The sequence below is a fragment of the Ochotona curzoniae genome, unplaced genomic scaffold, assembly GCF_017591425.1.
Source record: "Ochotona curzoniae isolate NIBS_2020 unplaced genomic scaffold, NIBS_Ocur_1.0 contig_899, whole genome shotgun sequence".
NCBI lineage: Eukaryota > Metazoa > Chordata > Mammalia > Lagomorpha > Ochotonidae > Ochotona > Ochotona curzoniae.
Genome location: NW_024466605.1, coordinates 1,574,442 through 1,832,926, shown reverse-complemented (window position 1 = coordinate 1,832,926; position 258,485 = coordinate 1,574,442). Strand labels below are relative to the sequence as shown.

At 54.8% G+C, this 258,485-nt stretch overlaps 4 protein-coding genes across 7 annotated transcripts in view; 2 read left to right on the top strand and 2 right to left on the bottom strand.

The window, feature by feature from the left end:
* The first annotated feature begins 20,415 nt into the window (after nt 1–20,415).
* Nucleotides 20,416–185,690, top strand: ANK1 (ankyrin 1). Of its 4 annotated transcripts, XM_040994165.1 has the most exons (45): nt 20,416–20,541; nt 111,371–111,472; nt 130,428–130,526; nt 138,334–138,432; nt 139,049–139,147; nt 139,373–139,558; nt 140,257–140,355; nt 140,539–140,637; nt 140,809–140,907; nt 142,967–143,164; nt 143,962–144,060; nt 144,310–144,408; nt 144,809–144,907; nt 147,562–147,759; nt 147,898–147,996; nt 148,274–148,372; nt 149,848–150,045; nt 150,914–151,012; nt 151,484–151,582; nt 151,704–151,802; nt 152,151–152,243; nt 152,522–152,594; nt 153,419–153,442; nt 154,282–154,378; nt 155,196–155,274; nt 156,462–156,559; nt 156,666–156,890; nt 157,106–157,260; nt 157,696–157,907; nt 158,118–158,322; nt 158,507–158,603; nt 158,704–158,932; nt 164,216–164,341; nt 164,426–164,545; nt 164,955–165,030; nt 165,223–165,297; nt 166,597–166,728; nt 167,347–167,493; nt 175,022–175,586; nt 177,680–177,869; nt 179,477–179,584; nt 180,015–180,098; nt 180,376–180,516; nt 180,621–180,755; nt 183,664–185,690. In XM_040994165.1, exons 1-44 carry the CDS (start codon nt 20,416–20,418, stop codon nt 180,717–180,719), a joined length of 5,844 nt encoding a protein of 1,947 aa, XP_040850099.1. In that variant the 3' UTR covers nt 180,720–180,755; nt 183,664–185,690. The 4 variants fall into 4 exon arrangements, with proteins under 4 accessions (XP_040850099.1, XP_040850100.1, XP_040850102.1 ...); XM_040994166.1 differs by lacking the exons at nt 20,416–20,541; nt 153,419–153,442 and adding an exon at nt 79,080–79,225; XM_040994167.1 differs by lacking the exons at nt 20,416–20,541; nt 111,371–111,472; nt 130,428–130,526; ... (36 more) ...; nt 177,680–177,869; nt 180,621–180,755 and having other exon boundaries at nt 178,873–179,584.
* Nucleotides 185,691–187,905: 2,215 nt separating this feature from the next.
* On the top strand, nt 187,906–191,365 carry NKX6-3 (NK6 homeobox 3). The gene is made up of 3 exons (XM_040994247.1): nt 187,906–188,302; nt 189,796–189,965; nt 191,126–191,365. The coding sequence occupies exons 1-3, from the start codon at nt 187,906–187,908 to the stop codon at nt 191,363–191,365; spliced, it is 807 nt and encodes a 268-aa protein (XP_040850181.1).
* A 12,059-nt stretch (nt 191,366–203,424) lies between these two features.
* On the bottom strand, nt 203,425–235,244 carry GPAT4 (glycerol-3-phosphate acyltransferase 4). The gene is made up of 13 exons (XM_040994164.1): nt 235,214–235,244; nt 218,796–219,662; nt 209,487–209,556; nt 208,555–208,855; nt 208,198–208,272; nt 207,646–207,735; nt 207,460–207,553; nt 207,012–207,127; nt 206,031–206,086; nt 205,750–205,835; nt 205,155–205,283; nt 204,981–205,060; nt 203,425–204,268 (listed from the first exon to the last, which is right to left on the bottom strand). Exons 2-13 carry the CDS (start codon nt 218,958–218,960, stop codon nt 204,160–204,162), a joined length of 1,371 nt encoding a protein of 456 aa, XP_040850098.1. The 5' UTR covers nt 218,961–219,662; nt 235,214–235,244; the 3' UTR covers nt 203,425–204,159.
* A 16,703-nt stretch (nt 235,245–251,947) lies between these two features.
* The window catches only part of GINS4 (GINS complex subunit 4), a 9,357-nt gene continuing 2,819 nt past the window's right edge, over nt 251,948–258,485 (bottom strand). The window contains exons 3-7 of the mRNA XM_040994163.1: nt 257,099–257,212; nt 255,939–256,036; nt 255,704–255,792; nt 252,561–252,651; nt 251,948–252,457 (exon numbers count right to left, since the gene is read on the bottom strand). Of these exons, the coding sequence (XP_040850097.1) occupies nt 252,361–252,457; nt 252,561–252,651; nt 255,704–255,792; nt 255,939–256,036; nt 257,099–257,212 (489 nt within the window). The 3' untranslated portion in view covers nt 251,948–252,360. The remainder of the gene's footprint in view (nt 252,458–252,560; nt 252,652–255,703; nt 255,793–255,938; nt 256,037–257,098; nt 257,213–258,485) is intronic.

Here is a 258,485-nt window from a genome sequence, read left to right as displayed (position 1 = left end):
GTAAATCTGCCTTACCAATAAATCTTTAAAAAAAAAAAAAAAAAAGCTGCAGAGCCATGTGGTAATGTAGTGCATTAATCCTCCACCTGAGAAAGCAGTATATGATGACTCAAGTGATTGCGACCCTGTACCCACGTGGGAGGCCCAGATGGAGTTCCTGTCTCCCAGCTTTGGTCTGGTCCAGCTCTGGTTTTTGCAACCATCTAAAGAGTAAACCAGTGGATGGAAGATATTTCCTTCACTGTAACTGACTTCAAGTAAAAATAAATCTTGGGAAAAAAAGGAGTGATCACTGTAATTTCTGCCTGGAAGTTCTCATGGGCTTTGTTTTTTTTTTTTTTAAAGATTTATTTTTTATTATTTTTTCATTGGAAAGGCGGATATACAGAGAGGAGAGACAGAGAGGAAGATCTTCCGTCCGATGATTCACTCCCCAAGTGAGCGCAACAGGCCGATACTATGCCGATCCGAAGCCAAGAGCCTCTTCTGGGTCTCCCACGCGGGTGCAGGTTCCCAAAGCTTTGGGCCGTCCTCGACTGCTTTCCCAGGCCACAGGCAGGGAGCTGGAAGGGAAGCGGGGCTGCCGGGATTAGAACCGGCGCCCATATGGGATCCCGGGGCGTGCAAGGCGAGGACCTTAACCACTGTGCCACTGCGCCGGGCCCATGGGCTTTGGTTTTTAAGCTAATTTACAAACACTAAACAGAGAGATCCACAGGGTATGGTTTCTAAGAAGCTTTCAGAGTGGAATAAATCCTCTTACTAGTTCAAGGCCAGAGGGAAGGAGTGGGAATGTCCTCACTAAGCTCTCCTCTTTTTTTTTCCTCAAAAAAAAAGAAAAGAAAAAGCCATCTTAAAAAGAAAACAAACTTCTCTGGGCTCAGCATTCATCTGCCTCCAGCCATCTTGAGTTCATAATCCTTGGACCTGCCCCCTGGAAGTGAGCTGATCTCTGGCACCAGCATGGTAGAAGTAAGGTGTGTGTGCGCCTGCAGTGCAGAGTAGCCAGTGTGAGATGACAACTAAATTCCCAGTCCGCTGAGGGATTCAGAATGCACCTCTCTCACAACCAAGTCTGATGGCTGCGTGTTGAGCTCATGCACAGGCCCTGGGTCAGTCCACAGGACTCAGCAACTGTTCACAACAGGTCAGCCCTGGGACCTTTTCGGGGAGTCACATGATGGCCAAGTGAGCTAGCTGCAGCTAATCCAGGAGCCATGGGCACATGGCCCTCTTGGACTGTTTGTTTAGGACCAACCAGGGGCTTCCAGCAAGACCAACAAGCATCCAATAGGCCCTCTGAGACCGAGCCTAACATGTTACCTACAGGGTAAGAAGCAACTGGCACCTGTCACACATCTGTTCCAGCTTGCTCTGCAGGCATGCACACATGCACACAGGGCCAAGGAACTGGATGCTATAGGAGGGAGACCTAGACCAGACGATGAACATGCAGGGCTGCACGGGTGACCTTGCAGCCCTGCCAGCCATCTGTGTGCTGCCAGCGACCCCAGAAGTGGCCTCAGGAAGCTGCATTCCACCTTGCTGTGGGAAACATGCCCTGCCCATGGCTAGCTTCACTCCCAGTGGACCCTAGGGACATTGTCTTACACTCTTCTATTTCCAACAATGGCGGGGGGTGGGGGATGAGGGGAGGGTAGTTACGTTTGTATCCTAAGCTTAGAATTGACTGTGAAGAAACCTTCCTTGCAGGGCCAGCATTGTGGAAGAGCAGCCAGTTTTAAACCGCCACCTGCAGCACCAGCATCCATGTGGGCATGGAATCAAGTCCCAGCTGCTCTGCTTCTAATCCAAATCTCTACTTGTGCATCTGGGAGAGGAGCAGAGGATGGCTCAATTCCTTGGCACCCTACACCCACGTGAGAGACCCAGAAGAAACTTCTGGGTCCTGCTTTCAGCATGGCCCAGCCTGGCTGTCGCAGCCATTTGGGGAGTGAATCAGACAGGTGAAGATTGGCTCTCTCTCTCCCTCCTTTCTCTTTAGCTCTGCCTTTCAAATAAAAATTAAATCTGATTTTAAAAAAATCCTAGATAGAACAGATGCTCTGTCCCACATTCAAGCAAGTTTTAACTGTTTAATTGATTTACTACATTTAATAACATTGGCTTGATTTAATTTTCTTTTAAAGACAGCTAAGGAAGCAGTTGTAGTCAATTATGTTGAAGTGATTGAATTTGATCCTAGTTTTCCAAAGAAGCTGAAAAGCTTGGCAAGGAGCCACAGTAATCAACAGGGATCTTGTGCCAAATAAGATAACTGCACCATTTCCAAGAAGCTTGTCTTAGTGTCTGTTCAGGAGAGATAGCTAGAGTTGACCGTGGCACCTAATCGACATCCTCCAAGGATTGGCTCTTGACTCAAGGTTGTCAAGCAATAAGCTGAATAAGGCATAGGAATCACAGAGCCATCTTAAAGGGCCGAAGGAAAAAAAAAAAAAGATTTATTTTTATTGGAAAGACAAATGCAGAGAGGAGAGACAGATCTGTCCACTTGTTCACTCCCAAGTGGCTGCAATGGCCAGAGCTGAACCTATCCAAATTCAGGAGTAAGAAGCTTCTTCCGGGTCTCCCACGTGCGTGCAGGATCCCAAGGCTTTGAGCCATCCTTGGCTGCTTTCCCAGGCCATACGCAGGGAACTGGATGAGAAGTGGAGCAGCCAGGACACGAATCAGTGCCCATATGGAATCCTGGTGCATTCAAGGTGAGGATTTAGACCTGAGCCTTGGCACTGGGCGCGGATGTGATTCTTCTCAAGATACAGGAAGACCAAGCCCAGAGTGATCGAACACCCACTAGCATGCCCCCGGCTTCCCCCACCCTGACCTCTCTGTCCTCGTGGCTCCAGCCCCAGCTGCCCTCACAGAGGCACAACGGAGATGGTTCTGTTCCCACCCACCTCTTACAAGCCCCCATGTGGAGCAAAGGGGTGGGTGCAGCCGGACCATTCTGTACACAGCATCCCCATCGCAGTAAGCCATGTGTGGCAATTGAACAGCTTCGTGGCCACCCCGATCGCACCACCTGACCCAGCTGGAGGGAATGGCACCGCAGTGCCTGAAGCGCTCTGGTGTTCGCTGTACACGCCAACCTTGGATTCAACCCAGTTCTGAACTTCATAGCGGTACGTGCTCATGCTTTGTACCTGGCCTCCATGCATGTATTTTGATATCCATTCATGATGTTGGGCATCGCTGTAGTTCATGTAGTCCATTAAATAACAGAAAGAAGCTGCGATGCATTCTCAAGCTGACAAATACTTGGGTCCTTCCTGGTTTGAGCTGTAGAAATAATAAACTGCTACGACTAATCCCATGTAGATCTGATGCATTTTTGTCAAAGATTTGTTTACTTAGCTATTTACTTATTTAGTTATTCTGAAGGCAGAGTTAGAGACAAGGAGAAGCAGAAGTCCTCCATCTACTGGTTCATTCCCCAGATGGCTGCAATCGCCCGAGCTGGGCTGATCCTAAGCAGGAGGTTCATCAGTCTCCCAGGTAGGGGGGCAGATGCCCAGGCCCTCGGGCCATCTTCTGATGCTCTCCCAGGTGCATCAGTAGAGAGCTGGGCTGGACGTGGAGCAGCCAAGACTTGAACCTGTGCTCATACAGGATGCCAGTGTCCCAGGCAGTGGCTTTAACAACCACACACAGCCACGTCTTAATTGCTGTGTCCCACAGCTGCCTCCATTCTTGAATAGGGCTTTAGCAGGTGTTACCTGAGTCTCTTCTCCCACCTGCAGCTTTCCTTCCCAGCATCCCGGAGTCTTCTGATGAACACAGGTTCTCAGCACTCATGAGTTCCAGATCAGCACTTTTCTGCTCAGCTGTCTGCACCCTGAGGTCCCAGTGCTGCTCTCTGCAGAGTGGTCCAGCTGCTGCACTTCCTGACTTTCATGGCTAAATCTTCCGTGTACCTGCAATGGAGTTTGATCTGTGTGCTATGGGGGAAAGGGGCAGTGTTAAGTTTCTCCCACGTGAATTCATCGTCTGTGTCAGTGTCCGTATGAAGTAGGTCAGTTTCTGGACTATTCTGTCTTGTGGCAGTGTGGATGCTATCTGCATCTCCAGAACTTTAAGCCTTTCTATTTTGCAGACTAGGTCCTCCTGAGTGGCTCTGCTTTTTGGGAAGTGATTGGAACATCTAGATTTCTGCTTGTGCATATATTTTTAGAATTACTTTATCAGATTTTTAAAAAGAAATCCCATTGACATTTTGACGTGATTGCATTTATCCGAAGAGCTGATTTGATGAAACAGACCTCTCCCACTCATTGAACATGGTGCCATCTATGCATTTGTTTGAAACTTTATTTCTGTCAATATTTTTTAAATTGATTTCTGCCTGGGGTTATTGCACCTAGCTGCTTTTATTTATGATTACTTAATAATTCTGAAACTTATAAACATTCACTTATAAAAAACATCTTTTGGCAATCTGAAATGTAAGCTTTTTGTCATTTTTGCCTCATACCCAGTAATCCTATTAAACTCAGGTAATTCTTTTTCTTTTTTTTTTTTTTAGATTTATGTATTTTTATTGGAAAGGCACATATACAGAGAAGAGGAAAGACAGAGAGGAAGATCCTCCATCCTCTGGCTCACTCTCCAAGCAGCCACAATGGTCAGAGCTGAGCTGATTTGCAGTCAGGAGCCAGGAGCCTCCTCTGGACCTCCCACGCGGGTGCAAGGTCCCAAGGCTTTGGGCCGTCCTCAACTGCTTTCCCAAGCCGCAAGCAGGGAGCTGGATGGGAAGCAGGACCACCCATCTGGGATCCCAAAGGCAAGGATTTTAGCCAGTAGGCTACCATGCTGGGCTCAGTAATTCATTTTCTTTAAAAAAATCTCTTGGGCCAAGTGCAGTAGCCTAGCAGCTAAAGTCCCCACCTTGCACGTGCTGGGATCCCATATGGACACTAGAACTAATCCTGGTGGCTCTGCTTCCCATACAGCTCCCTGCTTACAGCTTTTGGAAAGCTTTGAGGATGGCCCAAAGCCTTGGGACCCTGCACCCATGTGGGAGACCCAGAAGAAGTTCCTGGCTCCTGGCTTCGGTTGGCGCAGCTCCAAACATTGAGGCTGCTTGGGGAGTCAATCAGCAGATGGAAGATCTTGCTCTCTAGTCTTTCCTCTCTGTATTTCTGCCTTTCCAATAAAAATAAATCCTTAAAACAAACTTTATTATTTTTATTTAAAAGGCAGATTTACAAACAGAAGGAGAGACAGAGATAGGTCTTTCATCTACTAGTTCACTCCCCAAAGAGCTGTAATGGCCAGAACAGAGTCGATCAGGAGCCAGGAGCTTCATCCCCAACTCCCACATGGGTGCAGAGTCCGGAGAACTTCAGCCATCCTCCACTGCCTTCTCAGCCATACGCAGGGAGCTGGATCAGAAGAGCAGCCAGGGCACCAACTGACGATCATACAGGATGCTGGTGCTCTGGAGCAAAGATCAGCTTGCTACACAACAGTGCCAGCCTCTCTATTCAGTAATTCCAGTCGTTTACTTACAGGTGATTGTGGAATGAATGAGAACTGCATTTTCTTCTTTTCCAGTGTGGACACTGCTTTTTCTTTTTCTGGCCTCATAGACCAGACAGGCCCTTAACTAGGTGAAGAAAGATCCATTCAGTTCCAAACTTCCTAAGACTTTCATGCTGAAAGGATGCTGAATGTAGCCAATGCTTTGTCTGCATCTATTGAGAAGTTGTGTGGTAATTTTTCCTCCTTGTAATCTGACAGTGTGCCTGAAGTGCTGATTTCTTTGCTAATGTTCAGCTAGTTGATATAAATGGCTAAATATACAGACGTGTATGCATACACACATGTATATATGCACACGAAAGCATATAGTGAAATAAAGATGACTAGCTAGGAAAGAATAAGAAAAGTTAAGGTGCTTCAATGTTGCTACATTTCCTTGATGAACATGAGCTGCTGACAGCGAAGGAAAGATGCAAACAGAAGTAGACAACCCATAATAAACACATGAAAACACAGATAGCTGTTAAATAGCTGTAAATGGTCTAAATTCTACATTTGAAAAACAGATTGGTGGCCAGCATTGTGGTATAGTGAGTTTAGCCACTGCTGCAACACCAACAACTCTCGTAGGCACCAATTTGAGACTGGCTGCTCCATTTCTGATCCAGCTCCCTGCTAACGCACCTGGCAAAGCAGCCCAAGATGACGCAAGAAAACGCTGGCTTTCAGCCTCTGGCACATGCTGTCTTTCTCCTAAAGTGTCAGCTAAGCCAACCTCAGTTTTTGGTTAAGTACCCAGCCTCGGGCATTTTGTTATGGCAACAGCAAATGGACCAAAAATCTGAGAACCCTGTGAAGTTAAATTCTATGAAAAGTGGGCCCAGCACAATGACTCACTGGTTAAATCCTCACCTTGCAAGTGCCGAGATCCCATATGGATGCTGGCTCATATCCCAGCTACTCAACTTCCCATCTAGTTCCCTGCTTATGGTCTGGGAAAATGGAAGAAGATGGCCTAAAGGCCTGACTTCAGATCGGCTCAGCCCTGGCCACTGGGGAGTGAACCAGCAGACAGACGATCTTTCTCTCTGTCTCTCCTCTCTGTAAACCTGATCTGCTTTTCCAAAAAATAAAATAATAAATAAATAAATCTTTTTTAAAAAATATGCGAGAAGTACAATTTCTGTGCTTAGGGTTTTTCATATGAGAGTGTGAGGTCATGACATCATGTTCATCTTTTCTGAAGCTTCTCTTGTGCAAACACTGAGTCTGTGTGGATGAGAGAACACGCCTTCTGGGATTGGCTTGAAAATACTCCAGCATTGGCACAAATGAAATCACATTAGCAGGGCGCTGGAATTGTGGAGGCAAGAGAGGGCATGGGGGGTTCGCCATGCTATTCTTTGCACTTCTGAATATATTAAAACATTTAATGATAAGCAGGGTTGTTTTTTTTTTTCCTCTGTATTTGAGAGACAGAAAGCAGGCTCCATCTGCTGGTTGACTCTCACCCCAGACCAGGGCTGGGACCGGGCAGGAACCGAGAGTCAGGGACTCATCATTAGTGGGGACTCAATGCCTGCCGCCTTGCAGGACCTGCATCAGCATGAAGCTGCTGTGACAAGCAGGAGCTGAGGATCAAACTCAGGCCTGTCCATGTGGACATCGGAAGTGTTCTTAAAGACAGTTAAGTGGACTGGGGCCAGTATTGTGGTACCACGTGATGCCAGCATCCAATAGGAACATTAGTTCACATCCCAGCTGCTCCACTTCTGGTCCAGCTCCTTGCTAATGGCCCAAGGAAGTAGTGGAAGGTGGCCCAAGTTCTTGGGCTCCTGCACTCATGTGAGAGACCTGGAAGAAGCTCTTGGCTCTTGACTTCAGACCACCCCAGCTCTGGCCATTGTAGCATTTTGGGGAGTGAAGCAGCAGATAGAAGACCTCTTTCCCTTTGTCTTCCCTGCCCTCGTTTTGTAGCTCTGCCTTTGAAATAAATAAGTACATCTTTTAAGAAATAATTGAGTATAGTTTAGGAAATGGGAAAGGGGACTTCTTTGGACTTAATTTAAAGTTCACACAGTTGGGGCCCGGCATGATAGTGTAGTGGTTAAAGTCCTCGCCTTGAACGCACCAGGACCCATATGTTTGCTAGTTCTAATCCTGACCAATCTGCTTCCCATTCAGCTCCCTGTGTGTGGCCTGGGAAAGCAGTCAAGAACGGCCCAAAGTTTTGGGACCCTGCACCAGCGTGGGAGACCCAGAGGAAGCTCCTGGCTCCTGGCTTCGGATTGGCTCAGCTCCAGCCATTGTGGCTACTTGGGGAGTGAACCATCGGATGGAAGACCTTTCTTTCTGTCTCTCCTCTTCTCTGTATATGTGCCTTTCCAAATAAAAATAAACAAATCTTTTTTAAAAGTCACACAGTTGATAAGAAGTTGCTGTCAATGAAAAGTTGCCTGACTGGCAGACCAAAGAACTCTGAAATGTCAAGGTGATATGAAGCATTCAGAAGCAGACTGCTGCTTGGGTGGCATGCCAGCCTGCTCCTCCCCTCTCTGGGCGACAGAGAAGGCAGCATTCTGGCCATGAGCTTCAGAGCGCCTTAGCCACCGTGTGGACAGCAGCAGTGTTTGTGAAAATGCCCACAGACTAATAAAAGCACATTGATGGAGTGTGCAGCAGGGCAGTCACACTGGGGGCGCCCCCAAGCCCAGTCCCAAGCACTTGGCATCCAGACCTGGCTCCTGTCCTTCTGATCCCGTTGCCTGCTAGCATGCATCCTGGCAGGCAGCAGACAGCGGCTCAGAGATGTGGATGCCTACCACCTACGTGGGAGACCCAGATGGAGCCCAGTCCAGGCTATTGTGGGTATTGGCAGGAGTGGGCCAGGGGCAGGAGCCCTATCCATTCATCTGTCTGCTGCTTAACTGTATACAAAAGGGTACTTTTGGAAAAAAAATATTTTATCCTTACTGAAAAGGAAGACTTTACAGAGGACAGAAAGAGAGAGAGAGAGAGAGAGAGAGAGAGAGAGAGAGGTCTTTCACCCATTGGTTCACTCCCCAAGTGCCTGTAATGGCCAGAGCTGAGCCAATCCAAAGCCAGGAGCCAGGAGCTTCTTCCAGGTCTCCCACACAGATGCAGGGTCCCAAAAAGGCTTTGGATCACGCTCCACTGCTTTACCAGGTAAGTTAGAAGGAAAGTAGATCAGAAATGGAGTGGCCTGGATTAAAAATTCTTACCAGTATGGCATGCTGGCCCTGCAGGCAGAGGGTTAGCCTGTGATGGCACTGTGCCAGCCCCTCAGAAGGGTATTTAAACAATGAGAAGTTTAATTTCTCTCTCCTTCCTTCTCTTAACCCTACACTTTCCCCGACGGCAGCATAATTAGGGATTTCTGTCATGCCTTTTCAGATGTTTCTCGTGCAATACAAGCCCAATGCACTTAAAAAACTTTCGGGAGAAATTGAACTGAAAGGTAAGTTTATTTTGAAAGGGAAAATAGTCTGAAACCTGAGCATAGTTTTTTCCTACTCAGCACATTCTACAAATTTAAGAGAAGGCTATCATCTTCTGCTTTGCTCCCCAAACACCTAGGCCTGCTGGGCTGGGCCAAGGCTGGAGCCTGGAGGTGGGAGCCTGCCTGGGCTCTCCCACATGCATGGCAGCAGCCCATCGACTGGAGCAGTCGCCGCTGCCTCCTGGAAGCTGCACGAGCTGGGAGGTGGGGTCAGCAGTGGAGCTCTTGCTGATCCCATGTTTTTTGGGTCTCTTACAATGAACAAGAGGCCAACACACAACCAGGCCAAGTGCAAGGGGAGGTGGTGCTTGGGTGTGAGCGTGAACAAAAGGCAGTGCTGGCCCCTGACGGGGAGGTATGTGGTGCCTCCTTTTCTGCCCAGGGCATAATGCTGCTTTGCACAACTCCTCTGTTACCCCGCCTGACCACCCTGCTTCTCTGCACAGACAGGACCTTGAATGCAAAATCAGAAGCCCTGGCAGCAATTCAGAAGTGCCCGGGTGTGGGCAAGCCTTTAGCTTGGCAGTTAAGACATCCAATCCCATAGTGCAGTGCCTGGGCTCCAACCCTAGCCCCAGCTCCCAAATCGAGCTTCCTGCTAATGCGGACTCCAGGAGGCAACAATGACTGCTTGAGGGATTTGGTTCCTGTGCCACCCAGCTTGAATGTCCACTCCCAGCTTTCCCTTGGCCACAGTCATAGCTCTTGTGGGCATTGGTGGGTGGGGAGAAGTGAGCCAGGAACATGGGGGCTTTTCTGACTTGTCATGTTTCATTGCCTTTCAAATCATAAAATTAAAAAAAAAAAAAAAAGGAAGGGGCCCGGCGGCGTAGCCTAGCGGCTAAAGTCCTCACCTTGGCACCAAGATCCATTATGGGCGCCAGCTCTGATCCCGGAGGCCCCGCTTCCCTTCCAGCTCCCTGCTTGTGGTTTGGGAAAGCAGTCGAGGATGGCCCAAAGCTTTGGGACCCTGCACCTGTGTGGGAGACCCGGAAGAAGTTCCTGGATCCTGTCTTCGGATCAGCATAGCAGCAGCCGTTGTGCTCACTTGGGGAGTAAATCATCGGATGGAAGATCTTCCTCTCTGTCTCTCCTCCTCTCTGTATATCTGACTTTCCACTAAATAAATAAATCTAAAAAAAAAAAAAAAGGAAGAAGAAGAAAACTCAGGGGCCAGCTCCGAGGCAGAGAAGGATAGATTGCTCACTGCATTACCAGCTTCCTGTGTACACGGGTTCAAATCTCGGCTGTTCCACTGCCAATCTAGCTCTGTGCTAACGCACCTGGGAAAACAGCAGAGGATGGTCCAAGGGCTTGGGCATCTGCCCCCCATCTGGGTGACTCTGATGGGGATCCTGGCTCCTGACTTTTGCCTGGCCCAGCCCTGATCACTACAGCCACTTGGGGTGAGTCAGCGGATGGAGAGTCTGTCTCCCTGTATCTCCCTTTCTCTGTTTAACTGCCAAATAAATAAATAGTTTTTGAAATAGAAGAAAATTCTAGGAGGAAGACATTAAAAATACAGAAGTGTTTACCAGCGAAATGCTAAGCCAGCTCTAGCTAACTCGATGCAAAGCAAGTTCTCTGAAGAATATTACAAGAGCTAAAATGGATTCACCTGTATGAAGCAGAAAGAAGGAGTGATTTTCAGTGTTCCACCACACAGTTCATTAATAATGTGCCTCTATTTGTAGATTCGTATGTATAAATGCAAACATTTTAAGTTTATTTATTTGGAAGAACAGAGCCCATCCAACCACTGATTCACTCTGAAAATCCCACATTGGTCATACCTGAGCCACACAGAAGCCCACAGCCAGGAGCTCTGTCCAGGTCACCCACGTGGGCACAGGGGTCCAACCACTGGGCCATTCTCCACTGCTCTCCCAGGCCATTAGCCGGGAGCTGGATGGGAAGTGGAGTAACCAGGACACGAACTGGCACTGTGATGAAGGCTGTCAGCACTGCAGGTAGCAGGTTCGGCCCTGCCGACCCACTTTTACATCTGGTGACGGGGGGTGTGAAGTCTGCCAACAGGGTGAGGAGAAGGAGAGGCAAAAGTGCAGGGCACCTTGAACTTCGATCCGTGCCATCTGCACCCGTGTTGGAATATCACACTTCATCCTATCTGTGTGTGCCGTTCCTCCAGGTTAAGCACAAGGAATACACTTAAAAAATGGTCTTTAAAAAGATTTATCTATTTGAAGTGCAGATTTACGGAGAGAGAGACAGAGAGATTAAAAAAATAAAGAAGAATTCTTCCACCTGCTTTCTCTGGCTGATTTCCCAGGTGGTCCCAGTGGCCAGGGCTGAGCCAGGCTGAAGCCAGGAGCCTGGAACTCCATCCAGCTCTCACACATGGCCCAAGCACGTGTGCCATCTTCTACTGTTCTCTCAGGTATGTTAGTAGAGAGCTGGACCAGAAGTGGAGCAGCCGGGACTCAAACCAGTGCCCATAGAATGCTGGAGTTGAAGGTAGAAACTTAGCTTACTACCCCATCGCGCTGGCCCCTACACTTCCTGTCCATTGAGCCTCCTTGAAGCACAGCCTGTAGTTGCAGAAAGTTCACTAGGGGAAAGGCATGCCTTGCAGGGTATGTTTTAAATCTCAGACAGAAGAACAGGAAGAAAAATATTATTTGCCTTCTGGTGAAGAGGTTGTGCATAAACACAAGGCCCTTGCCAGCTGGAGGAGGGCAGCAGCAGGGAGGCAGTGTGGCTTCAGCGGAAGCAGCTAAGGCTGCAGGTGCCGGCACCACGCCAAAGCTCACTGAAAGCTCTTCCAGTTTTGCTTAGTTTTTTAAAACATATATATTTATTTTATTTATTCGAAAGGCCAAGTTACAGAGAGAGATGGGAGAGAAAGAGGCAGAGAGAGAATCTTCAGTTCATTGGTTCACTCTCCAAAAGGCTACAACAGCCAGGGCTGGGCCAATCTAAAGCCGGCAGCCAGAAGTTTCTTCCAGGTCTCCCATGTAGGTTAAGGGTTCTAAGCACTTGGGCCATCCTTCACTGCTCTCCCAAGTGCATTACCAAGGAGCTGGATCAGAAGTAGAGCAGCCGGGAACCAAACCTGCACCCACATGGGATGCCAGTATCCCAGGAGATGGCTTAGCAGGTCCCTCACTGAAACGACCTCTACTAAAAATAATCAAATAGAAAGCTCTGAAGATACTGGTGCTCTGGAGGCCTTGGAGAGCAGTCAGGGCCTGAATGGATGAACTAGTGAGTGGGTGTGTATGACGTATGCCAGTCACATCTTCTGAACTCAGCACCTGCTGTGCATCCTCAGGGGAGCCAGAAAAGGAGGCAGTGGGCAAAAGGGACCGAACCTCCAGCCACCATTCCAGGCAGATACGGGCACAGATCCCCCTGTGTGATGAGGACAGCAGCTGAGCACAGGCAGGGAAGAGGGTCAAGGTGGAGCTGTGTACCCCACAGCACTCACCTGCTGTTGTCCTAACCTGGGACTGTCTTGGGCGATCGGGTCTCTAAGGATGTTACAGTGAGGCTGTTCTGGACTAATGTCCTTGTAAGAAGATGGCAGGATACAGATGTACCTAAACTAGGCCTTGTCAACCTGGGGGAAGGCAGAGGCAAAGGAGAGGGACCAGTACAATCTGCCAACGCTGGCATCCCACGTGGGAGCACTGGTTCAAATCCCAGCGGCTCTGCTTCCAGTCTAGCTCCCTGCCAATGTGCCTGGGAAGGCGGTGGAGAATAGCTAATCAGGCCTCTGCTGCCCACCTGTGAAGACCTGGATGGAGCTCCAGGCTCCTGGCCCAGCCCTGCCCTGGCCATTTCTGCCCTTTGGGGGCCTGAACCAGCAGATGGAAGATTGGAAAGATCTCTTTCTCTCCGTTGTTCTGCCTTCCAAATAAATACAATAAAAATTTTTAAAGCAAATAATAATAATAATAATAATAATAACATAAACCAAGAAGCCAACTCTGCTGCTATCAATCTGGGACAGGCAGTGCATGGAACTATGGGGGAATCCAAGTTGGTTGTGTAAGTCCATGTGCCCTGGTTTGTGACTACAAGGACCTTACTGAGAAATTTGCTTTCAAACAACCATCAGGAGAATAGGAAGGATCAGCCAGGCAGGTAGCTGAGTGTTAGAGCGGAGGGTGCCGGTAGTTGCACAGGCCCCGTGGCAGGACCAGGAGGACAGCAGAGGTTACAGCCACATGGGAACTGTGTGGGACTTTCACACATTCCACATGAACACTTGTCTCTGCACGGCATTGGCCTTGCCACTCCAGACATGCCAGGTGCATGTTGGGAAAGGGCATCTTGATTGACAAGTGGAGGGTAGAATTACACAAGAGGGAGTGCAGCTAGCAAATGCTTTCAGCTCAAGCAGACCTACCTAGCTGTCTACCTATTATTTTGCCCACATCAGAAATATGTATCATGGGAAAGCTATGCATTGATTTCAAAGATCCTTTGCATCTTCAACTAAATTTATTCTTTATTCCAACCCACCTCCTTCAACTTCTTGTAGTAACCTTGTGTGTCTTTTGGATTTATCTACTTATTTGACAAGCAGAGTTACACATGCAGAGAGAGATATCTTCCATCTGCTGGTTCACTCTCCAAATGGTCACAGCAGCCAGGGCTGCATCAGGAGGAAACCAGGAACCAAGAACTTCTTCCGGGTCTCCCACATGGTTGCAGGAGCCCAAGCACTTGGGCCATCCTCTGCTGCTTTCCCAAGTAGAATAGCAAGGAGCTAGATCAGAAGTGGGGAAGCCAGGTATTAAAACAACACATACATGGGATACTGGCATTGCAGGCGGCTTTGCCTGATACACTATAGTGTGGGCCTACGGCTTGCACATCTTAACAGGATTGTACTAGCTACCAATTCGGAATATACAACAGACAGACAAAGGTTTTTACCTTTGTCTGCATGGACAGCACTTGGAGATCTGTTTAATGCTACAGGTGGGAGATGACAGTGGCTTGGGAAAGATGGAGGCAGAGGGTACAATCCTCTGGCTGGCAAGTCACCCATGGGACATGCCTGAAAGAGCAGAGGCAAACAACTGCAGCGTTTCTGTTCTGAGAGAAACGGATGGGGCGGCAGAACAATACCTTGAGGGCAACCGCAGGACTCCATCCTGTGCCTATTGAGTTAGAGAGACCTGCTGGAATCCAGTGGGAGACGTGGGGTCCACAGCACAACATGGCACATGACCCAGGGCAGCAGGCAGCTCCGAGGGCTGCTGGAGGGCATTGCCAGCTGGATGTATCTGCTCCCCCACCCTCCTAGGCCCACAAGAGCCCCCTGAGTGCAGGTGTCAGCAGAGTGGCGACCGGAATCCTGCATGCCCAGAAATCCAGCGCAGAATGGCACAGCGCTAGAAGGTGCCTAGGCTGGCATGGGCTGGCCAGCCATGGGGAGATAGATAGCTGTCAGCACAGCCCAAGGCTACAGAGCAGCAGGTGGGAAGGGCCAAAACCACTCCTGTGGGATGGGGCAGAGGCCCAGTGAGAGCAGGGCTGTGAGAGAATGGTTGTGTAAGAAGCCACTGCATGGAGCTGGCAGACAGGTGGTACATTGGGGACCTTGAACACAGAGACAGGCTTCTGCTTCCTCACACCCTTCCTTACTCGGCAGAGCAAGAAGGGCACCTGAGCCCATCACCATCCTTACTGAGAGGTAGGATGAATCAGCATCTGCTCCTGCTGGCTGCACCTGCTGAGTGGGGCCTGCACATCCTTCAGGGGAGCCACCTGACCCAGTTCTGCAGCTGGAACCTCCTCTCGCCCTCTGAGTAGCAGCCGCTGCCACAGGCTCCTGCTGACTCATCTCCCTCGGCCCACCCATGGTGGCTGTGGGCTCCCTGTGCCCTCCAGTCACAGGCTGCCCCTCTGCGCAGTCCCCCTCCATTAAGGGGCTTTGTGGGCACCTGTGGGCACCTGTGGGCAGGTGAAGGTGCACTGGAGGTGAATGGCGAGAGGAACACAGGGACCCAGCACTGCAGTCCTCCCTGGGATCCCATGGAAGGGTCTTGGGAACCAGCACCTCCGTGGAGTGGCTGTTGCTGCAGGGGAAGGGGCAGCTGACTGTATTAGAGAGACCAGAGGTCAGGCCTTGTGATACAACAAGCTAGCATCCCATATGGTGCATGGGGTTAAACTGTCGCCTGCCATGCTGGTATTCTATATGGGCAGCAGTTTGAGTCCTGGCTGCTGCACTTCTGATCCAGCTTCCTGCTAATGTGCCTGGGAAAGAAAGCAGCAAAGGATGGCCCAAGGCCTTGGGCCCCTGAACCCACGTGGGAGACCTGGAAGAAGCTCTTGGTTCTAGTCTGGCACAGCCATGGTCATCATATAAAGAGTGAACCAGCAGATAATAGATCTGTGTGAGCGTGTATGTGTGTGTGTGTGTGTGCACATGCACAGGCGTGTATGTCTCTATCTCTCTCTTTATCTCTGTAACTCTGTCTTTCAAATATATATATAGCATATATAGGCATATATACATATATATGTATATATTAAGCAGATTGCACAGTCCCAGCACTGAGGACCAGCTCAGACATGAAGAGCAAATCCCAGCATTTCCAAGGCAGAGCCCAAGTATCTTCTGCTTTCCTGTTTTCTCTCCAACACCCTGGCTTCTATGCCCTCCTGTCTCTTTAACACAACCCTGGGAAGTGGGAGAATTAGCACACTGCCTGCTCTTCCTCAGGCCCCTCAGGTGGGAGCAAGGAATTCCTGAGCTCACAATCAGCTTTGCTGTGAGCTCTGGCCATCACTGTAGCTCTCCTCGGCTATCCAAGGAGGGCCAGGTGCATGCTCCGGGTCAAGGGCTCAGGTTCTGTATGGGGCCGACAGCAGCCATCGTGGGGTCAGGAGCTGGAGTTATGGGGCCGGCTTTTCCTGGGCCTTGGAGGGCAAACGGGGGCCTGGACACGCAATGTCCTGAGCATGCCTCTGCCTTCTTGCATCAGCTGCTCCATTCCTGCCTCCAGACAAGCTTGTCTGGCTCACCCTCTGTTCTTTTTTTTTTTTTTTTTAAAGATTTATTGTTATTATTTTTTTATTGGAAAGGCAGATATACAGAGAGGAGAGACAGAGAGGAAAATCTTCCGTCCAATGATTCACTCCCCAAGTGAGCACAACGGCCGATGCTATGCCGATCCGAAGCCAGGAGATTCTTCCAGGTCTCCCATGTGGGTGCAGGGTCCCAAAGCTTTGGGCTGTCCTCGACTGCTTTCCTGGGCCACAGGCAGGGAGCTGGAAGGGAAGCAGGGCCTCCGGGATAGAACCGGCGCCCATATGGGATCCCGGGCGTGCAAGGCGAGGACCTTAACCACTGCGCCACCGTGCCGGGCCCTAGCCCCTCTGTTCTTAAAGACATTAAGGGAGAGGGAGGCAGCATGGTAGCATAACACATTAGTATTTGCCTGCCATATGGGCATCAGTTCAAGTCCCAGCTGCTCCACTTGCAGGCCAGCTCCCTGTTAATATGCCTGGAAAAGCAGCAAAGGGTGGCTCAAGTCCTTGGGCCCCTGCACCCATGTTGGAGACCTGGAAGAAGCTTCTGGCTCCTGGCTTCAGATCGGCTCAGCTTCAGCCATTGTGGCCATATGGAGACTGAACCAGTTGAAGGAAAATCTCTCTCTCTCCTTCTCTCTCTCTCTCTCCTTCTCTCTATAGAATTCTGACTTTCAAGTAAAGGAAATAAATCTTTACAAAGATGTTAGGGGAATACAGACAGACCAGAGCAGACAGCCAGGCCAGGCATCAGTTTGGGATGCTGGCTCCCACAGAGTGTGGGCTGCTTCTGCTTTGCTTGCTTTTTGAGATTTCTTATATTTACCGGAGATGCAAAGGGGAGAGAGAGATGGAGTGGCAGACATACACAGAGACTCTCCATCTGTTGGCTCACTCCCCAAATGACCACAGTAGCCAGGGTTGGTGTCAGCAGCTTTCTCCCACACAGGTCTCCCACACAGGTGCAGGGACCCAAGTACCTGGAGCATCCTCAGCTGCTTCCCCAGGTGCATGAGCAAGGAACTGGACTAGAATTGGAGCAGCAGCTGGAAGTTTTAGGGAAGAAAACAAAAACCAGAATGTGGTTCCCCACCCTACCTCACCCCTAATCTCCTAACTATAGATCAGGGTCCCGCAGCACTGCTGAGCCTGCTGCATCAGCAGCTGGGGCAGGGCAGGGTTGCGGGGAGAAGGAGTGGGTGCAGGGTCCACCCCCTGAGCTGTAAATTAGCGCTCTGGTCCCGTGCCGAGGGGACACAGGGACATATGTGACCCTGAGTCTCCAACAAAAGGCCTAAAGAACTTGGGAACAAATAGCCAGGATGTGGGAGGAGGAGCTGGCCCTGAGCCACCACGGTGGGTGGGATGGGCAGGGAGCAGCCCCTTGAACCTTCATGCTGGGTGTACAACTTTCAAGGAGTTGGCTGGAGCTAGGACTGCCCGCCTGAGTGGGCGTGGCTTGTGTCTCTGTGGTGGCTGGACACTCTGGGAGCACGAGTGGACTCACCTGCAAAGCCCATTCCCTGGGGGCTGCTTGGCTTTCTGGAGCAAGCCTGGATCGAGGCTCCATGTGACCCCACGAGTCTGTGGCCTCGGGGCCCGGCCTCAGCTCTGATTGGTGGAGAACAGGGCTGAGAAGCTGTCAGGCAGTGACCGGCAGGTGCTGGAACACGGTAGGTCAAGGCTGTGTGGGTACCCAAAGGGCCCAAGTAGGAAATCCCTCCTTCTAGCTGTGAAGTTCTGGCCTTGTTGCCAACCCTCAGGGCTGTGGGGACCCATCCGGAACATCTGCCATGGGCTCCTCCCTACACTCTCAGAGCAGAAGGCTGCAGCAGAACATGCCCACGAGCTCCCACATCCACAAGACAAGGCAGGGCATAGGCCCTGGGCACCGAAAGCGCTGCTCACTTTGCCCCACGACCCACAGCCACTGGCCTGAGGGGTGACTTGAAGGGGAGGGGTGCTGCGGCAGCAGCAGTCTATTACCTCCTAGCCACACTGCTTCCTCCTTTCAAAACTCTTGCTTGTCAACTGCTCACAACACTTTCGGTCCAAGAGACAGCAGGAGGGGCCTTTGATGGCCACTAGGTCCACCTGCTTGCAGTGGGGGTGCTCAGCACACTGGTTGGCACACCAGAGAACTTACTCTTGAATGCACATTTACCAAGCTCCTCCCAAGAGTCAGGCTTGGTGCAAGGTGCCGAAGCCCCAGGCACCAGGAGCTCATCCAAGTCAGGATGAAGGGAGACAGGCAGCAGCTAATCAACCCCAAAAACTGCACCAGCAGTAGGTGCTAGCCAGGAGACACAGGCCCAGCCAGAGCAAGGGAAGGTGGGATTGAGATTTAACCAGTGAGCTACCGTTAGCCGGGAGCCCCCAGGGAGTGGGGACCAGAGTTTGCCCGGCATCCTGAGAGCAAAGGGGAAGGCTGCTAAGCCAGCAAGCCATAGCCCTCAGATCTGAGATTCTCCCAACCCACAGCTGTGCAGCAGGATGAGACAGACAGAACCCACAGCGGAGGCAGACATGGGGCCACCTCTAGTGCCTACCACTGAGTGGCTACTTAGCGATCAGAACACACATTTGGCCCAGCCATTGAGACACTGCTCCAGGTGCTTGCATTTCGTGCTGGAGTGGGGTTTCGGCTCTAACAGGGGTGCCAGCTTCCTTCTAATGTGCTCCCTGGAGGGCGGCAGAGGGTGGCCCAAGCCCTTGAGGTCCCTGCCACCCAAATGGGAGACCCAGATGGAACTCCTGGCTTCTGCCTGGTCCAGCCCTGGCTATTTTGTGTATTTGGACAGTGAACTAGTGGATGGAAAACTAACTCCCTGCCTCCTAAATTAATTTAAAAATTTCTAGATATGCCTCGTGGGAATTTGCAGGGACTGCGTGTCAAATGCACACAGAATCCTGGATGAAGATGCAGTAGAAGAAAGTGAACCATTTCGTGGACAGTTTTACATAGATTTACGTGGACGTGACATTCTGGGGTGTGCAATTAAACTATATCATGAAAATGACTTTTGACCAATTCCTTACTTAAGAAAAGAAGTGGCTACTTATAAATGTAACAGGCTTGGATGTGTGGCTCACATTCTGTCCAGAGTGAGGGGGGGTGTGGATTGCGGACTCCAGCCCGGCGCTGCACCTGCATCCGGCGGGGAGGCTGTGGATGGGCAGGGGTGCCGGGCATGCAGACCAGGCTCTGCCCCGCGGCTGTGTGCAAGCCCGCCGGCAGAAAGGCCCGGGTTCAGGCGGCAGAGGAACGCGGCAGTCTTTCGTAACAACTTTCCCCCGAGTCCTACACACTCAGTCCAGCTCCGCCTCCCCTCCTGAGGAGCGGCCCAGGACAGGAGGAGGTCCGACAGGAGCAGCCCCAGACCCAGGGGACCCCATGCCCAACCCGGGCCCCCGGCGGCTTGGCTGAGCAGTCACGCGCCAACGCCGGCTGGGCGACCTGGACGGCCGGGGCGCAGAGATCTCAGCCGCTGCGGGAGCGCCAGGGCGGATAGGGAGCTTCGCGAACCCAAAGGCGCTCCTGGTGGGAAGAAAGCGGCAAATCATGCTCTTCAGTCCGCCCCCCGCCCAATCCTGCTCCCGGCCGCAGCGACCGCCGCCCGGGGGCGCCCAGAGCCCGGTCCCGGCGCGCTCAGCCGCGCCCCCTCTCGGCGCGCACGAGGCCCGCCAAGGCGCGGGGGTCTGCCGCAGCCCCCTGTCTCCGCGGCCGCGACCCGCGGCGTGCAGCGGGCCATCTTTGTCCCCCCACCACCATCTCTTCACTACCCACTCGCCGCGACCCGACGGCGCGGGAGCAACGCGGCACCGCGGCCCAGGAGCCCCGCAGCCGCCCGCTCGCCATGCGCCAGAGCCGGAGACCGGCGCGGCGGCGGCCCGAGCGCCCCAGCTTCGTCCAGACCGCCGGGCCCGGCCCGCCAGCGGCCCGCGCGCCCTCCCGCGTTCCGGGCCGGGCCCGCCCCCCTCCGCGGCCCGCTCGCCGCAGTACGAGCCGCCTCCCCGCCCCCGCCCCGCGCCGCCGCCGCCGCCGCAGGAGAGGGGGGGTGGTGGCGGTGGAGGAGAGGACGGAGGGAGGAGGGAGGGAGGCAGGGCGGGAGGCGGCGGGGCCGTGCCCAGAGCCCGTCCCGGGCGCCGGCGAGCGCGCTCCGGCCGCGGCGGGAGGCGCCATCCGGGGCCGCCGGAGCCGCCCGCGCCTCGTCCTCCGCGTGCCCCGCGGCCGCCGACCCCGCCGCATCTCCTGCGCCGGCAAGAGGCGCAGAGCACGGGGACGACTCCTCCTCCCCACCGGGGTGTCGCCACCTGGCTCGCCAAGTGCGCGGGGCCGGCAGGCCAGAGGTGGCAGGGGGGCCGGAGAGCCGTGACCCGCCATGGCTCAGGCGGCCAAACAGCTCAAGAAAATCAAAGACATCGAGGCGCAGGCCCTCCAGGAACAGAAGGAGAAGGAGGAATCCAACAGGAAGCGGAGGAATCGCTCCCGTGACCGCAAGAAGAAGGTAAGGAAGGAGGCGGCAGCGGCGGGAGGGGGGGCGCTGCTGCCGGGGAGGGGGGCTCGGCGGGCGCGCTGTGCGGCCGGGGGCGCGCGGGGGTCCCGGGGCTCCGGCGCGCGGGGGTGGGGGCGTTCAGCACCGTGGACAGAGGCCGGCGGCCAGCTCTACTCCGGGACCAACTTTTTTACTCCTGGGGACGGGGGGCTGCGCGCGGGGCCCCTCGGCTTTGCGGGAGAGCGGCTCGGGTTCCGGGCGCAGCTCGGCCCGGCACTCACTCTCCGACACGAGAGCACCCTTTCCAACCGGGTCTCTCCTGACGTGGGTGTTGGGGGGAGGGGGGCGAGAGGTGCTGCCCTTGCCCCACCCTTCTGTCACCCGGGGTGACAGGGAATGGGGGAGATCCTCTTCGCCGTGTTTAGCAGCACCTTCGGTCGAGGTCAACCTCCTGGCCCGTTTTGGAAGCCAGGCACAGGTACTAGTGGGTACGGCCTGGCCTGAAGGCCTGCGCCGAGGACAACTCCACTCAGGGCGCGCATCAGGCAGGACCTGCCCCTGCCCCCCACCCCAAGAGGGAGCAGTCGCGGCTGTTTTCTCAGCTTCTGTTCTGAGTGTTGGAATGTGGGGGGAGTTCTTAGAGGGAAGCACCTGTGATGAGGCGCCGTCACGGGGGACAGTTCACAGGCCAAGAGCTTTCCCTAGCAACGGGTAGCAGGCCAGGGCCCCATGGGTGTCAGAGATGAGGGGTGTTGGAGTTGAGCCCCAGCTCCCAGGCAGCTAAGGGTCCCAGTACCTAGCCCCCTTGCCAGGGTGTGAACCCCCGCAAGGGCCGGGACACAGGACACTGGCCTTGGCAGAGAAGGAAACAGAGTTCCCCCACGTCGTCTTTTTTTTTTTTTTTTTTTTTTTTCTGAAATTGCCTCCTTCTGAGAAACAAGTTTGCAGCTGACTCAAGTGAGGGTCTCTTGTGGCCAGCTCAGCCTTGTCCTGGAACTGAGACAGAGAGACCAGGTGTGGTGGTGTGTGATGGCAGTGCCCCCGGCCCTGCCTGCTCCCCAAGGATCCGCCAACCAGCAATGAATGAGACTTTGGAGAAGGAAGCCTGCTGTGTGGCCCCTGCTGGGCTCTGAGTTCCCTGGGGCATCAGGCCAGGATGGCGGGGGTGGAGGGAGAGTGGCATGGGATGTGTTCCACTTTCCTGGCGGGAATGTCAATTTCCCTCTCCAGGCTGGTTGCTCCCTTGGGGACTGCAACCCCACTTCCCGCTGCTCCTGGGGTTCCCTCCTGGCTGTTCATGGTCTGCTCGATGCTGGGAGGACTTGCCCACCTTCTTGTGGTCCTCAATTGTGTCCCTTGAGATTGGGGGCGCTGCCACCAGCGGGACTCCAGCCCCTCGCCGCTTTTGAAGCTTCCTTGGGCCCCCTGGCTCTTAGGCGTGCTGTGTTTGGTCACAGTTGGCAGCCATTTCCCGCCTGGTCGTGGTATCTGTGCTTTACTAGCTGGTCGCAGCTGACTGCGTCAGTGCAGGAATGTTCCACATGGATCCCCGTTCGTTGGAGCAGCAGCCTGGGCACTTTGGTTGATACCAGCTATCGGGAGACCTGAATCCAGAGAGACAGCAATGACGTCAGCTGCTCGGGCTGGTTCTTCGGAATGGGGCAGGGGTGAGGGTGGGGTTGAAGGGATGCTGTCTTGTGGAGTACACCCTGAGGGTGAGTTCCCAAAGCTGTCGGGACGGGCGGGAGAGCCGTGTCGGAGAATGCGGCTGTGAGCCACAGCCAGAACGCCAAGCGCAGATGGTAGAAGGGCCCAGAGGGAAAGGCGAGAGGTGTAGGGAGGTGTAGACCACCTCAGTCAGAGGAGGCCCATGTGGGGTCTGGGTGGGTAGGGACGACGGAGGTGGCTAACTCGAAGGTTCATGTGAGGTGAAGTCTAACTCAGACCCACTTTCTGCAAAGCAAGCCATTTCCCAAGACCAAGCTTGTGCAATCAAGCTAGAACCATTCAGCAAGGGCCCCATGGAGGCCATCCCAGTCCCTCTCCCATGCCTACTCAGAGAGAGGGCATCCCAGGTGCAGGTCTGACATGTGGCCATGTAAAGGGCCTCAGGGGCTGCCCGAGAGCTGAGGTGTGTGTCCCCTGGGCCAGCTGCTGTTTCTTGCAGTTGATGGCGTTGTGTGGGAAGGGCGCCTGCTGGAGGTGGCGGCGCCAGAGGGGGCTGGTGTTGCGACGACACACTGACTGACACAGATGGAAACCACCTCGGCACGGGAGGCGAGCTACAAGTCTGGCGCTCCTGCCACGCTTGCAGTGTGGGTCTCATTCAGCTTCCTCGCTGGCTAGCTCAGCCTCTCCACGGGGATTGAGGCTTGTGAGCGGCAGCTTTTTTGTTGGTGCTGTTTATTTTTTAAACCAGCCAGCTTTGAAAGCATTTGTTCAGTTCCCCTGCCTCTGAAGGTAGGAATGGCAGTAAGAACCCAAGGACTGTGTGGAGACTGGCGTGTGAGGCCGAGCTTCAGCTTTCCAGGGTTGCAGATTCCTTGGGCAAGTGTGTGTGTGTGTGTGTGTGTGTGTGGTGTATGTGTGCTTTTTGATATTTCCCCGGAGCAGAGATGAGGGCTCCCAGTCAAGGAGGACCTGGAAAGGTTGGACAGAAAAGGAAGTGGGGGGCAGGGGTGGAAGGGGCAGCCTTCAGGGAAGGGGAGCCAGGCAGGGAGAGGGGAGCACTCCAGCTGACCCTCTCCTGGACCATCTTCTTTGGCCAGAGGCACAGGTGTAGCAAACTGCCCAGCCTGGTCTCTAAGCAGCATGCAATGGATATTTCTGGAAGGAATTCATTAGCATGATGTTTGTTTTTTTCCTGCTTGTTTCCTGTTGTCTGGGCAAGCAGTGCCCTCTCTGAAGAAAACTTTTGGGGTATAGGGGGGCACCAGAAGGAAGCCTGATCTTTTTTAATCCCTGGAAAAGCAATAGAGATAGAGCAGGTAATGGGAAACATCTTGATTTAATTTGGCGATGGGGTGGGAGTCGCTGTGAATTCCACCACCTAGTGTATATGATTAGTGCGTTGCTGGCAGTGTCCCTGCTGTGCTAAATGTCAAGTGGTCCTAACTGTTGTGTTTGCACAGGCCCCCAAGGCCGTTATACTTGAAGGTGGAAGCAGGCCTGCCTGGGCAGCAGGCACAGCTTTGGTTAACACAGTGACTTGGGGGGCGTCACCCTCATGGCCTTCATGCATAGGCACTCAGCACAGGCTGATGGCTGGACCTGATCTAGAGCCCAGCTGGCTGAGAGTTCCCTTTCACTTTGATGCTGGAAGAGTTGACCCCCAAAGACTAGGCACCAAGGAAATGTGTCTTCCCCGTCCCTTCCATTCTCCTGACCCAAGTCCGGTCTCTAGCCATTGACATGTGGCTTTTGGGATTCTTTTGCCATTGGGCTTCCGATTCTCAGAAGGACTCCCACAGGATCCCCATAAAGGAGCACCGGGATGGAAACCAGCCTGTGGCGGGGTGGGGTGGGGGTGGTTCTTAGTTGCAAGGTGTACTGGAGCAAGCCTGAAGTTTGCAGAACCCTAAGGCTAGGAATCCAGTGTGCCCTGTAAGATTTGACATTCCGTGGAGGATTGGGCTTTGGGCCTGACAAGGGACAGTGGTTGGGCTGCCCACCTCCTGCTGGGAGACGGCCTGGGCTGGCTGCTGGTCATGTGTGTTGGTGTTTGTGTGATAAGTCATAGCTGGGTCACATGTGTGCCTGAGTGTTGGTGCGTGTGTGTGAGATGTCATAGCTGGGTCACGTGTATGAGCCGTGAGACCTGGCCACGTGTGTGTGCTGTGACCAAGGCGTGTGTCAGATGCTGGAGCCTGATCACGTGGTTCCTGGACCTTTCTCCATTTCCCTGGTTGTTGCAAAGCTCAGATCTGGCGCTCTAGACAGCACCTGCCCGACTCTGCTGCTCCCTCGGCGTCACCTCACCAGGCAGCCCTTCTAGGCCCAGGGGAGCCTTATGGAATGTTGGAGGTCTACCAGGGGTCTGAGAGCGGAAAGCAAGGACTTGCATGTTAGGGCGAGAGCGGCCCTGCCTGGGCCCGGCCTGGGCGAGGCCAGGGAGCCGGGTGTTGTGTGGATGCAGCATGGCGAGAACTGAGCACACCATGCGGGCTCCAAGGAACTTGACGTCCATCCACGTGGGAGCGCAGGTGGACAATGCCGAGACCTCGGACTGCCTGCCTTGTCTGTGGCTGTGACCCCCCACAGGGCATTTTTCCTTCCCAGTCCACCTCTGAATGCCACTGCGTGCCACACCATCAGCCTCTCCACCTGCTCCTAGAAGGACATGCTGACTCCTGCAGGTACAGAGGGGCCACCTCCCTCACACTGCCACCTGTTTCTCCTGTTATCTGGGTGGGTGGGAGAGGGGCCCAGGAAATGAGTGGTGTAGGATGTTGTTACAGTAGCTTTGGGAGCCGTGAGTGCGAGGTGAGGCAGCTTGCCCTTGCTTGGGTCGTGGCTGTTGGGCAGAATTCTGAGTGGAGGAGTGCAGTTCCCTGGGGGCCTGGCTAACTTGAGAGCCTGGTTGGTGGGTAAGGGTTGCCAGGAGAATGTGCCCCTGATTGTGATTTTGGAGAAGGGCTATGCACCTGTACCTCTGGTGAGTGCATGCACCCCAATACAATCAGTGACTTCTGCATTCAAGGGGACAAGCTGATGGGATGGGGCGAGGCTGAAGCCAAGAGGAGACAGTCACTGACTTTACTCTTTGTCCTGGACCCACCACCTGCGGAGACATGACTTTAGCACAGGGCCAGCCCATGCACAGAGAAATCCCCAGTGAACTTGGCCTGAGAGTGGGGCCTGAGGAGGGCAAGGCCTGGGGTGGGGTCCAGGAGGGGCAGAGCCTGAGAAGGGAGAGCCTAGGGTGGGGCCTAGGGTGCTGAAGGGGTGAGGAGGAGTGGAAGAGAACTTTAGGCGCGGGTCGTGGGGAGGGTCCCTAGAAGTCTTGCCCCAGTAGCTGGTAGAGGATGTATACTGTGCCGGAACAGGATTGCTGGTTTGAGTGCAGATGGCACTAAGAGGAGGTGACCAGGAGCTGCAGACCCTGGTGCAGGGGGTGCAGGGGGAGGGAGCCAGGCAGGTTGGACAGAAGCTGGGAGGTGGGTCTGGAGAGGCTCCCGCCTGGATGGTTGTGACATGCTGGGTGAGGAGGCCAGTACATGGAGCCTTCTCAGCTGCAGGGAGCTGGGCTGGCTGGGCAGCTGGAACCCTGTGCAGACTGGAGCAGGGTGTGTGTGTGGTGTGTGTGTGTGTGTGTATGGTGTGTTCAGAAGGCAGAGCAAGTGAGGGTGCCGCCCTGTGACCCCGAGAGTGCGTGTGCATGATTAGATGTCATCAGGGACTCAGTACTTCTGACCTGGTGCCAGGGTGGCTGCCTGGGGGTGGCTGAGGCTGGGCTGCTGCCTGGAGCCCCAGCAGAGCATGCATGGGGCTGGCGGGCAGTTCAGGTGTGCAAGGTCCTAGGTGGCAGGGAAGTGGAGGGTTCATCCATCGATACGGACTCCACTGGTGTCAGCAGACAGAGGAGTCCAGCACAGCTGGGTATACGCTCAAGGGAGTAGTGTTCGGTGGTGAAAAAGAAGGACATCTTGTCATTTGCAAGAAAATGCGTAGTGGAATTGGAGCCTCTTGTATGAAACACACAGATAAATGTCATGTGTTCTTTCTCAGTGTGTAAGGGGGAAACAACGTGTGTGTGTGTGTGTGTGTGTGTGTGTGTGTGTGTGTGTGTGTTCTGAGTGTAGAATGGTGGTCCTGGAGGCAGGAGAGCTTGGGGAGGCTGCACAGCAGGTGAGTGTCAGGGGCTCAGGTCTTTGTGGTTCTATGGGGTGACTTGAGTGCGTGATTACACTGTGTTCAGTATGGAGACCTGAACCTGGAGCTGGGAGGCTCCGTGCACAGAGAAAGGACGAGGAAGTGTCAAGGCTGCTTGCCCAGCTTGGTTGTTGTATATGTGTTGAAATGTTGCTGCGTGCCTGTTAAAATGTGCAAGCATTGCACATTAATGTAAAAAAGAAATGGTAAAAAACAAAGTGACAGGTATACCCAACAATGCTGAGAAAAGGAAAGGAGAAAATGTGGCTGGAAGGTACTCAGATCTGTCGGGAGCAAGTCCATCTCAGCCTGAGATGGTTGGAGGAAGGAAGCATCCAGTTCCCCTTTCTAAAAAAATAAGAGAAAGAGGGAGAGAGAGAGAGCGTGCTCCATTTACTGGTTTGTTCCCCAAATACCTCAAACAACCAGGGTTGGGCCAGGCTGAAGCCAGGAGCCTGGAACTCCAGCCGGGTCTCCCACTCAAGCACTGTTATACCATCAGAGGTGTATTAGCAGGGAGCTGATTTGGAAGCAGAGCTGCAATACGGATGCTGCTGTCACCTCTCCTTTTAAAATTCTTCTCTGTATTTTTCGTCACATTGAAGTGTAAACCAAGTGTGGTACTGACACACAAACAGGAAAAGGTAAGACAGAATATGTCTTGCTCGTCCAAGATTGTGACCCGAAAGCTGGAGCTGAAATCAGCAGATGATGTCACGCCCCAGAGGGGAGAATGCCCGGTGAATGTTACCAGGGCCGAGCAGGAAGCAGTGTGCCGTGGCTCCAGGTGGAGCGGCGTGTAGTCCCACAGAGGTTTGGCCCATGTGGCGGTGCCTGGTAAAGCAACCCGGCAGTGTGTGGGTGTATGTTGGGTCAATCCTCGCTCTGCAACCAGGGTGTGCAGATCTTTCAGAAATGCAAATTGGATCCCATCACTCCCTCTTGGGAATCCTTCCCACATTTTATTTAAAAGGCTGAGTTACAGAGAGAGAATCTCATTCACTGGTTCACTCCCCAAGAGGCCACAACAGCCAAGACTGAGCCAGACAGAAGCCAGGTACTTTTTGTGGGTCTCCCACGTGGGTGCAGGGCCCCAAGGCTTTGGGCCATTCTCACCTGCTTCTCAGACCACAGGCAGGGAGTTGGGTGGGAAGTGGAGCAGCTGGGATACGAACCGGTGCCCATACGGGATCTTGGCACCACCGCTCGAGGCTTAGACTACTATGCCTAATACTTGACCTGTTGCATCTTGAGCACTTAGTACCAGCTGAGCCCATGCCTTGGTTCCCATCCACATCTGCCTCCCAGCCCACTGGGTTCTTAGAACCTGGGTTCTAAGTGCATAAATAAATACATAAACATTTATGAAAAAACATGGGCCCCCTGAAAGGAGCAGGCATCTGGCCTAATGGTGGTCTGTGATGGAGAACCTCGGTCCATTCCCAGTCCCAGCTCCTGTTTGCACCTTCCTGCTCACTCAGACCTGGGAGGCCATCTCAGCTGGGCCTGCCCATATGCCCCGGGCTGTGGTCGACATCAGAACAGTGAACCAACAGATGGGAGCGCTGTCTGTCTCTTGAACAAATAAATTATCCCATTAGGCGTGCAAATAAAATATAGGACCCTGAGCCAGACGAGCAAGGTAGCTGCGCTCTCGGCCTGTGTGGGATTTAATTGCCGTGAGTGCCATCCCTGTGGATGGCCTCAAGGGAAGAGTTCCAAGATCAGGAGCCCTCCTCTCACACTGCTGCTGATTTCCTAAGGAACAGACGTCGGAGGAAGGCCTACCCTCTGGCTAGAGCGGACACGCAGAGCAGTGCAAGGCGGGAAAGCTTCGAAGTTGGCCGAGTTGCGCACTAGATCTCCGGAGATGTCCAAGGCCCCTTTGGCACGGACGCTTGGCAGCTTTGTTCTTCACGCCATTTGAGAGAGCTGAGTTGGCGGCTGCGGTCGATAATGTTCTGCACACGACCGATCCTGGGTCGTCAGGTGCTGTGGGCAAGGAGGGCCTTCCGGGGCTCATCCAGCTCGGCATGTCCTGGGGGAGAGAGAGAGAGAGAGGGGCTCAGTATCTCCCTGCTGGAGGCTGAGCCACACCTTGCAGGATTTGTTTATTTGAAAGGCAGAGCGGTGGAAGGTGAGAGACAGGGAGATCTCCTATCCACTATTTGACTGCAATGGCCAGGGCTGGGCTCCTTCCCGGTCTCCCACATGGGTGGCAGGGGCCCACATACTTGGGCCAACCTCCACTGCTTTTCCAGGTGCATGAGCAGGGAGCTGGATCAGAAGTGGAGCGGCCAGGACTTGAACCAAGCACTCTGATGTGGGATGGTAGCTTTCTGGTGGCAAAGTAACCCACTGAGCTACCACAGAGCCCTCACTTTCAATGTGCTAAAGCACTGTCTGCCTTTGGGAGAACAAACCATAATTAAATAATTTTTTAAAGATTTGTTTATTTTTTATTGCAAAGTTAGATATACAGCGAGGAAGAGAGACAGAGAGGAAGCTCTTACGTCTGATGATTCACTCCCCAAGTGACTGTAACGACCGGTGCTGCTCTGATCCGAAGCCAGGAGTCAGGAACCTCCTCCAGGTCTCCCACATGGGGTGCAGGGTCCCTAGGCTTTGGGCCGTCCTCGACTGCTTTCCCAGGCCACAAGCAGGGAGCTGGATGGGAAGTGGAGCTGCTGGGATTAGAACCGGCGTCCATATGGGATCCTGGCGCGTTCAAGATGAGGACTTTGGCTGCTAGGCCACAGCGCTGGGCCCAGTTTTTTTTTTTTTTTTTTTTTAAGGTGGTGAGAGCGCCTGTCTTTGGACAGGAGGGGCTGGACCAGTGCCAGGAGCTGGAAGCTCAGTCCAGACCAGTCATGTGTGTGGCAGGTGCTTGGTCACTTGTGCCATCAGTGCTGCCTCCCAGGTCCTGCGTGAACAGGAAGTCAGATTGAGGAGCAGAGCTGGGACCCAGGCATCCTTAGCTACAAGGCTCAACACCTGGTCCCTGTTCGTTTATTTAGTGTTTGCTTGCGCACCACGCAGGTCTCGGCCTTCTGACTTCCTTCTCGAACAAGCAGCGTGGCTGAATTTCAATGCAGCAAACTCAGGTGTCGATGCTGCTGCCACACAGATCAGAAGAGTCTTCTAAACTTCTGTCTGCCAGCAGCAGCTGTTAAAGCTACAGATCATAGGGCCGCAGGCGCTTGGGGACTCCGGCAGGAAACATCCCATAGTGCGCTGCCTGGCGCCTCTCCTACAGCTGGGGAGGGAACAGTCCGGGTTGATGGTGGAAGGTAGTGGGACCACAAACACATGGAGACCTTCCATCTGTTGGTTCATGCTCCACATGGCCACAGCAACCGAGCCTGGGTCAGACCGAAGGCAGGAGCTTCTTTCTGGTTTTCCAGGCGGGTACAGATGCCCAAGTGCTTGGCGCATCCTCTGCTGCTTTCCTAGGCACATTTTACCAGGGAGTTGGATCAGAAGTGGAGCATCTTGAACCTGTGCCCATACGGGATGCTGGAGCCTCAGGCAGGGGATTAGCCTGACATGCTACCCTACACACTGGCCCTTGTGAGAGTTTTTAGGACTGTGGTTACTTGGTAGGATGGTGTTCAGCTGCCAGGTAGCGTCCGCTGGCCTGGAAATGCAAGAAGGTGTAGGTGGATCTTAGAGGGCGATCTGAGATGAGTTGGACTCTGCGACAGACACTGCAGGGCTTGTGGGTGTCCACAGAGCATCGAGGATCCCTTGGAAGCAGCTTCTGATTCTCTGCATCCACCCAGACCCCCAGCACCTGGGGGCAGAGGGAGTAGATGGGATCCCTGCAGGAGGGGGAAGGTGCGTGTGGAAGGTCCCGCTTCTCTCTGAGCCTTTGTCACCATCAGACACCCTGACTCTACACGCACCTGCCAAGGCCAGGTGGGTGCCTCCCCCATCTGTTTGAGACAAAGCAGTCTGTGGGAGGGCACAGTGCACCTGCCTGCTTCAGGTGAGCAGGGGTGCAGGAGACAGTGCAACTTCTATTTTGGGTACAAGGTGGTTGGCTCTGTCACAACCAGCTGCTGAGTGGCTGTCAAGGTCACGGGCCTCACAGCAGAGGGCACTGCCTCCTGAGCAGCTCAGGGGCTGCAGGAAGAGACAGGCCGATGTCCCACTACACTGCACCCCACCACCACCACCTTGCAACCTGTCTGTCTGGCAAGCCCACCCACCCCGAGCTGGGTCACACAGGTGCAGGCCTGATAGGAACTTGTCAGAAGGGTGTGGGCGGATCCAGGCTTATGCGGAAGGATCCTGCAATTTCTCCCACTCCTCTGCCTCACTGCTAGATCCCTGGGAACCGGTCATAGTGACCCTTGGTTGTCCACGGAGCATAGTGGCTTCCCCAGAACTAGGCTGTGACTCCAGGTCCTCTGCCTGCCCAGGGTGCAAATTCCTCTACTTCCTGCTCCCTGGGAAGTGCCTTCCAAGCTGCCAGCTGACAGCAGCCAGGCCAGCCAGGTGCGGCTTCTATGCGAAGGCAGAGGGAGAGCCAGGATCTTTCTCTTTGGCCCTGCGGGAGCAGTGGGAATGGGTGAGGGCCTCCGAGGGCCCAGCAAGGTTAGGTACAAAGTCCGATGTGCAACGGGAGGTGGGGCGAGGCTTGGTCCCACCTCACCTTATTGCTGAGTGCCTGGGGGGGCACCCTTCCCACAGGGCTACAGGCTCCATGTCCTTGGCTGTACAAATGCTCACTCCGGATGCAGCAGGTGCTGCCTGGAGTTGCTGGGTTCCCTGCCACCTGTATGGGGAAGCCAAGCTGACTGGGACTCCTGGATGTGTCCTGGCCCAGCCCTGGCTGTGGTGGACCAGCTACGCTGTGGTGATGGTATATAAACCAGCAGATGGGAGATTTTCTATCCTTAAGATAAATTTCCAGATAAACTGACTTGTTTATTTTTGTTTATTTTTACTGGAAAGGCAGATTTACAGAGATGGGGGAGATAAAATGAAAATTTTCATCTGTTGATTCACTCCCCAAAATGCCACAGTGGCTGAAGTTGAGCCAAACCAAAGTCAGGAGCCAAGAATTTCTTCCAGATGTCCCACACAGGTACAGGGTCCCAAGGCTTTGGGCCGTCCTCGACTGCTTTCCCAGGCCACAAGCAAGGAGCTGGATGGGAAGTGGAGCAGCCAGGATATGAACAGGCGCCCATATGGGATCCTGGCACTTGCAGGTGGAGGATTAGCCTTTCAAGCCACAGCACTGGCCCCCTTTTCAGATAAAATGAAAAGATGTCTGTATTGAATGTGTGTTGGATGTTTTCCCCTTGTGATTATTCCATAGAATCTAACAGGTCTTCCTACAGCATGTACACACACCTGTAATTCTGGCATTATATATGGGCACCAGTTCAAATCCCAGTTGCTCCACTTCCCATCCAGCTCCTTGCTTGTGGCCTGGGAAAGCAGCGGAGGATGGTCCAAAGCCTAGGGACCCTGCACCCACATGGGAGACCTGGAAGAAGCTCTGGCTCCCAGATTTGTATCAGCTCAGCTCTGGCCATTGCAGCCACTCTTGGGAAGTGAACCAGCAGACGGAAGACCTCTCTGTACCTCTGATTCTCTTGGATTCTCTTTAAAATCTGTCTTTCCAATAAAAATAATATTTATGGAAAAAAGCAAGCTGGTTGGTACCGACATAGTCACATGTAGAGAGAGAGGAAGGTGTGACGTAGTACATAGCCATCATCCCAGAGTGATCTTGAGTGACTAAGTCAGGTGTCCAGACCCAAGCCTTCTGTACTCAAGCAATAAGTGGCTAGAGGCCATGAGGCACCACATCTATGAGGGTGCACCTGTGCATCCATCCCATGCTTTTCAGTGCCCGGGCCCTCCAGGCTTCGCTGCCAGGGTGGCATTGGGGGTGTAGAAGCTGGAGCTCACTGGGGACGCCTGGTGGGAGGATGCATGCCCTGGATAGCTGCTAGCACACGGGCCTCGTCCCAGTGCCCTAATTAATGCAGCGTGGTGCTGAGCAACACTTGGCGTGGGTCAGGGGCTGGCGCGCTGACAGCTCGGCCTGTTCTCATGTGTCTAGGGCCCACGCAGCACCTGCCCCTTTGGCAAGCCTGGGAGGGGAGAGTTGGGGGCTGAGGGCTGGGGCAGGGGAAGTCTCTTCCCTCAAGGCTCACAGCATCCAGGAACAGAAATGCTGCCTCTTCTGGGCTGCCCTCTCGGAAGGGATTGCCCCCTTTTTGGGATTTCTTTGAGAGGCAGAGTGACTGTCTGCTGGTTCACTCCCTAAGCCGGGAGCCAGAAACTCCATCCAAGACTCCCTTGGGGCGGCGGGAGCCTAAGCTCTTGGGCCATCTTCTGCTGCTTTCCCAGGTGCATTAGCAGCGAGTGGACCAGCTGGGGCCCATGTGGGACGCAGGTGTCTCAAGCAGCAGCCTTACCTGCTACACTACAGCGCTGGTGCCTTGGGGTGGGCATCTTACCGTCTGCCCCAACAGTTCCTTCTTTTGAATTCTTTGAGCACCGCTCATCTCATCATCGTCGCCGTTTGTAGTGTGTGGTTTGCTCAGATCGGGGTCAGCAGGCTTTCCCTGGGGAGAGCCAAGCAGGAAATATCCCAGTTTCTCTTGCAAGTCCTCCTTGCTGCCTTCACAGCGAGGAAGCAGCCAAAGCCAGCACCCAAATGAGCATGACTACGTTCCAATAAAACTTTATTTATAGACACGGAAACTTCCGTTTTATCTGGTGTTCACACATCACAGCATGCTATGTTTCTCCCCCTGCTCCCGCGACCATTAAAAAAAAAAAGTGAAACTCCCCATAATCCTTCCAGTTCTTGTAAGGCAAGCCAGAGCTGGTGGCAGCATGCACACCCAGTCCCTTGGGAATTCCCTGACACCCCTAGACTTAAAAGCATGCCTGTCTGGGTCCAGTGTTGTGGCGTAGTGCGTTAAGTTGCTGCCTGTGATGCTGGCATACAGGCCACAGGTTTGAGTCCCGGCTGTTCTACTTCCAATCCAACCCCTACTAATGCACCTGCGAAAACAGCAAACAGTGGCTCAGGTGTTTGGGCCCCTGCACCCATGCGGGAGATCCAGATGAAGCTCCTGCTTGAGCCGTTCTGGGAAGTGAGCCAGTGAATGGAAGATCTCTGCCTCTCTTTCTATTTTCCTCTCTGTCCGAGTAACTCTAGACTTTCAAATACATAGTCATTTAAAAAACAAAGGGTGCTCTGATGGCTGGGCAGAAACAGTGCTTGGGGCCGCAGTTGAGGGAGTGAATCAGGTCAGTAGGATTCAGTGTCCGTGCAGAGTGAGTGACTGGTATCCTGCGGTGGTTCTTGGGAGGAAGGCAATGGGATAGGAATTCATGCACCTATCTCACAGGTGGGAAAACAGAGGGGGCCCCTTGCAGGGTTCTGGGGACGCTCCGTGAGGATAGGGAGTTGGGGAGCCCTGTCAGCAGCAGCAGGAGCTGAGCAGGTGCGTGTCCTCCAGCTGTGAGAATAGAAGTCATCACTCCTTGGCCTTTTGGCTAAGATCAAATGAGAACAGAAGCCATCTGCTCCCCGCCCTGCTGCCGCCTGGGAGCCGGGCCTGAGTCCCTGTGTCCAGTGGCTCCGCTTCCTTCCTGCCTCTCTCGCTGGCTGTGACCAACCAGCAAGTCTGTTCCAAGGGATGAGGGGAGGGGAATTATTTCCCGCAGCTAAAATTAGATGTTTTGTTTGAAGTATGCTAATTGGACTTAATTGCTGGAGAATGCCAGCGTCTTGCCTGTCCCCAGCGGCACACTGGGAGGGAGGTATGGGTGGAGTTGGCACAAAACAGTGACGGTCCTGAGGCTGGTGCAGTGGCTCCTGTCCCCTGCAGCCTGTGCGGGTGCTGGCGCCCACGTTCTCTCATGGGCCCCTGCACAGCTGGCCCGGCACCCATCAGCTGCAATGGGAAGCCGGGCTGTGGGTTCAGGGACCTGCACACTCCAGAGAGCTATAGCTGGCAGGCCCTCCCAACTGGCCTGCTAAACACCACATCTCTTTTCTGTTTTTGCTAAAGCTGGAGGCACAGACAGCTGTGGGGGTCCTGCCTTTAGGACGGTCTTGGGCTTTTTTTTTTTCTTTTTTAAAAAAATGATTTTAGTTGTTTTTATTGGAAAGGCAGAGTTACAGAATGAGAGAGTCACAGAGAGGCAGATCTTCCATCTGCTGGTTCACTCCCCAAATGGTCTCAGTGGCTAGAGCTGAGCCAAGCTGAAACCAGGAGCTTCTTCCATGCCTTCCACATGGGTGCAGGGATCCAAGGCTTTGGGCCATCCTCTACTGCTCTCCCAGACCACAGGCAGGGAGCTGGATGGGAAGCAAGGCTGCCAGGGTTAGAACCGGCGCCCGTAAGGGATGTCAGCACTGCAGGTGGAAGCTTAACATGGTGTGACATTGCATGGGCTCTAGGTTTGATTTTAATGCTCTTCAGTCACCAGGTTGGAGGGCCTCATCCACCATTCTAACAAGTGGACCTGTTTTATCCTTTCGCACAGAGCTTCACCGATGGGGAAGCCCATCCAGGCTGGCAACGTGTGGGCTGTGACTGTGGTTTGATCTTGACCCTGCAGCCAGGCTGTTTTTTGTTTGTTTGTTTAATAAATAACCACCCTTTCCTCTCCCCCCCCCCCCCCCCCCCCCCCCAATGGACAGGTGAAAGTCCTGGAGCTCAGCCTCCTCTTCTCGGCCTTTGTTCTTGTCGACTCTGGCCATCCCTGCCCAGGTTGGAAGCTGCATCTGTCTCTAAGTGCCCTTCTCCCAGCCCTGCTGTTTAACATCGTCAAGCTCTCCAGGGCTGGGACACACTCGTTCATTTTTGTCACTGTTTCATGTAGCACCTGGGATCGTTTTGGGCCAGAGTGAGGGGTCTTAGGTGCCTGTCGCAGACACCGCTCCCATCTGGAATTCTGCTGCATGAGCTTTTGCTCGGCTGCGTTTTTCTGAGACTCAGCATAGCCGCAGCAGGCGGTAGGTGCACAGTCAAGCTCTCCCCTGTGCTGCCACTGCCTGTCTGACCAGTGCTCCCCTGGATCTGTTTTTGCTGCACCTGACAGAGGGCTTGTTCACGTTCTTGCTGGAGTCATGGTCCCAGCATCGCTTCCTCAGTAAAAACCTCCTGGACCCCTTGCCCACCGAGCCCCCATCCACCCACACTCTTACATCTTTGGAACTTTCTTCTCCATTGGGAACAAGCAGTTTTATTCCCAACTGGGTCTCCATCTCCCACCCAATGCTATCAGAGCCTGGGCTTGGCTGTCACACTCAGCACACCTCTGTCTACAGCACCACATAGTAGGTGCTTAAGAAGCACATACCTGCTTGTGGCTGTTGTGTATAGTAGATCCTGCCAGCCTACTGAATAGGCGAGATACTGAAGCCCCATAGCACAGTAACAACCAGCCTGAGACCCCAGAGCTGGAGAGGAGGGGGTGTGTCTGGCCCCACAGTGCATCTGTCACTCGGCCCGCCCTCATCACAAGACCGGAACAGAGCCTACCGCTGGGGGCCAGGGGCCGGCCCAGTCTTTGTTTGCCCACCCTGGTGGATGGTGGCAAAGTATCGAAGCATCGTTGTTTTGCTAGAAACTGAAGCAAATTATTTATTGGTGGATTGGAAAGCTGTGTGATGGAGACAGAGATCTTTTATCCTCTGCTGTCTCTCCTCAATGCCCATAGCAGTGGGGTTGGGAGCTGGGGCTGGCCCAGACTCAATCTACGCAGAGCCAAGAGCTCGTTCTGGGTCTCTCCTGCATGGCTGGCAGTGGTCTCACTGATCGAGCCCTTAGCTGCTGCCTCCCAGGGCTGTGCTAGCAGGAAGCAGCAAATCAGGAGGAAGTTGGGGAAAGAATCGAGCACTTACGGAATGTGTGTTCGTGAGATCACACTTTGTCTGACATCATCGGTGAAATGGCCTTTACCCCCACGGGCACAGAAGGGCCAGGCCAGAGGTACTGAGGGATGGGAGGACGTGTGTAGGGACAAAGCCAGGCACCAGAGGGGGTACAGTTCTGCCAGGGCTGGTGACGGCAGCTGTTTCTGACCCAGCATGGACATGCCCGCTCTGCAGCTGAGGCAGGGAGGGCCCGCCCCAGGAGCTTCAGGGAAGAGAGAGCAGGCCTGTACCTGAGCAGGTGCAGGGGCTGGAGGACAGGGTGTACACAGAGGGCTCCTGCCCATGTGCACTGGCTCCCATCCTGTCAGGCTGTGTACGCACATCTCTGAGTGCACTTGTGCCTGTGTGTGCATCTCTGAGTGTGTGTTCCTGTGCACACACAGGCCTGTGTACCCATGCCCATCTGTGTTCCTCTGCCTACAGGCCTGTGTACCTGTGCCCATCTATGTACCTGTATCCCAGGCCTGTGTACCCATGCCTGTCAGTGTACTGTGTCCATAGGCCTGTGTATCCATGCCTGTCTGTGTACTGTGCCCACAGGTCTGTGTACCCATGCCCATGTGTGTACTGTATCCACAGGCCTGTGTACCCATGCCTGTCTGTGTACTGTGCCCACAGGCCTTTGTATCCATGCCCGTGTGTGTACCTGTGTGTGAGCCCACCTGTGCACCTGGATGCAGGCACTGGCTAGTATAGCAGCTGCAGGTGCAGCCCAGTCATGGTGGAGAGGGAGGTGTCCATTGCTTCCCAACCCCAGATCCTTGTGAGACTGAGTCATGTAAAAACATAGCCAAAAAGGAGAAACACCAGGAGTATGTGGCTGCCCCCCTGAGGGCATGGTGATTGGGCACAGCCCCTCAGCCCACCATCCAGGGCCTCCTGGAGGGCTCAGCTGTCCCTGTGTGTGGCTGTATCTTACCATTGCACAGACCCCTAAGCCAGAGCCTGCACCACCTGTTTTGCACACCCAAAGGCCTCTCCACATGCAAATGTGTCTGGCTGGGGAGCCTTGGCTCTGGGGTGGGCCGATCAGGAAGAGCAGGATGTGAGCGTTGAATTCCTGGGATGGGGAGTCGAGTCCCGCGTCACTGCTGGGCACCTGGCTCAGTCACTTGCAGCTTTTTCTCGCCTCACCTTGGCAGTTGCCCAGCTTTCATGTGCAGTTCTGCAGGGGTCAAGGGCAACTAAAGACTTGGCAGGGCCAGACTGGGGGCCTCTTGCTCCATGTACCAGTCCCTCGTGCCCTTCCTGTCCCACCTTGTGCCCTCCACCCCAGGTCCCAAGCCACCACTGTCTGCCTGCAGGCTGGACTTGGCCCAGTGGATCCCTGGGTTGAGAAGCTGCAGTGTCTTCAGGATCTCTCACAGGGGACACAGGGTGCCTGCTACCCAGCATGTGGAGGGTCTGGACCTGGGGAAAAGAGGGAGGGCAGGGGCGGGCAAAGGCTCTGCTTTGTTCTACTGTAGCTGCGTGAATGGTCTGAGAAAGGATCTATCCTGTCTGGCTGTTGTGAGGAAGTGTCCAAGGATGCGGCTGAAATGTCCCCTGACGGCTGTTCCCACCAGGCCAGCAGAACCTTCAAGGGTTGCTGGGAACACAGCAGGTGCTGGTCGGTGGGAAGGAGCATGCAAAAGGCAGGTTTAAAAGAGAGGCCTTACCCGGCCTCTGCAGGGCCACATCTGGGCTGCACGTCCCCAAGGTGGCCCTAACAGCTGAGGCTGCAGGCGGCCCATGGGGTACACAGCTATTGGTGTGCACGTATGTATGAGGGTGTGTGTGTGAGTGCATGTGCACTTGTGTGTATCCGTAACTGTGTATGGATATGTGCAAGTGTGTGTGTGTATGTCTCTGCCTGTGTCTATGTGTATATCTTTGTGTGTTGCATGTATGTGTGTTTACAGTTATGTGTGTAGCTGAGTATATTGTGTATGTGTGTTGTATATCATTGTGTATGTACATGTAGGTATGTGTATGTGTGTTGTGTGTGCCAGTGTGAGTGTATTGTATATTTATGGTATATATCTTTGTGTGTATGTGTGGCTATATGTGTAGACATGTGTATGCACATGCATGTGTGTATGGATATGTGTATGTGTGTGCATGTGTGCGTGTGTGAATGTGTGGTATGTAGAGCACTGTGCCAGAACTTGCCTGGACCTGTTTGGCGTGTCCAGCCCAGGTGGCCAGACTCACCTGGGTCCAGATACCAGACAGATGCATCATGCTGGCCACCAGGTGTCCCAAGGCAGGATGGTAGGTGTGGCTGGCCTGGAGCGACAGCATGAGGCTCCTGGCCCCAGGAGTGCCCATAGGTCACAGCCTGACACTCGACCGTGTTACAAAGCACCCTCTTGGGGTGCCATCTTGGGCAATTTCTCAGTCTCTGTCATGGTGGTCCTGCCAGCCTGGAAAAGGAGTAGGGCTGGCTCAGATGCCAATCCCAGCCTGGCCGCTTACAACTCCAGGCCACTTCAATGCCTTTAGCCTCAGTTTCTTGTCTGTGAAATGGGGATAAGATTCCATGGACACAGTGGATTTGCCCATCACAGTGGCAGTGAGGATGTGGAGGTAGCGGATGGTGTATAGCAGTGCATGGGCAGGAGGGCATTGCCCCCAGGCTGGCAGGGACCACTCCCATCGGCTGTGCTTGGGCCCACCCTACAGGCCTCACCTGCACGGCCTGCACGCACGGCATGATCCCACGGGCTGCTGGCCCGGCAGAGTGGAAACCGTGTTTTGTGTAGTCAGCTTGGCAGTGCCAGAACCATCTTCTGAAATATTAAACCCCTGCTGGACCACGTTAGGCCGCTGACAGCAGCTTATAAATAATAATGAACCTGCCGTCTCCTTCCCGGGGCGGCATGGAGGGGGCTCCCATGGCCGCTAGGCCAAGCTTCCCAAGACTCTCCCCCTCCCTGATGCAGGGGCTGGGCGCTGCCCACCATGCCCAAGCAGCTGCTGCCACTCTGTGCTGCTACAGACTGCGTGCCACATCCGCCCTTGGGACGGGTGCCACTGCCGAGCCTGTGTCACCATATGCCCTCCTGCTGTAAGGTTGCCTGTTGGCTTGGCTTGGCCCCTCTTTCTAGAGCAGGGACTAGGTTGAGACCCAAGCGTCCAGTCCATCTGTGCTGCATGGCAGTAGATGTCACCCTCGGATGCCCTGGCCACCACCAGCTATGGCCCTGAGAGCAGCCTGACCTGGAAGAGCTGGCTGCCTTCTCGGGGGAGGAGGAGGGAGTGCTGAGGCTGAGGCAGAGGAGGGCAGGGGAGAAGGGGCAGGTCACTGTGAGAATGTTGCTGCTGGATTTTACTATTTTGTTTGTTAGAGTCACTTACTTGCACAACAAAGTTGAAGAGACTGAGAAAGATCTTCCATCCGATGGTTCACTCCCCAAGTGGACACAACAGCCTGGCGCTAGGCCAGGCCCACGCCAGAGGTCTGGAACTCCATCCAGGTCTCTCACACAGGTGCAGGGTTCCAGGCTTTAGGCCATCCTCTGCTACCTTCCCAGGCCACGAGCAGGGAGCTGAGTGGAAGTGGAACAGCTGGGACTCGAACTGGTGCCCGTATGGAATGCTGGCCTTGCAAGTGGAGGCTTAACTGGCTTTGCCACACAGTGCCCCATGGCTGTGGTTTTTAAAAATAGATTATTTCCTTAAGGGAGGGAGAGAAAAACAAGCACTGAGAGAGGCAGGGAGCTTCCCAGCCGGGGCTCACTCCGCAGATGGCTGCCCCCCACTGAAGCTGGAGCCTGGAACTCCCTCCAGGCCCACCGTGGGTAACAGGAGCCCCCAAGCACTGGGCTGTCCCCAGTGCCTCCAAGGGTGTTGGTAGGAAGCTTCCTCAGTAGGGAGCTGGAGCAGGACTTGGAAGGACCCAGGACAACATCTCCCGAGCATCATCCGCAGTACCGTGTCCTGTCTCCTGTGTGATCTGTCATTTCACAGATCCCGTGACTCACTGCAGCATGGGCCTGTGAGCCTGAACCCAACCCTTCTACCGAGAATTGTCCAGGGAGATGACTGGGTGCCCAGTCCTGTGCTAGGTACTGGGGAAAGAGACACTGTGTTTCAGGGGCCCAGGGCACACAGCAGTGTAGCCAAGGAGGTGAGCAAGGCTGCAGGACTTGGGGGGCAGATGAACAGGTCTGGTGGGTAGCAGCAGAGGTGGGGTTGAGCCCTACACAGTGCAAGGCCATGCCCATGAACCCTGCCTGTGAAGGGTTGATGAGGCAGAGAAGTCCTGCTTTTTTTTTTTTTTAAAGATGTATGTATGTATGTATTTGAAAGGCAGACAGAATTATAGGGCAAGAGATCTTATGTCTACTAGTTCACTCCACAAATGACCACAATGCCCGTGGCTGGGTCAGGCCCAAGCCGGGAGCCTGAACCTTCCAGGTCCCCCACATGGTTGTAGCCCCTATACTTGGGTCATCCTCCACTGCTTTCCCAGGTGCATTAGCAGGGAGCTGGATCGGAAGTGGAGCAGCTAGAACTTGAATGTGTACCCATGTGGGATGCCGTCTCTGCAGATGGTGGCTAAACCCTCTATATTGCATTGCTAGCCCCAAGAGGTCCTGTTTTAAGATGCTTTTGTCATGGAAACTACAGGGGTCTTGTGCTGTGGTGTAGTGGATTAAGTCACCACTCACTATGCCAGCATCCCATATGGGTATTTGTTCGTGTCTTAGGTGCTCCATTTCTGCTCCAGCTCCCTGCTAATGCACCTGGGCAAATAGCAGAGGATGGCTCAGGTGCTTCAAGCCCTGCATCCATGTGGGGAATCTGAAAGAAGCTCCTGGCTTCTCCAGCTCTGGTCATTGGCATCATCTGGGGAATCAACGAGTGGACAGAGCATCTCTCTTGCACTATAACTCTTTCAAATAAATAACAACAGTAACAACAGCAACAACAATAATAATAAACCCAGAAACCTCCTTAGAGCTGTTACTTGCTCAGGGAGGTGACTGTATGCCTAGCTCTGTGCTAAGTACTGGGAGAACAGAGATGCTGTCTTTTCAGTGGCTGAGGGCACACAGCAGTGTGGCCAAGGAGTGAGTGGGGCTGCATGCATCCTTGGTGGTAGGAAGCTGGGAGGGTGGTGCTGGAAGGTTGTCCTTGGACCCCGAGAAGTGGCCCAGGCTGACGGACAGGTGGCTCTCCGGACAGGTGACCATGGTTACTGGGGGCCATCCCACCTGGGATCTGCAAGCCCCTCAGAGTGTGGGGAGGGCTGGGGACAGAGCAGGTGCTGATATCCCCTCGTCTTGGGCATTTTCCACCACCGAAAGTATGCTGCGTGGAAGCTCCTCGAAGAAGTAAAAATAGACTTGCTGTGTGGCCCAGCTGCTGCTTCTGCCTGCAAACCCAAAAGCCTCGAGGAGTGGTATCCCATGTGCACCCAGGCTGCACAGTGCACAGGCAAGTCACACGGGTGTCCACAGGCGGCGGGGTATGGGGTGGGGAGCCACAGAACCAGCAGGCCCAGCTGGCTTCCAGAGTCAGAGCTTTCTCCACACTAGCCGCTCGCTGGCCAGACCAACCCAGAAGACACAACAGGAAAAGCTGCGGGAGCCCTGGGGTGCCAGGCCCCTAAGGCAGCCAGAGTGGCACACACACACAGTACGGGCAGAGGCTGGGGCAGGGAGCAGTGTGGGCATTGCCTGTTTGGTGGGCCAAGAACTTCACTTTGCAGACGCTGAGTGCTATAGCGTGCTGGTTGGGGTTATATTGCAGTGTGAACCCACTTCATACCCCTGAGCTGAACACAGGGGGAAAATGCAGTCATGATGTTGCCCTGATGCTGTTTATGTTTTGGGAAAGCAGGAAGACATAACTGATACCCTGAAGCAAAGGGGAACATGAATTGTTATGGAGCAACCTCTGTGTTTGGAAAGAAGTGTGGAAGTGAAGAGGGTTGTCTGCACACCTGTTGTGTTGGTGGGCCCATGAGAACTGGCCGGAAGGCTTCAGGTAAGACAGGGCCATGAGAGAGGCTTAGGATCAGGCATGTGGACACTCTGTGTCACCTTATGTGTTGCTGCACAGCATGGCCTCGGGGCAAGCGCAGAGCTAGGGGAGAGTGCATGGTGAGGCGGAGGCATGGGAATGCTTAGCAGGTGATCTGATGGCTGCCCAGGAGTAGACAGGTGGTAGGTCCAGCCCAGAGGGCCACAGGGCACCTTCCCTGCTGGCAATGTGGTATATAGTCTGGGTTTGGCTGGGAAGTGGGCCCGCCCAGCTGCAGGAGCTGTGGTAGACAGGCCCGGAGCTGGGTGTGATGGTCCCTGGGCTCAGGTGCAGGTGGAAGATACCCAGAGGAGAGCCCTGCTCAGTCCACGGAGGAGAACGAGTGTTCCCAAGAGTCCCTTCAAGTGGCTGACAGCCACCTGGGGATCCTGCCGAGGAAGAAGGGCCAGCTACCTGGGCCGAGTGTTCAGGGTCACGTGTCTGGCATCGCCAGCCTGGTGTGCAGCCACCCAGTGAGCTGAGCATTCCTGCTGAACACACAAACGCTGAACACAATTTTGCTCCAGTGATCTGGGCCCTTCATGCCTGGGGATCCCCATTCATAGGGAGAACTTCCGCTCTTGGAGCCCATTTCCCTTGTAGGCTAGAGGGTCCTGGAGGCTCAGCATCTGGCAAGAGTCCTGGGGAAGAGGGAAGAGGGTGCTGGGCACCCAGTATGGGTGCCCTTGGTAGCCACTGGCGTCACTTGGTGTTGCCTGGCTGGACGCTGCAGCAGGCAGATCGGGAGATGCTGTCTCAAAATCAGGTGTTGGGCCGCGGCAGGAGCACCTGCAGTCAGCTCTGGTCGTGGAGTGTGACTGGAGCAGTAGGGAGTATGCTTTCGTGTGGGGGGCCCGGGTGGAAGCCGCAGCATCCCAGACACCAGCTCGGTGTTGATATAAAGAAGTGTTGCGATAGATTGCTTTCCCTCCACTTATAATCCAACCAGAGAAGGAATAATCTATTTGGCATAGTGTGAACTCTTGGAGGCATTGTATCTGTGCGTTTAAAGAAAGCCTTTGGCCTAGGGGGGATTGCGCGCAGCCGGTCAGAGCAGATAGAGGGATCTGTCTCAAGTGGTGTCACTGTGCCCAGGGTGAGGCAAGCAGTACCCACTGGAGGCTAGGGTCTGCGCAGTGACCCCCAGCCTAATGCAGTTCCTCTGATGTTGGCAAGGGGCCTTCTGAGCCTCAGTCTCTTCATCTGCAACTGGCCAGTGTGCTGGGCGGAGTGTCTCATCTCCTCCAGCTTAAGCTTGGCCGACCCAATGCCAGGGGTGTGGGTTCAGTGTATGTTAATAATGGGGGGAGGAATGAGCCTATTCATGTAAGTCAGAAGGAAAATATGCCTTCCCCAAATGGTGGCAATAGCCAGGGCTGGGACAGGCCGATGCCAGGAGCTAAATCTCCTTCCTGGTCCCCCAAGTGAGTGGTCAGGCCGAGCATCTGGGCCATCCTCCACTGCCTTCCCAGGTGCATCGGCAGTAAGCTGGATGAGAAGCGGAGTAGCTGGGATGAGAACTAGTACTCCACTCTGGGATGCCGGCATTGCAAACAGCAGCTTAACCCACCCTGCCAAAACGCTGGCCCCTGCTGTCTACGTTAAGCCCAGTGACATTTGTAGTTTCATGTATATGATGTTCTGTTTTCTCTCTGACTCTCTGTGTCTTGGAAATGGGTTTCCCCCCTCCTCCAGGGTGGTACCCAAGGCAACCAGGGAAGGTGTCCCCGCCCCGGGCCTGCTGGACATCTCCTTGGCCCCCAGGGGGCCTTACCTGGAGAGTGAGACAAGATGCTGACCTCAGAAACAATGGTTGCTGCAGAGTTGGCTCTGGCCCTCTTCCTGGATCTGTCCTCCTGGCAGCTAGGTGCTGGCTGGCGAGCCAATGGAGGTCCAGAGAGACCGAGGAGCCCGTCATTACACCCCTTCCGTGGTCTCCGCCCTTGCCACTCCAGGAGAGGGGGACAGCCCCCAGCTGCACTCTGAGCCTCCCTGATGTCACCCCACCTCTAGCATTCTAGGAACACTATCAACTTTGGCCTTGGCAGCCCTCGCCTGGCCTTTTGCATGGATTGGGGTGCCCTTGCCTACAGGCCCTGGGTTGTGGAACTGGGCTCAGCCAAGGCCAAGCAGCCCCCTGCCTCGTGCTGTTCAGGGCGGGGGCATCAATCTTGAGCTATTCTGGGCCTGCAGAGACAAGATTTTTAATGATCTGGCTCCTCTGGGCTTGGGTGATTTAGCAGAATTCGAAAACGTCCATCTCCCAGCACAGGCGCCCGTCCCACCCTGCCCTGCTGATCCTCCTCCTTTGGCTCATAAATGTTTGAGCAGGTGCAGTCTGCAGGCTTAGCTGCCTTTTTTGCTGACGGGTTGGGGAGCTGGAGGGCTTTGCTCCAGACCCTTCTCTCCAACCGCATCCACCTCCCTCCTCACTCCCAGTCTCCTGTGCGAAGGAAGAGGCCTCAGTGGTTGGTTTTCTGGAATCTGGAGCTGACCCTTCTCCTGGTGAACTGGAGGCCCACTTTGTCTGTCAGGCAGCCCCCAGCTGCCTACTGTTCCTCCCAAGAGGTGTGCACGGTCAGGCCACCCATAACCCCAGGCTTGAACCACTGCCACAAGAGGTTCATTCTTGGTCATATTTGCCAAGGAAAGGATTGATCTGAGCAGCATTGACCAATACCAATTGAGAGGTATCGATTTGGCATACCATCTGGAACTGTCAAGAAAAAAGAGCCACGAAAGCACAGTGTATTGAAGGAATGGCATGCACATGTGAAACCAAGACTGGCCCTCCTGTGCCTACTCCCGAGTGGCACTGCCTCATGCTACACCTGCACATTACAGAGACACCCCACCCCAGCCATGCCCACTGTGGGACCAGCCAGGCCTGTCCCCATTTATATGGATCAAAGCCAGGAGCTGATCCTGTGGGATCCCTGCTCAATGTCCTGATCCTCTTGGCCCCACAATACCCAGGCTGAGAGCAGCATGAGCCACGTCCTGTGGCAAGTGGTTTATAAAAGCAACTCATCCAGGCAACAATAGGCAGGGATGGAAGGCTTGACTACTGTGATAGTTTTTCCAGCTGGAAGGACTCTGGGTCTGGTGGACAGTTCAGGTTCAGAGGTTAGGCTATTCTCGCCCAACCCCCAGGCCTGATGGTGTCCACCTGTTCTCCTCATGGCTCAGCCGTGTGTTCTCAGCCCAGCCTTTGGGTCCTAGTGCTCGTTTCTCCAGGACCCCAAAGTCGCTCGGGGCCCGACCGCACCCTCTCATGGTGCTCACATTGCATACAAGTGGGGGACAAAGGCTCGGGATAGATGCCTGATTGGATACCATTGCACTTGACCTAGTGGGATGTTTTAGGTGAGAGGCAAAGAAACTCACAGCATTCCCATCTACAGGTGTATTCCATGAATCCTGCAGCACCAGGCCTGGGCCATGCAGAATCTGGGAGTGTGGAATTCAGTCAGGTCTCCCATGTGGGTGGCGGGACACCAATGTCTTGCATTCCCACAGCTGCTTCCCAGGGTCTGCGTTAGTGGAAGTCTGGGGATTAATCCATGGACATCCCGACTGTGAGGTTTAACACCTGCTCACTTAGTTGGTTTTATAAAGATTATTTATCTATTTGGAAGGCAGAGTTAGAGAGAGGGAGAGTTCTTCCACCTGCCAGTTCACTCCCCAGCTGATCACAATGGCTGGGGCTAACCAGACCCAAGGCAAGAGCCAAGAGCTCCATCCAGGTCTCCCACATGGGTGGCAGGCTCCCAAGGAGCTGAGAGTCTCCTGCTGCTTTGCCCTGACACATTAGCAGGGAGCTGGATGGGAAGTAGAGGAGCTGGGACTCGAACCAGTGTCCACAGGGCACACTGTGGTACGTGTACCTCCCTTCTGCATCGATGCAGAAGGGAGGTACTTGGGGCTTGGTGGCAGGGGAGGGGCACATTATTTACTTGGAATGTTTGGACCCGGAGCCAATGGGCGGTTTTCCAGAAGTGCCCTCGAAATGCAAGCTAAGAAGCCAGGTCATGTGCATTTTTCTGAACACAGAGGAAGCAGCTTAGCTTCCCAGGAGTGGGGGTCCCTGGTTTGACAGAAGGTCAAGGGCTTCAATGTGGAGGGCCTGGAACGCAAGATCATTGACACTAATTTTGCACGTGCTGGGCTGGGCATGGGGGCTGGAGTCAGAGGAGCGTTCCCTGTCTGCCTCTGCTGCCCCTGGACACCGCAGCCTCCAGGCCCGTGCAGCCCGAGGTGATGGATTGGATGTGACAGTCGTGGGTGGTGCGGGAGCTAGTAGCTGTTAAGATTTCCCACTTGGCAGGGGAGGGCAGTTTCTGCATGCAGCCCTGCCCTCTCAGGTGGCTATGTCATGGAGCACGCACCAATCCAGGACTCTGTCCAGAGTGCTGTGGCCTTGCTTTTGGAGGGGCTAGAGTTTGAGCTACAGTGTGTGGATCCGCCCCTTTCCCGCAGCACAGCACAGCAATCCCATGTTCCTCCACACACACCACAGCTTCTGTGACTCACAGGCTCTGTGAAAGTGCTCTCCACATCTGACCTCTGACCCCAAGGGCTGACCCTGGGAGGATGGACAGCCCTCTGCAGTGTCCCGGTTCACATCTGCCTGCACCTGGGCAGAATGTTCTGGAAGGGGGTAGTTCACTGTATCTGAGTAGAATGTTCTGGAAGGGAGGATTTGTGCTGATCTCTGGAAACCACTCCCTTAGCCTTCCCTACTCAAAAGTGAATGAGGCCACAGGGTGACTTGGATTGTAACTGCTACAGATCTCTGTAGCGTGGCCCATGGATCATCTTTTGAGTGAGCTCTTCCATCTGCTGATTCACTGCCCAGGTGACTGCAACAGCCAGGACCAGGCTAGTCTGAAACCAGGAGTCTGGAAGTCCATCTGGGTCTTCCATGTGATTGGCAAGGGCCCAGTACCTGGGCCATCTTCTCCTGCTTTCCCAAGGATATGGACAGGGAGCTGAGTTGGGTAGCTGAGCAGCTGGGACTTGGACCCCTCCCTGCAGTGTCTGTCCTTCAGCCCTGCCCTGCTGGGGGTTAGCAAGCCCTCTGGGGAGATGTGTGGTTTTGCCGAGGGACTGCCTGGCAGAGTCTGAAGCCGTAATAAATAACTGAGCATTTAATTTGAGAGCAATGAGCGAGTGAGCACTGTGTTGGCTGGTCTGGGAGGATGATCGTGTCCCATGAGCAGGTTTCCAAAAAGGATGAAGACTGGGGTGGCGCTGTGGGTTCAGGCTCAAGTCTCCTTTCTCTGCTTCCAGTCCAGTTCCTTGCTGACGTGCCTTAAACAACAGAGAATGGCTCAAGTACTTGGGCCCTTGCACCCATTGGGGAGACCCAAAAGAGGCCCCTGGCTTCAGCCTGGGCCAGGCCTAGCTGTTGTAGCCATTTGTAGAGTGATCCGGAGATGAAAATGTTTTTCTCTCTCTTCTCTCTCTCTTGCCTTTCCAATACATAATTTTTAAAAAAGTATGTTTATGTTGATGTCAAACTGATTTTGGATTTTTGTTTATTTGAAAAGGAAATAGAGAGCTCTTCCATCCACTGGTTCTTTCTTTAGATCGCTGCAATGGTCAGGGCTGGGCCAGGCAGAAGCCAGGAGCCTGGAACTCCATCCGGGTCTTCCACATGGGGGCAGAGGCAGGGACCCAGTCCTTGAAGTGCCTATTAGCTGGGACTCTATCCCAGGCACTGCAATATGGGATGGCTTAAACCCCTGTCCCAAACACCTGACCCTCTGTGAGCTTCTAGAAGATCCCTCATTCACTTGTAACCCCAGCAGTGCAGAGTAACCCTTCCTTAGCCCACATGATGTCACCTGTGAGGCAGGACCCTGCATTGTCTGTGGTTCCTGTCCCCTGCAGGGTGCCGGCGGCAAGGTGGTCAGGTGAGGGCGGGGAGTGCTAGAGGAGGATGGAGAGCCAGTTAACCTACCCCCTTCAAGGTCTAAATGTTAAAATGGATTTGATTTCCAAGAGGAGTGCTGTATCCAGATGGCCCTAAAGCCATTTAAAAAAAAAAATTCCCTAGGGCACAGAAACACTCCAAGTTCAGGCCCCTTCAGAAGCAAGAGTCCAGAATAGATTCCGCTGATCTTGCCGAAGCGGCTGTGAGCTTGCTCTTTCCTGCCATGTCGCCTCTGCCCTCCGTGAGCGAAGCTGCCAGAAGGCTTCCACACAGCAGTAATTCAGTGCTCAGCTCCCAGGGACTCTGGCTGGCATGGCAGGATCAGGAAGAGAGCCAGCGGACAGCACTGCCCTGTTCTCTTGCAAACTGACCATCCCTGCGTTCCTGAAAAGTGGAGTCCAGAGAATGTTTAGAAATGGAGGTGCTGGTGTGAATTGCTCCAGGGTTATGGAACAGACACCACTGGAGACCATGAGTCCCCGCCGCCTCTCTCACAGGCTCTGCAGTTTGAGTCACTGTCCATGTCTGCCTTGTGGAAGACGCGGTCACCTTAAAGCTGAGGCTGTGCATGAAGAAAGGGAAGCAGGGATACTCTGTTTGAAAGGCAGAGTAAGAGACCTCCCATTTGCCAGTTCCCTTCCCAAATGACTGGGCCCAGCTGAAGCCAGGAGTCTGGAACTCCATCCCAGTCTCCCACGTGGATGGCAGGAGCTCTGGAGCTTGGGCAGTCCCGTGCTGCTTTTGCAGGTACATTTCAGCAGGGAGCTGGGTTGAGGTGGAATAGACGAACTCCAGTGGGTGCTCCTATGAGATGCTGGTGTCACTGGTGTCACTGGTGGTGACTTCAGTCACTGCTGCACAGTTCTAGCCCCTCTGTTTGGTGACTCCAAAGAGCTTAAAAGAATCTGTTCTCTTCAGTCCAAATCTGCACATTTGCAGCCCAAATCTGGTAAGCCCGTTGGTTTGGTATCTGGTGGTACTGGCATCTTGCTGGCAGGGTCCCAAGACAGCACAGTGATAGGGGGTGAGTATGTCTGTGCCCCGGCTTATAAAGCCAACGGATTCCATCACGGGCACCTTCTAACCAGCTGATGCAATCCAACCTGGTCTGGAGCCTGATTCTGTGATTGGATCAGCATTCCATTTCATGCTGTTCACCCAAGAACTTGGGGACCAAGCCTTCTGAGCCACCCACATACACTCCAGCACAGCAGGGGCCTCTGGATAATGCTAGAACAGGACAGGACAGGGGTACTTAAGAAAGTGAATAAGGGGCCAGTGTGGTGTGCAGTGCAGGAGAACATGGCTGGTGACTTGGGCATCTAATATCGCTTGCTTCTGATCACTCTGCTTCCAATCCAGCTGCCTGCCAATGTGCTGGCAAGGCAGCAGAAGATGGCCCCAGTGCTGAGGCCCCTGCACCCACATGGGAGATCCAAATCGAGTTCCAGACTCCTGGCTTAGGCCTGTCCTGGCTCTGGCCCTTACAACCATTTGGGGAGTGAACCAGTGGATGGAAGACATCTCTCTCTATATCTCTCTGCCTTTTTCCTTTTTCTAATATTTATTTATTTATTATTGGAAAGACAGATTTCCAGAGAGGAGAGACAGAGAGAAAGATATTCCGCCTGCTGGTTCAATCCCCAAGTGGCCGCAATGGCCAGAGCTAAGCAGATCCAAAGTCAGGAGCCAGGACCCTGCTCCGGGTCCCCCACGCAGGTGCAGGGTCCCAAGGCTTTGGGCCGTCCTCCACTGCTTTCCCAGGCCACAAGCAGGATGGGAAGCGGAGCTGCCAGGATTAGAACCAGCACCCATATGGGATCCTGGCGCATTCAAGACGAGGACTTTAGCTGCTAGGCCACAGCACTGGACCCTGTTTTGTTTTCTTCTTAAAGGTGCTTTTATTTGAAAAGCAGAGCAATAAAGACCAAAGAAAAAAAGAGAGAGGTCTTTCATTCACTGGTTTACTCCCTGGATGGCTGCAATAGTTGGTGCTGGGCCAGGTCCAAGCTAGGAGCCTGGAACTCCACCTGGGTCTCCCACATGGGTGCAGGGGCCCAAGCACTTGGGCGATCTTCTGCTGCTTTTCCAGGCATATTCACAGGCAGCTGGCTTGGAAGCAGAGCTCCTGGAACTCAGGGGGACTCCACTAAGGGACGTTGGTATGGCCGTGGTAGCTCACCCTGGTGCAATGCAACACCAACCCAGCTTTCCATAATATGCATTTTTCATGGAAGCATTAGAGACCCTGCTGGTGTGGATTTCAACATTTTGCACCCGAGTCAGCTCATCTTTTAACTCCATTTTCCATCAACTTTTTGGAACCCCCCTATATACCTATCCTTGCACTTCCTCCACACCTCAGATGGGCATCCCACAACCTGTGAACCCCTCTCTTCATTCTCTCCCCTGCTTCCACTGGAACTCTTCTTTCCCCTCCCGGGTCAGGTGTCCCTTTTACATCCCGTGCCTCAGTTTCCTTGGCTGTGAAATGAGCACTGTGAGGTCTGCCTGCAGATGCTGTGCAGGTGCAGGATGTCAATGGGAAGCACTGTGGTGTGGCTTGTCTTTGTGAGCTCGTCTGTGTGAATAACAATGGAAACAGGCATGGAAGCACTGAGCCGGCTGTCAGTTCACATCCCCATCCTGGCACACCAGGAACCTGCTATGCACCTGCTTGCCCAGGGGGAGGATGCTCTTGTGCTACTCTGGGACTGGAGGCAAGAGCTTGGGATCTGATGAGTGCCAGGGTGGAGCCGGGAACTCTTGCAAACTGTGGAGTCTTCTGTGGCTTGCATGCCACCCTTTGTCGTCAGGGCGCTGGGGCGGCGTTTAAGAGAGGGAGAGAAAGGAAACAGCCGGGAGAGGCCGTGCCGCGCTATTACTATTGATCAGGAGCCCATCGATCTCTTTCTGTGAGCTGCAGTGCCAGCATTGATCGCGCGGCACACCAGGGGCCAGCCAGTGCATCCGGGATGCCGGACTGCTCAGGTGCAGGTGAGGACACGGCAGGTGGGGGACAGGGGACGTAGGGATGTGGGGGGGAGATGTGGGGCCTCTCTCTCCTTGAGACCACGGAAACACCTGCTGGTCTTTGTTCAACAGAGAGGCATGTGGCCTCTCCTTGGGACACACCTGGCCTGGGATGTCAGCTGGGCTCCTCACCGGTTGGGGAACCTCAGGCATGTAGCATGGACCTCATCCATGTCTTCCTTTCTAGAATGACTGACATCTGCCTTACACTGGCACCCGGGAGCTGCCAGTAAGGTAGACCTGGCGCCCATGTGGGTCATGTCCTTTTGGAAGTTTTCTGTGTTTTGTTTAAGACGTATTTTGTTTACTTGAAAGGTAAGTTACAGGGAGAGAGAATGAGAGAGAGAAGCTCTTTCTGTCCATTGATCCACTTTCCAAATGCTGCAACAGCTGGGGCTGGGCTAGTCCAAAGCCAGGAGCCAGGAGCTTCTTCCAATGTCTCCCAAGCACTTGGGTTGTCCTCCGCTGCTTTCCCAGAAACATTAGCAGGGAACTGGATTGGAAGTGCAGTAGCCAGGACTTGAACTGACGCCCACATGGGATGCCGGTGCTGCAGGCAGTGGCTTTATCAGCTACAACACCATACCAGCCTCTGAAGGCAACTTTGTACTTTGCATCCTTGTTCTAAGTAAACATCAGCTATCCATGGAAGGCGGGCTGACCAGCACCCCAACTTCACAAGAGGACAGAGCATTGCTGAGTCATAGCGTTCACTGAGCCCCTCTGTGCCTCAGTGTCTATGTCTGTTAAATGGAATCACTGGAAGAACAAGCACTGTGCTTCACATAGCACAGCTAGCATGGCAGCAGCCTGCAGGAAGGAGAACTCAGACTGTCGGGACTGTGCTGGGAAGTGTGGGACAGGCTGCAGTCCCCATGTGAATGACTGTCACCATGGGACAGAGGGGCCTGGTGTTTCCCAGGGGTGCCGACTGCTCTCAGCACAGGCCAAGGGCAGGTGAGGGTGAAGCCGCAGATGGTGATGGAACAGGTTTTCTTAGATGTCGGTGGGATGGTGGAAAGAGTAAGGAGGATCTAAGACACAAGCCTGTGTCATGGCGTATCAGGCTAAGCCTCTTCCTGTGATGCCAGCATCCCATACGGATGCCAGTTCAGATCCTGTTCCACCTCCAATCCATCTCCCTGCTTTGGCCTAGGAAAGCAGCAGAGGATGGCCTAAGTCCTTGGTGCCTTGAACCCATATGGGAAACCTCAAAGAAGCTGCTGGTTCCTGGCCTTAACTAGCCAAATTTTGGCTATGGTGGACATTCAGGGAGTGAACCAAGGCCTCTTATCTCTCAAATAAACATATGTTTAAAACATTCAGAGGAGAACCCTGAGATGATGGAGCCCTCCCCCACCATGATGTGGATTAAGGATTAAGCTCCTTCCATGCAAAGCACGGGTCACACATGGATGTCGCCGGGATCCGCCCCCCTCACCTTCTTTATTTGGGGAGCTAGGGCAGACACCCAATAAACAGTGACAAAAATTGTTGAAGTAACAGCCTGAAATGCAAGAAAGGCAGCCGTGGGATGGAGCTGGTGGCGCAGAGGCTCATGTGGATGCTGGAGGGTCCCTAGGCTTGGAAGGGAAGACATCAGGTGGTCCATAGCCAGCAGGCTGTCGGCAGTGGAAAGCGGGGCTGGGAATTGAAGTGGGTCCCGGGCAGTTTCAGAGGTCATGTTGAAGCCTTGTTTCAGAGGCACACGGTTGGGTGAGTCTCCTCTTTTAAAACTCGATTTATTTGAAAGGCAGAGTTAGAGAGAGTGAACTATCTTTTATCTACTGGCTGACTCCCCAAATGTCCACAAAGACGGAAGTTGATCTGGTCTGAAGCCAGGAGCCAGGAGCTTCTTCCAGATTTCCCAGATGGGTGCAGGAGCCCAAGCCCTTGAGCCATCCTCTGCTGCTTTCCCAGGTGCACAGCAGGGAGCTGGATCAGAAGCAGAGCAGCCAGAAGTAGAACCGGTGTCCATATGGGAGGCTCCTGGCTTTGAATCAGCTCATGAGGTCTTTTGGGGCAGGAGCTCTTCATGTCTGCTGCCCAAACCCACACATATAACTTCAAGTGAAAAGCAACTCCCACCACAAATCCCTTGGGCAATCACCATGAGTAGCACGTGGTGGTGTCTGTACAGAAGAGCCCACAAAGAGGGCACATCAGGCTCATGTGACAAGTGTATGGAAAGGGGTGTGGGGCTTGGAGGAAGCAATAGGTGCTTCACATTCCCTGTAGTGTTTTCATGGTACTCAGGAGGAATATGCTGGTCCCGTCCAGTACAGGCTAGGAGGCCTGGGACCCACCCACGTCCTCCTCAGTGACAGGTGTGGGCCTGAGTGGGGTGGGGTGGATGGCGCAGAGTGCATGGTGCACCAAGCACCCTTCCCAGCAAGAAAGGGACGCCCCGCTGTGCATCTGCTGTTCCCAGAAGGCATGTCCCCAGCCTCTCCTGTTGTTAGCGGCCCTGGAGCAGTCAGTACACCTGGATGTGTTTCAGGCCCAGGCCCACCCACACCTCCATTCTCTTAACATTTGCCTTGAAGGTGGTATTCACCTCCACAGGTAAATCCAAGAGGCCAGCGTGTCCTGCCCTTTGGTGTCTGCCTGGCTCCTGGTAGATCATGGCAGGGGCTGGTCTGGACATCCTGCAGGGAGCCATGGACAACTTGAGGGCTGTGTGTGCTCAGCGCGAAGCCAAGGAGCTTGTGGTTCTGCTCTGCCATCTGGGTATGGGTTTTGTCGCTGAAAACTGGGCATGCCTGGTTTGGGGGCTTTCTCTGTGGTGGCAGGCAGGGCATGGAGCTGGGTTTCTTCTTCCAACCCCTGAGAGGGGTGCAGGGAAGGAGAGGCCCCTGGTGCAGAAGGACCAGCTGGAACCCTCTTCACTGGGTGTGACTTGGGGGTGTACAGGGGGGAGAAGGAAGGGTCCAGCCTGGAACCCTGTCCACTGGATGTGGCTTGGGGGGTGTCCAGGGAGGGGTGGGGAGGGTCCAGCCTGGAACCATCTCCACTAGGTGGGGCATGGAGGGTATCCAGGGAGGGGTGGGAAGGGCTTGGCCTGGAGCCATCTCCACTAGGTGTGGTTTGGGAGTCATCAGGGAAGGGGGCCTTCTTGGACTTCCAAGCTGCAGAGAGCTGCTCCAATTTCTGCAGTTACCACAGCATCCAGGCCTAGTGCAAGGATCAGTTCCCAGATGGGTGAACTGTAGGCTATAAGAGGCTCCATGGATTTTCGGGGGCCCCTGGCTGTTGCTCAGGCCAAAGGAAAAAAAAAAAAAGGAAAAAATGCACTATAAGCAGTAATTAAGAAGTGATTTGCCCTTGGCCCCTGTTCCCGGGCCTGCCGCCAGCACCCCTCCTGCCCCACCCTCGTCAGCCCTCAAGGGCCACTGGGACGGGGCAGGTGAGATGTGCCTGCACACCAGCAGCCACTGCGCGTGGCCTTGGCACGGCTCCTTGCTGCGGCCCGGCCCATCTGCTGCCGCCCTCTGGGGGTGCAGAGCGCGGGGAAGGTGAGTCTGCATTTTTGGCCAGTTTACTGCTGGGCATGGCTTGGCATGGCTGGGCCTGGGCTTCGGCCTGGGTTGGGACCCCAAGGCAGAAATCCTGCAGGCAGGTTAGGGGCAGCGCTCTGTTGTGCTGGGTGACCAGCTTGGTAAACCTGGCCAGGGCATGGTGATGCCAAGCTGGGCCTCCAAGTTTTGTCCTCTGCCTAGTGCACACAGGATGAACAGTCAGGTGTGGGTGGTGTCTGATCACTGCCAAGTATCCTGGGTGAGTGGCCTGTACCTGTGGGTCCATGGCAGAAGGCAGAAAAGCAAGACAGATGGGGGCCACCTTGCTTTTGTAACAAACTCTCTTACATGCGCAGGAATGCACCATGTGTGAATAGCATCAGGTCCCTGATGCAAAGCGGGTTTGCAGCACTCGATGGGAAGGGGGTTTGCAGTACTTCGGGACTTTGGGGACACGCTCAGAGCACAGCCTGGGGGCGAGTGGGGAAGAGGCCCAGCCCTGTGGAGGCTGTGGCTCTCCTCTCGCGTGAGCCCCCACCGGTGCCTTCAGCATATGGCAGCTTCGGATCGGCTGGGCAGGCTCGAGGCAGTGGTGGGAGGGGTAGCGGCAAAGCAGATGGAGATGAGCGGAAAATGCGGCTCCGCCCCCACCTCTCCATGCGGTCAGATGATCCCACGGGCGGCGTAATTCATGTGCTTCCGTGCTGGGGAGCCAGGTTCCTAGAGTTAATCACTTCAGTTCGCACCGGCACAGTGGCTGTCAGCAGTGACTCACAGGCTCCCCTATCCCAGCCCCGCTCCCCTCCCTGTAGCTGTGTGCACCTCCTGCTGTGAAGCGGGCACTCCCACAAGGAGCCCGTGGCAGGCAGAGCCCAAGAGAACAGGCAGAAGCTGGGGCTAGAATTGATTGACCCTTCAAAAGCCAGAACGATAGAGCTTCTAGCCCGTGGGTTCACTGCCCAGATGGCCACAGTGGCAAGGGTTGGGTGGGTCCAAAGCCAGGAGCTTCTTCAGGGTCTCTCATGGGAACAGGGCACTTGGGACATCCTCCACTGCTTTCCCAGCAGCATTAGCAGAAAGCTAGGTCGGGCCCGGCGCGGTGGCGCAAGTGGTTAAAGGTCCTCGCCTTGCACCCCCGGGATCCCATATGGGCGCTGGTTCTAATCCCGGCAGCCCCGCTTCCCTTCCAGCTCCCTGCTTGTGGCCTGGGAAAGCAGTCGAGGACGGCCCAAAGCTTTGGGAACCTGCACCCGCGTGGGAGACCCAGAAGAGGCTCCTGGCTTCGGATCGGCATAGTATCGGCCCGTTGCGCTCACTTGGGGAGTGAATCATCGGACGGAAGATCTTCCTCTCTGTCTCTCCTCTCTGTATATCCGCCTTTCCAATGAAAAAATAATAAAAATAAATCTTTAAAAAAAAAAAAAGTGGAGCAGCCGGGGCTCGAACCAGTGCCCATGTGTGATGTCACCACTTCAGACAGAGGTTTAACTCGCAGCACCACAGCACTGGACCCATGATGTCCGTCTTTCATGAGCGTGGCCTTGTCCCGTTGTTGGCTGAGCAAAGGCATGTTTTTAGGGTCCAGAAAGTGCATCTCTGAGGAGCATCCTGGGAAACCAAGCTTCCTCCTCCTTTCCTGACCTCATCTTTGTCTCTCTGGACCAGAAGTCACCTTCCACAGCAGAGCCTGCCCCTTCGTGAACAATGGGAGCAGGGCCTGGCATTGTGGCACAGTGGACTGAGCCACCACCTGTGGTACCAGCACCCCTGATCCGAGCACCAGCTGAGTCCTGGCTGCTTCACATCCCACCCAACTCCCTGCTAATATGCCTTGGAAAGCAGCAGAGGGTGGCCCAAATACTTGGAACCCTTCACCCATGAGGGAGACCTGAAGAAGTGCCTGGCTTCTTCTTGGGACAGTGCTGGCTGTTGCAGCCATTTGGGGAGCAAAGAGTGGAGGGGAAGAGCTCTCTCTGTTTTTCCTCTCCAATGCCATGTCTTCTCTCTGTCTGATGCTCTGCCTTTCAAACAAATATAAAAAACAGTTTCATTCTAAAAGAATTAAAAAAAAATTTTTAAAGGGAGCAGAGGCAGCTCCCATGTGTGAACTGGTCTGCAGCTCTCAGAGCCGCCCTGCTTGCCCGTTCCCCAGCTCTCTGGGCTCACAGCTGCGGGAAACCCAAGCTCAGGGACAGCCCGGTGGTGATGGATAAGTGGCAGGCTGGGTGTCCCCAAGTGGCACTACAGGGTCAGGGCAGGAGAGGATGGTGGAGGGGCCTCCAGATGCACCTGCAGCCACCTGGGTACCTATGGTGTCTCTGGCCAGTGGCTCCCCAGGGCACAGTTGCCCTAAGAGGTCTCTGGGGCCTTGCCCAGCATCCCCAGTGCCTTGGAGCTTTCCCCAGCATCCCCGGCCCCCTTCCTGGTCCACCTCACCGTGATATCTAGCTGCCACTATGTTTTGGGTCACTGAGTTTCCTGCCTTCTGTGTTTTCTGCTTTCAAGCTTCTTGGGGAGTGAACCAGCAGATGGAAGATTTCTCTCTCTTCTTCTTCTTTCTGTATATCTGCCTTCCCAACAAAACTAAATAAATCCTTAAAAAAATTTTTTTTTTCTCACTTAAAAAAAGTGAGATCTCGCTCTGGTGTGGTGGGTTTTGCTGAATGGTGTCTGCCAGGTCCTCGCAAGGGGAGCTGCTGGATTACCACCGCCATCATCATCATTACCACCAACATCCTCTTAGCTCCCCAGGGAGCCCCTAGGGTGAACCTCCTGGTGCCCTGGCTGCACCATCTGCACTCCTGGCTGTGTGTGCACTGCTGCACGAGCACCTGCCTTTAGGTGCTTCTTATATCGTGGAAGGTTTATTCCTGTGACAGGCAGAGTTAGAGAGGTGGAGGAAGAAGAAAGAGAGATTTATTCACTGGTTTACTGTCTAATTGGCCGCAACAGCCTCGGCTGGGCCAGGCCAAATCCAAGAGCCCGGAACTCCATCTGGGTCTCCCTCCATGTGGCCGCAGGGGCCCAAGCATGTGGACCATCTTCCACTGCTTTTCCAGGCACATTAGCAGGGAACTGGATGGGAAATAGAGCAGCCAGACTCGAACCAGCACCCATGGGGCATGCTAGAGTCACAGGCAGTAGCTTAACTTGCACAATGCCCACTTCTATAACATGTTTTATTTTTAGAATTTGTTTAAGGCTTGTAAAAAATCTCTGAAATAGTCTCTGGATTCCCACAAATTCCACACATAACGTCTTACTTTAATATGCCACATTGGTTGGAATTAATGAACTGGTGGTTTCATTAGCTGCTACAGTTAATAAAATGGGGACAGTTTTATGATGAGGCACTCGTGTTTTCATTCGATTTCCGTCGTCTTCCCTTATGCCCTGTTTCCATCCTGGGACCCCATCCAGAACGTGATGTCACGTGTCTGCAGGCTCCTCTCAACCGTGACACTGCCTCTCTGAGTTTGGGGTGATGCTGGCAGTTCAGAAAACTTGGAAAGCCGTGGTGTTCTGCAGCGTTTGGCCATTTGCTGTTTAGCAGCCAGTGGGACCGTTTGAGCTATGCCCTGGGACTGGCTTCGGGGCTGTGTGGTCGCATTTACATCAAGGTCTTCCTCATTCCCACTCACCCGTGTGTTGCAGAGATAGGAAAAGTCATCCCCAGGGCCCAGGGCTAGGCCAAAGCTAGGCTTATCCACTGCACAATTCCCACCTGGCGCAGAGGGGCAAGGTGGTTTGCTCCATGTCTAAAGGTTGCTTTAGGGGCTGGCATTGCAGTGCAGCGGGCTAAGCTGCTACTGGCAGTGCTGCCAGCACATGTTGGAGGTGCCAGTTCGAGTCCTGGCTGCTCCACTTTCCATCCTGTGAAGGCGACAGATGACAATGACAGCCTGAGTGCTGGGCCGCATGTGGAAGACCGGATGGAGTTGCTGGCTCCTGGACTCAGCCTGCCCCATCCTCAGACACCCGCTTGGGGAGCGGGAAGATCCTTCCCCCAGCTCACAACCTCTCTCTAAGCATTCTAGAGGGCGTGGTACCCAGCACTAGCTTTATGGGGGCTGCCTCTTCCGGGGAGGGAGTGTTTAGCACCCCTACGTTTGTCCAGGTGTATTCAGGATGCAGAGCCAGGATGCAGGTGGTCCGCCTGCGGGCTCTGACTCAGCTGGACTCCACTTCCAACTTGGGCAGGTGGCCACACGCTGCCCTGCCTCACCTTCCCCACCTATCTAGTGCACATGACCAAGGGACTGTCTGCTGTATGAGGACTGGATGAGGTGGTGGGTGTCTCACGCTGGGGCCCCATCACTGGGCAGGGATCCCCGGCACAGCTGCTCTGTGAGGGAGGGGCTGCGACGGGCAGAGGGGATGTTTGGGTCTGCCCCAGCCTTGGCCTCGGTCTTTGGGGGTGACTGTGCCTCTGTCTGTTCATGGAGCTCCTCATGGTGCTAATCAGTATTAATTTTTTTTTAAGATTTTTATTTAATAGAAAGGTCTTCCAACTGATGGTTCATTCGCCAAGTGGCTGCAATGGTTGCAGCTGGGTCAGAAAGAAACCAGGATCTAAGAGCCAGGAGCTTCTTCTGGGTCTGCCGTGTGGGTGTAGGATCCCAAGGCTTTGGGCCATCCTCGACTGCTTTCTCAGGAGCTGGGCCCTACAACAGAGCAATCTGAGGTTCCTCCAGTGAGCACTTGGCTGTTGGGGGTCCAGGAGCCAGAAGGCTTCGATGACAAGCCAAGATGGTAGAAGTGCTTCAATCTGTCACAGCTGCTGCTTTCAGCGATGAAAAGCAGAAGTAGCGATCTTAGCCTGAACCGGCAGAAAGCAGCGGGTGATGGAGTGGGGACCCGGTAGGGGCTGGCCCGGCTTGCTAACTCTTCTGCCCCTCAAGTCCTTCATCTGTCCCGCCCAGGCCCCCCCTCCCGGGCGCCCATGTCTCACCCTTCAGCGCCTGCCAAGGGTTGCTCTGCAGAGCGCTGGGACGCCGCTGCCCTCCAGCTCCACCCGGGGCCCCGGGGCCTCCGGGAGCGGCCAGCGGCCAGCGCAATGGCAGGAGGAGAACAGAAGGGGGCAGCACGGAGCCGCGTTTGTCCTCCCCATCCTGGGCAGGGACCTTGTGTGCAGGCTGGCCGTGGAGGGAGAGGACTGTGTGGTCCTTGCATACCCTTTGCTAGGTAGACCTAAGGATACTGAGCCCCAGAGTCCGGAGTGGGAGGCGTGCAGCAGATTCTCCAGACCCCCCCCCCCCACACACACACACTGCAACTCTGGGGAACCGACATTCGGCCACATCCTTGTGCGTGGGTAACCTCTTGGGTGGCAGCCCCTGGCCTCACACTGGCAGCTGTGGGCCGAGGTGGGGTGGCAGGGGTCCACCTGTGGTGTGGTCTGCTGCAGCACTCTGGGAGGAGCCTCCCAGGTCCTGCAGAGGGTGTCAGCCGGGTGAGGCCCTCGCCGGCTGCCTGCCCTGCCCCTATGGCCTGTACTCCCTCTTGCCCGGCCGCCTGCTCTTCCAGACGTGTGCATGGCGCTCTGACATGCTCCAGGGATGAAGACTCATCTTCCCCGCCTTCCTCTCCCACCTCCGCCCTGCCCCCCCCCACCCCACTGCTCTGCGTGCACCCCGGATTTTGTGCTGCAGCCTGCACCTGCTTCCACACCTGTGAGCCAGGCCCTCTTGCCTGCAGGGCCTTCCCTGTCCAGTCCCATCCACTCCGACCTCAGCTGACACCCTGGGACTCCGGCCAGGCAGTCTCCAGCCCCTTCCCCAATCAGGCCGCAGCTCCTGCCCTGTATCTGATGTGATGGATTCTCTGGGGCTTCGGCCTAACCTCATTCCGTCAGAGATAGAGAGCAGCTGCTTCGCATCTTCTGGAGCTTCTGGTTTGAATCCTGGACAGCTTTTTTACTTTATTCCTCCCGCCAGTTAAAAAGCCCAACAAGAAGTCAGTGCCATCCCCGCTCTAGACTGTAGGTGGCGCCACCTCCTGGCACCTGCTGTCATTTCAGGCTGCTTGGAAAGTGTGAAGTCAGCTGGGAGTTACTCAGAGACCCTGGGGAAAACCAAGCTGGGCTAGCCATGACCTTGACACCCTGGAAGAGGCCTGCAATGAGCTTGGGTGGCTTCTCACCTCCGCCCCCTCTATGTGCAATAGACTGAGCCCAGAAGCTAGAGCAAGTGCCCCGCATGGGATTGCTGTAGTCAGTAGATGCAGTGCCTACAGGTATGCTTGGGGCCATTCTGGTCTCCCCTGGAGGGGACAGGCCTTTTCTCACTCTGGCTGGCAGGACGTGGGCAGCAGAGCCCCACTTTGGTCACAGGGACTCAGGTTTGTGCCCTGCTTCCCATAGCTTTTTTAATCTTATAAATGGGGTTACTCCCACTGCTCTCCCCTTGTGGGGGAACAGGACCCCCTCCAAGGTCAGGGGATGGGGCCAGGGTCTCCTGGTGTTCAGGACCCCACGCCCCTTTCCCAGCCTCTGCACCTCAGCCTCACTCTCCCGCTGACACTGTGCAAGGGCCCGACTGGGAAAAGATAACACAGACACAGCCCAGGCCTGACCACTTGGCGTGATGGACTCATCCACGCAGTCTCTCTTCTGTGGTTCAGCTTTGGAATTTTTCTCTTACCATCTTACCAAGAAGAGTGAGCTTGCTGTGTGTTTTTTTGGCCCTGTTGGACTGCCTTCCGCTGCACCTGTCATTTTGTGATTTGAGTCCGGGCCCAGCCAGCCCTTTATCCATTCTGACCAAGCAGAACCCTGAGTGGAGCAGGTACAATGCCCTGCCCCCTCGCCTCCACCTCCTGGGAATCCCCTCCCATGGTTCTGCTCCCGGTCAGGATTAATGACGCCTCCCTGCTGCCCTGGTTAGCCAGGCTGTCTTTGGAGGAAGTTGATGGGATTTTATTATCTGCGGGAAGCAGCCGCACCCGCATGGAGCCCACTGTTGATGGAGGATGGAAGCTGGCTTCCCATCTTAATAAGCCTCACCCGCAGCAGGTGACCCAGGGGAGAACTCCGTGTATTCCCTCCGTGACCTGAGTGTTCCCAGGAGAGAAGGTCACAGGCTCCGACTGGTCACAGGCTTCTCCGACAGGCGGTAGAAGCCTGGAGTGGGACCTTGAGCAGCCAGCCTGTGTCCTCTTTCTCTGGTCTCAGCCAGGGAGGGTGGCTGTTTCCTGGGGGATGCGTGCAGCTGATAGTTACTCTGTGTGCACGTAAAGCAGGCTTGGGAACTGCCCTGACATTGAAGGGATGCTGTTTAGGCTTGGACCCCTGCCACATACACTAGTTGTGTCAGATTTCTTTCCAAAACACAGCTAGGAGCATGGCACCCCAACTAGGGTGATAAGGATTGGGTCAAGCAGGTCAGACTGCTGCCTGCTGGGGCAGTCCTGAGCTCCTCCCACAGCGCCCGGCTTTCTCCCAGCCTGGGTGGCTGTGACTGAACCATGGTGACAGGAAGGTGGTAAGAGTGGCACTGATTCCATGGCCCTTGGCCTCAGTGCCAGCAGCATGCACTGGGCAGACCATGCAGCCACAGGGAGCATCCCCAGATGGACAGCGCCTCCCCTGAGGTCCGTGGGGGTGGGGAGGGTCAGGGGACTCCAGGGACAATGATGGCAGAGAGTGAGCAGGGCACATGGCCAGTGGTTCCCAAAACATCAAAGTGGGTTTTATTCATTTGATTTCTTTGTTTTTATTTGAGAGGCAGAGAGAGAAAGAGGGGATGCCCCCACCCCATTATCTAGTGGTTCAGTTCCCAAATGCTTGGGATCCAGGAACTCAATTCAGGCCATCTGTGTGGGTGGCAGAGACACAGTGAGCTGAGTGGCCACTGCTGCCTGCCAGGGTCGGCTTTGTCACAGAGACAGAGGTGGGACTCCCATAAGGTATGGGGACATCTGAGCTGAAAGATAGCAAGTCCGCCCCAGGTGGAGGTGTGAGGGACAGAGCTGGCCTCGAGGGCGCCATGGGACAGCTCTCTGGATGGCACTGGGACTTGGCTACTGTGGAAGGGCCCCAGAGGCTCCACGGGTGTGGAGAGGAATTTATATCCTATTCTCTCCTTCTTGGTGTTTGAGCCCTGTGGCCTTGGGGTGACCCATCCTGGAAAAATCCCAAGCCGGAAAAACCCAGCCAGGTGCACTGAGAGCTTACACAGCGCTGGAGTGGGGAGTGGTATGTCCATGAGGAGCGTGGATGAGCCCTGTGCTTTCCTGGAGTGACCTGTCACTCAGCGCTGCCACCATCCGATTGTCATTCCCTTCCTGTTTCTGGCCACCTTACCTGAGAATCTCCACAAGGGAGCCGTGATGGCCTGGAGGAATGGACAGCAGGCTGCAGCTCAGTGCCTGCTGTGTATGAGGCCAGTCTCTGGGGCTTACCTCATGCTGGGGGACACGAGGCCAGCTACCAAAGTGACAAGTGACCGCCAGACACCAATGGGGGATTTTTTTCTAAAGCTTGCTTCTGTTTGTTTGTTTTTGAGTTTCCAGCTAATGACAATGACATGACTCATTCTTAGAATCGGAGCAGTCAGCCGTGTCTCTTAGTCGGGCCAAGGTATGCTGGAGGGACCTGACACTAAGCCTGGCAGGGGCGGGGCGGGGAGGGTGCACGGCAAGAGATGCACGCCCCGCCCTCCTGTGGCTGTGACAGGAGGAATGACAGGGACAGAGGGCAGTGACAAATGCAGAGCCGGGAGTGGGTCCTGCAGTTGAGGCTCCTACAGTGCCCAAGCCAGACCCAAGAGGCCAGGGACAGCGCCAGAAGTAGGAGAAGCATCTGCATGGGCAGAAATAGGAGCAGGAGTACCTGACAGGCAGCTGCTGGGGTGTGCTGCTACAGGATGCACCCAGGCTCTGGGCCATGGCTTGGCAGGATCAGGGATCGCCTGCGGAGAGGAGAAGCTCAGGGCTCAGTCCAGATCTGCCTGGCTATCGCTTCTCGGCCTTTTGGCTAAGATCAGGTGCAGATCTGCCTGGTCCAATCTCAGAAGCTTCCCAGGCATCTCAACCAGCCATGGAGGCGGCTGCCACCTATTGCTAGGAGAAATCCATACCCCACTCCGTGTGTGGCAGCAACACCTGCTGGCTCCTGTGCTGTGAACCGAGAAGGCTGTTCTTGTCCTTCTGGCCTGAGTGTCACTAGCCTGAGGGCGTGACCCAAAGGCCTGTTAATGCCAGAACTGGGGAATCACCTCTTGGCAAGAATTTCAGTGGAGGATTTTTAGAGCGTGTATGGTGCATCCTCATGGGGGTGAAACCACACCATGCTCCAGAGACCTCCCTGGCACCCTCAGAAGGAGTGCAGGCCCTGGAGTCTGGCAGCCGCCCCCATGCACGGCTTCCATGCCGTGGGGACTGGGCTAGGTGGGGAGCGTGACACCTGAGCAGGTGTCTCCATAGTTAAGCTCCTTGAGTGAGATGCAGTGGAACCCCATGCTCTTCTGTTTATATATATATATATGTATATATATATATAAAGATTTATTTATTATTATTGGAAAGGCAGATCTACAGAGAAGAGATACAGAGAAAAAGATCTTCCATCTGCTGGTTCACTCCCCAAGTGGCCACAAAGGCCAGAACTGAGCTGATCTGAAACCAGGAGCTTCTTCTGGGTCTCCCACATGGGTGCAGGATCCCAAGGCTTTAGGCCATCCTTGACTGCTTTCCCAGGCTGCAAGCAGGGAACTGGATGGGTAATGGGACAGCCGGTACACGAACTGATACGCATATAGAATATCAGCTCTTGGAGGTGGAGGAATAGCCAGTTGAGCCATCACGCTGGCCCTATTCTGTTTAATTATTAATGTTTATTTCTTTATTTAAAAAGCAAAACTACAGATGGGGAGAGGGAGGAAGACAGTGGTTCTATCTACTGATTCATTATTCAAATGGCCACAACAGCCAGGTCTGGCCCAGTTCAAAGTGGGAAGCCAGGAATTCCATCTGGGTCTCCCATGTGGGTGGGCAGAAGCCCAAGTCCCCTGGCCCTTATTTGTGGCCTCCCAGCATGTGTTTTAGCAGGGAACTGGATGGGAAGTGATGTGTCTGGGATTGGACCCAGACACTTGACAGGGATGTGGGCATCCCTTGCAGTGACACCACATGCCTTCTCCAGAAACCCACACTGCTCTGAGCCCTGCTGTCCGGCAGATGACGCCATGGGGCATGCAGCCCGTGTCCTCTGGGGACAGCCGGTGGGAAGCACATGGTGTGCCCTTGTGCATAAGACAATGCCCATCTTGGACCTCAGCCTCCCCTGTTGCCCTGCAATGACAGGCAGGGGGTATGCTGTGGAAGTGTGTCATCAGGGACCAGGGGATGGAAGCAGTGAGAGTGCCAAGGGCCGAGGCTGAGTTTACACAGGGATCATGGGCCATGTGATCTGTGCTGATGTCTTTCTAAGATTTGGAAGTGAAGAGTGAGCTCTTCCATCCCTACATGGCCACCATGCTGCAGCTAGGGCTGGGCCAGGCTGAAACCAGGAGCCAGGGGCTTCATCTGGGTTTCCCGTGTGGGTAACAGGAGCTCAAGCACTTGGGTCATCTTCCACTGCTTTAACCAGCTCATTAGCAGGAAGAGAAATTGAAAGTAGAGCAATCAGGACACAAACCAGTGTCCATATGGGATGTCAGCATCTCAGGCAGTGGTTTAGCCTCCTGCACCACACAAAAGCCAACTTCCTAATTGTTACGTTTTAAAAATGCTAATGACATCCCACCCCACTCGAGTGCACGCACACGTGTGTTATCTAAGCCTACAGAAGCTTGGGTGTGACTAGTGTCAAATTCATCTCACTGGCTTATGGGGGACTTCATGCCATCTTCTGTGCAGGACACTGGTGCCAGTATGGAGTACCAGCTCTGGGCCGTGTTACACACATAGTCTCACATGGCCCCTGTGCTCCTCAGAGCCAGCTGAGAACACGGGGTGATCCCTCTTGCTGGGTGACGGCCATCCAGGCACAGACCGAGGGGTCGTTGAGTCAGTCTATAATTGGCTTCCCCCAGTCACCCGCCCTGCCTCTGCCCTCACTTTGGCTCTCGACCTGGTGGCTGCTGGCACCTGCATGTGGGACATCTGGCAGGCTCAGACTGCGGGCAGGGGCTTTGGAGGCCAAGGAAGGGACTGCTTCATCCCAGAAGGGGTGCTGATCCCCTGGCAAGGGCGAGAAGACTTTAGAACTTTATCTCAATTTGAAAACTCTCAAATGTCAGTTTGTGTTAAGAGTATATATAATGTATACATACAATAGCACACAAATGTGATTTATAAAGAAGCACACATTCATAATTTGAAGAAAAAGCTCCAAATCTTTGTTTTAAACATGATTTATTTGAAAGGAGAGTCCCAGAGACAGAGAGGACTCTCCCAGCTACTACTGGTTGACTCCCTGAGTGGCCACAGGAGCGGGTCTGTGCCAGGCTGAGGTCAGGTGCCAGGAACTCCATCTGGGTCTCTCCACACGAGTGGCAGGGATCCAAGCCCTGGAGCCATCCTCCACTAATGCACTGGCAGGGAGCTGGGCCAGAAGTGAAGCACCCAGCACTCAGACGGGAAAGGTGCAGCTTAAGCGCTCTACCACCATGCTGGCTCCATGCAAGTGTTTATTGATAAGAGTGTAATGTTTGAAAAGTTTAGGACCCATATCAAGTCTGCTGCACTGAGCCAAACCGTGCTGCCTCATCAGAGACTGGCTCCCAAATAGGCTGCGAGCTGTGGTCTGCCAGCACAGAGCAGGCCTTTCCTGGTGCAGGTGCACAGGCAGTCACCACACTGTGGAAGTGCTGGCAACACTGTGCTGAACGGGCCGGGAAATCCAGAGACAGGAGCGGTTCTCACTGTTCACACGGCGGATTTCACAAGGCCAGATCCCTGCAAGGCGTTTAGCATTGGCTGCTAAGCAGATGGTGCAGGAGGAAGCAGCGGACCCTGGCTGCTGGTGTGGTTTTTGTGGGAACAAGGCTTGGCCAGCTGTCGCACTCAGCCGTAGGGTCCTCCTCTCTTTGTTCTGGGCATGCATGCGTGTGTTCACACTCCACGTGGCAGCTAATTACCGGGTATCTGTCATATTCAAAGTCTGTGGTCAGATGCCATCTAGCGATGCTTTATTGCTAGTTCTGCCCCCTTTTTAATGTAGCAGGCATACATGCATACAAATCACTGTGACCTCGGTGTCATCAGATGATATAAACAGGTGCACCCAGGGGGCAGCTGGAGGGCACCGGTGGGACCCACGATGCCAGTTCAGCCAGGAAGGAAAGCATAGCCTTCTGCGCCTTGGCTTTCCATACCATATTTTAAAAGCTATCTCAAAGTCTTGGCGACTTGGCAAGCAAAACATAGGTGAAGGGCGGGCCTATGGGTCACTTGCAGGACAGCTGTGTTCACCCAGGGGCATGCTGGCATTACCACCATCACAGCATTGGCGTCGCTGTATCTCCTGGGCAGGGCTCAGGTGCTGCCTGAGGTTTTCAGGGAAGGTTAGACCTAGACCAGGTGGAAGTCTGATATTCAGAGTCATCCGTAAGCATGACTGTGGCCACGGTTCTTGAACACCGCACCTTCTGAGGGCAGTGAGCTGGGTGCCCGTAAGCCCCAGGAGGCAATCACTAACCACTACTTGGTCCAGTTGGACTCATCCAAGGTCAGTGAGGTGGCCCAGTCTGACCCAGGCCTGGAATCCAAGGTGGGGGCTGCCTGATGACCCAGCCCGTGCCTGGCCACTGGAGCACACACCTGTGAGAGGGAGCCTGGTTCCGGGTCAAGGTCACGAGCTTGTTGATGAGGGCTGGTAGGCAGAGCCTGGGCTTGATGGGGGTCTCAGCGCAGCAGTAAGTTTTGAGAGAAAAAGAGGAAACTGGGGCTCTCTGAGGACAGAGGCTCCCGGAGAGGTCCAAGGAGGGCTGTGCTGTTTCCACTCTGAGGTCCTCCAGTTGTGCGTGGGTGGCATCATGGACCTGCATCCCACACTGGCTGGCAGAGGGCCCCCCAAGGGGAACTTCCGGTTGGCAGGCTACTGCATGGGATTTCCCAACGCTCAGCATGGGTCAGCGTTGCGGGCTTCATGGGTGGCAAAAAATCACCACTCGCCTCAGGGATTTGGGGGCTCTTGAAAGAGAAAGTCACCCCAGCAATGTGACTGAAGGAATTCGATCAGAAGATCGGATTCTGTGGCCTGCATCCTACAGCGCACAGGTTCATGTTCCAACTGCTCCGTTTCCTCTCCAGCTCCCCAGAAAGCAGCGGTATAAATGACCCAGGTGCTGGGTCACCTGCACCCTTGGCCAGAGACCCAGATGGGGGCTCAGCTAGTGGCCATTTGGGCAGTGACCCGGCAGACAGAAGACTGTCTCTCACTCAAATGAATAGATCTTTAAAAAGGAAAACACTGATCCTGGCCTTGGTCGCTTGTCTTCTACAGAAACATGAGTAATTTGATTTTCTGAGTTGTACTTCCATTGCAAAGCAAGAGTTATAATATTTGATGATAAAAACTCTACAGAAATAATAGCTGTTTTTAAGGATTTGTTTTATTTGGTAAAGCAGAATGACAGAGATGGGAACAGGGGAGAGAGAGAGAGACCATCTCTTGTACTGGTTCAGTTCTCAAATGGCCGCAGCAGCCAGAGCTGAAGTTTGGATCTCCACCCAGGTCTCCCGTGAGAGCAGCAGGTGGCCCAAGCAACGTTCTCTGATAAGGAATGCCAGGGTTCCCGGGGGCAGCTTCACCCCATGCCCCACCACAAGAACTTGTCCTGATTGTAGGAACCACAGTTTGGGGTATGAGCCATCGCGTGCAGGTCACCATGACAGCAGGTGGCCATCTGAGGGCGCCCTCTCACCAGGACACTGGTGCAGGCCTGCTCTTACGTCTAAAGATGGTTTCTGATGGCCCCTCCGAGGATTGGAATCGTCAGGGCCGTAAGTCTTGCCCAGGCTGGCCCAGTTAGTACACGTTTAGGAGGAAAAGCCCTAGCGGTGAGACTTCTCCGGATCACAGCCCCTAGGGCAGTAGGGCCCCAGTCAGGCCCCAGAGTAAACAGACTGTGATCAGCTGCGTCTGGCCAATTGTAGCAAGCCCAAGCCTTGCACGGGAAGCCAATGGCTGGCTGAACGGTGTGCAGTGCTAATCAGTAAGATGTTCCCAGCCAGTAAGAGCGATTGTCCAATGCATACACACACGGAGAATCAGCTGGACAAGTTTTCTGGGAGAAAATCCACAATACCCACAAATAATGGTGCCCTGCAGCTTGGCTGCCTAGGTCAGTGACATGAAAGGACCCAGGATACTAACTGGAACTTTTTTTGTAAGATTTTTTTTTTTTTGAAAAGGCAGATTTACAGGGAGAAGGAGAGACAGAAAGATCTTCTGTCCACTGATTCACTCCCAACCGGCCACAACGGAACTGAGCAGATCTGAAGCCAGGAGCCCTGAGCCTCGTCTGGGTCTTCCACATGGGTGCAGGATCCCAAGGCTTTGTTGTCCTTGACTGCTTTCCCAGGCCACAAGCAGGGAGCTGGATGGGAAGTGGAGCAGCCGGGATTAGAACCAGAACCCATATGGGATCCCAGCAGTTGTAAGACAAGCGTTGAGCCACCATGCCTGGCCCACTAATTGGAACTTTGAAAGCAAAAAGTATTTATTTGAGAAGCAGAAAGAGAGAGGAAAATACACAGAGAGATCTCTGTCCACTGGCTCACTCCCCACCTGGCCGCCAGGGCCGAGCCAGCCAGGGGCCAGCAGCCTGGGACCGGTGTCTGGCCGGTCTCCCCACATCGGTGACAGGAGTCCGAGGACTTGGGCAAGCACTCCTGTGGTGCATTATCAGGGAACTGGGGTGAAAGCAGGGCAGCTGAGACTCGAACCCGTGCTCCATGGTGGGTTGCCTGCACGGGAGACAGCAGCTACACCTCATCCCATTGAGTTGTTGGAGGACTAGCCTGGGTGTTCACCTGCAGGAGATGGATTTAAATGGACCAGCAGACATTCTTAGGACATTTTGCTCTGTAGTCAGAACAACCCTAGTGCCTAAAATGAAAAAAAAAATTATATATATATATTTATATATATATATATATATATATCTCCATTGCTAAGTTAACAAAAGCAGATTCTAAAACACCATAAATCCTTGTTTAGTAACCCCCACCCAATGTGTATGGGTGATAGTATATGTACTTTTTTTTTTCTTAAAATCTGCAAGGATGTTCCATAGGGTACCAATGCCAGTACTTGGGGCTTGCTGCAGGACAGGGCTGTGTGGGGAGGATACCCTGTTTAAGGGAAGATATCTAATATTTATACCTGATGGAGAAGACAGCCCAAGGGCTTCACAGTGGCGGTTAAATCTCGGGCCTTTTGGCTCACTTACAATTAGGAATTGATGAGGTGCCTAGGTGCAGTCCAGACTCAGTTTTATGGGGGCCGATGCCTGAGCCCGGGCAGTCAGCGCGGCGATGGGAGGAGAGACTGCAGAGCAGAACAGCTGCTCTCATGGCAGCGCGGCCTGGGCACACGGCACTTGGCTTTGCAGAGCCTTGGTGTTCTGTGAAGGAGCTGCTGGTTTTGCTGCACATAACACACTTAGATCACTGTGGTGCGTCCCACAGCATCTTGGGGACCTTGTGAGCCTGTGTGTGGGCTTGGGGAGGCCAGATGATGTGGGGTCCCGGATTGCAGCTAAGTTGCACGTATGCTTGACCACATCAACTCCAGGTCTGTGACGCTGTTGGAGAAGGTGTTAAAATATTTTTTTAAAATTTTTATTGGAAAATCAGATATACAGAGAAGACGAGAGACAGAGAGGAACATCTTCTGTCTGTTGGTTCACTCCCCAAGTAGCCGCAACCTCAGGAGCTGAGCCCATCCAAAGCCAGGAGCCGGGAGCCTCTTCTGGATCTCTTGAGCAGGTGCAAGGTCCCAAGGCTTTGGGCTGTCCTCGGCTACTTTCTCAGGCCAAACGCAGGGAGCTGGGTGGGAAGCAGGGCCGCTGAGATTAGAACTGGCACCCATATGGGATCCCAGCGTGTGCAAGGTGAGGACTTTAGCCTCTAGGCTATCGCACTGGGTGGGCCCGGAGATCTTTAGACCCATTTTGTGGATGAGGAGAACTGAGGCCATCTCACTCCCCAGTCCAGCGCTGTTTTCCTGGAGGGGGTTTCCAGGAGGTTGGAGTCCCCTCTCTGCAGATAGGGCTCCTCGAACCCCTGCATTTCACCCTTACACTCAGGACTCAGGAGCGTGAGTGTCCTCACAGGGTCACGTGTTGGCTCAGGACCCATCCTGTTGGACACCGGTTCCCTTTGGCCGTCACCCTGCCCAAACCGTCCTCATTGTCACCCCCAGCCCATCTCACGAGCTCCCCAACTCTTTATCAATAACAACTTGGGCAGAGCCAATGTTGAGCACTTAAGCTGACACCTTCCCATCTGAGTGCTGGGTGCTTGGCCTCTGGCCCAGCTCCCTGCCAGCGCATTAGTGGAGGATGGCCCCAGGGCTTGGATCCCTGCAACTCATGTGCAGAGACCCAGATGGAGTTCCTGGCACCTGACCTCAGCCTGGCACAGACCCACTCTTGTGGCCACTCGGGGAGTCAACCAGTAGCTGGGAGAGTCCTCTCTGTCTCTGGGACTCTCCTTTCAAATAAATCATGTTTAAAACAAAGATTTGGAGCTTTTTCTTCAGATTATGAATGTGTGCTTCTTTATAAATCACACTTGCGTGCTAGGGTACCTGTGCATCATGTATACTCTAATACCCATGTGAGACTGCAGAGCTGATAACTCAGTTACAGCAGGAAGATGGGCAGGGCCTGAAAATGTACCCGTCCGCTAATCATGCCACACAGCAATCCAAAGGATTCTGCTACCACTGAATGGCGGGTTGATTCTTCATGATCTTATCCTTTTCTTGCTCCGCTCCTGTCCGTGGGTGCCATGGGGAACGGAGGACTGGAGGGAAGCCCCTCTGCAGAAGCCACAGGGTACCAGCTGAGGACCCCCAGGCGCTCATGCCACGCAGTTTTCATGCTGTGGGGTAGCCCTGCGACACTCCTGCGAGTTTTTCTTGACCCACTGCACAGCATGGAATGTTCTAGTGCCTGTGTCTGCGGCTTCATTGCACAGTGCTCGGGGCCTCCATCCTTCCCTGGAGCTTCCAGGATGTGAATAGATTCCGTGATCCTGGAACCACTCGGCCATGCCCATGCTGAGGATGTGGAGGCTTTCCTGGCCTGCTCCGAGATCCTGCATGGTCGTCTAGCTCAGAAAGCCCCACGAGATAAGTTTTGGGGTAGCATCCAGCAAGGATTCCCTGGTCCACTGGCACCTGTTGCAAATAGACCTGACAGGAGGTGTCACCCATCTTCTCTTCCTTTTTATTTATTTTTATTTGGAAAGCAGATTTTACAGAGAAGGAAAGACAGAGAGAAGTCTCCCATGCACTGGGTCACTTCCCAGATGTCTGCCACAGCCAGGACTAGGCCAGGTCAAAGCCAGGAACCCAAACTCAATCTAGGTCTCCCTCCTGGGTGGTAGGACTCAAGTACCAAGCCGTCATGAAGCAGCAGGAGGCTGGATTCGAAGGAGAGTAAACAGGTCTCCAGTCAGGCCACACTGTGTCTCAGCCACCTTGTGGTGTTTGTGGATTCCATTTCCTCTTTTTTTTTTTTTCTGTGTCTTGCTCCTCTTTTTTCATCTAGCAGTGGAAAGAACAGATTTCACCTGCTGTAACAAGTGCTTGCCTCTAAACAGACAGTTTTAAAAATTTTCAGTTTTGGGCCCTGTGTGGTAGCCTAGTGGCTAAAGTCTTCACCTTGCATGCACCAGACTCCCATGTGGGCGCTGGTTCTAATCCCAGCGGCTACAGGTCCCATCCAGCTCCCTGCTTGTGAACTGGGAAAGCAGTCAATGGCCCAAAGCGTTGGGTTCCTGCACCCATGTGGAAGACCTGGAAGAGGCTCCAGGCTCTTGGCTTTGGATGGGCTCAGCTCCGGCTATTGCAGTTGCTTGGGGAGTGAACCAATGGACAGATTATTTTCCTCTCTGTATATCTGACTTTCAAGTAAAATTAAATCTAAAAAAAAAAAACACCTCTCAGTTTTAATTTCTGGTGTGATAAATATTGATAGATAAAACCTGCATTTGAAAGAGAAAGCTGTGGAGCCAGCATTGTGGCCCAGGAGGTTAAGCCACCGCCTGTAACTGGCATCCTCTATGAAGGCCGTTTGGAGTCTGTCTGTTCTACTTCGGATCTGGCTTCCTGCTGATGTGCCTGGGAGAGCAGCAAATGACCCCAGTGCTTGCATCCATGTGGGGGGCCTGGAAGAAGCTCCTTAGGGAGCCATTTAGGGAGTGAACTAATCAGTGGAAAATCTCTTTCCTTCTCTCGTTGGCTCTGCCTTTCAAATAGATAAAGAAAGCTTTTTTTTTTTTAAAGAAAACTATGGAGTCCCCTGTCATTTTTAGAAATGCAAGGTGGCTCTTAGAACAGGGAGTTTCAGCACCATCATCCTAAACCTGCAGGAGTACGTGGGAGTCAGCCTTAGGTTTTATTATTACTATTAGCTAACATCTTTGGGTCATCCTCTTGGGCTTTTTGTCTCTTCAGACAGCCGAGGCCCTTCCCTGCTTCAGCAGCGTTGTCTGCCGGCAGCGGCTTGTCTTCCCAGCGCTCCCAGACGGTGCTGAGCAGATGGGGCTGGGAAGGGTTGCGGAGACGGGAGCCGAGTTTCCCAACTCTAGCATGTGTTGGGAAAACATTGATCTCCTCGCTCACTGTAGCCCAGATGGACGGATCACATTCCCCACAGCAAGGCAGTAGCCATCTTCTACGGGAAAAGACGTGTGGGCTGTTTTGTAGGTGACGTGAATCGTCCGTGCCTTGGCTAAAGCATCACAGAGCACAACACAGGGGAAGCGAACAGGTGCACCTGCAGACGGGGAGGGTTCTGGCCACACACTCTCGACTCAGGTCCCCTTGGCAGTTCCCTGTCCTTTTGCCAGGGAAGGAACAATGGCAGAAACCATGCCGTGTGACATCTTATGAGATTCCTGGCATCTGTGTGGTTCTGTGGGACACTGATGTGTGTGTGTGTGTGTGTGTGTGTGTGTGTGTGTGCAGCCAGCTGCACAGTGCTTGGAGCTAGACCAGGCCAAGGCCGGGAGCCAGAGACTCAGTCCCAGGCTGCACCACCCTAACGGGAACCCAGCCTTGCAAGTGAGTGGCTCCTACTGGCAGCCAGAGTCTAATGAGTGAGCAGCTGGAAGTGGGGGCATGTCCAGGTCCTGAATCTCCTCTCTGGGACCCAGGGACCTTACCATGCCTCCTGGCCTCTGGACCAGACACCTGCCCCAGGGCTCTTAACTATTGATGTCTGCAGTGGTTTGGAGGTGGCTTGCTCCCCAGGGTGGCTGTACAGAGGTACTGGGGTCCTCAAAAATTTATCACTGCAGCCCAAAACACCGAGACACAGTCTGCAGGAATATTGTGCGCTTTGTAGACACAAATTCTGTTGAGCTTATATTTATTTTTTTTCATTGTCTACAATACTTTGTCGGTACTGGGTATATTGATTTGTTACTGCAGACAGGGGCCAGGGAGCCTGGCTTGCTTGAATATTATCTGCTATGCTTTATCTCTTAAAAAAAACAAACAAAAAACCCTACAGGTGTAACAAAATTTAATGGAGCTGGACAGTGGACACAGGAGCGAATGGATATTCTCTGTCCTATTAAGTGTTTCATGAAAATAACAATAAAGGGTGGCCAGGGAGGAAGGGCCTCCAGATGGGCGCTGGGCTGTGCCGGGGATCCTGAGGGAGACAGGGGCTGATGCGGCACCGCTGGCAGCTCTGTGCTCCAGAAACAAAGATGGTGGGCATGGCTTCCAGGCCCTCAATCAGGGCTGCCAGGGTCAGAAACCAGGCTCTGCTCAGGACTGGATTTCCTTTTCCCTTTTATTTTTCTACCAATGGGGCATCATTTAAGTCAGTACTTTAAACTTGCACGTGTGTATGTATGCATGTATGTATTTGAAAGGCGGGGTTACAGAGAATCAAGATGGCAGAATAAGGTAAGGACACATTTATTTTTTTCTAATATATTCTTATTTTGAATCCTGAATTATGTGGTACAATTTCGTATAGGCTGGGATATTCCCTCCAAATTCCCATCCCCAACAGATTTTCCCCTCTTCAAAACTCTTTCTCATAAAATTCTTCACTGACTCATAAATCATGCAGTAGCATCATTTTCTTCAAGAATGTTCTTGATTTTCATTTCTTCAGTCATTAGTCATTCAGCAGAATGTTATTTAACTTCATGGCTTTGTAAGTTTCTGTTTTTTCTTCCTGTTGTTGATTTTGTTTTGTGGTTTTTCATTTAAGGGGATGTATAGTAACTGTAATGGAGACTATCATATCTGTATGTTAGAATACAATACAGTATGCATCTCTACTTCTAGATAAAGATGGACTCCCAATGAAACTGTTAACTACATCTTGACTTGCTGCCATTGTCCATGCCCTCAATGATGGACATATGACTGTTTATGAAGAACTATACTAGAGTAATAATATTGGGGAACTCAGTGGGGGGAGAGAGAATTTGGGGAGGGGGGGCTAAGGGAAATCCCAGGGCCTATGGGACTATATGATAAAATGATAATAATAAAAATAAAAAGAAATAAAAGGGGGAGGAAGTAAAGAAAGACAGGTTAGAGAGAGATCTTCCACCTGCTGGTTCAATCCCTAAATGGATGTGATAGCCAGGACTGGGCCAGGCAGAAGCCAGGAGCCCAAAATTCCATCCACTCTCCCACATGCCCAGAATTCCATTCATCTTTCGACTGCTTTCTCAGGCTCACTGGCAGGGATCTGGATAGGGAGTGGAATAGTCCCAATTCACACTGGATCCCATATGGGATGCAGGCCTCACAGGTGGTAGCTTAACCCATTGTGCCATAACACCAGTCCCCAAGTAGATTTCTTTAAATTGAGTCTAGGGCCCGGCGCGGTGGCGTAGTGGTTAAGGTCTTCGCCTTGCACGCCCAGGATCCCATATGGGCGCCGGTTCTATCCCGGCAGCCCCGCTTCCCTTCCAGCTCCCTGCCTGTGGCCTGGGAAAGCAGTCGAGGACAGCCCAAAGCTTTGGGACCCTGCACCCGCGTGGGAGACCCTGGCTTCGGATTGGCATAGCATCGGCCGTTGCACTCACTTGGGGAGTGAATCATCGGACGGAAGACCTTCCTCTCTGTCTCTCCTCTCTGTATATCTGCCTTTCCAATAAAAAATAATAATAAAAAAAAATCTTTAAATTGAGTATAAATCATAGGGAAGACTATACCAAGTAATCAGGGTGATAGGAGTTAGGATTTCACTTAGGCTACCATATCCAGATGTGAAGACACAATGCAGCATGCATCTCTGCTTCCAAACAAAAGATAGACTCCCAATGAAAGTGTTGGATGTAGCTAGACAGTGGGATGATGGACCGTCTGACATTGTCTGTACCAGCAGTGTCGGGGCACACCTAAATAGCCGACTGATGAAATTGTAACTCCTTATGAAGAGTGTGACATTATGGGAAAAATCACTTGGGGGTGGAAAATGGGGGGAGGAGAATCCAAGATGATACAAAATTATATGATTAATTTTAAAAATAAAAATTTTTTTAAAAATTGAGTCTAAATCATAGGAAGGACTGTACCAAGGAGTGTGTGTGTGTGTGTGTGTGTGTGTGTGTGTGTGTGTGTGAAATAAGTAAATGCAACAAAACAAGCAAGGGTATGGGAGGTGGTCCTCCCAGCCAGGGGCTTTCCCCGTCAGGACTTGGGGTAACCTTGAGGGTCTGGTCCAGAGATTTCAGACAGAAAAGGGGGTACTGTTGCCTGGCAGAAAACTTGCCAAAAGCTCTCTGGGCGGGTGAAGGAGTAACAGGTGCCATTTCAGCTCCGGGCATTGACACGTGTCCATAGTCGGCATCGGGGACACAGCTGGAGGTGGGGTAGGCGCTGCCTTCAGGGGTCCAGGCTGGGCCCCAGGCATGGCGTGAGTCTGGCTGTGCCGGGTCACAGGACACCAGCCTGGCACACTGTCTGTCTTTAGCCTGGTTGACTGGTGTGCCCCTGAGTACATGTGTATCGTTGCCATGTATAAACAGATACCTGAAAAAAATTACATATTTGTCTGATGTCCAACCAGGGCAAACACATCTGACTCCTCAAACACTTAGCATCAGTGTGTGGTCAAGATGTTCAAACCCTGCTTTCTAGTTGCCTTTTACCTACATAGAGACAGTATATTAACATTACAAAGGCTCCCAGCACTGTGCCATGGAAACCCAGTGCTTCCTCCTCCTCCTGTCCCACCACAGCCTAGCACTCATTCAACAGCCTCGCCTGTCGCATCAGCACACTCTGTGAGGGCACCGTGGTTTTAGACTTCACATATGAGTGAGTGAGATGGTGCTGGGATTGTTGTAATGTGCTGACCTCTGTCCACATTGCTGTACATGGCAGTGTTGCATCCTTTTTCGTGGCTGAGTAATATTCCACTATGTCTGGGGATAGCCCTTGAATCATTCCACTTCCTGGCCACTGTGAATGGTAATGCTCAGGGTTTGGATCCCTTCTGGACAGACCAATTCTGTTTTTCTTGGATCCAGCTGTGAGGTTGCCTGACTTTGCCGTGGGCAGTGGTTACTTTTTAGCACCCTCCCTACTGAGTTCCTATATGTGCTCCCAGCGACCAGCAGTTGCCCCATTTCATCTTTCTTGACCCTAGCTGTGCCCACTGGGACTACTGGTCCCCCTGTGGCTCTTGTGCGTTTCCCTGAGTACATGTCTATGTGTGCCCTGTCAGCCATCTGCGTGCCCAGCCCTCCTTCCCCTGGCTGTGCCACGGGCAGGAGTGGAAACCCATGCTAGCCTCGAGGGGCCTGGTTCCCCGGTGAAATTCTGCAGTGACACCCCTCCAGCTCCTTAGCTTCCTGTGGAGCGTGGGGCCTCGGAAGAAAATGGCTGTCCCTCTCTGCCCCTTTCCTGCATTGGTGACAAGGCTTCCAGGTCTCAGCATGGCACTGGTGGTTAAACCCGGAAATCCCTGCCGGGCACCCAGCCGCTGCTGCCCAGCTCTCGTGTCCACGCCTCCCACTGTGAGCCGGCCCAGCCTGGGATTCCTTGCCAGCTGAGACCATCTGCCTGGTGCTAGCGCTGTTGGGACTCGGTGTCTACCACAGCCTGCTGCTTTCACGTTTTTAGCTTTCCGCCCCCTCAAAAAAAAAAAAGCCACTGTTTTGGGTCTAATGCTTCGCCTCCCCGCCCCCTCCCCCCAAAATGCCTGCTTTTAGGACTTGGGCCCCGGCCCAGCAAGGGGCGGACAGGGGTACAGGGCCCAAGGCGGTCCTGGGGTGAGGGGTTCTGCGCAGCCGCAGCCGCTGTTGTGCCTTCCTGGCACGGCCCGGGAGGTTCTACGGGCAAGCTGCGAAGCAGATGGTCACTGCGTCAGGGGACCTGGAGCGGCTCAGCCTAGCGGGAGGGCCTGCAGAGACTCTTCTGGGGCCCGCGGTGCCCTTGGCCATCGCCCCCCTCGCCCTCCCCAAGTGGCAGTTCCATCTGTTTGAGCCTCCACCCCCTGCCCTGGGTTCCAGTTCCTTTGGGTCGTCTGCCCCGCAGCTGTTCTTCCAGGGCCTGCATTCTTAGGCGGTGGGCAGGTGCCCAGCCCAAGCCAGACCTGCAGGGGGAGCTTGGCCTGGCGGGGGCAGCGCCGGGGTGGCTCCGGAGATGTGGCTGGGCCCCTTCTGTTCCTTGCCCAGCCGCTGTTTGCGAGTGACTCACCTCTGCTTCCCCGGGAACCTTGTTATTTTGGGCCCCAGTGTTATTAAAGTTGTGCCCAGATCACTGCAAAGCGACAGTTAAGCCTCCTGGGAGCGCCCACTCCTGGGGTGGAGGTGGGAGGGGTGAGGCACGGAGGGCAGGGCCGGGGCTGACCCGAGGCCGTCCTGGACACAGCGCAGGGGCCCTGTGTGCACGGGCACCATTCTGTGCCCCCATTCTGAGCGCTCAAGGCATGCCCTTGGTCTTCGTGCGCCCTCGTTCCCCTCCCTCCTCCCCCACCAAAGCGCTCCTCTAATCTGCTAGCCCCAGGTGGGCGCTGCCCTTGGCCTGCCCTCGGCACCCTCCAGGAGCTGAATAGATAGCATGGCCTGGGCGGATAAGGCGGCCCCGCGGCGCGCAGGGGCCCCAGATGTGCCGGGCTCGGCGGCACAGGCGGCTGCAGTGCGCGCCGCAGCCCCAGCTGCTCCTCCTGCAGAGCCCGGGCGACCCGCGGCAGGACCCTGGCCAAGGACAGCATGCCCGGCCTCATGGGCTTCGGCAGAGTGAGTACCGGGACAGGAGGCACGGGATGGGGAAGGGCAGGCACCACGAAGGGCCCACCAGGCGAGAGACATCGTGTGGATCTCCAACCATGTGGTCCCTTCTGTGCTGTGTGGCTGATGTCCCGTGTAACCAGCCAAAGAGAGCCCTGCTGTGGACTGGAGATGGCCTCCCCGGGCACTTGGGAAGGGCGACTTTGCGTTCTAACGCCACAGTGAGCCCCGTGGAGTGATACAGGCACCTGTACAGAGTGTGGCGCGTGGTGAGACCGTGGCCTGTTCATCTGGAAATCTGGATGGGGACGCGTGTGTGTGTGTGTGTGTGTGTGTGTGTGTGTGTTTCCTCCAAGACTCACCAAGGCCAGTTCTGTCTGGTCACCTCTCTGCTCTTGGGATGTGAGCGCGGGGAGGTGCTTTAGGAAGGCAGAGAGCGTGCACAGTAGAGTGGCCCGGGAAGATAGGGTCCAGGCAGAAGGGACCAGGCGGGCGTTGTGGAGGCCGGTCCCTGCGCCTCCCACGTAGATAGAGCTATCGGGGCCGCGCAGTGGGCGCGAGGACTCCTGGTTTGAGCGCCCAGTGCCCAGGGAAAGGTGCTGGGCTTGGGGCTGGCCTGCTCAGAAGGCAGGATGTGAGAGATGAGGGCGCCTCTGGCTGTGTTGCCAGTTGGGAGTGGGGACACCTGAGTGTGCCTTTCAGTGACGTGGTTTCTTGATGTATTGGCTGTTTGCTTTTCCTGCTTCCTGCTGAGGAGGAAGGAAGTGGAGGCTCCCTTCAGCCTAGCCAGCGGCACACAGGGTCAGGTTCACCCCAGTCTGTTGCCTTGGCCCAACTGTTCTGCCACCGGCCGTGGACTTGCGATAAGCCTCTGCTGCCAGCTCTCGGCAAACCTCAGGAAATGGGCTGGCGGTGCCACAGGGGCTTTGTGAACCGTCTCAGATCGCAGCATCCACTAAACAGCCCTTGAACTTGGGGGGACTTAGGTATCGCTGAGGAGCACGCGTTTCAAACCAGCATGCTGCTTTCACTGGCCAGCTGGCAGTCCAGGGGATCTCTAGTTTCTGGGGCTCAGTTTACTAACCTGGGAATTGGGTCTGCTACCGGGCTGCAGTGAGCTACCAGGGCATGAAGACATTACAGAAGGGAACAAAAAGTTTGGGGTGACCATAATTGCCTCACTAACACTGATACACTCAGCTGGTCTTGTTGAGTAAATGGTAATGTTGTTGTTTAAACATTTATCTATTTGAAATGCAGAGTTACAGAGAATGGGAGGGAGAGGGGATCTTCCATCCACTCCACTCTCTCATTCCCCAAATGATCAGGGCAGTATGGGCTGGGTCAGGGCAAAGCCAGGAGCTTGGAGCTCCATCTGGTCTCTTGAGTGAGTGATTAGGAATCCAAGCCCTTAAGTCATCCTCTGCTGCCTTGCCAGGCGCCTTAGCAGGAAGCTGGTCCAAAAGTGGAGCAGCCGGTACCCATACAAGCTGCCAGCCCTCATCATGACGTTTTAGACCTCAGTTGCCGACCCTAATTGCAGTATCATGGCATGGTATCTGCCTTATTCTGAGGTCACCCTAAGAGAGAGATAGAAAGAGAATGTGTGTGTGTGTGTGTGTGTGTGTGTGTGTGTGTGTGTAAGCAAGGGGCTGCTGGGCCAGGAGAGAGCCGTGCCCACCTATGCCCATGCACATATCCTGAGCGCTCTGTGTGGGTGCACGCACGCCTAAAGAGGAGGGTGCTGTGGCAGGGGGGAGGAGAGAGCTGTGCCGGCCTGTACCCGTGCACACATCCCAAGTCCAGCACCAGTGTGCATGTGGGCCAGTATAGCTGGGACAGGGGGAGACAGAGCCAAGACAGGCAGGAAGGCAGAAAGGGGGTGGGAAACAAGGGGCCTTGTATGTCACGGGGCAGACTGGACGTTCACCTCAACTGAGGCAGGAAGCAGTGGATGGCTTTCATGTCAGACAAGGAGTGTGGAGCAGGTCGTGTGCTGTGCCCACCATGGGTGTTTTGGGGGGGAAGAAGGAGCCAGTAGATGGGAGATTGGTGTCTCTCAAAGAAACAAATGGGGCAGCTCCCAGAAACCCCAGCACGGAGAGCACTGCTGGGTCGGGAGTAGGGGCAGAGCTGCACCTGTGTGACTGGGGTGGGGCCAGCTTCATGATCAGGCAGGGAATGCCAGGGAATCAGCGAGGGCTGCAGCTGAGATCTCCCTGCCCTGTGGACTCCTGAGGCTGTGCCTTTAGGGTGCGTGAGGATGCCCCAAGTGACTCCTCCCTGCCCACTCTCACTCCCTGCTCCTGGAGCTCCTTTCCCATCCTCCTCTGTTTCCCCACACCTCAGCGTTCATTTACATAAACTCTGCCCCCAGATAGTGACTCAGCCTTGAGTCACTTCCTCTTCTCACCCCTCCTACCCTCAAGCTGAGCTGGTCTTGAATTTGAACTCAGGGCTGAAAAAATAGGTGTTGGATGCCCCAACTGCACCCTGGTGGAGAAGGATCAGTGACAGGGCAAGCCATGGTGGGTGGAGGAGCAGACGGTCATGGCCAGTCCAGCCCAGGCCCCTGCATGTGGGAGCTGTTGCTCAGGTCCAGCTCCAGGTCTAGAACCATCTCTGTTCTGCCGCTCTGCACCCATCCTCTGTGAGCTGCTGGTCATCTGTCCAGCCAGGTGATCCATGACCCCAAGGAAGGAGAGAGGTGGCCAATCTCTGGGGGTGCAGAGGGGACCTGGGCTGTGCTGTCTGTTCACGGCAGATTAAGAAAAGCCAGCAATCAGTTTTCCCTTTCTGAGAAGGTTCCAGGTGCCCTGTCTGTATGTGACAGGCCATGGAAGGCAGTGTGGCCCTCACCGAGGCAGAGGTGCAGCCGGACCGGAAATTGCTCTCATCACGCTGCATGTGATGCCATCTGCTGGCACCTCAGAATGTTCATGGGCAAGGAAATCGAGACAGCTCAATTTGTTTCCATGCCTGAAAAACGTCCCTTCCATTTTCCACAGCTAAGATTTATTTATTTGTTCCAAGGGCAAGAATTACAGAGAGCTCTTCCATCTGCTGGTTCACTCCCCAGATGGCTGAAGCTGGTGGTTTCCTCTGGGTCTCCCATGTGGGTGCTGGCGCTCAGGCAGTTAGGCCTCCTTCTGCTGCTTCCCCGGGTGCTTTAGTAGGGAATTGGATCAAAAGTGGAGCAGCCGGTACTGGAACCGGCACCCATAAAAGATGCCAGGGCTGCAGGTGACTGCTTCACTCCTACCGTGGTGCTGGCCCCTTCCACAGACTCTTTGAAGCAGTTCATGTCTCGAAAGAGAGAGCGCCTGGGTTTCAGGTGCCTTCAAGGAGCTCATGCCTGAAAAAGCTGAGAAGACAATGGCTCTGGGTGGCCTAGTGTGGATCCCAGGTGTTGACCACTTGCAGACAAGGGGACCAATCTTAGCTGCCCATCCAAACAGCCTCTCCCCTGGGTGAGGGGAGCTAGGCAGGTGGGAATGTGATCCTGTGTGTGCCTGAGGTTTCTCAAGGGGACTTCTCCCTCACGAGGCTGGCTCCCATGTGGTCCCCACAGTGTGACCTGCACACGCAGCATGCATCCCTGGTTCCTGAATGCCAAGTGCCACCACTGGGGCTCTGAGGGAGGATTGTCTAGAAATACCTTCTGCTGACCATATCTGTTTTAACCTTTACACTCAGATCTTGAGTGATAACAGGTGCAAGAAACGAATTCCCTGTGGACTCAGTTGTGATTTGGGAAAAAACCAAGATGTGGCATTCAGGGCAGGTGCACGAATGGGGACCTAGGGAAGGAAAAGCTTGCCCAACACTAGGGACAGCTGGGCTGAAGCTGCCTCCCTTGGGACAGGGTTCCAGGCTGCCAGGGTGTCACAGCGTGGTGCCTGCCTGCGGGCAGTGGCAGAAAGGTTGACAGCTGTGACCAGGATTGCACTTGTGCCTCCCTGGGGTGGGTGGTCCAGACAACAACTGGGTGAGGCCAGAGCTGACAGGATCTTTGGGATGGCATCCTCATTTTCCAAATCAGGTCATAGGGGCTGGTCCTGACTGCTGTCCATATGCTCCGTGCCTGAGCAGACATGCCTATGGCCACCTAGCTTTTTGCACACACACCCTGCCCCCCAATCCCGGTCATACCTGGCTCCCCACTTCATTTCAACCCCAGTAGAAAGGTTCATGGGGAATGTGTATTAGGAAAATATTGGGCATAGATGTCAACATTTTTAAAAAGATTTATTTACTTTTATTGGAAAGGCAAATCAGATTTACAGAGGGGAGAGACAAAGATCTGTCTGCTGATTTACTCCCCAAATGGGCAGAGCTGAGCCAATCCGAAGCTAGGAGCCGGAAGCTTCTTCCAGGTCTCCCACATGGGTACAGAATCCCAAGGCTTTGGGAAATTGTTTACTGCTTTCCCAAGCCACAAGCAGGGAGCTGGAAGGAAAGTGGAGCAGCCAGGACATGCCCACATGGAATCCTGCTGCGTGCAAGGTGAGGATTTAGCCACTGAGCCCTTACGCCAGGTCTGGATAGCAACACTTTTTTTGTACCAAAACAAACTGGTTTTTGACTGCATTTTCCACACACTGTGTCCACGTCTTCACTCCTTGCCTGTCAGCTGGAGATGGTGGTGATGGCCGTAGTGTGGCTGGGGCCGGGGTGTTCCGGGAGCTTATTAGTATTAGCATGTGGGTGGCAAGTGGAGGTGGGAATCGCAAGGCCACCTCTGGATCAACAGTTTTGTGTATTCTAAGAACTCTGGAGATTCAACATTGGAAAAATCTTTATTTCAGGCTGGCACTGTGGCATAGTAGGCTAAACATTCCCCTGTGACACCAGCATCCCATATGGACGCCAGTTTGTGTGTTCCAGCTATTTCACTTTCCATCCAGCTCCCTGCTAATGGTCTGGGAAAGCAGTGGAGGATGGGCTAAGTCCTTGGGCCCCTGTACCCACATGGGAGACCTGGAAGAAGCTCCTGGCTTCAGACTGGCTAATATCTAGCCCTTGCTGCCATTTGGGAAGTGAAGTAGTGGTTGGAAGAGTTTTCTGTGTGCGTGTATGAGAGAGAGAGAGAGAGAAACACTGGCTTTCAAATAAACATCTTTATAAAAATATTTTACTTATTTGAAAGTCAAAGAGAGAGAGAACTTCTCTCTACTGATCCACTCCCCAAATGCCCGCAGCAACCTAAGCTGGGCCAGGCTGAAGCGAGGAGCCAGGCACTCAGTCCGGCTCTCCCCCATGGATGGCCCAGCTATTTGTTGCCTCCCAGGATGTTCATAGGCTGGAAGCTAGAGTTGGGAGTGAAACTGGGACTCGATCCCAGGCACTTGGATATGGAGTGCACGGGTGTTGAGTGACATCTTTACAGCACCCTAGATACCCACCTGAGAACTTTGGGAATTTTCTCCACACTGAGCATGCCTTTGATTCTGGCTAGCAGTGCTGGTGGAGCAGGGAGTGACTGAATCGTGCAGCCCCTGGCCCCTGAGAAGTAGCCAGTCTATACTGAGGGGGGAGGGCTGAGACCAAGGTGGGAGGCCTTAGCTCAGTTGTCAGGAGCGCCTGATAATCTCCTAGGACCCCTCCAGATGGTCACGGCTCACAGCAAACACACCCAAAGGAACGGGCAGTCCAGAAGAGCCTTGAGTGTGTGGGAAGGGGCTTAGTCAGAGATTAGAGGTGGGCAGTGGTGGACATGGCAGGATGTGAGGATGGGTAGGGGTTAGTGGTTGGCATTATAGCACAGTGGGTTAAACTACCAACTGCAGTGTGAATATCCTGTATCAGGACTCCTATCAGGACTCCTAGCTTCCCATCTAGCTCCTTGCTATTGCACCCAGAAAGACAGCAGAAGGTGGCCAATGTGCTTGAACCCCTTGCCGCCCACATGGGAGGTTCACATGGAATTTCTGGCTCTTGGCTTCAAATCTGACCCAGCCCTGACCATTTGGGAAGTGAACCAGTGAATGGAAAAGGTGTGTGTTTGTGTGTGTCTGCAGAACTCTGCCTTTCAAATATGTAAGTCTGAGAGAGAGAGGAGGAGAGAGAGGGAGTGTTGTAAACATTTCTGAACTCCAGCGTATTTGTCCTAGAGGGGTTGGGGGAGCCAGCTGAGAGTTGGAGTGGGAAAGTTTTGAGGTCAGATCTACCCTGGACCGGGAGGGGTCCTCAGGCGAGAGCCAAGCCACACTGCCAAGCGGCACCCAGCACCAGCCATGTGACTCATGTTCCAAATCGCCGGCATCAGGAATTCCTACCCTTGCCACAGAAGAGCAAAGCGAGTTTCACACGGTCAGGAAGAGAGGAGGAAGGTTGTTACAGGGTTCCATCTGGCTGTCCGTACAGGCATCCCCATGGGGTGGGAGCTGGCCCTGGACCTGTCACTGCTGATCTGGGGCTCACAGCAGCACATCTGAGGGGACCCCGCCTCCTGCAGCCCTGTGTCCTCCAGTTCATCAGCGTCCTGGTGGGTGCAGGGATCTGGAAGGGGCTGTCGGCAAGGCCAATGCATCATTCATGCCGGCAGCCGGTGGCATCACGCCTCCTACAAGTCGCTGATTAAACAACCCTGGAATAGGAAATCAGCCTCCTTGACTGACGTCATTGCCGGTCCGACTTACAGCAGCCTGGGCGAGCCGTGCCCAGGGAGACCCTGAGCTCCACATGGGTGAGGGGCAAGAGTGCTATGATGACTTGGGAACCTCTCTGGGGAGCCTGGGCAACAGGGGCACCATGGTGACAGGATGGCCATGGGCATGGGAGACAGGACAGCGTTCCTGTGTCTCTTCTCCCTGTGCCCGCCCTGCCTTCTTCGGGGCATCCTGTTTGTTTATTTGGGTGCCGTCCTGTCTTTCAACGGTGTCCCCAGCTCACCGCGTGTGTCGGTTCACTGGCTTGAAAATTCACTTGCTGTCCCTCTCCCTGCCCTTCCTCTCCTCCCTGGCCTCCCTCCTCTCCAGCTCTGAGCCCTGTAAGGCCTCTGGCCCTCAGCCAGCAGTTCCCCGCCCCTACCTTCAGCAGTCTCTGATACCTAACAAATAACTCATGGGCTTCTGAAGCCAGGGACCAGCAAGCAACAACGCTGGCTTCTTGTGGTCAGCACGAGGCAGCTATGGCTGTGTCCAGGTCATGGCCCCTGACTGTGGAACTTCCTGCATCACTGCCTTCCCTCCTCTCTTAGTGGAACCACCCCCACCCTCCCCCCACCCTCTGCAAAGGATAAAGAAAGCTTTTTTTTTTTTTTCTTAAAGAACTACAGGCTTCCCAAACATCTGCAGGGAGAGTGAGAGTTGACGAGCTCTGCATTTTTCCCTCTGCCGGATGCTGACAAATCACTGAGCTTTCGTTGTCCTTGGTTCCTGGGGGAGCTGGCTGGCTTCCCCCAACCAGGAGTGGCCTGGTTAATGCCAACTGGGTCTAAGCGGGTTGTTCTGTAGGTCTCAGGTACAAAGGAAGGTGGAAGTGGCCACCCCAGCTCAGAGCTCTTCTTGTGGTCATTGATTAAAGCTGAAGAGCGCTTGAATACCATAAGCTCCTAAATATAAAAATGAAAATAGACACGAGACAGCTGAATAGTACTCTATAACTATTTTAAGGTGTGTGTCAGCCAGTTGTGTATAAACTAAAATCAAGATGTCAATGAAGTAGTTACAGGATGTAGTTAAGCACTTGCATATTCTAACATATTGGTCACTCAATACCATGTGAATTAATTTCATGATGTTGTAAATTGTTGAAGTTGTGTAGTGGCTTTTCATTGGAGGGGATGATACTCTGCCAGCTCTACTTTTGGACCAGGGATGGTTTCCCAATGAAACCGTTAAATATGTCTGAACAATGAGATGCTGGACTCTCTGCATGGTCCATGCCCGCAGTGAAGAAATCATGACTGGTTATAATCTGTACTAATGTAACTATATGAAGGAATTCAGTATGGGGGGAGGGTTTGGGGAGGAGTCTGGGAAATCCCAGAACCTATGAAACTGTGTCATAAAATGAAATAATAATAAACAAATAATAAATGAAAAAAAGAACCCCCCCTCCAAAAGAGCCGAAGGGGCAGCCTGACATGGCTGGGGAAGACCTCTACTTGCTTGTATACGATTCCTTTTGTCAGGCTGAGATGCACCTGCTTCAAGACACAGACCAGCCCTTGTACACCTCCACAACTGGTGCTTTGCTATCAGGGCCCTCAGAGCTGTGAGTCTCCTCTAGGGCAGTCGGGCCCAGGACCATCTGAAGGGTGACCCGGGGCCTCCCAATCCTGGGCAAGGCGTGAGTCTCCTCCCCACCTGGGCCTTGCCTTGCATACTCCTGAGTCTCCTCCCTGCCTTTGCCCTGCCTTGCACATGCTGAGGCCTCCCACTGGAGTGTACCTGCCTCCTGGAGCCCTGCAGGGAACAACGATCCCATTCCCTCCGAGGCTTGCTGCCTGTGGATGAGCAGTGTTAAACAAGCCGTGGAGAGCAAGCAACCCTGCGCTCTGCTGCTCTGACAAGGAGGGTAGGTGGCCGTGCCTACCCCACCCCGAGCCCAGCCCGCGAGGGTCCTCTGGGGACCTGGCTGCAGGGCCACAGAGGATGAACCCATGGAAGCAGCAGCTCCAAGCAGGCTTGGGGTGGGGGGAGGGACTCTGTGGGACAGGCTCCCAAGAGTAGATGGGAGGGAGCTTCCCAAGGGTGTTCAGCCCAGCTTCAGCCATGGGACCACCCCTGGGTCCCCAGGCTGGGAGACACAGCTGCAGGTGGCCCATAGGGACCTGGGGAGGGGGAGGCAGCAACGAGCAGCACTGGGTGGGAAGAGGGTGAGGGTGCACCAGGCCCCACTGTACACCCTGTGCACTGGCCCCTGTGCAGCCCTCATGTGCTGCAGTTAAGGCCCCCGAGGCTTGCAGCATTGAGCCTGCACAAGGCGAAGCTTCTCTGCAGCCTTCTTCTCTAGCCCACCATACCTCTTCCTTACCTTTCCCTCTCTTTCCTTCCTTTGTCCTTATCTCCTTCTCTTCTTTGCAAATATGTATTTATTTACTTGAAACTCAGAGCTACAGAGAGAGAGAGAGAAAGTCTTCCATCCACTGGTTCACTCCCTAAAGGGGCACAACAGCCAAGATTGGGCCAGGCTGAGGAGATTCTTCTGGGTCTCCCATATGGTGGCAGGGACCCAAGCACTTGGGCCATCCTCTGCTGCTTTCTCCCAGGCATGTTAGCAGGGAGCTGGAGTGGAAGTGGAGCAGGAGCCAGGTCTTGAGCTGATGTCCATTTGGGATGCAGGTGTGGTAGGCCATGGCTTTTCACCTAGAGAATCCTGAAGCCCACGGGGTAGATACTAAGAGCTGTGGGGCCTGTGGCAGGATCCCTTGAGGATCTGCAACATCTCCCACCCTGCCAACACACACACACACACACACACACACACACACACACACACACACACACACACAAACACACACACACACACAGATGGTATTAACAGATCCCAGCTGGGTCCATGGGGTGTGTAGAGAAGTTTCTTGCCTCCTCAAGCACTAACACGATGATGCTCCCTCATGTGTATAAGCATCGAGTGCTTTCCTACGGGCTTGTATAATCCGTGAAAGCTTCGCCAAGGGGCCGCCTGTTTTTCACCATGTATACCATATAAAAGTTCCTAGAAAGGAATGACATTGTATCTGAACAGGTTCAGCTCTCCGCATGTGCTGCAAGTCTCCAAACTTGTTTCCGCTTCCTCCCTACCTTGCCTGCTTAACCTCAAACACTGATTACCTACAAAACACTCTTGCAACAGTGAAGGCGTGGCAATGTGTGACAGGTAGGTACTACTCCAGACAGAAAAACATGGGGCTAGCATTGTGTTGTGCAGGTTAAGCTGGTCCCTGCAACGCCAGCATCCCATATAGATGCTGGCTGGAGTCCCGGGTGTTCCACCTCTAATGCAGCTCCCTGCTAATGGCCTGGGAAAGCAGCAGAGAATGGTCCAAGTGCCAGGGCTCCTGCACCCACGTGGGAGACCTGGAAGTAGCTCCTGGCTTCTGACCCAGAAGGCCCAGGGCTGACCCAGCCCAGGCTGTTGTGGCCATTCAGGAGTGACCCAGCAGCTGGAAGATATCTCTCTGTGCCTCTGCCTCTCCCATTCTTGTTGCAACTCTGCCTTTCAAATAATTAAACTACATCCTTGTTAAAAGAGAGAGAATTTTACATATACAAAGCTGGAAGATTAGGCAATTCTTTCATCTTATCCCAAAAGGGACAGTGGGTCATAAGAAAGCAGATTTAGGGCCTGGCACAGTGGCCTAACGGCTAAGGTCCTTGCCTTGGGTGTGCCGAGGTCCCATATGTGCTGGTGCTAGTCCCTGTGGCCCCACTTCCCATCCAGCTCCCTGCTTGTGGCCTGGGAAAGTGGTCGAGGATGGCCCAAAGCCTTGGGACCCTGCACCTGTGTGGGAGAGATCCACAGGAAGTTTCTGGCTTTGGACTGGTGCATCTCCGGCCATTGTGGTCACTTGGGGAGAGAATCACTGGACGGAAGATCTTCCTCTCTGTCTCTCCTCCTCTCTGTACATCTGACTTTGCAATAAAAATAAATTAATACAAAAAAAAAAAAGCAGATTCAAACCAACTTTTAACTAAGAAGGCACTTTGCAACACCCAGATTCCTCCAAAGAAAATCTTTTTCAGAACTTTTGCAAGCTTTTTTTTAGAGAGAGAGGCAGAGAAAGCTCTCCCCCAGTGGTTCACTCCCCCAAAGCCTGTGACAGCCAAGAATGGATCCAGCTAAGGCCAAGAAAGAACCAGAAACTCCACCCGGGCCATTCAGGTGGGAGGCAAGAACCTATGTGAGCAGGCGGCTGGAGTCAGGAGCTCACACCAGGGCCTGAACCTCTTCTGTGGTCTCGGGCCTCCTGGCCAGTGTGTTAACCGCTGTGCCAAGTGCTCAACCTCGGTCAGGATCTGTGAGGCAGGGACAATCACGGGAGTGGGGGGCGCGGATGGCCTGACGTGGCCTGGCTGTCAGCCGCCAGTTCTATGGGCAAGTGGCCGCAGGCGCTGGGACTCACTTAGCCGTGATGGCCCCAGCATCGGCTCATTTTCCTCTCCTGCCTCGCCAGCCTGTGGGCCTCTGATGGGCTCTGAGCTGGGTTTGAGAGCTCTCTGCAGAAATGAGAAAAACACTCAGTGAGGCCTGGAGAGGCATGCAGACGCCCTCAGGAGCGAGATTGTCAGGGGTGCCCTAAGGCCAGAGAAGCGAGGAGTCGCAGGACTTTGCCTGACAAGGTGGGTCAGTGACCTGTGCCAGCCCTGGCTCCAGCACATGTGGCACGATAGTAGACTCTGTGGAATGGACTTGGAGGAATTCAAGGTGGCCTCCATTTTTCAGGGAGGTGAGGGCATTCCGGGGATGAGGAGGAACCCCCAGAGGCGGCAGCCACCAAGCAGAGACTCACTTCCAGTCAGCTCCTACCAGGGGGCAAAGACTGCATTGTGCAGGACCGATGGCTCGCTGACACAGAGGAGACCCGTGGAAGTGGCTGCTGGGCCAGCCAGGCGTGGTAGTTTTGCCCTCCCTGTTTGAGAGATATCCCCTGCCTCCCCCACCTGCCCCACCCAAGCAATGTCAGGCACACCCTTGGCAGTTGGTTTTCTCTGCAGTGTCTATTGTAAGGGACCCCTGTGCAAAAATTTTTTTTCCTTCCACAAGTAGGGAAGGGACTCCACAAGTGGGTGTGGCCTGGAGACTGTCCTCACATCTGGAGCCAAAGGGGCGTGGCAGTAGGTACTCTGGCTGACTGCTCCTGAGGTCCTCAGGGTATTCACGGCAGCTGGGGGAAGATGGGCAAGGGGACAGCTTGATGCTGCTGTGGAAACCCCGGGTGCTGATTTTCTCTCTCCCATCTTGTACTTTGCAGTTGAAAACCCTGCTGTTTCCTTAGCTCCTTTGGCAACTGGATCAGAGCCACAGGTGCCTGGGCCCACTATTCCTATGACCCTAACCTCGCTCCTCAGCCCAGTGCTTCAGATCTGCACCCCCACCCCTGTCCCAAAGTCTCTGCACTGGGGGCAGGGTGTGTGCGCCGCAAGCTCTTCTGTGCTCCTTTGCCCCGTCCCCTTGTCTTCAACTCCAGCTCTTCCCCTGCCAGCAGAAGGAGATGTGCATGCACCCACAGACCAAGGCCTGGGGGCTCCCGGTCTACTGTCCCCAGTGAGGGTGGAGTGTGAGATGGGAGCTGAACTGAGCAGGCTGTTCTCCAATCTGAGAGCCCAGCATTGCTGCACATGGTATCCCCCACAAGCAGCAGGGACCTCCCCACAGCTCGGCCAGGAGCCAGCTGGGCTCAGGGGCTTTCTGCTGCAGATCCTGGTATCACAGGCTGTGATGGGCCCTCCAGCAGGACTGTGGGTACAGGGGGGTGCAGGAAAGTGGAGGCGCCTGGGAGACAGAGGTAGCGTATGAGGGCACCCCCAAGCTTCAATCCCAGCACAGTGCCTGCAGGCTTCTCTCTCCTCTCCCAAGCGGAGCCCCCAGTGCACAGGGCAGCTTGCCAAGAGCGTGGGTGAGCAGGGGCAGGGGATCCCCCTCGCTTTCTAGGGTGCTAAGGACTTGAAGGTATGGGAGGGGAAAGTTGTTTTCCTGGACATTCTCTCTCCCCGCCCTCTGTTTACTAAACTATAAACACATCCATTTCTTGCAGAGGAGACAGCAGCTCCCTGCAGCCCTCCTCCCTCTTCCCCAGCACCCCCGGAGTGGAGTCTGACACCCTCCAACCTCAAACCTGCTCCAGCTGGCATTGTGTCTGTGTGTGTGCATGCACACAGCTGACTCACACACACACACACACTCCGCGTGGGGGTGTGGGAAGCAGTGGAGTTTCTGGCAGGCGTCACTCTGTGGGTCCGGGAAGGATCCCCCCATTAGAGAGCAGGGAGGATGCAACATCTGCTCCCAGCCCCCTCTGTGGGAGGATGTCTCATCCCTGGGGTGGGGGGGTGAGGAAGAAGTGGGTGCTATAATGATGGTGAGTCACTCCGGTTCCCTCAACAAACTCCCACGGGTATTTGAAAGATGTGAACGCTCCTTACGCTGGATCCAGATCCAGCCTTAGAGGAAGTCATGGAGAGAGAGAGCAAGCTAGCTCTTGGTTAAAAATCGAGACCTAGTCAGGGGGTGAACATAGGGTCTGAGCAGCCATATGCATTGGGTGAGCCCTTGGGAAGGCCTGGGAACATGCCTACCTGCCTGTGGCCACCCGCAATATGGTGACCCTCGCCTAGCCTCAGGCCAGGAAGGCACTAGGCCAAGCTTGCCTGATGATTAGAGTGAGGGGCCTGGACGGTGTCCTGGGCTGCGGTGGAGAGCAGAGGGCTTCCCTCGGTTCCCCATGCCTGCCATGGCTCCGGGATCACCCGCTCTGACGCATCAGAGCCGCGAGTGTCTAGCTGCAGGCTCTGGTCACGGAGTTCATTTCTCCATGCTGCGCCATCTCTGCTGTGTGACTGTGGGCGAGACTTTGAACTCTGCGCTCTGTTCTCCGTTTGTAAAGCGGGAGATAAATGTGTATGTGAAGTTGCTGTGGGAGGTCAGTGAACTAACACGGGGAGCATACTTAGAACACAGCTTGGCACCGCCCAAATATTATCTTCCCCCAGCCTGCCTCCCGCCCTTCCCTCCGCCCCTCCAAGCCTGCCATTCCCTCCACCTGCCTTTGACCAACTTTTCTATCCCGCAAACACACATCCAAAGAGATGTAGAATCCACAGGCCAGAGAAGAGCATTCCAGCTGGGGGGGGAGGGGTGCATGTCTTGGCTATGGGCATGGTGCACCAGGTACCGCCTCAACCTCCCCTTGCCAGAAACTGCAGGCGAGTCCCCAGGCTGCATTAAAGGCCTGTGTTCCAACATCACCCCCATAGGAAGATCCTAACTGTGCCCCATATCGCTAAACATCCCCCATCCCCTTCAGCACTTTCCACTGCTCCACATGACTTGGGGGGGAGCGGGTCTTCTGTGCCTGCCGCCCCCTTGCCCACTAGCTCCTGGGGAGCTGGACTGCCTATGTCCTTTCATTGCTGGATTCCAAACCGTGCCTGCCACCTAGCAGACACACACGCATTTCTGTCCTTTTTTTAAAAAAAAAGTTTGGGGCCCAGCATGATGGCTTAATTAGCTAATCTTCCCCCTGCAAGCACCCGAGGATCCCATATAGGTGCTGATTTGTATCCCCGTTGCTCCACTTCCCGTCCAGCTCCCTATTTGCAGTCTTAGAAAGCAGTAGAGGATGATCCAAAATCTTGGGATCATACGCCTACATGGGAGGCCTGGAAGACACTCCTGGCCCCTGGTTTTGGATCAGCTCAGCTCTAGCTGTTGTGGCTATTTGGGGAGTAAACCAGTGAACGGAAGATCTTCTGTTTGTCTCTGCTTCTCTCTATAAATCTGTCTTTCCAATAAAAATGAATAAGTAAATTTTTAATATTCAATTTTCGAAAAAGATTTTTTTTTAATTGGAAAGACAGATCTTCAGATAGAAGGAAAGACAGAAAGAAAAGATCTTCCACCTTCTGGTTCACTCCCCAAGTGTCCTCAAGTGTCTTCCGGGTCTCCCACGCAGGTGCAGGGTCCCAAGGCTTTGGGCTGTCCTCTACTGCTTTCCCAGGCCACAAGCAGGGAGCCAGAGGGAAGTAGAACAGCTGGGACATGAACTAGAGCCCATATGGGATCTCAGCGGTTGCAAGGCAAGGACTTCAGCCACTAGACTATCATGCCATTTTATGTATTTGAAAGACCGGATTATAGCAAGAGAAGGATAGAAAGAGAAAGAGAAATCTTCTATCTGCTGGTTCAGTCCCCAAGTGGCCATAACCATGGGGGCTGGTCCAGGCCTAAGCCAGGATTTTGGAATACTATCCGGGTCTCCCTTGGGGCTGCAGGATCCTAAGCAGTTGAGTCATCTTCTGCTGCTTTCCCAGATGCATGAGCAGGAAGCTGGACCAGAAACAGATCAACCAGGACTGGAATTAGCACCCAATAGGATGCCAATGTCAGAGGAGTTGGCCTGACTGCAAAACAATGCTGGCCGTCTTTGAGGCAGAGAGAAACAGAAAGAGAGAGAATGCTTGCATCTGCTGGCTTACTCCCCAACTTCCTACAGTGATGGTGTTGAGTGAGTGGGAGCCACTGCACTCTCTTGTGTGAGTGGCAGGGACCCAGTCTTTCCAGCTGTCACCTATGTCTTACCGGGTGCACGTTAGTAGGAAGCTGGAAATGGAAGTCACACAGATTCTCTAAGATGGGATGTGGACTCTTAAATCTCTAAGTCAGGCCCGGCGCGGTGGCGCAAGTGGTTAAAGGTCCTCGCCTTGCACGCCCGGGATCCCATATGGGCGCCGGTTCTAATCCCGGCGGCCCCGCTTCCCTTCCAGCTCCCTGCCTGTGGCCTGGGAAAGCAGTCGAGGACGGCCCAAAGCCTTGGGACCCTGCACCTGCGTGGGAGACCCAGAAGAGGCTCCTGGCTTCGGATCGGCATAGTATCGGCCCTTTGCACTCACTTGGGGAGTGAATCATCGGACAGAAGATCTTCCTCTCTGTCTCTCCTCTCTGTATATCCGCCTTTCCAATACAAATAATAATAATAATAATAATAAATCTTTTAAAAAAAAATCTCTAAGTCAGAACCTGGCCTGCCTGGAAGGTTTAGCCTCACTTCCATGTTTCCTAAGTGAATGAAAGAATCTGAAGCTCTTCATCTCCTGTTCCTCATCCTAGCAAACAATTACAACCTCAGCAAGTGCACCGTCGCGGGGGACCCAGGCTCCTCCCAGGCTCCTCACACAGAGTGAGCAGGCCTTTTCCTCCCTCCCTTCCAATGGACAGGTGCTTCTGCCTCCATGAGCCCTGGTCAGGAAGCCAGGACACAGGAATTCCCCACATCACCACCCCTTGGCTTTCTTCTAGAACTCAACACTGGGCTTGCTGGGGGTGTCAGCTTTCTCACAGCAGCAGTCCTTCAGGGCTCTGGTCAAGCCACAACCCCACCTCAACCCTCCCCTTTGAGTACTGGGGCATCCCGATCCCAGTCCCTTATGGAACTCTCTTGGAGCCTGTGTGTACACCATCAATGGGGTCTCTCTTCAGCTGTGTCTCACTGAGGGTCCAGCTGGTTCATGGTTTTGTTGCTGATTTTCCACATGGGGGGTGAGTAGTTCAAGAGCTAACAGAGAAGCAGGGTTAAGATGCTCCTTGGGACGACAACTTGAGTTCAAGTCTCACGTCTGCTCCCAACTCAGCTTTCTGTTCTGGCTCCAGAACTTTCCTTCTCTGCCACCCACATGGGCAACCTGGATGGAGTTCCAGGGCTTCTGGCTCTGACCTGACCCAACTCTGGTTTGTTGCAAGCATTTGAGGAGTGAACTAGCAGCTGGAAGGTCTCTCTCTCCCTCTCAAATAAACAAAACATAACAAAAGGAAATCCATGTTTCAGTTATTCATAATACACACTCTGTATGAACTTCTTGAAGAGCCCCTGGGCTGCCCACTCACTTCTGCTTAATGTCAGTCTTCCCGCTAGTGGAAAATTCACAAAATGTGTTTGATTTTCCTGCTTTGGGCTCCCATGTGGCACACAGTGACCTCATGGGTTCCTGTTTGAGTGACAGAATGAATGAAGAAGGAAAACAGGACTGTCGGTACCGATGGCTTCTGGCTGTTGACACTGTCTGGGTTACTCTCCCCCTGAGAACCCAAGGGACACTGGCTCCCTTTGGAAGTATGCCTTGGCCTCCTGGCATCTCATTTCAGAAATCCTGTAAATGTCCCTGAAGACTCAACCCCAGATTGGCTGTTCCACAAACTCTAATGGTTGCTTGGTGAGAGGTGGCCCTGTCATTCCTTCTTTCTAACATTAACATAGGAGCTCAAGGTCAAGGGCACGAAGAAAGGTCATTTTTTAAAAAAGATTTTTAAAAAATTTTTAATGCAAAGTCAGATATACAGAGAGGAGGAAAGACAGAGAGAAAGATCTTCCATCTGATCATCCACTCCCCAGTGACCACACCAGCCAGTGCTGCGCCAATCCAAAGCCAGGAGCCAGGAGCATCTTCCAGGTTTCCCATGTGGGTGCAAGGTCCCAAGGCTTTGAGCCGTTCTCTACTGCTTTCCCAGGCCATAAGCAGGAAACTGGATGGGAAGTGGGGTAGTCATATGGGGTGCTGCCCATATGGGGTGCTTGCACTTGCAAAGTGAGGATTTAGCCATTGAGCCACTCTGCCAGGCCCCAAAAGGTCATTTTTAAAAATCTGCCTATTTATTTGCAAGGCTGAAGTCCAGAGAGGGAGGGAGAGGCTCCCAGGATGGCCACAACAGCCAGGGCTAGGCCAGGCAGAAACCAGGAGCCAGGAGCTCCATCAGGGTCTCCCACATGTTGCAAGCTTCATGTGGATCCACGTTCCACTGCTTTCCCAGGAGCATTATCAGGGTGCTGGATCAGAAGCAGAGCAGCTGGGATTCAAACCAGCTCCCGTAAGAGTGGTGGAGTTACATCTGGTGGCTTAACCCTCTGCATCTCCTGCCTTCAGCTTCCTGATGAGGCCGCAGCCGGCTGCTGTGATGGCTCACGTGGTTGGACACACAGATGAGGCTACAGGCTCCTGGCTTCAACCTGGCCCAGTCGAAGCCCTCATGGACATTTGAGGGCATGGGTTGATGAACGGCATCTCTCTGTGTCCTTCTGAATCTCAAAGGCAACAGGAAGAAAGACACTGGTGTTAGAGGAGGGATGAGGTGTTGATGGGGAGGGGTTGGGGAAGAATTTCAGGAGAGCGGGAACACTTCAGATCTCTTAGAGGACAAAGGGCCAAAGTTTTCAGAGGGGCTGCGAGTTATCCCTTTGGAGCCACCCGAGCAGCTGGGGTTTTCTCTCAACACAAAATAAAGCAGGTTAGAGAGAAATGACGGGCGTGGCTGAGCTTTCTAACCGATTTCCTTGGCATTTGTAAACAGTTATTAAAAGCGTGATGGGAATTCTCGACAAAAAGCTGCGGCCAGAGAAGCCAGAGAGAGTTCGCTGGCACTTTCCGGGGAGAGCTGATGGTCTGAGGGCTGTTATTAAGCAGAAGGCCGCGAGCCCAGGGGAGGCAGCATTTGTCCGGGCAGCTCCTCGGGCGCCCCGCGGAGAGGCGCTTAAGAGGATCTGTGAGGGCCCAGCCCGGCTTCCTGTTAAGTCGAGAAAATGGCCAATTTCAAGAGCAGGAGGTAGGATGCTTAATAGTTTAATTTGTCTTAATTGCTTCGCGCTGTTCTGGCTCCGGGAAGGCAGCAGCCTTCTCTTGAGCTGGCTGGTCTGCCCCGGAGTCGGGGGCCTGCAGGAGGGACAGGAGAATGGGGTGTCCGTCACCTCTGCACCCCTCCCTGCCAGGCTTAGCACCTGCTTCCTGCAGCCGCTTCTGGAAGGCTGCAAGGGCTGAAGTCCTGGTGCAGGGAACTGGCTGGAAATAAGACTGGGATTAAGCTCAGCCTTCTGTGTCACAGACGTGAATCAGTCACCTCTCCTCAGACCTGTGCGGCCCTAGCTTGGTGCAAATATATATATTTTTATACATATATATAAAATGATTAATCTGTTTATTTGAAAGTCACACTTACAGAGAGACAAACCGATAGATCTTTCATCAACTAGTTCTTTCCCCAAATGGCTACAATGGCCAGGGTTGGGCCTGGTCAAAGCTAAGAACCAGGAGCTTCCTTTGGGTCTCCCACATGGGTGCAGAGGCCCGAGGAGTTGGATCATGCTACGCGGCTTTCCCAGGGCACCAACAGGGAGCTGGATGGGAAGTGGAGCAACCAGAACACAAACAGGCACCTATATGGGATGTTGCACACGGTAGCTTTCCCCACTACACCACAGTGCCGGCCCCACTGCAGAAATCTTTCTGCCTGGCGTAGGCTTCTGGTGTTGTTGGGGTGGAAAGACTGGTTGATATAATCAGGGTGCCCCAGTGGCACCCCTATTTCTGAGACTGCCTGATTCTCTCACTTGTTTCCCTTGGCCTAACCACTGCTGGGGTTCGATGGGAGCCCTTGCGCTTCCCGCTGCCTCATGCACCTGGACCACATCACTCTTGATGCCTCAGTGCCTTTGAGCCACTCCTGCCAATGGCTGAGGAGCTAAGACATCCAGACTGCTTAGAACAGTGCACAGCGGATATATTTTTGTTGCTGTTTTCTTTCTCTCTGATAAGATGTATTTGTTTATTTGAAAAGCTGAGTTATAGAGAGGCACACAGAGATCTTCCATCTGCTGGTTTTGCTCGCTAGGTGGCCACAACAACCAGGACTGAGCCAGAATGTCTTGTCCCCTACATGGATGCAAGGACACGCACATTTCGACTGTCTTTTGCTGCTTCTTCCAGGCCCATCAGAGGGAGCCAGATGGGAAGTGGAGCATCCCAGGACTCGAACTGGTGCCCACGTGGGGATGCCGGCATCGCAGCAACAGCTTTACTTACCATGCCTCAGTACCAGCCTCTCACTGCTGCTGTTTTCAAACCCTTTCTCCCTTCCTGGTCCCTCCTGTACATGCCATCATCCCTGTCATGAGCCAAAGCCAGGGCAAGGGTTTGTGGCATGACCCCTCGGGCTCCACTTCCTTCTGTGCAGAGACCAGCCATAGCCCCTCCGGGAGGCTCAGGCAGGTCTCCCACCATTCTGGCTGGGTCCCTCCAGAATGAGTCCTTCAAATAAAAGAGACACCTGGGTAGACCCACTGTCCAGTCCTGTGTCCTGACAACGATCCCTGGGGGTGCTGTAGCCAGAGGGGGCCCTGGGTGGGTGCCCCAGCTCAGTGTGCACGCAAGCTGTATTCTCCCTCCTGGATCTGAGCTTGCTGCTCTGCCCGGCGTACGCCACTGATCTTCCCCCGTAGCAGCAGGCTGCAGAGGGAGCTTCCCACAATGTTTGGAAACACTGGAGGTCGCTTGCTAAAACGGGGCCGATCTGGCAGTGCGGCTCCTACCCGCGCTCCAGAGCGTGTGCGGTTTCCACTCTAGTCCCGGTTCCCCAGTCGGCAATATGTTTCCTCAGGCGTCGGTTCTAAATGGAGCCACGCATGCACACACCAGGGTGGCAGGGAGGCCTGCAGAGCCGTGGGTGTGCACTACTCGGACTGGAACTCTGAAGGTGGCAGCTCTGATGCACCTAGGAGGAGGCTGTGAAGTGCCAACGGGGACACAGTGCAGCGGGGGGTGTGTCTGGGGCCTTTTTCTACACACAGCACAGGGTGGCCGAGGATGGATGGGGCTGGGATGGACACGTAACCCCTGCTACCATCTGTCCCACTAGCCAACTCAGGCCATGACAGCTTGCAGGGAGAGGAAGGAGTGAGTTAATCAGCCCCAAACATTGGACACCACCCCCTACACACACAGACATACACACACACACTGATGTGGCTCATTTTAAAATCTGCATCGCTTGCACTCATTTGGATTCCAATTTAGCTAACATTTATTGCAGAGCCACAGGCGCCCAGCCAGCAGCAGCAGCACGCATGCTCATGTCTGTTGTTTGGTCCAAGCCTGGTAGAGGCAGGCTCCTACTGGGGGCTCTGTTCAACTCGGGACACATGCCTGGAGCGACCCGAGGATCCAGGTGCGTGGGCACCAGGAGAAGCCTTAGCGCACCCTCACTTGCCCGCCTGCCTGGGTTCATCCTGGGTGGCCCCACACAGTTGCCCCACCCAAGCACCCGCTTGCTTGCCTGAGGTGTTGGGTTCCGCAAGAATCCCGTTTTTTTTTTCTTAGCTGAAGCTGACACTCACCATTGCACATGACACATTTCTGTTCTCTTCCTCTGGCTGGCTTATGAGATACAGTGACTGTGGACCTCTATCTCTCGCTAGATGTAAAGGAATCCTGACCCCCCAGACTCAGTGCCCCGGGCCAGGCAACAGCATGCTCTCCCAACTGGGGCCTGGGTTCCTGGCCCAACAGGTCATCCTGGAGCCCCCCATTGGCAGGCTCGTGGCTGTGACTTCTGAGCATATTTCGAAACAGAGACAGAAGGGTTTGAGTCCCAGCTGCTCCATTCCCTAGCGCTTGGGAAAGTAGTGAAAAATAACCCAAGTGCTTGAGCCTCAGCCGACAGTGTAGAAGACCCGGATGCAGCTCCTGGCTGCTGGCTTTGGTCTAGCCTAGGCCACCAGGCTGTTGTGGCCACGTGGTAAATGAACTACTAGAGGAGTGATCACACCCTCTGTGTCACTCTTTCAGAAAGAACAAGTAAATCTTTAAATAAAAAAAGAAAGAGGGAACTACCTCAACAATGAAGTAACAGACCTAGAATGAAAAACTATTTTTTTTTTCCCACTCCAGGGCTCCTTAGCAGTCAGCTGAGGCTGTGCCAAAGACTGGGTCTGGGATCCAGCAGATCCCTTTTGTGGGGCTGGCAGAGTCCACGTCTGGTCCCAGGAACCAGGGGGACCCCGAGTGTGTGCTGAGAAAAGCCCAGGGCGCTCTGCCCAGCCCCTCCGCCTGCAGGAGTCTCAGGTTTACTGCTGGCCCTCCACGGAGCACCTTCCTCATGGGGTTAAAAATAGACACGAGGGCAGCCAACCCTCTTAAAAGGAACACGGTTGAGACTGGCGCCAGCCCTGGGACCTGACACCCGGGCTCCTATCACCTCCCTAAATAGACCCCCAGCCACTGCCTCGCCCATTGCAGTGGGGTTACCCGATCGGCACCACCAGGGGCTCTGAATCAACAGATAGGCAGCCAGGCCTCCCTGGCTTCCCTCTGCGCCATAAGGAAGGAACCAGGAGGTGTTTTAAGTGGGAGGAGGGTCAGCCTGGATTTCCTACTCAGCTGGGGGCAGCATTTGTATGGAACAATCTGGAAGTATTTCCGAGGGAGTCAGGGGTGGGATTAGGAGCCTCCAAGCTGTGACATCTCCCCCGTGCCCAGGGTGTTTCTCGCCTGGCTCCTCACAGGAGATAAACCGGGCCCCATTTTGTCAGCAAAGGGTGTTTGTGTGTAGGTGGTTGGGGAGGGGTGGGGGTAGGAAGGGTTCCTGGTATCTCCTTATCAGTGGCACCCAGAGCCGGAGTAATGAGGCTACCCCCTGCCCGCGTGGGTGAGGGACTCTGCAGATAGAAGGGCCAGGAGCTATGGCCTCTGGCAGGAGCCTCTGCAGAGGCCCAGGGCAGGCCTTGCTGCTCTCTGCTGCTCGGCTCCAGAGCAAGCGGAGGCCCCGGAGGTCGGGCATGCTCCGGACAGGTCTCAGGCTCCTGTTCTTGGCCATGCATGTATGACCTTGACTGGGGCCCAAATTTGCAGGGTAGAGGTAAGATTGGTAGCACCCCAGGAAGGAGGGGAAAAACACACCTTTGACATGATTTCCCACAACACGAGGGCACCCCGCAAAAAGCTTGTGGCGGAGGGAATTAAAACGGAAATTTATTTTGGTGAACCCTGCTCCCCCCCCCCAAAATACTGCAATGAATGCATAAGAGAGCTTCAAAAAGTTCATGGAAAAATGCATATTATGGGAGGAAAAAAGGTATGCCTAATTTCAGGGCAGTGGGCTTTTGGGGGGGGGCACCAAAACAAACTTCAATCTCTTTTTCCACAGACTTTTTGAAGTTCTCATTTTGTACTCTGTGTTTTGCTTAGAGAAAGTTTCAGGTGCTGCAGAAAAGTTTCTTTCCCACATTCAAGTCGTGAAGGGGCCATCCATCAGGACAGCCACATATTGGTTCACAGGGATTTTGTGAGGTGATTAGTCCTTGCCACAGTGCCCAAGCTGCCAGGACACCCTCCCAGCCAGCCGCCCTGGCATGAAGCATCCAGGAGAGGCCCACTCTTTCAGGACTTTGAACTTCAAGCTTTTTTGAGGGGAGGGGACGCTTCCTGGTTAGGGGATTACAGACAGTTGGGTTCTGGTCTTGGGTTCCCACCACCTCTTGGACACCAGCTGAGGCGAGCTTGGGGGCTGTCCATGTCATCCCTGCCTGACACAGCTGGCCTGCAGCGGGGAATGTCCCGACCCCAGCCTCCAGCACAGCGTGCTTGTCTATCGAAGGGACTATGAGATGCAATTGAGGATATACTTGGCGGGAATGGGGAAAGCCTGCAGACTCCGTGTCTCCACAGGAGACAGGGGTCAGGAATGCTTGCCGAGAGCCTGAAGGGTCTCTGGTCTCCTTCTGTCTCAAAGTCAAGGGCTGTTTTGGTGCATTAAATTCCTGCTTTGGAAAGCACAGGCTGGATGAAGGGAAGAAGCAAGGGATGATAAAGGAGAGATCATCTGTGGTCCTGAGGGTACGGAGAAACAATGCTAGCTAGCTTCTCCTTCTGAACTGCCCAGGGCCTGAAGATGCCTCCCAAGCTGCTTCAGTTGCCCCATACAGGACAGGCCCTGTATCTCCTCCTTTTCAGGGTCATAACCCCTCGTAGCTGCACATCAGCACCTTAACCCTCAGACTCAGGGTTGCCCTGCGACATGTGGACATGGACAGCGTATCCTCTCCAGCCAGCACTGGGCCAGCCCTAGGAGGTTGGGCTGATTCTGTTCACCTGGGGACATCCAGCTCAGGGGGCCATCTTGGGGCAGGGGCACTGGGTGGTGATTAGCTCGCCTGTGAAGTTCAGGAGCTCCTGCCTTCAGGCCCCCCTTCTTTCCTCCTGTGAGCCCAAAGCCTTCAGGAGCATCAGGCCTGAACAGTGGTATCTTTCCCTTCTGCATTGGCTCTGCCTGACTCCTGGGCACGTGCTGGTGCGCTCACCTCCATGTAAATGAGCTCGAGAACTCTGGGCAGTACTGGGTGTCAGTGTCCTGTGATAATGCCTTAGCCTCTTCCCCATTGCACTCGCTGGACTCTATGACATCTCTTCCTTGCGATTCATTGGTTACTATGGAAATGCGAGTCAGACTCACACCAACATACTACTACTCATCTGTTGGGTTGTGTCAATGAAGGCTGACCCTGCGGAGGGTTGGCCAAGATATGGGTGGCTGGCACGACACAAGGGCGGGAGCAACTCAGAGAGGCGGTTGGCAAATGTGCTGGGGTGACTTCATGGCATCTCACGTGTGTCAGAACCCACCAGCTTGTGTGTTTTCAACATTCAGATCCCAGTGCGCCACTTGTCACTTAAATGGCTTTTGGAATAGTCTGTTTTTCAGTTCACGGTATAAGAGTTCACTCGCATCAGTGTTTTTGAAAGCGTTATGCATATTCATCATCCATTTGAGTAGGGCATTCTCTTTTCCTCTCTCTAAATATTAATGGAGGAACAGTGCTTTTTGGATCCCCTGGGATGTGCCGCTGGGTTATATTCAGGGCTGTTCCAGTAACCATCACTTATTAATTGAAGTGCACTGGGCACAGGATTCTAGCCAATCTGGGAGTCAGCCCCAAGAGGCCTTGAAGAGCAAGGCATGTGGTCACAGCAGGTGCACACAGAAGGCTGGCTCCAGTCACCAGCCACCTGCCCACCTGCAGCACCTGCATGTGGGACAGCAGCATGAACATGTTCCAGCTGCCTGGCAGGGCTGGCTTGTCCTCTAGTTCAACCTCCATTGGTACAGGGGTCCCTGTCCCAGGGACTTCTAGCAGTACCCCTATGAGGGGAAGTGAGCCATATTCAACAATACTGTGTTGTGTTGACTTTTCAGCCACATTCTGGTCTCTTCTCTTGCTCTCCAACAACCTTACCTTCCTTGCTCCCCCCCTTGCCCTCCTGCCCCTTCGTGGGCACACTTGGTGGTAGGTTCGCCCTTGGGCTGCTTGGACCCACGGTTCACTCGTGGCAACCTGGGTACTCACCCATTACTTCTGGGGTGCAGCTTCTTCACCCACACAGCCACAGTGGCAGACATTGCCTGTCTTTCCAGGTTGGGGCGGGAGGGGATCAGGACGCTGTGAGGTCAGTCAGCTGCCAGGTGCTCACTGGCACCCAGCTGTTCTGTACAGTAAGACTGAGACAGGTGGGGACGAGCGCTTGGCATTGCATACAGACTGTTCTCTAGAGACAGCATGAAGGCGGCCTAGTGACAGAGGAACCTGCAGCTGGCACAGGAGCCCAGCTCCCTGCAGTCGCTCCACCAGTGTTTTCTCATCACTCAGATTTGTTGTCTCCAAAGAACTTGCCAGCCCCTCACATGCCTCTCTCTCCTGCCGCTGGAATGACCTCATGGAGAGGGGCCCGTGTTGGGGGGGGGGCGTGTCTGGGAGGACAGGAGGGACAGCCAGGTGGCAGGCACAGGTCTGTCCTCCTCGCCAGTCCCTGACTGCGTTTCACCCAGCGGCTGGCTGGCAGGAGCTGAAACAGACTGATTAACTGACATCTCGGGACACCGTAGAAGAGCTCCAATCCTTGCCGATTGGCTAATGGGGCGCCCACAGTCGGTGCTGAGCTCACCCTGGCCGGCCCTGTGTGCGCCGAGGCCCATTTACGCGGGCAGCCGGCGGCGGCGCGCAGGCAGGCGGGGGGCCATGCAGCTTGGAGCGCCTCACCTCCATCGGACGTGTGCGTTTCTCTTCTGCAGCCGCAGGACGCTCGCCCTGCGCCCGGGGCCGGCCGGCACCTGCCGCTCAGGCCGCGCCCGCGCCCCTGGACGCCTTCTGCTAGCAGACCGCCTCGTGTGAAGTTTGCCCGCGCCCGGCTAATGGAGAGACCATGAAGAGACCCCGTTAGCGGCGAGCGGCGGGCGGCGGGAGGCGCAGGGACCGGGCGCGCCGAGCCCTGCGGAGCGGAGGGAGTCAGTATTTTTAGCCCAATGCCGCGTAACTTGCCGGAGCTCCCCGCACCACCCAGCAGATAACCGGGGAGGGTGAGCCGGAGCCGGGCTCGGATTTCAACCGCGGGCGCTGGACTATGGCAGCGAGACAGGGCAGGTCCGGGCCAGACTCTGCGGTGAGTGGACGAGCCTGCTGGCGACCGCGCGGGAGCACGGGGGCCAGCTCTGCGGGGCACCCCCCACCGCGGGCTGCGGCTCCCGCGCCGGCTCCGGCCGCCAACTTTCTCCCCCGGGCGGGTGCGGGGACGCGGCCGGCGCTGCCCTTCTGCAGCCTCGTGTCGGGCGCCCGGGCTTCTAGCAGGATCCAGAGGAAAATTCCTCTGGCCCGGAGGTTGCAGCCGCGAAGGGATGGGGGCCTGGGAGGCGGCGTGGCCGATGGCCGGCCTGGAGGGAGGCGGGAAACGGCCCCGGGCGAGGAACGTAGAGTCGCCGCAGGACACCCCCTTCCCCATAGTATTAGACCCGCGCGCCCCCTCATCCCAGGACTAGAATGGTCGTGGCTGTGACCGTGGCCTTGGCGGGAGAGGCGACCTCCTGGCCCCAGGGCAGCCTGACCCCTAGCCCTGAGAAGCGTTGTGGCTGGGGAGGTCTGGGGGTGGCAGGAAATGAATGGGACGCGGGCGAGGCCGACCCGTTGCGTGCGCCGCCACCAGCTCCCTCACGGTGCGCGCTTCGGTGCGCACAGCCTGCGTGCAGCCCATGAGGCCGGCCCTCAGTAGCAATGGAGGAAAAAATCGGGGGTTTGGGAACTTAGCCGAGTCCACAGCATCAAGTGTCGGAGCAGGCGGGTCCTCCCCAAAGCCCCTCAACCCGCGGGGCCGCCTGGCTTTTCTGGGTCCGGGCGCCCTGGATCTCCAAGGTGGGTGGCAAAATGGGCAGTGAGCAGCCTCCTGCTTATGCCTGGTTCTTCCTGGTGTGCCCAGCCAGGGGTCACCTTTAGTTTACTGGTGGGGTCTGACCCCCAGCACCGCTTTGGGTCTGAGTTTGGGTAGGGGTGGAGGCTCGGAGTCAGTGTGTGAGGCAGGCGTGGCAGCCATGGGCTCCCCAGTGGCTTCTCCCCAAGGAGGCTGCGGGCAACAGGCTGGAGCCTGCATGGACAGCCCCACCTCTACCACCACTGTGTGCCAGCGGCTGGAGGCAGACAGCAGGTACTCTGCTCCCATTCATCTGACTAGAGAGGAATCTGGCCCGAACACCCCTGAGAAAGCAAGGCCTGAGGGTCAGATGGGGGGCAGTGGCCAGGCCTGGGGTCTGCTCCCCAGGCTCGCCCCGCGGGTTGCCCATGATCTCATGCATTGGAGTGTCCTGCTTCTTCTGGGCACCCCCCTGTTGCTCATCTGCTGCTCTGTGAGATCACCCAACTCCGGAAGTGCAAGTTTAATAATAGTCCGAGTGTCTCAGGGACCCAGGGTTCGCAGCAGGCCTCGTAGAACCTGAGCCCCAGAAAGAATCCCGCTGCCTTCCGTTTGCTTCCGTTGCCTTCCTCCGGCCAGGACCGAGCCAGGAAAGCAGCTGGCCAGCAGGCCCAGGCACCCCCGTGGTCAAGCAGAATGACACCGGGGCGGGGCCCGAGGCTAGCTACTGTGTGGCTTTGGACAAGTCCTCACTTCCTCACTGGAGATGGTCACAGTAGCTGCTTCCTGGGCCTGTTGGAAGGGGCAGGTGCACCAAGCGCTTACCACACAGGCTGATTCTTCAGAAAGGTGAACATACTCTGCTTTGTGTGACAGTTCAGGGCCCTCATGTGGGGCATTCAGGGATGTGTCAACCGGCAACACCTGATGGGTGCTGTGTGCACCACCACCCTCACATACCCATGCGTGTGTACACTGACAAAACCACATTAAAATGACACTCAAGGGGCTGACACTGAGGCACAGTGCATTAAGCTGTTAAGCCGCTGACTGTGTTGCTGGCATCCCATTGTCAGAGCAGTGATTCAAAGCGTTAGCTGCCCTGCTTCTGATCCAGCTCGCTCTCAATGCACCTGGGAAAGCAGCAGAAGATGGCCCCAGTGCTTGGGCCCCCACACCCACTTGGGAGACCCAGGTGGAGTTCTTATCTCCCAGTTTTGACCTGGAGCAATCCCAATTGTTGTTGCCATTTGGGTAGTGAACCAGCAGATGAAGGATCCATCTCTCTCTTTCCCCCGTCACACTGCTTTCCAAATAATTTTTTTTAACAAATGATACTGCAGGCCAAATGGGGCAGCCTGAGTTGTGTACAGGAGATGGCCAATGTAGACGAGGGGTTCCTGACGCCCTGGGTTGACTTATAAGGCAACAGGCCACACCCGGCTCCCCTGGGTGGCTGGCCTGGAGCGTCCTCTTTGCAGCTGGCGACAACAGGGCACCTGGTGGCTACTCCTGGGGACAGGCCAGCAATGTAGCTGTGGGTTCTCCCAGCCCAGACAGCCTGGCTAGTGTTTCTTCATCTACTCAGGAAGTGTTGCTTAAGGGTGTATCAGATTCTTGGACCCAGCTTTGGCCTGCCCGGGACAGCTCCGGCTGAGCTGGAGTCGGTGGCCCTGTGGACGGGGAAGAGGAAGGACGAGGCAGCAGTGGGAATGCCAGCCAGGGCCGCCCCAGAGGTCCTCCAGGAATACATGTGGTCTGGGCCCATAGTGCACACACCCACAGCGCCTTTATAACATGGTCCGTTGGTTTCCACCTCAGCAGGGCCAGGGATCTGTATTCTGATTTCCTATTCTCTGTCGCTCAGCCCCAGCTCAACATGGGCTCTCTGTAAATCCACTGTGGAATAAAACAGAAGCAGTCACCAGCTGCAGTGATGTCATTCCGCCACTCACCTGTGAGTGTCCGACCACCGTGTGCCAGCCCAAGAAGAGGACACACCCCAGTCACCACCAACAACCAGTGAACTTCCCTTCCCACTGACCCCTTGACCTTGGGACCCTCGTTATGCTCCTCAAAAGGAAGGCTGAGAACTACACGGGGAGGGGGCTTGGGGCCTGAGTTGGCATAACTGGCCCAAGTGGCCAGCCCCAGTCCAGCCCCACTCTTGACTTTAAACTGGCTCAGAGTTCTGGGGCTGGGGAGAGCAGGAGGGTGTGGAGACGGCCAAGGCAGTGGGGACACAGTATTTCTCAGTGTGCACAGGCAGAGTCAGTCTCATTGCCTCTGGAATGGGTTTGGTCATGACCCATGGTGGCAATAAGGAGGGAAGACGGTGCCACTGAGGTGCCTGGCCGGATGACTCCGGGTGGTGTGGTTCCATTGCTTTGTTGCCTTAGCCTGGTCTAGGGTGGGTTTTGCCGGCCCATCTGTTGTGCGCACTCTGCCTTGCTCCCCAGACTCAACACTCTTAACCTTCAAGCCGCGTCGTCGTTGGTTGCCGTTGTAACCTATTTTTATCTGGGTTTTCATCCCGAGCTCTGTGATTGCGCTGTACGTGCTAGTGAGCTGGAAGGAAACGACTCTGTAGCAGTTGGACTCTGGGGGAATAACACGAGTGTTTCCCCGCAGTGGGATCCAGACAGGCTCTCAGAATCAGCAGGACTCAGGGGACGGCCTGGGCTCTGATGTCCCCCATGTGTGCGTGCGTGCCAGCGTGGGGGCCATGGAAAGGCCTGGCCTGTTGCAGAAGCACTTCATGAGTGGCTTTGAGGACAGGCATGCTGTGGCCAAGGGTCCTGCTGATGGCTTCGGAAGGCTCAGAGAAGGCTTGGTCCCTCGACCCGGGCACTGGGGAGACGAATTTCCCATAGCTTAGGCACCCAGGGGAAGACAAGTTCCAAATATGCAGTGAAATCCAGCCCCTTTCTGGAGTTCCCAGATTTAAAGACCATAAAATCCTGAGTAACCAAGGCCAGCCTTGGGCAGGAGCTGGGCATCGGTGTGTGAGGGAGCAGGGCAGGTGTGGAGCCAGCAAGCAAGAGAGAGGGTGAAAACAGATGCAGGGAGTAGTCCCCGGACAGCCAGGAGGACAGAGCTGGGCATGCCAGGGAGGTGATGGGCAGGCGATGAGAGGGCAGCAGGCAGTGAGGTCAGGAAGCAGCACTCCTAGGGCAGGCCTGTGTGCCCAGCTGGGCAGTGGGAAAGGGCCCGTCGGTGAGGCTGGAGCATCCTGGTGCTCATTGGCTGCTGGCTGCTGGGTACTCTTCCTGCTGGGGACTCGGTGTCTCGTGGTCAGCATCTCCTGATTCCAAGTCCTCACAGGTCCAAGGTCTGAGGTCCAGGTGCTGCCCCTGTCACTCTGCAGCCTGCCCAGTGGCAGTAGCCCTGTCACCCCCACAACTGCCTCCCAGGCTGCTGACAGGAGGATGTCCTTCTCCCAGGCCGACTGGGATGATCTCACCCTCAGAGCTACAACCTAGCTCATAGACACACCCCCAGAGAAAGTCAGAGGGAACACGCAGAGGCCGCTGGAGGGTGTGTGGATACGGCTTGGGGGGCTGCGGGAAGCCCACCCAGCCAGCCATCTGCAGAGGGTACCCGGGGAAAGCCTTCTCTGAGCCATTAGCCTCAGCTTGCATCCCTGCCATGCTCACATTATAGACAAGGCTGCATCTGTGTGTTTGTGGAAAACATGGGCTAGCGTGATGGCTCAGTGGCTAAATCCTCGGCACGTGCCAGCATTCCCTGTGGCGCCAGTTCATGTCCTGCCTACTCCACTTCCCATCCAGCTCCCTACCTGTGGCCTGGGAAAGCAATGCAGGATGGCTCAGAGCCTTGGGACCCAGGAGAAGCTCCTGGCTTCAGATCGGCTGAACTCTGGCCATTGTGGCCACGTGGAAAGTAAACCAGTGGATGGAAGATCTTTGTATCTGCTTCTATTCTGCCTCTACAATAAAAATATATCTTTTAAAAAGAAAAGAAAACATGGAATTGAAACAAGAGTTTCTGTGGGGGCATTTTCCCCCCAACCCCAGAACCTAGGTGTAACACACAATTTCCATGCGCCTCTGGCAGGTTCTGGGCAGTATTCTCCGTAAGGGTCACAAGCGAGGCTGTGGGCAGCATGGTGGGTGGGTGCCTGCCGAGGGCACAGAGCTGGGCCTCAGCAGCTATTCCAACCCCAGGAGGACTGTGTCCTGGCCCTGCACGCTCGTAGACTTTCTCCCACTGTTGCAGTTCCCACATGCTCTGCTTTGTCACTCTCCTTTGCTCTGAACAAGCATTCCCGGTCCAGCATCGTGCTGTGCAAGGGCAGGGGACTCAGAAAGCAAAGGGCATCCCTCTTGTGCAAGATCTCTGGCCGGAAACAGCCACCAGAGGTGACACTGGGAGGGAATGTCAGGGTCAAGCCACCTGCCTGGGACCCCCGGGAGTGCCTCTTTGCTCCCGGGTAACCTTGCGCAAGTTGCTTACCTGTGACTCGGGTTCCTCTCCTGTGAAATGGGACCGTGCTGGCACTTACCTCTTGGGTTTTGGAAATGAGAAGTGTGTGTGACATATACTTGGCTACTTCCAAGAGTTCATGGGAAAATGACATTCAGAGATAAATGTTGGTGCAAAGAGTTTTTGGAATCTGTGCATAGGTTTTTTGGTTTGCTTGTTTTCCTAATAAACATTTTCGCTCAGCTTTTTTTCTCCGTCTTTGTGAGAGGCCTGGGAGAGGAAGGCAGCAGAACCCTTGTCTGCTGGTTCCAACCCCAAGGGCCTGCAGTGGCCAAGGCAGGGCTGGAGGCCAATGGGAACAGCCTGGAGCAGCTCTCCAACCCTGCCACTTGTGCAGCAGGGACCCAGCGACCTCAGCCATCACCACTTGCCTGCTAGGGTCTGCATGAGCAGGAAATTGTGGTCTAGGGCTGGAGCTGGGACTTGAACCCCAGGCCCTTGAATGCGAGTCAGGAGCCTCTTCACTACTAGGCTAGTCCCTCCATGGACTTTTTGAAGACCCTTCTTATGCATGAGTTTGAAGGTTTTTGCACCAAAATAAACTTTCAATTCTATTTCCCATTGGCTCTCTAAAGCCCCCTCATATTGTATATGAAGTGCTGCTGCTGATTTTTTTTTTTTTTAGTTCACTTATTTATTCAAAAGGCACAGTGACAGAGAGATCTTCCATCTGCTGGTTCACTCACCAAACTACCACAATAGCCTGGAGCCAGGAGCCAGGAGCTCCACTGGGAACTCCCAGGGAGCTGGACCAGGAACACAGCAGCCACATGGGGTGACAGCGTGCCAAGCAGCAACTTAACCCACTGAACCACCACCACAACGCCGGCACCCAGTGCTGGGAGTGATGTTCAGTTACTAGACAAAGAGGAGGAGAAGTGCACGCTGGGCTCCCCGGGTGCTGGCCTTCAGGACTCCTGCTGTGGCCCTGGCCTTGGCCCTTGACTGAGCACAGTGAGGCCGCTCACAGCCCTGTCGCTTCTCCCCACAGGCCGATGCCGCCACCAGTTTTCTGAGGGCAGCCAGATCCGGCAACCTGGACAAGGCCCTGGATCACCTGAGGAATGGAGTGGACGTGAACACCTGTAACCAGGTGAGTGCAACAGAAGCGGGGCGCAGCACAGCTCCAATTGGGGCGTGATGGATCCTTGGGGTCTGACCTGGTCGCCTTTACCCAGCCACCAGCCTGGTGCTGATTCCCAATCAGCAGGGAGCGCTGCAGCCGCTGCCCTCAGGAGCTGCCTGGCTCCCTGCAGGTGTCTGGGACTGCTTGGCCCTGGGGAGAGAGAGGGCCTTGAAGAGGGCCCTGCAGGCGGCCCTCATGGGCTTTGGGCTGGGCTGAGAAGAAAGCCAGCCAGGGAGTTCCTGCTCCGGAGTTTACCGTGACTTAGTCAGCAGTGAGCGTGGCCAGTGCGTCTCGCTCCCGAGGGCTCCAGAGCTGAGCTGCTGGCCAAGGCCTGTGTTCAGGAGGCGCTGCTCAGGATGGGCAGGAAGGCACAGGTTGTTCTTGTGGGTTGGTGCTTGCCAGGCCAAGCCAGTTGTGACTGCCTCCCTTCCCAGCCCCTTACAATTTTTACCATCCTAAAGACTACTTTTAATTAAGACGGACAGGGAGGAGGAAATGGAACTAAATGAATCTGGATTTGCTATGAGTTTTTGTTCTTAAAATGTGTTCACTTGTTTATTTGAAGGTCAAACAGGCAATCTTCCATGCTAGTTTACTCCCCAGCTGGTCACAACAAGCCAGTGCTGGGCCAGGCTGAAGCCGAGAGCTTCTTCCCAGTCTCCCACATGGATGCAGGGGCCAAGCGTTTGGGTCATCCTCCACTGCTTCCCCAGGTGCATTAGCAGGGAGCTGAATCAGAAATGGAGCAGCTGGGATTTGACCTAATGCCCATATGGGATGCTGGTGCTGCAGGCGGAGGCTCTACGTGCTATGCTACAGCATTAGCACCTTCTGCAGCTCCCTGCCCTGCAGTCCATACAGCGTAGCAGCATGTCCATGGTCCCATGTGTGGCTCGGGGCACATTCCCAGAGTGCTGTGCAGCCACAGCCATTGCCCACCTCCAGAACCTGAAGCCCGCCAACCATTACCCCAGTCTCCTCCACCCCTCAGCCCTTACGACCAGTCTTCCTTCCCCCAGCTCTGAAGGCTCTCCGACAGAAGCCTCATGTCTTCACTCCCCTAGCCCTCCTGCCTCTGCCTCCTGCCCAGAGCCAAGACTTCATTGGTTTTGTGGTGGGGGAAAAAAAATCACAGGCGGAAGGTGAGAGTGGACGGAGTGGAGAGGAAGCAGAAGGAAGCGCTGCGATGCAGATTCCACGGCAGTGGCCTGTGGCCTTCGGCAGGACTGGGGACAGTTGCAGCTGGCACTGACCTCCCACAGAGAAGGCCCAGTGCCTACACAGGGGCCAGGTTTCCAGGAAATGGGATGATCCGACTCCAGGCAGCAGGTGGAGACTGAACTCCTTTCTTTGCGGGGATGGAGGTGGAAGCAGCAAAGCTCCAGGTTTTAGGGGCTCCTAGCACCACAGCTCCAGCAGCCACTGTGTAAGTGGCTATGATAGTACCGGGAGGCGGGGGGACTGCTTTTCCTCCCCTCAGGACACCTTCCTGGGCACCTGAAGATACCAGGGCTGGGAAGAGGCAGCCTCCCTCCGTCCCCCAGCTCTCCAAGGAAGCCAGTTAATGAAACAGGGACCGTGGAATGTTCACTCTGTTTCACCAGAGTGAGGCTGAGGAGGCTCCGGGCATTTCCTGTCTGCAGCTGCTGTCACAGTGCAGTTGCAGACCGCAAGGCACAAACCAGCAGGGCCAGCTGGGGCGTGAAGCAGCCACAGGAGCCAGCCCATGGCAACGGCTCTGCACTACGATGGCTCTGCACCGGGACAAGCCCTGTCCCCATCCCTAGGGCAAGGTGCTTCTGTAAGTGTTCCTGCAGGGTGCTTCTGCAGGCGTCCTTCAGGGTGCTATTGCAGGTACTACTGCAGGGTACTTCTGCAAGATGCTTGTGGTTGTACAGGGTGTGTCTATAGCATGTTCTGGCTGCACAGGGTAGCTTCCACACGGTGCTTCCAGTTGCATAGGGTACTTGGCTTAGGCTCCTGTGGAGAGTGTGTGGAACGGAGGGGGGCGGCGGGGGAAGGCTGTAGTGGCTGCATCCTGTCACCCCCCGGGAGGCGACACTATATCCCAACAGCCTGCTAATGGCCCTGGCTCTCCCCTCTCCCCGCAGTGCCGGCATTGTCTTGCAGAGATGGAAGCAGTTCCTGCCGGGCAGGGAGAGGGGGGACGTGCCTTTAGGACCTGCTGGCAACTTGAATCGCGGTGGTGATGGCGGGGGACATGGGCCATGCCCACCCTTACATAAGCAGCATGCTTCCAGGTTGTGTGTTTGTGGACAGAATGTGCACTGCTGACCAGCACGGGAAGTAATTACTCCGTGGAGCGTGGAAAGAGGAACTCTGAGCTTATATAAGAGATATCTGAAGAATCAGGGCAGTTTCCTTCTTCCACAGATGATGCCTACTAATTTTAATCATCATCATCATCATCATCATTGCTGTTCTATTTATAGGGTGGGAGAAATCCATTGCTAGGAGCTCACACGTGCACAGGCGTGCGTGAGCATCTTTGTAGGATGGAAAGCCCAGCTCTCAGACTTGTTCCAGCATTTGCTCGAGCGTCAGACCTCTGCTCTTCATTGTCTTCCCATGTTTCCCCCGTGTGTGTGCATGAGGGCTGGGGACGTAGGAAGAGGCAGAAAACAGGGCCAAGTCCATGTCTGCCCTGAGCTGTCATTGCTGATGTTGACAGCTGCCAATCAGATCATGCACACCAAAGCCTGCGTTAGCGACCACGGAGGAATGACGGGATAGGTGGGCGTAGGAACCCTTGTTCCCAAGAAGGCATGAAAGGCCTGGTTTGGCGTCAGAGAGGGCTGCTGCGGGTGCGGAAGTTGGGGGTCTTCTGGTAAAAGAGAACAGCCCCTGCATGACAAGGTCCAGAGGCAGGGGAAAGAGTGGGGAGTTTAGGGCAAGCCGGACAGGGGAACAAGAGAGCAAGGGGGTCCAGAAGAGGCCCACAGCGAAGACACAATACCCTGCAAAGTGTGTGTGTGTGTGTGTGTGTGTGTGTGTGTGTGTGTGTGTGTGTAAATCCTACAGGCATTGGTTAACAGGCAGAGATCACGGGAGGGGGCAGTAGCATGGTGAGAGCAGCAGGTGTGTCACAGGTGTGTGATGCTGTTGGAGCAGCAGGTGTCACAGGTGTGTAAGGCTGTTGGCCAGGAGCAGCAGATGTCACAGGTGTGTGAGGCTGCTGGCCAGTGGTAGCAGAGATAACCCATGCGGCTGTGCTCAGGTGTCCCGGCCGAGTCTACACTTGGAAGCCGAAGCACCTCGGATGGCCGCCTTGAAGTGACAGGGTCTGAGAGAGGAGCCTCAAACCCACGCGGCCCCTGGGCAGGCAGGGGACCCCCCAAACCTGTGCAGGGAGCTTGCTTTAGGATGGAAGCAGAGGAGGGCCTGCAGGCCTGAGGGACAGAGAGGATGGGAAGATGGGGAAGGAAGCTTGGTCTGGGCCTGGAATGCAGAGGAGAGGCTCAGCCCTCCGGCAGGGATTTGAATGGCACTCAGCGCTCGAGGAAGTCCAGTGCCAGTGCGGGCACCGGGGCAAGAGGCGTGGTGAGCAGGGCTGGGGGCCACCACACGTTGCCTATTCAGTGCCTGCTCTGTGCCAAGAGCTATTCCTGGATTTCAAGGAGACAGGCAAAAAGGCAGCATGTGCTGTTGTGTGAAGCAGATAGACAGGAGCTGAGGAAATGAGGCGTGGGCAGCATCAGACTGAATGAAGACAAGGAGACGCATGCAGGAGAATGCCACCAGGCCTGCTGCAGGTGTGGGCTCAGAGCTGAGAGCTGGCTAGGGGGAGCCTAGTGTGCCCCACCAGTGGACAGTCTTGTGCAAAGGTCCTGGGGTAGCAGTCGGCTGTTCAAAGAACGGCCTTGAGGCACAGAGGGGCAAGCACTGGTTATGGGTTGCCACAGTGGAGCAGCTAGGACCCAATGATCCTATGGCTCTGTCGGACTCAGTGGCTTACAGATAATGCACGGTACTGATACTGTCTTCCAATGTTCCGTTTCTTGAGTGAGTGCTGGTTTGTATACTTATAGCAAATCAATGGGTTCATGCACCTACCAGTTCACCCAGATGGAAGGCAAGCCAGTGCAGTGGTGGTTTTGTCCTCCAGCATCGCAAGAGCTCTTGGGAACAGCAGGGGCAAAAGCCTGAGGGTCCCGCTGGTCCATCTTACTCATAACACTAACCAGCGTGGCTCCTGGGACTTTCCTGGTAGGAGAGGAGGTGCTAGGGTTCCCCCAACCTGTGAGCAGTCTGCAAACCTGCAGTCATGGTGCTGGCCGGCGTATCCCAGATGTCGCTTGGGCCTTGGCTTGCCCGTCTCTCCCTAACCCCAATGCTGCCTGCCCACTGTGTCTTCTCCTCGCAGGAACTGGCACCCCGAGGGGAGGAGACTATCACCTCTCAGTGCCCTGTCTCACGCTCCTGTGGGGCATGTCGCGGGTGCACCCATGCGCACTCAGTCGATGGTTTACCAGCGCATGGGGCTGCTAAGGCTGCTGTGGGCCCTGCTGGAAGGAGACAAAGGATAGCCCTCTCATCTGGGCTCTGTTGAGAGGAGATGTGTCATCTCCAGGATCACACAGAGAGGGTCCCTGCGCCAGGCACAGCCATTTCCACCGCTGGCCCACACTCTGCCATGCCCTACCATCCTAGGGCCACACCCGCCTGTCCCAACGGTTAGGGGATCGGGGTGTGTCAAACATGCGGAGCCCAGGTTGGGGCCATGGCTACTGCCGAGGTGTCTCAGCTGTGGCAGGCGAATGTTGAGCAGGGTGATGACGACGGGGTTGGCCATCTAGAACCTTAGTGCTTCAGGAGATGGTGGCACTCAGTGTTCAGGATGCCGAGATACAGGGGCCACTTGTGAATATCTCACGGGCCTCGTGACCTGAGCGCTGGTGAGATAGGCTTGCGTGCCCACTGTCCATGCCTAACCAGGGATTGGGGCTAGCAGAGAGTAAACCCTGCCATGTCAGAGAACGCAGAGGCTGGCAAAGGAGTCTGGCTTACAGACAGGCGGTTCCCAGCCCCGAGTTCTGCGTGACAGCCATCGCTCCTTCATGCTGGCAGGCTTTCAGTGGGGTTGGAGGTCGTGGGTGCTGGCTGGAGAGGTAGAGTGAGTCCAGGGCCCGCCCTCACATTATTGGTCATCCCGGGTATTGGCTCATGTGCCATGAGTCACAGAACGGCCTGTGGCGGGGGTGGGGGGAGGGGGCAGGAGTTCCCACAGAGACAGTCAGGAGCTGGGAATTTCTGCAAGACCACACCTGCCGAGGCAGTGGGAGAGAAGTGGATGGGGGTGAGGATGGTGGGCCACTGGGCCAGGGAGGGGCTGTCAAGTCCACAGGAGACAGAGCCTGTTACTCCTGTCTGTCACCTGCTTTTCCTTAGCGCTAGGGACAGGCACAGAAACGGGGTGCAACTATGCAGTTTGTTACTCTGCCCTACAGACTCACACACACAGCCTTCTGATACGACGCCTTGGTGATTCTGTGTTTTAAAAAGGTTTATTTGTTTATTTGAAAAGCAGAGTCTCAGAGGGAGAGGGAAGAAAGGGAAAGAGAGAGAGAGAGAGAGAGAATCTTTTGTCTGCTGGCTGCATCGCCTCTGTCTGGTCCAGGCCAAAGCCAGGAGCCTGGAACTCATCCTGGTTTCCCACAGGCAGGGTTGAATTCAAGCGCCTGGGCTGGTCTGATGTTGCCTTCCAAGGCCCCATAGCAGGGAGTTGCATTGGAAGAAGAGCAGCCAGGGTTCGAACCAGCATGGCAGAGGCAGCTAAGCTCACTGCGCCAGCAGAACTGATCCCTGCTTGAAGCCTTCTTAACCCATGCTGGTCTGAGCAGTGACCAGGAAGAGCGGACAGGTGCTTGTGGTCCCCACCTGGACTGGGGCGCTGTGTGCTCCCCAGTTAAACCAGACGACAGTGCCCCCTGGTGGTGGGGGTCCTAGGAAGTTCTTCCTGCTAGACGTAGATGAGAAATGTGTGAACAAAGTGGGCCCTGAAAACTTCCACCTTCTCACTTAGCTCTAAAAGTAAAATTCTCTCTGCGTCTGGGCAGGAAAAGGAAAACAACCGTTGGACGCTTGTTAATTAAAAGGCCCAGCTGGCTGCTTGGAAGATACTGAGGACTTGTCCCATGTCAGAATAATCACGGTGGATAATGAGCAGGGCTGATGGCGGCCTGGTGTCTCTGTTAACCTCAGCATGGAGAGCTTAGCAGTCAGAGCTGGGCAGGGCCAAAGCCAGGAACTCAATCCAGGTTCCTGTGGGGGTGGCAGAGACCCAGCTGCTGGGACCATCAGCACGGCCTTCTAGGGTCAGCATGATCAAGAAGCTGAGGCTGGGAGCAGGAGGGGATTGCTGAATCTGAATCCAGTGTGGGACATGGGTGTCTTCAATGCTGGACCAGACGTCTGCTTCTCATGCTCCTGTCCCCCTGGGGGGCGGAGTAGAGGGCAGTGTGTGCCAGCTGCTCCCCCGCTTCGGGCTGCCTGCCCATGCACAGCTCTCCTCTCTCCCCTTCTGTGGCAGGGAAGGGGGACTTAACCAGCCAGTTCAGCTGCACACAACCTTCTCCTGCCGTGGCAATGGGGACCTCGCTGGGAGGGGCTGGCATCTCGGGGAGACATCCAGAACACCTGTGCCAGCAGGCACAGCTTCCGGAGCTTACTCTATGTGTTGATTGCTGGGAAGGTGCCACGAGCCTCAGGACCAGAGCAGCGCCTCCTGGTGTTGAGAGACCAAGTAAGAAGATAGCTGTGTGTACATGTGTGCGTGCATGTGTGTGTGTGCTGTGTGCATTGTGTGTACACGGGTGCATGCATGTGCATTTGCATAAGTGCCATGTGTGCTCTGTGCCATGTATGGTGTGTGGTTGTATGTGCATGGCTGTCATGTGTTTGCTGTGTGCATGTTGTATATGTATGCCTGATATGCATCTGTGTATATTGTATGTGTCATTTATATGCATGGTTGCCTGTGTGTCTGTATCTGTGTGTTCTCTGTATGTGTGGTATATGAGCATTGATGCTGTGTGTGTGTGTGTGTGTGTGTGCAGTGAGCATTCAGTTCCACATAGTCTGCCCCAGGATCTGTGCTACACCCTAAGTCCGAGTTAGGGAAAACCCAAGGATTCCCAAAGCCAGGTAGGGACAGAGGTGAGGCCTCAGCAGAAGTGTCCGGGCTGCCCCGCGGACGTGAGGAAGGAGCTGGAAGTGGGGAGGAGGCAGGTGAAGCTGCTGCCGCTAACTGCTCCAAATCCTAGGATCCAGTAAGATAATCCAAGAGTGCTCCAAAAAAGTTCATGAAAATGAAACCACTTCCAAAGTGAGCTACTTCAGGTGTAAACATCTTTTTCTTTAGATCAGTGCATGGCTCTGGCTTCAATATCCAAACGCTGCAGTTGAAAGTAGGTAAAGTCAGACCAACTGCCTGGAACCACTGGGGACACCGGTTCTGGCTCCCACTACACGGCCCCTGTCCCTGCAAAGCACGTCTCCAGTCCCCATGGTTTCCTGTAAACTGTTGTGTTGTTTTATTCTTAGGACTGTGGAAAGGGAAGGAAGCCGGGCGACTGGGCCGAGCCTGAGGCACAGAAGCCCCTCCCTCCCCCTTATGGAGCAACCCAATGTTTTGTGGACCTCACTCCCCCTCCACCTTTGAGTTTGTCAAGGAACGCCAGCATCTCCGATGGGGTCCTCCTTGTCATTCATGGAGATCTTAGCTGCCACACCTGATGGCTGCAGCCCATCCTCTCATTGACCTGAGCCGGGACCTCCCCGGGGGCCCAGGGCTGCAGCTAGGTTCCCAGAGCCCAGGTGGGGTGGGGGCACTGCTTTAGGTGCTGCAACAGCCAACGGGCAGGTGGGAGGAGGTGCACTTGCAGCAGCTCCCAGAGCTTGAAAAGGATGCCAGTGTTTTTCCTTCCCGTGAGTGTCTAGTGAAGGATGAGTCTTAGCGCAACCTGGGCAGGAGAGCTAAATTTAGCAGGCAGTAAAGTGAAGGGGGGCATGGGCTCAGGGCAGGGCTTGGACCTGGCTCCCAGTGTGCAGGATCCTGGTTCCCTGCCCCTGGGTGAGCGGCGGGGCTGCCACGAGGCAGGTGCTGTAAGGAGTCAAGCGGCAGGTGCTCTGACTTGCTCTCTGACTCCCAGATCCTGTATTTTTAGCACCACATGTTCTCAGGGGAGCTGTAAGCTACCTGGGTCTGTAAAGAGCCTGCAGCTGGCCGTGCACAGCCAGGAGGCTCCCTGTCTCCAGAGCCCAACAGGGACTGAAGGCTAGACTCTTCCTCCAGGAATGATAGGTCAAGGTCACCACTCAGGGTCCTTAGAGATAGGTCAGGTGGAGGTGGTCATCTCTTCATAGTATCTCAGAATTGAGTCCACCTTTGTCTCCTCCACCCAACACACCACTTCCCCCCATCACCATCTTTTATGCAGTTTTTTTTAAGATTTATTTTCATTGGAAAGGCAGATTTACAGAGAGAAGGAGACAAGGAGAGAAAGTTCTTCTGTCTGCTGGTATACTCCCCGAGTGGCCACAACAGCTTGAGCTGAGCCGATCCGAAGCCACGAGCCAGGAGCTTCCTCCAAGATCTCCCATGTGGGTGCAGGATTTCAGGGCTTTGGGCCATCCTCTCCTGCTTTCCCAGGCTGCAAACAGGGAGCTGGAAAAGAAATGGAGCAGCTGAGACATGAACCAGCTCCCGAAGTGAGTGCGAGGTGAGGATTAAGCCACTGAGCCATAGCTCCAAGCTCTTTTATGCTTTTTTCTTTCTTTAAAAAAAATTATTTGAAAAGAGTCAGAGAGAGAGAGAAGGAGGGAGGGAGAGACGTAAAGCAAAAGAGATCTTCCGTCCTTTGACTCACTCCCCCAATAGTCCCAATAGCCGGAGTTGGGCTGGTCTCAAGCCAGGATCCCGGATCTAATTTTCTTCTGCATCTCCACATAGGTGCAGGGCCCCAAACTCATGGGACACCTTCCATTGCTTTCTTGGGTACATTAACAGGGAGATGGATCAGAAGTGAAACAGCTGGGACTTGAACTAGTGCCCATTTGGGATTCCAGCCTCAAGTGGCAGCTTTACCCATTCTGCCACCGCACTGGCCTTACGCATCTTTAATGTTTCAAGACTAGAGAGAAGTTGTGGCAATGGTACACAGACCCCTGCACACCCAGCCCTCTCGCACTGCGTCCACACGAGCTCTTCCCCAACTCTCACCTGTCTCTCCATCTGTCAAGGGAGGGGACTCCGAAGTGTTCACCAAAAAATGGAATTAAAAAACAGAAATGAGAAACCTTGTTCAAGACACTTTTGTAGATCAAGGAGACCAGTTGTTTGGTCTGTCCCTGAAGAACGGAAGGTCCTATGACTTAAGCATTATTAACCAAAGGAGAATGAGTGCTTGTTAAAGATTAGGGAAACGGACAGCCAAGTCAGGGGCCTCATGATTTCCTGTAGAAAATAGGGTGGAGTTGTGGCTGTTCAAAGGGGAACCAGCAGTAGCTGGTGGAGCTCTGTCATGGAGGAGGACCACTCCTTGGTGTGACTGTCCCCAGAGGTTCTCTTCCTTTCTTCCCTAGAGAGCTAATAGGTGAAAGCTGCCTCTGTGACCTCTGCTCTGACCAGTCACCTCCTGCCTTGACCAGACCCCATTCACCTCTTGGTAGCCACCACTTTGATTGTGCTTTGTCGGTGGGATTGTACTGGGGAAGCTGTGGGTCACCTCCCAACGCTGTTGTTGAAAGAGATGGCCACTCCAGGCCCCAGTCCCACCTTGTTGGCAATCTTCATTGGCAGCCCTGCTCTGATCTGGAGCCACTTGGGAATGACAGCCATCTGATGGCTGAGTCAGAATTGTGCAGCTGGCTGCAGGAGGATGGCAGGATGGTGTGTGTATGCATATGCGCTCACTTTTGCTGTCACTTTCCAGTCCTCTGCTGGGAAGGCATGGAGCAGATCCACTCCCTCCCTTGCTAGCTGGTGCGGACTTTCTGTCCATGGAGGCCTTCCCAGTCAATGTCAGTTTGTCCCTCCTTAAAGCAAGTTATCCATTTGCATACCGTTGATATGTGCATGGTGGGCGGTGGGGGGGGGCAAGATAAAGTATTGGTATCTGAGCACACAAAATTGAAAGCATGTAATGTTTCGTAATATGCACTTGCGTAAATTTTTAGAGACCTCTTGCTTAGAAATCCCCGTTACCCCTGAACATCATGGGGTTATTCCACCCCGAACGCCAGCCAGCCAGACACCAAGGAACACAGCCCTCTGATCCTCAGACTGCCCTGTCATCTTACTAACTGACCAGTACTGCCCTCCTATCCCCTCTCCTTTCTCACTGTGTCTTCCTCCTTCCTCTTCCGCTGCCACCTCCCCACACCACCAAGCCCAAGTGAGTCCGTGTGTCCCTTCCATCATTTTCTTTTTCTCTTTCTTCAGGAGTTACCCCAAGAAGAGGGAGGGTACTTCAGAAAATGAATGGAAATGGAATTAAAATATATGTTTATCTTTGATACAAAATTTCTAAGTCATCCATGTGTGGGTTTTTTTCCCTTTTCCTAAAAAAAAAAAAATGATTTCTTTATTGGTCTTTGAAAGGCAGTAACAGAGAGAGGGTGAGACGGAGAAAGCTCTTCCATCCACTGGCCCTGGAGCGCCACAATGACGAAGGCTATGCGAAGCTGAAGCCAGGAGCCAGGAGCTTCATCCAGATCTCCCATGTGGACGCAGGGGCCCAAGATCTGGAGCTAACTTCTGCTGCCTGCCCAGGCCATTAGTAGGGAGCTGGATCAGAAGTGGACCAGTAGGACTCAACAGACACCCCAAGAGGGATGCCAGCATTGCAGGTGGCAGCTTAACCCTCTGCACAACAATGCCAGTCCCTGTTTTTTTTTTTTAATATTTTCCCTCATTCTCTAGATCATCTATTCACTTTTTGATTTTTTTAAAAAATATTTATTTCATTTGCATTACAAAGTCAGATAAACAGAGAGGTGGAGAGACAGAGAGGAAGATCCTCCATCCGATGATTCACTCCCCAAGTGAGCGCAATGGTCGGTGCTGTGCTGATCCAAAGCCAGGAGCCAGGAGCCAGGAACTTCTAGGTCTCCCACACGGGTACAGGGTCCCAAGGCCCTGGGTCGTCCTCGACTGCTTTCCCAGGCCACAGGTAGGGAGCTGGATGGGAAGTGGAGCTGCCGGGATCAGAACCAGTGCCATATGGGATCCTGGCGTGTTGAAGGTGAGGACTTTAGCTGCTAGGCCACGTCGCCAGGCCCAGCTCCTGTTTTTATATTTAAAAATAAGTAATTTGTTTGTATTTATTTAAAAGAGAAATAGATATAAACATATTTTCTCTCTTGGTCCACTACCCAATTGCCTGCAACAGCTGGGATGGACCAGGCTGAAACTAGGAGATAAGAGCTCATGCTGGCTCTCCTGCTAGTCAGGCAGGGACTGTACTACTTGAGTGCTAACTGCTGCCCCACAGGGTCTGCCTCCGCGGGAAGCTGGAGTTAAGAAGCAAAACCACGGGGCCCGGCGCGTTGGCGCAAGTGGTTAAGGTCCTCGCCTTCACGCCCGGGATCCCATATGGGCGCCGGTTCTAATCCCGGCAGCCCCGCTTCCCTTCCAGCTCCCTGCCTGTGGCCTGGGAAAGCAGTCGAGGACGGCCCAAAGCTTTGGGAACCTGCACCCGCGTGGGAGACCCGGAAGAGGCTCCTGGCTTCGGATCGGCATAGTATCGGCCCGTTGCGCTCACTTGGGGAGTGAATCATCGGACGGAAGATCTTCCTCTCTGTCTCTCCTCTCTGTATATCCACCTTTCCAATGAAAAAAATAATAAAAATAAATCTTTAAAAAAAAAAAAAAAAGAAGCAAAACCAGGTCTCTAGCCCAGTCACCTTGTGGTGGAGGGTAGCTGTCCCAGCAGGGATTCAGGCACCCTGGGGTGGAGGGAGGTGTCCCAGCAGGGATGAGGCACCCTGGGGTGAAGGGAGCTGTCCCAGCAGGGACTCAGCTGCTTTGCCAACATAGTTGGTTCATCGTGGTACATTGTGCTAACCCACTGCCTGTGATGCCAGAATCCCAAGGCAAAAAGCTCATTTGAGTCCCAGCTGCTGCACCTTTGACCCACATGGGGAAGACCTAGAGGGAGTTCCAGGCCTTGCCCCGTCCCAGCCTTTGCAGTCATTTGGGGAGTTAACCAGTAGATAGAAGATCTAGCTCCCCTTCTTCCTCTCCCTCTTTCCCTCTCTCTGTTACGCTGTCTTTCAAATAAATAAAATAAATCTTTACAAAATATTCATATTTCATGAACTTTTTTTTAAAGGCCCCTGGGCTGCATGGCTTTCAAAAACTTTCCAGGAACTTGTTGAGGTCCTCCCACACATAGCATGTGGTTGTCTCTTCTGCCTCCCTCAGGCCTGAGTCCTGCCCCTAGCCATTGCCTCTGCCTTGTGCCATGACCTCTGCCCTGTTGTACAGGTGGCACCTCAGCACGTCTAACTAGTGTGTCCTGTGCCCAGGATTGGGCACCGCCTTGTAGACAGGAAAACCACAGTTCCCACCTGGGAACTCCAGCTGGGATCCCCGGGCACTCAGCGTCTGACACACACGTGCCTACTGCGGAATCACTCATCTTTGTCTTTGTGGTTGGTCGATATTTTGTTGGGGGAGCAAGGTGCTCAGAGGGAATGCAGACTGCATTCCTCCTCTGGCTTCCAGCTTCCCCAGAGGTTAATGTGTCTTCCTCCTTGTTGATTTTTCTTTTCATTGTTGATTTGTACCTGCTTGACTCAGACTTCTTTCCCATGCAGTGGGTTCAACGCCCTGCCCCTCAGGAATCCGTAAAGGTAGTGATGGGTAGGCCCCCTTTCAGCAACCTGGCTTCTTTGTTTTTACCATGGCTCCATTGTTCTTTATGTTATTTCTTGAGTTTCCAACACAAGTTACCCCTGGGACCAGCCATTTCTCCAGAAACCCTTAGTTCTTGTTTTTTGGTTTTTTTTTAAGATTTATTTATTTTTGTTGGAAAAGCAGATTTATTGAGAGAAGGAGAAACAGAATGATCTTCCACTCACTGATTCACTCCTCATATGGCCTCAACAGCTGAAGCTGAGCTGACCTGAAGCCAGGAGCCAGGAGATTCTTCCAGGTCTCCAACGTGCATACAGAGTGTCAAGGACTTGGGCCATCCTCTGCTGCTCTCCCAGGTCACATCAGGAAGCTGGATGGCAATTGGAGCAGCCAGGACATAAACCAGCACCCATTGGATGCTAGTACTTGGAGGTGGAGGATTAGCCAGTTGAGCCAATGCACTGGCCCTCCTGGTCCCTGTAAGTGGAGAAATTTAGGCACTTGGGTCCGGCGGCGTGGCCTAACGGCTAAAGTCCTCGCCTTAGGCGCGCCTGGATCCCATATGGGCGCCAGTTCTGGTCCCAGCAGCTCCACTTCCCATCCAGCTCCCTACTTGTAGCCTGGGAAAACAGTCAAGGATGGCCCAGAGCTTTGGGGCCCTGCACCCATGTGGGAGACCTGGAAGAAGTTCCTGGCTCTTGGCTTTGGATCGGCATAGCCGATCAGCCGTTGCGGTCACTTGGGGAGTGAATCATCGGACAGAAGATCTTCCTCTCTGTCTCTCCACCTCTCTGTATATCTGACTTTCCAATAAATTAATAAATCTTTAAAAAAAAAGAAATTTAGACACTGAAATCTGGTTTTTGATGTACCCATTGCTATTCATTGTTGTATGTCTGTGTATTTATGTGCACACACGGAGAGTGCATTCTATGTCTAGCTATGACAATCTCCAAAAAGCTCTTGGAGGGGAATAAAGCTCATGTGACATGGGAGAGTTAAGCTACCACCTGTGGTGCTGGGATCCATATGGACACCAGTGCCTGCCCTGGCTGCCCCACTTCCCGCCCAGCTCTCTGCTACGTGTGCCTGCAAAAGCAGCAGAAGATGGCCCAAGTGCTTGGGCCCCTGACGCCAACATGGGAAACCCCAGGTGAAGCTTTTAGCTTCAGGCTAGACCATTTGGGGAGATCTGTTTGTAACTCCAACTTTCAAATAAATCTTTCTTTTTTATGAAGTTTTTTTTTTTTTTTTTTTTTTTAGAAAGGCGGATATACAGAGAGGAGAGACAGAGAGGAAGATCTTCCGTCCGATGATTCACTCCCCAAGTGAGCGCAACGGGTCGATACTATGCCGATCCGAAGCCAGGAGCCTCTTCCGGGTCTCCCACGCGGGTGCAGGTTCCCAAAGCTTTGGGCCGTCCTCGACTGCTTTCCCAGGCCACAGGCAGGGAGCTGGAAGGGAAGCGGGGCTGCCGGGATTAGAACCGGCGCCCATATGGGATCCCGGGCGTGCAAGGCGAGGACCTTTAACCACTTGCGCCACCGCGCGGGGCCCTCTTTTTTTTTTTTTTTTTAAAGGCTTATTGAAAACAAAACTAGAATGCAAACTTTACTTTGATGTTAGAACGTTCGAAATCCATGCAAATGAGGTGTCTGGGAAGTTCTAGGGGGGAAAATGTGATCTGGACAAAATATGACTCAGCCTCCGAAATCTCCAGCACCAGAGTCACCTTGCCTTTGTTGCATTTTCCACGTGACCTTCTTGTGGTCCCCAGGGTTAAATGAGGTCACCTGAGTCCCCGGAGAAGAGTGTGTGGCCCCAGGAAAGGCACAGGCATCTTGAAGGGGCAGCTGGGTAAGGGGTGGGCATGGCTTGGGCTGCCTGGCCTGGTTGCCAGGACCAGGGCTGAGGGCAGAGGCAGGTGTCCTCCACGGGGTGGTCTTGCCCTTTGCAGAAACAGAGGGGCACAGAGCCACCCTTCTGGTATATGTGCACCAGATTCATATATTGGGAGATCAATTCCTGTACACGGGGTAATCAGAGCCACCAAATAGCAGGACGGTTGGTCAAGATCAAGTGTCTGGAACTTTTGACGGGCAGGACCACAACATACTCCAAATGTAATCGCTCAGGCCAAATGGGACATATGTGCCTAACCCAGCTGCTGTCTACCTCCCTCCCACCCCGACCCCCAGACACACTTTCTCAGAGGCCCAGGAGAAGCTCCAGGTGGATGTGCTGGGCAGGAAGGCTTTTTCTAAGACTTCTCTATTTATTGAAAGTCAAAGAGACAAGCTAAAGGGCAATCTTCCATCTTCTGGTTTGCTCACCAGATAGCCGCAGTGGCCAGAGTTGAGCCACTCCAGGCACTTTCTGCATGGTCTTGTATGTCTTTTTGTGTGCTTGTGTTTGCCTGCAGGGTGCTGGTGACACTCACCCCTGGCACACACTGGGGCCAAAGCGTGTTGCAGGACACCCTGTGACCAAGAATGGGAGGCTGCCCATGAGTCAAGCAGCTGGCAGAACTTCAAGACCACAGCAGAGGCCACGAGCAGCACGTGCTAACGCTAAGCTTCTTAGGTGACCAAAAAAGAGAAAGGAGGCCCTGACACAGTGGCTAAAGTCCTTGTCTTGCGTGCCTGGGATCCCATATAGGCACTGGTTCATGTCTTGGTGGGCACACTTTTGCATCTAGCTCCCTGCTTGCGGCCTAGGAAAACAGTAGAGGACAGCCCAGAGCCTTGGGACCCTGCACCCGCGTGGGAGACCCAGGTTCTTGGCTTTGGATCGGCTCAGACCGGCTGTTGCAGCCACTTGAGGAGTAAATCAGTGGAAGGGAAATATTCTTCTCTGTCTCTCCTCCTCTCTGTATATCTGACTTTCCAATTAAAAAAAAAAATCTTAAAAGAGAAAGATTGTTTCATCATTGATAAGAAAGAAAGAAAGAAAGAAAGAAAGAAAGAAAGAAAGAAAGAAAAAAAGAAAGAAAGAAAGAAAGAAAGAAAGAAAGAAAGAAAGAAAGAAAGAAAAGAAAGAAAGACAGACACAAGAGTGCCTTGGGGACACTGTTGTGGCACCCCATGTGAAGGATCTGCCTGTAGTGCCAACATTCCACATGGCTGCCACTTCATGTCCCAGCTGCTCCACTTCCAATCCAGCACCTTGCTAATGTGCCCAAGGAGGGAGAGCAGTGAAAAATGGCCCAGCTCCTTGGATCCCTGACAGCTGGACAGCTCCAGACTCAGTTTCCTCTGGAGTGCATAGCTTCCACCTCCCTATCCCTCCCCGCAAAGTTGAGCCGCGATCAGCACAGCAAGCAAGCGTCCATGGGTCAGCATGAGGCCACGGCAGCCACTCCCGTGGCTAGCAGTCATGGTGTTTGTTATCTGCTCTCAATCTCAGTACGGGAGCTTGAGGAGGAGCCTGTAGCACAGCTCGGGCCCCATCATCTGTGCCCCACAGCCTGTGCCCCAAGCAGGGGGCAAAGCTGCAAGTGCAGATCATGGGGCACCTGCTCTCCCCAACACCCTGGGACACACTCCCGAGGAATCTGTGGCTTGCAAACTGAGCTGGAAGGCATTACTTCCTTTCTACCACACCCCCGCCCCTGTTCTTCTGAATGGCCTGGGATTTAGTTCCTCACCCCAGGCTGTCCCACTTCCAAGCCCTCCCTGGCTCTCTATGATCAAAACTGGCTCAACCCTATCCTTCATCTGATTAGCTCATCCATACCCACCTTTCCTTGGAAAACTGCAAGCTGCTTGGAGTTGACTCACCAGCTGCAAGTGGAAGGAATTTCACGGTGATTTCTCAGGCTTTTGCAGGGGCAAGTAGTTCATGCATGTGCCCTCTCCCGTCACCACTGCCTGTCCTAACCAGCACACACCCTGGCCAGGCTCTGGGGTGCAGGGTGGGCCTGCTCTAAATAGGGGTGTTCTGGGGTGCAGGGTGGGCCTGCTCTAAAGAGGTCCAGCTTGCACCTATTCTCCTTTCTCTGACCCCCCCAAGGTTTTACCTAATATGCAAGGGGCGGGGTTCTCAAGGAAGTTCGAGGAAAATTGAGCATTGTGGAAATATTATGCAGGGACCTCTTGGGGGGGGTGCACCAAACAAGCTTATCTTGTCATTGCAATTCCCAGAAACTTTTTCTTGAAAAGTTTTATTTGCTTTGCTTGAAAGGCAGAGTTGCAGAGGGAAGAAGAGACAAAGAGGTCTTCCATCTCTTGGTTCACTCCCCAAATGGCCACAATGAGCGTGATGGGCCAGGCAAAAGCCAGGAGCCAGGAGCTTCATCCAGCTGTCACACCTGGGTGGCTGAGGTCCACTATACTTGGGCCGTCTTTCACTGCTTTCCCAGATGCACCAGCAGAGACCTGGGTCAGAAGTAAAGGAGCCAGGGCTTGAACTGGTGCCCATACAGGGCATCAGCACCTTCAGGAGTATTTTGAAGTCCCCTTGTAGGTGCCCTGTCCACACACCTTCCACCCTGTCCTCCTTATTTCCGGGCGGCTTTCCCCCAACTGGCCAAGGCAAGGCCACCTGACTGTAAACAAGTCAAGGCACAGCAGTTGCATCTGTAGTTTGATGGGCATCTCTTGAGAACACAGAAGAAATCAGAATTTCCAGAACCAGGTGGGGATGGGGGGGGGGGGATAGCCTGCAAAGATATTAGGGGATAGAAAAACCAGAGGGTCCTCCTCTTATTGGTGGGGATGGTCTCTGTTAGCCAGGGGAAGGAGGGGAACACGATGGAAGGCAGAGGCCGCTGGCCACTCAGCTGGCCCCTTAAGAGCTGGGTCCCTATGCAGAGCTGACACACCTTCTGCCAGTTGGCGGCAATGTCCTTGCACTCCCTTGCATTATGAGAAGTGTCAGTGGCTTAAAGCATTTTCTGGAAGTTCTCGGGGCCTCTCACAGTATGGCTGGGGCATCTAGGATGTGAGAGAGGATGGAGGCCCAACTGGGTGTGGTCACAGAGGACTCTGCTTTCATGAGCATGGAATATGTGTTTGCATTCCTGAAACTCAAGGGCTGATCTTCCATGGCCGCCTCTAAGTCAGTAGGACAGCACAACAAGGGCTGGTCTTCCATGGCTGCCTCTGAGCTGTGGGACAGCAGAGCAAGGGCTGGTCTTCCGTGGCTACCTCTGAGCCGGTGGGACAGCAGAGCAAGGGCTGGTCTTCCGTGGCCACCTCTGAGCTGGCGGGACAGCAGAACAAGGGCTGGTCTTCCGTGGCCACCTCTGAGCTGGCGGGACAGCAGAACAAGGGCTGGTCTTCTGTGGCCGCCTCTGAGCTGGCGGGACAGCAGAACAAGGGCTGGTCTTCTGTGGCCGCCTCTGAGCTGGCGGGACAGCAGAGGAGCTAACAGTGCCGCATGACACTGCTGTGAGGGGGCATGGTGACACAGTGGTGTTGACGTGTGACCTTGTTTCAGTGTATGTCATCTTACTACCATGTGCAAGGGGGGGATCCATCTCCACCCAAGTTCACAAGCTGTGACTGCTTTGCTTTTCCTGTTCTTTGCTGTGAAAATTCACCAGAGGGTGGAAGCTATATGCCATTTAAAATTCATTTACTTATTTATTTGAGAGAGAGACCTGTCTGCCCTTATTCTCCAGAGCTGGGCCAAGCTGAGGCCAAAAACACCCTCACTCCAGCTCTTCCATGCGGGTGGCAGGGAACCAAGCATGTGGGTGGCAAGGACGCCACCACCTTGACCATCACTGCCTCCCAGGGTCTACATTGGCAGGAAGCTGGAAAAGCTGGAGGTAGAAATTGAACCCATGACCTTAGAAGTAGAATGAGGTGTCTTGGCTGCTAGGCTAAATACCTGTTCCTGTATTGTTTTCATTGAGTGGGAAGTCAGAGGCCTCCCAGCTCAGAATGTCTGGGCTGTTCGTGGGTGCGGAAGCACTTCCCCTCCCTGCCAGCCTGACACCTGCTGCTCCATGGGTCTCCTTCATGCACCCCTCCTCCTGCCACACCTCGTAGGGAGCTTTCTCTCCCACTCACTGTCCCTGTGTCTCACTCTCCACAGAATGGGCTCAACGGCCTGCACCTGGCTTCCAAAGAAGGCCATGTGAAGATGGTAGTCGAGTTGCTGCACAAAGAGATCATTCTGGAGACGACGACCAAGGTAGGCTGCGGGCCCTCGCAGCTCGTCCCGGGTCCCCCGTGAGAGAAAAACCACACCTGGCCTTCCAGCCACCACCTCCTAGTTCATTGAGAAAATAGGGGGAAAAAAGACTGCTTTTCCAGAAAGTTTCATGAGCCTGTGGTGTCTTCTCATCTCAGGATTACAGTCTACAACCATGGCTCCCTGCGTCTGTGGCAGCAGGCTCTGGTTGGATCCTATGGCCAGGGCCACAGCTGCCAGGAGGACTTGGGTTTCCCAGCTGTAGAATGGATGCAGTGACAGCACTGGGGTGCTGAGGCAGAAGGCGCATGTGCCAGGGGGTCTTCTGTCCAGTGGTCCCCAAGACCACCAGAGGGTGAGGCAACAGTGCCCCTCTGCAGTAGAAACACTGGAGACAGACTGGCGGTGAGGGATGTCCGTTTATTTAAGAGAAGTCACAAGCATACATAGGGTAGGAAAGGGGGAGCCGGCAGAAGGTGGTCCTGACAGTACTTACATCACACAACAGCATTGTGACTGGCTAACAGATACGTCTATCTCTCTGGACCCTCCAATGAAGTTCAAGGTCAGAAAGCATAGGAAGTTATGTCTCAGGGCAGACTGGTTACCTGCTGGAAAACAGGATGAATGTAACATGTGACTTCCTAGAGTTGTTTACCTAGGAAGTCCTAGCACAGTTCATTAAAGAGGCAGAGAAGAGAGAGGGGAATGCAGCCCATCGCTCTTGCTGCCTGCCCAGGGAACAGGCCATGTTGGGGTCTCAGTTAGCCTGGACTCCTGTCAGGGGATCCCCTGGGGACGTGGTGTGCCGTGTGCCTATGGCCTCCCACATGAGCTAAGCAGACAGAGATCCAGGGACAATCTCCCACAGGGAGGGACCTGCAGGTTGAAGCTGCAGAAGATAGGAGCACAGGTGCAAACACACACCACACACATCTCATCCACATGCCTCATGTTATTACATCTGCTGTGGAGTATGAGAGAGACATCACACTGGACCCAAGAGCAGGATGTTAGAAGGAGTCTATTTCCCAAGCTTGGTGCCAGCGGCTCCCGTTACACTCCAGGAGCCACTATGCCAAGCCACTTAAGTCGGGCTTTTAAGCTCTCATCCTCCAATCAGATTGAGAGCCATACAGCACAAACAAGGTTTCAGGCAGGAAGGGAGTTACCAGAGCCCAAAGTTTTCCTATAGTTAACTAACCTAACATAGCACAACAGGAGGCGGGAGGGGCCAGGTGCACTGAGTGATTTCCACATTGTCAGTTGTTCTGAATGGTATGGAAGGCAGGAGGGGCAGGGTGCACTTTCCCACCTTCAGTTAACTTGAATGGTGCGAGAGGAGGGAGAAAGGGCAGGGTGCAGAAACTCCATTTCCATGACTTGTCCACTGTGAATTAACCTGACAGGTGGTGTGTGCCATCAGTGGTGGGGCCCCATTACACATCGTGCCAAATTCCCAAACACTGCAGTGAGAACACACATGTGTTTGTGTACTGTAAAGTAAGTTTCGTGTCTTGTCTTACACTTTAAGCAGGGTGCAGCTGGCATTTAGGAATGAAAGTAAACCAAAAGCACCAGCTCCCATATTGATTCTAGTATCAGTCCGTGATTTTTTTTTTTTTACTTTTTAAACAAAAGATTTGCATATTTATTCAAAAGAGAGTGAAGAAGAAACACAGAGAGGTCCTCTTTCCCTGGTTCATTTTCTCAAACACCCTCAGCAGCTGGTGCTAGCTTAGTCTGGAGCTGGGACCCCAGAACTCCATCCAAGCCTGCAGGGACTCAAGCACCTGGGCCATCCTCCTCTGCTTTCCCCAGGTGCACCAGCAGGAAGCTGAATCAGAAGCAGAGCAGCCAGGATGCCAAGCAGTGCTCTGATATGGGATGCCAGGGTCACAGGGGGCATCCCAGGCCGCTGCGCTCCAGGGATGGCCCTGGGTTCCGAGTCTTGCTTTCTCATCTCTCGAGTTTCCCAGCCCCCTGTTCTCCATTTGTGACTTGCTCCACCTGGTCTCACACACAGTTTCCATTTCAGTCCCAAACAACAGACCTTTCGTTTTTTAAAAAAGATTTACTTATTTTAAAAGGCAGAATTACAGAGAGGAAAGGCAAGAGAGACGGAGATCTTCCATTGCTGATTCGTTCTCCCAGATAACCACAGTGGGCAGAGCCGAACCAGGCTGAAACCAGGAATTCCAAGTGTAATGCTCAAGTGCTTTTGATAGTTCTGAGATGCTGTTGGTTTTGTTGCCTCAAGATTGAGGAAATTCCTCCGATGTCCATTGACTGACATAGTCCACCTCAGAATCTCCATTTGTCCAGATACTTGCTGTCGTAGATTGGCCAGGAGAGTTGTCCAATGTGTTCTGCCCTCCATCCTCTACCATGGTACTAGACGTCCTCTGAGGCCTCAATGAGCTGTCACGTCTCCCATGTGTAGCTGGAAATGCTCTCCACTGCCCCAGCTTCAGCAACTGAGGAGGTCAAGTTCTGACATGTGCCCTCCACAGTCAGGCCACAGAACTTGTGATTTTTCCCATGATTGGAGTTTTGAGTCCAGCGGCCTAGTTGGGAGGGTCCCCAACAAAACTCTGCCTGAGGTGACCCCAGACCTGGCTCCTGTGTGTGCCAGCCAGTGCGGGATCTGGCTCATTCCATCATCCACTTCAGTCTACAGCCACAGTGGTGGATTCCATTGCCCAGTCAATTCTGTCCTCAGCCCATCACATACACAAACCAACAGATACTACAGTCCAACCCAACCCAACCCTGCCCACCACACACTCAAACCTCACACACACCAGTGGGAACTGCAGCCCAGTTAGAGTGACCTCCAATGGCTCCCACCACATCTGCCCCCAGCCCTGATTCCTGTGAATGCCAGTATATGCAACAGACTAATCCAATCTATCCTGCATCCCATTTGGCTCTTGTATACGTCAATGAGTGCTGCAGCCTAGTTCAGCCCGACTTACCCCGCTATCCAGCCCAACATATACCAGCAGGTGCCTTGTGCTACCACCTGTCCATCCAGGCCCACCCCCAGCTCTGGTTGTCCATGCCCACTGGTGGCAGCTGCAGCCCTTCAGAGGTGTGCCCACTATTTCTCTACTGGGGCTGCTCCCAGCCCCGGATTTTGCACTTTCCAGGTGGTACTGTGGTCCAGCCTGATAGGACTTGCCCCAAGCCCTGGCACTTACTGGCTGATGCTGTGACAAAGCCCAACTAGCCTGCACTTACTCTGGCTCATGTATGTCTAGCCTGGCTCTCCCCCTAACCCAACTCACATGCAGGCCAGTGGCTTTGTAGCCCTACCCAGCCTGATCTGCCCCAAGTTCCAGTTCTCCCAGCGGGAGCAGAGGTCCAACAGGGGAGTTCTCACTAACCCCCCACCAGGCTCATCTTCCCCCACCCCAGGGTCTTGCATGTGTGAGAGGGTGCCATGGCCCAGTCTGGTATGGCCTGCCTCACCTTGGCATTCGCAGGCAGGTATTAAAGCCAGGTTTAGCCCAACCTGTCCCCAGCCTAGTCAATCTACCCAGTCCTGGCCCTAATATGAACTGGCTGGTGTTGTGGCCCAGTCCAACATGTCCTGTACCCTGTCCTGGTTCTCGCATCTGCCAGTGGGTGCTATGATCTGGCCCAGACCAGGATGCCCCCAGACCTGACCAACATGTATGCCATGGGGTATTGTAACCTGAGCTGGCCTGGGCTGCTCCTGGCCTTGGTTTTTGAGCTCACCAATGAGAACTGCATCCTTATAGACTTCGGCAAGCTCCTCTATCAGGTCACCACCCAGTCATAGGTTTCACGCACACTGGTGGGTGCTTGGCCAAGGCTGACTTGATCTGCCTCTGTCCTGGCAAGCAGCAACCTTGCCCAACTGACCCACACCCATTCCAGCTCTTATCATTGGGTACTACAGCCCAGCTCTGCCTGGTCTACCCCCAGACCCAGTTCTCACATGGCTCAGTGGGTGCCGAGACTTAACCCAGTCTGTCCTATACCCACCCTGGCTCTTGCAAGCAGCAGTGAGTTCTGGAGCCTAGCCCAGTCTGACACACCCCAGTCCATATCCGTGCCAAGGGACATTGACGTCATGTCCAGCCCAGTTCACTGCCCCCATTCTGGCTCTAGCGCTCACTAGCGGGAATCACAACCCAGCAGGGAAGTCCCCTTAGCTCCCCGACTAGGCCTGTTTCCAGCCACAAATCTTACACGTGCTGGTGGTTGCTCAGACCCAACTTGGCATAGCCCATTCCCTGTCTTGACTATTGCCATTAGATTCTGCAGGCTGACATGGTCCAGCCTGCCCCCAGGCCCAACTGTCACTGATGGATGCTACCACCTAGCCATGTGCAATCTGCCCCCATCCCTGCCCTCATGCATTCAGACGAATACAAAAATCTCACCCAGCATGGTCCACACCCTGTCCTGACTCCAACGCATGTCAGTGTGTGCTATAACTTGGCCTGGACTTACCTGGTTTGTCCCCCAAGACAGCCCCCACATGTGCCAACAAGTGGAGCAGCCCTGCCTGGTCTGGCCTACACCCAGCCCTGACTCTCCTGTTCATCAGCGGTAGCTACAGCCCACCAGGGAAGTTCCCCAAGTTCCTCTACCAGGCCCCCTCCCAGACCCAGATCTCATGCATGTCAGTGGATGTTAAGGCCGTGCTCGGCAGTCCACTCTCCAATCTCGCCTTTGTGAGTGCTGGTGGATGCTGTGTTCCTGCCTGCCCCCATACCCAATTCTTGGGTACTCTTGCAGATGCTACAACTTGGATCAAACCAGCCTATTCTTAACCCCAGTTTCCATAAGAGTCAGTGAGTTCTGTGGTCATGCTTAGCTCGGCCTTCACCACCCCTAGCTTGTGCAAACCAACAGGTATTGCAGCCCCCTCAGGGGTAAGCCTGCATTCCTCACAGAATCTGTCCCCAGACACAGTTCTCTCGCTCAGTGATGGTTAGTGTCATGGCCCAGCCTAACATGACCCACCCCTTGCCCCGACACTCACTCATAGGTACTGTGGCCCAGTGCTGCCAGGCAATGCCCCAGCCCTTTCATGTGTGCCAGTGGTCTGTGAGCGATGCCACCTTCTCAGCCCAGTTCTCCCACATGGGCAGGTGTCCTGGTGACCCAGACATAGCCTCCAGCCTCCTGCCTCCAAGCCTCCTCGTCTCAGCCCCTTCAGTTACCTTCAGTTACAGTGGGCTGGTCCATGGAAGTCCCCCAGAAGTCATTCTTCATCTGCAATGTGCTTCCTCAGTGTTCCCACACATCCCCCTAAGCCCTTCCGAGACAATTCACAGGCACCACATTCGTGGCCACAGTGGTCCATAGGCCTAGGGGTCCCGGCTTTGTGTACCTCCCCAGTTCTCCAAACAGTTGTGGAAGAAACTGTTTGTATTGTGAGCCAACATTCCCACACCGTGCCTGCTTGTAGCACTGCCCGGATGTGGTGCCTGCCACCTGCTGGCTCTGTGGCACCATAGCGGGCCACCACTCCCAGCTTCCTGCCTTTGGGTCATTACATTGCAAGTGAATGCTTTTGATGTGTCTTTTTATTATTATTATTATTCATGGGTGTTTTCTTAGCCAGCCAGCATGGCTGCAGGTTGCCACATGGAGTTAGCAGAGGGGGAGGTGACATGGAGGCCATGGTTTAAAGGGAAGGCAGAGAGACTTGGGATTTGCAGTGAATCTTCCAAGTATGAGAGCTATTTGGAAAATGTGTGGGGGATCCCCAAACCTACCTGTCCAGGTGGCTAAGCTGTGCTGAGAAAGAGTGTCTGCATAAGCCAGTGTGTTCTCTCCTGCGTGCTTCATGGAACACAGACGACATCCCTGTCTTGGTGGGAAGTCTATCTGTTCCCCCTCCCCACTTGTATTTTCTCAGCCGGTGTCCACGCAGCCTGCCTTCTGTGAGTCCCTGGAAATGGAGACATTCCTTCATTTGTGGATCAAAAGGCAGACATTAGCTTCCTGCCAAGTTCCCTCACAGTGGGGGCAGACAGCACTCGCCCACTCCATGCTAGTTCCTGTATGCTCTGTGTGTGTGTGTGTGTACCTGCACATGTGTGTGTGCACCGCCCAGGGAACCCCATAGCTCTTTTGCAGGGTCCTCCTCGCCCCCATATCAGGCATGGTGACGCATGTGGCCTATGGGGGTGTGGCCACGATATGCTACCTCCTGAACAAGGTGACAGGAACACATCACAGGGAGCTCCGAGTGCCAGCTCTCCCCCACACACATTCACCTGGCACGGCAGGTGCCTTGGACTCGAGCGAGTGCCGGGTCATTTAAGGACTCAGGACAAGAGGAATCCTCACCGGCTCAGCACGGTGTAGTGGCTCTCCCGTGTGGTCTCTGTCCTCTGTCGTTTGAGTGGCTGCTCAGCTCAGACACACAGGACCTGCTGGTAACTGCCTTTCTCCTACTCACCTGACCCACAGAAGCTCCCGTGGGACCTGTGTCCCTGGCCCGCCCAGCATACACACCCACTGCAGGGAGGCCAGTGGGCTAGAAACGGGCAGTGTTGACGGTCCTGCATGTACAGCATCCCAAGAAAGTGTGCATCGAGCCTTGGTCTCCGTTATTGGTCCTTACTTCTAGTGGAGCCTTTTCTTAAAACACAAACGGAAAAGAGTTATGTCGTTTATGTCTGAAAGGCAGAGTTACACAGAGATTCTCTATTCACTGATCCACTCCCCAAATGACCTCAAACGCCAGAGCTGACCAGTCCAGAGCCAGGATCCTGGAGCTTTATCTGAGCCTCCCAAAAGGGGGCAGGGACCCAAACACTTGGGTCATCTTCCTCTGCTTTCCTGGGTGCATTCGCAGGGGGCTGGGCCCTGAACCAGCACTCACATGAGATGCCAGCATCACAGGTGTTGGCTTAACACACTATACCACCACACCAGCCCCTGCCAAGTTTAAAACTACCTCACTGCCTTCCAGTGCTCAATCTCTGACGTTTCTCTGCTCTCTTATTTGGTGAGCCCTTGCTGGCGGTATCTCTGATGTTGATATTGCACACAGTCTTTGTGTTCTCCATTGCCAGATGGTGTTCTGTGTGTTTTCCCTCTGTTGTGTTCACACTTTCCTTTTCTGGCTGGTGTCCGGTTCACCCTCTGACTCCGTCATTGCCTTGGTGCGCTTTGGGTGCGGGCTGAGTGCGGGGGACGTGTAGGCTCCAGGCTATGGGAGGGCTCCCTCCTGGCTTTGCACAGTTAGGGCCTAGAGGAGTCGGAAGTGCACAGCTGCCTGGCTTACCTGGGGACCCTTGCAGAGGTTTGCCCACAGCACATTCAGTGTGGTCAGCTGTGGGTCATTACACAGCTGCTTCAGGCCGTGCGATGGCTCACACACACATACACACACACACACACACACACACACGTGCCTCCAGCCCTCTGAGCCATAAAGAAGATCCCCTGAACGCACACACTTTTATTTTTGTTTGAATATTTATTTATATGAAAGGCACAATTTCAGAGAGAGGGAGAAACAGGAAGAGATCTTGTATCTATGGATTCACTCTGGAAATGGTTGCATTGGCCAAGGCTGAGCCAGGCAGAAGCCAGGAGCCGGGAGCTTTTTCTGGGTCTCCCACGTGAGTGCAGAGTCCCAAGGACTTGGGCCATCCTCCACTGCTTTCCCAAGGTGCATCAGCAAGGAGCTGGCTGGGAAGCAGAACAGCTGGAACTTGGACTCTGTAGCTCCACGAGCTCCTGGTGCCCAAAGCCTTTTTGATGGCTGAGTGAGCCACCTGCTATCTCCTTCTTCCCACATGTGTTTCAGAAAGGGAACACGGCCCTGCACATCGCTGCCCTGGCGGGTCAGGACGAGGTGGTCCGGGAGCTCGTCAACTATGGCGCCAACGTCAACGCACAGTCGCAGGTAACGGGCAGCCCGATCATCTTCACTCACTGTGCAGTCACCATATGGGCAGCCCTGTCGTCTTCACTGGCTGCGCAGTCACCATACTGGTTGCTGTATCTGCCCCGAGCTCGGGAGGGTGTGCCGGCCACTGTGCCAATGCACCTGCTGAGACCCCCTGTGGGTTTGCTGACATCGTGTCTGCAGAACAAGCATGGGGCACCCGGCCCTCTCCCTGCATAGACTGCATGTTCTAAGTGTGATGCAGTGGCGTGATTGCAAGCCCCATGGGCATGGGGTGGATGAGCCAAAGCCTGGACTTTGTTTGGGTTTACTTAGGGAGAGAAAGTGTGTGTGTGTGTGTGTGTGTGTGTGTGGGTGTGGGTGTGTGTGCGTGCGCGCGCCTGGGACAGTGAGGAAGAGGCATCATGGTATGGTGTGAGGACAGAGTGGACACCATGGAAAGCGGCCCCCTCCCCTTGGCCCATCCCTCTGGCCAGGCCAGCATGCCATGACGAGAAGTTTCCCTAGTGCCTGGGGCTGGGTGAAGCCAGGACAGGGAGGGGTGGGGTGGTAGGGGACAGATTCCGGCCCAAGCTCATCTCCGCCTCTCAAGAATTCCCTTCCTTGTCCACAGAAAGGCTTCACCCCCCTCTACATGGCCGCTCAAGAGAACCACTTGGAAGTGGTGAAGTTCCTGCTGGATAACGGAGCTAACCAGAATGTGGCCACAGAAGTAAGGAACCACCTGGGGGAAGGGTCTTGCGGGCTGTGCTCGAGGAATGAACCATTCGATGACTGGGGGAGTGAGGCGAGGGGCTCCCAAGGACCAGCCACAGCAAGCTGAGAAGTCATTGCAGAAAGGAGGGCTTCTGGGAGGCGGTGGCTGCAGGGGAGGACTGCAGAGGGCAGGAACTGGCGGGAAGTGCTTGGTGAGCTGGGCTTCCCCTCCCTTCACCAGGACGGCTTCACCCCGCTGGCCGTGGCGCTGCAGCAGGGCCACGAGAACGTGGTGGCCCACCTCATCAACTACGGCACCAAAGGCAAGGTGCGCCTGCCTGCCCTGCACATCGCTGCCCGGAACGACGACACCCGCACGGCCGCGGTGCTGCTGCAGAACGACCCCAACCCCGACGTGCTCTCCAAGGTGCCGGGGCCCAGAGGGGCGGGGTCCGGAGAGGGAGGGGCGGAGCTCGGAGACGGGAGGAGAGGTCGCTGGCGCAGGGTGTCTAGGCAGGCGCCAGAGAGCGAGCCTTGGAGTGGTCTTCTGTGCCCATTGAAGTCCCAGCCTGTCTCCGGGACCGCTCCAGGCCTTGGGGGCCTCTGGGCAGAGTGCAAAGGGAATTCAGGGGCTTCTGGACACTTTCTGCCCCTTGCCTGCTCCCCCTGGGGTAAAAGGAGTGACTGAGAGGAAGAGACAAAGTTGTGGAGCAGAGCAGAGGTCAGCTGGACACACGGCCCCCTGGAGCTGATGTGTCAGGACCCTGCTGTGGCCAAGCTATCCCCAGTGGGGCGCCCCGTGCACTGTCACTCTCACAGCCCCCACTGCACCCAGCTCCTGGGGAACTGGCTTGGGGTCAGGTGGAGGCCCTGGAACAGAACGATTATCAAGCAGGGGTGGGACAACAGTCTCTCAGATGAACACTGTGGACTGCAGGGAGGGTCATTCATTCCTTCATTCAGTCTGTCCCTGAACGACCCTTGGAGTCTGGGGCTTGTTGGTGTCACTGGGAGCCCTGGGCCCTGGCGGCGGATGCCACTGCCTTTGTGGGGTCCTGGTAACCCTCCCCCACCCTGAGTGGGCTCAGAGCTGTCATGTCTGACCGCTGCCCTCTCCCTGTCCAGACGGGATTCACCCCCCTGCACATCGCAGCCCACTACGAGAACCTCAACGTGGCCCAACTACTCCTCAATAGGGGGGCCAGCGTCAACTTCACACCACAGGTAACCTCCGCCCCTACCTGTGCACCTGCCGCGGGGGTCTGGAAGCAGCCCCAGTATCCCCTTGGCCAGCTCACTGTTGGGAGGGTGGTCTCAGAAGAGAACAGCAGGATGGGACAGAGGTGAGAGGGGACCACGGCCGGATGCTTCATCTCACCCTTGCTCTTCTCCCCCTACCCTCTGCAGAACGGCATCACGCCACTGCACATCGCCTCTCGCAGGGGGAACGTGATCATGGTGCGGCTTCTGCTGGACCGCGGGGCCCAGATAGAAACCAGGACCAAGGTGGGTGTCAGTGAGCTCCCCGGTGGCAGGTGGCCCCCGGGGCCAGGGCTGTGGCGGGATCTTGGCTGAGCTGGCATCCCGGAGCGCGCGTGTGTCCGTGCTTGTCCATGCCGCACACAGCGTCTGACAGCCGCCCTCGGGGCCTCGTGTCCATGGCTCTGTCTTTTCAAGGACGAATTGACACCTCTCCACTGTGCAGCTCGGAACGGGCACGTCCGCATCTCCGAGATTCTGCTGGACCACGGGGCGCCCATCCAAGCCAAAACCAAGGTGTGTGTCCTCCCCGAGCCTGCATCCCCTCCCACCACGGACTAGCCAGCGGGAGGAGAGGGGTGGATCTAGGTCAGCTCCAGCTCTGCCACCGCCAGGGGAGCTAGGACCACGCTTGCTCGCGCAAGAAGAGGCCCCGGGGAGGCTTCTAATTCCAATCTAGATCGAGGCCAGCGTGGCCTCCCTGAGATAGGTCTGAAGCCTCTCGGGATCTGACAGTTTAACAGGATGCAGCAGGCAGGACATCAGCTCACAACCGTGGGCCAGGTGCCACGGTGGGCGCAGGTGCAGGTGCTGGTGGCTGGAGTGACCGGCTGCTGCTCTCTCCTCACTCCAAAGAGGCAGGAATGCAGGGCTGTGGGAAGACCTCAGGGCCTAGCCCCAGTGCAGTGAAGCCCTTAGGGACAGAAGGAGAGGTCTTGTCTAGCCCCTTCAGAGGCCAGAGTCTCCCAGGGCCACCCCGCTGCAGGTCGCTGTGTGCTGCCCTCACCCTCCTCCCTGGCAGTGGCTGTGTGATTGTATTTTAAGATTTATTTATTATTTATTTGAAAGCTAGAGACAAAGAGTCACACACACACACACACACACACACACACACATCCGTCTTTCATCCCCTTCCATCCCCAAAAGGCCACAGCAGCCAGGCAGAGACAGCCTCCAACCACGGCTGGCACACCACATGATTCTGACAGGATGTGTCTGTCCTATGCCCTGCACCCCTGTTTCATCGTTTGGAGAAACCCACCCCTCTAGGCTAGGCCTGTTTAGGGTAACTGCTCAAGACATGTTTTCCAAAGTACCCACAAACAGCCGGCACCATGACATAGCAGACTAACCCACCTATGGCAACTGCAATCCCATATGGGTACCTACTCGTGTCCCGGCTGCTCCACTTCCCTTCCAGCTCCCTGCCAATGTGTCTGGGAAAGCAGCAGAGGATGGCCCAAGCGTTTGGGACCCTGCACCAACATGGGAGACCTGAAAGAAGCTCCTGGCTCATGGCTGCGGATCAGCTCAGCTCTGACCTTAGTGGTCATTTGGGGAGTGAACCAGCAGGTAGATCTCTCTCTGACTTTCAAGTAAAATAAACAAATCTAATAAATAAATAGACACCTGCAAGAGTAAACCCCCCTGATAAGTGAACAGAGAGGTGCTGCAGTGAGCTATTCCTGGAGAAGCAGATGAAAAGACAAGTTTGTGTTGGTGCAAGACAAGTTGGCCCCTACATACAGTTTTTCTGCAATACCCAACTTCCGCAAGCCATCTCAGGCTTGGGGAAGAGACTCCATTCACCTGTCACTGCTTTGTACTTTTTGAGATTAGTTAATGGATTTGAAAGGCAAAGCTATAAAGAAAAAGAGGGTTTCCATCCGGTGATTCATCCTCCCACAATGGCCACAACAGTCAGGGCTGGGATAGGAGCCAGGAGCTTCTTTCAGGTCTCCCATCTGGGTAGCAGGGACCATCTTTTGCTGCTTTCCCAGGTATGTCTGCAGGGAGCTAGAATAATGGTGGAGCAGCGAGGACTTGAACTGACAGCACATATGGGATGCAGGGGTGGCCTGTGGCGGCTTTACTCACTGTGCCACCCGGCCCCTTAGCCTGGAGCCTCTGGTAGTCAGCTCCTATGTGCTTATCCCATGCCTTTGTGCACCTTCCTGTGGAGGGGCAAGAAGCAAGGCCAGTGTTCACACAGCCCAAACCATGCTAAGAAATGGCAGAAAAAAAGCAAGACGCATGCTGGTGGGACTCCGGGGGGCATTGAAGGGACAGCAGGCACAGCTGCAAGCTGCCAGGTGGTCCTAAAGGAGGGGAGAAGGCACACTCCCTCACCCTTCCAAGAAGGAGGCTGTAATGACACTGTCTGAATAATGAGAGCTTCTGAGAAGGCGCTGATCCAGGAGGGCTTCCAGGAAGCTGTGGGCGTTCATGGCGGGAAAGGGCTTGAGGTCTGGCTCAGCCACTTGGGAGCCGAATGTGAGCGTCACGGCAGGAAGCAATGAGGGGTGGTGGGACCATCCTGAGTGCCCCGTTCTGTCCCACCCCTGTGCTCTCCCAGAATGGCTTGTCCCCAATCCACATGGCGGCTCAGGGAGACCACCTCGACTGTGTCCGACTTCTATTGCAATACAACGCTGAGATTGACGACATCACCCTGGACCACCTGACCCCGCTCCACGTGGCAGCCCATTGCGGCCACCACCGGGTGGCCAAGGTCCTCTTGGACAAAGGTGCCAAACCCAACTCCAGAGCCCTGGTGAGTGGCAGGCCACTAGAGTGGTTGGTGGGGCACTGAGGTTGAGAGAAAGCCAGAGGCTGTGTGCCAGCCTCCCGCCATGGGCAGTGGGAGCAGTTGCCCAAGGGGGCTGCTGTGACACAGGGTCCTGGGTGGAGTAAGGGTTGAGTGTGCCACCCCACGCTGGCCATATCCAGCTGGGCATTGCCTCCCACGCCTGCCAACAGTCTGCGGAGGGCAGAGGTAGCTTTGGGCCTGGGAGCCTGGACTCTGACCGTACGTGACCACTGATCCCGGAGCTGAAGGCCAGCACCGCCTGGCTTGCTTTGGGGCCCCGCGGGGTGCTCCTGTGGCCCTGGCTCCCCTCCCTGCTGCCCACTCCACACCAAGCCCTTGAGGAGGCGCACTGAGGGGGCAGGTGCCCTACAGCATTCATTCACAGAAACAATCATTGCCATGCATCAACCTCAGCCAGTTAGACCGCTGGCATCAAGGGCAATGTTTTGTCCTGTATAAGGACATAGTTGTGGCCCACAAAGACTCCAATTGGTGCTTACATGAGATGCCGGCAGCTCAGGCCAAGGTTTAACCCACTGTGCCGTGATCCCAGCCCCATGATACATTTTTTAACAAGAATCTCTCAAGCACATGCCAGAATGTACTTGGTGTATGGTTCACAGGACAGTGGCCAGAGGCCAGCATGACTGAGCCTTCTGTTGGTTCTAGGGGACCTGTCGGAACAGGGCTGAGGTTCCAGGTGTCCTTGGCCTGCCTGTCAGCCCCTGCATGTCCGTCTCCTTCTCTTTGTGCCCCTGCAGAATGGCTTTACCCCCTTGCACATCGCCTGCAAGAAGAACCACATCCGGGTCATGGAGCTGCTGCTCAAGACAGGAGCCTCCATTGATGCGGTCACCGAGGTAGGGAGACTGTGCTTGGGGTCGTGCTTCCAGCCATCCTCGCTGGGCACTTAGTGGGACTCCCCAAGTGCACGTGTCTGGATTGCTTAAAGGAGTGGTCCCCAGGGTGACCTGGAGTGATCGCTTCCTACCCTTGAAGTCCCCGGAAGCTGAGGCAGGTGTACCTGGTGGATCCAGAGGCCAGGCAGCACTCTGTGCCTGCTCCCGGGGGAGGGGGCACTCATCTCACCTCACCCCTGTCTGTTGCAGTCCGGCCTGACGCCGCTGCACGTGGCCTCCTTCATGGGCCACCTGCCCATCGTGAAGAACCTCCTGCAGCGGGGAGCATCTCCCAATGTCTCCAATGTGGTAAGGACAGGGCCAGGGCACCCAGGGCAGAGATCCTGGGGGTATGGGAGGACCCAGGGAGCAGCTCAGAGAGAACCCGGTTATTCACAGACGCCTTCTGCGTTGTGTGTGTGTTGGTAAATCATTTTGGATTGTGGACAATATTTGGGAGCTTCTGCGTTCCCTGGAAATGCACTGATGGCCATGACTGCTCCTGAGCTCTGGGATTTGGAAGGAGTTTGCACATGCATACATGGACATACATGCATAGACACATGTACCCACTCACATGCGTATGCGGGTCATGGAGCAGCTTTGCTGGCCCAGACCACCTTGTGGACAGGCACCCTGCACAGCTGTCCTGGGGGACAACAGGGGATGCTGTGGACGTTGATGGTCCTGCCATTCTTTCCCTGAGCAGAAAGTGGAGACCCCGTTGCACATGGCGGCCAGGGCAGGACACACGGAGGTGGCCAAATACCTGCTCCAGAACAAAGCCAAAGTCAATGCCAAGGCCAAGGTGGGTTGTGGGGGGCAGGGAGGGAGGGACTGTGGGGGTGTGAGCAGGGCAAGTGGCAGGGGAAGCCCACTGGCCCAGCCAGGAGTGGCAGGAGTGGGCGGGCTGAGGGCGCCACTGATGGCGCCGCTTACACTGAAGGAGCAGACTGCCCCCCTGTGGAATTTTAAGGAAACCAGAGGAGCTTGGGGGGAGGGGGGTTACTATTTATTTATTTAAAAGCCAAAACTTGAGACACAGAGAGAGAGAGATCAACTTTCTGTCTGCTGATTCACTCCCCAAATAGCCCTGACATTCAGGACTGGGTCAGGCTGAAGTCAGGAGCCCCATCCAGGTCTCCCACACGGGTGACAGGAACCCAAGGACTTGGGCCCTGTTCTGCTGCTTTCCCAGACACCTTTGCAAGGAGCTGGATCCAAAGTGGAGCAGCCAGGACTCAAGCCAGCCCACCCTGTACCCTACAAGCAGCTGCTTGGCCCACCCTGCCACAATGCCAACCCCTACCCCTCCCCATAAGGGTTTTCTGTATTGGAACTGTATTTATATTTAAAATTTTTTTTTTATTGAGTTTCCTTTTACATGAAAGGCTCAGAAGAAGAAAGGAGACAGAATGTTGGGATTGCTTGTTCATGTTCTAAGTGTCCACTAGGGCCAGTACCTGGGAACTGCATCCCAGTTAGGGTTGGGGGCCCATGTTCCTGAGCCCCCAGCTGCTGCCTCGGTACATGTGCCTGTGTAGGAAGCAGAGTTCAAAAGCAGAGCTACGACTTGCTCCCAGGCTCTCCAGTGCTGGAAACTAGTGTCCCAGGGCCCAGTGCGGTGGCCTAGTAGCTAAAGTCCTCGCTTTGGATGTGCTGGGATCCCATATCCAGGTTCTTCCTGGCAGCCCCGCTTCCCATCTCGCTTCCTGCTTGTGGCCTGGGAAAGCCTTGGGACCCTGCACCTGCGTGGAAGACCCGGAAGAGGCTCCTGGCTCCCAGATTTGGAGCTCCAGCAAGTTGCAGCCTCTTGGGGAATGAATCAACTGACAGAAGATCCTTCTGTCTCTCCTCCTCTGTATACCTGACTTTCCAATAAAAATTAATGCTTAATAAAAAAAGAAATTAGTGTCCCACAAGGCATCTTTTCTTTAAGTGATTTTTATTGGAAAGGCAGATTTGCAGAGAGAAGGAGAGACAGAGAAAGATCTCCAATCAACGGGTTCACTTCCCAAGTGATTGCAACAACTGGGGCTCAGCCAGGCTGAAACAAAGAGCCTGGAGCTTCTTCTGGGCCATCCCCCACTGCTCTCCCAGGCCACAGTCAGAGAACTGGATCAGAAATGGAACAGCGGGACATGAATCGATGCCCATGTGGGATTCCAGCACCACGAGATGGATGATTAGCCAGTTGAGTCATCGCACCAACCTATAAGGCATCTTCCTAGTTTTATTTTATTTATGTATTTATTTATTGAGAAACAGAGTTACAGAGAAAAAGAGAAGGAGAGACAGGGAGAGAGATCTTTATTGGTTCACTCCCTAAGTGACTGCAACAGCTGGGGCTTGGTCAGGCTGAAGCCTGCAGCTTCTTCTGAGTCTCCCATCTGAGTTCAGGGGCCCAAGCACTGGGCCATCCTCCTCTGTTTTTCCACTTACATCCATGAGCTGGATCAGAAGTGAAACAGCCAGGACTCCAACTAGTGCCCATATGGGATGGTGGCACAGTAGCTGGTAGCTTTACTTGCTATGCCACAGTGCTGGACCCATCTTTTTTTGTTTTTAAGATGTATTTCTTTGAAAGATTGAGTTAGAAAGAGAGAGAATCTTTTATCCACTCCCCAAATGGCCCACAACAGCCAGAACCGTCCCAGGCTCATTTTGAGAGCCAGAGTCCACCAGGTCTGCCACATGGGCAGGGCCCCAGGCACTTGGACCACACCAGCCGCCTTCCCAGGCACATCAATCGGGAGCTGGATCAGAGCGGAGGAGCCAGGACTCTCCACGCAGCACCGGCCCCAGAACTGCGTGTCGGGATTTAGCAAAGTGGGAGGCGAGCGGGCCTGGCTGGCCACCAGCACAGTCATGGCTGCTGCCCACGCTTCACCAGCAGTCCCTGGATGCCGGACTGTGGTGTGTGACACTCCGTGTGCAGCATCCGCTTGGCCCTCACCCTAAGCCTCCTGGGGAAAGATGATGTCACACCCATTCTACAGATGGGAGGCCTGAGCCTTTGGGCCAGTCAGCAGAAATGATGGCCATATTGAAGGTAACTGCCAGGACCAAGTCACGTACAGCAAACTCGGAGATTGAGTCTGTTCTAGGGTCGTCCTTCTATTAGCTGTGCTGCCTGGAGGAGGTCTGGGGACCTCTCTGGGACCCCACGTTCCTTCTCAGGTAAAGCCAGCAGTTGGGCTCAGTGACGTCAACAGTTCCTGTGCTTCCTTCCAGTGAGGCCCCGTAACAGAGGTGCCAGGATCTGGGCCCCAGCCTTGGCTTCTAATGCCAGCTTTCTGCTGATGCTTTCCCATCACCTCCTGGAGGCAACAGGTGGTGGGTGCCTGGACCCTGGCTTTGACCTGGGCCAGCCCTCCAAAGCTGTCGGCAGTCATCTGGGGGAGCACAAGGGCCGCCGGGGGCCCTTTCTGGCTAAGCCACCTCGGCCGCGTGTCCCCACAGGATGACCAGACCCCGCTTCACTGCGCCGCCCGCATCGGCCACACCAGCATGGTGCAGCTGCTGCTAGAGAACGGCGCCAGCCCCAACCTGGCCACCACAGCCGGCCACACGCCCTTGCACGTAGCCGCCCGCGAGGGCCACGTGGAGGCAGCTCTGGCCCTCCTAGAGAAGGAAGCGTCACAGGCCTGCATGACCAAGGTATAGTTCCAGCCAGTGGGGCCTGTCCTGCCTGCCTGCCCGCCTTCATCTTGCTGTGGCCACCGGGGCACCCGGGATGGGGCAGACACCCATGGGCTCCAGCTCCCACGGGTCCTGACTGGCTGTGTTTGTCCTCAGAAAGGATTTACCCCTCTCCACGTGGCTGCCAAGTATGGCAAGGTTCGGGTGGCCGAGCTGCTGTTGGAGCGGGACGCACACCCCAACGCGGCTGGGAAAGTGAGTATGCCCCTCAGTCTAGGTCAGTATGCAGGGGCTGCTTGGGGCCACGGCCGGCTGCTGGAGTTACGGAGCTGCCTGCTCACATCCCCGTGGACTTCATGGGAGCATGGGGATGCAGAAAGCAGAGGTGGAGCTGGGTTGGGACTGGGTTCCAGGTGGAGGCCAGCCGCACAGACACATTTGTAACCAGAATTGGAGACAAAGGAGGGCTGTGGGGAGGGACGGGGATGGCCGGAGTGAAGGCCACTGCCTCCTGTCTGCTCTGTACCTGCAGAATGGCCTGACCCCGCTGCATGTGGCTGTCCACCACAACAACCTGGACATCGTCAAGCTGCTGTTGCCCCGCGGCGGCTCCCCGCACAGCCCTGCCTGGGTAAGCAGCAAGCCCAGGGGGCCAGCCCAGGACACGCTGGAGGGAGGCTGCCCCCTGCAGGCGGGAGAGGGTACTGCGGTGTGTGTGTGTCCACCAAGGACTGGGCAGAGGACCCAGCGGGCACTGCAGGGCGTGCAAACCTGGGCCCCATCATCCATGGTGGAGAGAGCCAGCTGCAGAGGAAGGGCTCTAAGTGGACACCCTTGGGTGACATCAGGGCACGGCCCCATGGGCACAGTCTGCCTTCGCTGTATCATTTTCTTGCACACGCAGCACCTCCCAGGCTGCCCACAGTCGCTGTGCCCGACCAAGAGGTGCACGTCCTCCTAGTGCTAAAAATAAGCCAGCGGACTCCCTCCCTCCTCTGCACTGTCCAGCTTGCCCAACAGGGACTGAAACCAGACTGCTTGTTTCCAGGGAGCCAACTCCCAAGCACAGACCAGTGCAGGCAGCTCATGCCCCCTCTCAGCCAGCCTGGCACCAGGGCGTCAGGGCTGAGGCAGAGAGGGGGTCCCGTGCTGCTGTCCATCTTGTCCCTGTGTGACCCGTGGAATCCCCTGGCAGCCTGTGCCCTTGGCTGCGCTGGACTGAGTGCTGTTCTTGCCAATGTGAGCACCTCCAGCTGCCCTTGTGGCTTGGGACTCCCATAGAGACACATGGGACATGTCCTTCAGGCTGCTCGAGTGGCTGTCCTTTAGCCATGGGAGAAAGTCCCCATGGTCCTTATCACCTCCTGCAGGCAGCAGCCTGCTAGTGAGGCTGGGCACACGGAGCCAGCATCCCCAGGTGACCACACTTCCTTGTTCTGTCTCTATGCACCTGGCACAAACTCCACCCTGCCTGCTGAGTGGCCTTCTCGGGATGCCTGTTTGGCTGTGGAAGAACAACCCATGAACAACAGGGCCGTGTTTCTCTCACTGCGTCATCCAGGGAGAGGAAGGAAGGCTTGCAAGATGCCTCTTACATAACTCTTCAGAGAATGCCCTTTTTTACTATAGATTTATGTTTCTGAAGGGCAGAGAGAGTGCATGCATGCGCTTTCATCCAAACTGATTCACTCTCCAAAGGACTGCAACAGCCAGAGTTGGGACAGGTCGAAGCCAGGAGCCAGGAGCTTCTTCCGGGTCTCCACCACGGGTGCAGGGGCCCCAGCACTTAGCCAGTCTCCTGCTACTTTTCCTGGCATAGGCTGGGTGCTGGATGGGAAGCAGAGTAGCTGGGACTCAAACCGGCACACAGCACGTGGGGCACCACCTTGCCATGGGGCTAGATGTCCACTTCAAGTCCTTGCCTCCCTACCCAAGCTCCGAGTTCTGAGCGCTGTAGCGCTTCACAGTTCATCTCCGCGTGTCTCTGTGTGCCTGTCTGTATGTATGCATGTGTGTATATAGTCCCCTTGCAGTGTGTCTCTCTAGAGTGGCACTGGTGCTCCCCAGCCTGGCCATGACAGGCTGCCCACGGGGCTTCCCTTTCAGAACGGCTACACACCCTTGCATATAGCCGCAAAGCAGAACCAGATGGAGGTGGCCCGCAGCCTGCTGCAGTACGGGGGTTCCGCAAATGCTGAGTCGGTGCAGGGTGTGACACCCCTGCACCTGGCCGCCCAGGAGGGCCACGCCGACATGGTGGCCCTGCTCCTCTCCAAGCAAGCCAACGGCAACCTGGGCAACAAGGTAGGCTGACACCTGGGCCTGTCTGTAGGCCTGGCACCTGCCAGCAGGAAGCCTCCGTGCCAGCGTGTGAGAGCCACAGGAGTGTGAGTGCGCGCAACATTCACAGCCACTGCCAGGTTTCAGGGTCAGTTTTGCAAATGAATAGACCGCCAGAAAGGGGTCTGGATCCTGAGGCTGGATCCTGTCAGCCCGATCCCATGCCAAGGCCACGGCTGAGTCTACAGAAAGACCAGTGCTTGGATGTATGGTGGACGTTCTAACGTAAAAACCACTGTGCACACTTGGGAGCCTGCTTTAGTTAAAGATTCATTTGATTATTTGAAAGGCAGAGTTGTAGAGAGGTGGGGACAAGAGAGTGAGAGAGGTTTTCTGATTTGGTGTTTTACTCCCCAAACGGCTGTGACAGCCAAGGTTGGGCCAGGCTAAAGCCAGGATTCTGGAACTCCTGATTTTCTCACGTGCGTGAGGGGCTTGAGCGCTTGGGCCATCTTCTGCTGCCCCTTCCCAGGCGCCTGAGCCAGGGAGCTGGATCAGAAGTGGAGCATCTGGGACTCTTGAACCAGTGCTCAGCTCACATGGGAACACCAGCCCCACAGGCGGCTGCTTTACCTGCTGAGCCTCAACACGACCCCTTCTGACTTCAGAACATTTTAACCACCTGAGGGAAGTTCCAGAGCCATCCACTGTAGAATTAGAGCATTCCCTGGGGAAAGCCATCACACAACTCAAGACCAGGCATCCAACCCTGGCCTCATGCTTGTGTGTAAGCAGAGTTTTGGAACAAAGCCAGCATCCAGCATCTGTTTGGTGTCTGGCCATTGGCTCTCCGCAGGTGGCCAGCAGCTAATGGGCAACTGTTTTCTTTCAGAGTGGCCTCACCCCACTCCACCTGGTGGCACAGGAAGGCCACGTGCTGGTGGCAGACGTACTGATCAAACACGGCGTCACGGTGGACGCCACCACCCGGGTAAGGCGGGTGGTGTGGCCTTCAGTGTGTTCTCCTGTCCCTTGACCCTCCTGGACCTGCTCCAGGATGCTGCGGGATCCCCCAGCCCAGCACCCCCACCCCCATCCTCATAGCAAGGAACTGGGTTGTGTCTACAGCAGGCTCCTGGCTTCACTCAGGAACCCAGTCTGGCATCCAGCATCCAGCCTGACCTGCTCTCTGTGGGCAAGGAGCTATAGGGTGGTGGTGAAGGCATACAGAGAAAATTCTGGAAGCTCCACAGAGGCTGCCTGCAAACCCAAGACACCCTCCATCTTGGGGGACTGTTCTCTCTTGCAGCCTCAGTTTAGTCATTTGGGGTCCTGACCTCAAGGGGGACCCTGTACCAGTCCCTGCCCTGTTCCCAGCCCCACTCCAACCATGGGAGGGTTCCTTCGGGGGTGCACGGCTCATGGGGCTGTCCGTCATCCTGCTTCCCGCCACAACTTCCAGATGGGGTACACCCCTCTCCATGTGGCCAGCCACTATGGAAACATCAAGCTGGTCAAGTTCCTGCTGCAGCACCAGGCAGATGTCAATGCCAAGACCAAGGTAAGGAAGTGGCCAGGGCTGGGCTGGGGGGTGGGGGTGCTGCCCTGCAGTCCGTGGGCGGCTCTTGGCGCGGCGGTGAGCTGACCCTGCCCAACCAGCCCTCTCCTGCCCCATGTCACAGCTGGGGTACAGCCCCTTGCACCAGGCAGCCCAGCAAGGACACACGGACATCGTGACGCTGCTGCTGAAAAGTGGTGCTTCCCCAAACGAAGTCAGCTCAGTGAGTGCCCACGCTCTCAGGGGGTGCCATCTTTCGGCCACATTGGAGGGCAGGGCTTGGCAATGGGTGCCTTGGCCAGCCTCGTCCTCCCTCGGGTGGGTACCCCACTGGTGGCCCTGTTTCTGTCTGCAATGCGCGGAGTGACTTCCCAGGATGGTGCAGGTGGACAGCATGCCTGGCCTCGGACGGCTCCTGGCTTCAGTCCTAGACGTTGCCCTCGGCGGGGGCGGTGAACATGGGCTCTTGCTCTGGGCCCAAGGCTGAGCCCCTCAGAACCCTGCCCACTGTCTGGGACCAGGTACTCCTTCCCGGTGCGCTCCTCTCACCCTGTCCCGGCCTCTCCCTCAGAACGGAACCACTCCGCTGGCCATCGCCAAGCGCCTGGGCTACATTTCCGTGATAGATGTGCTCAAGGTGGTCACGGACGAAGGCAGCGTGGTGGTACGTAGGGCCTCTCCCCTCCATGGACCCTGGGGACCCCTGTGCACACTGGCTGGTGAGCAGACAGGTGCTGCCGCCCCCTGGTGGCCAGCGGAGTGGCCGGGCTCTTTGCTGGAAGGCCACAGAGGGAGCTTGGGGTGGCTGGGGGGACCCTGGGAAGCTAGGTCTGATCCCCTTGGGTTGGTCCTCTCCTGCTCCTGTCCCTGTGGTGACCAGCTAGCCTCTGGGCAGGGGCAGCCTGCCTGCTTTGGGCTGAATCTTCTGTTCTCTCACTACAGATGGTCAGTGACAAGCACCGCATGAGTTTCCCGGAGACAGTAGATGAGGTCCTGGACGTGTCTGAAGATGAAGGTGAAGTGCAGGGGGATGGGTTTGCATGGGAGGGGCAGGGCTGAGCACTGGCCAGCACTTCCTGCCACCCTAGAGTCTCCCAGAGGTGCTCCGAAGCCAGGAACAGACTGCTCGTTGACCACTGTCCATTGTTGAGAGAGAGAGAGATCTTCCATCCACTGGTTCACTCCCCAGTTGGCTTAAACAACTGGAGCTGGGCTGGTTTAAAGCCAGGAACCTGGAGTTTCTTCCAGGTCCTCCACGTGGGTGCAGGGGCCCAAGCATTTGGGCCATCTTCTACTGCTTTCCCAGGTGCACTAGTAGGGCAACGGATCAGAAATGGAGCAGCTGGTACTAAAACTGGCGTCCAGGCGAGATGCCATAGTCTTGTGGCAGCTTTATACACTGTGCCACAAGGCCGCCCCCCACAAACATATCCCTTTAGCCTTCTCCCACAGAGGGAAGTTTAAAATCATGTACGAGTTCGTAAACACCTGTGTGTGCATGTACTGTATGCGTGGATCACATTGGACCGAGTTCCACCAGGTGCTGCCCACATGCTTTAAACAAGTCCTCGGTGGGGCCGCTGAGAACCTGCGAAAACATCCTGCAGTCAGTGGCCCTTCGGAGCGACCCTGGGAGGGCCCATGGGGTGTGGGCTGCACCCCCTCCCCGTTTCAGATCTCGCCAGGGTGATCCAGCTGGAGCCCTCCCACCACGGTGCAGGGTGGGGGGAGGGGGGAGGTGATGGACCAGCCTCCTGGCCTCTCTGGCCGTGTCCCTCCACCAGTCCCACGTGCGCCGGCGCTGTCCTTTCCTCATCCTGGCTCTCCTTTGCTTTCCAGGCACCGCTCACTTATCTCTAATGGGTATGAGACGCTTTCTATTCCTGTGAGCTTTCTCACCAGAACACATTTCACTCCCCTCCCCCAAGCCCTCACTAACCCACCTCTGCTTCCCACCCCCCACCCTAACAACCTGGAGCCCAGAGCCTGGGGGACAGGGAGAACCCGCAAGTTCCCGCCAGGCCCTAGAGGGGGTAAGGGGGAGTGGGGACAGCATCCCACCTGTCCATCTCTGTGTCTGTCCCCATGCCGCTGCGCCGTGTTGTGACCATAACTGCATGAGTTGCCCACGTCGTTATTCCATTGTCAGTGCCAGATCACACCGCCCAGGGCAGGGGGTGGGGCAGCAGGTGGTACAGTTCAAGGTCAGGCCTCAGCCCCCACCACACCCCACCCCTGAGCCCTACTGGAGTTCCAGCTCCCAGCTCATCCCAGGAGACACACAGAAATTCAGTCTGGCAGTTGAGTGACTTGGAGTTTGAACCTCTTCGTAACTGAGCTTCGGAAATAATGAGGTGTCAGCTCCCCTGGTTATAGTACAAGCAAAAACCCTTCAAAACACGAGCCACAGTGTGGCTGACTTCTTTGGGGTGACTTGGAGAGGGGAAGCCACAGCCCCTCTGATACTGTCACATGCTCACAGAGCAGGTCCTAGGGTTTGGCTCTCTGCTTCTGCAAAGCTGAAGGCATTAGGAGCTGGCTGCCCCACTCCCCAGGATGGGAAGCGGGAGGGCCGGCAGGTGGACCCCCTTGGAGTTCCTGGCCCTTCCTGCTCTGCCCAGGAGCAGCCCCACGAGCTGGACCAGGAGAAGCCCTTATCCTCCGCCAGCCCAGAGGCTCACTTGAACTTTGGGTCTGTCCAGGGGAAGACCTCGTGGGCTCCAAGGCTGAGAAACCGGACGCCAGGGATGTGGATGACGAGAGAGAGCTGCTGGACTTTGTGCCAAAGCTTGACCAAGTGTAAGAGGGGGGTCCCCCTTCCTGGCAGGGACAGCAGACAGTCTTGGCGTCAGCACCCCCCGGGTGGGGGGTGGTGCTTCCTGGCTCTGTACCCTGATCTCCCCTCATGAACACATAGAACCGCTCACCAGGTCCTCTTCATCCTCTGCCACCCCTGCCCTCCTGATTTGTTTCCCCACTCACTCGCAGCCTGTCCTTTCTTGTGGAGGTTCTGCGTCTGAAACTAGGACCGAGCTAGGCTCCAGCTTGGTCAGCGGCTTAGAAAGGCAGAGCTGTAGTCACCTCCTGGGAAGACCCCGGCAGCCAGCAGCTACCTTCACAGGAGACCGCAGCAGAGTAGGCACCAGGCAGCAACACTACCAGGCTTCTCTCAGTCACGAGCATTTACTAAGTGCCTATTAGAAAACTGAACTGGGATACCTGACCATCGGTGGTCAGTGAGCTCACGTTGCCAGGGCCTGAGTGAGGGGTCCACCACATGGTAGATTAGAGCCGGTCAGGGGCCCGGCGCGGTGGCGCAAGTGGTTAAAGGTCCTCACCTTGCACGCCCGGGATCCCATATGGGCGCTGGTTCTAATCCCGGCAGCCCTGCTTCCCTTCCAGCTCCCTGCCTGTGGCCTGGGAAAGCAGTCGAGCCAGTCAGGACCTGGAGCGCTTGGCAGGGGGAGCAGGTTCTGCAGCCAGGCTGCAAGGACAGCTGCAGGGTGGTGGGGCAGCACATCTCCAAGGTGCAGGCAGCTAGGGCCAAGCGAGGGCCATCCCAGGGCCTGTGAGGAAGCTCCTCTTCCTCTGACTGGCACATACTCTCGTCACGCAGCGTGGAGTCCCCAGCCATCCCCAGGATCCCATGTGTCACGCCTGAGACTGTGGTGATCCGATCCGAGGAGCCAGAGCAGGTAAGGAAGTCCCCGGCATCCTATTTCCCACTGTCTGGGTAAGGGAGCCCCTGCATGGTGGAGGCACAACACGGGAAGGGGCCATTGCATGGGCAGGGGCTCCTGGTGGTACATCATCCCAGATGTCCACCGTGTGGGTCACCCCCAGACATGAGTGAGGGTGAGGTCTGATGCCACGGGCTGGTCCCTCCCTCTCTTCCCAGAGGGTGTCTGTCTGAATCCATGCCCAGGAGTAGGTCAGCTGGGCTGGCTGTCCCGGGTCTCTGTGGTTTCCTTGGGGGCTAGGGTGTCTGAAAGGTGGCTGCTGTGGCTGTTACTGCTGGGGTGTTTTCCCAAGATGCCACTACCATCAGTGAGATAAACAGCCCTGAGGATCGTCTGCTTGTTCCTCAACTGACCAACTGTCACTTTAAAACAAAACAAAAACCCACATTATTTATTTGGAAGTCAGGGTTACAGAGAGAGGAAAGAGAGATCTTCCATCCACTGTTTCTGCAAATCACCACAATGACCAGGGCTAGGTCAAACCCAACCCAGAGCCTGGAACTCTATCCAAGTCTCCCTGTCTCTCTGCCAGGAACAATGCCAGCTGCTCTCCCAGGCGTGTTGGCATGGAGCTGGGTGGGAAGTGGAGCAGCTGGGACTGGGCAGAGCTAGGCAACAGCTGTCCCTGCCAGACCACTGTGCTGGCCTCTCAGCTGGGTCACGGCCTCAGGCCAGCAGGTGCTTCCTGGAGGGACTCCTGCACATTCTCCGGGAGAGACAAGAAGGAGGCCAGGGACCCACGGAAGGCCTCGTGGGGGGGTGGGGGGGAACACCTGTGAGAGCTCGAGTGAGAGCAGAGCTGACAGTCAATGTGGAGACCCTGGCCCATGCGCAGCAGCTTTGTCCCAAGGCTGTGAACAAGGTGCAGCCTCTTCTGCAGAGAAGGGAGAGAGAAGCCTTCAAGGGCACTCGCTGTGGGTGCCCCAGAGGCCGGCAGGACAGGGAGCTGCAAGTGCTGGTGCAAAGGGCCACGCCCTGCCCGCGCACGACGTCCCTTCTTGGCAGAGCTGGGCAGGAGGAGGCCGCCTGGTACACCTCCGACTGCTGGGTGTATCCCTGCTCTGGCTCCGCCCAAGGCCAGGAGAGGCCCAGAAGGTGGGAGGGAGCCCCCACCCACGGGCCTCGCCTTCTGCTCTCCCTAGGCCTCCAAGGAGTACGACGAAGACTCCCTGATCCCCAGCAGCCCTGCCACGGAGACCTCTGACAATATCAGCCCGGTGGCCAGCCCTGTCCACACAGGGTGAGTGTGGCTCACGGTACCGCCCCCCCCCCCCCCCCCCCCGCTTCCCCTCACCCCGGCTCTCCCTGACACTGGATGCCCAATGCCCACATGCTCACGGCCCCAGGTTCCTGGTCAGCTTCATGGTAGACGCCCGGGGAGGCTCCATGAGGGGCAGTCGGCACAATGGTCTCCGGGTGGTGATCCCTCCGCGCACCTGCGCAGCGCCCACACGCATCACCTGCCGCCTGGTCAAGCCCCAGAAGCTGAGCACACCGCCTCCGCTGGCCGAGGAGGAGGGCCTGGCCAGCAGGATCATCGCGCTGGGGCCCACGGGCGTTCAGTTCTTGAGGTGAGAGGGCCACCTGCACCAAGTCCCATCCCAGTTCCTCCCTTCACTGCCCACTGCGTTGGGAGGGGGCTGAGAGTGCTGGATAAAGGCACCAGGGCTGGGATGGGCTGCGGCGTACACCAGGAGGCCCACAGCGCCCGCCTGGGAAGGGACAGACGGCTGGGGGACTGCTGGGCTCAGGAGCACCTCCTCAACACCCACTCTTACCATCGCAGCCCCGTGATCGTGGAGATACCCCACTTTGCCTCCCACGGCCGTGGGGACCGCGAGCTGGTGGTGCTGAGAAGTGAAAACGGCTCGGTGTGGAAGGAGCACAAGAGTCGCTACGGAGAAAGCTACCTGGACCAGATCCTCAACGGGATGGACGAAGGTACCCGGTACCCTGGGCCTGGGGATACAGGATGGACGAGGGTCCCCTGGGCCTGGGGATACAGGATGGACGAGGGTCCCCTGGGCCTGGGGATACAGGATGGACGAGGGTCCCCTGGGGCCTGGGGATACAGGATGGACGAGGGTCCCCTGGGGCCTGGGGATACAGGATGGACGAGGGTCCCCTGGGGCCTGGGGATACAGGATGGACGAGGGTCCCCTGGGGCCTGGGGATACAGGATGGACGAGGGTCCCCTGGGGCCTGGGGATACAGGATGGACGAGGGTCCCCTGGAACCCAGAGATGTGTTTAGGGGTGTCCCTCCTGCCAGAGGCTTGCGTGCTGGAGATGGTAGGTGCGAGGGGCTGTCAGGGCCACCTACTGGAGGTCGCAGCCCATGGGCGTGACCCTGACCAGGGTGCATGTGGGGTCGCAGAGCTGGGCAGCCTGGAGGAGCTGGAGAAAAAGCGTGTGTGTCGCATCATCACCACGGACTTCCCGCTGTACTTCGTGATCATGTCGCGCCTGTGCCAGGACTGCGACACCATCGGGCCCGAGGGCGGGGCTCTGCAGAGCAAGCTGGTACCCATGGTGCAGGCCACCTTCCCAGAGAACGCTGTCACCAAGCGGGTGAAGCTGGCCCTTCAGGTGATGCCCCGTGACCCAGGCAGGCAGGGCAGGGGGTAGGGGGAGGCCTGGTCTGCTGGGTAGGGGGCTGGGAGACAGTTCCAAGGAGAACGGGCAACAAGGGGCTGGGGACAGTCCAGACCCGGCATGCATGCCCTGCAGTTTTGCCCTGGGTATGGTGCCACCTCCAGGCTGTCACTCAGGCATGAACGCACCCTTGACTCCTGGCAGGCCCAGCCTGTCCCCGACGACCTGGTCACCAAACTCCTGGGCAACCAGGCCACCTTCAGCCCCATTGTCACCGTGGAGCCCCGGCGCCGGAAGTTCCACCGGCCCATTGGCCTGCGCATCCCGCTGCCCCCGTCCTGGACGGACAACCCGCGGGACAGTGGAGAAGGGGACACCACCAGCCTGCGCCTGCTCTGCAGTGTCATCGGTGAGCGAGGATGCCCACCTGCACCCCTACCCAGGCAGCTCCTCCCCAGCCCTGCCTGCCAGGAGGGAGCCCTGGCCTTTCTTCTGAGAGAGCAGGGGACCCCAAGCCCCCCAGGAGGAGGAGCAACACACCAGGGCCTGCTGGTTGGGTAAGCCCCCCAACCCTGTTTCCCCTGCCCTTACAGGTGGAACAGACCAGGCCCAGTGGGAGGATATCACAGGAACAACCAAGCTCGTGTATGCCAATGAGTGTGCCAACTTCACCACCAACGTGTCTGCCAGGTGGGTCTGGAGGCTGCCCCATTCCACCGCGGCCCCCACAGGCTGGCCTGAGTGGGGAACACGCTTTCAACTCTGCCTCCACCCTCACCTTCCCCCACAGGTTCTGGCTGTCAGACTGCCCGCGAACAGCCGAGGCCGTGAACTTCGCCACCATGCTCTACAAGGAGCTCACAGCGGTGCCCTACATGGCCAAGTTTGTCATCTTTGCTAAGATGAACGACCCCCGAGAAGGGCGGCTACGCTGCTACTGCATGACGGATGACAAGGTGGACAAGACCCTGGAGCAGCACGAGAACTTCGTGGAGGTGGCCCGGAGCAGGGACATTGAGGTACAGCCCCCCTCAACGCGGTCACCGTGATCCCCTCAGGGCACTCGCTCTGCAGAAGGTCAGGAAAGCCAGCATCTCCCGGTGTCTCCCAGAAGCCTCAGCAGACCGGGAAGAGGCCTCATGTGGGAGACAGCTGACTGACTGCAGGCCTAAGGACTAGCGACATGGGGAGGGCACTTACTGAGTTTTTTAAAGATTGACTTATTTTTCTTGAAAGTGTTACAAAGAGGAGAGGCAGAGAGAGTGCTTTTCCATCTACTGGTTCACTCCCCAAATGGCCGCAACAGCCAGAAATGAGCTGATGCAAAGCCAGGAGCCAGGCGCTTACCCTGGGTCTCCCATGTGGGTCCAGGGGCCCAAGAACTTGAGCCACCCTCTGCTGCTTTCTCAGGTCATAAGCAGGGGTCTGGATTGGAACTGGAGTTGCTGGGACTTGAACCGGTGCCCATATGGGATGCTCGTATCACAAATGGGGGATTAGTAGCGTTGGCTTCTGTTGATTAATTTTTTAAACATCAACTGTCCATTTGAAAGAGTTACAGAGAAGAGGTGGAGAGATACAGAGAGGGAAAGATCTTCCTTCCATGGGTTCAATCCCCAAACGGCCATAGTGACTAGAGCTGGGCTCAGTCTGAAGCCAGGAGCCAGAAGCTTCATCCAGGTCTCCACATGAAGGCCCCAAGCACCAGGGCATCTTCTCCTGCTTTCCCAGGCACATAGCATGGAGCTAGTTTGAAAGCACAGTAGCTAGGACTCAAAAACATGCTCCTATGGGCTGTCGGCGTCACAGAATGTGGCCAAACATGCTGTGGCCTGACAGTGGACGTTCTTGCTGTGCTGCAGGCCGGGCGCTCATGAGAGCAGTGGTCCGGTCCTGTCTCAGGGGCTGAGCAGGTAAAACAAGCATGGGAGCCACCCGGCCAGTTCATCACACATGCAGTTAAAGGACCCTTTCAGGGCAGGCACTTGGCGTCCCAGGGCCCAGGTCCTGACTCCACACTCCTGCTGATGCAGACCCTGGGAGGGAGGCGGCAGTGATGGCTCCAGTGATTGGGTCCCTGCTGCTCATGGGGGAGAGCTGCCAGCACCTGGCAAGTGAACTGGCCAGTGGATGTGCTTGCTTCTGTGTCTGTCTGTCTCAGTAAGAATCTTTAGAGGTAAGTTGATTTTGATACGAAAGAAATTTTAAACTCCATGAATAAGTTTTTCATGATACGCATTTTTTAAAATTTTATTTTTAATATTATTTACATGATGGAATGTGATGCATGCCCACATGGGCCTCTGATTAAGGTGGGCAGAGTTGGATATTGAGACCAGTGGGTGGGACAAATTTTTTTTTTCCTGTGTCCCAAGGGGAGGAGGCCACTCCTTGCTGTCACGCTATATCAGCACCTGGTTATTGTGGTTGGTCCCTTGATGATGCTTTAGAGACCCCAAATTGGGAAAGAGTGTTCAAGGGGGATATTTCTTGAGTGGTGTTTGATCGCTCTGAGATGTTGTCCACTTCATTGCACCAGACTTGAGAAAATCTTTCCAAGGTCTGTTGGCTGACCAAATACACCTTTGTGTATCCATAGACCCAGACACTTGGCAAAACTTGGCTAGGAGAGTGGTCCAACCTGTTCTGCTTTCTGTCCTCTGACGAGGCATTCGACATCTTCTGCTGGCCTGGATGAGCTGGTTGTCATGTGCTCTGTGTGCTTCTGGGCATGGTGTCCACTGTTCAAGCATCAACAACTGAGGATGCCCAGTCCCAGTTCATGCACTCCAAAGTTGGACATCTATTGTGATTTTTTCCTGTGCTTGGAGTTTGAGTCTAGTCATCTAGTTGAGGAGTTCCCCAAGAAACCTCACCTGGGGTGACCTCAGACAGCTCTTTTTTTTTAAGATTTATTATTATTTTTTTTAATTGGAAAGGCGGATATACAGAGAGGAGAGACAGAGAGGAAGATCTTCCGTCCAATGATTCACTCCCTAAGTGAGCGCAACGGGTGATGCTATGCCAATCCAAAGCCAGGAGCCTCTTCCGGGTCTCCCACGCGGGTGCAGGTTCCCAAAGCATCAGGCCGTCCTCGGCTGCCTTCCCGGGCCACAAGCAGGGAGCTGGATGGGAAGCGGGGCTGCCAGGATTAGAACCGGCGCCCATGTGGGATCCCGGGCGTGCAAGGCGAGGACCTTAATCACTGCGCCATCGCGCCAGGCCCAGATCTCAGACAGCTCTTACATGCATCAGCCAGCCAGTATAGAATCGGATTCGGTCCATCAGCTTTACCAGCCAACACACATACAGGTAGATGCAGCTGTCTGGTCAGTTCAGCTGTCTGCACTGTCTCTCTCATAAACTGGTGGGTGCTGCAGCCTAGCCCAACCCAACCCACAACAGGCCGTCTCACACACATCAGCAGGTGCTGCAGCCTAATCAGGGCAACGCCCAGTGATCCCCACCAGACCCATCCCCGACACTGATTTTGGCATGTGCCAGCATGCAAAAAGCTCGCCCGGCCCACATTCCATCTGTCTCTTGTGTATACCCGTGATTGCTGCAACTTAGTTCTGCCCAGACCCATCCTACAAACATGCTGACTGGTGCTGCGACCTTACCCAGCCCACTCACAGATCTAGCTCTCACACCAATAGGAACTGCAGCCTGCTGAGTTCTACAGCCTTTCCTGATCTGGCCTGCCCCTAGCCCTGGCTTTTTTGCTCCCCAGCAGGAACTGCAACCTAGTCGGGCAGTTCTTCAGGTTCCCCTACCAGGCCCATTCCTAGCCTCAGATCTCACACATGCCGATGGGTGCCTCAACCTTGCTTGACATGGTCTGCCCTCAGTCCCAGCCTCTGCATGTGCTGGCAGGTGTGGCCCAGCCCAGCCTCCTCCTAGCCACGGCTCCCACAAGTGTCAGGTGAACTGTGAGCTGAATTCCGTGGTCCAGCATGGCTCTGCCTATCACCACCCCCAACTCTTATGCAAACTGAGGCAAGCCCACAAATCCTCTACAGAATCTGCCCCAGATCTGATTCTTTGGTGTTCTGATGGGTGTTATGGCCCAGCCTGATGTGGCCCACTCCCTGCCGCTATACTCAGGTGGATATTGCAGCCTGCCCAGCCAGGCATGCCCACACCCCCGCCCCAGTCCCAGCTTTTGTTTGTGCCGGCATACAGGTGGCAGGAGATGCTATTTAACACAGGTTTCCCATGTGGACGGCTGCCTTGGCCTCACCCACACATGCCCTCTGGCTTCCCCTCTCTGAATCACTCCATCTCTCTGAACCACTCCATCTCAGCTCCCTCACCTACCTGCAAGTGCAGTGATTCCCAGAAGTCATTCCTCCTGTGCCAGATGCACCCTCAGCTGCTCCCACTCCAGTACGTCCCCAGGTCCCCTTCCCTGGGTAATCTGCAGCACCCCGCCTAGAGACTGTCGTGGTATGTCCAACAATGCTGCCTTCCCCACATATCTTCTTCTTTTTTTTTTTTTTTAAGTAGAATAGGCAACTATGCTGGCACAGTGGTACAATTAACACAAATTTGACGTTAACCAGGCCCCAAATGCCTACCAGTTGTTAGCTGCTTTTCTCCCAGCAGTGTAACACCTACCTAGGTACAGGACTACCTAGGCAGTTGCCTAACAGCTGGGGAACACGATATGCATTTTCCATGGGAGAAAAAAACGTCTTTTTGAGAGATAGAAACATAGGGAGAAAGAGAGAGAGAGAGAGAGAGAGATATTCAATGGCCTGGATTACTCTCCAAAGCCCATAGTAGCCAGGCCTGGGCCAGGAGCCTGGCGCTCCTTCGGGTCTCCACGTGGGTGTCAGGCAGAGTGCACACAGGGAGTGGGGCTGGAGCGCAGGCGCTCTGACCTGCTCCAGGATGAAGGCTCCTGAGAGGGAGCTCAACTGCTCAGCCTCTGGGAGCTTTCACTAGAACCTTCTTGTTGTGTGGATTTCAGACACGGTTTTTGTTGGGACAGGTGCCATGGCATAGCTAAGCCTGCACCTGTAGCATCCCAAGTGAGTGCAGATTTGTATGCCAACCGCTCCACTTCTCATCCAGCTCCCTGCTTGTGGCCTGGGAGAGGAGCAGATGGCTCAAGTCCTTGGGCCCCTGCACCCGCATGGGAGATCCAGAAGAAGTTCCTGGCTTATGATCAGCCCTTTCTGGCTGTTGCAGCCATGTGGGGAGTGAACCAAGGAAATGCAAGATTCTCTCTCTGTAACTCTTTCAAATAAAGATAAATAAATCTCTCAAAAATATTTTACATCAAAATGGGTTTGCTTTTTAGTTCCGTCTGTTGCTTCTGGGCCTGTTTCCTCGCCTGTCAAGAGGGTTCATGATGACTTCCAAGTCAACAGCTTTAGCAAGCAAAGAGGCTATGAAGGGATAGCTGTTACCAGCGGGATTGGAATGCGGGGTGGCCTTCGCAGCACCTCTCCAGAGCCCAATATTTTTTTTTAAAGATTTATTTATTTTTATTAAAAGGCATATTTACAGAGAGAAGGAGAGACAGAAAGATCTTCCACCTGCTGGCTTATGCCTCAAGTGGTTGCAATGGCCAGAGCTAAGCTGATCCAAAGTCAGGAGCTAGGAGCTTCTTCCAGGCCTCCCACATGGGTGCAGGATCCCAAGGCCTTGGACCATCCTCTACTCCCCTCTCAAGCTGAAAGGGAAGTGGAGCATCCAATACATGAACCAGTGACCATGTGGGATCCTGGTGCGTGCAAGGCGAGGACTTCAGCCGCTAGGCTACTGCATTTGGACCCCCAACATTGTTTCTTAAGAATTGATTTGCTTTTTTGAAAGACAGATTGAGAGAGAGAGAGATCTTCCATTTGCTGATTCATTCCCCAGATGGCTGCAATGGCCAGGGTTGGGTCAGGCCATAGCCAAGAGCGGCTTCCAGATTTCCCACTTGGGTTTAGGGGTCCAAGCACCTAGACCATCCTCAGCTGCTTTCCCGGTGATTCTGCAGAGAGCTGGATTAGAAGTGGAGCAGCCAGGACTCAAACCTGCATCCCATGCTTAACTCCTTGCATCATGACGTGGTCCCAAAATAAAACATTTCCGATTCAGATTTTCCCAGAAGCTACCTTGGATCTAGCAGAGTTTTTCTGGAGCGGGTCAGCTTCCTACAGATGTGGCAAATCACTGCTGATCCTAAGCGCCTGGTCATTGTCCTCTCCCATAGCAAGCAGCGGACATCAGGGCAGCACGGATCAGGTGGCCGTGGCCTCTGACACTTGCACGCGTGGGGCGGTGTGCCTCTGCTCTCCCTACAGGTCCTGGAGGGCATGTCGCTGTTCGCAGAGCTGTCAGGGAACCTGGTGCCGGTCCGCAAGGCAGCCCAGCAGCGCAGCTTCCACTTCCAGTCCTTCCGTGAGAACCGGCTTGCCATCCCAGTGAAGGTGCACCCACCGTGGGATCTGGGAAGCATGCGGGGGGAGGGTGCTGCAACCATGGCGTCGCCTGAGTTGTGTGATCATGTCCAGGTGCGCGACAGCAGCCGGGAGCCAGGGGGATCCCTGCTCTTCCTGCGCAAGGCCATGAAGTATGAGGATGCCCAGCATATCCTGTGCCACTTGAATGTCACCATGCCCCCTTGCACCAAGGTGAGCCAGACCTTCTGCAGAGCTGCTGCACCAGGGGCTCCTGGCTCTTCTCCAGCGGGCGTGGTGGGGGAGCTTGGTTTGGGCTCCTGGCTGCCCCCATTTCCCTCAGCCTGACAAGTAAGCTACCTTTCCCACACACACTGGGTGAGCTTGCAGCCAGATCCCCTCCATCCTGGCTCTGCCCTCAGCGTGGGAACCTTGTCGACTGCCTCTCCTCCCTGTCACCGCGTCTCCACACTTACAGGTTGCTTCCTGTGCACCCAGGGCCTGCAGGGGTGTCGGGGGAGGTGCATCATCCCCACTCCCGTCCCATCCCCACAGCAGAGGGCCCCAGCCACCTGTGCCAAGAAGGAGGGATGGGGTCAGCTAACCATGCCACTCCCCTCCTTTCTCTGTATTTCTTCTGCAGGGGAGCGGAGGAGAGGACAGGAGGAGGACCTTGACACCGCTGGCCCTGAGATACAGCATTCTCAGCGAGTCCCCAGGTAGAAGCCTGAAATATCTGCCCAGCTCCTGGCTCAGGGCAGGGCCAGTGGCTCCTGGCACCACAGCCTGTCAGGGACCCTCTGGGCCCATGTCAGTCTCAGCCAGCTCTGAGTCCAGCCTGGAGAACCAGTGCCTAGGCCAGCTCTGGCTAGGCCCCTGACCAGGGAGGGATGTCTCAACGCTCTCCGCAGGTTTTCTCAGTGGGACAGACCGAGCAGACATGAAGATGGCAGTCATCTCGGAGCACCTGGGCCTCAGCTGGGCAGGTGAGCGACCCCACGCCTGCCCGAGCCCTATCCCACGTCTCGTCCCCTTGGTGAACCACAGTGGAAAATATTTCTGCCCTCTCTCTCTCCGCCTCCTCCCGCCAAGAGAGATGGCAGGAGCCTAAAGGGGAAGCTATACATTTAGGGGAAAAAATATTTATTGGAAAAGCAGAATGACAGAGAAAGATCTTCTATCTGATGGTTCACTCCCCCAAATGACTGCAACAGCCAGACCCAAGCCAGGAACCTGGAACTCCATCGGACTGTCCCATGTGGGTGCAGTGTCCCAAGCACTTAGCCATCCTCCGCTGCTTTCCCAGGTGCATAAAGGAGGGAGCTGGATTGAAAGTGTCCCGGCACCCATATGAGATCCCCGGACGGCAGCTTGACCTACCACATCATAGCAGTAGCCCTTCTTGAGCCAGCTCGCCTTCCGCAGGGCACATATGTGTGTGTGAGAGAGAGAGATTGAGAGAGAGACAGAGAGAGAGAGAGAGAGATCTGGCTTCCACCACTGCTCCCCTTGAATCTTCCCCACACTTGGGCAGCACCCTGAGAGGCTGTGATAAGGACCCCTTATCCCCCCACACTTTCCTCTTAAGTTGAGGGCACTGCATAACTGCAGCTGCCTGTTCTCACAGTCAGGGTCCTGCCACAGCACCAACTGCCTTGGGACCAGAGACATGTCCCCGGCCCCTTCCTGGCTTAGGGCCAGCCTGCTTTGTGACTTTGGAGAAGCTGGCCATCCTGCCAACGGCTTAAGAGTCTCATCTCATGTTTGAAGTTGCAAAGACGAAAAAAGGGGCCCGGCACAGTGGCCTAGGGACTTAAGTCCTTGCCTTGACTGCCAGGATCACATGTGGGCTCCGGTTCTAGTCCCGGCTGCTCCCCTTCCCATCCAGCTTCCTGCTTGTGGCCTGGGAAAGCAGTTGAGGACAGCCCAAAGCCTTGGGACCCTGCACCTGCGTGGGAGACCTGGAGGAAGTTCCTGGCTCCTGGCTTTGGATCAGCGTAGCACTGGCTGTTGTGGCTGGTTGGGGAGTGAATCATTGGATGGAAGATCTTTCTCTCTCTCTTTCCTCTCTGTATTTCTGACTTTGCAATAAAAAATAAATAAATCTTTAAAGAAAAGAAAAAGACAAGAAAGGGCCCTTGTCATCCATTCACTCAGAATCTACATACTGAGCCTGGAACTGCCAAATCCAAGGGGAGACCCAGGCCATCCCAGCCCTGCCCACCACACCCCACCCCATGGGGGACGGGATCATGAAGCGCCATGTCCCCCTGCTTGGCTTGCAGAGTTGGCCCGGGAGCTGCAGTTCAGCGTGGAAGACATCAATAGGATCCGCGTAGAGAACCCCAACTCGCTGCTGGATCAGAGCACAGCCTTGCTGAACCTCTGGGTCTTACGCGAAGGCAAAAACGCCCAAAGTCAGTACCCCAAGCTGGGGTCCCTCTCCCGCCCCCCAAGCCCTTGGCACCTCTAGTGCTTCTGTTCCTGCTGCTGGCACCTCTCTGCCTCTGTCCTTCTGTCCCTCCCTCTCTGTGTGACACAAACACACCGACACAGGCACACACACTGCAGCATGTACACACACATAGCACTCATGTGCACAGTGTGACAGTCGACAACACATGCAAGTTGCACATGTGTGCGTGCCCATACACGTGTGTGCAGATATATGCATGCATGCACAGTACACATGTGTGCTTTGTATGCATATATGTGCATGCATAATGCACTCACACACACACACACACTCACACACACACACATCACTCCCCAACCAGTAGCTCTACAAAGCAGTCCTGGCAGAAGTTGCGGGGACCAGAGTGTATATGCCTACAGTTCTGGCTCTCCCTGAGAATCTACCAAAATGGCCCCAGCACCCCCAGATGATGGCGTGTGTGTCTGACATCTGACTCTTGCTAGCGTACTAAAAGACCAGTTTACAAAGTCTGTAGAGAGGCGGCTCACCTGGCCCTGCACCCTGCGGGCACCCCAGCCCAGCCACGTGGGCCCCTCATTCCTGCCCTCTCCTCCCGCAGTGGACAGTCTGTACACAGCCCTCCGCAGCATCGACCGCGGTGAGCTCATTGACCTGCTCGAGGGCTCGGGCAGGCAGAGCCGCCACCTGAAGCCCGACCGGCGGCATGTGGACCGCGACTACTCGGTGTCACCCTCCCAGATGAATGGTGAGCACTGAGGGGCCCCTTTCGGGGCACACCATCCCTCTTCTGCCCTGGTGGGGGAGGGGAGGTTTGATTTCTGGGTCACCAGCTCCATCCGCTCGCCCGGGGGTTGAGGACCCCTTTCCTCCTCCCATCTCTTGCTTCCTACTCCTCAGGTGTAGCTCAGTGTGTGGTGGGGACAGTCCTGCCCTTCCCCAGTGTGACCCAAACTGAGAGAGAGCCGGAGGGCTGCCTCTTGCTCCCCAGCTCCAGACCCCTGGTAGTGACTTCTGAGATGCCCATGCCACCCCCCTTCAGCCACCCTCCTGCCAGCCAGGGCAAGGCTCAGGGCACCTGCCGACTCTGGTGTGCCTGGGCCCGTGTCTCCTGCTCTCCAAAGTCAGCTGGTTTCACAGATCCCACCTTGAGAGATGTCCCCAAGGCCTTGCAATAGCTCCCAGGCTCCCCACAGTTGCCCTGCATGGCTGCACAACAGCGTGTGACATCCCAGCTTTAGTGCTGTCCCCAACTGTTTGCTGGGTAGCCCTCGAAGCGGGCAGTGACTGAGCTGCAGGCTGGGCCTCCCACCAGCCAGGAGTGTGCACACTGGGCGCCACCTCCTGCCACCTCTGGGGGTCCCATGTCTGTCACCTTTCTCTTCTGCCTCTGACCTCACCCTGACCTCTGGCCTCCACTGTTCATATGTGGAGCATGTGCACACCAGAGTTAACCAGGTGCACAGATGCATGTCCCAGCAGCCTCCACCTCCTAGCCGTCGCCACGGGCATGTGCGTGCATCCGTGCGTGCCCTGGTCGTGGCTGCTGCAGCTGCTGCTGTGTGCTTTGCTCCCGTGGGCTGCACACCCCAGGGGGTCAGCCTCTCCCCGCCCCCAGGGGACTCGCAGAGTCGCTGCTCACCCAGAGAAGGGAACAGCAGTTTGAGGGATGGCCAGTGTCCAATCTTCTCCCTTTCTGACTAACACTGGGTTATGGTCGGTCTCCTTAATGCCCCCACCCATGGGCTGTTTCAGTCCAGTCCCGGTTTAGGTGTTCCAGTCCCGTCCCTTCAGGGCAGGGCCCATGGATCCATAGCTGTGGCTAAGCAGGTTAAAGATGCGGCCCAGGTTATGCATGGTGACCCCAGAGTCCCAGGGTGGAGGACTCTGGGTGGCAGTCAAGGGGATGAGCTGAGTGTAGGCACCAGGACCTGCAGGGGCTGGAAGCCCCTGGGGGAGAGAGTTGAGCTAAAGAGTAACATCTTGACATTCCCCCTCTCCCTGCACCGGCCTCTCCCTGCACCGGCCTCTCCCTGCACCACTCCGGGTCCAGTGCCTCTCAGCCTCCAGCCTGGTTGGACCCCCAGGCCTCCTGCACCAGCCCTAGCCCCAGCAGACGCCCATAGCCCAGCACCTGGCAACCCCCTTCTGTTGTCCTGGCTACCATGCCTTGGCTTCCAAGGGTTTTCCTGCTCTCTGCCCTGTTTCACATCCGGTGACCCTGTGGCTTAGAAAGTGGGGAGCAGGAGATATGAGGGACAGGATGCAGTAGCCTCCCTATGTCACTGGCTGTCTCCGGCCCAGAGCCACCCCAGCTCATCCTGGCACCAGCCCAGCCACCTGCTCGCCCACCTGACCCCAGTCTGCCCATGCTGTCTCAGGTTCCTTAGCTGGTCTGAGCTTCCTTCTGACTCAGACCCACAGGTGGCAGGAGGAGTGGCAACCTGGTGTTGCTTGGCAAGCATGAGCCGAGCCCAGGGGACAACTGTCCTGCACGGGAAGGGCCACCTGAGGCCCTTGGGACGAATACAGGTCCCTGTAAATCAGAAGCTCAGTGCCTTCCTGGCATAGAAATGATTTCCCTGTGGGGCCAGAGGTGCCCGAACTGTGGGGAGTTAGCACGCCTGCAGTGCCAGCACCGATTCATGTCCTGGCTGCTCCACTTCCCATCCGGCTCCCTGCTGGTGACCTGAGAAAGCAGTGGAGGACGGCCCAAAGCCTTGGGACCCTGCACCTGCATGGGAGACGTGGAAGAAGCTCCGGCTTCAGACCAGCCCTGCTCTGACCGTTGCAGATATTTGGGGAATGAACCAGCAGATGGAAGATCTCCATCTCTCCTTCTCTATATAAATCTGCCTATCCAATAAAAGTAAATAAATCTTTAAATCATAAAAAGAAGTGGGCACCGACCCCCATGATTTGCTAAGATATACATTAATGTCTGCTGGGCAGTAAGATGCATTTTGTTGCTATCTGCTCTTTAAGATATATACTTTTATTTATTTATTTGAAAGACTGAGGGATAGAGAGAAACAGAAAAACAGGGAAATTTCCCATCCACTGCTTCATTCCCCAAATCGCTACAATAGTAGGGGCTGGGCCAGGCTGAAGCCAGGAGCCTGGAACTCCCATCTGGATCCCCCAGATGGGTGCAGAGGCCATCTTCTGCTGCTTTCCCATGCCACAAGAAGGGAGCTGGGTTGAAAACAGAGCAGCCAGGACTCGAACCAGCACTGTGATGTGTGATGCTGGGTGTCCCAAGAGCAGGTTTACTCACTGCGCCGCAGTGCCAGCTTCTTCTAGCCACTCTTAGTGAATACAGCTAGTGCCATGTGGCTCCTGTCCGAGACCAGGTTGCCCACCTGCCCCTTTGGTCCAGTTGGCTGCTGAGCTCAGGGCACTGTCGAAAGATGAGGAAAGACCGTATGACTGTGTGCTGACTGCAATGTCTGGGAAGTCATTAGAACCATACCCGTACATGTGGCCCCTGGGGAGGTTGATGAAGTGGCTGGAAGGAAACCAGATGAGTCAAGGCCAGCCCAGACCTTGGGTCACCACTAGGAGGCATTGGAGCCTTCATGAGTCTGCTCCACTGTCCTAGCACTCCGTCCCCCTCTGAGGTGGGGTTGGCCATCTGCAGCCCTGGTTCTGAGGCCCACAGACAGGAGGGAGCAGCCGGGCATAAGCCCTGAACAACAGGGAGGACCAGCAGGGAGACACAGGCATCGTGTGCTGGGCCGTCTTCACCCACACGAGTAGAAATCCACTGGCGTGTTGTTGGGCTTGAAGCTGTCCTGAAGGGGGTTCCAGGGGTTCCAGGGCCACTCCCTGAGTCGAGAAGTTGCTGAGAGCCCGGGAGAGCCATGTGGCTGGAGTTTCCTATTCGGAGGACCAAAGAGGAAATGGCTGCTCCGATAGCTCTGGAGGCCTGGGGAGTGATTGGATGGCCAGGAATGTCAACTGACACTTACCCAGATTGGTCATTTATAGACATCAGCTATGGGGTGAACAGAGAGGGGTCTTATCTCAAAGCTAAAGGAACAAGCACCCCGAGTCCCAGTCCCAGACCTAGAAGGGCTGCAGTCCTTCCTGGTGAATCTTGACTGCAACTTGCAAGAAGATCACACTGTTTCCAAATAGCCACATTGCAGAGCAAAACTCAAGAATGCTTACTTAAAAAAAAAAAAAAAGAATATTTGCTGGGGCCCAACACCATGGCACCTCAGGCTAAGCCTCCGATTGCAGCTCTGGCATCCCATATGGGTGCTGGTTCATGTGCCAGCTACTCCACTTATCATCCAGCTCCCTGTTTATGGCCTGGGAAGGGTTTGGTCCCTTGTACCCATGTGGGAGACCTGGAAGAAGTTTGGACTGACCCAGCTCTGGCCATTGCAGCCATTTGGGAAGCAAACCAGCAAATGGAAGGCCTCTCTTTCCCTCAGTCTCTCCTTCTCTCTGCAATTATTCCTTCTAGATAAAAATAAAATCAGTCTTAAAAAGAACATTTGTAGGGCTATAAAAGCATTCAGTGATGCTGGGATCCCATGAACTATCACCAGACACACACAGGAGAACAGCACCCCTTCTGTGAGGAGACCAGTGAGCTGGTGCTGACTGGAGCTGCCATGGGCATCAAGATGAACAGGCAAGGGGGTCAACCAGATGGAATGGTGTTTCAGACCTTCAGAAAGGCAAGAAAGGCATGGAATTTGGAAGAGGAAAAAAAAAAGCCAGAGCCAGTCTTAATGAAATGATGCTGTAGTGTGGGGGACAAAGCCCACCCTGGACAGGACTGGACACGGCAGAAGGGCTGATGAGGTGCACAACGCAGCCACTTACAAAGCTCCGAAAGGAAATGTGAGAAACGCTCTGGGGCCCTCTCAAGGAACTGATGAATGTGAACTTGGTGTTGTCACCGGAGAGGACAGAAAGTCTCTGCTGATGAAACCAAGGTGGAAGCAAACAGCTCTCTGCATGCAGGAGTTCACAGGCACGCCCGGCCACAGCCAGGGGCACAAGGAGTGACAGACCACCCTGTCTAGGTGGCTGGCTGTCATCCAGCCGTATCTCCGTCGTTTATCTACATTCTTCTATCCATATAATCTGTCTACACATGCACACACACAGGGGAACAGAAACCATGGATGATATCTGATTTCTTCCTGGGAACAATGCAAATGGGAAAAAGGATGAAGAACCATCTTTAAAAGAAAAGATGAATTCCTCACCTTGTGCACCCAGGTTCTCCTATTGGTACCAGTTCGCGTCTCAGCTGCTCTACTTCCCTTCCAGCTCCCTGCTTGTGGCCTGGGAAAGTAGTCGACCTAAAGCCTTAGGACCCTGTACCTGCATGGGGTACCAGGAAGAAGCCCCTGGTTCCTGGCTTCGGAGCCACTTGGGGAGTGAACCAGTGGACAGAAGATCTCTTTCTCTCTGTCTCTCCTTCTCTCTGTAAGTGCTGAGAGCCGCCACTAGGGGCCTAGGGCTCTCAGATTCGTGGTCTACCATCAGGAACTGGAAGAAGAACGAATTAAACCCACGTGCACAGGTGAAAGGGAAGAGTCAGGATCGGTGTGGAGACCGAAGAAATGCAAAGCAGGAAAACTCACTGGAGGGAGTCGCAGGCACCCACGAGCAGTGCTTTGAACAGCATCAGCATGACCACAAATAAAGTCAGATATTAGCAATATCAGGAATGAAAAGGGTGGAAGGGAAAATGCCTTGAAAGACACAGTCTATCACAGCTTGCTTAGCAAGAAACAGGTGGCCAGTAGAAATGAAAGAAATTGAATTTACGGTTAAAAAACAGAGCTGCAGACCGCTATTCTTTCATGAATGTTTATGCAGAAAATGCAGTGAACTTTGATTCATTTTGTTGTGTACAAAAGTTAACTCCGAAGGGATTGTAGCTGAAATGTAAAATCTAAAACAACAAAGCTTCCAGAAGATAACACTGAAAAAGAAAAAACCTTTAGGATCCAGCGTTGTGATCCAGTGGGTCAGGCTGCAGTACACCATATCCTCTGTCAGGACACTGGCTCAAGTCCCAGCTGCTGCGCTTTGGATATGACATCTGAGAGGCAGCAGACGATGGCCCGGGTACATAGGGTCCCTGCCACCCATGTGGGCCACCTAGGTGGCGTTTCAGCTCCTGGCTTCAGCCTGGCCCAGCCCTGATTGCTATGATCATTTGGAGGATGAACCAATAGATGGATGGGATATGGTCTCTCTCTCTCATCCTACCTTTCAGATAAATAAATATATCTTCTAAAAACTAGGGAGAAAATTAGGTTTTTTGAATCAAGCAAAGATTTTTTAAAATGCAACACCAAAAGCATAATCCACAAAAGAACAGATTGATACGCCATGTCATGGGCTCTTCCTCCTGTCCTCAATTTTAAGTATTTATTTTACTTATTTGAACAATGGAGAAACAAAGAAAGAAGCAGACAAAGGTATACCATCTGCTGGTTTGCCCCCCAAATGCTCCATCAGCCGGGACTGGGCCAGGCCAATGTCAGAAGCCCAGAACTCCCTGCAGGCCTCATGGCTGGCAGGGACTTAGCTCATGAGTCATCGCCTGCCACCTCTGAGGATGCCCAGCAGCAGGAAGCTGGCCTCAACAGCTCAACAGCCCAGGCCTGACTCCTCTCCATGACATCTTGCCCCCTGCACCAGAAATATGTCCCTCCCCTTATTCTGGACCTAGAGCCCCCTAGGCTTGTGGATGTCAGGCAGGAAGAAGATGCTACAAGCAAGAAAACATGGCACAGTTTTTGGCCCCCCAGGCAGGGGCTGGCATTGGCACATTCAGGAAATGTCTGGCTGCCAAGTCCTTCACATCCTGGGCATGTCGGGTCATAGGAAGAGATGGACATCATCCTTGTCCTCGGCGAGGGGCGAGGGATAGGCTCAAACAAGGGAGCAAGGTGTGCAATCGAGGCAGCCCAAGTCCTTGAAATATACCGCACAAGGCAGGCCAGGACAACCAAGTGTGCATTTCCATGCTGGGGACCCCTGCCAGCCATCTGCACCATATCTGGTGTGTCGTCAGTACTCAGCACTGGGTGGGGGAGTGAGTTAGCGATGAGGCATTATGGGGACAGTGTGGGTCAAAGGGGAGAGGCCGTGGTGGGGGCAGGAAGGCCCCACCTGGAACTGAGGCTTAGTCCAGAAATCCCTAGAGGTGAGAGGTGACAGCAGGAGGAAGGTGGCATTTGGGCAGTCCCTCAACACTCTACCAGGCCAGTCTCCGCCCATGCCTCCCTCATTCTGCTGACGTGGTCCCACACCAGCACAACCCAGAGGAAAATCTAGCCTTCTTGTCCCTTCCACCCACTGGTCGGCACCTGCTTGGAAGATAGATCAGAAGCCTGCTTTCCCCTGTAGCAGGGACCACCACGCCCCCAATATACACAGACTGCTGGCTGGCGTGGGGCTAGAGAGCCTCTTTGGAACACAAGCATCCATGCACACACAAGTAACCTCCTGGTGGCCTCTGGACAAGAGGGAGGCCATTGCAGAGCCCCCACCAGGGACGGCTCACCTAGCTGGGAAGCAAGAAGCAGGTGCTGACCAGGGCTGGGATGAGTCCGTCTGCCTTTGCCTGAATCTTTGAACCTGTAGCACCTTGACCTGGGTCGCCATAGATCAAGCAGGGTTTCCAGAAACAGCATCAAACTTGAGTAAAAGTTCATGGTAAACCAGAAGCCTGTTTCCCACTTGACCACTGCACTGGGGGTCTGCAATTATCCAGGATACCCAGGAGAGTAGGGGCAAGACCCCCAAGAGCAGCCCAGGACTGGGATGGCCCATTTCCTTCCCTGTGAGGGGCATCCCCAGCAGGTCCTATTGGGGATTGAGCCAAAGTGGAGTTGTGAGCAAAGCAAGAGTGGGCATTCATTTCTGCCAAGCCGTGGAGAGCTGCTACTGTCCTCCCAGCACAGGTGGTCGAGAGCAAACCCCCGTCTCAGCCTCTTGTCCTTGCCACCCGGCAAAGGGACCCTCCTCTGCTCCGCCCCACCCACTGGCTGCGCCCCCTCATCCCCTCCCCCCCACTCAGAGCCTCGTTTCTCCTGCCTGGGTGCTCCTCCAACCCCCTACCCTGCCCCAGGCAGTAGCCACAAGGCCTGAGCGCCTGACCTTGAGCTTGGAAAGTGCTCTGTGCCCAGCCCGAATGTGCATGCCTCCTCCGTGCCTGTGCCTGTGTGTGTGTGCGTGCACCTGCGTGACCACAACCGCTGCTGGAGCATGTCGCCCTGTGTCTGTCCACGCAGGTTACTCCTCGCTGCAGGACGAGCTGCTGTCCCCTGCCTCCCTGCACTACGCCCTTCCCTCTCCGCTGCGTGCAGACCAGTACTGGAACGAAGTGGCCGTCCCAGACGCCATCCCCCTGGCGGCCACGGAGCATGACGCCATGCTGGAGATGTCTGACATGCAGCTGTGGTCCGCAGACCTCACGCCCTCCCTGGTCACTGCTGAGGACTCCTCCCTGGAGTACAGCAAGGCCGAGGACTCGGACGCCACGGGCCACGAGTGGCGGCTGGAGGGGGCGCTCTCGGAGGAGCCGCGGGGCCCGGAGCTGGGTTCCCTGGACCTCGCAGAGGACGACACGGTGGATTCAGATGCCACCAATGGCCTTATCGATTTGCTTGACCAGGAGGAAGGTCAGAGATCAGAAGAGAAGCCGCCAGGTCCTCCGAGGCAGGATGAGGACCCGGCAGGTGCAGGGCGGGACTCGGAAAGTCAAGTGTCTCTTGTTGCAGGCCAGCAGAGGAGGGTGCAAGGCCACACCTCAGACTTACCCTCCGGGCGGCAGGTACTGGAGAGCGGCCGGGACAGGTAAGGGATTCCCGTGCAAGGAAGGTGTGTGCAGGCGATGCCCCACCTCAATTGAGTGTTTTAGATGCCCACCACCAAGCACCCGGGCTCCCTTGGAAGCTGCCCCACAGAAGAGCTAGGATAGGGAGAGACGGAGAGAGAACTTTAGGCTGGGGAGTTGGCCTTGAGGCGCTGCCTGGCCATGAACATGGCAGTCAGAAGCAGATGCGAGCTGGGGGAGTGAGACCTGGCAGCAGAACCCTCAGAGACTCGACCCAGAGCCTCCAGCTGCTAATAAACAGGACTGTTCCTGTGCCCCACATCTGCCTGAGATGCAGAGCAGGCAGGGGCCAGGCAGCTCTCAGTGCAGAGTGGGACAAGTCCCTAGGGTGCAGAGGGGCAGGAAGCAGAGGCCCTAGGCTGTACCTAGAAGTCAACGGGAAGTTCACCTGCTGCCCTGGCTGTGGCTGTCCAGGGCGCCACGCCCACCTCCTCCCCCATGGTTCTGGCCAGCTCACTGCCCAAGCTGAGACAGCAAGGAGGTCAGTTTGCTTCCCAAGGCTGCCCTTTGCTTAACAGGGAACCAGACTGAACCTGTGCTGGAGCGCCCCCTACAGCAGCCTGCGATGGCCAGTGCCTGGCTGACAGGGACCCAGTGCCTCTGCCAGCTGGTGCCACAGCACAGCCCAACAGCAGGGCTCTTTAGGGTTCTGGCCTGGCTGTGGCACTTCCTGGCTCCATGATCCTGGCCTGCATTCCAATGGCAGTGATGGGAGAGAAGGGAGGGGACACAGAATTCACTGACTCTCCACCGGGTCCTGGATGCACCTGCCCCCAGCCAGGCTGCCTGGGGCCTGGGCGCACAGCCTTGAGCTAAAGGAACCAGGAGGGTGGGATAGAATAGCCACAATTAGAAGCTACTCAAATAGAAACACCAGATAATGATGAATGCTGGGAAGACAGAGAAAGTGGGGGAGGCGGGTGCTTGCTGGAGGGAGCAGCAGGGCAAGACAGGGTCAAGTGCATAGCAGCCGAGGACTGGCTGATGGACAAGAGAACAAGGTTGGGAGGTTGGAGGCAGGACCGAGAGGGCTTGGCTGCCCATAGCACTTGGTGGGTGGGTGGAGAGCCACCTCAGGGGGGTGGAAGGGCGTTCCTAGGAGCCCTGGCATCCATGAGAAAGGGGACCTGACATGGCAAAGAGTAGAAGCAGGCAGAGGACTCAAGAGGTGACAAAGTTTGGGGCCAGGATGTGTCTTGAAGAGGAGTACCAGGAGGCCTTGCTGCTAAATGCAGTGTGGAGTGGAGAAAAAGGGACCCAGGCAGGCACAGGCACGCGCACTCCCCCAGCTCTGCTGCCCGCCTGCAGCTGTGGCAGCCGACTGGCACCAGATGTGGACAGCTGAGTGTGAGGGCAGCATGCCTATTGGAGGCCCCATGCTGTTGCCCGAACATCCGCATGCAGTTCAGTCACTCTAGAGCTGGAGACAGAGCCAGGCACGTGGGCGGGAGTGGAAAGAGCCCACCCAGGTCACGGACTGAGGCCATTCAGAAGGCAGGCCCACCAGAGGAACTCACGGAGGGCACAGAGGAAGGGTGGGCAGAGAGGGCAGGGTGATGCCCAAAAGTTGCTTCACTCCCCACGGCTGAGCCAGCTGAAGCAACGAGCTTCATCCAGGTCTCCCATGTGGGTGCAGGGGTCCGAGCACTTGGGTCATCCTTTGCTGCTTTCCCGGGCCATTAGCAGGGAGGCAGCTGCATCAGAAATGGAACAGCAGAGAAACACACTTGTACCCATATGGGATGCCAGAGCTGCAGGTAGCAGCTTGACTCATTAGGTCACAACATGCCAGCCCCGTGTACTTTGATGAGGAGGAAGCCTTGTGAGATGACCCAGAGTGCAAAGTGAGCTGATGGGGTGGAGACCCTGATGAAATCACTGTTAGTACTTGACCCAAAGGGAGGGGACCAGTCCCCTGGACAGCAGGAGAGGGCGAGCCACGTGGGCCACCATGGGACAGGAAGGGGTGATTTCAGCAGTGGGTGAGGCCAGCAGCAATGACCAGGTGTCCTTGTTCTCTCTCTGATCTTCGGCCACCTCTCCTGGACCCCAGACTGCAAGACTGGGACAGGGCAGGCTCCATGGGCTCCCACGTACATGGAGCTGCACAGAGCTCCTGGCTGCAGGAGCTGACGCCCAGCCTGCACTCACAAGATGATGTCCTGAAGGCGTCCACCGGCGAGGCCCTGGCCTACAGCCAGCGGATGCAACAGGCCAAGCACACCTTCTCCCAGGAACTGCAGGTGAGAGCCGAGCAAGGAACGGTTTCCCATCTAAAAGGGTGTGGTTGTAACGACTTCCTGTCCAGGGGCAGGGTCTGCAGGTCTGCCCCCTGGCCCCATGCTGGGGGATGGGGTCAGCATCAGCCCTGGCTGTCACTTAAGTCCTTGCACCTACAGGCTGCGGCTGACTGACTGGTTTGGCCCCAGGTTCCTTCTGCCCAGGGCTTTGCAGGTCCCTTAGGGGTGGGTTCTCTCTCTGGCAAATGAGGGAGTGGCTAGGTTCCTGCCCTGGCCCCAGCAGTGGGTTTGTGTGTCTGGGATTTCCTTCACTTCCCACTGAGTGGTCACTTTTCCACATCTCCTCTGTTTCTCTCTTACTCCCCTTCCCCGCCTCCCTGTCACTCATCTTCCCTGTGCCCGGCCAGCTCCACCGTGGCCTGGCGGGAGCTGGATGGGGTTTATTTAGAATGCAGCCCCTGCCAAGTCTGTACACCCAATAGGACAGCAGCCGTGGCCGCACCCACCCCCACATGTGCTCTGCCTCTGTTCCCAAAGCCCCGGACCTTGTCCCAGAGCGGCACAGGGGTGGGAACCGACAAAGGCTGAGATGTGACCCCTCCAGGTCACATGGGCCAGGCCCAGAGAACTGGGGGTCCAGAGAGGTCACCCAGGAAATGCGGGTCACAGCTGGGGGAGTTTGGGTCTCTGGGCTCGTTCTGGTCAGGGTGTACCAGGCCCAGGGCAAGATGCCTTGGAGGTGGTGAGGCACTGGCTGGGGGTCTCCCAGGACCAGCCTCTTCCCCCGTGCTGGGGGTGGGGGTGCAGCTTCTTTCCCTGGTGTAGGAGGTAAAGGAGTGGGAGTTTGCAGCACTACTTTCCATTTCATGGTAGCAGGTTACCTAAAGTGCCTTGAGGCACCTGCTCAGCAGGTAGTGATGGGAAATGGCCACGGAAAGCCAATGGGGCAGCAGGAGCAGTGTCCATCTGTTCTCTTCAGTCCAGAGACACAGATATGGACCCACTGCAGGATGGGCCAGCCACACCCTGGCCAAGCTCAGCACGTTTCGTCTTTGAGACAAAGCCTGAAGCGTGCAAGGAGTGGGCTGCACCCTTCTGCTCCCTCCTTCCATACGATCCCAGACAGCCACATGACAGGGGCCACTGAGGGAGGTCTTGCCTGGGTAGCTTCTTGCAGGGCCAGGCAAGCCAGGGGACGGGAAGTGACATTGACACTTGCTTGCCTTGGGTGCTGGGGACACCGCACCTGCCAGCCTCCGTCCACGCCAGCTGCACAGCCCCGGCAGCTGGTTGGGAGCTAAAATTACAGCAGCCTGACGTCACTGAGGGCAGCTGGGGAGGAGGGCCGGCTGTTCTCCCCTCAAGGGCCACTCCAGACAGGGCCCGCTGGGTCTCTTGCCTGGCAGGTTGAGAGAGGCGGGGGTGGGGTGTCAGGAGAATGGAAGGGCTCAGCGAGGGTCCCGGCAGCCCATGAGGGGCGGGCCCGTGCAGCAAGGATGTGGACCTTCGTCACCCAGCTGCTGGTCACCCTGGTGCTGCTGGGCTTCTTCCTGGTCAGCTGTCAGAACGTCATGCACATTGTCAAGGGTTCCCTGTGCTTCGTGCTGAAGCACATCCACCAGGAGCTGGACCGGGAGCTGGGGGAGGGCGAGGGCCACGGTGGCGACGATGAGGAGACCGTCTCCAGCAGGGTAGTCCGCCGCCGGCTCTTCCTGAAGGTAACCTCCCAGTTATAGGGGGTGGGGGACAGAGGGGCGCTGCCTCGACACGCCTGCCTGCCCCTTGCTGGGCCTGGGGAGGCTAGGGCAGACCTGTGTACAGGCAGGGCTGGAATTGCACCACCACCCAGCAGCCTTAGGGTCCCCATGGCAGGCATGTCGTGCTCCATGCAGCCCTGTCTGTGACATCGGACTCTACAGAAACTTGAAACAGGGACCTCTTTCATCAGACTGGTGTAATGCCTCACCTGGGGCCAGGCCCATGTCACAGTCTGTCTCCAGCGACAACCAGCGACTGGCTCGAGCAGCACTTTCCTTCTTGAAATGGGGGGTGTAGGGTGTTGGACTGCAGCTGTGTTGTTTCCTCCCTGGCTGCTGTCTCAGGCTCCCACTTGGCCACTGTGATGGGTGTCCCTTTGTCTGACTGCAGGGACACGAGCTCCAGGGTATTCCAGGGGAGCAGGTGACAGAGGAACAATTCACCGACGCACAGGGCAACATTGTCACCAAGAAGGTGAGTGCAAAGAGCGCCCAGGCACCAGGGCCTGGCAAGCGGGCAAGGCCTCAAAGCCAGGAGTGCCCTGTGGGGACGTGGCAGATGGCTCTCCACCTCCTGTGCCACAGACATGGCACTGTGGTCCCCCAGACAGATTCCCCATCAGTGGTCCAGGGCAGACTGGAAAGACCAAGCCCCTCCGTCTCACTCTTGGGGACTTTGTACTGACCGTTGGACCGGCCCTATCTCTCTCCCTCTCTCTGTCTCTCTCTCTCTCTTTTGCTCCCTCTTCCAGACCATCCGCAAAGTCGTTCGGCAGATAGACTCGTCCGTGACTGGGGATCCCCAGGAGCATGAGGAGGTGATCATTGGGGGGCCCCTAGAAGGCTCCAGTGAGCTAGAAGCTGACGTGGATTACCTAACAAAGCTCTCCAAGGTACGGAGGCGGCCCCTGCGCCCCACCTCTCCTTCCATACACCTCCTCTTTATGCCTGCTCATCCAGGTGATGGGCTGCTCTCTGTCCCCGCTGCCGTGCCCAGGTGGAGCTGAGAGGGAGCGGCCTGCAGCCGGACCTGGCAGAGGGCAGGAAGGGGGCTCAGATAGTGAAGCGGGCCAGCCTGAAAAGGGGCAAGCAGTGAAGCCGGCCTTCCGGGCCCGGAGCGGCTCTGTGGGAGGTAACAGACTCTGTCCTTCGCTGCATGGCCTGGCTGCACGCTGCCCCGTCCGGACAGCCACTTCCCTGCATGCCACAGGAGAGACCCGCAGGTCCTGGGGTCTCAGGATCCAAGGCAGGTGCCACCCCAGGGTGGCCTAGTTTAGTATTAGCCAGAACAGACAGAGCATTGCCTGGGGCAAGGCCCTGTGGGAGAGCATGCTGGGCCTGTGGGTGAGCCTACAGGGATGGGGGAGGCTGTGAGCTGGCAGCCCGGTGCCCCTGGGTCACTTGTACTCCCCAAAGAGGCCTCTGTGGACAGGTCCTCCTTGGAGTTGGTGGCTGTCTCTGCATGTAAGGGGGAAAGCGTTGGGGCCAGGGTGCATGGTGTATGTAAGCGTGCACAGGGTGTGGGTTTCCCAACCAGCTCCCAGCTTGGAAGGCCATCCTCCCTGAGGGATCCTGTACTGAGCTGCCCTGAGGTCCCTGCTTGTGCCCAGCTCGGGGCAGCTCAGTACAGGATGCATCGGGGTGGGAGTGAACGGGCAGCAAGGAGGTGCCGTGGCAGGCTCCAGCCCCATCCCAGGTTCAGCCACCCGCCTCCCCGCCCCCACCATAACCACCAGGGATTGGCAAACGAGGCCTGCTGCCACCTGCCTCCTGGGCTCCCAGAAATGCTGACTGTGGCCTTCCCAACATATCCCAGCACCCCCTTCCGAGGTTAAAATTAGACCTGAAGGCTCAGCAGCTTAAGGAGGCCACTGTGTTAACCCCAACGCTGCCAGGGGACCCTTCCTACCTGCACACACACACACAAACACATATGCAACTGGCTTGGAGGATGGGCATCGGCTGGCACAGGCACCAGGAAAATAACCCACAAATGCTGAGAATGTTAGCTGGGTGTGAAGGCAGAAGAGGGCGCTTCCCGCACCTGATTTGTCCCAGGGTAGCAGTAGCAGTGGCTTTCGACTGGAGCCTCCATCTTGCTCCACTCCTGTTGCTGCCTCTTACCACAACAGAAGCAAGGCCAAAGAAGGGAGCCAGTGATGGCTGAGCCCCCACCCCCCGAGCGTGTGAGCCATCCGAGGGTGCTGGGTCCTGTGCCCAGGCAAGGCCAGGGTGTGGGATGCAGGCAAGCAGGGTCTCTATCCTCCTCCGTTTCTACAGAGAAGATGAGGGAGGGGGCTGTGGGTCCCCCAGCTGCTCACAGGCTCCCTTGCTGCCCCAAGCGCAGCACCCGCCACACACCACACACAGCACGAGCCCCTGAGGCAGAGCCAGGTGACACCCCGCCTCCTCATCGCGGCAGCTCCCATGCACCAGACCCGTGTCCCTCCGTTTTTCTAGTGGCCCGGGAATGTGCCATTTCACTGCTTCCTGCTTTATGTGGGTGATGTCATCTCCAACTGCAGCCCTCTCCCCTACCAAGGTGGTGCCAAAGCCTCAGGTTCTCAGTCTAAGAGGCTGTGTGACCCGCGTGTCAGACACAGGGGACACGGGAGGTTGGAACCACATGTGCAGACCACGAGACACGTGTGCACAGGCGCAAGGGGCTCTGGCACAGCGCCCAGGGCTCCCCAGGTCAGTGCTGGCTGTGACCTGATGGGACACAAGTGAGCAAGACCCGGCTGTACTGATTGCAGAGGGCCAACACCGTGTACCGGGATCCCAGGGCCTCTAGCTCCCACGACCAGCGGGAGTGACCTGCTTGAGTCAGTCAGCTGTTTATTTGAAAGACAGAATTCCCACTCACTAGTTCACCCCCGAAAAACCCAGGAACCTCACAGCGCAGAGCAGGGCGGGGGCCTGGCCCAGACCAGGTAGGGCAGACGTGGCAGTGCTGTACCCAAGGTAGTGCCGGGCAGGGAGGCTGGAGGGCAACAGGAAGTCCTTCCTGCCGGCAGGATGAGCGGGAGGAGATTGGGACCCACGGGGACCACAGGCAGACAGCATGGAGGAACCATGGCAGCTACCCCAAGCTGCCCGGCAGCATGCCTGTCCAGTCACTGGTCAGGCCTGAGCGGGCTCTGTGCCCGTAAAGCCCTCTTCCTACGTCACTTCCGCCTGCCTGAACTGAAACACCTACACACCTCCCACCAAAAAATAAAAACAAAACAAAACTGGGAGTTCCTTAGGGAAAATTTACCTTGATCCCTCAGTTCAGGGGCATCCACAGTCAGGCTGGTGGCCGCTCAGGTGCATGGTGGAGGCCTGATCCCGTGGCAAGGCAAGCCATGTGTCCTGGAGGCCCACCCACCATCTGCCCTCTCTGTGGGGAGTCAGCTGCTCCTCTCCCAGGGAGCCACCCACAAGGGCCCCTTCCAGGTCTGTCACCTCCCCCAGCCTTGCCTTCAGATACCAGGAGGTGAGCAAGTCCCAACCTGAACCCTTAAGGTACATCCCTGGGGAGACAGGCCTTGGCAGGGACGCCAAGCCAATTCCAACCCTAACAGCACCCTCACCCAACTGCCTGTCAGCGTCCTCACGCAAGGATTCCCCATTAGCAGGTGGGCCATGGGGTCCCTGAAGGCCAGCTTGGGGAGAGTGGCCCAGCTGCAGGACTGAGTGCTGTGGGCGGTGGGGGGTAGTGGGGTGGAGATCAGAAACACCCTAGGGTGAAGGCACCTGTTGGCTGGCTACACCTGAGGCAGCTGGCAGAGAGGAAGAGGGGCCTGGAGCCCGAGGGCGGCCGGGGCTGGCATAGCGCATGCCTGTTGGCTGCACTGAGGAATGGGAAGGACCAGCAGGGCCCCAGGCTAGCAGGGCGGTGGAGACTGTATGTTTGGAGGGGGGAGTGGGCATGCAGGTCAGGGCCAGTTTGCACCCACCTGCCTGAGCAGCCTTGCCTCCCATCCTTGCTGCACAGTGGAGGTCTCGTCCTCAGCCTTGACCTCATAGGTGACCCCTCCTCTCTCTCTGTCCTTTAGGACCTCACCTCGACGCCCAATCCCTGAACTCCACATACCCTGCCATGCACACAGGAGGAGAGCCGACCCTGGGGAGGGCTCTAGACCACGGGGCGACTCGGCTGCCCCCTACAGGCCGGCGCCATCATCTGCAGTAAAGGACTTCCTTTAAGCCTCCTCCGTGGGTGTGGCCAACTGGCCAGGACACCTGTGCCCCACAGCCCCACGACAAGGACCAGGGCAACCAGGCTGGTGGAGGGGGCGGGGGTGCACGCGCGCGTGGGCAGGCAGGCACAGCACATGTGAACAAGGGCTCTTGGGCAGCTGGGGATAGCTTTGGAGTGTTTTCGTTTTGACTGAGTACAGGGTAACTTTGTGTTTATTCTTCGACTTTTCATCCTGAAGGAGTCCATGTTGGCTTCCTGGAAGAAGTGTGTGTGGTGGGCAAGAAGGGAGCCAAGAGGCCCGCATTCAGTAGTTGGCCCTGTCCCTTCTCCCACCACCCTCAGACACCTCCATTGCGTTAGGACGTCTCCTCACCTCCGGTGGGCGGACACGGAGGGGCACGGATTCAACACATGCACACCACACACACACACCATGGCCTCCTTGCACCCACTCATACACACACAGTGTTACTGTGGAGCCACTGGCATTTTTTTTTTCTTCTTGTTTCTGCAAGTTTCAATATTGATCAATTTCCAAAGGAAAATCATTGCCTTTAGGGGTGCATTCAGGGTCCCTTAGAGGCAGGGACCTCCCACACGCTCCCTACACACACACGCACACACACACACGCACGCACACACACAGCAGGCTCTGCGTCAGGGCCCAGTTTGGGGGCTTCTCTCTCTCCGAGCTGGGGAAGGGCTGGCAGCCGCCCCAGGAGACGGAGCGGATCGCACCAGCATGTTCCATACAGAAGAGGTGGGTTTTTTTTTTTTCTAATATCTTCCAGCACTTAAATCTCATATAATAGTCCTTGTCCATAAAAGTGTAAAACTGTACAGTCAATCAGCTTTGTGTATATGAGGAAAAAAAACAAAAAAAAAAAAACAAAAAAAAAACGAAACAAAAACAATAAATACTATGCAAACCAATAGCAACACTTTAGCGGTATGTGCACACACAGCCCCAGCCAGCCGGGCTGCCCAGGGCTCGCGCGGGCTGCGGGAGGAGCCGTCAGGGAAGCGAGGAGGGGTTTGCGCGAGCGTCAGGACCACCCCAAGCTCTCCCAGAGCCCACTTGGTGCTCGCACCCCGGGCAGCCCGCAGGCTGGGGCGGAGCGGGGCAGGGCCGGGGCGCCGGGGCAGGGCAGGGAGGCGAGGGGCGGCGCGGCTGTTCCCCACCCCTGCCAAGCACCCCTTTGCCCGCGCCTCGGTTCAGCCAGGGCAGAGCCTTAAGCCACACTCACACAGCGGGGCGCGCCTCCGGCGGAGGGAAGCCCGAATCAGCACAAACTCCAGGGGCCCTGACCGCCGCTCCGCAGAGCCGCCGCTGGCCGGACCCTTCCTAGTAGCACAGACGCGCCCGCGGTTGGCGAGGGCCCGCGCCGCGCCGCATCCGGGCCGGGCCGGGCGGCGCGGGGTCGAGGCTGACCGGGTGAGGCCGCCGCGACCCCCCGCCTGGCCCTCGCTCTCCCTCCCCGGTCGCCCCCCGCGCGGGCCCGGCTCCGCTGCGCTTTGGCACCCTGCGTGCGCCCCGCCCGGCATGGCTACTTGGCCGCGCGTTTCCCCGTGCCAGTAGGAGCTGCTGGGCGCCAGCTCAGCTCGGGGAGGTGGGGTCCCCCACACCCACGCCTAGAGAATGCTGCACAGTCTGCGCATTAGACGCTTTTTAGAAGTTTGGAAATTAACCTTGAGGTTTTTTTTTTTTTTAATTGTTATGAAAAAAAAAACCGAATTCATGTCTTGACTCGCCTCCCACCTGCAGTTACTGGGAGGGGGTCGCCTCCACTCCCACCCCTCACCCCATTATGATGATGTAAACACCATTTTCCCTACACCAGCTGAACAAATGTCAAAATTAATAAAGAAATGGACCCATGGCACAGGGCTCCCGCGCCTCTTCCTGGCTACGTCTTTGGGGGTTGGGGAGGGGGAGGGTAGGAGCGGCGTGTGACAGCTCTGTCTTGCAGTGAAGATCCCCCCCCCGGGGTCCGCGGATTTGGATCACCCATCAGGGAGAAACCCCTTGGGGAGGGGGGGGTCTAAGGGATGGTGGTGCCACACCACGACCCCAGGGCACTTGGCTGCCGTTGGACCCGCTGTGAGTCCTTAGTTTCTCAATACTATTCAGACCCCAAGAGCTTGCCTTGCTCCAGCAGGAAAACCACCTTATTCCCAGCCATGCCTAGCCCTTGTCTTTGGTTTTGTTTTCAAAGATTTTTTTTTTTTTTTTTTGAAAAGCAGAAAACTCTGTCCACTGGTTTGCTCCCACAAATGCCCATCCCAGCCAGCCAGGCTGGGCCAGGCTGAAACCTGGAACCATGGGCTCCGTGAGGGGCAGAGGCCAGGTGCGTGGGCCAGCACCTGCTGCCTTTCAGCCTGCATCTGCCTGGAGTTAGTGGCAAGTGCAGGAGAGGTGGTGCCACCTCCCAGGGGCCTACCCTCTCTCCCTGGGGGACAGGAGCTGTGTTCCCTATGTGATTTCAAACCTGCAGAAACAGCATGTATGCAGCTTCCCACGAGGCTTCACCTACCCGTGTAGGCCACGGAGCACAGGGCTCACAGGGACTCCATTGCTCCTCCCTGTTTGTTTCTTAAACTTATTTATTTGTATTGGAAAGATGAATTTACAGAGAGAAAGCGAGAAGGGAAATGCATGGGAGGTGGAGCGGCCAGAACACAAACCAGCGCCCAGGGTGCTTGAAGGATGATTAGCTAATGGGTCACTGTGCCGGGCCCTCCTCCTTGTTAAAAGGAGGCGTTCCTCCTACAGAGTGGCTGTTGGGGTGCGGGAGTCATCAAAAGAGAAAACAGGAAAGTGTGTTGAGTGTCTAGGCATCAGACAGCTGGCTGGTGGACGCCCCAGTGGAAGGGTGAGCTTGTGGGGATGCCGGGAACAACAGAAACTTGGCAGCGCATGCATGCACGCAAGGTGTTTGCAGAATACGCATTTCCCATGAACCTAAGACCCCTGGTGGTGCATGCATTCCAAATCAATCTTTTCATTCCTTAGGCCATAAAATTTTTGAGTCACCCCCTTCCCCTCCCGTTAAGTGGAAGGAGGGGAGGGTACACTGACCCCACCTCTCCCTGCCAGGACTGCAAACCCGCCCACCAAGGCAGACCAGCTGCTACCCCCAGGAGACAGCCACAACAGCTCCTGGGTGGCCTTGGTGAGCAGGAAAAAGGTTAGCCAGCGGCCACCCTCGGCCCTGCCCCACTGGCCACCCAGCACCAGCCACTCAGAGGTGTCCAAGTTTGGGATGGACGGCAGGTGCGCCCAGCCAGCATTCCGGCTTACCCTGAGCTCTGCAGGCGGCTGTGTCCTCCTGTGCTCGGCCCTCTGCTCAGGGCAGTGACCTCCGGCCTTGGACCCCTGTCGGTCCGTCAAGGGGCGGGGGGGGGGGGGGGGCGTGCAGCAGCCACAGCAGCAGGAGTTGTGACTTACAGAGACCTCCCACAGACACCCCCTCCGCATCCTTCGGATTGTGGGGGAGCAGGTGGCCCCTCGGAGGATGAACGGAGCTTCTGGCCTCTCTCTCTCTCAGACAAACACGGGCTGATCTTACAGTCAATCTTTCAAAGTGTAATTTGTCTAGGAGAAGTCAATGCTAGGCCCGTGTGAGTGTGTGAGTGTGTGTGTGTGTGTGTGTGTGTGTGTGTGTGTGTGTACACGCGCGCATGCACCAGCCAATGGCAACCGGTCTCCCTCGCCTCAGCCAGTCCCAGGGCTGTATTCTAATAGGCTGGAGCTTTATCAGGGAAATGTTCCTCCTCTGAACTTCCAACTTCTCATGGAGGGTCCCCAGACCTGCAGGAGTCTCAGCTGAGGCCGAGGGGCAAGGCGGGCTGCAAGAAGCACCCCTCACCCCCACCCTTGGGAGCACCTGACTTCCGAGTGGCGGCGGACGTAGGTGCCCAGGGCTGGGCCCGGATGCTGCAGGTGGGAGGGCCAAAGTGAGGACCCGGGGCAGGTTCTGAGTCTCTAAACCTACCATGAGCTCGGAGACTGGAGCGTGGGGTCACGGGCTTTAGGGTCCCCGAACTGGGGGACTCTGGCCTACCCACTGTGCGTCCCCACCTCAAGCTGGATACCATGGAGTCCAACCTGCAGGGGCCGTTCCTGCTCAACAACACGCCACTGGCTCAGTTCTCGGAGGTCAAGGCCCCCGTGTGCCAGTACTCGGTGCAGAATTCCTTCTACAAGCTCAGCCCGCCAGCGCTGGGCCCCCACCTGTCCGCCGGGACCCCCCACGGGATCACGGACATCCTGAGCAGGCCCGTGGCCGCACCCAACGGCAGCGGCCTCCTCTCCAGCTACCCCCATGTGGCAGGCTTTGGGGGCCTCGGCTCCCAGGGGGTCTACTACAGCCCCCAGGTGGGAAACTTCTCCAAGACTGTCGGTGGCGGCGGCGGCGACTACCCCACCCGGACCCGGAACTGCTGGGCGGACACGGCCCAGGAGTGGCGCAGCGGGCGGCAATGCGGCAGTGGTGAGTACAGCAGGGCAGGCGGTGGGCCTCTTGGCCACCACCCAGCTCGAGGTATGGGCAGCCCGGGCAAGGGGACTAACAGCGTGGTCCAGCTCAGAGCTCCGGGTACCTCTACCTAGCCAGGTGCAGGATTGCTCACTCTTCTGCTGGCTCACCTGTCTGGTCACTAACCCCCACACACGCATGCCCCAGCCACCCTCCCAGGCCACCAAGGCCACACACACCCCATGCCAGGCACAGCTGGCAGCCACACTTCTGCCCCCCAAATACTGCCCCATGGCAGAGACCCAGCCACTGTGCCACCTTCCCTTTGGGGTCCCTGCTGTGAGTGTGAAGTGTGTGTGTGCTGGGGGTAGAGGGGTCCCACCTTCCTCCCTTAGGGTTTTTGTTGACAGTGGCTAGCAACCACCATCCCAATATGGGACCGGGAAAAGCCTAGAGGTAGCCGGGGCTCACCCCAGAGGCAGGAGAGTAGCCTACGTTGCTGGACTCATACCCAGGCCCTGGCTGACTGGCCAGCTGAGTTCAGGCACAGCCAGGACCAAAGGGAGTGTGTGTCCCAGCCCCAGGCTCCATCCACAACACAGTAGGGTTTGGGGGGCCAGCTTAGCACCCTCCCCCGGAGCGTGCTGATGCCCGGGGGGGGCCTCCCTGGGGTGCAGATCCTATCTGGGAAGCTACAACCTACATGAAGCCATGTCTTGGGGTAGGGGTCATGTTCAGTCTCCAGCTCTCTCTCACCTCTCAATCCACACACTCCGTCCGCAGCCCCTGCCTGGCTCCTGAATGCACACACAAGGAGAATAAGAAAGCTTGGGGGCTGGCAGCGGACAACAAGCAGGTGCAGGCTGTTGAACCCCAGGTTTCTTGCCTGCAGTGCCCGGAGCTGGGACAGAAGCTGCACTGAGCCAGGCTAAATGCCCCCCTACGGGCCACGATGCCCAAAACACCCCCACAAACACACACAACCTGCCCCCTGCTCTACCCCCTCCTCTGGCAAGGCAGCCTGGAGTCACGGAAAGAGGAGTTAGTGGTTTGGTGAGGGGGACTAGAAGGGGCTCGTCCCCTCTTTAGCTCCTGCCGTAGACCTAAAAAGTTGGGAGTCCAGCAACAAGGGAGTGCAGGTGGAGTCCCATGTCCCTGGGCACAGAGAAGGTGACCCGGCAAGGCAAGTAGAGGAGAGGGCCATGCTGCAGTGCCCCGGCAAGCTGGCGCAGGGAGCAGGGAGAACATTCAACTGCGGCTCATCAGAGCTAAGGACCCTGCTGCCCCCCTCACCATCACCACCAGGAGCCAGAAGGTGGGGGGCTACCGCACAGCTAGACACCCAGGTTACGGTCACTGCTATGTGAGGGTCAGGAAGGCTGCCCCAGTGTAACCTGGAGGACCACCGGCACCCAAGCAGGCCAGGAAGTGTGGCTGGTCCCCGACCCCTGCTATGCCCGCCCCTGCTCACGTCCTCTCTCACCTCCCTTCCCGCCCCCGCCCCACAGCCGCAGACCCCCTGAACGACGGCATCCACAAGAAGAAGCACACACGACCCACCTTCACGGGCCACCAGATCTTTGCCCTGGAGAAGACCTTTGAACAGACCAAGTACCTGGCTGGTCCAGAGAGAGCCCGGCTGGCGTACTCACTGGGAATGACCGAGTCACAGGTCAAGGTGAGTGTGTGTGGCAGGTAGGAGTGGCGTGGGGAGAGGTGCCCACCAGGCCACAGGAGCCCTACAAGATGCCATAACGGGCCCAAACCCTCAGGTGGACACTGTCCTGGGAGTGGGTGAGGTCTGGGCACTACCCCCTCCACCTTGAGTACTGATGATGCCCAGCATGTGGCCGTCAGCCAGTGGGCCCTGTTGTGCAAGCTGCACGGGAACCCCCAGCTATGGGGGAGCAGCCATTGCAGCCAGCTCAAACTGGACACAGGGTTGGCCCACCTTGGGGCAGCAAATGGGCGCTGGCCTTGGTTCAGTCGTTTCTATAACATGGAGACTTGGGGAGGGGGACTGACTCAGGGAGGAGATGAACTTGTGTCTCCTCGTCGGGTGGCTGGGTAGCTCGAGCTCTGCTAGGTGCTGTGTGGGGTGGCGAGGCTTCACAGGAAGGAAGTATCAGAGCCAGGGGTCTTCAGTGGGCTGCCCACTGCCACAGCCTCCCACATCAGCCTCATAGGAACTTTCACGAATGTTCATGGGAAACTTGTGCTCGGATTTCAAAGCATCCTGCAGCCATGTAGCTCAGCTGTTTTCCATGAACCTCCCCAGTGGCCACGTCCTAGCCCTGCTGGAGCTGGAGCCCAGGACTGTGGGCAGGTGGCGTGGACCCCTGCTGCGTGTTCCCCTGCTTCTGGGGGTATTTTTCTGCCCTCCTCGGCTATCCGGGGCAATGGGCTTCTTTCTAGTTGTGGGGCGGAGAGTGAACCACGGTCCACGAGGGTCTGGGGAACATGCACACTACACAGAGCTGGGCTCATCCGAGTGCAGGAAAGGCGCCCAGCCGTAAGGCAGTCTACCCCGGCCGGGAGCCATCTGTGCTACTGTAAATTAAATAAGGACTGTCAGCGAGTCAGATCCCATCCCGGGCCCTGTGTGTGCTGTGTACAGCGATGTTTGTATGTGCGCCTGCGTGTGCCCTGTATGCATGCAGTGTGTGTGCCTAGGTTGTGTACTTACGTATGTTCTGCCAATGTGCTCCTGGCTTTGCCTGTGCGTGCACATGTGTGTTCTGCATGTGTGCTGTGTGCAGTGTCTGTGTACACATGCGCGCCTCTGCATGACCTTGTGCGTGCGTGTGCTCTGCCTGGGACCCTTGTCTTTGCACCCAGGTGTGGTTCCAGAACCGGAGGACCAAGTGGCGCAAGAAGAGCGCCCTGGAGCCGTCGTCCTCCACGCCCCGAGCCCCTGGCGGCGCGGGCGCAGGCGGGGACCGCGCGGCCTCGGAGAACGAGGACGACGAGTACAACAAGCCGCTGGACCCCGACTCGGACGACGAGAAGATCCGCCTGCTGCTGCGCAAGCACCGCGCCGCCTTCTCCGTGCTCAGCCTGGGCGCGCACAGCGTCTGACGCCGCCCGCCCGGCCCGTCCTTCCCCAGGCGGCTCCGGGGCCGGGGGCAGAGGGAGGAGCAGCGCGAGGAGGGACTGGAAGACTGGGGCAAGACGCAGGGACAGGGAACCCGAAACGCAGAGGGGAAAGAGGAGGAGGAGGAAGAGGAAGGGAGGAGAGGCAGGAAGGGGAGGAGAAGAAGAGGGGCGGGAGGAGGAAGAGGAGCAGGGGTGGAGGGCAGGACACAGAGGCGGGGCCTGGCTGGCTGAGGGAGGAGGGGGCGGGAGGGCCGCAGAGGCACCTGCAGAGACCTGGCTGTGCTGGCCCTCCGGGGTCCCGCCCTGCCGGCCCTCCGCCAGCGGGGGTCCTCAGAGGCCAGGCTCTGGGGGCGCGCATAGCCCTGGGAAGGCGCAACGCGAGCCTGAGCTAAGGAAGCTCTTCTCGCTGAGCTGGCCACGTCACTCTCAGGGGGAGGCGGGGGGCTGCCAGCGCAGCCTGCGGGCGGGGTGAGGGTCAGGGCCGCCGGGAGCAGCCAGGGAAGGGCAGGCGCCCCTCGGGGCCGCGAGCAGGGCGCCGGGGACCACCCCACAAGTCGTCTGGTCGTGGCATTCTGCAGCTGGCGCTGCGGGGGCTCCTGGCGCCCTGGGTGACTGCGTGGATGGGACGGGGTGGGGCCGGCGGCGGCGGAGACCGAAACTTTGCACATACGCAGTGGCTTTTTTCGCAACTAGAGAGGAAAATAATAATAAAGATAAAAAGCTCCAGAAACCTCGTGTGCTGCTGTGGGAAGAACTGATACAGTGGCGGCAGGTGCGTGTGTGTGGGGGGGAGCAGGTGCTTTGGAGTGGACACTTCCGGGTCACCTCCGCAGCGGGGAGTTGGGGGCGGGTGCCAGCCCTGTGGCAGGTGCTGGGGACGCAGACCCCCTAGGCCCTCGAAGCCAGACTTGTTTCACCCCACATGAGCCCACCAGATCCCACCAGAAACGTAAGAAGCAGGCGTTAGGAGAATACTTCAAAACATTCTGAAAAAAAAAAGAGCTCATTTTGATGCAAAAAAAATAATAATGCATACATCTTTTCTTTTTATAACAGTTCCGTGAATTTTTTGAAGCCTCCTTTTCTTTACACATGGATTTCCAACATTGTCTCCAAGCACACATCTTCAATGCCATGACCAAGTGCCCTCTTACTGTCATGGCATGAGGGAGGAACTAAGTTCTGAGAGTTACCAAGTGGAGTGGCAGAGTTGGGGCAGGGACACAGACCTGCTGGAGTGGCCATGGGCCAGCTCAGCTCCAGCTCGGCAGCGTGGGAACACCACCACCCAGGAGCCCCTCAGCCTGCGCACTAACTGCTACAAAGCTACAGAGAGATCTTCCGTCTGCTGGTTCACTCCCCAGATGGCCAGAGCTGAACCAATGCGCAGCCAGGATCCAGGCGCTTCTTCCTGGTCTCTCATGCAGGTGCAGGGTCCCAAGGTTTCGGGCTGTCTTCCGCTGCTCTCCCAGGCCACAAGCAGGGAGCTAGATGGAAAGTGGAGCAGCCAGGATGTGAACCGAGACCCATATGTGCGGCTAGCAGTGCAGGCTGAGGTTTAGCAGGCTAAGCTACCCCACCAGCCCAGTGTTCACAATGTTAACTGCTATACCTCAGTTATAATTCAGCATGCCTGAGCCATCTGGGTGAAGCCTGGGCTCTTCTTCCCCGGAGACATACCTGCTGAGCTAACGCAAGCCGTGGCTAATCTCCACATCTTGGGCTACCTGCCAGGAGCCTTGGGGAGCCTTCTGTGAGTGTGTGTGTGTGTGTGTGTGTGTGCGCGCGCGCGCGCGCGCGCGCGCGTGGGGAAGTGCAAGGCTCCTCAGTCCCTCCTTTATGAGGTTAATCACCAGCCTAGGCCCTGTTGGCACTTCTTTTTTATTCTCTGTTATGCGTGTTGATGTTGTAGTTTTTAATTAAGACAAAACTTTCTGTAAATGGATGCTGGGTGCAGCTTCTCTCCAAGCGTGTCACATGCTTGTCAGAGATGGGGTGGGAAGGCGGGGGGGTGGGGAGAGATTCGGTCCTGTGCTCACGGCAGCCCTGACAGGCAGCTCAGGAGGAGGAGGGAGGGCGGGGCTGGCCTGGCCGGATCAGCTGTGCTGGAGCTGGGTGTGTGGCAGGCCAGCAGTGTTCATCAAAGCAGAGAGCCAGCATTCAGGCCGCAGCCCTGAGACATAGCATCCAGTGTCCCACATCTTTGGCCAGCCCTTCCTGCCTCTTTTTTACCCACCTGAAAAGCAGGGGGAATTCCAGAGCCTGGCAGGGTTTCTGTGAGATGAGTGCAGATGGGTGTGTGTGGCCCCAGGATGGGCTGCAGGAGCTGCTGTGGTGGCTGGCCACCTAACCCTTCCGGTGACCGGATGCAGGAGGGCGTGGCACTGGAGAGGTGAGAGCATCTCAGAGGACCACCCAGGTGCCTCACCACTCTCTAATCAATAAAAGTGTTTTTACAAGAACCTGAGAACATAACTTGCACCCTTCTTTGCAGGCTGCCCCCAAACGCCTCCCCACCCCCACATGCACATCACCAAGAAGGATCTCTGACTAAGGTTGCTCAGCCACAGCCAGCGTCCACCTAACACACCACCAATCCGGCAAGACTGGCAAACTAATGAGGAGAATGGATGCGGGCACACAGGTGGAGACGCATGGCACAGGCCTCTGGCTCACTGCACGCGCTGTCAGGGACAGGTGGCACTTCAGGGGGCCCAACAGGGGGCCCAGCAGGTGTCCCCATGGGTCAGCTACTCTCGGATAGGGTGTGAAACAGCTTCACTTCCTATAAATCACAGGGTTGGGACCTGACCAGCGTGGGCAGCAGTGGCCAACAAGGAGATGAGCAGATGGCATGGGGGATGTGAGCCAGGACCCAGCCCAAACCAGAGCCCTCGGGGGCATGACCACTGCCCACGTTTATGACCCATCCCTCGCTATGCAGTGGATGAAGTTCTGACATTTCACCTCTGCTTACGAGAGCCAGAATGGCACAATGTGTCACCGGGGTTGGACAACTGTCTTGATGGGGACAATTGGCTCACCACACACCCTTCCAACTCAGTTTCTTTCTTTCTTTTCTTTTCTTTTTTTAAATGGGAAAGTCTGATATACAGAGAGGACAGGCATAGAGGAAGATCTCCTATCCAGTGATTAACTCCCCAAGCAGCCACAATGGCCAGAGCTGAGCCGATCCGAAGTCAGGAGCCAGGAGCTTCTTTCAGGTCTCCCATGCAGGTGCAGGGTCCTAAGGTCCTGGGCCATCCTCTGCTGCTTTCCCAGACCACAAGCAGGGAGCTGGATAGAAAGCAGGGCTGCTGGGATTAGAACCGGTGCCCATATGGGATCCCGGGCGTGCAAGGTGAGAACTTTAGCAGCTAGGTTACTGCACTGCCCCCTCTTTTTTAAAAGACTTTTTTTTTTTTTTAAATCAGAAACACACAGAAAGAGATATCCCCAAGTGGTTACAATGATCAGAGCTGGACCAGGCTGAAGCCAGGAGCCTAGAACTCTATCTGGCTCTCCCACGAGGGTGCAGGGTCCCAAGGTTCTAGGCCGTCCTCCATTGCTTTCCCAGGCTATACTCATGGAACTGGATCAGAAGTGGAGCAGCCAGGACTCATACAGATGCCTGTGTCACAACTGGAGGTTTATCCTACAGTGCCACTGCACCTGGCCCCAAAGAGAGGTTCCTCCTCGGTGCCTGACTCACATTCACTCGTGCACCGCCAGCAGTTCTGTGCCCCCAGTGCCCCATCTTGCAGCTAGCAGGTCGAGCCTCTGTCTCCAGTCTGTGCTCCAGGCAAGCATGACCCCTGCTGATGTTTCTGCTGGTCGCTCCTCTGGCTGCTTCCCTCGCTGACCTGTCGAAAGTCCAGAGTTTGTGTTCTTGCGGCCACCGTACAACACTGGGGCACAGAGATGTTGAGTAACTGGTCCTTGGCCACACAGCTTCACCCAGGCCATATAGACCCAAAGTGTTCTCCATTTATCACCATCATCATCCTCATCAACATAAAAATAGAAAAGAAAAATAAAGAACCTGAGAAGCAAAGAGAAGTGGCCAGCACAAACAGTAAGGAGAAAGGTGTATGGAGGACTTAGCTTGTAGCCTAGCGTGGTAACCTAGTGACTAAATCCTTGCTTGCAAATGCCGGGATCCCATATGGGAGCTGGTTTGTATCCCGGCTGCTCCACTTCCCATCCAGCTCCCTGCTTGTGATCTGGGAAAGCAGTGGAGGACAGCCCAAAGCCTTGGGACTCTGCACCGCGTGGGAGACCTGGAAGAAGCTCTTGGCTCCTGGCTTCAGATCAGCTCAGCTCTAGCCATTACAGCCGTTTGGGGAGTAAATCAGCTGATGGAAGATTTTTCTCTGTCTCTCCTTCCCTCTGTAAGTATGTCTTTCAATTTTTTTAAAAAATGAGTAAAGCTTAAAAAAAAAAGGATATATGGAAATCAAGACCGGGCTCGAGCTGAAGGCAGACGGGCAGGCTGGAGCTGGGGGGCAGGCAGGCAGGCTGGAGCTGGGGGGCAGACAGGCCGGCTGGAGCTTGGGGGGCAGACGGGCAGGCTGGAGCTGGTGGGGGGACAGATGGGCCAGCTGGAGCTTGGGGGGCAGACGGGCAGGCTGGAGCTGGTGGGGGGACAGACGGGTCAGCTGGAACTAGGGGCAGAGGCAGGCACTTGGTTGAGGGGCCTTGCAGCCATCAGAGAAGAGACGCTGTGTGTGCCCGGCTGTGCTGTGGCTGCTGCTTCTCTGGGGGCACCAGTGAGTCCAGTTGGATGCCCCCATCGCCTGCCTGGGCCCTCTGAAGACACGCTGCACAAACTGGCAGCCGACTTGTGCCTGACTTCTCTGTTATTCACAAGAAGACTCCTACAATGCGCGCTGGCAGCCTGCATTTCAGAGGCAGGGAGGGATGCAGTGGCTCCTGAATCCCACACGGTATGATGAGCACAAGCGAGTTAGTGTGGCCATCTGCTGTCTGCTGAGAACCCTAGGCGTTCATTCTCATGGCCAGGCTGAAACACCCCACTTGGATTCCCTTGCTGTGAGAAACCGCATAAGGTCAAGGCCAGCCTCTGGACAAGGACCCATAACCTGCCTTCGGCTCCTCCACCTCCAGGTCTGTGGTTTGGGATGCTCTCATGGCATGTGTGGAAACACCCACCTGGCTCACTACCAGAGTCCAGTGATTGCTCCAGGCCACTTCTAGTGACACAATGTCCTTTGTCCTGACTGGCTAGTACTCCGCTGTGGTCACCTGTGGCGCGTTGTTGGGGGTTGCACCCCGTTTTCCACTACTCTTGCTGACAGAGGTCAAGTGCTCCCCATTTTCCATTTCCTCACCCAGACCATGTGACTTTGTCTTGTTGGTAACAGCCATTAAGAAAACAAAAGTCAAAACATGGCATAGCATGTTAAGCCACCATCAGCACCACCAGCATCCTATAGGGGTACAGGTTCATTTTCTGGCTGCTTCATTTCTGATCCAGCTCCCTATTAATGCTCATCAGAGAGCAGCAGAGGATGACCCAAATGCTTGGGACCCTGCACCTGCATGGGAGACCCAGAAGAAGCTCCTGGATCCTGGCTTTGTATCAGCTCAACTCTGACCATTGTGGCTTTGGTGGGGAGTGAACCAGCAGATGGAAAATCTGTTATCCTCTCCTCTCTGGAACTCTGCCTTTCAAATAAATTAATGCCTCTTGTGTATGATTTTATGTATTTATTTTGAAGGAGAAACAGGAAAGATGTTCTGTTCCACAGATGGTTGCAGTGGCCAGGGCTAGCCAGGCTGAAGCCAGGAGCTTCCTCCAGGTCTCCCACGTAGGGGCAGGAGCCCAAGCACTTGGGCCGTCCTCTGCTGCTTTCCCAGGAACATTAACAGCAAGCTGGAGTGGAAGTGGGGCAGCCAGGACTTGAACTTATAAGATGCTGATGCTATAGACAGAGGCTTAACCTGGAATGCTCAGATACTGGCTCCTGAAGTTTGATTTTTCTCCCTTCTCCCCAGAGGCCTCGCTTGACCAGAGAATTGCTGCTGGCGATGGGATGCTGCTGGCCTCTGGCCCCCCCGCCAGGCAGGGGGTAGTAGGGTGGGACCAGGGCAAGTCTGTAGCCATTGCTATCCTGGCAGTCTCCCCATGAAGCAGCAATGGTCCAAACCTCACAGGAGGCCACCTGGCCCATCCTGGGCTGAACCTTGGCTGTCCAGCAACCAGCTCAGCCCGGGTTCCACTTTTTCTTTTTTTTTTTTAAGTTTTTGTTTTGTTTTGTTTGTAATTGGAAAGCCAGATATACAGAGAGGAGGAGAGACAGAGAGGAAGATCTTCCATCTGCTGGTTCACTCCCCAAGTGGCCACAATCAGCCAGAGCTGAGCCGATCCAAACCCAGGAGCCCAGAGCTTCTTCTGGGTCTCCCACGTGGGTGGGTGCAGGGACCCAAGGCTTTGGGCCATCTTCCACTGCTTTTCCAGGCCACAAGCAGGGAGCTAGAAGTGAAGTGGAGCAGCCAGGATACGAACCAGTGCCCATATGGAATCCTGGTAACTGTAAGGTGAAGACTTCAGCCACTAGACAAATGCACCAGGCCCCAGGTTCTACTTTTGATAATGGCTCCAGCAGGCAGGCAGAGAGTCACTTGGCTGGCAAGGTGGAGCAGAAGGGAGGGGAGGTCTTTTGCCGGTGTGGATGTCGGACTCTCCAGCCAGACACCCAGATCTGCCTCCTTCCCGCCCCCACCCCACTCCGGTGTTGGAGGTGGTGGGGAGGGGCCACCCCTCATTATGGCTGTTGGAGCAGCAAACAAACATCATCTATCGTGCCACATGAGCATGAGCCCGGCAGCCTGTCCTCGCCACACAATTAATGTGTGTCCCTAGGAAATCAGTGTTTACCTGGGCCCCTCCCTCTGGCCCGGGGAGAGGAACGTGAGGGCTGCATGAGGGGTGGGAGGGTAGGGGGCCAAGGTGGTATGCCCCTGGGAGACTCAGGTCCCTGGGGCAAGACAGAAGTGCCAGCCCCACATGAGGGGGTCCCAGCAGTGCCTCACAGCCATGTGCACACCCTGGGAGGCCCTCAGGGTGGCTCCCACACCCCGTGCAGCACCTGTGAGCCTGAGGCCACTGCAACTGCTGCTCACTCAGCAGGCAGGCTGCCTGGCGCAGTGTGGGGACGGCAGGTCACCCACAGAGCGGGTGGTGCTCTGTCTCTTAGGCAGGGAGACACGCTGTGCAGTTCCCCCAGCAGGGTGGCACCAGGGCCACCTTGGAGACTACCTGACTGCAGACCTGGGGTGCCCAAGGGGTCAGCTCACAGAGCATATGCAGTATACACATATGCACCTGCACACACATGCGGGTTTACATTGTAACACACATGTGGACACACACATAAAACACATACCACAGATATGCACTGCGATGCACACACACATATGCACACATATATGGCTGCATACACGCACACAACACACACTAGTATACACATGCATAATACACAGCACATGCACACACAGGTTCACACTCATATGTACATGCGTATAAACACACACCTACAGTGTAAATGTGTATAGTTGTGTATGTCTACACTGCACATGCAGATACATTCTATGTGTATAGATGTGTGTTGTGTATACATGTGCATATGTATGCACACACACACATGCATCAATGCATACGCACGTGTATACATTTGTACAAACACACACACTCTGGCATTGGTCAGCACAGTTTGTGAGGTCAAGTGTGAAGGGAGCCCTCCGGGTCAGTGGTCTCACCACCCCCCATCCCCCGTCCCCAGGAGCACAGGGTGCGGCTGGGCGGGCGGCCTGTGTGCGGGGCGAGTGCGTGCCTCTGTGCCCCAGGAAGCCACACAGCCGATAAGCCCTCGCCTGCAGAGCCAGCACCAATGAAACGCGAGGCAGCTGTGAGCAAATAGAGCTGTGGCGTCCGGAGAGAAAATCGATAGCAGATTGTATGTCCCGGCCCCATCAGATTCCAATTAATACGCGGCGGGTGCGGCCGCCAGATAAGTGTAGGCGGCCGGGGCCCTGGGCCGCGCCCCCTCCTGCTCCCTGCGCCTTCTGGGTCTGGGGGTGTCCCGGATGCCACAGGACTGTGCCGGGGGAGGGGAGGTGAAGGTGGCCCGGAAGGAGGCACTGGGGGAGGCCAGGCAGGCACCCAGAGAAGGAGTTGTGCAATGGGAAGTGATGGGAAAGTCAAGCAACTAGATTCCGCAGGCTGCTCTGTCCATTTAGCTGAAATTGGTGATGCCCAGGATATTTTCCAGGGGGACAAGGGACAAGAGCTTCCAGCTTGGAAGGGAGCTGGTAGGAGATAGCCATCCAGAATGTATCATGGAACAACTGTAGGCTGGGGGTGTGGGGCTGGGCAGGGGACATCGCAGAGGCCTGGGCTCTGGCCAGTGGCTCCCAGGGCGGCTGCAGGCGTGAGTCTCCAACAAGCTGGGAATTGCCACAGACTTCCCCAGACACTCCAACAAAGAATCCAGGGAGGGCAGGTGACAAATCAGAGACAAAGAGTCCCTTGCTTTCAGGGCTGGATCCTGCCTGTCGCCCAACCCACTTGGCCAGAGCTCCTGGTGCACCTGCAGCACCCCTGAGGGCAGGGCAGAGGCTCCGTCCCAGCTGAGAACTGTGTGTGGGCCCAGAGCTGTTGCCTGCAGCCTACGAGGCATGAAATGTGCCAGCTGAATATTTTTTTCTTTTACGCATTTTGCAAAGACGCACGGCCTCCTTGACAATTTTTAATGTACTAACTGCCTGGTCCAGTGAGCTGATTAATTGGTGCTGCGGAGATCAATAAAAAACAGAAAATTAAAACAATTTTAAAGTGATTAAGTAATTTAACACCTGTCTCCCGTCACGTCAGCGCGGGAAGAAAAATACGGCAGGTGTCGAAGGGGCCTCGTGCAGCTGGGGGGAAAACGGCGCCTGCCGGGAAGGGATGACAAATCGCAGCTGCTGGATCAATCTGAGCGCCGTGGGCCCAGTCAGATGCCCCAGCTCTAAGGCCAGAAGCAAGGGCTGGCCTGACCCCCCAAAAAACAGGCCTGAGGGAGCTGAGGCTGCCCCAACCAAGCTGCCATGGGGGTCACGGGTTGCCCCACCTTCCTTGTGGGGAAACTGGGTCAGAAGCGACCCGAGCTCCTCAGCCTAGAAGTTTAGGGCACCTCCCTGCGGATAGAAGCCACCCCCCCAGCCCTGCAGCGCCCCCAGTGCCAGCCTCGCTCCTCCTCCCTGCCTCCTGTCCCCGCCCCACCAGCAGCACAGGCCAGTCCTAATGCTGTGGTTTTGTGCATTTACTCAAAACTCAAGCAGGATCTAGGCAGGGGCTGGAGGGCACGCCGCCACACCCACCCCACTCTAGGCAACCTGTTGGAGAAAGTCCTATGTCCCTCAGGGGTTGCCAAAGCCCGACACCAGGATACTTTAAACATCCCATGTGTTGCTGTGTCTCCCAGCCTGGGCTTCTGTGCTGACAGCTTGGGCAGCCTCTGGGCACACAACCCTGTGAAAGCCATGCAGGCATTCTGAGGGACACTGGTGGTTCCATGGGTGCCCCAATGGGTGGTCTCAGGCCAAGATATCCAGAGCAAAGGCACAGCCAGTGACCAATAGCAGGACAAAGCCAGTCTTCAGCACTAACAGCCAGAGTGTCCCCTGCCTAGCCTGTCCCTGAGCAAGGCCAGCAGGTCTCAGGCACTTACCTGTACTGGCACCGGCCTGTGGCGGTCCCAGACAACAGAGTGGGGTGCCAGTCCTGACGCCCTACTGAGGGCCCTGGCCACTTTGGGAAGCATGGGTTGGGGCAGTGGGGCAGGAAGGGGAGTAGATAAGGCCTAATGGAGACCAACTTGGCCAGGGCCCCAGTTCCAAAGTTGGCTGTTTGTTTTTAAAACGCGATTGTTTTTCTCTCCCGGGGGCGTGCGGTGCCTGACTGGCGTCAGGAAGATATATGAAAAGCCCCGCTTCAATTCAGCATCCCTTTTCTCCCAGACAAACGCGGTCGGATTTTAATAAATCAAAGAGCCACACTGTTTAATAAAAATTTATTGACTTACAAGTGATTATTTATCAAAAGACCATTAATAGCGGGTCCCGAGATGATGTGTTACTGGGTGGTGCTGGGAGACTAATAGGAAATCAATGCGGCCGGCGGGGTGAGGATGCATATGAGTGGCCCACCCCTGGGCGCCCGGTGGGCTCTCTCCAGCCCTGCCCACAGCGCGCTGGCCCCAGCGCGGGGCAAGCTCCCCCTCCCCTTTTTATTTATCGTTTACAAATGAAATGATCAATACTTTTAATCTAGAGCAAAATTTATTAACTTTCCCATCGGAGAGGGACGTTATTGACTGGGGGTGGTGGGAGCCAGGCTGTGAGTGTGGTACAAGATGGATGGCCAGATGCTGGTCCTTCCACTTGGCCCGGCCTCGGCGTGCACAGAGCGGGCTGCCCTCCCAGCCCCGCACCTTCCAGGCTGCAGAGTTCTGGGCCGGCCATGGCCACCCAGGCAGGTGGCTGCCACTCGAACACGACCACTCACTGCCCCAGCCCATAGCTGAAAGCCCGGGTGCCCAGCAGGCCTCTGCTCTCGACCTCGGACCTCAGCCACCCACACAGGAGACCTGGACTGTTTCCGGCGCAGCTTCCGTTGCTGACGATGTTTCAGGAATGAACCATCAGATGGGAGTGCTCTCATGCAGAAGGCTTACAAAGAAGTATAGATTCGTTTACTTTTAAAAAAGATTTACTTACTTTTATTGGAAAGGCAGATTTACAGAGGCAGAGAGAGATCTTCCATCTCCTGGTTAATCCCCCAAGTGGCTGCAAGGGTCAGAGCTGAGCCGATCTGAAGCCAGGAGCCTCTTCTGGGTCTCCCACGGGGTGCAGGGTCCCAAGGCTTTGGAGCCGTCCTTCACCGCTTTCCCAGGCCACAGGCAGGGAGCTGGATGGGAAGTGGAGCGTCCAGGATAGGAACTAGTGCCCACATGGGGTCCTATCACACCAGGCTCAGATTTGAGGACCTGAAAGGCAGAGTTGGAGAGGAGAGCCACCACCATTGGCTTGTCCCCACATGGCTGCACTGGCTAGGCCCGGGCCAAGCCAAGCCTAGGAGCTCCAGCTGGGCCTCCCCCAGGGGAGACAGCAGGAGGAGCCGTCTGCTGCTGCTTTCCCAGTTGCACTAGCCAGAGTTGAGCAGCCAGGACTCAAACCTGTGGCCCCTGTGGGATACCGGCGTCATGGTCAGTGGTTCAACCTGCCATGCCGGACTCTTACATGACATTTTAAAGACAAAATAAAAATGACAGACTCCTTAGAAGTAGAAGGGGGTCCTTGTTACGTAGCCCAAGTTCTCAGGAATCAGGAACTGCCTCTCTAGAGGCAGAGAGCAGTGTGGGAGCCTGTGACGGGCAGCAGTGTGGTACCTGCCCTACCTCGGGTCTCACAGCAGTGGGGCCAGCTGTTTCATGCTGCCTTACAGATGTGTCAGCGGCATGGCCAGCCAAGACCAGTCCTGTGATCCCAAACCTAGGAAGTCTGCTGGGACAGCAGCAAGGAGGTAGCAGGGTGACTGAGTGAGCGCTGCTGGGGGGCATGGCTTTGCACTGGCACAAGGCCGAGCTGCCGGCACACTAACTGACCGACAGACAGGTGGGCTGAGCAGAATCTCTTGCAAGGGAACTTGACCTTCAAGATGGAGTTTTTAAGCTCATGGCAGTGAGCATGCGAATGCTGCAACATTACCTTCCCAAGCTGACAATCACTGTTTATGCAGTTTGTGCAAGGGTGGGTACCAGAAGTTTTCTAGTCACGCAGTGTTTGTCTGACACAAAGGACCTTGTCACAGCCAGCACCGGGGCAGGGTGGCCCACCAGGCCCTCCCAGGACAGGGTGCCGTGTTGGGGACACCGAGCATGGCTGGCGCACACACCCTGGGTCCTGCTAGAGAAGCTGGCAGATGGCAATGGGTGGCATCCTGTGGGCACCAACAGCTGCAACAGCCCCTTCTTCTGGGCACCTGAACTGGGGGACCCCAGAGCGAGCAGTGATGGGGCACCTGCCCAGCAGCCCCACCCACCATGGCTCGCCACCTGCCCTGGTTGGGCTGCCCCAGCCGTCTGCTGCAGGCTTGGGGGCCCTGTTGGGCTGAGAGCCCCTGGGGGCTGGGAGCGGGGAGCAGTCCTGGTACTGTGTTCATACAAGAGCCATGTGACTGAGTGGTTGCACGCTGCCCACAGCTGCGGCCAGCGGACACAGGGAAGGCAGCGCTGGTGTGTTTGCCATCTGTACATTTTATTTACTCACAGAAGGCCACAGGAGGCCTCAGCCTATGCCCAGCCCTCCTGACACTGAACACAAGTCCTTCACTCAACGGTCGCATCGTCGGCCCCACAACAACCCTGTGAGGTAGGTGTCGACGCCCTCCCACTCTGGGTCCGTGCCACCAACGGGGAAACTGAGGCACACATGAAAGAGAGAGCAAGTCACGTGGGCGGCGGGGGCAAGCCTGGAGCTGTCTGTTACAGTCGGACCATCTGGCAGTGGAGTCCATGGCGCCCGCAGGCCCGGCTGGGGCCACGCACGACCTGCACAGCTGCAGAGCTGACTTTAATGGCACCCTCCCGAGGGCCCTGGGGAAGACACGGGAAGGCGCCCGCCCTGGACAGCAGGCTGCTGATGCCGGGCCAAGCCCACTGCCCGTCTGAGGTCTCGGGCTGGCTGCAGGCCTCCCGGGCGGTTCTCCAGCCTCAGGAGCGGCTCCTGTCCTCATGGTTCCCGACGATCATCTTGCTGTAGAGCTTCTGCTGCTCCTCCTTGAAGGTGTCCTTCACCTTTTCCCTCTTCAGGCCGCCGTCCCTGCAGAGGAACGTGCTGTCACAGGCCTGCCCACCCCGGCCAGCACGGCCCAGGGCTGGCCTGCTGCGGCCTCCAGACAGTACCCTGATGGCTGAAGCAATTTCTAATCAAGTGTTAAGAGATACGGGGCAGGCAATGGGGCACAGTCGACTGAGCTGCCCCTTGTACCCATCAGAGCACTGGTTCAAGTCCCAGCTGCTCCCTTCTGCTTCAGCTCCAGTTTTTGCTAATGCGCCTGAGGCACTGAGAGCCAGCCAAGCACCTGGACCCATCCTGCTGGGAGCCACAAGGCCTGCCCTGTGTGTCATGGCCTCTGGGGCAGTGAGCTAGCAGACATGTCAGAACCATGCAGCCTGGCACAGGCACGTGCTTACGAGCAGCTGCCCCGATTGCCCCAGGTGCCAAACTGCAGTGTAGGCCTGAGAATGTGAGATTTGGCTTTGGCCAAGTCAGAGCATCTCACCCACGGGATGGAACGTGAGCTCACAGCCGTGTTCCCTACGCTGCCCTCACGCCCACTGCAGGCAGGTGGTGGGTTCCCTGGGACCCGTGCTCATTTGTACACTTTGTACCCAGGCTGTGCTCCAGGTAAGTAGAGCCCACCTCACAGGCTCTAGCAGAGGTCACATGGCTGAGGCTGGCCCAGCATGGGTGCGGCAGCCCGTGCCGCCCAGGCCTACAGCCCACACTGACCAGGCCCGGGCTCACTCACCACAACAGGTCCACCAATCCTCCCTGCCGGGCGATGGCCGACTTGACACGGTTCGCAAACTGTACGGCGTCCTCGTCCGCCTGCAAGAGGAGCACAGAGGACAGCTCAGCGCGGGCTGCCGGCTGTGGGGAGGGGGAACGGGCCCCAGCGTCCTGACTGGCCACCAGCACCCACCTCTCTGGTCATGGGTGGCATGTACCACACACTACAGACGATGGCCCAGCTCGTCATCATCCTCAGCAGGTACGTCACCATCCCATACTTGCTGCTGTTCCAGAAGGCGTCCCCAAACTGCGGGTCGTACTGCAACAAGGCAAAGCCAGGCTAAGAGGTGGGGGCAGCAGCCCCTACTGGGAACGCAGCTGTGGGGCCTGGCCTGGCTTTCCCTGGTGCACACCCAGCCTCCGCCTCCAGCTGTGACCCCTGGGAACTGCTGGAGAGGAGCAGTCTGCCTGCCTCTCACATGGCACCGCAGACAGTGCCCACCTCCCCCTGCCATTGTCACGGGGGCTCCTGATGGGCCTTCAGAGACACCCTCTGTGGCTGCAGGGAGGACCCAGGCCTGGATGGTCTATATGAGCTCCCCGCTCGGCCCCTCTGGTTTTGCTAGGAGTGGTTCCTTCAGAGCCAATATGCTCACCATAGTCCGGGCCACCTGCTCCCACATGGGAAGTGCCCCTTTCAGGGGGAGCCCCAATGTGCTAGCCAGCTTCATGGAGCAAGGGGAGGTGACGGGTGTGGGCAGGAATCAGCCCCCTGAGGGGCCTACCTTTATGGCGACAGGGTACACGGTGGCCCCAATTTCAAAGCTGCCCTTCTTGAACATCATGACCGATGTGTTATTGATGCAGGTCCCTGCAAGGAAGAGCAGAGCCAAGGCTGCCTCTCTGGGGGAGTGGCCGCAGGGGAGGCGAGCAGGAGGATGCCCACCAACCCTCTGCACAGGACCCCATTCCCACAGCGGCCCACCCCCCGGCCGAGCTGCCGCTCAAGGGTCAAGGTGCTGTGCCTGCTGCTGTGCTGGCTCCCGCCCGGCGCAGGCCAACTCACCTTCTGGGAAGATGAGGATAGGCAGCTTGCTCTTATCCTGCACATGCTCGGTCAGCCTAGGAGACAAGCGGAAGCAGTGAGCTGGCACAGCGAGCCTCCAGCCCCGGTCCTGTCCCTTCACAAGCCACCACCCCAAGCTTGCACATGAGAGCTCAGGGAAGGCGGGCAGGCGGCTGGCCATGGCTGACCCTGGAATGCCTACAGCAGTCTGTGCCCCAACTCCTGCAAAGTGACACCTCAGCAGGTGGTGGGGTGAGCTCGGGCTCCTGCGCCCCAGCCACGCAGCTGGTGATACCCAGGCCAAGTCTCAGCTCTGGGCCTCAGCCTGGGCCAGCCACGGGCACATGAGAGAAGCAACTGGGTGAGTCAAAGCTGGCCCATCCTCCTTTCTACCACACAAATGAGCGAAACAGCAAAGCCTAAGTATACATTTCTACACAAGTGAGACAGCGCTGTGCACGGAGGACCCTCCTTGACACTGCCAGCAGTCCCCCAGGGCCACAGTGGGAGGTGAGGAGGCCGCTGCAGCCTCACACAGAAGGCAACATCACAGGAGTGGGCACTGAGCAGCAGGGCAGCATTCACTCTGTGTGTCCTGCTGACCAGCCCAGGCGGGAGTGGCAGCAAGCCGAAGGATACTGCTGCTCTGTGTCACCCAGGCCAGGTCCGCACGTCCCCACGGGTCCGAGGTCGGAAGTTCTCGCACACTGTCTCGCCTCGCTGTTGGAAGTCTGGAAAGCGGAGTGGCCTCTGCACCTTCCACTGCCTAAGGCAGGCTGTTCTCTGTGATGGTACATTCACCCTGCCATCTCAAATAGCTTAACAGAAGTTCTTACTTGGCTTATTATGATGAGTGAGTTGAATGACAAAGGTGAGGGAACATTAACCGCTAAGGCTCGGCACTCCACCAATTCACTGGGGGATTCACTGTGAAGCCTTCACAGGCCCAGCAAAGACCTGCGACTCCACTGTGCCACTCACCTCTTGGCCACCAGGTGGCGGTCTTTCACCTCAGACCGCTCAAACCAGACGTGTGGGCAGGCCTTCACCATGGCCCGCTGGATGACACCCATGAGGCCCCCGTGCACTTGGCCCACCTAGCACAGCCAGAGGAAGTGTTAGCAGTGGGCTCAGCTCAGTTTCCCACAAAACAAGCGTCCTCCCTTGCACCCACTTACATCAGTTGCTAACCACCACCTACTCACTGTCAGGAATCCCCTCTTGGAGGACTCCCCACACCCTACATTTCTCCTCGGAATCAGTAAGAGAAGGCACTGCAGTTAAAAACAGCTAGAATCCCAAAGAAGCAGGGTAGCTCCTCCTTTGTCCCCAGCACCCTGCCCCTCCCCTGCCCCAGGTCTGCAGGGACCCCAGAGGCATCACCTCCAGCTGCGTGGCAGTGCCCTAGGGACATGGGCAGCAGCCTTACCATGGCGTAGTAGCCGTCGCTGGCCAGGATGATCACATCGATAGGGGACGTGTGGTTGGCCACACAGATGCCACCGTTTCTGGGTCTGTTCTTCCTGGTTGAAATAAAGACAGCCACAGAGACCACCACTGCTGGAGGTGCGGGGAGCCTCGGCCCGCCCCACCCCGCCACCCGAGGCGCTCTCACCTGTCGTGGTAGGTGATGATGGCCGTGAGTGCACGCACGCAGATGCGGTAACACATCAGGTGAACATGCTTACTCAGGAACTCCTTCAACCTGCAACCAACCACAGGCCACATGCTTGGCTTGCGCTGGCAACGCCAATGGCTCCCTGGCCCCAGTCCCGAAAGCCACCAAGAGCTTCTGGGGCTGCCAGCACGTGTGGCAAGCTCACCATGAGATTGAGATCTGGTTGGTCATTGTGGCATTTACACTGGAGGATACAGAGCAATGCCAGCCACCTACACTAGTGGCTGGTACTTCACCCCCACAGCCGCGCAGAGAGGAGGTGGAGAGCTGCCGGCTCCAGAGCTCCCCAGAGGAAAGGCATCTGCAACACGACCTCCTGCCTGTCTCTCAGCACCTTGGTAGCACAAATGGGCACCTGCCCACGGGAAAGGGGAGCTCGGGGCACATCAGAAGCAGCACCAAATGACAACAGACACAGCCAGTGCGTGACCCTGGGTTCCTGGCCTTCATGTCAAGACCCGCCGCCCCCAGACAGGCCACTGCACTCACCTCCCATTCGGCAGGTATCCCACCATGGTCGTGCCCACCACCAGGAGGCCAATGCCGGTGAAAGCAAGAGCGACCCTGTAAGATGATGACACGAGTTAGAGCATACCCATGGACCCTTGCACCAAGTATGAGGCTCAGTGTAAAAACCATGGTCCGCACCCTTAACACCAGCTGCGGCTCTGAGGCCTGACCGGGCAGACCCACCGGAGGCACAGACCACAGGGCTCCCAAACTGCCCGCAGCCTCCCTGGCTCCTGGCAGCCACCTCGGCCACAGGTCTATAGGTCCTGGCAGCGAGGAGGCTGGCTGTTGTGCCAGTGGGTACCTGCACCCCTCCTGGTGTGCCCTGGCCCTCACCTCAGCGGGAGGAGGAAGCAGTAGCGGATGAGCACACCCAGCCCCCACAGGACGGTGAGCCGCAAGCTGATGTACTGGAAGTTATAGTTGGTTCTGCTCAGCAGATTCCACGACTCAAGCTCCTCAGCCGAGAACCTCTTGGTCACCTCGTCATCCATGATGGTCTCCATCCCTTTGCGGCAGAAGTAGAAGATGTCGGAGAGCTCGAATTCCGGGGCGCTGTCTAGCGTCTTGCTGCTGCCACTGCGGCGAATCTCCTTGATCTCCTCCTCTAGTGACGTGGGGTCTTTAGCAATGATTCCTGCAGACAGAAGCCCCTGGGGCCTCAGCCTGGCGGCAGTGCACAGCCAGAGCCAGTGTGCTCTGGGGGCCACTGCTGCAGGACAGGAGGTCTAGGACAGCAGCGCCCCCTACTGGGAGTGTCAATCGGTGCTGCAGCAAGCAGGAGGGGACAGTCCATGTGCAAGGGAGTCCTGCTACCCAGGCAGGAGATCCACGGGGGCCCAACCCTGAGTGCTGCAGGCAGCTGGGAGTGAGCTGATGGACGCAGGGCCTGTCCCTCTCTCTGCTGCTCAAGCACTCGGGCCCGAGTGCACTACGGCCTGCCTGTAGGCCCACGCATCTCCTGGAGGTCTTCATGCTGCCAGAGTTGGCTCCTCAGTGCTGCAGTACTGGTGTTAGGTCAGGCTAGGTGCTGCGTCTCGCCAGAGTACTGCTGCAGAGCCGTGAGCTTGGTTCCTAACTGCATCCTTGCCTCCTATCGTGTGTGGTGCCACAGCCAGGGGCCCTCCTCAGAAGCCAGCGCCATGCTGTCCGGCCTTGGCAGCCACTAGAGCCAGCACCATGGGCCAGGGAAGCCTGTGTACTTTCTGAAGACCCAGCCTGAGACTGACAGCATGCAGGGCACCAGGCGAGGGTGGAGGCTGCCTTACCGTTGGTGTAGGGCTTGTAGAGCTGGTGGTTCTTCTCCTTGGCTCCTCGCTCCATCCTCAAGGTAGCCCACTGAGAAAGGGGGGCAGAACACAGGGCGGAATGAGACCCAACGCCGCGAGCCTACGCCTGGCCCCTTCGTGGAGGACTCAGCCCTGGCCCTCACTGCCGGTGGCGCTGCTGCTGCCAGCCGTGTCTGGACTGCCCAGGAGACCCCCCTGCCTGTCGTCGTCCCAGCGGTAGGAGGGGACAGGGGACGCACTGGAGATGTTTAAGTTCAGGCTTGGTTCCCAACCCTGTGCATCTGCTTCGTTTCCCCACTCCACCTGAACTCCTTGGGTCACTGAAGACAAGTGAGGGCAGCAGGGGACGCAGCTGGGCACACAGCAGGTGATGCCAGTTGCTGCCTGAGCTCACTGCAGCTCTGCCTTCGCTCAAGCAAACCCTTCCCGCCTGCGGGGTACAGGTGCCAGTGCCACACCCCCAGGCCGTGACCCGGGCTGGCAGCTGGATCCAACAGGCATCAGCAGCTCAGAGCCAGGCAGACAATTTCACCAGTGCTGTTCTGAGGGGCACACTGGAGAAGAGCCCGAAGGATATGCACAGAGAGGCATGAGGGTCCTGTGCCACCTGCCAGGGCACCCATGCTGAGGGGCTGACAAGTCTGGCTGTGGAACTTTGCTGGTGCCGCCGGTTCCGCTCCCAGCAGCCCCACCCCAGTCAGCGAGCAGGATGGAATGCCCGGCCCTCTGACCATCCTGTGAGAGCCAGGGTCCCAGGCCACTGCATGAGCTGCACTCCTGCCACTCCCCTAAGTCTTGCCATTTGAGGAGCCCAGTGACAGGGACAGGGGAAGAAAAGGGACAAAGCAGAGTACTCTCCTCCTCTGGCCCTCTCTCCTTGTGCCCACCCCACAGCACTGGCTGCACGAGGCCCCAGGCACAAGCTGGAAATTCAATCTAGGTCTCCCAGGTGGGGGGGCATGGCCAGCTGAGGAGCAGCCGTCTGCTGGAACCGGGAAGGTGCCCTGATGCAGGGCTCCCACACCAAATGCCCCCACCCCACAAACAGGCCAACACACAGCAGGCCTTTTTGGGAGCCTTGTTTTCAGGGTAGATGGCAGCTCTAGCTGCCAAGGCCTGGCTCCTGTGCTTCCATTCCACCTGGACCACTGCATGGGGCCTGCGAACCAGCAGGTGGGAGGTCTCTGTCTCTGTTCTCTGCCTTTCTAATAAAATTAAAGCAATTTGCTTTCATTGTAAAGAAGTTTTGTTTTTAGCTGTCTGCAACTGAAAGAAAAGCCCCAGGCTAAGAGTGGATTTCACTTTAAATCCATCCCTCCCTGGGTCTGAGATGCAATTGACTGTCACACTGCTCAGTGACCGCTTTCCCAGACAGGAAAGACAGCATCAAAAACACCAGCTCTCGCGACAGAGGCAGGCTGCGCTTCTGCAGTGGGTTTCTGCAGTCACTCAGTGCGCCTTGTCTCCAGCTGGCCTCGCGGCAAGCATCCCAAAACAGGGAATACAGGCCCCCTTGGGCAGCCCACAGCAGGCCTCACACACAGCTCCTCTCTCCTCCCCTGCTCAGCTGCCATCTCCAGCAGCCACTGTAATCCACACCTGCGCTCTGCACCGGACACCAGGGCCAATCCCACACCTGCAGGGACCACGCATGCTGCAGCCTGAGCATCAGAGCAGGGCGCTGCTCTCACCTCAACCTCAGAACATTTTGCCTCAGTCCCATCCCTCCGGGATCCCTCCCACAGGGCACGACATCCTAGCCTGGGCGGCCAAGGAAGGGCCCTTGCCCACGCAGCAGCATCTGGTCTCACATTACATCCTTCGTCCACGCCCTCCCTCTGGCGACAGCTGTGTAACTACTTCCCTTTCCCTTCCAGTCCACCCAACACAGGCTGCCAGGAACACAAAACGTCACTTTCTTACTCAAGACCCTCCGATGACTTGCCAAGGCCTACGGAAATGTTCGGCATTACAGTTCACCTCATTCCTGCATGCCCCCAACGTTCCTGCTCTCCCAACGACGTGCTGTTGCCAAACAGGGCTATAGTGTTTCATCCTACCCAAGATGCTTCCAGAATGCCCTGTCCTCTTCCTGCTTGGGTAGGCATTACGGTAGAGCGGGTTAAGCTGCATTTATGTCGGTACCCCCTCCTGGAGCTTCAGTTTGAGCTCCAGAGCCTCCCCTTCTGACCCTGGGAGGCAGCAGGTGACGGCGCAGGTGCTTGGCTCCCTGTCACCCTCATGGGAAACCCAGACAGGAGCTCCTGCCCTCAGCATGGCCCAGACCCAACTACTGCCGCCGCCTGGGGAGTAAATCAGGGGATAGAAGGTCTCTCTTTTTCTCCCCACTATCCCTCTTTCAGTAGATGAAAAATAAACCTACTAACATTTTAAAAAGATCCACTTCAAATGCCAGTTTTTTAATGAAATGTTCCCTGCCTGATTCCTGCAACCACAATCACCCTTGGCCTGTTAATATTTCCCTGGCATCGCACTCTGAATTAGCACACATAAAAGATTTATGTACTGACTTACATGAAAGGCCACGTGACACAGACAGACACATCTTGGATCTGCTGGTTCACCCCCTCAATAGCCCCAGTGGCCTGAGCTGGGCCAAGTCAACATCAGGAGCCTGAACTCCATCCGGGTCGCCCCCATAATAGGGGTCCACACACTTGGACTGTCTTCTGCTGTGTTTCCAGGCTCACTGGCAGAAAGCTGGGTCTGAGTGGCACTGTGATGTGGGTGGCAGGCACCCCAATCAGAGGCTTAAGCTACTAAGTCCCGATGCCGGCCCCTGGCATCCAGGCAGGCAGACAGGGCTGCAGCTTCATCCAAGCCTTTACAGGCAAAAACACCTGAAACGCAGAACCATAGAGCATCCCCCTCCTGCAGTCTGTCCTAACCCAGCCAAGGTTACATTCCACACAACCTCTTCTCCCACAGCTGTGTGAAGCAGGCATTACTGCAACCTCAATGATGCGGGACAGGTTCTGTGCAGGGATCCAGGGCCGCGTGGTCCCAGAACTAACACTGGTCATGCCCACCACTGTCTGACACTGCCCCATCCTCCTTCCCCAGCCCCAGTTCCCATGACTGTCTGCCTACAGCTCCTGTGCTGGACCACCAACCAGAACAACTGGCCCCTCACCTTTCTTCCCTCCAAGTCCCTCACAAAAGACCTCTGCTGGGACTCGTGTGGCAGGGACACGCACACTGCTCTTGGAACACAAGGTTCCCCCAAGAGAAGGGGAAGCAGGGACCCCTGCCCTTCACAGCAGGCACGACACATCCAGGCTCCTCTGCATGGCACGAACCAATGCTGGGCTTCTTAGGTCTGCCCAGAGCTTGCTAGCTCTAAAAAGCTTCATGAAGTTCAGCCAATAAAAAGTAAAAATGGCAGCAAAACTGGCCAGACACGAGCCCCACGCACTGGGTGCTGTCCTGAGGGACGTTCTCCGGAAGCGTATCAGCTGTGGTATTGCTCACCACATGGAAGCCTGGGAAATGTTCACTCACTCCCAGGCAGGGCAGTAGCGCCTTCTGGGGCCACAGGCTAGATTCCTGGGGACACGGAGACTGGGCTCCAGGGGCAGCCTGCAAGAAGTGGAACAGTCCCATACCACCATAGACACCACAATCCTGACAGAAACATGTCCCCAATCCAGCACTGTAGCACACAGGCTAAGGCCCCCATCTGCAGTGCCTGCATCCCATATAGGCACTGGTTCAAGGCCACTGCTGTGCTTCTGATGCGGCTCCCTGCCAATGTGCCTGGGAAAGCCACAGAAGACAGCCCAAGTGCAAGGGCCCCTGCTGGCCATATGGGGACCCAGATGAAGTCCCCAGTTCCTGGTTCCAACCTGGCCCAGCTGTAGCCATTGAGGCATTTGGAGAGTGAACTAGAGGTGGTTAATCGATATCTCTTTCTCTGTAATTCAGCCTTTCAAATCAATTAATCAATATTAAAACAAAACAACAACAACAACAAAAAGCACCACCAAAAACAACAACAACAACAACAAAGACTCTGGAGCCCTAAAGTAATTGGTTACTTGAGAGGGGGAGAGAGTCTTGTCCACTGGTTTTCTCCCTAAAGGCTTTTCCATGACCAGGGGGTGAGGCTGGGCTACAGGAACACACCCAGATCCCAACATGGTGGCAGGAACCCAGTTACTGAAGCCATCAGCTCCTGCCACTTAGTACATATTGGCAGGAAGCTGGAGCCAAGAGATGAACCTCTGCAGTTCCCCCGGTGTGTGAGAGCCGTGTGTGTGGTGGGCAGGGTTGGACCAGGCTGCAGCACTCACTGTGTAAGAGAGGGGTTAGAGACAGACCTGACCTGGCAATTGCAACTATCAGTGTGTGTGTAGGCTGATGTGAGTGACAGCAGGAGTTGGACCCCGTCCTGACGGGTGCACGCAAGAGTCAGGTCTTGGGATCACCTCAGACAAGATTCTCTAAGAGTCCACCCAATTACACCACTGGACCCAGATCTCCAACCATGGGGCGAGTGGCAAGACCTGTGGTCTGACAATGGAGTGCATGTGTCAAGCTGGGCCTCCTCAGTGGCTTGGCTGGAGCAATGGCCGGCAAACCCAGATGCACATGGAGGAGTTGGCAGTTCACTGGAGCCTGCAGAGGACATCTGGTACCATACCAGAGGAAGGAAAACAGAACATATTGGCCAACTACCCCAGCCAAGCATTGACAGCAAATATCTGGGAGAATGGAAACTCTAGGGTGGACTATGTCAGCCAACAGACCTGGAAGGATTTCCTCATCCTTGCATCTGAGAGATCAACAGCATTTCAGAACTATCGAAAGCACCTGAGCAGAACCCTCAGGGCCCACCCCACACTGGAGACTGTTCCCCAGCCCAGGTGCTGACACAGTTGAGAGGCTGAGAGTGGCTTCTCCCCTCATCTCCCCCACGACTCCAGATACAGGGAAAACAAAAAGATGTGGAAATAATGGTCTCATCCACTGTCCCCTAATCCTAGACCCTTCCCACCCTAATCAACGATGTGAACATCATCAAAAATAAAATTGAAAAGGAAGAGATGGAGCCTGGAATTGAACCCCGAAAACTCTGGGGTGGGATATAGCATCTCACTGGCCCAAATGCCCACTCCCATCAGCATGCATTTCTCAAGTCCTATCCCCAACCCATGATTATCCAGGTACAAGGGACAGCCAGCTTACTAAGAGGACCCCTGCGGGCCAGCGCTGCGGCACCACTGTCATGGCTGAAGCATCGGTAGCGGATGACATGCCACGTGCCTGGGCCCCGCCACCCGAGTGGGAGATGTGGCCGGACTCGAGGCTCCCGGCTTCAGCAGTGAATCAGGAGCTGCAAGAGTTCTCTCTCTGCTGTTCAAACAACCAACTTTGGGGGAAGGGAATCTCTTCCCTTCTCACCCATGCCACAACAGCAAGAAGATGTCTGTGAACCACGCAGCCAGGGCCAGGACCTGCCAGGGGGCTCCTCAGCCGCCAAGCCTGGGAAACAACCATGACTGAGAGGCCACCGTGTCGTGGGGGCTGCAGCAGCACGCAGGGACAACGACCGAGGCCCTTCCAAGGTGAGGAACAGGGAACCCCAGGTAAGTGCCTCCCCAGGCCTGACGCCAGACTGGGGCATCTTTTTTTTTTCTTTTAAAATAAAGATTATTTTTGCTGGAAAAGCAGATTTAGAGAGAGGAGAAACAGAGACAAAGATCTTCTGTTCGCTGGTTCACTTACCAAATGGCCTCAAGGGCCACTGAGCTGAGCTGATCTGAAGCCAGGAGTACAACCCTGCACTCACAAGGGAGACCCAAGAAGCTCCTGGCTCCTGGCTTTGGATCAGCTCAGCTTCGGCCATTACAGCTAGTTGGGGGTGTGAACCAGCAAATGGAAGAATTCTCCCTGTCTCTCCTTACTATAAATCTCTTTCCAATAATAAATACATAAATCTTAGGAAAAAAAAAAAAACAGCCATGACTGGAGAGACTTCCTTGGCAAAGAGTTTTATATATTAAGTGTGAGAGGCATTTTCAAGATGGAGGAAGGACTCTCCATGGAGTCTAGGTCTTCAGTCCCACCCAGGGTCAGCTGCGAGGCTGTTCCACAGTGAGAATGCCCTGGGCTCATCTCCCAGCTCTGCCTTACAGATGCTCATTCCCACAGGCCCAATTACATCTCTGGTTGGGAAACTAAATGAAGGGCAAATGTCAGGGTCACGTCCTAAGGTCTGCCTGTCCCTACCTGGCACATGTCTTTTATGTAGGCACAGGGCCCAGGCAGCAGGCTAGTTAGTATTCGCGCCCCAGGACTACAATTCATAAACCCTAACTTTCCAGAGATTAGTGAAAATTAACAATACAGATATAGGGCCCAGCACGATAGCGTAGTGGTTAAAGTTCTTGCCTTGCATGTGCTGGGATCCTATATGGTCACCGGTTCTAATCCTGGCAGCTCCACTTCCCATCCAGCTCCCCACTTGTGGCCTGGGAAAGCAGTTGAGGACAGCCCAAAGCCTTGGGACCCGCACCTGCTCTGTATGTCCACCTTTCCAATAAAAACACATAAATAAATCTTTATATTAAAAAAAAAATACAGATATAGGCACTGACTTGCCCTTGCAGCTAAAACACCAACATCGCACACATTGCAATGCCAGAGTTCAAGTCCCGTTCTGGCAAGTCCAGCTTCCTGGATGTGCAGACCCTGGTGGCAGTGGTGGCGACTCAAGCTGCCAGATCCTGCCAACGGTGGGGGATGCCTGCACTGGGTCCTGGCTTCAGTGTGGCCTGGTCCTGGGCCTTTGTGGTTTACAGGAGAGGATGGGCCCTCTGTTTCCCAAAAATAGATATTTCCACAGAAGTAAAACACAATCCAAAGATCGCCTGGATTGATCATCAAAAAAACTTAATTTGAAAGGCAGAAGGACACAAAGGGAGGCCGAGTAAGATCTTTACTTACTGGTTGACTCTCAAAAAGGCTACAACAGCCAAGCCGAGGCCAGGCCAAAGGCAGAACCTCGGACTCCATCCACCTCTCCACGTGGCTAGCGGGATCCAAGTATCTAGGCCACCTGCTGCTTCCCCAGGTGTATCAGCAGAGCGCTCAGTCAGAAGTAGAGTAAGGCTAGTGGTGTGGTGTAGCACATTAAGCTTCTACCTGTGATGCTACTATCCCACACGGGTGTTAGTACAAGACCCGGCTGCTCCAATTCTTTTTAAAAAGATTTATTTATTCTTAATTCATTCCCCAAGCAGCCACAGTGGCTGGAGCTGAGTCTATCCAAGGCCAGGAGCCAGGAGCTTCTTCTAGGTCTTCCACCAGAGTGCAGGGTCGCAAGGCTTTGGGCCGTCCTCGACTACTTTCCCAGGCCACAAGCAGGGAGATGGATGGGAAGTGGGGCTGCTGGGATTAGAACCAGCAAATATGGGATCCTGGCACATTCATGGCAAGGACTTTAGCTGCGAAGCTATTGCGCTGGGCCCAGCTGCTCCAATTCTGATTCAGTTCCCAACTAGTATACCTGGGAAAGCAGCAGATGACCCAGGTGCTTGGACCCCTGAACTTACATGGGAGACCCAGAATAAGTTCCTGATTCCTGGCTTCAACCATACCAATTAGACTAGTACAGTTACTTAGGGAGTGAATCAGCAGATGGAAGATCTCTGTCCTTCATTCCAACATTGCCTTTCAAATAAATATTCAAAAAAAAAAGTAGTTGAGACTCAACGTGGCAGTCCAGTGTGGGATGTGGCCTTGCAAGGGGGGGATTCCCCCGTGCCACTGCTCAGCTTCCCGGTGTGTGTGTGAATCACCTATACCTTGTGAACATGCAGTGTGACTCTGGCAGAGCTGAGCGGCCTTGCCTAACCAGCTCCCACGTGACACTCGGGCCAGGCCACTCTGAGAAGCACGGAGTGAGACACAGATCACCTCAGAGCCCGGCACCACACTCCTGGGAGGGTTGGGCCCAGCCGCCACTAACGGGCAACCAGGGAGGCACAGGTGACGGTTGGAAGGACCCCAGCCCCGCCTTCAGACTCCAAGGAAATTCTGAGTTCCTGGCTTCAATCCGACCCAGGCCATTTCAGGCAGTTGGGGAGGGGGTCAACAGACGGAAGAGCTCGGCCTGCATTTCCGAAGAAAGTACTCAAATATATGTGGATCAGATCCACAGCAGACCTGTGGCACAGCCAGAAGGTGGCACCAGGCCTCCGACGGAGACACAGGCAGGCACCGATACACACCCCTGGGAGGATGACCCCTGACAAGACCTCAAGCCCCAAAGGGCAGGGGAACTCTTGACGACAGGCAGGTGTGCGGAGCCAGCGGTTAGGGGAGGCAGAGTGGGCCTGCCGCCGCCAAGCAGGCTGAGAACTGCAACCAGGTGGCGGGGGGCACGGGGACATACCTGAACTGCGCCTTGCCCCTCAAGGTTTTATAGGGTGAGGGAAAGCTAGCCTGCAGGAATCCCCCAAGACTGCAGGCCACTCCTACAATCCCTCCCAGCAGAACACCATGTCCCGTCACTCTCTTAACCTGCGTCCTTCCACTAACAGAGCACATTTATTCCACCTGCCGGAGTTACAAGGAAGCAAAGGAAAATGAAAAGCAGTCAGTGAACCCTAAGACAGTACATGAACAAACAATGCTGTCTTATTTTTACCGCCAGTGGCACATTTCCCAATTCTACCAGGACCTGGAGGCTGACAGTGTGCCTCTGAGCTGCTGAGTCCCCGTATAGGTCGCTTCCAGGAACCTGCTTCCTGTGCAACGCAACCAGCTCTGCCCCAGGGTACATTCGGGGAAGTTGTGACACACAGCCAGAAATGTGCTATCTTTCCCCTTTATCTTGGGGAAACAAACAAACAAAAAAAAACCCACTCAAAGGTCCCCTCTGTCCACTCTTTCTGTCAAACGTGGGAACTTACTGTAGAGAGACGACTGCTCAGGAGAGAACAGGCCTGCCTGCGCTGGCCAGGGAGGCCTGGGGGACAGCGCTGGGTGCGCCCTGCAGCCAGCCAGGGGCAGCCTGTAGGAAGGGTCCCCTCTCTGCCATCAACAAGCAGCTGTGTTCTGCCTGGCCTCAGTCTTTCTCTCGCACACACGCCCAGCAGAAACACACTCCGCTCTTCTCCCTCACACTGCCACTGCCCGCTCCCCTAGCCTCCTCCAAGCCCAAGAGCGCTAACCTCTGGGCAGTGGGCAGTGGGGGAGAACCCCACCTGCTTTGGTGACCAGCCCACCCCCACCCCCCAGCCAGGAAGCAGGACAACTCACTGCGAAGATCTTCAGCAGAGTTTTCATGTAGAGCTTTCGGATCCCAAAGGAGACTCCAAACACGGCGGGGACGATGATAAAGACGAGCAGCAGGGTGAAGAGGACGGTCAGTGAGATGCCCAGAAGGTTGACAATCAGGCTGTTGAAGGGCAGCAGCAGGAACATGGTGGAGGCTGGCGGCCTGGCTCGCGCCCCCTCCCCGCACAGCACAGCCTTCAGAGGGTCCTTCCGCCCAGCGCCGGCCTGCAGCTGCCAGCACGTCCCCGGCCGGTGGCACACTCCATTCCACAGCTCACATGGCGCGCCTGCTGCTCAGACAGCGCAGGAGAGCGACGTCGGCAGGGAGGGGCTGCAGGGGGCGGCCCCGGAACACGGGGCCTCCCCTGTACAGACGGGCTGTGGAGGTGGGTGAGGAGGGCGAAGCATCCGAGGCTGGGCGGGGTTTCCGTGTGGGCTCCGGGCCTCGGCTGGACTATCCGTCCGCAAGCATTTAGCAGCTAACTCAGTCCTGTGGCTCTGTCACTGCCAGAAGTACCAAGAAGAGTTCAACTTGGTGCCAGAAAAATCCTGGTAACTTCTAGAGGGGAGGAGTGACTGCTGGCACTTCACACAGAAGGCTTTTGAACTTGAATATTTGGAAATTAAATAATTGTTTTACTCAGAGTTCTTTCATCAGCTGAAGGGTGTGTTCACTGTGGAGGGTTCCCTTTGGGCGCTGTGGCCGGCCCCCTGGGGCGCATGCTGCTGTGGTGGGGGTGACTCTGGAGGCGCCTGGCATCGGCTCCCTGCTGACCGTCTTCTCCCTGAGTGCCCTCGTGCAGCGCTGACCTGGGCTCCTGGCAAACAGCTGCTCACATGCTGCCAATGCTGGAGAGGAGACAGACAGCGTCAAGCCAGGCGGTCGTGGGAGCAGCGGCAGCCTGGGGTTGCTGGGGTGCCCACGGCCAGAAGGACTGGCAGAGTCCCGGACCTGGCGCGTGAGGTTTTCAACTCTAAAGGCAGCACAGGTGGGCACCCACACTGCTGCAACCGAAGTTACAACACATGAGAAGCCCACATGAGAAAGGTGCCCTCTGGCCAGCAAATCCCTCCACAGACACAGCCCTATAGCCAGCAGGCCATGCTCGCACGAGGAAACCACACTACCGACCCAACCGCCTGGCAAGGCCCCTTGTCCCTCAGCTGGCTTTCCACTGAGCCGTGGCCGAGGCTGGGTGCATCTGCAGGCAGCACTAAGCTAGCACCCACAGCCCACTGCTGGAAGCCGTGGTTTTCAGCTAGATGAATGTCACCACAACCATGCCAATCTCTTTTTTGTTGTTGTAAATCATGTTGCATATATCACTACATGCAAACATGATTTGGTACACAAAACGCACATGGTAAAACTGCTTCCAGGAGAAGTCACTGGAAACACACCTGCGAGGGAAGGGATGTGGAAGCCGCAGACACGGTCACCTTTCCTGCCGAGGTAGAGTGAACCCCTCGGCACTGGTATTCCTTCCTGAACGCCACAATTTCCAACCTCTCATCCAGTGTTCTGGCATTCTGCTACTCATTCCAATCCACAGGTTCCCAATGCCAAGTCCTGAACTTGGAGCACCCTACTGCACTTGGTAAACTCCAGGCTTCACATCAATCACTGTCCGGCTCTGTCACTCAGAAGGGCAAGCAACGGAACAAATAAGCAGGTACTGACTTCACCTGGATTCCAGCCCATGCTTCACAGAGCAAGGCCTCTCACACGCTCCCTCATTTGCCTGTCCCATAGAGTGGCAGGCTAGCACAGGCGGACACAGGCCAGCTCTCACACTGCTCCTACCAGAGTCCCACACCTGGGAAGGAAGTGCTCACCAAGGACGTGACTTCTCCATGGCACTGAGTCACAAACGCTAGCAGCTATTTTTGATCCTATCCTCCACTTTCACATGATCATTGCTAAGTTACTGAGTTGCCCGCATGACAGGCATTAAGCTAGTAAGCATACTACACACACCATCCTCACTTCTCACCAGTGTGAGGTAGTGACTGTCAGCAGCTTCCCAGCTTATGAAATGTACCCAGGGCCACACAGCTAAGAACTGGTGGGGCACAAATGAAGACAAGCCCCCTGACTCACTCGCTCTGTTGGCCCATGCCTTCTCTTCTCTCAAATCACCCTGAAATAAATTCACACACGCTTCACGTCCTGCCTGCTCCACAGCACTTCCTGTGGTTAGGCAGATCTGATTGCTGTATCAGACTCTGAGGTTCTCAGAATCCAAGGGTTAAAAACCTGTTACGGGCCCGGCAGCGTGGCCTAGAGGCTAAAGTCCTCACCTTGAACGGGCCAGGATCCCATATGGGTGCCGGTTCTAATCCCAGCAGCTCCACTTCCCATCCAGCTCCCTGCTTGTGGTCTGGGAAAGCAGTTGAGGATGGCCCAAAGCTTTGGGACCCTGCATCTGTGTGGGAGACCCAGAAGAAGTTCCTGGCTCCTGGCTTCGGATCGGCATAGCCTCGGCCATTGTGCTCACTTGGGGAGTGAACCATCGGACGGAAGATCTTCCTCTCTGTCTCTCCTCCTCTCTGTATATCTGACTTTCCAATAAATAAATAAATGTTTTAAAAAAAAAAACCTGTTAGATGGGCAGCCACACTCCTGCTCCCTTACAGCTGTCTAGTCCCAGCCTAAACCCAGGGCCACACTTCCAAGTCACTCTTCCCTCCGGACCATAGGAGGCAGCCAGAACCCTCTGGCCACGGTCAAGGTCACCCCAACCCTGGTCAGGGTTTGACATGAACCCGGCAACAGACATGAGGCCACTGTGCTCGTCCCTCATTTAGACAGTTCTTTTGTGGACACAAGCGACTGAGAATTCCCAAGGGGATCCAGAGTTCATGTCTCAAGACGTCAGCAGAGCATGCAGCAACAAAGCTATTTCTCCACCTAGTTCTGGCCGTGGCAGGCCATGGTTTTTCTCCCAAAGCCTACAGGCTTGCGTCTCTCCGGAGACTGGAAGGACACACAGCAGCATGGCCTGCAAAGCCAGTGACCTCTCTGCTTGCTGGCCCCATGCCACCCCAACCCTGAGCTGCTGAGACTGAACGTAGCGTCAGAAACAGAGAACCAGCCAAACAAGTTACATGGCCAGTACTAAATAACGCTCAGGTAAATTCTTAGAAGTCAAGGAAATGGCAGGCAAACTGCAGTTACTGAGAAAGTTCCCAACATTCTGCTAAGGTGTGGGGTAACAGGCAGCTCTTGAGGCCCCTGCACACAGACTTACTTGGCCTGGCCTGAACAGACCCAATTCAACCCCTCTAATTTAATCAGCATCCAAGCAGGCTTGTTTGCAAGCTGATGACTTTGTATGGCTGCCGGGGGATGATCCAAATATCCCCGTGTCCCTAGCAGACAGGCTCGATCCTGGCACCCAGGGAGCCTCCCAGCAGGCTTCCTGGTGCTCACCGGGAAGCCTTCTTACCAACCCCACCCCCTCCCACCCCAATATTCTGAGAGAAACAGAAGTAGCAACAGGTTCTGATCTTTCTAAGGAAGAAAGTCAGCTTCATCCCGGGCAGGCACCGGCATACCTGCTGGGCACAGAGTGGGCCAACACTGTCAGGTGGCAGGTATTTTAACAGTGAGCACAGTCGCCTAGAGATGAAGACTCAATAATAAACATTTATAAAGTCCTGACTGCAAACTTTAGTGACTGTTAACAATGAGAAAAACAGAATGACAGAGGTAATTTCATTAAATGGGGTAGCAACACCAGTTCCAGCTTGCAGAGCCAGTGGAGCCCACAATTGTCAGACTCAGTCTGGAGGCGACAAGTAATGCCCACTGCCTGGGTCCTGCACAGTGCCCAGGACACTGTTCTTGAAGCATTTGATTAGACCAGGAGAAAGCAGGAATCTACCTTCAAAGGGGGATGTAGATCATGAAGCCCCCAAAATACTGGCCAAGCAAGTAGTAAGTGCTCAGCCAGACAGAGGAATCTGAATTAAAATGACAGCAAGGGCCAAAACATTCTGATGAAGTACTGTAGGACAGAATGAGAGAACAACCTCAACCAAGGCTGGCTGGAACAGAAAGGGCATTATTGTATGAAACCAACGTGGCAACTGTCGCAGTATAAAGGAACATGGCCCACGTCCCTGCATGCCCACAACCCACTGTGCCCTGTGACCAAGGAGAGCAGTGGCTCCCAGTGGGGCAGGAACACACAGCAGTGTCTGCAGATGTGCCTGGCTGTGGCAGCTTGGGGTGCACAGAGATGAGGCGATGCCCCATGCAGGAGCACAGTGACCGCATCCAACACCAACATACACATACAAACAGACCAAGACATCCACGTTCATCCACTGAGACACGATCAAACACTGCTCACCTGTTAACAGACCTTCCTCCACGCTGTGAAGAAACAATCTCCCAGCTAGTGCACAGCCATGTTCCGAGTAATACCAGCTTGAGGGAGGGAAGAGGCGGAGGGACACACAGCTGGCCTGTGCTTGCAGAGGCACTCAGCCCTGACTGCTACACCTCTAGCAGTGGAGGGCGGGTGTCACTGCCGCTCCTCTGGACTCCTCAGAGACCTGCAGTTGTTACTACAGCTCCCTGGCTCAGCATCTGAAGCCAAGCACAGCATCTGGATCCTGGTAGCCACACACTGTGGGGAAAATGAGCCAGTCTCTCCAAGTTTCCGCTCAGTGGTACCTGCTGAAAAGCACTGTTTCAAGAGAAACTCCCACAGCGCCTGGGACACAGTGTGTGAGCGGCTATGCACTACACTAAGGCATGGCACCAGGCAGAGAAGGGTCTCCTGAGAAGACGACACCAAGGAGAAGCCCCTGGCAGCTCCCACTCTGAAGGCACAGCAGGCTGTGGCAAGCCCACCACGACTGCCTGTGGCCGCTGCCTACGCTGCCAGGAGACCAGGCGCTCAAGGCTTGTCACTTCAAGCCAGCCCAGGAGTGGAGGCCTCAGCAAAGGTAGGAACTCGGGCCCAGAAGCAGACACCCTGCCATGAAGGCCCAGCCAGGAGCTCCGTGCTCACCACAGCCTGTCCTCATCTCTACCCGGGATGCACGCATGGACCACCAGGCCTCAGTCCAGAGGGAACAAACAAGAACGGGGGGAGGGGGAGGGGGAGAGCTGAAGCCTATCGAGGTAGGCACTGTGGTATGGCGAGTAAAGCCACTGCCTGTGATGCCAGCATCCTGTATGGGCCCCAGTGCTAGTCCCGGCTGCTCCACTTGTGATCCAGCCCCCTGCTAATGACCTGAGAAAGAAGGTGATCCAAATATTTGGGTCCTTGCACCTCCAGGGGGAGACCTGGAAGCTCCTGGTTCCTGGCTCTGGCCTGGCCCAGCTCTAGTCACCAGGACCATCTGGGGAGCGACCAGTGGCTAGAAATGAGCTCACGCTCACGGTCTCTAGCCTGACAGGATGTTTCTGAGGAGCCAGGGTTGAAGACGACTGGGTTAAGTATTCTCACCAGTGAACTCAGTAAGGGAAACACGTTGAAAACACCGACCCTCTGTCTGTGATCACAAACTACCTGTTAGTAAGTAAAATGTATGCTGTTCTCTAACTGAAAGGTGTGCGTGTGGCAGGCTTTGGGCCCAGCGCTGAGGACACGAGTTAGTGATGGCGACCCCCAGCCCCGTTTCAAAGCGCCCAGGCTCCCGCCCTAGCTCAGCGCTCAGCTCCAGCTTCCTGCTCATGTGCACGCTGGCAGGCAGTGGCAATGGCTCCCTATCACTCACATCAAAACCTTGACTGAGGGCCTGGCTCCCTGGCTCCCGCCCTGGCCTGGCCCATTTCCAGCCATTGTGGGGATTTAGGGAGTGACCAGTGCATGAGAGCCCTCTGTTTCCCTGTTAATTAAAAAGGCAAGGGTGGGATGGGGCGGGGCAAGGGGCTGGTCAGGAAGACGCTACACACCCAGATGCCCGAAAGAGTTGAGAGGCTCTCCCGGCAGGGGACCGGTAGCTGGTGGTAGCGGGTGGAGGCGGGCAGGCCTGGAAAGCACTCAGCACTGGCTCAGCCTGGGTTCGCTCTGGGAACCCCTCAATTGGAAGCTGGAACAGGTCTGCAGAAGGCGCCTTTGGGGTGACACTCAGTAACTGCATTCAGCGGGCTTACTGCCAGCACAATGACACACACAGTACCATCACCTGCACAGGGTGCTAACAAAATGCCCTCCCCAGGCCTCAGCCCAATGGATCCAACCTGCAGAACCACGAGCCCACAGGAGCCTCTGCCCTGTCAGCTATCCCAGTACAGTAACAAAATGCTGGCCAAGGGCCCGGCGCGATAGCCTAGTGGTTAAAGTCCTCGCCTTGCACGCCCGGGATCCCATATGGGCACCGGTTCTATCCCGGCAGCCCCGCTTCCCATCCAGCTCCCTGCCTGTGGCCCGGGAAAGCAGTCGAGGATGGCCCAAAGCTTTGGGACCCTGCACCTGCGTGGGAGACCCGGAAGAGGCTCCTGGCTTCGGATCGGCATAGCATCGACCGTTGCACTCACTTGGGGAGTTAATCATCGGATGGAAGATCTTCCTCTCTGTCTCTCCTCTCTGTATGTCCGCCTTTCCAATTAAAAAAAATAATAATAAAAATAAATCTTAAAAAAAAAAAATGCTGGCCAACACAGATGCTGAGGCATAGGGTGCAAATTTTAGCTCAAAATTAAGACCAGCCTGCTACACTACTGATGGAGTGGGAGGCAGTGCAGCTACTTTGGGTAATGGTTAAACACAGGTACCATGCAACCTAACAATTCCATAAAACCCACCAGAAATAAACACATCGCACAGTAAGAGCTGTCTACGAATGCTCTAGTAGCATTACTCAGAGCAACCAAGAGATGGACCCATCAACACAGCGTGGTGTGTGCCCACACTAGGTGGCCATACACATAGCGAAGAACTGATTTTGCAGTACAGTACAGGTAACCTTTTAAAACCTCATCCTGGGGGCCGACGTGGTGGCACAGCAAGCTTACCCTACACTTGTGGCACTTGTTTCAAGTCCCAGCTGCTGAGCTTCTGATCCAGCTCCCTGTTAGTGCACCTGGGAAAGCAGCAGAGGGTGGCCCAAGGCCTTAGGTCTCTGCACCCTCATGGGAGACCTGGAAGAAACTCCTGGCTCCTGGCTTCAGACGGCCCAGCTCTGGGCATTGTACCCATGTAGGGAACGAACCAGTGGATGAATGAGCTCTCTCTGTTTTCCCCCCTCTAACTCCTCCTAAGTGGAAGCAGCCAGTCACTGAAGACTGCATCTTCTATACTGTCATTTACATGAAACAGGCCGATCTACACAGAGAGGAAGCGGAACAGCGGCTGCCAGGGGAGGCGAGGCAGGGCAGAAAGGATGACCACAGGGCATGAGGTTTCTTTCTGAGGGGGTAAAAGCCTTCTATAATTCACTGTAGTGACAGCTTCAAATATCTGTGAATGAAAACCAGTCAAGTGTATACTTTCGGTGAGTTAAACAGTACCTCAACAAAGCTACTAAAACATAAACCTGAGGGCCCAGTACAGTAGCCTAGTGGCTAAAGTCCTCACCTTGAATGCACCAGGATCCCATATGGGTGCCAGTTCTAATCCCGGCAGCCCCGCTTCCCATCCAGCCCTCTGCTTGTGGCCTGCCTGGAAAAGCAGTCGAGGACGGCCCAAGGCCTTGGGATCCTGCACCTGCATGGGAGACCTTGAGGAAGTTCCTGGCTCTGGACAGGCGCAGCACCAACCACTGCAGTCACTTGGGGAGTGAATCATCTGACAGAAGATCTTCCTCTCTGTATATCTGACTTTGCAATAAAAATAAACCTTTTCCTAGCCAGCAGCAGACACTGGTCCCAGTGCTCAGCCCGCCACAAGCGGCCAGCCCCAGCTGCTGCGGCCACCTGGGGAGTAAACCAGCCTGACAAGCTCCTCTCCCTTGCTCTCTCCCTCTGTTCCTCTGTCAATGTGCCTTTCAAGTAAACAAACTATCTTTTTTCAAAAGTCAGCTGTACAAGGAGATAATCACTCCCTATCTGGAATTGACAGTATGGCAGACACAGGATGGGGGTTAGACTGCAAGTCTTTGCAGTAGCCTGGCGGCTAAGTCCTCACCCTGCATGTGCCAGGATCCCATATGGGCATTAGTTCTAATACCAGCAGTGCCACTTTCCATCCATCTCCCTGCTTGTGGCCTGGGAAAGCAGTTGTGGATGGCCCAAAGCCTTGGGACCCTGCACCCGTATGGGAGACCAGAAGAGGCTCCTGACTCCGGACTTCAGATTGGCGCAACTCCAGCCACTGCAGCCACTTGGGGAGGGAATCAGGGGATGGAAGATCTTTCTGTCTCCCATCTTCTCTGGATATCTGCCTTACCAATAAAAACAAAAATCTTAAAAAAAAAAAAAAAAAAGAAAAGAAAAGAATCCTTCTCAAACAGGATGGTTATCAGCGTCTACACTCCCAATTGCAGCCCTTGGGGCAGGAGTCCAGACCACAGGTGAAGACGCGGCCGAGCAGTCCGCGGTCCAGATCCGAGTCTGTGTGCCTAGCTCCAGTTTCCTACTAACATAGACCCTGGGAGGCAGCAAAACCAACCCGAGTAATGGTTGCTGCCAACTGTGAGGGAGACCTGGCCTCAGGCTCCTCGTTCCACCCTCAGCCTCTGACACTAAGTCACTAATAAATAAACAGCGGATTCAGTAAAGGACAACATAGTTAAAAAGCACAACTGTCAAACACATTGAAAACCAAAATTGCTGCTTTCAGGGCAATGGCTCAACTGGCTAATCCTATGCTTAAAAGTACCAGCATTTCATATGGGCACTGATTTGTGTCCTGACTGCTCCTCTTCCAATCCAAGACCCCTGCTTGTGGCCTAAGAAAGCAGTGGAAGATGGACCAGAGCCTTGGGTCCCTGCACCTGCATGGGAAATCTGAAGTAGGTTCCTGGCTTCAGACTGGCTCAGCCTTGGCCATTGCAGCCATTTGAGGAGTGAACCAGTAGATGGAAGATCTTTCTCTCTGCCTCCCCCACCCCACCAGAAAAAAAAAAGGGGCACAAAGTGTTCAATAAACAGAAGCCACTTAATCAACACTGTAATGCTGGTGGTAATAACAACAAAATGACCAACCACAACTTGGCTACTAGATGACCACTGGCAATTCTAGTCCAACCTCCTGATTTTACAGCTCTACCAACTGGGCCTTGGAAGGGTTAAACTACTGGGACAAGCTGAGAACTGGTGGGTAGGCTGAGCTCTCACTTGCTCTGCCTTATACTTCAGAGAAAAGCCAATCACTCTCCCTATTTTGTTCAGAGCCCCGTCCCCACTGTGACACACACACAGCACAAAAGTACCACTGGGCTACGGTGGCAGCTGGGTGTGACAGGTACACTGCAGTGTAAGGATGCTGCTGCTGCATGGACAAAGTGTCCCAAGTTTCAAGGGAGATGGGTTCAAGTGAGCCTGAAGGGCAAAACAGCAACACACACACACACACACACACACACACACACACACACACACACACACACAGAAGGGCAAAACAGCAACACACACACACACACACACACACACACACACACACACACACACACACACACACACACACACACACACACACACCTGACCTTGTGGCCAGCAGAGACAAACCACGCGACACAGAGCTAGGAGCCAGGAGGCCAGAGACGACCCCAGGAAGACACAGCGTGCCACTGCTGTCAGGGCAATGGTCTCATCTCAGGTCATTGTGACCTCAGAGAGTTAGAATGGGTCACTAAGTAACCAGGTGCCAAGCTGACCTGGAGCAACATAACAGGCTCTGGAAGCTGGCAAACAAAAGACACTCAAGGCCAGCCACCTGCTTAGGAAAGGACAATTTGAGTCCTGGGCTTTAAGATCCAAGACACTTCCTCAACCAATCTGAACACTGTTTTTAGCTCAATTTCTGTTTTCTTGCTTAAGACCTATTTATTTTTATTCAAAAGGCAGATTGTACAGAGAGAGGAGAAGAGACAGAGAAAGATCTTCCATCCACTGGTTTTCAACCCCCAAATGGCTGCAATGGCTAAGGCTGGGCCAGGCTGAAGCCAGGAGTTTCTTCTGGGTCTACCCTGTGGGTGCAGAGGCGCCCAAGCACTTGGGTCCTCCTCCTGTGCTTTCCCAGACCATAAGCAGAGAGGTGGAGTGGAAGTGGAGCAGCCAACACATAAACCAGCACCCATATGGGATGCTGGTACCACAGGGTGGAGGATCAGCCTACTGAGCCACAGCACCAGTTCCATTAGCTCCATTTCATTTGAACATTGTATATGTAACTAGAAGCAACTTGCTGGCCTTTCCCCTTAGGATTTCAAGTACAGGTTCGTTCACACGGACATTCAAATGGATTCCTCTTGAGTCAACAGTTAGCCCTGGGTGCTGGTTTTCTGCACTGGCCCGCAGGCCCCACAGCCTCACCAACACTTGGTGTGGGCCGTCTTTCCAATTTCAGACACCCTGACAGATACAAAGTTCTAGCCTGGCAGTTTTAATTTGCATTTCCTTTGGGCAGTTTTAATTTGCCTTTTCCTACCGAGCTTTTACTCACGTATTTATTGGACATTCACAGCACTCCTGTATGCCCAAAGCTTCTGCCACTGTTCTCTGAGGTAATTTATTACTGAGTGCTTTACCAGTCATCCTAAAAAGTCAAGCTCTTTCTACCCAATGATGCAGCCACCTTACTTGAAATGACAAGGTACTATCACTGAACTGAATGGGAACTGAAAAACGGCTCAGAAGGTTAAAAAAAGGGATTGAATCACCACACACACAAAATGAGAAACCATTTCATCACAGATACTAAATGTGACATCAGACTTCTTAGTTCAGCTCTCTACAAATCACTAAAACATGGAAAAAAAAATAACTACCACCTTGACCACAACCACAAATTCTGACCTCAGAGTTAAACGTTAACCTAGCAAAACAAAATGCTGCTTCCCCTGTGTTCTGCTGACAGTGATTCTGTGCACGCAGCCACCCTGAGCACACGTGACCTGGAGCCCTTCAAATGCACTGTCAAGGTGAAATACATAACATACAGCAGCCAGCGCCAAGGCTCAATATGAGGTTAATCCCTAACTGCAAGCGCTGGCAACCCGTAATGGAGCCGGTTCTAATCCCGGCAGCTCCACTTCCCATCCAGCTCCCCACTTGTGGTCTGGGAAAGCAGTCGAGGATGGCCCAAATCCTTGGGGCCCTGCACCTGCATGGGAGACCCGGAAGAAGCTTTTGGCTCCTAGTTTTGGATCAGTGCAGCTCTGGCTGTTGCGGCCACTTGGGGAGTGAACCACGGATAGAAGATCTCTGTCTCTCCTCTCTCTGTAACTTTGCCTTTCAAATGCAAATAAATATATTTTTAGTATTATTTTTAAAAAAAGACCTTTAGGGCCCGGCGCGGTGGCGCAAGTGGTTAAAGGTCCTCGCCTTGCACGCCCGGGATCCCATATGGGCGCCGGTTCTAATCCCGGCAGCCCCGCTTCCCTTCCAGCTCCCTGCCTGTGGCCTGGGAAAGCAGTCGAGGACGACCCAAAGCTTTGGGAACCTGCACCCATGTGGGAGACCCGGAAGAGGCTCCTGGCTTCGGACCGGCATAGTATCGGCCCGAGGCGCTCACTTGGGGAGTGAATCATCGGACGGAAGATCTTCCTCTCTGTCTCTCCTCTCTCTGTATATCCGCCTTTCCAATGAAAGAATAATAAAAATAAATCTTTAAAAAAAAAAAAGACCTTTAATTGGACAATAATAACTGTATATGGTTATGAGGTAAATGCAATATTTTGCTATATGAATAATATACTGGAGAGAGGATTAAAATAGTAAACATTGCTTTTTTTTTTTTTCCTAAAAGAGCCATTACAAAATTTATAACCGCTCATGCCTTAAGGTGTAGTTCTACAAGCCAGCTCTGGTCAAAAATTGTTCAAGTTAAATCTACAACTAACGCAGATGCAGGTACCAACAATTTCCTCTCCCTGCTCTCTGCCACCAAGTCATCCTAAGTTTTGGGCAGAACGCTGCTACCTTCTGGATCCAGGGGTTGCTCGACAGTCCCTGGCTTCTAGCACTGTCACTTTGTCGGACTTTTTGTTCAAGCAAAAAAATCAACAAAAATGGACTCTGCTCCAATTTCTTCTCTGTTTCAATATTTATTTGAAAGTCAGATGAACCAACAGAGGGAGACACAGAGAGCTCTTCCATCTGCTGGTTCACTCTGCAGTGGCCACAACAGCCAAGGCTGATCCAGGCTGAAGCCAAGAGCCAGGAGCTTCTGCCAGGCCACCTCCCTGGGTACTAGGGCTGGAGCACTGGGGCAACCGACCTCTGCTCTAGTAGGATGTTAGAGGGAGCTGGACGGGGCTCGGGGCTGCAGTGTTGCCTCCACTCCTACTTGATACAAACTATTTTTCAAGTACCGCAGGCTATCGAAATACAAACAACAGAGAGGTTCTTCAAGATGTATGTCAAAGATGTATGCCAAAGTCAACAACAGGTATATTCAAGGAGGCTGTGGCAAGGGAAAGATTTAGCAGCAAAACCAGGGGGAGACAAATTATTCTGAAATAATCACGCCTGGCTAGGTGGGTGAGTAGGAAGTATGGCATGAGGCCCAGAGTCCACGGGCAGTTTGGGGGCGGCAACCTTGCAGGAGGCTCTCTTTCTGCTATAAGCCTGAGCTTCTGACAGTTTCTGGCACAGCTCTTGTCACTGAGGATACCCGCACAGGAAGCCCTGCTCCACAGCCGCCTGGCTTTTCTTCTTTCTTGTCAGGGTTTGGCAAAAGTGACTCCATTTTCATTCTTGCAACTTTTGCGAGTTCCTGAGCTTCAAGTTAACAGGAGGCAAAATTCAAGCATCCTAACTACTACTTTGCAGGGCAAAAGAAAGAAAGGACGTGAGCCCCTGGGACAATGTGCCAGGCACAGGGACTCCAGCAACAAGACCTGCAAGGACTCAGGGTGCCTCCCAGCCCCAGCTGGCTGCTTCTCAGCCAGGCCCTCCTCATGGACACAAGAGACTGCAAGAGTAAACAGCAGGCCAGGGTTGGTCAGGCCCAAATCATCTGCAGAAAGCCAGGAACTTATCCACAACAGATACATGTTTGCACTAGGCACTGATGAGAAGAACTCAGCTGGAATTCAGAGACAGCCACTGCCCTCTTCCTGACATCAGATGCAAAGTATACCACCGCCTCCTCCTTCCCCTACCCCCACCAGTCAGTACCCCCACCTACCATGGTCCCCAGTGCTATCATGCTCAGCTGTATTTCCACAAACTGGAAATGCACAAATTCACAACAGTTCACTTTAAAAGCACATCTGCTATTACATTAGAACATATAAATAACCCAAACTAGTAAGCAAACTCAGCAACGCTGTCCATAAGGACTCACTTGCTCACAGCATTCCTGGGAGAGGAACACCCTCAGTCAAATGGTAAGACAGTAAGGGCTTGGCACTGTGATGCAGCACTGTGATGATTGCCACCTGCAATGCCACCAACTTGCAACAAGGTGGGTCAAGCCTGGCCGCTCAGCTTCTTTTACCTTTTTTTTTTTTTTTCAATTGGAAAGGCAGATCTATAGAGAGAAGGAGAGACAGAAAGATCTTCTGTCCACTGATTTACTGCCCAAGTGGCCACCACAGCCGGAACTGAGCTGATCTGAAGCCAGGAGCAGGGTCCCAAGGCTTTGGGTCATCCTCTGCTGCTTTCCCAGGCCACAAGCAGGGAGTTGGATGGAACATGGAGCAGCTGGGACATGAACTGGTACCCATTTGAGATGGTTGGTGCTTGAAGACAGAGGGTAAGTCTACCATGCCACCACGCCGGCCCAGCCCCTCTTTGCTACACCCTGTCACTCCATGTTCAAGTGAACAAAATGAGTCTTTAAAGAATAAGGAACAACTTGTTGAAACAAAAATAAATAAATAAATAAATAAATAAATAAATAAAAAGCCTAAGGCTGGTCCCTCCCCACCCTTATTGCTATTTGCTCAAGCGTGCTCTCTCATTCCCATTTCCTTTAGGAAGTCTTTCAAACAACCCAAATATCCCCCAGACTTCTGGGGCTGGTGCTCCTAAGCCTGGCCTGTCCCGTCTAGTCACAACTGGCCCAGGGCTGCTGAACACTATGATTAGAAGGTCTCATCTGTCCTGCTCTTATTTTGGGAAGTAACTTAAAGCACATGCCCCAGCTCTGCATTCTGGTGACAGGGGTCAGGCCTGGCCACCTCAGACGCAGCCAGCAGCGGCCGAGGCGGGGCTGGAGGTGTTGTCGGGTCTGTCACATCTCTCAGGGAGTGGGGTTCGGAGCTGTAACACCTTCAGCGAGTGGGGCTGGGAGCTGTCACACCTTCAGCCAGTGGGGTTGAGAGCTGTCACACCTTCAGTGAGTGGGGCTGGGAGCTGTCACACCTCTCAGGGTGGGGGGTTGGGAGCTGTCACGCCTTCAGTGAGTGGGGCTGGGAGCTGTCACACCTTCAAGTGAGTGGGACTGGGAGCTGTCACACCTCTCAGGGTGGGGGGCTCGGAGCTGTCACACCTTCAGTGAGTGGGGCTGAGAGCTGTCACACCTTCAGCGAGTGGGGTTGGGAGCTGTCACACCTTCAGTGAGTGGGGCTGAGAGCTGTTCCACCTTCAAGTGAGTGGGGCTGAGAGCTGTCACACCTTCAGGGAGTGGGGCTGGGAGCTGTCACACCTTCAGCGAGTGGGGTTGGGAGCTGTCACACCTTCAGGGAGTAGGGCTGGGAGCTGTCACACCTTCAAGTGAGTGGGGTTGGGAGCTGTCACACCTTCAGTGAGTGGGGCTGAGAGCTGTTCCACCTTCAGCGAGTGGGGCTGGGAGCTGTCACACCTTCAGGGAGTGGGGTTGGGAGCTGTCACACCTTCAGTGAGTGGGGCTGAGAGCTGTTCCACCTTCAAGTGAGTGGGGCTGAGAGCTGTCACACCTTCAGGGAGTGGGGTTGGGAGCTGTCACACCTTCAGGGAGTGGGGTTGGGAGCTGTCACACCTTCAAGTGAGTGGGGCTGGGAGCTGTCACACCTTCAAGTGAGTGGGGCTGGGAGCTGTCACACCTTCAGGGAGTGGGGTTGGGAGCTGTCACACCTTCAGGGAGTGGGGTTCGGAGCTGTCACACCTTCAAGTGAGTGGGGCTGGGAGCTGTCACACCTTCAAGTGAGTGGGGTTGGGAGCTGTCACACCTTCAGGGAGTGGGGCTGGGAGCTGTCACACCTTCAAGTGAGTGGGGCTGGGAGCTGTCACACCTTCAGTGAGTGGGGCTGAGAGCTGTCACACCTTCAGGGAGTGGGGTTGGGAGCTGTCACACCTCTTGGCCACTGGGGATCCCTACAGGCCAGTGCACTTGAGGGCTCAGGAAAGAAAAGGCTGGAAGGTCAAGAGGATCTGGGACTCTCTGGCCTTTGAGTCCTGTCCCCCAGCAGCGTCACTCCATCAGATACCTTTCTATTCAGGCTTTCCCCAACTTATGTGTTTCTGTTGCAAAAAGACAAACAGGGGCCAATGCGGTGGCTCAACAGGCTGATCCACCACCCTGCAGCACCAGCATTCCATATGGGCACTGGGTCAGGTCCTGGCTGTTCCACTTCTGATCCAGCTCCCTGCTAATGGCCTGGGAAAGCAGAGGAGGTTGACTCAAGTGCATGAAAGACCTGGGGAAACTCCTGGCTTTAGCCTGTCGGAGCCCTGGCAGTTGTGGGGGGTGACCAGCAGCTTGAAGATCTTTGTAAATTTGCCATTCACAAAAGAAAATCTTAAAGACTTTAGTCACAGGTGGGGTTTTTCTAGTTGAGCATGAAGGTACTTTAGCCCAGCGATGGCTCATCTTGAGATCAAAAGGAAATGGACCAAATTTCCAAGGACACGCTACCCATCTCCTCTTCCTCTCTCCCCCAAGTAAAAGTTACAGGCAAAGTCTGCACCGCTGGCCTTCAGGACCGCAGCGCTTCGTCCACACTAATGACTTTCCTCACCGTTTTTCCCTTCCCCCCTAGGGTTCGGATGGAACCCCGCAGGGCTGGGGTTGGAGAGCGGGGTGGGGTTCAGTCCTAACCGCGGAGAACCGCCACAGACTCATGATCAAGGTTACCCCGGGGGACGCGATCCAGGGCCGGCGCCGCACGTGGTGTCGGGTGGGCTCCCGGAGGGCAGGGGGCGTGGGCTGCAGGGTGGGATGCGGCCGCCGAGGCCAGCGCCGCCCCAGGGCGTCGGTAGCGTGTCCGGCCGGCAGGCCCGCGCGCGGCGGCCACGGCCCCACGGCCCCACGGCCCCACGGCCCCACACCGCGCCCCGCAGCCCTGCGCCCCGCTCGCCTCCCCGCGCCGGCCCGCCGGCCCGCAGCAGGCGCCGACTCCCGCCTACTTACCGGCCGCCGGGGCTCCAGGTGCCTCCGTGGACGTTGTCTCCCGCCCCGGCCCGCCGCCACCGCCGCCGCCGCCGCCGGCCCGGGCGTGCGTGAGGACGTGCGCGCGCCCGCCTTTGTCTACGCCGTCTTGACGTGACCCGGCGCGCGCCCGTCCGTCTAATCTCCCGCGGCAGCCGCGAGGGGCGGGGCCGAGGGGGAGCATCGGAGGGAAGGGCGGGGCCGGCCGGAAAGGGCGGGACCGAGAGAGAAGGGGGCGGGGCCGACCATAGGGGCAGCGCCGAGCAGCGGGGCGGGGCCGAGCGGAAGGGGCGGGACCGAGCGGCTAGTGCACCGTCCACTCTGGCTGCCCAAGCTGACAGGGCGCTTGCAAGCTTTTACCAGGCCGGATCCTGGTGAATGGAGTCCCATGTCCTCGACGTTGTGTGTGTGTATGCGCGCGCATGCAGGGAACTCGGCGCAGGGCCTGGCACGCCCCACCTCCACCCCCAGTTCCAGCATTTATTGTGTCCTTGGTATGTGCTCAGTTGTTTTTTTTTTTTCTTTTTTGGGGGGAGTGAAGAGGTTCCCAGTGACACTGGTTGAATAATGCACGGCTGTGGCAGATCCTCCACTGATACGGCTCCACAGGGGTGACAGCAGCCAGGTCTGTGTGCCCTCCGCCGTGCTGGGGTAGCGTTTGTAAGCAGTCACTGGTACCTTTGGCATTGGGGGCTCTGGTGTCTTCCTTCCTGCCCCCAGAACCAGTCAAGTAGCTCCTTTGTATGATTTTACAATTTCAGTGGCAGCTGTTCACAGACAATCATTTTGAATTTTTATTTCTTTATTTGAAAGGCACAGTTACCGAGAGACTGGCAGACAGACAGGTCTTCTATCTCCTGGTTCACTCCCCCAAAAGGTTGTGGAATATTGACTAACGTACCTGGGAGGGTGTCCTGCACCCTGCTCCAGCTCCTGCCTTCCTGGCAGACCCCAGGGAAGGCTGGGGATGGCTCAGACAAATGGGTCCTTGCCGCTTAGGTAGGGGAGCCAGCTTGTGGGCAGGAGCTGACTCTGTAGTCTCCAACACCTTGCCTGGGAAGCTGGGGGATCTGGCGTGAGGACTGTAGCGGGACAGATGAACAGGACCTCTTGAACAGCTAGACACAACCCAGCAACATCTCTGGAGAAGGCTGGGCTGCCCAGGCGTGGCCGGGCTTGGCGCCTGGGAGCTCGGACGAGTCCATCCCCACGTTGTAGGGTACCCGTGGAAGACTGTGGACCATGGGGGAACATGGGCTGAGAGGCAGGCAAGGGGCTCAGCTCAGCTCAGCTGTCAGTGTGAAAGCACGTTGCAGGTGCCATGCTCCCCACCACCGGGTTTGCTATGGGTGGGGACACCATGCTGAGGATCCAGGGGACTCGCACCAGGCCTGCGCTGTGTACCCGCCCTCTCTTCTTCCCGTAGCTGCCAGAGCGTGAGCACCAACACAGAGGGTCACTAAGGAAAGAAATCCATGCACAGAACTATCCATGCTGCTTTCCAAGCACCCAGAAAAACAGGCAAATGAACAAAGCGAACATGCTTTTTCATTAAGAAGGAGGAGAAAGAAGAGAGGGTGAAAGAGAAGAAGGAGGAGGAGAGGAAGAAGGAAGAAAACGTGGTGAAATGTGTATAAAAATCTACCATTTCGGGCCGGCACAGTAGCCTAATGGCTAAAGTCCTTGCCTTGCATGCACCAAGATCCCATATGGGCACCAGTTCTAATCCCGGCTGTTCCACTTCCCATCCAGCTCCCTGCTTGTGGCCTGGGAAAGCAGTCGAGGACAGCCCAAAGCTTTGAGATCTTATGCCCTCCAGGAGCTCTTGGATCCTGGCTTCATACCAGCTCAGCTCTGGCCATTGTGGTCACTTAGGGAGTTAACAAGCAGAGGGAAGATTTTTCTCTCTGTATCTCCTTCTTTCTATATATTTGTCTTTCCAATTAAAAAATAAATCCTAAACAAACAAAAACTCTACCATCTCTCTCACTTCTAAATGTTTGCTGAATTTACAAAGTTGTGAATCTTGAGAACTTTCTTATCTCAAAAAATGGAAATTCACCCTGGTCCCAGGGGCCCAATTGAGGTGTGTTACTGTGAGTTCAATTGTGTAAAACATCCTAGCAGGGGCCAGTCAGGAGCTGTCTTGCTGAGACTGGCTTATTTCCTATTGTTGAATGTTCTTAAGTTTATTCACAGATCAGCTTGTGTCACAACATCATTTTTTAAAAATAAAGATTTATTTGTTTTTTTGGAAAGACAGATTTTATATAGAAAGGAGAGACAGAGAGATCTTCATCGGCTGGCTCACTCCTCAAATGGCCACAATTGCCAGAGCCGAGCCTATCCAATCCAAAGCCCAGAGTTCCTCCAGGTCTCCCATGTACGTGCAGAGTTCCGAGTCTTGGACCATCCTCCTCTGCTTTCCCAGGCCACAAATGGGAAGCTGGATGGCAAGTGGAGCTTCCAAGTGGGACTCCAAAGGACATGCAGGCAGATGACCCTGCTACACCACTGTGCCAGCCCCTTCCTTTGCTTTCTTTTAAAACAATTTTTTGAAAAAATTATTTATTTTTGGGAAAGCCATCAAGGATGGGCCGAAGCCTTGGGTTCCTGCACCCGCGTGGGAAACCTGGAAGAGGTTCCTGGCTCCTGGCTCCAGATCGGCACAGCACCAGCTGTTGCAATCACTTGGGGAGTGAATCATCGGACAGAAGATCTTCCTCTCTGTCTCTCCTCCTCTCTGTGTATTTGACTTTGTAATAAAAATAAATATATCTTTAAAAAAATGTTTTCTTGGAAAACATAAGAGATTGAAAAGCAACTGAGCATTCCTTTGAAAAAGGCAGAAACCCAAAACTGCACAATAAAACAAAAAAAGCATTAAACAAAAAGCAGAGTGAACCAGACAACCGGGAAAGAAACACCCCTAATGAACTGAATAAGAAGCGAGTAAGAACACTGCAAACCTGGGCGGAAAATAAAAAGCAGAAAACAGAGACACATAGAAATAATGAAAGACCAGACAGCAAGGAGTTTTTTAGAGTGAGAGCAACATGATGCTTCATGTTGCATCAGGAGCAGTGCTGTGGCATTCTGGGTTAAGCTGGCATCAACAACGCAGCCTCCCACATGGTCCCCATTTGTGTCCTGGCTGCTCTCCTGATCCAGCACCCTGCTAAACGGCTTGGGAAAACAGAAACATGTGCCCCAAGTGCTTGAGTCCCTGCCAGCTGTGTGGGAGACCTGAATAGAGCCCCTGGCTCCTGGCTTCAACCTGGCTTCATCCCGGCCGTTACAGCTATCTTCAGAGTGAAGCAGTAGATAAAAGATCTTTCACTTTCTGAAACTATGTCCTTCAGATAAATAAATAGATAAATCTTTTTTTAAACAGATTTTAAAAGATGTATTTATTTTTCATTGGCAAGGTAGATATTCAGAGAGGAGGAAAGACAGGATGATCTTCCTTCTTGATGGTTCACTCCCCAAGCGGCCTCAATGGCTGGAGCTGAGCCAATCCAAAGCCAGGAGCCAGGAGCTTCTGGGTTTCCCACATGGGTGCAGGGGCCCAAGGCCTTGGGGCCGTCCTCTGCTGCTTTTTCAGGCACATTAGCACAGAGCTGGATTGGAATTGAAACTCCAGCTGGCACCTCTATGGGATGGCAACTAAATGAGAATATTAGTGTGCCACAGTGCATGCCAGCCCAGGAGTCTCAATGTTAAAGATAGGTGGGAACAGCTGTTTTTTTACTTTCCCTTCTCTCTGCAAAGAACTACTTTCCTGTGCACTGGAGCCAGTCTTGCTTCTTTAAATTTCACACACACACACACACACACACACACACACACACACACACACACCTCATAAAAACAAAACACTTTCTATGATTCCTTTTGTAAGCATTCTTTCCTGCTCTTTCAGATGCAGGGGTCTAGGGAAGGTCTGTCCACCCCCAGACTGGTGAGTTTAAAAAACATGTCCAGGAGCCTGCTGTGGGACATAGCAGGTCAAGGCACGGCCTGTGATGCTGGTATCCCATATATGGGAAAAGTCCTGGCTGTTCCACTTCCAATCCAGCCCCCTGCTAATAAGCCTGGGAAAACAGTGGAAGATGGTCCAAGTGTTTGGGTTCCTGCCACTAATGTGGAAGACCAGGAAGAAGCTTCTGGCTCCTCTCTTTGGTCTGGCCCAACCCTGACCATTGCAGTCATTTGGGGAGTGAACCAGAAGATACACAATCTCTTTCTCTTTCTTCCTGTCACTTCTTATCTCTATTATTTTACTTTTCAGAAATGACTAATTTTCAAGGAAGAAAATGAACAGAAATGCATGATATGAGTGAGAAATTGAACAAAGAGATAGGAATTATTAAAAAAAGAATGAACTGCAAACTGAGAGCAGAAAACTATGAATCATGAAATAAAAAAATATAACTGAGAACTCCCACAACAGAACAGCCTGAACAGAAACAATCCTGGTCTTAAGGATAACACTCTTGAAATAATCCTGCCAGTGTGCCAGTGTCAAGGCACAAAGGGTTAAGCAGGTGCTTGGAACACTAGCAATCTCACATCAGGGTCCTGGCTATTCCACTTCCCATCGAGCTTCCTGCTAATGTGCCTGGACAGGTAGAGGAAGACAGTTCAAGTCTTGAGGTCTCTGCCATAGATATGGGAGAATTCAACTTGGTTGGATCTGTCTGCTATGGCCACTTGGGGAGGCAGCCATAGGATGGAAGATCTTTCTTCTCCTTTGTGGACATGTCTCTCTATTGTTGCCTTTCAAATAAGTAAATATATTTAAAAATATATTTTAAGCAGGGCCCAGCACAGCAGCATAGTGGCTAAAGTCTTCACCTTGCATGCTCCTGGATCCCATATGGGCACTGGTTTGTGTCCTGGCTACTCTGCTTCCCACCCAGGTCCCTGCATTGAGGACGGCCCAAAGCCTTAAATGCTGCACTTGTGTGGGAGATTTGGAGGAAGCTCTTGACTCTTGGCTTCAGATTGACTTAGCTCCAGTCATTGTGGCCACTTTGGGTAAATCAGCAGATTGAAGATCTTTCTGTCTCTCCTCTCTGTATATTTGACTTTCCAATTTTGAAAAATCCTTTAAAAATTCAAGCAAAATAAAAAATATTAAAAATGAAGAAACTCCATGGAACAGATGGGATACATTACAATATATTATCTGGATAACTGAAGAAAAGAGAAAAAGAAAAAGGCATTGAGAACCCACAGAATGAAATAATAGTTGAAAATTGCCCAAGTTCTCTTTGGTTTATTACATATGTTTTTATTTAATATACCTTTCTATTTCAGAATAATTTTACATCTATAAAACATAAGCTGCAAAGTGTACAGAGTTCCCATGTGCCTCACACTCACTTTCTCCACTGGTAACAACTTATGCAGTACATTTGTCAAAGAGATTTGGACCCCCCAGCCACAGGAAGCTCAAAGGACTGCGCCCAACTCAACCAGAAAAGACTGTCTCCAAGACATACTATAGTCAGATCACCAAAAGTTCAAGATGAGGAGAGAATCCTAAAGTCAGAGAAAGTCATCAAGCTATAGATGAAAGGACAGCAATTACCGCATGTGTGTGGAATGTGTGGCCCAGGGGCCATAGAGAGCTTGTGAAAACATTTGGTCTGGCCTTGGCAAGCCAATGACAGGTAGGATTCAAAAATCTGTTAAATCTATTGCAGGCTAATTTTCAGGTGACATTTTTGTAAGTCCTGTGGATGATATAAAAAAATCCAAATGGCCCTTGGCAGGGAAAAAAAAAATGTTTCCCCACCCCTAAATCAGACAAACAGTAGATCACTTAGCAGAAACCCTCAATTCAAAGAGGACAGGAGGATACAGTCGAGATTTTGGAAGAAGACTTCCGCCCAAGAACAGTTCTATCCAGCAAAGCTATCCCTCGGAAGTGAAGCAGAACGGTGTTCCCCAGACAAGGAAGAACTAATGACGTGACCAGCTACATAAGACACCCTGAAGGGAGTCATGCAAATTCACTGAGGAAAAACAAAAACATCTCTGAACAGACACCATGAGTAATCCAGCCAAAAAAGGACAGGAGTTCTTAGCAATCAAGTTACCCCTCAAATGTAAGTGGAATCCATTCCCAGTTCATAGTACACAGTTTTGCTAAGTGGTTAAAAAATACCCAACTCTACGCTGCCCACGGGAACATGCTTAACAGGAAAAGATGTACACAGAGAGAATGGAAGCTAGGAAAATGCTGCACCACATGGTAGAAGCCAAACCAGATGGGACTTGGCTCTGCTGATGTCAGAGGAAACAGTCTTGACATCAGAGCCTGGAAATGGAGCCAGAGAAGTGCGTGACATAGTAACTGAAGGACCACTTCAGCAAGAAACTAGAATAATTATAAATACATTTGCACCCAACACAGAAGCACTGACATAAATCAGATAGGAAGAAACCTAAGGGAAAACACAGACTCCGATGCAGTAATAGTGGAGGGCTTCAACGCCCCTGTCCTCGGGAGACAGATGGGCCAGACAGAACGTCAGCCAGGACTCAGTGGAGCTGAAACACAGGGCCGAGGCAAGGCTGTGACACTGTACCCGAGAGCTCTGGGGCACACAGCCCTGTTTCAGCACACCAGCACTCTCTGGAATATACCAGTTACTAACCTACAAATCAAGTCTCTATATAAGAAAACAAAAAAATTCACGGGCCCAGCGTGGTGGCGCAAGTGGTTAAGGTCCTCGCCTTGCACGCCCGGGATCCCATATGGGCACCGGTTCTAATCCCGGCAGCTCTGCTTCCCTTCCAGCTCCCTGCCTGTGGCCTGGGAAAGCAGTCGAGGACAGCCCAAAGCTTTGGGACCCTGCACCTGCGTGGGAGACCCGGAAGAGGCTCCTGGCTTCGGATCGGCATAGCATCGGCCGTTGTGGCTCACTTGGGGAGTGAATCATCGGACGGAAGATCTTCCTCTCTGTCTCTCCTCTCTGTATATCTGCTTTTCCAATAAAAAAATAATAAAAATAAATCTTTAAAAAAAAATTCACACTGTGTATCAGAGCACAAAGCAACACAACTAGAAACAAACCATCAGCACTAGAGAACATTTATAAACACCTGGGAGTTGACCAAGATGATCATGAATAACCAAATGGATTAACGGAGAAATTAAAAGGGAAGCTAAAGTTTTTTTTGAAAAATGAAAAATGATGAAAACACAATATATCAAAATCTGGAATAAAATAAAAGCAGTATGAAAGGATTGGTTTTAAAGCATGAACTCAATTTTTAAAAAAGATTTGTTTATTTTTGTTGGAAAGGCAGATTTACAGAGGGAAGGAGAGACAAGAGAGAGAGTTCTTCCTTCTCACAATGGTCAGAACTGAGCTGATCTGAAGCCAGGAGACTTCCACTTCTCCCACGTGGATATAGGGTCCCAAGGCTTTGGGCCGTCCTCGACTGCTTTCCCAGGCCACAAGCAGGGAGCTGGAGGGGAAGTGGGGCTGCTGGGAATAGAACCGGCACCCATATGGGATCCCGACGCATTCAAGGCGAGGACTTTAGCCAGTAGGCCATGCCGCTGAGCCCTATATTTTAATTTATTTTTTTTAAAGATTTATTCTTATTGGAAAAGTAGAGTTACACAGGAAGAGGGATCTTCCGTTATCTAGTTCACTCCCTAAGAGGCTGCAATGGCTGGAACTGAGCTGATCTTTGGATCAGTCAGGAGCCTGGAACCAGGAGCCTCTTCTTGGTCTTCCATGCAGGTACAGAGTCCCAAGGTTTTGGGTCATCCTCTACTGCGTTCCCAGTCCACAAGCAGAGAGCTGGTGGCCATTTGGGATTTTGGCACTTGAATGTGGAAGATTAGCCTGTTGAGACACCTTGCTGGCTTTAAAATGCTTAAGAAAAGCATTTTAGGAGTCTGGCGCTGTGGCCTATTGGCTAAAGTCCTCGCCTTGAACATGCCAGGATCTCATATGGGCACTGCTTCTAATCCTGGAAGCTCCACTTCCGACTGTCTGGGAAGGCAGTCGAGGATGGCCCAAGGCTTTGGGACCCTGCACCCGTGTGAGAGACTTAGGTTCCTGGCTCCTGACTTTGGATCGGTGCAGCACCAGCTGTTGCAGTCACTTGGGGAGTGAATCATCGGATGGAAGATCTTCCTCTGTCTCTCCTCCTCTTTGTATATCTGCCTTTCCAATGAAAAATAGATAAATCTTGAAAAAAAAAAAAGCATTTTAAATGGAATATCTTTGCAAGACAGGTTGGTTAAGATCCCAGCTGGGATGCCTGCATCGTATCTCAGAGTACCTAGTTTGAGTCCCCAGCTCTTCCACTTCCAATCCAGGTTCCTGCCAGTGCACATTCTGGAAGGCAGCCAACAATGGCTCGAGTACCTGGGTCCCTGCCACCCATGTGGGAGACCTGGTTTAACTTCCAAGTTCCTAGATTTGACCAGGCCCAGCCTTGGCTGCTGTGGGCATCTGGGGAGTGAATCATCAAATGAAAGTTCTCTCTCCCCACCCTTGCAAATAATGCGAAAATAACTAAAAGATAAAATTACGTATTTGTGTGATGACATTTGTGACATTCCCTCATTACTGCACTCATGTCCCCCCCTTCAGAGGGTGGGGTTCGATCCCTGACTCTGGCTTCCTGGAGCGTACATCCTAGGGGGCAGCAGAGATGGCTCAGGTAATTGCTTGGCAGCCACTCTGGTGGACACCCTGGCTTCAGTCTGGCCCAGCTCCCCAAACCCCCGACAGCTACTGGAAGAATTTGGGGAATCTGTCTCTAAAAAAAAAATTGTTTTTAGTTACTTTGAGCATTTACACACACACACACACACACACACACACACACACACACACACAGCTCTATGTGTTTTTACAGTTTCTTGTTGTCATGTCTTCCTCTGCGTGCCGTAATGTGGCTGTCACTTTCTGTCATGGGGATGGTGTTTCAGAGTGTTGCTGAGATCTCTAAGCCACACCCTGGCAGAGGCTGGAGTTGTGTTAGAAGCCCGCCTGCCAGCTGGCTCTATCCACATAATGTCACCGTGTTCCCACAGCCCCACGGTGAGCGGCACAAGTGTGAGGGGCCAAGTTTGCCAGCTCCCTGGGGCTTCCCGTTGACCTGGGTGACCTGTGTGATCTATGCTTTAGGGACTTTGCCATGTCGTTCTTCTGGGTAAATGTGAGATCAGGGTTTCTAAAGAGAGGAAGCAAGGTCTCCGCAGTTAGACAAACACCAGCTCATTTGCAAGTTCCAGTTCCCTCTGACGACAACGGAATTTCTACAATTTGGCTGTATGTCTTGTGACATGATGGCAACGAGCTCTGTGAGGGGTCAGTCCTACTGGTTCATTACTTAAATGTTCCTAATGGTTGGAGCTGGGCCAGTCTGAAGCCAATCTGGGTCTCCCACACAGCTGCAGGAGCCCAGGGACTTGAGCCATCCCCCACTCCTTCCCAACCATAAACAGGAGCTGGTGTGAAAGTGGAGCAGCTGGGATGTGAACTGGTGCCCATATGGGGTGTTGGTGCCTCGGGTGGAGACTTAGTGTGCTAAGCCACGGAGCCAGCTCGCTTGGCCCATGTTAAATGAGGAAGTCAGCAGTGAAAAGCAAAATGCCCAGTGCCCAGCAGGAAATCAGGCAGGGGCTATAAACAAACAACCATCAAGCTGGATTGCCAAGGAGTTGTGAAGTTGCTAGAATGATGGTGGGCTGCAGTTACCTGTTTGGCCTTGGCCGTGTTTAACCCTGTGTGGCCCACCCCCCGGGGCCGGGGCGGGGGAGAGTGGTGGTGGTTGGGGGACAGCAGCCAGCTGTGCTGTGCTTTTCTGGCCTCTCTTCTGGGCACCTTCAGTAGCTCTGGGGTTCCAAGCAGCTGCTGTTGTGTCACTGCTGTGTTCTCTTTTCACCTTGGTTGCTGCCAAGTGCCTCGTCTGCAGCGACGCCGTCAAGATTAAAAACAGACTAAAAGAGCAGCTGCAAAAACAGAAGTCTTCAGTCTTTGCTTTTTCTTGCTTCCTTCTTTAAACTGATGTCTTGATTTTTCAACTCTCAAAGAAGAAACACTTTTACGCTAAGCTGAGGGAATCTAGGAATCCGAGAGAAGTTAATGCATGATACAATTATTATTGTACACTTACCAGAAGCTGCTAGAGTCCTGAAAGGGGCACACTATACATTTTACAGGTCTAGAAATATTAGCTTTGTGGTCAGTTTTGTGGTATGTCAGGTTAAACCTCTGTGTGCAGCACCAGCATCCCATATGAGTTTTGTCCTGGCTGTTCACTTCTGATGTAGATGCCTGCTAGAGCAACGGAGGATACCACAAGTGCTTAGGTCCCTGCACACGTGCTGGAGACATGGATGAAGCTCCTGGTTCCTGGCTTTGGCCTGGCTAGCTCCAGCCGTGCGGCCATTTGGGGAGCAAATCAGTGGTTGTAAGATTTTCTCTTTCTCTGTCTCCTCCTCTCACCGTAACTCTACCTTTCAAATACATAAAAACAATATCTTTAAGAACAAATCTGGGCCAGTTCTGAGGCATAGCACTCTAAACCTCTACCTGCAGCGCTAGCATCCCACATAGGTGCTGGCTCAAGTCCTGTAGACTCTATTTGCTATTCAATTCCTTTCTGATGGCCTGGGAAGGTAGCAGAGGCTGACCAGAGCCTTGGGACCCTGTACCCACATGGGAGACTCAGAGGAAGTTCCTGGCTCCTGGCTTTGCGTCAGCTCACTTCCGGCCATTTGGCAAGTGAACAAGTAGATGGCAAATCTCTTTCTTTCTCCTTTTTTATAATATAATTTTTAAAAAACTTATTTATTTATTTATTTTTAAGATTTATTCATTTCTATTACAAAGTCAGATATACAGAAAGGAGGAGAGGCAGAGAGGGAGATCTTCTGTCCGATGATTCACTCCCCAAGTGAGCACAACGGCCGCTGCTATGCCGATCCGAAGCCGGGAACCAGGAACCTCTTCCAGGTCTCCCACGCGGGTGCAGGGTCCCAAAGCTTTGGGTCGTCCTCGACTGCTTTCCCAGGCCACAAGCAGAGAGCTGGATGGGAAGTGGAGCTGCCGGGATTAGAACTGGAGCCCATATGGGATCCCGACGCATTCAAGGCGAAGACTTAAGCTGCTAGGCCACACCGCTGAGCCCAAAAACTTATTTATTTTTATTGCAAAGTCAGATACATAGAGAGGAGGAGAGACAGAGAGGAAGATCTTCTATCTGATGATTTACTCTCCAAGCAGCCGTAACGGCTGGAGCTGAGTCAACCCGAAGACAGGAGCCAGGAGCCTTTCCAGGTCTCCCACATGGGTGCAGGGTCCAAAGACCTTGGGCTGTTCCTGACTGCTTTCCCAGGCTACAAGCAAGGAGCTGGATGGAAAGCGGGGTTGCCGGGATTAGAACCAGCACCTATATGGGATCCTGACATGTTCAAGGCAAGGACTTTAGCCACTAGGCCACCGTGCCAGACCCTCTGTAACTCTGACTTTCCAGTAAAAAGAAACAAATTTTAAAAATATATATTTAAAAACAAATTCATGGCACATCGTATAGTAATGTTGACGTGGCATTCACAAATCACTTGAAATGTTAAATACTTCTAATTAAGGAAGTGAAAGAGGCAGGTAAGGCTCTGTTTTTCTCTCCAGGACGCTCTGTCCCATCCACCCGAACTTCTGCGTTCTGTCACGCTCCTGGGAGATCACTTACGTAAGTTTCCAAAGACTACAACCTTTCACCCACAAAGGCCCTCGTGCTGGAAGGACATCCTCGGGCACAGAGCTGGGAGACCTTGACCAAGCGACCTTGCCATTTAGCACAGCTGGAAGGTGGCCAGCGAGCAGGGCCAGCTGAGGAGGTAAAGCCAGCATGTTTTTCTGCTGGACAGACAACACGGGCTCAGGGCAGACGGGCAGACTACGAGGCCGATGGGCTAAGCGAGCCACCCTGCCTGCTGGTGACTGTGGAGGACCTGTAGCTTTCCGCTGCACATAGGATGGGGGTAACCATTTCCATGAGCACAGCATTTAAAATACACAGATAAAAATGCATTGACAATTCATGCCAGCATATGTATCATATTCATGCTTTAGAGTTCCCAAGAGCATTTAAAAAGATTTATTTATTTTACTTGCAAGTCAGAGCCATAGACAGAGGAAGAGACAGAGCTCTTCCATCCACTGGTGTAGTCTCTACATGGCTGCAATGACCAAGACTGGGTCAAGCTGAAACCAGGAACTAGGTCCCCAACATAGGCGTAGGAACCCAGGTACTTGGGTCCTACGTTGCTTTCCCAGGCCATTAGCAGTGGGGTTGGATTGGAATGGAGCAGCCAGGACTCGAACCCGCACCCACATGGGAAAGCAGCATTACAGGCAGAGGATTACCTGCTGTGCCACCATGCCGGCCCTCATAAAATCTTTTAATACTTCACTCATGTTTCCCTCACTCCTATGATGGTATTTTATTATTATTTTAGACTTAAGGAAGTAGTTTTTTCAAGGTTACTTGGTAACTTCAAATGAGGAATTTGAACTTGAGGCTAATTTTCCAAGCTCAGAATCCCCTGTACCATATCTTTCTCCTTAAGAAAATGTTTTTAAAAACAAAAAGCACCTCATAAATGTAAGGGATTGGTACTGATTTTATGTAAGAGGCAGGCAAGGAAGCATGCAGAAATCGGTGGGAGACTGCCGGGTAGGTGAAAAACTGGAAGAAAACTTGACAGACTTTTGCAGTCCCAGCCTTAGCATATTTTAAGAAAACAAGTAAGTGTTGGGCCCAGCATAAAGGCTCAGTGAGTAAATCCTTGCATTGAGTATCCCATATTGGAGCCAGTTCGTGTCCTAGCTACTCCATTTCCCACCCAGCTCCCTGCTTGTGGCCTGGGAAGGCAGTAAAGAATGGCCCAAAGCCTTAGGACTCTGCACTCACGTGAGAGACCTGAAGAAGCTCCTGGCTTCTGGCTTTGGATCGGTTCAGCTCCAGTCACTGTGGCCACTTGGGGCATGGATCGGTGATAGAAGACCTGTCTGTCTCTCCTTCTCTTTGTAAATCTGCCTTTCCAGTAAGAAAAAAGAAAAAGCAACTGTTTAAACCTTTCAGAGTAGAAACAAGAATCTCTTTTTATTTTTTGGCATTTTCAAGACCATGGCTTTATTTTTCAATTTATTTATTTATTTTTGAAAGAATTAGAAAGCAGGAGAAAGACAGAGAGAGACAGAGAGAGAGGTTATTTTCTATCTGCTAGTTCACACTTGTAAAGATTACAACGGCCCAGGCCAAAACCAGGGGCCAGGAGCTTTCTCTGGGATCCCACGTGAACAGAGGCCAGGGCACCTGAGCCATCCTTTATTGCTTTCCTAGGCCATAAGGAGGGAGCAGGTTGGGAAGTGAAGCAGCTGGGACTTGAATTAGAGTCTGTGTGGGATGTTGGCATTACAGGACAGAGGATTAACCTGTTGATCCATGGCATTGGTCCCAGACCATGACTTTTTTTTTTGTAATTATTTTACTTTGATAATCTTTACATAGTTGATGACCATGGCTTTCAAAGGAAGCTTTAATGAGCTGCTGTGGTAGGCCATTGCAGCGTTTCTTCACCATTCTTCAGGATACAGTATAGTTGTCCTTGCTTCTGAAGTAAAATCCATCCTGGCTTGCTCTGTAACCCTTCAGACTCCTGGGCTGGCTGACGCCCACTTTAAGGAGGCAGTCTGGGGGCAGAGCTCAGCAGTAAGGACACCTACATGTCATGTGGGCGTGCCGGCTCTGGCTCCTGACCCTGCTGGCTACTAAGGTAAGCCGCTGGCAGGCAGAGGTGACAGCTCAAGGACCTGTGCTCCTGGACGGTGTAGCTCGGGCTGTCGTGGGAGTATGCACACTGAGCCAGCGGGCGGGCGAACACCGTCTCCCTCCGTCTCAGGAGGAGGAAGAGGGATGAGTGCTAGGACGTGGTGGGCCCAGCCTCTGCTTGGGATGTCGGCCTTTTATGAGTGCTGACTGGAGTCACGTCCAGCTCCGTTAATGCACCTGGGGAAGTAGTAGAGGTTGGCCTGGCTGCTTGGATTCCTGCTGCCCCTGTGGGAGATGCCGATGGAGCCCCTGGCTCCTGACTTCAGCCTGGCTATCTGGAGAGTGAATCATTTAGGAGCTGAGTATCTCTGTCTTTCAGATAAATCAATCATTTTATCATTTTTTTTTAAAGAGTGGTCTTATTTTTTTGTTTACAAAATTCCTAGTTTATCCATTGCTTTCTTTAAAAAAAAAATTCATTTACTTTACTTGGGAAGTCAGAGTTAGAGAGAGGGAGATCTTCCATCTGCTGGCTCACTCCCCAAATGGCCACAACAGCTGGAACTGAGCTGATCTAAGTTGGTAACATGCAGGGCCTTTGTCCTGTTGAGAATAAAACCATAACCGCCATTGGAACAAGTCTGCTCTGGTTCGCTCCTGACATCACAAGTGGACACTGTCTCATTTTACTGATGAGCCACAGGGCTGCTAAGCGGAGGGGATGACCAACACCATTCACTTTACAGTAGAGGAGGTGGGCGTGCTTTCTGTTTAGGCAGATCATTGTCTGTGTAACCTAATACTTAGTTACTAAGTTAGGACAAGGAAGCCCGTTCAGAGTAGATCCAGCACAAAATCACCTACATCATGCGTCCTGCCCTGCTCTGTCAGGTTCTAAGAGTAGGGACCAGCTCTTTGGGGAGTGAAATCAGCAGATGGATGATATTTCTTTGTCTCTCTTCTGTGTAACTGCCTTTCAAATAAAAATTGCAAATTTTTAAAAATCAATAAAGCCCTCCAAAATTCTCTGGGAAGTTCAGCCAAGAGGTGGAGTTTCCAATTAGTGATGTGTGTAAATGTGGCTGTTGGGATGTGAACTGCCCAGTGGCCTGTCTGCAGTGACTTCTGCTATAGGGGAGAAGCAGCACAACGGCTCAACTGGCTACTCTTCCCCCTTCTAAGTGCCAGCACCCCAAGTGAGTATGGGTTTGTGTCCCAGTTGTCCTGCTTCCCATCCAGCTCCCTGCCTGTGGCCTGGAGGAGCAGTGGAGGATGGCCCGAAGCCTTGGGACCCTGCGCCCACATGGGAGACCCAGAAGAAGCACCCGGCTCTTGACTTCAGATTGGTTCAGCTTGAGCTGTTGCAGCCACTTGAGGAGTGAACCATCATCTTTCTGTATATCTGAGTTCCCAGTAACAAACAAATATTAAGGAAAAATCTCAATGTGTGGAATGCTCAGCTTCACAAAATGAAACAAGCACAGAACATTTTATAAAGAACTGATCAGCATCAGCATTTGCTCTGAAAGCTTTAGGGCAGACCATCAGAGAAGGAAGCCCAATGCAGCTGAGGGTGCTGAGGGTCATGCACGCTGGTTGCTGGGCCCTGCAGTGAGGCTGGCTCCTGTGTGATAGCTATGGCTGTGAAGAGCCCGGGTGCTCAGGGAGGGCTGCCCTGACAGCGATGTGCGTCCAGCGATGGCTGATGCAGTTCACTAGATGGCTCCGTCACAGCCCCAGGGAAGCTCCTAAGCGCACCGCTCGAGTCGAGGGCTAAGCCACACCACTGCCCCTTCCTCCTGGTGGTGCAGTGCATCCCCCCTCAACCTGCAGGCTGGGAGTAACCCTGGGAGTCACTCAGCAGGGTGTTGGTAGACACCACACCGGGATGGACACAGCCTGGTGTGTGCACACAGAACAAGAGCTGCAATCGAGGGATGGAAGCCCTACTGTTCAAACTGTGCCTCCTGGACCAGCAGCCTGGGGGTCCCCAGAAATGGAGAACCTGGCCCACTGCAGGCCTCCAGCACAAAGTCCCACAGCTGAACAAGGTTTCTAGGTATCTGGTGTCAGGTGAGGGACTCAGGCACTTCCTGAGGTCACGGCCCAGCCCCCTTCCCTGACTGCTTAGTGCCATGCTGGGGACCTAGGCTCTGATCTGACTCAGCATTAAGCACCTGCTCTGTTGCTCAGGTGCAACAGAGCTCCCAGCTACTGCAAGCACCCAACAAAGCTCCCCATTGTGTAGGCTCTGTTAGCCTGTAGGATCTTCCACTGGTCTGTTCGGGTCTGGCACACTGTGAGCAGGGCTTATTTCCGCCTCTCCCAGCCTGGACGTTCCCACAGGTAAGACTAACCTGGACTGTCAGGTCTGGTCATGTTCTGGTTTTCCGAGACAGCACTGTGTTGAGCCTGGAACTGTCTTACTACTCTGGATCGCAGCCCCTCTTGCTCGAACCTTGCCACCTCCCCCGCCCGACATGTTCACGTCTCATGAACCGATGAATGGGGTAAACACGCTGGAAGGTATAAGGCACTACTGGGGTGTGTGTTTATTGGCTGACCTTCCAGCAAGCAGGAAAAGGCTGGAGTGTAGGTAGCTTCTCACCACATTCCACAGAATTAACGCCTCACTTGCTGTCCAACAGCCTCCCTCCAAGCCACTGAAGCTGATCCACACGAAGTCAGCATCACCCATGGCCCCTGACACGTTTCAAAGAGAAGCTGCTACTGCAGTGACAACGTGGGAGAACATGGCTCGGGGCCAAGGCCAGCCTGGCCTTGAGGCCCACTTTGTGGGCCCCCAGAGACAGTGAGGGCCACAGTTCAACAGCAGAATGTGTGTGTTTCATTGGCGCAGGCTAGAGCCATGCAGACCTTCCTTCTTGTAGCAACTTGGAGAGTAACAAGGCTTTATTGGTTTGGTTGGGGCTGGAGGTTCAGTATGACAGAATTCAAACATAGTAACAGAAGTTCCAAACTTTAGTTCCCACAACCCAGAGGGCCCAGGTGCTTTCATCTCTGTACTCTTTCCACTGGGAGGTAACAGGTCAGGGCCAGATGCAGCCTCTGGCTGCCTTCAGAGGGGAAAGGTGCCCGGCGCAGAGCAATGGCCCCACCTGCTGACGCCAGCCAGAACGGCAGGCAGCTGGGCAGGAGCCTCCATCAGTCCCTTTCAAGGGTGCAGCTCTGTGGAAAGGTCAGAGGTCTGCAGAGCCTCATCATCATTGTTGCCCCTCACAGAGCGGTAGGTGGGTGTCTGGTATCCCTGCCCAGGGGCCCTGTCGCCGTGCCAGGGATTCACAGCTTCAGATGAGCTGTACAGCGCCAGAAGCGACCAGAGGTGCAATGGTTTTGTAGCGGATCAGGTGCTGCGAGCCCTCCTCCAGGTCGATGACGTAGTCCCTGGAAAAAGGGGAAGAGGGCACCTGCAGAGCCTGGCCGCTTCTCGGGGGAGAGGGGCAGGGGGAAGGGCTGGAGAACAGGGGGTTCGATGTAAGACACTCACCTCTGCTCATCAGACTCAGGCTCCACCAGGATGTTCTCCTGTCGTTCTTTCACTCTCAGAAACACGTATGAATTTAGGTCAGGCTTGGGCACTTCCAGAAAAACAGCAGCAGTGTCAATCAGAAAAGGCTTGGCTAACAAGGTCCATGCAGGCAAGACTGCCAGAACGTCAGCTCCTCAGGGGCGGGGTGACAAGGAGACCTGGCTCCTTGGAAAATCACTGATGACTTCACACAGGGGACGGATGCTCAGAATGTGCATGGCATCCTGCTGCACAGTCACTCCTCCAAGACAAGAGGCCACAGCAGCTGTGCATAGTACCGCACCCTAAGCATACCACCTACACACCCCTGCCCACAACAAAGCAAAGGTAGGTAGGTGACTACAGCCACAGATGAACAATCACAATCAAATGCCATCTCCCTCATGCAGCTTACTCAAGTGGGAGGATGAGATGGCACTATGGCCATGTGAGAGCAGAAAGCAAAGGGCAGGAGGCCAGCACTGCGCTGTGGCCATCTGACAGGCAAGCTTGCTCTTACTGATGAGCTCTGTTCTGGGCAGTACAAAGTGGACACACCCCACGCAGGGAATGGGTCACAGCCCCGCAGGGATGGGACGGGGCTCTGGGAGATGTTACCACACGGCTCAGAACAGCATGGAGTTTACAATTTATGAACTGCTTATTTCTGGAATCTTCCACTTAGTATGTTTAAATTTGAAAGGCAGTTACTGAGAGAAAAGGAGAGACAGAGAGGTCCTTTGTCTCCTGGTTCACTCCTTAAGTAACTGCAACAGCCAGTCTGAAGCCCAAGAGCTTTGTCTGGGTCTCCCACATGAGTACAAGGATCGAAACCTCTGGGCCTTCCATCCTCCTCCACTGCCTTCCCAGGCCACGAGCAGGGGGCTAGATGGGAAGTGAAGCTGCCAGGTCTCAAACCAGCATCCATATGGGATGGTGGCAATGAAGGTGGAAGCTCAGCCTGCTACGCAATGGTGCCAACCCCCTACTAATAACTTTGCTGTGTGCAACTGCGGGGCCCTAAAACTGTGGAAAGTGAAACTATGGGTAAAGGGAACTGCGGTGCATTGTGGAGGATGCTGTGTAAGAAAGACGACAGCTACTGGCTCCAAAATGGAGCTGCTTGTATCAACCCTAACAAACCAAGCAAGCTGAGGGGCTATAAGAAGGTAGTTTCTTATGCATGACTGCCTGGTTGACTGGCAGGGGAGACTGCCAAAACCACACACTTCCTCAGTCACTGCCAGCTGATACGGAAAGCACCCGCACCAAGGATACCTGCTGTCTGCTCAAGCTCAGACCAAGGTCATCCTGGTTACCAGCTGATTTGGTCAGGGAGGACTGCTGCAACACATCTGCTGTGATCCTCTGCAGTTCTGCCTTCAGAAACTTTCCCCTGGTGCTCACACTGAGGTGTAGCAGGAAAAGCAGGTGTCACATAGGGGCACCGGTTGGAGTCCTGGCTGCTCCATTTTCAAACCACCTCCTTGTTGATGGCCTGGGAAAGCAGCAGGAGATGGCTCAGGTCCTTAGGAAGAAGCTCGTGGCTGGCCTGGGACTGGCCACTGCAGACATTTGGGAGTGAATCAGCAGATGGAAGCCCTCTTTCTCTTTGTATCCTGCCCAAATCCCTCCCCCTTCAAATTCTGCCTTTCAAATAAGCTTTTTAAAAATAAAGCTCTTGGGGCCCGGCAGCGTGGCCTAGAGGCTAAAGTCCTCGCCTTGAACGCCCCGGGATCCCATATGGGCGCCGGTTCTAATCTCGGCAGCTCCACTTCCCATCCAGCTTCCTGCTTGTGACCTGGGAAAGCAGTTGAGGACGGCCCAAGGCTTTGGGACCCTACACCCGCGTGGGAGACCCGGAAGAAGTTCCTGGCTCCTGGCTTCGGATAGGCATAGCATCGGCTGTTGCGCTCACTTGGGGAGTGAATCATTGGACGGAAGATCTTCCTCTCTGTCTCTCCTCCTCTCTGTACACCTGCCTTTCCAATAAATAAATAAAATCTTCAATAATAATAATAATAATAAAAAAATAAAGCTCTTGCCTCACTCACTGAATGTGCTTAATATTTGCTACGGCATGGATTCCTTTGCTATGGCATGGGTATCTTCCTTTGGAGCGTCTCACATTGTTTACATGCACGTGGATGAGTGTGACACACAGACTCTGGTGAGGCCAGGGCCCAGCAGTGCAATATCCTCAATGACACTGGGTGCCATGGCGCATGTGCTGTGAAGGAAGCGAGTGGGCCTGGGTGGGAGCAGCAGGCGCGCATGCAGAATCAGGCGTGATGTCTCAGAAGACATAACTTTATACAAAGGAGAGGCAGGAGGAATCAGACATCCTGGCTCAGGATGCTGGGGTGCACAGGCTGAGAAGTGTGCAGGTGTCCTCCCTGACCAGCAGCCAGCAGCTCGGTCAGGCGGGGTGTGAGCAGGGCTCCTCCTCCTTTTCCTGGCAGTTCCGAGAGCATCGATTCCCAGACACTTTGCAGCTCTGAGCAGCCTGCTCAGCTTTCCGCTGCTACTTCCCAGCTGCCACTGGCGTCTGAGAGGCTCTTGTGGCCTTACGAGCACCACCTGACCCACTGACTGCAGGCCTATCTATCTCACTGTGTAGCTTCCATTCCACAGTCTAGCTCTCAGCCGCAGAAGGCAGCAGGACAAGAGCCATGTGAGTGTTTCAGGACACAGGACAGTGTCCCCATAGTGCTGGGACAATGGGCCTGACCTGGGAATTCCTAGGCCTGCCTTTCACGTGATTCAACCAATGGGATGAGATGGAAGCGGGAACAATTAGACCACCTGCTCCAGTCCCATACTCCAAAAGTATGAACTGCACGTGACTGCCTCCGGCTCACTCTTGTGATAGCCAACATGTCTCCCAGGGCCTGAGAGTGGGAAGGGACCCCGAGACTAGTTATCTGCGAGGGCATCAGGTTGGGGCCTAGGGCACTGGGACTGTGTCCTGGGAAGTCTGCCTCCACAAGTCTGCTTGAAATGCTGGATGCAGTGTGTAACCTGAACCCCTCCTGTTTGCTGCTGGTCCACATCCATGTGTCTGCATGAATGAGCAGAAGGAATGATGGCACGTCTACCTTGTAAGGATGGTCCCTGCTCACCTGCTCGGAGGAGGTCCACTTTTTGTAGATTGGGCGGCATATGCTTTAAGGCCACATTCTTGAGGTAGCTCTCTGTGCTGGCCATGTACCTGGAACACACAAATTCCAGGTGCCTGAGTTCCCCCCGCTGCCAGCAGTGCCCAGTGCCATAGGCCTGAGGTGGGACTCCCTGCAACCCCAGGCTTACGCTCAGAACCAGGACTAGCTGGCAGCCCCCGCCTCCTTGCCTACTCACTCTTTGGCAAAGACTAGCTCTTCCAGAGACAGGCTGGACGGCTGCCCCTCAGGCCGTGACTGCTCCTTCTCCAGGATGTGAGGGAAGAACTTCTCTATCTGTGAGAATGGAAGAGGAGCATGCTGAGTGCACCTGTCAGGACTCCAGGGCCAGGCCCACCTGCTCTGTGGGCATGCTGGGTCCGAAAGCTGCAGGGGAAACGCTCCCTCCAGGGGAAACTGCTCCAGAGTGCCAGAAGGCAAGCTGCCCAGAACCCAAAGAAGCAGTGAAAAGGCTCCAGAAAGACAGAGAGCTGATAAGGGATGGGAGACTCCCTGTCTTTCCCTCTTTCTGTAAACCTGCCTTTCAAAGAAACACATCTTTAAGTTTAAATATATACTTTATATATTTTAAATTTAAACTTTACATATTCATATATTTAAAGTTAAACTTTAGATATTTAAATACATATCATATATACTTACATGTATATATAAGAATATATATAAAGGAGTGGCTCATAACCATTCACTGTCATGCTCCTTTGACAGTGGCAAAATGTTCACACCTTGGGGCCAGCACCATGGTATAGTATTAAGCCTTCACTTGTGGCACCAGCACCCCATATGGGCACCAATTCAATTCCCAGTTGTTCCACTTCCCATCCAGCTCCCTGCTAACGTGCCTGAAAAAGTAGTGGAGGATGGCCCAAGTCTTTGGGCCCCTGCACCCATTTTGGAGACTGGGAAGAAGTTCTTGGTTCCCACCTTTGAATTGGTCCAGCTTTGGCTTTTACAGCCATCTGGGGAGTCAATTAGTAAGTGGAAGATCTCTCTTCCTGTCTCTCCTCTCTCTGTAACTGCCTTTCAAATAAAAGTAAATATCTTCTTTAAAAAATGAATCAACCAGCTGAGTCTATATGAGAACAGCATACACTCTACCCTGGCACCACCACGAGGCAGCTCGAAGGGGGAGCACTCACCTCCTGGACGAACAGACTGTGCAGCACACGGCCCCGTAAGCTTCCCACACCAACCTCCTGTGCCCCTCCACTCTTTAGGTGCCCTGTCACAGGGTTCTCAGCAGCACCTGTGGCCTGCAGACGCTCCCAGCCCCAATCAACTTCTCCCCAGGACTCGCAGTGGTGCTGCCGTAACACCCAGGGCGGCCACGTGTCCAACCTTCATGAGCCGACACCGCAAATAGCTGCTGAGGACGAAGCGGATCCTTTCCAGCTCCATCCGATGGATGGCGACCTTCAGGTCCCCCTTCGGGGCTCTCCTGAGATTGCTTTCCTATAAACAGAAAAACTCAGGTTTATAAGAAACACATTTAAGGTCCAAGGATTGAGTCCTGGCAATGCTGAGGACTCAGATTCTGTGTGAGTCCAGGGAAAACCAGAAACTCTTGGAGTTTTCATTTCAGGACCTGCCCTGTGGCATGGAGGGCAAAGCCACAGCCTGCAATGCCCACATCCCATATGGGTACTGGTTTGAGTACCAACTGCTCCACCTCTGATCCAACTTTCTGCTAACACTCCTGGGAAAGCCGTGGAGAATGGCTCAAATCCTTGAGCACCTGAGAGACCTGGAAAAAGCTCCTGGCTCTGGTCAGGCCAGGCCCAGCTCCAGCTGTTGCAGCCTCTTAAGGAGTGGACCAGCAGCTGGAAGACCTCTCTGTCTTCCTGGTCCCTGTCACCCAAGCAGGAGAACCAAAAAAACCTGCCTGCTTTCTGCCTCAGCCTGCCCTAGACCTGACTATTACTGACATTTGGGGAGTGAATCAGAAAATGGACTGTCTCTTACTCTTTGTCATTCTGCTTTTCAAATAAAAATAAATCTTAAAAAACAAGGTATGACTATACGTATAAACCGTAAGCAGTCCTCATTTACTTATATAAAGTGACTACTTGCAGAGGCCCTGGATGGAGTCCCATTTAATTGTAAAGATGCAGAGATGCCTAATGGGCCTACAGCAGCAGTGTTCACATATAAGCTGAGGGGCTGGAATGCTACCACCTGTATTGTTGGCATTCCACATGCACCCCAGTTCAAGTTTCAGACGCTCCATTTCTAGTCCAGCTCCATGCTAATGCAGCTGGGAAAGCAGAGGGAGATGGCCCAAGCCCTTTGGTCCCTGCACCCACACGGGAGACTCAAATGGAATTCCGGCATTCTGGCTTTGGCTTGGTCCAGCCCTGGCCATTGTGGCTGTTTAGGGATTGAATGAGTGTATGGAAGATCCTCTCCCTTGCCTTTCTCATAAATGAATCTTAAACTGAGAAACTCCTAGAATATTACCAAGCCCCTTGGAGCTGATCATGATTAGGGGCAGTGGTATAGGGCAGGAGTGTGAGGAACAGGAAGCCTGACTCGCTCTGCTCAACTAGCTCATCTAGGCAGAGCCTAGAGGGGGCCAATGGTGGTAGCTTTCTAGATGCTTCCAGATGTTTACAGGAAGTCTTCTGCTTGGTCAGTACAGATAACCAGTCCAATTTTAACCATGACGATGCTGAAGGGCTGAACCAAAGCCAACAGCGCTGCTGTCCCCGTGGCTGTGGCTCTCTCT

Coding starts and splice junctions, on each gene's coding strand:
- ANK1 (XM_040994165.1), top strand. CDS start 20,416: ATGGCTCAGGCGGCCAAACAGCTCAAGAAAATCAAAGACATCGAGGCG. Junction 138,433..139,048: donor ACGTCAACGCACAGTCGCAG/GTAACGGGCAGC, acceptor CCTTGTCCACAG/AAAGGCTTCACCCCCCTCTA. Junction 147,997..148,273: donor ACCCCAACGCGGCTGGGAAA/GTGAGTATGCCC, acceptor CTGTACCTGCAG/AATGGCCTGACCCCGCTGCA.
- NKX6-3 (XM_040994247.1), top strand. CDS start 187,906: ATGGAGTCCAACCTGCAGGGGCCGTTCCTGCTCAACAACACGCCACTG. Junction 188,303..189,795: donor CGGGCGGCAATGCGGCAGTG/GTGAGTACAGCA, acceptor CCCGCCCCACAG/CCGCAGACCCCCTGAACGAC. Junction 189,966..191,125: donor TGACCGAGTCACAGGTCAAG/GTGAGTGTGTGT, acceptor CTTTGCACCCAG/GTGTGGTTCCAGAACCGGAG.
- GPAT4 (XM_040994164.1), bottom strand. CDS start 218,960: ATGTTCCTGCTGCTGCCCTTCAACAGCCTGATTGTCAACCTTCTGGGC. Junction 208,856..209,486: donor CTACAAGCCCTACACCAACG/GTAAGGCAGCCT, acceptor TTCTGTCTGCAG/GAATCATTGCTAAAGACCCC. Junction 208,273..208,554: donor TGCTTCCTCCTCCCGCTGAG/GTGAGGGCCAGG, acceptor ATCATCTTACAG/GGTCGCTCTTGCTTTCACCG.